General features: G+C 36.7%; 2 protein-coding genes and 1 pseudogene across 9 annotated transcripts; 1 reads left to right on the top strand and 2 right to left on the bottom strand.

Moving 5' to 3' along the window:
• Window positions 1-46367: 46367 nt before the first annotated feature.
• Window positions 46368-50047, bottom strand: BBS10 (Bardet-Biedl syndrome 10). Of its 2 annotated transcripts, none has more exons than XM_054580298.1 (2): window positions 49795-50047; window positions 46368-49391 (listed from the first exon to the last, which is right to left on the bottom strand). In XM_054580298.1, the coding sequence occupies exons 1-2, from the start codon at window positions 49977-49979 to the stop codon at window positions 47411-47413; spliced, it is 2166 nt and encodes a 721-aa protein (XP_054436273.1). In that variant the 5' UTR covers window positions 49980-50047; the 3' UTR covers window positions 46368-47410. The 2 variants fall into 2 exon arrangements, with proteins under 2 accessions (XP_054436273.1, XP_054436274.1); XM_054580299.1 differs by having other exon boundaries at window positions 49920-49975.
• Window positions 50048-51961: 1914 nt separating this feature from the next.
• OSBPL8 (oxysterol binding protein like 8) lies at window positions 51962-225675 on the bottom strand. Of its 7 annotated transcripts, none has more exons than XM_054580134.1 (25): window positions 225311-225389; window positions 179342-179450; window positions 162980-163018; window positions 156967-157003; window positions 148147-148275; window positions 112303-112373; window positions 106089-106166; window positions 103939-104040; window positions 101380-101583; window positions 99261-99345; window positions 97786-97957; window positions 94372-94609; window positions 93588-93772; window positions 91763-91844; window positions 91383-91481; window positions 89416-89512; window positions 85159-85257; window positions 82571-82668; window positions 80790-80879; window positions 79417-79553; window positions 77602-77787; window positions 77199-77286; window positions 60481-60586; window positions 58477-58579; window positions 51962-56230 (listed from the first exon to the last, which is right to left on the bottom strand). In XM_054580134.1, exons 2-25 carry the CDS (start codon window positions 179381-179383, stop codon window positions 56098-56100), a joined length of 2700 nt encoding a protein of 899 aa, XP_054436109.1. In that variant the 5' UTR covers window positions 179384-179450; window positions 225311-225389; the 3' UTR covers window positions 51962-56097. The 7 variants fall into 7 exon arrangements, with proteins under 7 accessions (XP_054436109.1, XP_054436110.1, XP_054436108.1 ...); XM_054580135.1 differs by having other exon boundaries at window positions 51962-52543; window positions 148147-148284; XM_054580133.1 differs by having other exon boundaries at window positions 148147-148284.
• Window positions 225676-252372: 26697 nt separating this feature from the next.
• Window positions 252373-265340, top strand: LOC129076004 (14-3-3 protein theta-like; annotated as a pseudogene).
• Window positions 265341-288358: the final 23018 nt, after the last annotated feature.

The following is a 288358-nucleotide window of genomic DNA, read 5'->3' on the forward strand; positions in this document are numbered from 1 at the left end:
TCATACCCTTACCCATTCTATTGACTTAGAGATAAATTTCTTATCTTACTGGCCTCAGTTTCCTTCTCAGTGAAATGAAGTGTGAGAATACTGCCCTGTTTGCGGGTATAACATGAGGATTAAATGAGAGAGTGTATCTTTGGCCATCTGGCTCAGTTGGTTAGAATATTGTTCCATGCACTGAAAGGCTGGCGGTTTAATTCCCAGTCAGAGCACATGCTTGGGTTGAAGGTTTTATCCCCAGTTGGGGCACGTATGGGAGGCAGCCAATCGATGTTTCTCTCTTACATTGATGTTTCTCTCTCTCCCTTCCTCTCTTTCTAAAAATAAAATAAATAAGTGAGAGAGTGTAAATTAAGTGCTTGGCACAGAAAAGGTGCTCAAAACAAAAAAAAAGGTAGCTATCTTTGCAAGGCAATTAGCATTGTGCATAGAGTAAGTGCTCCATATAGATGAGGTATTACCACCTCATTATTATTTAGTGCTTATTGACGACCTCTAGAAAACCCTTTGCTGATTGAACAGTGAAAACAAATTAACTCTATCTACTAACTAAAAAATTCTGCAAATCTATGCTAGACACATTTCCATGACACCAGTATCAGGAATTGATGTGCAGTCAGAGATTCCCTTTAGAAGGAAATATTTTCATGGGATGTAACCTGTGCCTCTCCATTGCTAATGGAACAATTTCATATGCCTTTGCACTTTAGGCAGAGTTAGCCATTAGAAGACTTGTCGTACAATATGTTGTCCATGTTCCAAGAGGGCAGGCTCAGGAATACCCTGACTGTGTCCAGATGGTTTGGGTTATTTATACAGAACAATGTCATCAGCATTGAATCAGGAAATTTTCAGCCAGGAAAAAATAATTAAAATCCTTGTAATTTGCATACATTGATCAGGGCCTCTCTGTGGATCTCCCTGGGCTCCAGCTCGCTCCCAGAGATGTGCAGTGTCCTTACCCTGCCCATGACTCTCCATTGCTGCCCACAACATTCCTGCATTGGTATCTGCATTTCCTGATTGAATGATTCTCTCTTATTTAGATGTCCTCCCTTTTTCCATATAATTGTCAAAAAAGAAATAAATTATCAAGGAAATTCTAATTACTATAAATTCTTGCCTTGATTTTCACAGCCCAAGTAAACGATCTGAAACAAACTCCCTCCCCTGTGACAGTTTTTAGAATGCGCTTCTCCAATATATGGCACCTTGACAGACAGAATATTTTAAGCTGAAGGAATTTGAGAAACGATATATGCAGGAAAGACTTTCCTCACTTTCCCCTGAAGCAGGACATAAAACTGCAAGTGAGAAATGCTCTTCCTAAATCTGGAGAAAAGCAACAAACAGACTTTGCCATTTCCCCAAATTTACTACACTTTGCTCATACTTTTTCATTCTATCACATTTTCCCACAACTCTCTACTTTTCATTAAACCTAGTATAAAAACACTCAGGTTTGATCCCTTCTTTGGGCTTTTGTTTCCTCATGAAGGTTTTCATGTCATGTAAACATTATGTTAAACAAATTGATATGCCTTCCCCTTGTTAACCTGCCTTTTGTTATAGGTGCCCCAAGCAAGAACATAAAAAGATCTAGAATAAAGATATTTTTCCTCTCCTACACTTGCTTTTCTCACATTCCCAAGATGTCTTACTAATTTATCTTCAACCAATTCATTGTCTCCTACACTGAACACAATTCCTCATCAAAAACTTTTGAGGTCTAGTATGTTTCATAATTCTAATATGTTTCATAATTTAGAATTGCCTGGCTTTTAGAAAGGTAACATGGGACACATGCTGTATTTTTAATAATATACTCAAGGATCTGGGGTAGCATCCCATAATCAAACACATTTATACTTTAGTATCAAAACATAAGAATAGTCAGCCAAGACTATAGATAATCTTGTATCATGTCTGGTCAGATTTTGTGACCACATGAGCTCTCCAATTTTGTTTCAGAGCTTTTTTGGACTTTGGAATCATAGTTACAGGATTATGAACTTGCAATAACAATTTTGTTCATAAACCAACTTTGTAAGAGAGAGAATTCTTTCACTTTATGATTTTTTCCAAATGAATGGTGTCCTATTAGTTATTCTCCTAGCCCCTCTCCCTATGGCCTTGCACCCAGCCACTGGGGAAGGAGGGGTGGGAGGGGGCTGTCCAAAGTGATTGACTGGATTGGTAACCTTGGAAAAAACAAACTGGGCGTGCTCCACTCAGCCCTATTGATTTTGCTCTTGGGAAGGAGCCGGTACTCTGCTTTATGAGGACTTGGTCCTCTGCCTAACTTCGTCATGATCCCTATTTCAACCTTATAATTTATTTATTTTTATTGTTATTATTAATGAAGATGATATTTTGGTCTTCATCTGCCACCCTTTGTTTTGTCTCTCAATTGGTTAAGAATCCAGGTGAGAAGAGACCTGATCCTTCAGAGATTCCAGTGTTTGGTCCTTGGCTGGTAGTGTTGAAGTATTAAAACAGTGTAATTTTGGTTGAGAACAACATACCTGTGGGGAGGATTTTGGTGACGCCATGACCTATGGCTTTGGAGCTTGGATATTAATGTGTGGGCAGGGCCTTTTACTTTGGTGGTTTGTAAAGATTTGTTTAACCACAATAGCAGAGGTGAGAGGTGTTAAGGAAACCACCAGGTATTTAACCTTGACTGTAAGAGGCCCAGGTGTGATATCCAGGTACATGCATCCCCAGTCCAGGCTGAACACTTCCACTTTATGCTGCCTTAAGCTTGTCCTTTGGACATACCTCTCCATAGTTCAATTCATCACTTTCTTATTTGCTTATATACAAGTATTTGCCCATCTCAAGTATATTTTGCTCCTTTAGGAACTAGTATCCTTGTATCCCAGTGTTTTGCATGGTGCCTGACATTTAGTAAACACTCAATAAATGTTTGTTGAATGAATGAAGAAACACTGTACTCAGCCTCTTTTGGAAAAATCTTTTTACCCTGGCCAGACGCACCATGTAGTTCAATCTTCATAAGCTGATACCCTGCAGGGCAAAGGTGACAAGAGCACCAAGATTGGGTGCTGTGATTTAATATTATTGCCTAATGCCTTGGTCCTAGGAATGGGGAGAATAAAAATAATATTATTGAAAGAAAGAGAAGAGAGAAAGAGAGGCAGATAAGGAGGGAGGAAGACCGGGTCATTGACTTTCAGGACTAAATACACATCTACATGTTGAGAGGCACTTTCTCTCCCTCCTCACAGCTAAGGTAGAGTAGAAAAAGGTATTCAAAATGATGTGCAGCCCATCAAATGTTATTTTTAAAAAGAAGAATGTAGAATGTGGAAGAGAGGCTGAGAACACATGTGAGAGTGCGTGTGAGAGAGAAGTGAGCAAACTTGCAAGTGAGCAAGGCAGCTTGCGTGAGAACAGCAGAAACTGAGTGCGTGGAAGAGATGGAGATAGAAACAGGAAGGAAGGGAGGGAAGCAGGAGGGAAAGGGGGGAGGAATGGAGAAAGGAAAAGACCCAATTCATACAGTACCTAGTACTAAAATAGGAATTTTCTCATCAGTAGAAGCAGTAGAAGCAAACAAAACAAAATAAAACAAAGCAACAGCTTCATAAAGCTTAAAACACAAACATCCTACCTGCCTTAGGATGTGAGATGTGGCCCCCTGATCTCATCTGGGAGTCGTGGCAGTAAGATATTCTTGGTCCACTGGCAGTTTTGCCCTGAGACCTTGACGGATGAGCCTTGTGCCTCAGGGCAGCCTGAGGTTTGGAGCACGATTCTGGAATGAATTTATTTATTTACTTACTTACTTACTTATGTATTTATATTTATTGGGGTGACATTGGTTAATAAAGTTATATAAGCTTCACGTGTACAGTTCTATAAAACATTATCTCTATATTGTATTGTGTATCCACCACCCCAAGTCAAGACTCCTTTCATCACCATTTATCTCCCCTTTACCCTCTTTGCCCTCCCCAACCACACTTTCCCTCTGGTAATAACCATGCTGTTGTTTGTGTCTATGAGCTTTTTTTTTTTTTCCTTAATTCCTTTTTCTCCCAGCGTCTCTATGCCCTTTGCCTCTGACAGCTGGCAGTCTTTTCTCTGTAGCTATGAGTCTGTTTCTTTTTTGTTTGTCAGTTTATTTTGTTCCTTGCATTTCACATGTAAGTAAAATACATGGTACTTGTTTTTCTCCAATTCACTTATTTCGCTTAGCATAATACTCTCCAGGTCCATCCACGCTGTTGCAAAAGGTAAGGTTTCTTTCTTTTTGGGGGGTGGGGCAAGTAGTATTCATTGTGTAAATGCACCACAGCTTTTTATCCACTTATCTACTGATGAGCACTTAGGGCTGCTTCCAAATTTGGCTATTGTAAACAGGGGTGCATATATTCTTTCAAATTAGTGTTTCTTCAGATATATTTTCAGAATATATATTCTGAAAAATATAAATTTATAAATTTATAAAAAAATATAAATTTATAGAAAAAATTTATATTTTTCAGAATATATATTCTGAAAAATATAAATTGGAATTGCTGGGTCAAAAGGCAGTTCCATTATTGATTTTTTTAGGTAACTCCATACTGCTTTCTACAGTGTCTGCACCAGTCTGCATTCCCACCAACAATGCACAAGGGTTCCCTTTTCTCCACAACCTCGCCAACTCTTATCATTTGTTGATTTATTAATGATTGCCATTCTGACAGGTGTGAGATGGTATCTCACTGTAGTTTTAATTTGCATTTCTCTGATGATTAGCAATATTGAGCATTTTTTCACATGTTTATTGGCCATCTGAATGTTGTTTTTGGAGAAGTGTCTATTCAGTTTCTTTGCCTATTTTTTAATTGGATTGGTTTTCTGGGGGTGTGTTTTGGTGTTGAGTTTAATGAGTTCTTTATAAATTTCGTGTATTACACCTCATCAGATGCATCACTAGTGAATATGTTCTTCCATTCTGTGGGTTGTCTTTTTATTTTCTTGATGGTTTCCTTTAGTATGCAAAATCCTTTAATTTCTTTAAGTTTCCTTCTGGACTGGGACTAGCCTAGACTAGCAATGCCACCTGGCCAGGGTGTAGCAAACTTGCCCTAGATTCATGCCTTTGGGGGGCACCCTGGGATGCTGTAGCCAGGCCTCAATGGCAAAGGGCTGCATGGTGAGCAGATGTTTCTCTCATTTGATCATATGAGACTGGTCCATCAGTGTGATCCTGAGAAGCTAATTTGGGGAGGCTCCAATTTTTATATAAAAAGGGACTACACACACTTGGGGTAGCCTACCCATTAGTTCTTCTCTTCCATGATCATGTTATTCCCAAGCAAGAAGTAGAGTTGCTTCTTGCTAATAAGCTAGGAAGGGAATTATTGAAATAAGTGGAGATTTCCAGGCCAGATGGTAACCTAGGTAAACACAGCTTGCCTTCTTGCAAAACCACATCAAAAGTACAACTAAATTATAGAACAACCATCATTTAGAACTATCAGAGATTGAGCTGAATGGAAGTCTGACAACTACAGAATTAAAGAAACTACATCCTTCCAGGCTGATAGGAGAGGAGGAGACACAGAATGGACTGGTCCCACATCCACATGTGGATAAAAATTCAAGAGGGATATCTAAGGAGCAAGGAGTCCCAGCCCCACACCAGGTCTCCCAGTCAAGGGTTCCAGTGTCAGAGAGATAAGACACCATAACTTCTGGCTGAATAAAACAGAAAGATGTCAGTAGAAGAAATTTTTGGAGTCCCAAGCAGTTCCTCTTAAAGAACCCACACATTGACTTACTCAGACTCACTCTCTCTGAGCTCCAGCACGGGAATAGCATCTTTAAAGGCACCAGTGGCATAAAGGAAGAAACTTAAGTGTCTGGCATCAAGCTGGGAGCTGGGGAACAGCTTTTTCCCACACAGAAAGGCAGACAGAGGCCATTGTCTTTTTTCTGAACTCTCCGCCAACAGAGTCACAGAGCCAGCAAGCTAGTGCCATATCTGAGACTCCATCGACCTGGCTAACACTGTTTGTCCCACTCTGGGGATGCCCAGAGACTCTGTCCCACTCAATTTATGGGCCTACCAAAGCTGTTTATCCATATGAATGGCTGATCTTGGCTCATGTTTCACAACTTCCTAAATCCTCTCAAACAAGCAACAGCTGACCTCAGTGAGCCCCAAAGCCCCATAACTCTTGCCAAGGGGCACAGGCCTGGCACCAGCAGCAGCCAGTCTAGATGCACAGCTTGGCTACACCTGGGAATCTCCAAGACCAGCACAAGTAGCAGCCACTGCAGATTGCTTTATAGCTCAGATAGGGTGGTCCCAGGCAAAGCATAGATCAGGGCTGACCTTGGTCTGAACCACGTGTACCCAGTGAACAGCTACAGACCACACTGTAGCACCACCACCCTGCTGCTGCACAGCTGATCCTCCATGGAGGGCAGAGGTTGGTGGTGAGCAGTCACAGTCAGTCCCTGCGGCTGCCTAGGTTGGGTAAATACCTCCCATTGACCTGACAACAGAATCAAGGCTCAATTGCAAGAGGTGTGTTGATTCAGCCCACAATGAAGGGCAAATCTTGAGTACCCAGCTTGGGGATAGGAGAGACTGTGCCACTGGACCCTATAGGACACCTACTATATTAGGCCATGATACCAATACAGGGAGTCATAGCAGTTCTACTTAATACATAGAAACAAACACAGCGAGGCTGCTAAAATCAGGAGATAAAGAAACGTGGCCCAAATGAAAGAACAGATCAAAACTCCAGAAAAAAAACCTAAATGCAATGGAGGTAAGCAACCTATCAGATGCAGAGTTCAAAACAATAGTTATAAGGAGGCTCAAGGAACTTAGTGAAGACCTTAACAGCATAAAAAAGATCCAGTCAGAAATGAAGGATACACTAATTGAAATAAAGAAAAATTTACATAGAAACAACAGTAGAATGGATGAAACCAAGAATCAAGTCAATGATTTGGAATATACGGAAGCAAAAAAGAACCAATCAGAACAACAAGAAAAACAAAAGAATTAAAAAAAACCCCAAAAAACAAGGATAGTGTAAGCAGCCTCTGGGACAAATTCAAGAGGTCCAACATTCACATCTTAGGGGTGTCAGAAGGAGAAGAGAAAAAAACAGAAATTGGAAATCTCTTTGAAAAAATAACGAAAGAAAACTTCCCTAATTTGGTGAAGGAAAGAGACATGCAAGTTCAGGAAGCACGGAAAGTCCCAAACAAGATGGATACAAAGAGGCCCACTCCAAGACACATCATAATTAAAATGCCAAAGGCTAAAGATAAAGAGAAAATCTTAAAAGGAGCCAGAGAAAAAGTAGTTAGTCAACTGCATGAGAGTTCTCATAAGAATGAGAGCTGATTTTCAAAAGAAACTTTGCAGGCTAGAAGGGATTGGTAAGAAATATTCAAAGTCATGAGAAGCAGGGACCTACAGCCAAGATTGCTCTTCCCAGCAAAACTATCATTTAGAATCAAAGGGCAGATAAAGAGCTTCCCAGATAAGACAAATCTAAAGGAGTTCATCATCACCAAACCATTATTATATGAAATGTTAAAGGGACTTTTTTAAGAAAAAGATCAAAACGATGAACAGTAAAGTGGCAATAAATACATACCCATCAACAATAGAATCTAAAAAACAAACTAAGCAAACAAGAATAACAGAGACAGAATCACAGATACAGAGAGCATCTTGATGATTGTCAGATGGGAGTGGGGTGTGGGGGAATGGATGAAGAAGTGAGGAGATTAAGTAGTACAAATAAGTAGCTACAGAATAGCCATGGGGGTATAAAGTACAGTATAGGAAATGGAGTAGCCGAAGAACCTATATGCATGACCAATGGATATGAACAATGATGTAAGGATTGCCTGAGTGAGCTGGGGGCCCTAGGTAGAAGGGAGAAAAGGGGGGGAAATTGAGACAACTCTAACAGCATAATCAATAAAATGTAATTTAAAACATAAAAATAAAAATTTTTTTTAAGTAATAAATGGACTACATTTCCCAGAGGACACTGTATGACTCTAAAATTATATCTCCAGTTTGGGGCAAAAAGAATGCTGGAATATTGCAGAGAAAATATTTGAATTGTGGAGTACAGTATATCTTAGATCAATCTTGACCCAGTGGAACTGCTTTGGAGAATAATATGAGATACAAATCAAAAAATTTCCTTAAAAATGGAAACTTAAAAATTCTGCTTCACTGAATAAAATTATGATCTTAGTTTGTAGGAAGTGGGACCCTTAAAAGACAGAAGGAAACAATGGAAAAAGGGGCTTTGGGTCAAGAGGGAGTTGTATGTAGATACAACACTTGCATTTTCCCACAACCACATCAAAATTAGAACTAGACTACAGAATAACCATCTTTCAAGGCATCGTATATCTAGCTAGACTTACTCAAACTCACTTCATCTGAGCTCCAGCCCTGGGGCAGCAGCTCAGATAAGAGCTGACAGAGCCATTTCTATTTGGTTCTTCTCTTTAGTTCAGTTCCTTTGATGAGACCTTCCCCCACAGAGCTGACAGGCAGGCACCATACATGAGTCTCCATCAACCTTGCTCATACTGTTTGTCCCACTCTGGTGATTACCTGGGACCCTCTTCACCCAACCTGAGGGCCCACCCAAACTGTTTCCAGTGGCTTTTCCATACAAATGGCTCAAGCTTCAGGCTTTCCTAAAACTTCTCAAACCTGCAGCATCTAGCCTTAGAGAGCCTCGCACATCTCACTAAGTGACCCCAGGCCCTGCACCAGCAGTATCTGGCCTCGGTTCAGAGCACAAGTATCAGCTATATGCAGATCCCTTTGCAGCTCATGCTGGTGGTCCTGGGCTGAACACAAGTGGTGACTGACATTTTTCGTTACCTTCTAAGCGGCCCCAGAGCCAGTGTACCCAGTAGACAGCTTCAGACCACGTTAAAGCACTACCCAATCACTTCCATAATTAACACATTTAAAGGCCAGACTCAGCAGGCACCTGAGCCCCACTGAAGTAAGTCCTCTCCATGGGATGAGTGCCTGCACAGCTAATTTTTCACAGTGGTCACAGCCTGTTCTTTCAGCCAATTGGCCTGGGGGTAAATTCCTTCCACTGATGTGCCAATAGCAATCGAGGCTTAAGTACAAGAGGAGGGTGTACTCAGCCCACACAGGAGGGTGCATCTGGAGTACCCAGCTTGGGTGAACAAGGAGGCCATGCCACTGGACCCTGCAGGATACCAACTAGCCTGGGAGACATAACAGCTCTACCTAATACATAGAAACAAGCACAGGGAGCCTGCTAAAATAAAGAGACAAAACAACATGTCCCAAGTGAAAGAACACAACAAAACGCCATAAAAAGAACTAAGCAAAATGGATACAAGTAATCTACTAGATGCAGAGTTCAAAACACTGGTTATAGAATGATCAATGAACTTAGGGGAAGAGTAGATGAACTTAGAACTTCAAACAGCATAAAAAGGGGCATGAAAACCATAAAAAAGAATCAGTTAGAAATAAAGGATACATTAACTAACATGAAGAATTACTTAGAGGGACTCAATAGTAGAGTAGGTGAAGCCAAGAATCAAATTGGCAATATGGACTGTAGGGAAGCAAAAAACACCCTACAGAACAAGAAAGAGAAAAAAGGGATCCAAAAACTGAGAGTAGTGTAAGCAGCCTCTTTATCCTCACCCAATGGCATGCTTATTGATTTTAAAGAAAGGGACAGGGAGGGAGAAAAACATCGACATGAAAGAGAAACATTGATCGGTTGTATCTCATATGTGTCCTGACCAGGGACTGAACCCACAACGTAGGCATGTGCCCTGACCAAATATTGAACCCTGCAATCTTTTGACTTATAGGATGATGCTTCAACCAACTGAGCCACACCAGCTAGGGAAAAAAAAATCTACTTGAAAAAATAATGACAAAGAAATTCCCTAACTTGGTGAAGGAAATAGACATACAAGTCCAAGAAGTGCAGAGATTCCCAAAAAGGTGAACCCAAAGAGATCCACACCAACACACATCATAATTAAAATGCCAAAGGCTAAAAACAAAGAGAGAATCTTAAAAGTAGCAAGAGAAAAGCAGTTAGTTACCTACAAACAAGTTCCCATAAGACTGTCAGCTGATTTCTCCAAAGAAACTTTGTTGACCAGCAGAGATTGACAAGAGATATTCAAAATGATGAAAAACAAGGACCTACAACCTAGATGACTCTACCCAGCAAAGCTATCATTTAGAATCAAAGAACAGATAAAGATGGTCCCACACAAGAAAAAGCTAAAGGAGTCTATCACCAGCAAACCAGTATAATAGAAAATGTTAAATAAATCTTCTTTAAGAAAAAGAAGAAAAAAAAACTGTGAACAATAAAATGGCAATAAATACATATCTATAAACAACTGAATCTAAAAAAAAATAATAAAAGAACAAGCAGAACCGAAACAGACTCATAGATACAGAGAACATCTTGACAGTTGCCAGGTGGGAGGGGGTTGAAGAGATGGGTGAAAAGGTGAGTTCATTAAGAAGTGTAAGTTTATTGTTACAGAATAATCATGAGGATGTAAAGTACAGCACAGGGAATATAGTCAATAATATTCTAATAACTATGTATGGTGTCAGATGAGTATGAGGTTTTGGGATGATCACTTAGTAAGCTATATGATGTCTAGTCACTGGGTTGTACACTTGAAACTAATATAATACTGTTTGTCAGCTGTAATTGAACATTTTTTTTAAAGATTTAAAGAAGAAAGAACTGGGGACTAGTGAGGGAGAAAACATGACACTATTTTGTGAAAACATGTTGTTAGGATGAACAGGAAATTGAAATTGGGAGTTTTGGTGGTTCCGCTACAAGAAGATGAGCAGCCCTGAGCCTGACAGCTTCTCCAGAGTGTCTGTGTCAACATGGAGAGTGTAGCCTACAAGGATTCTCAAACTTAAGAAGTGGGTGGCTTGTTGAAAATATAAATTTCAGGGTTCTGATTCCTTGGTTGTGATTTGTAGTCTTTCCTGGGGCCCAGCCACCTGCATTTAAACTTACTCCAAAGCTGACTCTGTGGTCAATGGGCCACACTCTGCGAAACACAGATAAAGTAAAAATTCTTTTTTAATGATTAAAAGAACAACATATTACAAATGCAAACATGAGCACTTCCTCCAAGTCACAAGGTTAAATTCCTTACCCCTGCAGAGCCCACTTTTGGGTCCTACCCACAACTTTCTACCCATCCCTGCAACCTGAGGTCTTGACCCTCTCCTTTTATGGGGCTTGCCAAGCCAACAAGCTGTTTAGATGGTAAGGAGGGCCCTGTATGAATCTAAAGGCTATTTTCTCTCATGTAAACAGTTCTTCTAGAACACTGTGTAACTGGTTTTTTCCATGAAGTGGTAAGAAATAGGGGAACACAATAGTCCTTTTTCTGGGTTCAGAAAAGAAGAAAGCAATTGACCTGCACTTGAGTCTAAGTTTAATTTTTGAACATACACTGCAACTTTTAAAAAACATTAAAAAAATACTTTCCCCAAGCAGTTGAAATGTAATTACATATACTAACATTTGCCATGTAATAAATTTAAATAACCAATGATCCCTGGACAGGTACTCAGTTGGTTTGAGCATTGTTGCATAGACCAAAAAGTAATGGGTTTGATTCCCAGCCAGGACATGTACCTGAATTCTGGGTTCGAGTCCCAGTTGGGGTGCATATGGGAGGCAACCAAGTGATATTTCTCTCTCACATCAAGGTTTCTCTCTCTCTTCAATCAATTTAAAAAAACAGAAAGAAAATAAAATGATCAAAGAAATAGCTATAATAGTTTATTGTAAAAGGCTACTCAAGAGGCTGCAGAACATACAAACAGCCCTTTTCCAACTTTAAGAGGGTGGGAGACAGACAATCTGCCTCTTCACCTGGTGCTGAGAATATGTTTATAAGAATAAAGTCCATTTTCTTTTTCTTTTTCTTTTTTTGTCAAAAGTCATTGTCTTTTAATTGTTATTTCATATTTGTATGCCCAAAGAAATAAATGATTTGAAGCTTATCTAATTCAACTGCTTTTTCTTGTTGTCTCACAATTTCAGCTGAAAATTTTTTTAAAGGTAAGGTTTTCTTTTTTTAAAGATCTTATTTATTTACTTTTAGACAGAGGGGAAGGGAGGGAGAAAAGGGAGAGAAACGTCAATGTGTGGTTGTCTCCCACACGCCCCCTGCTGGGGACCTTCTGGGAACATGCAACCCAGGCATGGTCCCTATGCTAGGAATCGAACCAGCGACACTTTGATCCACAGGCTGGCACTCAATCCACTGAGCCACACCAGCCAGGGCTAATATTGTTTTTTTTAATTGACATTCATTGACGATCTGAATTTGTAGTTGAAAATCCATATCCACTCCATATGGAAAGAAACAGCCAAATTGTAAATGTCTTGATAAATGCCACAAGAGAGGTATATGTTAAGAGGTTCAAAGAAAAGTTTCCCAACAAATCACTGCATGGAGGAGACAGGATTTGAGTAAACTTTGCATGATACATAGGATTCCAAATCACAGCAAGGGCGGGTGGATGAGTGTAAGGCATCAGTGGCAGCAAACGCATGGAGATGGAGAAGTCCAAGAGAAACTGCATGGAAACACTTTATTGAAGTCATTCATAGAAGAGGCTACATGGGGAGCTCAGGGATTAGGAGTGAAATTGGATGGGGTTTGAATGAGAGTCTGAGGATTTGTATTTATTTTGGCAGCAACAGGAAAACACTGACAGTTTTGAAGGAGTAATGTGACATAATTACAGCTGAGCTTTGGAAAAAAATTAATCTGGCAGAGATATATGGGACGGATGGAAGGAGACCGTGATTGAGAGGGGATGGGAAACAGGAAGTTACTGCTGGAATCCAGGTGAAAGGCCATGAAGGGCAGTGACCTTCCATTGCAGGAAAGGCTGTGCGAGGCATTGAGGAGGTAGATCTTAGACCTGTGTGGGTGTGAGACAAGAGAGACTTTTTGGCATCAAACCCAGCTGACAGGGAATACCATAATGCTATTATAGAACGGGGAAAGAGTGGAAGAGGAGCTAGTTTACAATAGACAAGTTCTAAACCTAAATTTGTTTAACCTGATATATGGATTTACAAATTGGTAGTGACGTCAGGAGAGTCGGGAGGGCCTTAACAGCAAAGCTGTCTATCTCCCTTAGCAAATGTCTCAGAATGATTTGGGGGCAGGGAGGGAGGGGCCGGGCTGTGGCAATTAGGCATGGAAAACTGAAGTGTGGAGAAGAGAAAAAAATAAATAAAAATGTGGCTCGATCCAAATACTAGACCAGAAAAGAACTGGTTGCAGAGAATGTTCTGGTTTACTTGGGACCTACCCTCATTTTCCCCAGTGTTCTCGTTAGCCTTGGGCCCCTATGTCTTTCCCAGCAACTTTTCGGCTTCCTGCCCTATGGACTTTCCTCATTAACGGGATCAATATACACCCGAGACCCAAACAGACGTCCTGAGTGTGGAAAAGCTCCGCCTTTTTTGACTTAGTGGACCTGGGGAGCATTTCTTTAACTCTCTTGGTGTCAGTTTTATTACCCCTCCAATTATCTTAATAATAAAATATGAATAAAAATGAAATTAGCAGGGGGTTTTTTTGTACAGAAGAATTGAGATAATGCATAATAAAGCACCAGATAGAGTGACTGATGAATATTAAACCCTCGACAACCACTGCCTCCTTCCTGCTCTTGTGCCCTGCACACGTCAGTAGTAATTGCAGGTCGAGAGAGACGAGGGCCTGCGGTGGAGCAGGCCTGACTTCCACTGGAAGGACGCATGGAGACCTACAGCCCTCCTCAGCGCCAGAGCGGGCAGCTGCACCCTTTTAGTTGCTCAGGCTCTAAACCTTGAAGTCCCCACAGGTGCCTCTCTTGCTCTCACACCCTACATGCATCCCTCAGCAAGTCCTTTTGGCTTCGGGCTTTACCACCAAAACGTAGTCGGAACCTGACCGCTTCTCACCACCTCTGCGATAGCTGCACACCCGTCCGCCAGAATCTCTGCCCTGGATCGCTGCGGTAGCCTCCCACTTGCTCTCGCAGCCTTTACGCTTGCCCCTCCTCCCCAGGCTATGTTCCACACGGCAGCTGCAATGATCCTTGTAAAATATAAATCAGATCACATTCCTCTTCTGCTCAAAACTCTCCAGTGACATGTCATCTCACTGAAAGATTAAATCCAGACACTTGACCATGGTCGACGTAAACTCACTCCCGGCTCCTCTCTGGCAACTTTTCCTACCTCTGCCCTGGCCCTCTGACCTCCGTGCAGTGCCTGGAAAGGAAGGCCCTCGCTGTTGCCTACCCTTTGAACGTTCTTCTGAGATATTGCGCGGCTCCCTTCGAGTCTCTCTAACTCCCAATCTCTTTAAAAAAACAAAAAGGAAAAAGGAAAGAAAAACTCTTCCGATCTTATTTCATCAGAAAAAAAAACTTCTTTCTCCCCCTTAGACAAAAGAACAACCTCTCCCTACCCCTTTATTCTTTTCTATTATCCTGGTTTAATTTATCCTTCATAGCATTTATCAGCGCCACATCATACATTTACTCATTTAGTTGTGTGTGTGTTTTTTTTAAATCTCTTTCCCCTAGACCATTACCTCTATGAATGTCGTTTCATTTTTTCCCCCTCCACTTCTGTATTCCAAGTACCTAAATGACCATTCTGCCAATTTCTTTCCACCAAGAAAAATATCCCTAGATACACCTCTCGAAAAGCCCCTCCAGGAATGCTTTCGCCCCAGTTTTTCTGCAAGGCATGTTGGTTTCTTCTCATCATGTAGCAGTTGCTCAGGGCCTTCTCAGACAACTCAAAGGTGGTTTAAACCCACTGGCCCTGGTCTCTGTCACGGCACAGGTATCTCCCACTACTTGAAAGTTCCCTTTCCGTCCCTTTGCTCTTAGAGAAGACCTACAATATTACCTGGTTTTGCTAATTGAAAGAAATCCAAAGCAGATTTTTGCTCTTACAAAAAGAGGGGAAAGGTGAAAATAGCATTCAACTTTGTTTCACAGTTAGCTGTTGGGGAGGCAGGGCGCGTGGGGGGCGGCAAGGGTGGCTCTGCTAAACTCCTTCCCAGGTACCACGCTCAGCATCTCAGCATCAGGCCCCTGTGGCTTAGAACTGTGTCTGAGCATTTGTGCTTTGCCTCGATTCATTTTGTGCATCCGTTAGCAAGATGTGCCCTAAGGTATTAGAAAAGCCCAAGAGAGCTCATAAGGGTGTTATGCTTAGTATAAAACTGGACATAATTAAGCATATTTGGGATCATTTGGTAGGTTATATTTTGGGTCTGGGAATGCTAAAAATATTTCATATAAATTAATGGTAATTGCTTTTTTACCTTTTTTGCCATTTTGGGTTATGAAAGTTTTCATAGGGATGCTCTACTTTCAGATAGCACCAGTAACCCATACCTGCTTCTTTCGTTACAGTCCTTTATGATTAGCAATTTCTATCTTATTGGTCTGTTTACTCTTTTCATGTCTGTCTCCCCACTGGAATGTGAGCCCCATGAGGGCTGGAACTGGCCGCCTTCACTCAGGCCACGCACTTTGACATGGTGGCTTACACCCAGGAAACTCTTAGATTACTGTTAGCTGAGTGGTAAATGAATGCATGTGAATGTAGTGCGAAAGGGAGAACTGTTGTTTCAAATAATCAAAAGAAAGTCTGGCTGCAGATGCTTCCAGCTTCTTAAGTGGTGGAGTACTTATTAAGGGAGAACAGACTTTTATACTACTCCCTTCCAAGTTAAGGAGATTGGTGCGCCAAAGTCTTTGATCTCATTCAAGGAAATACTCATTTCTCAGCTTCCAGGGGTCCTCTGCACTACTGAAAGGCAGCTAGCCCGAGAGCCTTTTGTTTAGAAGAGCGCCTTAATGAGGTTTAAGGATTTACCAAGGGAGGCTTTCATGAGTTCAGAGCAGTGAAGTAGAGAATAAAACTGTTTTAAATTAAAATGAGTAGTGTGTTAGCTCGCTAGGGCTGCCATAACATAGTAAAACAGACTGGGTGGCTTAAACAACAGAAATTTATTTTCTCACATTTTTGGAGGTTAGGCGTCCAAGTTCAAGGTGTTGGGAGGGTTGATTTCTTCTGAGGCCTCTCTCTCTGGCTTATAGTGTGCCACCTTCTCCCTCTGTCTTCCCGTGGTCTTTCCTCTATGTGTGTCTATGTCCAAATCTCCATTACTTATAAGGACACCATTAATATTGGATTAGGGCCCACTTTAAGGACCTAATTTTAATTTAATTACCCCTTTAAAGACCCTTTCTCATTGTGTGACTGGTTTATTTCACTTAGCACAATGTCTTCCAGGTTCATTCGGACGAACCTGGTTTTAGCAGTTGCATATTGTAGGATTTCCTTTTTTTCAAGGCTGAATAGTTTATATTATATATATATGTGCTACGCTTGCTTTATTCATTCATCTGTCAATGGACAGTTAGGTTGTTTGTATATTTTGGCTATTGTGAATAGTGCTATAATGAACGTTGGAGTATAGATATTTCTTGAAGATCCTGATATCAAGTCTTCTGGATATATACCTAGAAATAGGATTGCTGGATCCTATGGAAGTTCTATTTTTATTTTTTTTGAGGAACCCCCATAATGTCTTCCATAACAATTTCACCAATAACATGAGTTTCAATTTTACCACATCCTTAACAACACTTGTTTGTTTTCTTTTTTTAGTGTTGTCTTTTTGTATTTGTCTTTGATAATAGCTATCCTAACATGTTTGAGGTGATATCTCATTTTGATCCCACTTATTTAAAGTGTCTAAAATATTTTCAAAGATGCAGAGAGAACAATGGTTATTACTAAGGGTTGGGGGAGCAGAATATCCATTTTTGTTCAATGGATATAAAGTTTCAGTTATTAAGATGAGTAAGTTCTAGAGATCTGCTATGCAACATAGTGCCTGTAATTAACAGTACTCTGTTATACACTGAAAACAGTTGACAGGGTAGATCTCAAGTTACATGCTTACTACACACACATACACACACAAAGAGGGGAGCAGGGAAAACTTCTGGAGGTGATCAATATGTTTATTACCTTAATTGTGGTGATAGTTTCAGTGTGCATGCATATGTTCAAACCCAACAAATTGTATACATTAAATATGTGCAGTTTTTTGTATATCATTTACACTTCAATAAAAGTTTTAAAAAAGAGTCTGTCTCCAAATACAGTCACAGTAGGAGGTACTTGGGAAATTAGAACTTCAATGTATGAATTTGGGGCACGGGGGGGACACAACGCAGCCCATAACAAACAGGTATCAGATAGAGGATGGGAAGTCGAGAAGAGCAGACGGAGGAGGGAACACAGAAGCCCCACCCCACGGAGGGGGGCCCAGGATCCTGCGAGGGAGAGAGACAGTGTGGTGGAGCCCATGAGGCACCTGCCTCCTTCCGGAAGAATGCAGTTGGGCTGGGCATATGGCCACCAAGCTAAAAGCTGCATTTTCTGGTCATGCTGGGGCTAGGTGTGGTCAATGGAATGTGCGTGAAAATAAGGGATAGAATGTCTGTACTTAGAAACAATCTAATCGCCCTGCATTCTCACTCTGTGTGTTATCTGTGACCAGGAGCACAGACTTGCCTGAGCCCATCTCTGACTGTCCAGCCAAGGGTAAGGGCCTGGGGGAGTCAGGGAGACAAATGCAAGGACCTTGGGTCTCTGCTGACCACGCGGAGTCACCCCAGCCATCCGACCACTCCCCTCAAGGCTGTTATGTGGGAGTGAAATAAATGTCTGCATTGTTAGTCCCTGTGTTTTCGTGGCTGTATTATCGCAGTCCTGCCATTACCCTATCTAACACAGACAGAAAAATATCTTCCGTGGCCCCATGATTAAGGTATTAAAAAAAAACTCTTGTTATGAAAACTTTACAACTTAAAAATAACCAAAATGGTATAATTAACTCACTGTAACCATCTAGTTTTATTAATTAATTAATTAATTTATCTTTGTTTTTTATCCTTACTCAAGGACATGCTTATTGATTTTAGGGGGTGGGGGAAGAAAGAGAGAGAAATATAAATGTGAGGGAGAAACACTGACCAGATGCCTTTCATATACTCTTTGAACAGGGACTAGACCCACAGCTCAGGCATGTGCCCTGACTGGGAGTTGAACCATTGACCTTTCAGTTTGCAGAATGAAGCCCAACCACCTGAGCCACACCAGCCCAGCATAACCATCTGGTCTTAGACTTTACTAACTTTTCACCACACTTACTTCATCTGTTTTTTTAAAGAAGTTTTAAGAAGAGGTGTATTTTATTTTTAAATTACCTACTAAACTGCCAGCATTGTAAAACTATTGATTGTTTCAAACTTCAGTAGATGTCTGCTACATGCGAACTTCTTGCATTGATGGAAAAAAAAATCAGAGAAACATATGTGTCTTTCCCTTGTAAGGTGTCTGTGCATGAAAAGATGAGGTGAGAAGAGAAGAGAAGAGAAGAGAAGAGAAGGACCACGGGAAGTAGAATGTGGGGTGGATTGAGTTTAGTGGGCCCGGGAAATCTCAGCCAAGAGTAAGCACAGCAATGGAAACAGCTTGGGTTTGCAGAAATCTTGGGAAAAGCACTGAACTCTCCACAGAATGTAGGATAGGGACTCAACGTTTTCATTTAAATATTAAATAAGTAAACAACCACATAGACTAGAGGACTTAGGGACAACAAGATGACAGCCAACATGTGTGTAGTACATACATGCATGAAGAGATGGATGGAAGAATGGACCTGGTCCTGTGCTCCTGAGTGAAATGCCAGCTGTGGTAGTTAAATCCCAGAGGGCCGCCCTGGACCAGGAGGAAAGCAAAACAAATGGGGTGCACCTGTGGGACTCCTCTCTGTTTCTGGCCCTTCGTCTAGAATTTCACCTGGTACTCCTTCGCCGGCCCTGTACTGAACCCTCATTTGGCTTTGCCTTTGCCATTGCTGGTCCCAGTTTGCCTCCACCTCTCTCACAGCTCTGAAGGGAGATGCTCCTCCAGAGGCTGATTTTCCAACGGCAGTGAGGGGTTTAATTTGCTTTCTCTGGCCATTTTTTCTCCCATTAAAGAGTACATATATCCACTGTGAGCTCTGAGGAGCAATCCCACCAGACCATGAGTATTTTGATTTCTTGATCCCTTTCCAAACCAAAAGTGTGCATCATGTTTCCTGATACAAAAAGTCAAAGTGAAATATCCAAATGTAAGGACCATGTGTTTAAGAGGCAGATAGGGGCCAGATAAGAGGGGTACTTGTTTTTAAGGAATTTCCTTAATGATTTTCAGCCTTACCTAATTGGGGTACAAGTCCATATTTAGATAATCTGTTTTGTCTGATTTTGAAATATTAAACCTATTTCCTCCTCCTATAGAAACCCTCGTTTCTGAGATAGCACTCCGTCTGCATATGTATCTCAAGGTGGGGGTGCCAAGGTTTGTGACAGAGTTTTCCCGATGAGCCTGGATAAGTTGCCCCAGTTAGAATTAGTGGAGAAGCCCTGGCCAGGTGGCTCAGTTGGTTGGAGTGTCATCTGGTGAACCAAAAGGTTGCGGGTTAGATCCCTGGTTGGGACACATATAGGAGGCAACCAATGATATTTCTCTCTCTCTCTCTCTCTTTCCCTGCACCCTCCACCCTTCCTCTCTTTTTAAAATCAATAAACATATCCTTGGGCGAGGATTTTTAAAAATAATAATTAAATTAATAAGGAAAACCAGAAATTTAGATGGTTATTGTGTTGTTACAATGCCCACAAAATTGGATTGGGAGACTGTACGGAAATACAAGAATAATTTTAGTTTGGCAGCAATTTTTAGTGTCGTATGTGGCAGGAAATTTCTCAAATTTGGTTATTCAAATTTCATTTCTATTTTAGTCAGCCTGTAGATCCTGTGTAGAGGATCAGATTGTACAGATAAAATTCTTGGCAGAATCTCTGGAGAAAGGACTCTTCCAAGATTATCTGATTCTATAGAGGTCTGTGTCTTTCATTGTTCTTGACTATTTTGCAGGTATGTAGAAATTGAGTTAACTTGTGGAAGGCTGTTAGTGATGCAACTAATTACCATTCTTAGAAATACAAATGAGTGTTGTCTAATGAAGGCGCATCAGTTTCCAGTCTATGCAAGAGGCTAGTTTTGCATTGGTCGGCAACTCCAGTTCAGAATTCCTGATAGCCTAGATACGTTTTCCCTTTGGAGTTTCCTTTGACTCAGTTTTTTCTTCTTACTGGTTTCCACAATAAATAGCAGATGAAATTTTTTAAAAAATCATTGACACATTGTGTTGCAGCCTCCCTAGGCTGGGCAGGTCCACTCAAGACTCAGGTAGCCAGAAGAAGATGCGTGGAGCCTTGGGGATGCTTGACATGCCTTTATTCGGGAGAGTCACGCAGGCCGCAAGCCCGTGTCTTTGTTGGCGCCCAACTACCTCCCTCGTCCAAAGCTGCTACCCCTTAAGTACTAGCCCAAACAAAGCAACCTGCAGGCCAGAAAGTGAATTAACCTAGCATGAGCTGCACATGCAAGCCTACGCAAGGCTAGGAGGCAGTTTATTGCACCTGGGCTCAAGGCCATGAGACCCAGGGACAAGGCTGTGGGAACTGCTTTATCAGGGTCCTTCAAGATTATGAGAAGCTGCTCCCTCCGGTTACCCACACATCTGGGTGAGGGAGCCAGACCGCCTCCACCTACCCTACACACGTTTATTTTACATTTGTATGAGTCATAATTTTTAAAAATCACCTTTTAGCATCCTGATTATTCAGCCACTTATTTCATCCACAAAAATAGCATTGGCAAGGGGCAAGGAGAGAACCTGGAGTTTCTGACTGAATATTTACCCTGAAGAGACTAGTAGAATGAGCTACTTAGAAGGGCAAGATAATGTTTCCCCTCACTACTGGACATTGAGGCTCTAGATTTGGGTTTATTTCAGTATATGGTTAAAAAAAACACATTGCATGTTTCCACAGGCAAATTTGATGACTGCTGTCATTCTCTGTTTTTTTTAATCCTACATTTTAACTAGTTTGCTTACATAACCAAAAAAAAAAAAAAAAAAGGTAAGAACAGATGTTGCGATGGCCTTAGAGAAACAGGATAGAAAAACAAATACCATTGCATACCTCTCTCACCCCCACCCCCAACACTTATCTCTTTACCTGTTCCCCTGTTAATTTTATTCTCCCAGGCTGCCTTCTCTACAAGTTTTGACCTACCGGCTGTTCGCATCTCAGTATCTCTTACTCATATCCTTTGTGGAAAAATACAAAGGCACCATTAGCATAAGTCTTTTTCTCAAAACTTTAAAACTGACATGAGGAGCATTTTAACTTGGGAAGGAGAGTGGAAATTTTTATAGGGCTTCAGCAGACAGGGTCAGCTGAAGTTCATCTAGTTTCAAGAATATTTGTTCAAAGATGGTTCTTGGGAAAGGGAGGAGTTATTCTAACTAATTGGCAGTCATTGTTTGGACAATTTGGGTTTACCAAGAGGAGTGGGAGGAATCATAAGGGGCTGAGGTCATGTGCAGGTAAGGATGCAAAGCTACAGTGGACAAGGACATGGAGGACCACAGTGGAAACTTTCTAGTCCTTGAACCATAGAGACCCTCTCCCCGCATGCAGTTGGCTAAATCCTAGGAAAGGATTTGTATCCATCTGAATTACTACACATGCCTATCCTTGAACTGCTCATGGTGGTCAGAAATAGGGTCAATAGCAAAGAGCTACTCTCAAGCCAACCCAAAGCTGAGAACAGGGGGAGGAGCAGCTCTGGAAAGGGAGTAGCCTAGACCTGGCCAGTGAGAGTATCACAGTGAGCAGGGCAGCCCCCACCCTTTCTCTCCATTTGTGTCCATGAAGTCCTCTTTTACCTGCTGCCAGGTGAACAGTTCAACCTTGCCTTTAGGGGACACTGCTTAGGGAGGATCACTCACAGGGCTTTTTGCCTAATGAGTGTGAAAAGTAAACCCAGCAGCAGAGAAGAAAGCTTCTTCCTAAAGTAGCCCCCAACTAGAAGAGCTGAAAGGCTGTTTCATTTTACTAGAGACAGAAACTGATGCAGCCCTAATGCCTGGATTTCTTTTTCCAAAATCCTTAGAACTTCCTAACCGATCACTACGGTCACGTAGGGAAGATGAACAATTTTGGTTGTAATAAACATCTGAATATTGGCTATCTGTGCCTCTTCATTCTTTTCTGTATCCAATCTCTAATGTAACTCCTTTCAAGTGTCAAATGCTCATTACCCGTCTTTCTTATAAAAATAAGACAGGTCTGCCCAGTGAAAAAATTAAGTTACTGGTGAAAATATTAAGATTGAGAGAAAGAAAATATCTGTAGTTATTATTTATATTTTGCTAGAAGAACAAGTTGGTTACATATGATGGACTTTAAAGTCAAAATCTTCAGAATTTGAATCCTGACTCCGCACCTACTTGTTCCACGACCTTGGACTACTATTCAACCTCAATAAGTCCCAGTTTTCTTATTTGGTAACTGAAAAATAACACCTACCTAAAAATGTAAAAGAACTATGTGTGTAAATAACACACCATTGTATCTGAAATATATTAAAATTCAATAATGATCAGTTTTGTATGATGATGAAGATGATGATAATTATGAAGGTACCTAAACATACTTATCTATATGTTTTCACCCCCAAATACTGTTTTTAAAATAGAATTTCAGGATTAGAAGGGAACTCACAGATGACATCGACCAGTGGCCAAGACTCTCTAAAGAGACCTCAGTGGCTCCAGGGCCAGGAAGGAGGAGAGCAAGGTAGGGATCGGTGGGTAGAAGAGAGCAAGCCTTTGCCCTGAAGAATTGGTCAAGAGATCCAGGGAGCCAGGGACAAAGGAATTGTTGGTTCAGAAAGCTGGGCTCAGGCTTTGTCTTTTAGTGTGTGTCTGTGTGTTTGTGTGTCTGTGTGTTTCCACATGTACGTGGATCTGTGTATGTTCGTGAGATGTGATGGCTAAACAGTTTGTGACATCAAGAAATTATCAACATTGATGCTGATTACAGATGCTGGAGAATTAGCAATGTATGATGGGGAAATGAAATTTGGCTTAGCTATGAAAAAGTAATACTAATTACAGTCATTTACATGAGCCCCTTACCATTTATGCTTAATTACCATGCAGCATAATCACAGTCATGTGTACCATTAAATATGTGCCCAGTTAACTTTTATTTAAGTTGTCTTGACTGAATCATCATCTCTGCTCTGCTAAGACACCTGCTCAGACACACATTGCTTAAAGTCTCCACAACTTTAGAGGCTATTGAGAGAGACCTGATTCCCTGGAGTTCCAGAACAGACAGCCACGCTGTATTGACAGTTATTCTAATTTGAGAAGAAAGTCCTCTTAATCATATCCCAATGCAGGGGAACGATCCACACAAAGGATCTGAGGTCTTTCTTCACTTTCCTTTAGAACAGAAGGTCCTCAGAGAGTCCAGGGAGCTCACCTCCCATAGCTGAAGGGTCATACAGCTAAGGACACACACACACACACACACACACAGAGCATGAAATGGTGATCAAGAGATACAAAGAGAAATAGAGAAAGACAGGCAGACCGAGAGGCAAGGAGAGAATCAGAAAGACAGATTCAGAGAGACAGACAGAAGTGGAGACAGAGAGGCAAGTGGACAGAGATAGTATAAAACGTGGGGTAGAGACAAAGACAGAGTCAGTTCAGTAAGGAGAGGACATACAGAGGCCTTCACAACAACAGGACTGTTTTCCCCTGATACTTCATGAGACGAAAGTATTTCTCACAAACAGACCCAGACAATTGTATAATCCCTCATTGTCTTGGATGAAGAGGAAACAGGGAGAGGAAACAAAAAGAAGGAACAGGAAGAGGGGGATAAAAAGAAAAGGGGACTAGGGAGATAGAGCAACAGAAAGAGATGGGGAAAGACAGAGGAATCAGGGAAAGAGAAGAGGGACATGAGGGGGTTAGTGAGTCTGCAGGACGCCTGGTCAGTACCCATCTAGTTAAAGGTGTCAGAGAAACTTGGGGGACACACTAGTTTTCTTTTTCTTGTTAAATTCCAAGTCCTTAATGTTATTTACTGGCACCTACTATGTACCTTGAATCAGGCTTAGTGTTTTCACCTCTGCTGTCTCATTTAGTCCTCAGAATGATGCTATCTGGCAAATACTATCAGGATGCCCATGATACAGAAAAAGCACACAACTTGACCAAAGTCATCTGAGTAGTAAGTGAGATTCAAATCCTGCTATTTGGCTCCAGGTCCTGTGTTCTAAACTATAACATATCACCAACAAAGCCAGTTATGTAATAAATAATAGTTAAGAGGGCACTTTCAGTCAAGATGGTGGCACAGGTAAACACGGTTCACCTCCTCACAAAACCACGTCAAAGTTACAACTAAATTGTAGAAAACCATTGCTCAGAATCAGATAGCAAGTTGAATGGAAGTCTGACAACTACAGAATTAAAGAAATCATATCCATCCAGACTGATAGGAGAGGTAGCGACATGGAACAAGCTGGTCCTACATCCACATGTGATAGATTAAAATTCAGGAGGGATAGCTTGGGAGTGAGGAGTCCCAGCCCCACACCAGGCCCCCCAGCCCAGGGTTCCAGTGCCAGAAAGATAAGAAGCTAAGACTCCATAAATCTGGCTGTAAAAACCAGCAGAAATTAAGTCAGTGGAAGAAACTTCTAGAGTCCTAAGCAGTCCCTCTTAAAGAGCCCACACACAGACTTACTCAGGCTTATTCCCTCTGAGCTCCTGCCCCAAGATAGCATATTGAAAGGCAACAGTGGCATACAGGAAGGAACTGAAAGGTATGACATCAGGCAAGAGCTAGGGGACAAATTTCTCACAAACAGAAAGGTGGACGAGGCCAAAGTCCCTTTTCTGAACCCTCCCCAGAACTACAGAGCTGGTAGGAAGGTGCCATATTTGAGGCCCATCAACCTGGCTAACACTGATTGCTCCACCCTGGAGATCCCCAGAAACTCCATCCCACCCAAATTATGTGCCCACTAAAGCTGTTAACAGTGACTTTCCCATATGAATGTCTGGTCTTGGCTCAAGCTTCACAACTTCCTAAACTGTCTCAAACAAGCAACAGATGGCTTCAGTGAGCCCCCAGCACCCCTTTACCCTTTGCTAATTAGTCCCAGGCCGAGCACTAGCAGCAGGCAACCTAGATTCACAGCTTGGCTTTGCCTGGGAATCTCCAAGACCAGCATAAGTAGCAGCCATCTCAGATTGCTGTATAGCTCAGGCAGGGTGGTCCTGGGCAAAACACAGTTCAGGGCTGACCTAGGCCTGCACCACCGGGGAAACCCCAAAGTCTGTGTACCCAGGGAACAGCTACAGGCCATGGAGGAGCACCACCACTCTTCCTGTGCACAGCTGATCCTCCACAGAGGGCAGGGGTTGGTGGTCAGTGGCCATAGCCAGCCTTTGCAGCTAACTGACCTGGATAAATCCATCCTATTGACCTGCCAACAGCAGTCAAGGCTCAACTACAAGAGGAGGGTATACTCAGCCCATATAAAGGGTATACTTTGAATACCCAGCTTGGGTGATAGAGGAGACTGCCATTGGACCCTATAGGAAACCTCCTACACTAGGCCATGCTATCAAGACAGGGAGTCATAGCAGCTCTACTCAATACATAGAAACAAAAACAGGGAGGCTGCCAAAATCAGGAGACAAAGAAACATGACCCAAGTGAAAAAACATACCAAGCTTTAGAAAAAGAACTAAACACAATGGAGACAAGCAATCTATCAGATGCAGAGTTCAAAACAATGGGTTATAAGGATGCTCAAGGAACTTAGTGAAGATCTTAGCCCCATAAAAAGATCCAGTCAGAAATGAAGGATACACTAATTGAAATAAAGAACAATTTACAAGGAAACAACAGTAGAGTGGATGAAGCCAAGAATCAAATCAATGATTTGGAATAAATATAAGCAAAAAACAAAAAACAAAAACCAATCAGAACAAAAAAAGAAAAAAGAATTAAAAAAATGAGGATAGTGTCAGTAGCCCCTGGGACAACTTCAAGTGCTCCAACATTCACATTATAGGGGTGCCAGAAGAAGGCAAGAAAGAACAAGAAATTGGAAATCTCTTTGAAAAAATAACAAAAGAAAACTTCCCTAATTTGGTGAAGGAACGAGACATGCAAGTTCAGGAAGCACAGAAAGTCCCAAACAAGATGGATGCAAAGAGGTCCACTCCAAGACACATCATAATTGAAATGCCAAAGGCTAAAGATAAAGAGAAATCTTAAAAGCAGCCAGAGAAAAAGTAGTTAGTCACCTGCATGAGCGTTCCCATAAGAATGACAGCTGACTTTTCAAAAGAAATTTTGCAGGCTAGAAGGGATTGGTAAGAAATATTCAAAGTCATGAGAAGCAGGGACCTATAGCCAAGATTGCTCTTCTCAGCAAAACTATCATTTAGAATCAAAGGGCAGATAAAGAGCTTCCAGGGCAAGACAAATCTAAAAGAGTTCATCATCACCAAACCATTATTATATGAAATGTTAAAGGGATTTTTTTTTAAGAAAAAGGAGATCAAAACCATGAACAATAAAATGGCAATAAATACCTGCCTGTCAACAATTGAATCTAAAAAACAAACTAAGCAAACAAGAAGAACAGAGACAGAATCATAGATATGGAGAGTGTTTTGATGGTTGCCAGATAGGAGAGGAAGGGGAGAATGGATAAAGAGGTGAGGGGATTAAGAAATACCAATAGGTAATTACAGAATAGCCAGGGGGATGTAAAGTACAGTATAGGAAATGGAGCAGCCAAAGAACTTAAATGCATGACCCATGGACATGAACAATGGTATGGGGATTGCCAGAGAGAGTGGAGGATGCAAGGTGGAGAGGAGTAAAGGGGGAAAATCTAGACAACTGTAATAGCATAATCAGTGAAATATAATTTTAAAAATAATGCATAGTAGTTAAGGGATCCATGATTTAAAAGTATCCTTGCTTAATTATAATTTATTTCAAGTTAACTCGTTATGCAAGTCGAGCAACATTCACAGAATACATTTCATTTCCATTAAGAATTTAACATCTTGTCAGCTTAGCAACAGAAGCAGGGGCAGAACTGTAGTGTTGTGGTTGACAAAGGAATAGAAACTTCGGCAGCTTAGTTATTTCATGACTGTCACGCAGTGAGAGGGGCAGATTCCTGTGTCCCTCCTCCATGGGTCCCATTTGCTGCAGTGAGTTTGTGTCCTGCAGCTTTTCTGTTGAGAGACCTTAAAAGGACTGGAATTTGGATCCTCAGTGACTCCAATTTCCCCTGTTAATAAAGAATGATAACTTTAAAAATGAATCATTTGGTTATCGTCCTTGGAGATTAATTGGGTAATTAATTTTAGCCAAGTGCTTCTGAAATATAAAGTGCATGGTATGTCTAAAGGATTGATGGCCTCGTGTCCTCGTTGAGCCTGGAGGACGGAGATCTGGTTGCGAACGCCCCAGTCAGGGCTGACTCTCACCAGGCTGCCCCCACCCCCTCAGAGAACTCACTGAGAAGGCAGATGATAGTCAGGGTCATTTTTACTCCCAAGACTGAAACTCTGAGCACCAAACTGTAAATCTAAAAGAACTGAGAAGAAAGAATTCAGCTTCCTGGTGGTTCCGCTGCAGGATATCCATGAACCATACAGATCTTTCTGGGCGGGGAATCGTTTTCGGGGTGGAGGTGATGCCAAGGGCTTCTTCTGTCCACGAAACCCTTTGCCAACACAAGGAGCCCGGGGACAATGGCGCAGCTGAAGCCTGTGCTTCCTTTCTGTAGCTGCCGGCTTTTGACAACATTGACAACTAGCATTTTTTAAAAAGGGCACCAAGGTGACAGGACTAAGTTAGTGATTAAAAACATGATCTTTGAAGTCACCCAGCCTGAGTTTGAATCTGGCATAACTGTTTGCTAGCTACATGTTCATAGCTTTAACTATTACTTCTTTGTAGACAACTCCTAAATTCAACTTAGATTCAACTTAGTGTAGAAATAACTATGTTAGAACTTTTAGAGGGCTTGGTGACTGTAGGAGACTGAGCCAAAGAGATGTGTCTACATTCTAAATCCCAGAGTCTCAAAATATTAGTTTATGTAGCAAAAACAAACAAACAAAAAATGCAACTTATATGGCAAATGGTGTGATGACTTTAAAGAGGTGCTTATTTAGGATTATCCATGTGGGCTCTAAATCCAATAACAAGTGTCCATATATAAATCACTCAGAGGGTGATTTGACAGAGAGGAGAGGAGGAGGATGTGACCATGGAGGCAAAGATGGCAATAACGTGGCCACAAACCAGAGAAACCCTGGAGCCACCAGAGGCTGGGAGAAGCAAGAGATGGATTCTCCCCTACTGTCTTGGGAGGGAACACAGCTATACTGACACCTTCATTTCAGACTTCTGACCTCCAGAACTATGAGAGAATGAAGTTGTTATTTTAAGCCACCCACTTGGTGGTAATTTGTTACAGTAGCAACAGGAAACTGACACATGGCAAATTGGGTACCTGTAGGGCAGTGACGTAGTTGCCAGTTTCTGGTTTAGGCCTTCCCCAAGACTGAAGGCGGAAAGCTCAGTTCTACGGAAGAAGCCGGTGAGTGCTGTCCTGGACATGCGGACTGCTGGGACAGACCATCTCCTCCGGGCCTCGCCCCCATGCCCGCGTAGGATGGCTCTCCCTGCTCCACACCTGGGCCAGCTGGTTTGTGCAGTAAGGAGCTTTGAGAGACTCCTTCCAGGACAAGGGGCAGGCTTGCTCACTGTTTCCACTAAAACAGCAGGTTCCTCAAGCCCAGTGTCCCCTTTCTGTCACACAAACCACCGCCTATGAGGCATGTCATCTGGCCCTCCATTTTACCCTTGTGGGACTGGGGTGCAAGGGTACTGATGTCAACATGTTGGTGCTCATGTCGCTTGCTGTGCTGTGGGTACTTACGACCTTTGTCTCTGAACCACAAGCCTTGTTTCTTTTGCCTGCACCCATGTAACAAGTGATAGGCTCACTTATTGGCCTGAATGTAGAGTAAAATCAACCTCAACCCAACCTGAGTTGAGGGTCTCTGGGCCCTTCTGGAAACACTCAATAGGAGTGGAGTGAATGAGTCTGCAGCTCACCAGAGACATTTGGGCTAGAAATAACAGATTTGGAAATCATCACATGGGAAGCCATAGTCAAGGCTATGAACCTGAATCATGTCACCCAGGAAAATTTTATGAAGTAGGAAGGGAAAGGAAGAGAGGGGGAGGTAAGGAAAAAAACTCAAGGAATGCTGGTATTTGTGGGGTAAGGAAAAGGGGAACTCAAAAAGCAGATAAAAATGATGCAAATATTTTCTTAGTCTCTGAATTTCAGTAATCTTTTACTTACCATCTTTGACTCATCTGCCGCCTTCTGCCTCTAATTGGTTGCTGATTCTAGTTAAACCTGGTATCGCACTTTATCCCACACCCATCCGTTCTTTCCATTCCTAGGTGACATTCTAGCTTAGACTTCACATTGATTGCATACATTCTTTGTAATAACCTCCTAATCACTCTCTTTGCTTGTGTTATACCAGACAATCTGTCCTACACAGTGCTGTCAGATTACTTTTCTTAAAATATCACTCGGATTGACTCATTCTCCCTGGTTAGAAATAGACCGTAGTTCCCAGTATGTCTGGGACTCCTATTTCTTCTGTACCCATTGACCCTGACTCTTATCACAGACCAGGAGTTGGCATTAGAAGGGATAGACTTTAATTGTGAGGCAGCAGCAGTAAAAGAATGGGGGTGGGGAAAAAAATGAAAAGGACACACTAGGTTGTGAGAAGCTGCCTTTGTCTAGTATTAGATAAGTCTTGTTCAGGGCTGAGTAAGCTATAACCTGCAGGCCAAATCCAGCCTGCCACCTGTTGGCGTGTAAATAAAGTTTTATTGGAACACAGACACTCCTGCCATTTGCATTTTTTCTAAGGCTGCTTTTGAGCTGCAACAGCGGGGTTGAGTAGTTGTGGCATTGACTACCTGGCCCATAAAAGTCTAAAATATTTACTATCTGGCCCTTCACAGAAAAAGCTTGTCAATTCCTGATCTAGTTACAGCTACGACATGGGAGATATGAGAGCTCAAGGAATGTAGAAACGATATTTTAAGAAGTGATGCTAAGGGTCACCAACTGGATGGATCCTTGCAGATGGCCTTTGAAAGGTCTCAGTAAAGATGTGAAATACTTTTAATGCTGGCCAGTTTGACTATGTGGTCTCAGAGATGGAGCCACAAGACTACCGCAATGAAACCCGCTTCGTGTATTAATCCTTTGGCATCTTTGTTTACACCATTAATGCTCTTCAGAAATTTCTCCTCATATTTCCATGCCTACTTTATTCCTTTAAATTCCTTTCCTCAAATTCCAGCTCAGGTTCTGTCTCTTGGCTTCTCCTGTCCTTTACTGAACATAGCACATTTACCTGGCATGCCAATAGCTGCATTTAAGCAGAGCTCCCTCACTCACACCTTATAGACTTCTGTGTGGTTTTGCTTTATCTTTTCATAGTGCAGAACTATCTGCCTGTACATCATAAGCTTATTGAAGCCAAGAACTGTGTCTTCTATATCTTTTCATCACCTCTGCAGTTTCTGGCAAAGGGATTTTAATAGAATTGTGTTTGACAAATTTGCTTATAAATATTGAAATCATCAGAAATACTAGAAAACAGATTTTCTAACCTCTGAACCCTACAGAAATGCTATGCCCAACATTCTCACACAGTGTGGGTCAGTTTTTAAACAACTGGGTTATTGTGTAAAATTCCAAACCTAATGAGAATGTGCGGGTGACTGGGCTCTGATCTGTGTCACCTTGCTGATTGGTAGGCTTGATTTGGTGGCCCTAACTCCTTACTCCCTCCCTGAGCACTGGTCCCTAAAGACCCCTGGTCAGAAAGGCCATCTTTTCAGACAGGACAGTTCAGTGGTCGTGTGTGCAGCAACCTTCCATTAGAGCAACCTGTGATCATGGTGAAAGTACGGACTAAGGTCCTAACTTTCTGTTTTAGGAAACATGTCTCCAGTGCTTCCATATATTTCTTTTTTATTTAAAAAAAAAAATACTTTTCTTTAGCCCTGGCTGGTATGGCTCAGTAGATTGAGCATCAGCCTGCGAACCAAAGGATCGCTGGTTCGACTCCCAATCAGGGCGCATGCCTGGGTTGCGGGCCAGGTCTCCAGTAGGGGGTGTGTGGTAGAGATAACCACTAATCGATGTTTCTCTCCTTCTCCTTCTCACTCTCCTCCCCTCTCTCTAAAAATAAATAAATAAATAAATAATATCTTTTAAAAAATACTTTTCTTTAAAAAAAAAGATTTTATTTATTTATTTCTACAGTGAGAAGGAAAGGAGAAAGAGAGGGAGAGAAACATCGATGCGAGAAATATCAACAAGTTGTCTCTCATACTCGCCTGATTGGGGACCAAATGTGCAACCTGGGCATGTGCCCTGACTGGGAATTGAACCTGTGAAGTTTTGCTCTGTGGGACAATGCTCAACCAACTAAGCCACATTGGTCAGGGCTAAAAATACTTTTTATTTACTATCAATAGTAAAAATACTATTTATTTATTTAAACTGAACACACCTGTGTAACCAGCTCTCGGATCAAGAAACAGAACATTGACCATACCAAGAAATCCACAGCATGCTCTCTTTCAGTCACTGGCTCCCCAAGCCTCTCTGCAAGAGGACTGATCTGCTGACATGTAACAACAGCATCGACTAGTTTTGCCAGGTGTTGTACCTTATATAAATAAAATCATGCAATCTGCACATTTGTATCTGGCTTCTTTTGTTTGTGAGATTCATCCACAGTATTGAATGCAGTTGTACGCTATTCTTGCCCATTGTTTTGTAGTAAATAAATAAAATGTGGCACATTTATACAATGAAATGTTATCCATTTCATTTTCATTAACAACATCTTATATTGGAAATCTCAAGAGCTCAGCTGTTGAAAGTGAAGTCCAATGCTGCAACAAACACAGTGTTATTCTCAAACCTTAAATTTCACAGAAGCTTAATGGCATCAGCATCTTGCTAAGGGTAATGTTTCAGGCATTATATCAGCTTCTAAGCCAGGAAAACCTGTTTTGCCTCACGTCTGTTACTGTTTTTCTAACAAATAATAGTCTCTTAAATTCCATTGTTAAGCATCATTGTTGATTTTGGATCTGCATTCATACAGCAACATCTTTTCAGAATAAAAATAAAGAACAAAAAAAGTCAGCATGTACATTAAAGTAACTTATTATCTCTGAAGATTTTCCTCCCTTCATGCTTTCCATAGTTGTAAAAACATCATACTTTTAATGATGAAGACTGTAATATATTGAGTTTACTCTGATGCGTTCATTTCTCCCACCAACACACCCAGAGACACACGCGGCTCGTTCCCATCGGCCGCAGGGTTTTCGCCACAGCGCCACTCGGGGGGTTGAACTTCATTGCGACAGACTTCTGTTGAGTCTGCAGGAATTAATACTGTTAGGAAAACCCATATTATATGAAAATTCACAATGTTATGGTACCTCTCCATAAAAGTGCCTGCATAAGATACACTTTTTAAAACTCAGGTTTATTTAGGTATAATTTACGTATAGTACAGTTCTATGAGTTCCAACAAACACATACGCTCATGTAACCACTACCACAATCAAGATACAGAAAACCCATCATCCCTAAAAGTTTCTCACACCCCCTTGTAGTCAACTCCTACCCCCCAACCCTACTCCCTGGCAACCACCTCTCTCATAAAGGTGTATAAAATGGTTTTTATCCCCTCCTGTGCCGGCCACAGAAAAGCAGAGCAGAGGCTAGTTCCTTGCTACCCCTCCAACCATCACCTGCAGCGCTCCCCTGCTCCGGCCCCACCTGCCTTGTCCCGCGCCCTGTCTCATGCTTCCACCCAGTCTTTCCCCTGTTGCCCCTTTTACCTAGAACCCTCTTCTCTTCCCTCTCCATCTAGTCTATTCCCACTCATCTCTGAGATCTCAGTTGAACATCATTTCCTCAGAGAAAGCCTTCCTGACTAGTTCCCATCCTTCCATGTTACATTGTGCCCATACAAAGCAGTTATTTGACATTGATTTAGTATTATTTAATTAGTGCCCATCTTCCCATTAAACTGTGAGCCTCATGAGGGCAGGGACACTGCTGGGCTTTCCCGGGATCATATTCTGAGCATATAGCTCAGCAGTAGGTATGCGATGAAGACCAAGTAGATGAATATATACTTTGAAGCTAGCACTCTTCTAAACATTTAACTTTGATTCTTTCAAGGGTGCTAATAAAATAAATATTATTATTTCTGTTTTACAATTGTAATGGTCTTAAACCACAGTTTTTTTGCTATTCCTCCTTCCAAAGGGTGGAGCCTAATTCCCCTCCCATTGAATGCAGGCTGACTCGGTGACTCACTTCTAATGAATAGAATAGAGCAGTGACAGGATCAGAAGACATTGTGCTTTCTCCTCGCTCTCTCTGGAGCCACTCGCGGTGGGGGAAGCCAGCTGCCATGGGAAGCAGACACCTCAGCAGCACTATGGAGAAGCCTAGGTACGGGGAATCGAGGCCTCCTGTCAATAGCCATGTGATTGAGTGAAGTGGATCCTTTCACCCCAGTCAAGTTGCAACTGAAAGCAGGCCTGGCTGCCCTCTGCCGCGAAAGCCAATGCTCAAGGGGCAGGTGCTGATGTAAAGGAAAGCAGTTTATTTGCAGATGCTGGCCACCTGGAAGATAGGGGACCCATGCCTCAAAGCCCATCTCCTGGGAAGGATGCGGGACTCACGTCTCAAAGCCCATTTCCACATCTCAGTGGAGGCAGAGGTTTTTTATAAGGAGGGAGACGGGAACGGAACAAAGAGATCAAGGGAGGGCACTGAAAAGTTCTCTACATGCAGAAGAGCCCAGTGCATTCCAATAAGGCAAGTGATGGTCCGGTGTGCGTCACCCTGGTTTAGTCATCCTGGCCTCATGTCATCCCCGCTCCATGTCATCCCGGCTCCATGGATGAAGGTCAGCAGATCTCCCAGAACTGAGATGCTTGAAGGTCTGTATCTTTTGAAACTAGTTCCTAGGATTCTTATACAAACATGCTGTTCATCTATAAGGTCCACGTGAGTCAGAGTCAGCGCTTACAGACACAATGTCAAAAGAATGGTGGGGGTGAGTTATACTTTCCTACCATTACAATTTCCCACTGTTACAAAGCCTTCAGATTGCTGCAGCCCTGACCAACATCTTGACTGTAACATTATGAAGACCTTAAGCCAGAACCATCCAGCTAAACCACCACTCCCCAATTCCTGACTCACTGAAACAATGGGAGAGAATAAATGTTTGCCAGTTTGAGGATAACTTGTTATGCAACAGTAGATACCTAAAATAACTGATGAGGGAAGTAAAGTAAGGCAAGTTTAAGTAAGCTGGTAAAGGTCACACAACTAGTAAATGGTAGACCCGGGATCCAAGCACAAATCTATGCAGATCTAAAGCCCCTGTCTCTGAACTGTGCCACGCTGCCTCCTCAATCCTCTTAGTATGGCAAATGCAGAATCATTTGACTGCACAATTATAAAGTCTTTGCAGATTGGTTCATGCTACTGTTTCAGGAGGTTGCTTTCTGGATTTCCAAAGAAGCTGCTGACTGCAAGAATTTCTGAAAGAATGATGAATAAAAAGGCAATTTGAATAAAGAAGTTTAAGTGTACTGTACTATTTAAAGAATTTCTGTGAAGATATTTTGAAGATGAGACTGAAGCAAGTTTGTGATAATTTAGAAAAGAGATAACTTGAAAGTAACTTTTTTCCTTAGCTATATTATGGTGTTGTAAAATAGTTTTCATGGAGTGTGAATGAATTACACTAGATTTCTTGATTTATATATACATATTTTTAATATTATTTGTTATATATCACTAATACATGTATTCATTTAAATATTTATATTTAGTATTTGTGAAGGAATAGCTGAGATTCAGTATTTCTCTGAGATTTCTTATCTACAATTCCCAAGTCCCAAACCGAGGCAAAGACTTCTTAAAGGACACAGAAAGCGCCAATCTTAAAATACGACCTTACTTACCCATTGTAAGTTAATTATATGCCTACTTAGTGGTCTTCCAGTCTATGCTGATTAGACCTAATTACTTCCATCCCATCATCCTGGAATGACTCATTTCCCTGTCTCTCTCTCCTACTTCCACTTTCCTAATCAAATTAATAAAACATTCCTTTCATTTAATCACTCCACTCATCTTTATTTTCTTTCCTTATTAAAGCATTGCCCCTAGTTCCCTTCTTGTGCAAGAATATTGCTGAGCCACGGCAAGCGCTGGAAGCGCCTCTGTCTGTGATTCCATCTTTTTGTCTTCGGAGTGGGATTAACTGAAGACTCTCCAGTGGCACAGAACATAGAACACTTTGGTTCCCCCAATAACTTGCTTTTTCAGAGTTTCCATTCACCCTGGAGCTGGAGAAAATGTGTAATGCCAACAAACAGCACTTGGGTCTCTTGCCAAAGGGAGTCCATTCTAGTGATCGCTTTCAAAGCTGATGATTAAAATCTAGTCTCCTGCCCATTTCTCAGTCTTTGTCCCCAGGGCAGCCCCGCAATGTACGATGTGAGGCGTTGGTCCCTCTTCCCCATCCCTTTCCGCGGGCCGGTATCTTGGGGGCGGGTGAGCGGAGACCGCGGGGGAGAGTTCAGCCAGGCGAGCACGTGACCGCCGGCGCACTGGAGGTGACAACGAGGACGCTGTCCAGTTTCAGTTGGGCCTTGCTGCTCCTTTACCTGGCACAGGAAATAAAAAGCTGGCCGTGTCTGTGGCAGGGATGGAGTTTTAGGGGACCCGATAAGTAACTCCCCTCCCTGCTGCGAGGCAGACGTGGGCGTCAGGCGGAGGGAGACAGGAAACCACGGCGACTGCGGCGGCGCTGGGAGTGCCGCGTGCGGCGGGCAGGTCCGGTCTCGGAGTCATTCGGACCGACCCAGGCATGGTTTCCACACGGCTGACTCCCGTCGCAGGCCTACAGGAGCCTGGCATTTTCTCTTAATTAAGAGCCAGACTCGTGCGATTCCCAACCAGTTAGGTAAGTCCTTTACTTCCCTGGAAAGACAGGGAGTGAGATAAAAAGATGGGAGGAATCTCAATCGAATAGGTCAAAAACAATCCATTGGCACACATCAAAATATGTACGCACATTTGTATATGATTTTATAAGCAGTATAGTGAAAAATATAGAAGGATACCTGGTAGGTGGTTCTTAGGATTACCTGATTTGGGGTGGGGCCGGGGTGCAATGTGAAAAGAGTGAGGTGATAAGCAAAACGGGAAAACAAATCGATAAACACAGTATCATGTGATTATACATAATGTATATATATGTATATATACACACACATATATATACACATATACATATACATGGCTGGTGATATCTGGCAGGGATTGGGTTTTAGGGGAACGTGTGTGTGTGTGTATGTGTGTGTATTTGCTATTGCATTAAGGACTGATAATCAAAGTTCTTCAGCCTTCATTGAATGGTTAATACTTCACCAATTAAAAGAGACACCCAATAACTGGTTCATAAATATACTTTTGGAATATGCATTAAGGTTAAATATACCATGGGGACTCATTTCTGTTTTGTAGCAGGGACTTCCGTATAGTTGGGGCACAGATAATGGAGTTCGTCATGAGAAGAACCCCGCCCTGAGTAGTCCATGGAGCATACCCAGTCAGTAAGGAGACGTGCTTGGTCTGAGCATGAGAACTTTGGTTGCAATGACCGCGGGGGATAAGAATGCCCCTCTTTTACTTGATGCTAAATCATCCAAAGGAGCCATTGTGAATGACAGAGACTGTAAGAATTAGGCATATGTGGTCATAATGTTAACCTAAGACACGTGTGATTAGACCATATTACAATGTCATCAATACATGGGGTTATAGACGTGGACATAAATGTTCCTACTGAAAATTACCCTTTAAAATGAAAGAGTAATTGTTCAGAAGAGAGACATAAGTCACATGGAGGGAAGAGAGTGGCTTCCAGGCTGGTCGAACTTGGCAGTGATTTGGTATTTTACGAAAAAACTGTCCACCAGTTTCGGTAGCACTGGCGACAAACAAAAATGCAGCCACTGAGGCACATGTTGGTTGGGACTATCCAATTGCTGGTCAGGATAAGGGAGACTTAGTGTTTAAATTGGTCTAGTCCTATCTATTCATGGGTTCACTGGACTTTACTGAGAGCCTTCTAGGCCAGGCACTATGCTACATACTGGAAAATGGAAACGAATAAATCAAAGTCTTCATAAAGTTTGTATTCTAGTGGGGAAGTCAGTCAATAAACACACACACACACACACACACACACACACACACACAAAACAGGGTCAGTGCTTTTAAAAAAGCTTAACAGAGTAGGGAAGATAGAGTGAACAAGGGAGTTATTGGTGGGAAAGATGGCATTATTTCAAATTGAAAGGTTAAGAGAGGTATTTCTGAGGAGGTGATACTAAAACAGAGACACGTGACTGCAGTGAGTGAGCTCTCTGCAGACCAGAGGGGAAGAGAATTCTGAGTGGTCAGAACGGCAAGTGGAAAGCTCTGAGGCTGGAATGGACTTGTATGCATTCAAAGAACAGAAAGGCAGCTAGTTCTGTACTTGTTAGTGCCGTTTGTCAAATGTTCTGGCTGTTTTTCCCCCCAAACACAAGGTAGGACTGCACTACTTGGTTCCTATGTAGATGGGTAAGCCATGTAATTAGTTCTGGACAGTGAGTCATGAGCAGAAATGACATATGCCATTAATGGAGAGACCCAATGGAAGACCCTCTAGAACACTTTTATTTTTTGTTTCTGGCATGGTGATTGAAATGCTCTAGATAGCGGTTGCTCCATCAGCCTGTCTCTAAGAGTGAGGAAGAAAAGAGTGTGGGAACAGAGTCCCCAGCTGACCCCTAATAGACATGAAGCTGAGCAAGAAATAAATTTGTGTTTCAAGCCTCTGAGACTTGGAGTTGTTACCTCACTATGGCATAGCCTGTCCTGATACAGTATCACTGGTTGGGAGGAAGCTGGAGGGAGAGCAGTAGGAGGTGCGATGTAAAGGGCAGGCAGGGAACAGATCATGCAAAGCCTTGTAGACAATAATTAATTTGGATTTCATTCTGCATGAATGAAAAACCTTTGGAGGACTTCAAGCAGAAAAATGACATGATTTGCATATGAAAAGAATCACTCAGTCATGTAGAGCCAAGTCCTTGTTCATGGGAAACGCATACTGAGCTATTTAGAGATAAAGTATAATGTCTACAACTTACTTTCATGTGGTTCAGTAAAATGTACATGCATGACAGGGTAAAATGGTAATTGGCATACCTCATGAGGGGTAAGGAGAGGGGTTCACTGTACTCTTTTTCAAACTTTTAGTCAGTTCACATTTTTTAAAAATAAAAGTTGAGAGTAAATCACTTTAGAGAATACAAAGGGAAGCAAAGTGGACCATTAGCAGGCTTCTGTGAGATAAGAAGTGGGTTGGGCTGAAGAGGACATGTGAGAACTGGGTGGACTTGGAATCTGTGTTGTATGTGGAGCCAGCAGGACTTGCTGCTCGAATGGCTGTGGGAAAGAGAGGAGTCAAGGTGTCTCTTGTTTTTGTCCTGAGCAAGCAGGAGGTTGTTGGTGCCATTAACTGGGAACCTCAGGGGAAGGCCTAGGTTTAGGGGATGGGAAATGGCAATTCTTTTTTGGACACATCAGGGGTGAGCATCCTAGTGGAGACTGGATTGGAAGTTGGACAAATGAGTTGGGAGTTCAGAGAAGAGGTTGGCTGGAAATGTATAATTTGGAATTATCAGCATGTAATGGCACCTAAGTCATGGAGCTGGATAGAATCCCTTGGGAAGCAGGGGTCCGTGGAGAAGAGGATCAGGACTGAGCACATCGTGGGCTCGGGGCAGGACCACAAAGTTCATTCGATTTCTCTTCAGGCTGCATGCTTGCTGAGCCACCGCTTGATTATTGCTTGACTTCCCGTGTAAAATAATCCCTAAAGGAGAGCTTGGTCAGATGAAGTTGGGATATTCTAGTTCCCAGGACAGTTCTCATTGTAAATTGAGCAAACTCACAAGTTTGGTTTGAGTCAGCCCGAGACAGATCTGTCCCCAATGTGCTGGCACAATCTGATGGTGAGTATGCACAAGAGGGACAGATCCAGGCCTTGAGGTCTCGTACTCTTCATTAGCTCCCAGTAGCCTGCTAAGGAAGAATGTTCCCAAAAGTGGTGAGAAAACCGCAAGCCAGGTGTAGCTAAGAGAATATTCCTTCTTTTGGTTGTATACCTTTTCTTTTGTCAAAGTTCTATTAATTTGTTGTTGTGTCTCTCATGTAGTTTTTCTTCCATGCTATTACTTTTCTTTTTACTGTGGACATCATCGCAGATGTCCCCATTTCCTCCTCTTTGCCTGCCTCCACCCGTCCTCCGCCCCCTTCCTTCCAGCCATCATCACCACGCTGTTGCCTGTGCATTTCATCAGAATCCCTATTACTTTATTAGTGCTTGAGGAGTATTCTCTATGTTTGCTCTAAATCTATTTTTTTAAATTTTATTTGTTTTGGATAGTATTTGAAGGGTTTAAAAATCAAATCACAAAGTGTACATTGATAATTCACCTTCCCACCTCTTCCCTATATATGTTTCCCCCCAAAATCACTGTCCCTACCCATTTTATTTTGTGTATCCATCTAGAGTTTGTGTTGTTATCAACCCCTTGGTATCACAGAGTTGTAATGAATATAGATACAGGTTGGGCAAAAGTGGATTTACAGTAGTTCATATGGAAAATTATACAATAATTAATAAATAATAATACAAGAATAAACTGTGTTTCATGAACTGTCAACTATAAACCTACTTTTGCCATGCCCTGTTCATATGGTTTCTGAGTTGTAGTTTTTATGTTCTTTGCTGTGCTGTACAATGGGAAACACACATCCCTTTTGGAAGGGGATGAGTAATTTCTGATGAAAGTTCAGGCTCAGTCCTGGCTGGTGTGGCTCAGTGGACTGAGTGCAGGCCTGTAGACCAAAAGGTCACTGGTTCAGTTTCCAGTCAGAACACATGGCTGGGTTACTGGCAACCAATAGATGTATCTTTTGCATATCAATGTTTCTTTCCCTCCTTTTCTCCCTCCCTTTCCCTCTCAAAAAATAAATAAATAAAATCTTTGAAAAAAAAAAAAGAGTTCATGGAGGGCAAGGTGGCAGAGGAGTGAATGGAAGTCACACATACCTCCTCCCAGGACCAATTTGGAATCACAACTAAATTGTGGAGAAATCACCTGGAACAAACAACTGAACAATAGTGAGAGAGGAGCCTTATAACCTCAGACAGGAGAATCAGCTTTAGCACAACCTGACTGGTAAGGAGTGTGGTAGAGACTTGAGAAGACGGGCTGGGTGTCTATGGGCAGCAGCGCCAGAGGGATATTTAACTGGCCACTTGGATTCCCCTGAGAAGAGTGGGGTCTAAACCATAACTGGGGACCCCCAGCCTACAGCACCAGAGCCCAAAAAGTACACATAACAGCCAGCTGCAAAAAGTGACAGGGTTGCTCTCTGCCAGAGACAGGCGGCTGGAGACATAAAGAGCCATTTAAAGGGCTAACACATAAATGTTCATTTTCAGCCACTTACTCTGGTCTCCAGGAAAGGTGGGGGCTAAATGGGCTAGAGAAGCCTGAGGAGAGACTGGGCACAGAGGCTTTGGAAAGAGAACTGAGAGAGTAGCCGCCATCCCGGTGCTGAGTCATCAGCCACAGGACAGCAGCCATCTTGCTCAGGCAGACCTCTCCCCTCTGAGCAGCAGCAGCCTGAGGGGAAACAATAGCTCCACCCCCAGGAGGGGCTCTGCCCCACCCTGTGGTGCCTAAGCCTGACTGCTGAGTACAGAGTGACTAATTTAAAACTGGAGGAGTCAGCCACAGATAGTAGATCCCTGCAAGTCTCAAACAGGTTGCCTAAAGTCAGATGGAGTCAACATCTGACATCATCAGAGGTGGATCCAGAAAGAAAAGACAGCGGTAAATACAGAGGCTACCAAGAGGAAACGCACTATGGTCTTCTACATAATTTGTGATAGTTTCTTCACTACATAACTTTTTAATGTGCATTTCTTGTCCATCAAGTTTGTGAATATTAAGTCACTAGATTTTATACTAAAGTTTATTTCTGTCCTTTCTTATTATAGTCTTAATCTCTTTAAAGCCTTATTAATACTGGTTCATTTGCTGTTGATATTGGGATTGCAGGAGGGTGGGGCGGTAATTTTGGAGATGTGGGTTTGTTTCCTGGGCTTTGTGGTTTTGTTCTGGCAGCACTGGCACAAAAAGAGGCAAGACGTGGTGGGCAGAGTGACCCTCAGTCAACCAGCTGTAGGAAAGGACACACCAAAAAATGCCAAAACAAAAATCAAAACCCAATGGTTTCCAGAGAGCCAACATTAACGGCATAAAAGGCATCCCAAAAGCATCAGTTCAGGAGATTAAGGAGACTGCACTGCTGAAAGTCACAGGTCGCCTACCATAGAAATTCACACCACAAAGTCAGGAAGTCAAAACAGATCAATTTAAGCAGAAGAGAAAAAGAAGAGTCTCACAAATAATGGGAAGACAAAGAAACAGCACCCAGTTGAGGGGAAAGGAGGAGTCCTCAGAAAGAGAACTAAATGAAATAGAGGCAAGTAAATTATCAGATATTGAGTTCAAAACAAGGTTATATGGAAGCTCAGTGAGCTCAGTGAGAATTACCAAAAACTACAGGGAAACTATGAGAAACTTACTGCAAATTATATTAGCATGAAAAAAGACAAAGAAACTATCAATAAGAGAAAAGAGGAAATGAAGAATGCAATTTCTGAATTGAAGAATACAATACAAGGAATCAAAAGCAGGCTGGATGAAGCAGAGGATTGAATCAGGGAGCTGGAGGATAAGGTAGAAAAAAGCTCCCAGAAAGAGAAGAAAACTAAAAAAGACTCAAAAAGAATGAAAAGGTGTTGAGGGAGATGCAGGACAACCTGAAATGTAATGATATCCACATGATAGGGATACCAGAAGGAGAAGAGGAGGAAGGGATGGAGAACCTGTTTGAAAAAGGAATGATGGAAAACTTCCCTAACTGGAGGACAGAAAAAGTCCCACAAGTCCGGGAAGCACAGAGGGTCCCATTCAAGAGGAACCCAATGAGGCCCACTCCAAGACACACCATAATTAAAATGGCAAATATCAAAGACAAACAGAGAACCCTAAAGCAAGCAAGGGAGAAACAGGTAGTAACATACAAGGAAACCCGGCACAGCTAGCAGCTGACCTCTCAACACTACAAGCCAGAAGGGAATGGCAAGAAACATTCCAAGTCATGAAAAGCAAAGGCCTGCAACCAAGGCTGCTCTACCCAGCAAGACTCTCCGTTAAAATGGAAGGCGAAATAAGGAGTTTCCCAGACAAAAGAGGGCTAAAGAATACACCTCCACCAAACCAGCACTGCAAGATACGCTAAAGGAACTGCTTTAAGAAGATGAAGAAAAAGAATCTATGAATACCCAGTTCCTTTCACAGTCACCAATACTTGATATTACCAAGATTTTTAATACTTACTGATTGTGACAATGATATGTTATTTTGTCACTTTATTATTTGTTGAAGCTAAACCTGTTTTTGTGTATTTATCTGTTTCTACTAGTTTTAAAAAGATTTAAATGAATTTTTGGTGTTCTTTATCCATTTTTTGATTGTTTGTAGAATTTTTGCCCTAAAACAAAAAAACCTACTAACCCCTTTTTAGATGTGTTGCAAATACTTTCCTATTCTATTGCTTTTCCTTTAACTTTTTTTATATGTATATTACTAGTCTTAAATGTTAAACATAGTCATATTGTTGATATTTTACTTTATAGCTTCTGGGTTTGAATATTTTACTTAAGAGTAAGAAAAACATTATATTTTCTCCTAAAACTCCTTAGATTTTACATGTTGATTTTTAACTCCCCTGATTATTTTTTGTAAAATATGTGAAATAGGGCTTGATATTTATTTCAAGGAATAGTGGCCCATGCACCTTATTTGTTGAGTAAACCCTTATTTTCCCCATTGATTTGAAATATCAATTTAATCATATATTACATCGTTAGATATATACATTTGTTTCTAGAATGCTCATTTTATTTCATTGATCTACTTGATTATTTCTGTGCTGGTGTCATGTTGTTTTAATTTCTGGGACTTTATAAGGGATTTAGATTTTTTAATATTTTATAATGGATCTTGACATTTAAAAAAATAAGTAAATAAAATCAATCTGCATTAAAAAAAGAAAGAAAGAAAGAAGGAACTCCTACCTTTTGCGACAACATGGATGAAACTGGAGAATATTATGCTAAGTGCAGTAAGCCAGTTGGTGAAAGACAAATATCGTACTACTTCACTTGTAAGTGGAATCTATTCAACAAAAGAAACTAATGAACAAAATAAACCCCAGGCATGGAAACATGGAGAGGACTGAAAGTGACCAGAGGGGATGGGGAAGATAGAAAATGGTAGAAAGAAGGAGAAGGGATTCGAAAAAGAACAAGTACGAATGACCCATGGCCATGGACAGCAGAGTGGGAATTGACTGGGTGGGGGGGGGTGTGTAATGGGTGGAGGAGGGCAAAGGGAAAAAATTGAGACAACTGTACTAGAATAAACATGATATAAAAAAGAAACAACACAATGAGATACCACTTCATTCTGGTCAAAATGGCCATCAGAAACAAAGCAACAAGAAAGCACTGGTGAGGCTGTGGAGAAAAGGGAACCCTAATGAACTGTTGGTGGGAATGCAGACTCGTGCAGCCACTGTGGAAAAGTTTGGAATTTCCTCAAAAAGCTAAAAATGGAACTGCCTTTTGACCCAGCGATTCCTCTGCTGGGATTATGCCCCAAGAATCCTGAAATACCAATTCAAAAGAACCTAAGCACCCCAATGTTCATAGCAGTGTTATTTATAATAGCCTAATTCTGGAAACAGCCTGAATACCCATTAGTAAATGAGTGGATCAAAAACTGTGGTACATTTACGCAATGGAATACTAGGCATTAGAAAGAAAGAGCTACTACCCTTCATGACAGCATGAATGTAACTGGAGATTATTACGCTAAGTGAAATAAGCCAGTGGGTGAAAGACAAATACCATATGACCTCACCTGTTAAGTGGAACCTAATCAACAGAACAAACAAGAAAAATATAACCAGCAACATTGAAAGGAAAAACAAACCAACAGTAATGAGAGGGGAGGAGGGAGGTGGGTAATGGGGAAAAGAGGGGGAAGGGTCAAGTAAAGGACCCATGGACGAAGCCAAAGTGGGGAAGGATTGAGGGTGGGGGGTGGGGTATGTGGGGCAGGGGAAAGTGGTGGAGGGAAAATGGAGACAACTCTATTGGAGTAACAAGAAAAAATAAATGAAGAAAAAGAAAAAAAAAGATCAGGCTCACATTTCATTCCTGTCCCCCTCCCTTTTAGTCTGAAATGTGGATACCATGGCAATTCCAGTATAACATGATTATTAATACATAGCTGCTCTAGCTAAAGCATGATTAGCTTAGGAATGTTCAGGTTCAAGTATTTAATGTCTCTTGTTTTGGGGATAAAAATGGTGTATGCTGACCCAATGAGGGAAAAAAAGGTTCATAAAGGCTATTGGAGAATATATGTTTATGGGAGGTGGACTGGGATGTCAAGAAAATAATAAAAAACTCAGCTAAGTTAATGCATAGAGTTGTCTTCTTTTCCCTCCTATGGTGTAGCAGGTTGTATTTTCCAAAGATAGCTGCTTCAATATATTTCATCTCATATGCTTTTCTTATAATGTGACATTCCCACTCTTCCCATTGAGTGGTGGGGCCTGTGTTCCCTCCCCTTGAACTTCAGCTGACCTCTGTGACCGCATCCATCAGAAGAGTGCAGTGGAAGTCATCCAGCTAAGTCCAGCCAACCCCCAGATCAATGAGAGGTATTAACAGTGATTCAAATCTAGTAGTTTTGAAGTTGTTCATTATGCAGCAGTAGAAAACAGGAACATGGTCTTTACTTTTAATCATCTTTATATTTTCCTTGGTCTTGGTTCTTTAATTTTTATTCAGATTTTACTGTACTTTTATGTTTTTGTTGCAGGTCACCTCAAATCCTTTGTGGAAGAAGGTTTAAGTACAATGCAATTACATTTTAACAAGTGCTCTTCTATCTAATCCAGTGATATAAACTCCCTGGTGTTATTCGATAAAAGATAAGGATAACCAAAGAAAGAAAGCCTTATCACAATTTTTGAAGGACTTTTTTTAATTAAAAGAAAAATAGATTGCTTTGTGTACACGTGTTCCACATTTTTTGCCTTTTTTCCCCTCCCAAGATCTTTGTCCATGAAAGTTTGATAGAAATAATTATGACCTCATTCAACATATATTGATAGTTCCTCAACAGACATATATTGGCTATTATTGCGTGCCATAAGAGCAGGTGCCAAATATACAAAGACTCAGCCCCAGCTTACATAGGGCTCCTGAACTAGTGATTATTTATAGCTATAAAACATCTACCATTTGCAAGGCCCTGGGCAGGTCTGGAAAAATCTTGAGCGTCTTCAATGATGGAGGACTATTTAAAACAACAAAGTAATAATAAAGCCAAACTATCAAATGACTTGACAGGCAGTTAAAAAAAAGTAAATGAAAAAAATTATACAGCAATTTTACAGTAGGTTCCTATAGCTCTGAATTCAGTATATGAAATAGAGCTAATTTATTCTCTCTATATTCACAGACATGAAATAATACATGATATAAACCTCACAAAATAAAATTTCATTTAATGTAAAAGAATATGATAGGATGTTATAGTTTTTAAATACATGATCAGTCATCACTTTTTCAAGTTTAACTGTAATTAAATTTTTAAAAATTAGTTTTCCTAAATTTTATCCCAACCCCAATAGTGTCACTATCCATCATTAACCTCTGAGGAAAGGTGCTTGAAGGCAGGAACCATGCCATTTGTTTGCCAGGGTATATGCCGCACCTGGAATATTGTAAGCATTTACCAAGGATTTGTTGAATTACTAAATTGGAAATGTGTACTCAGGAGAACAGATTAAAGATAACAGTTTTATTCAATAAGCACTTCTGAATACTTGGAATAAAGCATAGCACTTTCTTGGGTGTTAGAGAGAACTACAAAAAGTAGAAGACACTGTCTTATCCATGCGTTGATGTATAGTTTCACTTGCATTGATAAACCTTCAAACTAAAAACACTTAAACTTCACATGAGAAACAAATAATTCTCAAACTATTTGTTACTACTGAATCCTAGTTATGCACCAAACACAAGAAATAAAACAGCAAATACATTAATTATTTTTACAAGCTCTTAGGGGCCAAGAGAAAATTACAGTATGAATTCATATCCTTTCTGGTATTTTAACTACAGAAGTGAAAAGGTCACACAGCACAAAGTCATATTTTTGGTAGCATATATTCAATGGCATATGGATGGGGAGAGTCTCTTCAGGCTTTCCACATGAAATGGAAATAAGCAAGGACCATATAAAAGCAAAAACCAATTTAATTTGTTGAGAAAGGAAATAAGAGATTTTTGTACTCACTGCTTTAGAAATTACAGGTAGGAAAAGTAACTTTAAATGAAGCAAATAATATACTTCATATTATAAACAACTAAAATAGGTTGGCATTTGAAGACCTCATCCGAATCTGAGATTAAATGATTCTATTTACTAAATACAGGAAGGAGAGGGAATAGAGATGAAGAGCATGAACAGAAGATACAGAAGAGTAAGAAGGCGCTTTAAAGAGACTCCCCCCTCCACACACATAGACTAACGCAGAGCTGAAACACAGCCATTAAGGGGGAAGAACACACTTGGTCAGACCTTGGCTTCTCTCATCCAGGAAGATTTCTCCTCAGATTTGTTCCGTAACAGTCTAATATGTGTGTCTGCACGTCTGCTGGCCTCTGAGTGTACTTCTAAAGACTAAATCATGCTGTTTCCGACCTTGACTGAATTGACTTGACAACCAGTGGTTGTATACCTGCTTTACTTTATGGCTTGAGTTGGATTATAACTCTGTTTTATAAAGAACTTCCCATTTCATAGTTCCTCTTCTGAATCCTGATCATGAATTTCCTGAGGCTGTCTCTTAATACTGATTACCAAATCAATGGTTACAATTTTTGTCAAACACTGAAGAACTGAAGTTAGTAACTGGTATTTACAAGACACTGATTCCAAACCTGCCTGACTGCTCACCATGGGTTGATTGGTTTGCAGTGCATGGAGAGCTCTAATATACACTTGTGGAAAGCTATGATTTCCTTTCTTAGACTTATAAAGGATTTTGGGAATGCCTAAAAGTGCATTAGCTATTATCATACTAACTAGGGTCACTTCTGATTGCTGGCTTTTTCTGGCATAGTTGAGGAGATAGTAATGTAACAAGATCTCAAAATTACCACCCACTGGCAAAACGCAACCTGCTGGCAGAGATGAGAAACAGTAACTCTGGGAAATACCCATCTCTAGTGACTTACATCTCACTGGTAACATAGTACTCTTTTCAGCAATTTTTGTTATCGATAAATTTTCATAAGAAATTTCTATTCTAGTATTTTCTGTTGTTGAATCAGGAGTAGTATCACTCTCAGTAAATGAATCATGATCATCAATTATTCTAGTTTCGTTTGCAGATAAACATTTCAGTGTTTCATCTGTCTTGTACGTATCTGAGGGTGTCACTTTTGGTGTTGAACATGAAATACATGTTTCTAATTCTACACCTGGAACTACGAAATTTGAATATACTTCGAAATGTGTTCGAGTTTTTTCCAGTTCATCTTTGTTCTTTACACCTGTGCCTTGATATGGCCTTTGTATTGAGCAATTTACAATTTCTGATAACTGATGACTTTCTCTGTTTTTATAAATAAGAGGACTTGATGTATAATTTTGGTCACTGATTTGTATCATGTAATTTAGATCCAGGTTTTTAAATAACTGCCGAAGCATTTTAAATGCGCCATGTAAAGCATCCTCATGTTGTTGAACAAGACCCTGCAGTGGTCCACAAAGAACTATACAGTGTGGTATAAATGAACATGTGCTAATCAAGCCAAGATGAGCATACCTTTTGGATCTAAGTATAAAGGGCTTACAGAATTTCACCGAAGCAGTGTTCGAGATTTCGTGATGAGAAGAGGCTTCTGGCAGTACAAAGGGAGAAAGACCAGTGATCCTCTGAATAAGAGAAATTTCTTCCGATGATAAACATTCCACCACAGATATGCCATTCAATTCTGCATAATAAATAACCAAGTCTGGTTGTTTCACACTAGATAGGAGCAATTTTACATTCTGATTCTGTAAGTATGTCATTATTGCTTTTGTCCTTTCCATAATCCAAAATTGAGATGACTGAAACTGTGCCTCTGAATTTAGAATAAACTCTGATCCCGAAGTTGAAAAGACAGGCCGAATGGTTTCTGTTACTAGCACTATTCTTATGTCCCCATCTGCTGGACAGTACACAGAAAAGTCTCTGTGAAGCACAAGCCCGGCTATGATCCTAGAATCTGCAACTGGAAGGCCAGTGACACCAATGTTCAACTCTGCAAAACAGTCATCCACTAACTCAAATCCTTCTTCAACCCCACTTTCACAAGCCATACACTTGAAAAAGTAGTCACACATCAATTGGGAGATAAAGCTGTGATTATTTCTTCCCACTCTTCCACAAAAGTATGCTTCTAAGAGCAACTCTAAAGAGCTCCTACACAGTGTTCTCTCTTCAGTGGATGAAGAAAAGATGGACAAAAAATGTCTACTTAATAATTGGTCCATAACATAGTCTAATATTTGTGTCTGAAACATTACAAGAGCTTGGGAAATATATTTCCACTGACAACAATTTTTCCAGTGCCTTCCATGGGTTTGAATATTTTTGGAAGTCAAAGAATCTTTTTCTTTGTCTGTGACTGCATGAAGTTCTCTGAGCAAATGGCAAAGGAAGATAATAAATGTCTTAGCGCCATCGCCTGTTTTTCTTAGATGACTGGAAACACATGCCACCATCACCCTGTACAAAAAAGAAATAAAACAACTCAGATTTTCAGTGGGCTGCCTTCCTACATCTAGGTAAAGTTGAAACCTCGTTTCACAACTACAAGCATAAAATGAGAATACTGTCCCTTTGACATAGCCTTAAGTTTTCTCTTTTCCAAGTTAGTATTTTGTTCTAGTCCAAGATTCTAGGATGGGGTGGTGCAGAGAGAGGAGTGCGAAATGTTCTTAAAAGTTGACATGATTTGATGTTCAGGATAGTGTTCCCTTGGGCAGCGGTCAAACCCTGAGTATACACTGGTCTCATCCAATGTCAGTGTTTCCCAGGAGCACAGCCTCAGGGCACTGAGCTCAGGGTCATGGCCTGGGGTGACTGTCTCTAGTACGCCCTCAGGGGCTGGAGCGTGGAACGCGGGTACCTGGCTATGGGATGCTCTAAGTGCAGCGCCTCCAGGAGGCGACCTCCATCCCGGCTGAGCAGCACCTCGCCGGTGGGCTTCGTACACAGAACTTGCCGACCCTCGGGCCCCACACAGCCACTCACGATGGTTTCCAGCACCTCTGCGACCTGCAACGCCGCCTTCACAGACCCAGCAGCCGCCATAGAACTATCGCGATCGGGCCGGGGGAGGTGGCCGCTTACAGAATACCGGGCCGGCCGGGGGCGGAGCGCGGCACGGCCGGAAGAGGAAACGGCCGGGAGGAAGCCGGAAACCGGGGCAGCTCGGCTTTTCGGTTGGGCGAGGAGACTGCCTTTCCGCTCACTCATCGGGAAAGCACCGCTGTTCTGCTGGTCGGGGCTAGCGGCCCAATAGCCCGCGAGAAAAGAAAAGGGGTCAGGGACCCCCTGGGAATTGCCTCTGGGGCGGAAACCGCAATCTCTTCCCCAGATGCCTACATTCATTTCCTTCCGGGGGCTTCACCTGCCAGCAAAGCCCTCCGTGCCCCAGGCTTGCTTCCGAAGCCTGCGCGCGGTGGAGCCTGGATAAAGTAGGGAATGGGTACCGCCGGTAGAACCCGGCTTGTCCCTACCCTCGGCCAGTGCTCCCCGTTTCGCAGCAAAACCTCCGCCTTGAGCTCATATTCTGTCCGCTCTCCATCATTTGTTCTCCTTCCAGTCACGATAGCAATTTGGGGATGCAGGGCAGACAGCGTGAGCCTGCTCAGGATCACGAGCTGCAGGCTTTGTGCTTTTCGCAGGGGGCTTTGCCACATCGCCTGAGCTATCAATGAAATTCGGGCCACCACAATTTACTTGAACTTTAGCAGAGGTGAGGGCTGAAGACGTGGCCACATTGATGGTCAATAGTGTTTTTAAGTTAATTATTGGATACAATCTAAAGAAAAACCCCATCCTGTTAGGCAGAAAGAACATACTGTTTTACATAGTGTAAAAAAAAAAACCAAAACACCCCAAGGTGAAATGGTCAGGAACAGGGGCTTAAGATTTAGACATGGATTTGCTCTACCATTTTCCTATCTGTGACCGTCAGCAAGTAAAACTTTTATCTCCTATTTTCTCACCTTAAAAAATAGGGGGAGATAATAGATATGAAAACAAAAATTCTGTTAAGGTTTTTGAGGAGAGTGACAATGTTTACAGAGGTTTGTTTTTTGTTTTTTTGTTTTTGCATGGTGCCCGGCATATACTAAGCACTCAACAGTCTAATATTTACAGTTTATCCAACTGTCACCAATGTATGGGCCCAGTATCTGTGGGATACTCTGAACGGTGCAGAAGAGTCGATTAGCATAAACGCACAACACAGGACACTCATTAAGAGTGTGGTCCATATTAATAAGAAAATTATCTTGTAGATTTTTCATTGAGGCTGAACAGTGAGGCTGTTTTCCTTATCCCTTATTCCTATGCTACATCTGTTAAGCCCTTCCCTCCCTTCCTCCCCCCCCCCCACGTGAATAAGATAGAAGCAACTGAATATTAGCCAGAAGCAATTGTACACCCTGAGGAAAGAGCGAGAGAGAGGAGAATGGAGGAAAAGCGGAGAGGAATTTAATTTCTTGGAACTCACCTGTGTTGACTCAGTATAAACATATACTGAGGTGTTTTGAGGGGGAAAAACCTTTTTCATAGGGGTTTTGTGTATATGCTTGTTTAATATTACGGTTTCTGCCCCCTCTGGTTCTTCCCATCACAAGGGGTTACATACTCAATATAGATTAAAGCAGAGGATTATTCTAAACATTTAAAAGTGGTGTGATCAGAGTTTCTTTAAGTGGACAGTGGAAAAAGAATGGAGACTGCAATCAGTCTTGGATTCAAACTTGGGCTCGCTGTCTTACTCTATGAAGCTTTTGGAATCATTTAACTTCTCTGAGCCTCAGATTCCTCGTCTATAAAGTTGGGCTAACTTCCACTTATCTTAAGGTTACTATTAGTACTCAAGAAGAATGAATAGAGTACCAAATAAAGCATACATTAGGGATTCTAACTGTTAAACCCCTTCTAAGCCCTTAACTGTCCTTCAGAACTGCATCCACCAAAAATTGTAGTTTAAAAATTAGTACTAAGTAATTTAGTCACCATACATTATATTCAAAGTCATTTGATCACAATTTGCTCTTTTTAAAAATTTTATTTAGAATGCCTACTTGTAGAAGTTAGCATAATTTTACAGATCATTAGAAAAATTCAACTTTTCATCTCTGCAAACATAATAATAGGTTAAGAATAATAGATTAGAAATGTAATACATTACAAAACAGTAGCCTATGACTATCTGTACATTTACGATGCACCTTAAAGGAAAAGAAATTGACAGTGTGCTGTACTTACACTGCAGGTAACATATTTTTATTCTATTATACAAAACTGGCCAGTGGTCATGTCTGACTTTATGAATGGTCATCAATCAGAATATTTCACTTAGGTGTGTATTTAGCATGCTAAAAAGTGAAAAAAATTTCAACTGACATTCTGTGGCTCATTAGTTCAAATGTTTTGTGGCATTTTTCTTTAAATAAATTTCAGTATTTAATACTAAAATAATTTTACATGATAAATGCAGAGAGAACATTTTCTAAATATTTTAGAAAGTAATTCACATTCATTTTGTCATGGATTTCTTGCAGGTCTTCTAACTATATTAATCATATTGAGGAAACACTGGTCCTATGAAATTTTAACAGTCCATCTTCAATTAAAAACTGTAACAAAACAAACAGTATATTAAGAGTAACAAAAAGTAAATTAAATACACTAAATTCACACTATAGGTAAACAAAATGAAACCAAATTACATAGTACTGGCAGATTACACATTTTTAAAGAATCTCTTTTTCTATGTAGTAAAATAATATAGAAGCTGAAAATGTAAAGTTAGTGATTTGTGTGTCTCCAGCCCCCATTGACTCAAATTGGAAAATTTGATATAAATGTTAATTTTAATATTTTAGTTCTGCATATTTAATATAATTCAAAATAATCAGCAGTCACGTATGGCTCATCAATAATGTCGTTATCACCTATCAAACAAAACAAAACAAAAAAACCCCAAAATATATTCATTGTTCACTAGAAATGCTAAACACTGGAAAAAATGGAAGTTTATACATTTGTTTTCTTAAATATTTGACTAAGATATTCTTCAAAAAGTTAAAACTGCCTTTCACAGAATTTTGTGTGTTTATGGCACAAGTTGACACCCAAAACAGTGTAAATTCCATCAAAAAGGCACTGTTTACAATACTCAGAATAATCTGACAAGTCTACTTTAATGATGTTTGATAATGAACAATATTTGAAATAGGTAAACAGACACCCCCTTATAAAAAGTACAGCATTACCACTGAAATATACTTAGCTGTATAAAAGGAAATAAGATGACAGAGAAATGACCCTTTATGACACTTAAGCCTATAAACACTTGAATCCTATTGTATAGTTCTGTAACACAAAATGAGTAAAAGTATTTCTTAAAGGCACAAAAGCGTGAATACTACTAAATGAGGGTTATATTTTACAAGGCCAACTTTTTCGATGGAATGGTGACAAAGATTACACTGTATCTTTATAAGTGATACAAAAAACTGCTGACATGAAATACAAGTAAAATATCTATTGCTGAAACTTACTTATTTCACATGCCCTATTTACTGTCTTTTCCTGGGCCAGCTACATCTCATTAAATGGTGAATGATTGAAGGCATAGTACCAAAATAGAAAAGCACATGCCAATAATTCTTACCTAAATTTTCATGTGAAAAAAAATTTTTTTTATTAAATGAAAAAGCAGTAAGGTCTTAAATCCTACAGTTCTCAGACAACTGAAACTATAAATCACATTCATTATGAATCCATTTGTGAAGGAAGATTAATTCCAGATAGAGAACACTCAAAGTCAATTACATATATGGCTAACTACAAAGTTAATGATGTGTTTTAAAGGATTCACATACTAAGCCTGGTATAAGCACTGATCTAAAACTAAGCCACCAATTCCTGAGTTTTGTGTTCAGTTTGCAGAAAGGAACTAACACAAATAAAAGCGTAAGAAAACAATTAGATTAGATACATCCTTTTAGTGTAACAGTCATAACCCCGCTCTTTCTTATGAAATGGTTTTTGACTCTGCGTAATAAGAATCCATAACATCTACCCTATAAGGGAAATTTTAAAAAATAAAGAAAATAACTACCTTTCTTGTCTTAGAAGATACCTATACAAATAAACACTATTTAGACCAAATGTAAATAACCCACAGGTGGATAAGACTAAATCCCCAAAAGGGAGTTATCAACAAAAATTTAAAATTTTCAGGGTTTAATGGTGAAATGACTTTGTGATCAGCCAATCAAGTTATATATAATATAAATTAATAGTAATTTAAACCATAAAAAAGATCAAATTGTACAATATTTACAAAATATATATCAGTGAATAGGCAGTTGAGCCTAACATTGGTAACAGAAAATGAGTACAAAAATCATATCGGCAAGTATGAAATACAAACCAAAAAACTCCACTTGTTCTAATGTAGTCATGTTATACCTATACTTATACTGGATATAGTTGCATCTTATTTAAGTTTTAATCAATTTAAAAAATGCTTCACATGTACATATGGAATACAGATTGTTTTATCAACAATATATGGGAAATTGCTCTCCATAAAACAAAAGAATAATTAAGACAGTTATATTGGTTAGGGAGAAAAAAACAGGCTTTTTATCATTTTCAATTTTCATAATTTAGCAACCATCCTTTGATTTTATATTTATCATGGCATTAAACAGCTGACTGTAATTTTACTAGTGTCTAACAGTCTCTTCTTAGTCCAAGACAAATGTAGACAGAGCAATTATTCTGACATAATTTTCATTAATAACCATTTCAAAATCGATCCTTTCCGGATTCTAAGATATATCTTAGAACAACATGTTCCTAAGCTTAACTTACATTTGCAAATATTGCTTTTGAGGACTGTATTTATGTAAAAACATAGAGTAAAAATAGTAAACTAAAAAAAATTTAGGAAAAAGTTTGCCTGTGCCTGACTAAAGGAATCTTTAAGAATTATGCTTTTGCAACAGAAGGAAGTTACCAAGACCAAGGAGGAGAATAAAAAAACTAAACTCCAGAACTTGATGATCTTCTTAGATGCTCAACTTACTGCACATTTTAAAGAAATCAATTTTATTATACACATAAATGCCACCACACAAAGTGTATTTTCTTATCACCTTTCTCTTATTTGGCTTTTGAAGTAAATGTTGGTTATAATTTCTTCTATTCTACTTATTCACGGAACACACTAAGGTCTAAATGAAAGCTAAAATGAGTTTTTCATAATGAAAAGACATGAACTGCATATGCCCTATAAACACTTCATATGTCCTAAAACATTTCTAAAATTTGGCCTGTGTTATTGGACCAAGTTAAAAAAAAAAATAAGAAAAAAGGACAGCAACCAATTTTGACCACAATTTTATCAGCAAGTGCTTAAGGTAGTATTCTATAGGTATAACAAAGATATAATCAACAGATCCAAGTACCTGCATACCATTTTTATGTTGATATACACATGTATACATTTGTACCTGTATCTATAAATATTAAATTTGAGGGCGTAAAAAAAATCTTGTATAAACTTTAAGAAAAGCAATTTGCCACCTTGTATCTCTCAATATATCAATTTTGACCACACTTTTTCCTTGGTGTTTCTAAGAAGACAACTGAGTTGGGTACACTGGAAATGATTTTTTTAAACAGTACTGTCTATTGAACTATTTATAATATGTCTATTATACCATCATTTCCCATTTTGTGATTCCTTATTGATAGAAGTTTGTACCTATTATGTAGAAAATAGGTTATCATACATATATTTATAATATTGATAGTATTTTTGTTATGAACATTAGTGCTGTATCTCAGAACATACTATAGAATACAAAGGCTACTTACTATTGGGTATACATAAGACACAATTGTGTATACATGTGGATTTATTACATTCACATGTAGACACATTCTCACAAAAGCTAGAAATGTTCTGGCACTTAACACATAGCTCACTTTAATAACCAAATAGAACAGTTCTTATTTCAGGTTAATGATAAAAGGTATGAAAAGTCAAAACCTCCACATTTATCTCTAAGGTTTTGTTTCAAAATGATGTTTTAATAAAGACCAAATCAACTTGAACATTGGTCCCAGGCTGAATCTGATCATTCCAGTCCATTGATTCAACTGTAAAGAACTACTTAAACATGAAGTTTATTATGATTTGAAGTAAAATCAGGAGAAAAATGATGAAGTAGTCTTTCTGTTGCAGAAAATAATCCGTTGCAGGTGCACTTGAAACAAAATGATTTCGAAGAGCCATAATATTTCTACAAAAATAAGCAACAATAAATTCTTAAATTATTTGTCAAAAATGTTAGCACAGAACTTGTAATTTGATATATGGCCACAGAGCACTTAATTACAGTAACAAAAGTAACTAGTTCAAACAGTTACTGCTACCTGAACCGGGGGTTGATTATGCAATATGAAGCTGTTATTAGGTCTTGTCTAAATCAATATTCCACATTGTATCAAATATATTAATGATGTGCATCACACATAATTATCAAAGTTCGATGATTTGAAATATATCACCTTCTTTATTATGATAGTAATTTTAAAACAAAAATTTTGCTTCTTAGCTGTTCCACTAAGATTTTTTATCTTTACTTAAGGGAGACAGAAGTGGAATTGGAGAAAAATTTTAAATTACCCAGGAAAAGATAATACAACAGATTTCATGACATTCCTACCTTAAAGAATGTCCCACAGGCATTTCATATGCAAATGCAAATAAAATGTCAATTTAGTTATGAGGAGAATTTAAATTTTCCTCATGCCATCCTAAATGTAGTGTCTTACCAGTACAGAGAAAGAAAAGGAGGTAAAACACTTACTACTAGGCACAATTTACAAGCATAATTAAATCAGAAAACTTGAGCACTTTATGTAAGGGCTAATGATATCAAGATGGAGGAGATAGGCTCCCTGCTCTAGAGGAGCTAACGGTCCAATGGCGGGTGGGGGGGGGGATGGGAAAAGACTAAACAGACACATATACAAAAATAACTGTAATGCAGTAAGTGCTCAAAAGGAATACGTATTTCTTTTGAGAGCTAAGCAAGCTTAGTGGAGGGATTAATAACCCTATAGAGCAAGGTTAGTGATTAGATATGTACAAAAAGGGGGCACTTGAGTTATATTCTGAAGGATAAACAAGGATTTTTTTGGGGGGGAGTGGGCAGGGTAGGAGGAAGGGCCATTTTAGAACTGAATTCAGTGTGTGCAAAGGTGGGAGAGCAGAGTAAATTCTGAAGATATGAGGAGTTTCATAAGACTTGAGCATGGGAGTTGTGTAAGGGAATGGCAGGAGATGAGGCTGTATGAAAAGGGAAAATATCTTTAAAAAGTCCTCCAGAACATCTAGCGCTGAGTACTGTATATACAAAAGCCAGCTGACTGGTTTTAAGGGATTAAACAACAACAACAAAACCCTCATAGAGAACAGCATGGTCATTACCAAAGGGAAGTGAGAGGGTAGGGGGAGGCAGGAGAGGGTACATGTAACCACCAAAATAGAAAAGCCCATGTCAATAATTCTTACCTATATTTTCATGTAAAAAAATAAAATTTTGAATAAATGAAAAAAAAAAGATATACGGTCTTAAATCCCATAGTTCTCAGACAACTGAGAACGAGAAATCCCGTTTTTAATGAATCCATGTGTGAAGGAAGGTTAATTCCAGAAAGAGACATGACTTGGGGTGGTGAGCACACAACACAACATACAAATGGATGATTATAGAGTTGTATAACTTAAGTCTATATAATTTTATTATCCAATGTAACACCAATAAATTCAATTAAAAAGAGAAAAATAAATAAATAAAATGGGTTACTATGGGTTTTATAGAAATTATCTGTAAAGCACTTGGAACAGTGCCTTGCACATTGTAAGCAACTCTATAAACATTTATTATTATGAAAAAAGTATTTTAACACCTGATATAGCAATGGGAGGCAATCAATCTGAAGTCATGCTAGCCTTAGCAGTGGAACAGAGTAAGCACCCTTCTCCCTCCAAGGAACCCTTGCAGGTGTTAAGGAACTTCAGTTGCTGGATCACAGGGTGGGTATGTGGGGAAAGGTCTGGGACTGTCAGTGGAGCACTTAAAGGTCTCAGGGTAGTGGTTGCTTACCCACTGTTATGAAAATATTCAATATTTCAACAGTTGGTGTATCGCAATTAAGTATCAGCCATGAACAAAGGGGACTGCAGAAGCCTTTGTTGATGAACTTTCTCAGAAACCACCCCATTTCCACATCCAGCCCAGATACAATACATTCCTAGTATGCTCCAATTCCACTCTTACAGATGAGAAAAAACAGCTTCCCCACACCCGAATATTTTAGTGCTAAAAGAATTTCATATATTTGTCAAGTGACAGAAGCCAGGGTTCTATTTTAGCGTAGTGATATTAAAAATGTCAGGTTTGCATATGATTCCCAATGTGACAGGATCCTTAACTATACCTCTGGACTCAAACAAATAGTCACTGTCAGTATATATTACCTTTTAATTTCTTCCTGTGTTTGTTTTATAGATTCGATGGAATTTTGAATGTCTCCCAGTTCTATCCCTTTCTTTCTTCTTGTGCTTGGTTTTACTGATTGAGCTAAAAGAACATTTAGAAAAACCTTGGTGAAAACGGTGAACATATTTAGTTATAAACAATCTACATTTCAGCTTAATGATTCTCATGTAATAAGAATTTTCCCAGGCATCATTTTTATGATTTAGAGATTAATATAATAATATAAATACTCTGAATTTTTGAAGTTTCAGTCATATTTTTCCAAAACGAGAACACTACAGATATATGTAAAGTAACCACGAATTAAATTTTAGGTGGCATCGGTTTTATTTTGTACCTAATTAAAACACACAAAAATAGCTCATTAAAATACATACATTACTTTGGGAAAGGTTGTACCCTCTTCTGTCTGTCGCCCATTTGCGTACATCTGGGGAAGTCAGTTTTTTGAGCCACCTTTTCAGTTTTATGTTCACTGTTAATGTTATCTTTATTCCCCTAGTCACCCAAACTTTAGGGTGTCCAACCCCAGGTCCGCATGCAAAGACTTTTTGCGTATCTGTGGTGGTGGATATCACAAAAATTATTCTCAGGACTTTTTTTTTTTTTTTTGCTCATCAGTTCTTGCTAGTGTTTGTGTATTTAACATGTGGCCCAAAACAACTCTTCTTCCAGTGTGGCCCAGAGATGCCAAAAGAGTGGACACCCCTATGCCTTTTCAATTGCTTTTGATACCTCTTCTACAAATTTTTATTGTGTTCCAGCAAACTGTATTGGTTTCCCCCCAACAATTCCCCTTACATATCTATTCCTTCCATTCTATTTTTGTTCAGGTAGCAACCTCTCTCCAGGTCTCAGTTTTCTCATTTGTAAAATAGGGCTACTAACATGCAAACATCATATGGTTGTAGTAAGGTGTGTTTAGCTTCCAGTTTGGCACATGTTAAGTACTCAATAAATGTCAGGTAATATAGTCGAGGGATAAGAGAAGAGAGTAAATAAAGAGCCAAAATATCTACCTATATAACATACACATTGCCTTACGGGATATGTGGCCTCAGGCAGGTTAACCTGTGTCTTAGTTTCCTTTTTATTAAAATGGGAACAACAGTGTAACAAATATTCCCTTGAAGCACATGGGTACTGTGTAACTCCTGTTTTTAAATCTTTATTCAGTTTATTCCTCTTTACTCCCGTACCTTACCCCCTACCGGCATTTCTTAAGCTTAGATTCTGTACTGTAATACATCACAAATTCATCAGAACATTACCTCAAACTTAATTCGGCTTTTCAACTCTTAGCTATTTTTCTTCTACTACGTTCCTGGCATTTATCATTTATTCACCTCTAGCATCATCTCTGTAAAAATGAGCTCCCCATCTTAGTGTGAGCTTAGGGACTATGCCTTTAAAGAAAACCTTCTTCTCATGGTGTTTCAGATATTACTTTAATCTTTTCTTGATTATATCTCAATATAGTTCAGCACAGTTTACACATTATCTGACTTGAACAAGAATGGCACATTAGTTAATTTCATTCCTAATTTTGACAGTTACATTTTAACTTGTTTGTGATTTCTGAATACTACAATAATTTATTCTGAGAATGAAAAACTTTTTTGAAATATGGAACTAAACTCAAAGCTCAAAAAACATTTCATGCGTTGAATCTAGAAAGCCATATCAACAATTTTTCAAAAACTAACAAAGCATAGGAGCCACACTACTGCATGCTTCTTGATGTGCATGTTTCCCCCTTTTTACATACCCCATGACTTTTCTTGGGCCTGTTTTTGCAATTGATCTGTAATCTAAAATAGGGATTTTTTTTTTTTTTTTTTTGGAAAACCATTCCTGCCTCCACCAAAACTTTTACATACCTTAATATAAAAAACCATTTTTTCATCTATCAAACATAACATAATAGTATCCTTTAAAAAATTAGACTCCTTTAATGAGTAATCTGCCATAAATATTTTTACCTTCACTTCCAGATGAGTCCTGAATATCAGGTTCTGGGGATGAATACCCTTTTGCCACTTTCTTCTGTTGCCTGGTCGGCTTATGTTTCATTTTTGGGACACTAACCTGAAAAAAAAAAATCATGCTATTAGGTGGAACTAGGCCTATGTAATTAAAGACCAATGTAGAACTGTCAAAACTATCTGTTGAAAGGCACAATACACAGACATAAAAACAAAGATGAAATAGTCTAATTTAACAAATAAGATAATAATACACATGTCATCAAATTATTTTAATTTTAATAGAAAATATTAATTTGGCACAAACATCAAGAAGTATAAATATAAAAAACATGCAATCTTCAAATGAAGTTCCCCTCCCACTCCTGACCGCCATTCAGCAAGTCACCCCACCTCCCACTAAAGAGATACTCACTGCTGGTTGTCTGTATATCCTCCAGGAGCCATTTTAATGCAAACACGAATATAAATATAGATCCCCCCTTTTGTACCAGTTAATACCTCTAGTTGAATGTTAAATGATAGTGTTCTTTTTAATCATACCTTATTCCCAACATTATAAACACTTTCGTTGTATGATGTTGGGTTTCCAATAAAATTATCTACTTTTAATAATATCTGGATAATGTAGAAAGCATCTTATAATAAATGATACTATTATTTTGCAGAGCATGATTTAAACTTACTAAAAGCATTTGAATACATGAACAAAAGCATACCAAACCATCAACTAGGACTAAATTTTCCTTAGAATAAACTTTAGACTTTATCTTATTAATAAACTTGCAATTTTGGAAATAAATCTTATATTTAAAAACCCAAATACAAGAGAACTAGAATCAAAAGGACAAGATAACTTACATGCTTAGAAAAACCGGAAACCAGTGGTCATATACTTTTAATTCTGTTCTTACCTACTTACTGTTCTTCACAGTAACTACCTCTAATTACCCATTCTTTGAAATAATGTTTTAAAATATTTTTCATGTGCTTAAAATCAAAATAAAATTTCTACAATTTTTTTATGGAAAAGAAATGGTAAGGAGGCAGGTTGTGTATTCTGACTACACTGTGTGCTCCTTCAAGTGATGAAGACTTAAAATTTTATAACATTAAGAACCTAAATCCACATTCTTAAAATAGTTTCATAGTGGAGACTGACTGTGATCATAAACTCTACTCTCATGGTGAAATACAGATGCCCTATGTGTCTCCATAATATCAGTGTTCTTAAAGGAACAAAAGTATTTTTTGAATTTCTAAATTGTGACGTGTGTATATGTATACACATATATGTCTTGCCATTTTAATCACTTTTAAGTCTACAATTCAGTGGTATTAAGTTCATTCACCATCTCTCCTTCTCTCAGTCCCTAGTAACCTCCAATTTTTCTATGAATTAGCCTATCTTATATTTTATACTCTATGTAGGGTCATACACTATTTTTTCCTTTAGTGTTTTGCTTATTTCATTTAGCATAATATTTTCAAAGTTTATCTATGTTGTATCATGTAGCAGAACTTCATTCTTTTCAGGGCTGAATTATAGTGTGATTATATACCACATTTTGTTTATCCATCTGTTGATGCACACTTGAATTGTTTTTACATTTTGGCAATTGTGAATAATGCTGCAATGAACATGGGTATACAATTATCAGACTTTTTGTTTTAAATTTTATTTTTGTAGTGGAATTGCTGAGTCATTTGTCAAATCTATATTTAGCTTTTGAGGAACCACCAAATCATTTTTCAGAGGGGTGGCACCATTTTATATTCCTGCCAGCAGTATACCGGGGTTCTAATTTCTCCACGTCCTTACCAACACTTACTTTTCATTTCTTACATTATTACCATTCTAGTGGTATGAAATAGTACCTGACCTCATTGGGGTTTTGATTTATTTTCCCTCATGACTAAGAATGAGCATTATTTTATGGGCTGTTGACTATCTGTGTATCTTCTTTGAAGAAATGTCTATTCAAGACTTTTGCTCATTTTTAAATTGCATTGTCTTTTGTTGCTAAGTAGTTCTCTATCTCCTGGATATTAAACTCTTATCAGATAAATGATTTGCAAATATTTTCCCTCATTCTGTAGGTTGTCTTTCACTTTGATAATGTCCTTTGAGGCACAAAAATATTAGGTCTTCATGAAGTCTTATTTATCTATTTTGTTGTTCCATGTGGTTTTATGTTCCATATGGTTCCATATGTAAGACTCCATTGCCAAATACAAGATTGTGAAGATTTGCCTTGTTTTCTTCTAAGAGTTTTATGACTTTAACTCTTATTTTAGGTTATAGATCCATTTCGAGTTCAATTTTGTATATGGCACGAGGTCCAACTTCATCCTTTTGCATGTGGTAATCCCAATGTCCCAAAACCATTTGTAGAAGAGAGAATTCATTTCCCATTGAGCAGACCTGGCAACTCTGTCAGAAATCAACTGATCATAGATATGAATTGACATCTAGACTCTCAGATCTAGTTCACTGGTCTACATGTCTGTCTGTAGGTCATTAACACACTGTTTTGATCACTGAAGCTTTATAGGAAGTTGTGAAACTAGAAAGTGTGAGTCTTCCAACTTTGTCCTTCTCCTTCGAATGTTTTGGCTATGAGGGCCCCTTGTAATTCTATATGAATTTGAGGACTGACTTTTCCATTTTGGCAAAAAGAAAGCTGTTGTAATTTTTTTTCACTTTTCTTTTTTTAAAATTGATTTTTAAAAATATTTATTCTATTACAAATGACTCAATTTTTCCCCTTTTGCCCTCCTCCACCCATCCCACCCCGCTCCTCTCTCCCACAGTCAATTCCCACTCTGTTGTCCATGTCCATGAGTCATTCACACATGTTCTTTGCCTAGTCCTTTCCCCTTTTTTCCACCATTGTCCTCCTTCTCCATCCCCTCTGGTCACTTTCAGTCTTTTCCATGTTTCCATGCCTGTGGTTTATTTTGTTGAATAGATTCCACTTATAGGTGAGATCATATGGTATTTGTCTTTCATCAACTGGCTTATTTAATTTAGCATAATATTCTCCAGTTCCATCCATGTTGTCACTAAAGGTAGGAGTGCCTTCTCTTTTTTTGTTTAAATGCAGATGGATTTTATTTATTTTTTAAATGTCAAAATCCATTATAAAATATTTAAAAATTTAAATCCATTATAAAAATTCAGTAATTAAAACATGACACCAGCACAGAAATAATCAAGTAGATCAATGACATAAAATGGGCATTCTAGAAACAAATGTATATACCTAATGATGTAATATATGATTAAATTGATATTTCAAATCAGCAGGGAAAATAAGGCTTATTCAACAAATAAGGTGCATAGACCACTATTCCTTGAAAGAAAACAAATACAGAGTCCTATTTCACACATTTCACAAAAAATATTCAGGGGAGTTAAAAATCAATATGTAAAATCTAAGGAGTTTTAGGAGAAAATATAAAATAATATTTTTCTTACTTTTAAGTAAAATATTCAAACCCAGAAGCTATAAAGTAAAATATCAACAATATGACTATATAAAACATTTAGGACTATATAGTAATATACATATAAAAAAATGTTAAAGGACAAAGAATAGAATAGGAAAGTATTTGCAACACATCTAAAAAGGGTTAATAATTGTTTTTTTAGGAAAAAATTCTACATTTAATCAAAAAATGGATAAATAACAAAAAGTCATTTAAAGCTTTTTAAAAATAGAAATAGGCAAGAAATGTACAAAAACAAGTTTAGTTTCAATAAATAATTAAAAGAGCACATCATTGTCACAATCAGATTACTAAGTATTAAATATCTTGGTAATATCAAGTATTGGTGACCGTGAAAGGAACTGGGTATTTGTACTCTTTTTTTTCATCTTCTTAAAGCAGTCCCTTTAGCATATGTTGCAATGCTGGTTTGGTGAAGCTGTATTCGTTAGCCCTCTTTTGTCTGGGAACCTCCTTATTTTGCCTTCCATTTTAATTGAGAGCTTTGCTGGGTAGAGCAGTCTTGGTTGCAGGCCTTTGCTTTTCATTACTTGGAATGTTTCTTGCCACTTCCTTCTGGCTAGTAGTGTTTCTGTTGAAAAGTCAGCTGCTAGCTGTACTGGGGCTGCCTTTATATGTTACTACCTCTTTCTCCCTCTCTTCCTTTAGGATTCTGTTTGTCTTTGACATTTGCCATTTTAATTATGATGTGTCTTGGAGTGGGTCTCATTGGGTTCCTCTTGAATGGGACCCTCTGAGCTTCCTGGACTTGTGGGACTTTTTCTGTCCTCCAATTAGGGAAGTTTTCCATCATTCCTTTTTCAAAGAGGTTCTCCATCCCTTCCTCCTCCTCTTCTCCTTCAGGTATCCCTATCATATGGATAACATTACATTTCAGGTTGTCCTGCATTTCCCTCAATGCCTTTTCATTCTTTGTGAGTCTTTTTTAATTTTCTGGTTCTTTCTGGGAGCTTTTTTCTACCTGGTCATCCAGCTCGCTGATTCAATCCTCTGCTTTATCTAGCCTGCTTTTGATTCCTTTTACTGTGTTCTTCAATTTAGAATTGTATTCTTAATTTCCTCTTGTGTCTTACTGATAGTTTCTACGTCCTTTTTCATGCTGATATGGTCTGCTATAAGTTCCTCATAGTTTCCCTGTAGTTTTTTGTAATTCTCTCTGAGCTCATTGAGCTTTCATATAACCATTGTTTGGAACTCAATATAGTTTACTTGCCTCTATTTCATTTAGTTCTCTTTGTGGGGATTCCTCCTTTCCCTTCGACTCGGAGGTTGGGGGGTGTTTCTCCATTTCCATTATTTGTGAGACTATTCTTTTTGGTTTCTGCTTCTTAAATTGATCTGTCTTGATTTCCTAACTTTGTGGTGTGAACTTTCATGGTAGGAGACCAGTGTTTTTTCTTTCTGGATCTGCCTCTGAAGATGTCAGATGCTGACACTGTCTAATCTTAGGCAGTCTGTTCGAGACTCCCAGGAATCTACTGTCTGTCGCTGTCTCCTTCAGCTGTTAATCTAGTCACTCTGCACTCAGCAGGCCAGCTTAGACAGCTATATAAAGCTAGTATATAAATATAAATATATAAATATATAAATATATATATATATATATATATATATTTAGGGTGTTGGTTTTTTTAAATGCTTTTTCTATGTCAAGTGAAATGAGCATGTGATATGTTCCCTCATTCTATTAACGTGATATACTGATTTTCTTATATTAAACCATCTTTGCATTCCTCAAATAAATCCCCTAGGTCAAGGTATATGATCTTTTTATTATGTTACTGGATTTGGTTTGATAGTACTTTTTGGAGGATTTTTAAATTTATATTGTAAGTTATATTGGTCATCTGTAATTTTCTTTTTTTCTGATATCTCTATGTGGCCTTGGTATTAGGGTAATGCTGGGCTCATAAAATGAGTTAGGAAGTTTCTCTTCTATTTTTTTGGAAGAATTTGAGAAAGATTGGTGTGTGTTTTTCTTTAAATGCTTATAGATTCCATCAGTGAAGCCATCTGGGTCTGGGCTTTACTTTGTTTGGAGATTTTTGGGTTTTTTTTTTTTCTTAAAGATTTTATTTATTTATTTTTAGAGAGAGGGAGAGAAGCATTGATGTGCAAGAGGAACACTGATCAGTTGCCTCTTGCGTGCCAACTTGGGATGCAGGCTGCAGCCCACATGCCCTGATGGGGAGCTGAACTGGCAACCTTTTGGTTTGTGGGACAATGTCAAATCCACTGAGTTACATTAGTCAGGGCTGTTTATAGAGGTTTCTTGATTACTGATTCCATTTCTTAACTTGTTATAGGTCTGTTGAAAATTTCTACTTCCTTCTGAGCCAGTTTATGTAACTCAGGTGTTTTTATGAATTAGTCCTTTTCATCTCAGTTAATTTGTTGGTATAAAATTGTTATTATTCTCTTATAATCCTTTTTATTTCTGTAAGGTCAGTTATAATGGCCCCACTTTCACTTCTGATTTTAGTTATTTGTGTCTTCATTCTTTTTTTTTTATTCTAGCTAAAGATTTGTCAATTTTGTTGACCTTTTCAAAGAAATAACTTTTAGCTTCATTGATTCTCCTTTGTTTTTCTATGCTCTAGTTTGTTTCTCTTTGTTCTAAATTTCATTCTGTTAGCTTTGGGTGTAGTCTTCTCTCTCTTTTTTTTTTTTAGTTTCCCATTATTACATTAAGTTATGAACTTGAGTTCTTTTTTTTTTTGTTGAGTGTACGCATTCATAGCTATTTATTTCCCTTTGAGAAATGCCTTTGCTGCATCTTATAAGTTTTGGTACGTTATGTTTTTATTTTCATTCATTTAAGTGTTTTCTAATTTCACTTCTGATTTCTAATTTGATTAATTGGCTAAGATGTGCTAATTTCCAAATATCTGTAAATTTCTCTGTTTTCCTTCTGTTATGATTTCTAGCTTCATTTCATTGTGGCTGAAAATACTTTGGATGTTTCAATCTTTTGAAAATGTATTGAGACATAATATAGTTTAACATATGGTCTATACTGAAGAATGTTTCATGTGCACTTGACAAGAATGTATACTCTGATGTTGCTGAATAGACTATCCTACATAGGTCCAGTAGGCCTAGTTGATTTATTGTATGGGTCAAGCCTTCTATTTTCTTATTGATCTTCTATCTAGATGTTCTATTTATTAATGACAGTATTATACTGAATGATGAACCCTCTGTTATGGAATGGTCTATTTCTCCCTTTATTCTGTCAACATTTGAATCATGTATTTGGGGGCTTCACTAATTTACACATATGTACTTGTCATATATTGACAAACTAACTCTTTTGTCTATATATAACATCCTTCTTTGTCTCTTGTAACAGTTTTTGACTTAAAGTCCATTTTGTCTACATTAGTACAGACATCCCAGCTTGTCTTTGGTTACTATTTGCATGGAATAATTTTCTATGTCATTTCATTTTACTCTATTTATGTCTTTCAGCCAACAATGATTCTCTTGTAGACAGCATATAGTTGGATATTTATATTAACCCATTTTTTCCAGTATGTTTTTTGAGTGGAGAATTGAACATACTTACATTTAATGAAATTACTGATTAGAAAAGACTGACTTCTGCCATTTTACTGTTTTCTGTACGTCTTATACCTTTTCTGTTCCTCATTTCCTCCATTACTACCTTCTTTTGTGTTTAGAAGACTGTTTTGTAGAGAATCATTTTGATTCCCTTCTCATTTCCTTTTGTATATGTTTTAGATATTTTCTTCTGATCACATGGAGATGACATATACATCTAAATTTATAACAATCTAGCTTGAATTAATACCAACTTAATTTCAATAGCACATAAAAACTCAGCACCTATACAGTTCATCTTCCATCCCTTTATTTTGTCACAAATTATATCTTTATACACTGTATGCCTAATAACAGATCTGTAATTATTTTTCATTCATCTCTTTTAAATACTGTAGGAAATAAAAAGTAGAGTAATAAATTAAAACTACAATAACATTAGCTTTTATATTTGTCCGTCTATTTATCATTACTGAAAATCTTTATTTTTCATATGGCTTTCAGTGTCATTTCAATATGAAGGATTTCCTTTAACACTTCTTATATTGGGTTGACCAAAAAGTCCATTTAGTTTTTTCCATAAAATAAAAGACACATTTTTCATTTCCACCAATAACTTTATTGATTTGGGTATTTTGAGTAGGTCAGCTATCTCCTGCATGGTATATTGTTGATTGTTCTCAGTGTCTCAATTTGATCGCTATCAATTTCAACCAGTCTACCTGACTGTGAAGCATCATCCAGTGAAAAATCTCCAATACAAAACTTCACAAATTGCTTTTGACACATTCAGCCATAGCACCTTCTCCATATACTGCTCAAATCTTTTTTATGCATTTCAGTTGCATTTTTACATTGCTTGGAATAATAAAGCATAATATGTTGCAAATGCTGCTAATTTTCTTCCATCGTCAGTATTAAAATGGTGACACAAAAATTCACCAGTTTTGGTAAGTTTTTTTTTTAATTCACACTGCTATGAAAGGGGTCACAAAAAGTCTAACAAAACTGTTTCAAATGAAGTTCAAGACAACTAAGCACTATTAGAGCCATTATACAGAAAAAAATGAACTTTTGGCCAACCCAATATAACAGGTCTAGAGACACTGAACTCTCTCAGCTTTTGTTTATCTGGAAATATCTCAATTTCTCCCCCATTTCTGAAGGACAGTTTTGCCAGGTATAGAATTCTTGGGTAAGATTTTTCTTCCAAAATTTTAAATATGCCACTTCATGCCTTCTGTCCTCCATGGTTTCTGATGAGAAATTGCCTATTACTCCTGTTGAGGATCCTTCATATCTGACAAGTTGCTTCTCTCTTGATCCTTCAAGAGTCTCTTTGGCTTTTGACAGTTTGTTTATTTTACCTTGGTGTAGGTCTCTTTGAAATTATCCTACTTGGAATTTGTTACACTCCATGGATTTGTAGATTCATATCTTTTATTAAATTTGGGGATTTGAAGGACTTATTTCTTCATATATTCCTTTGCTTCTTTCTCTTTTATCTATTTGTGACTCCCTTAGTGCATATGATGGTGCCTTAGGCTCTGTTCACTTTTTCTCACATTTCTCTTTTTCTTCTTCAGATTAGATAATTTCAGTTCTATTTCTAAATTCACTGAATCTGCTGTTAAATATCTCCAGTAAATTTCTCATTTCTATTATTGTATTTTTAAGCTTTATAATTTTTTTGGTTCCTTTGTACAATTTCTCTTTATAGATATTCTGATTTTTTGAAATATTTTTTTCTTGATTTCCTTTAGTTCTTTGTCCCTATTTCCTTTAATTCTTTGAGGGTATTATTGACAGTTGTTTTAAAGTCTTTTTCTAGGGGGATCCAAGATGGCGGCAGAGTAGTGAGAAGCTCCATTCATCTGCTCTCTTGAAGTCAGAAGAGGAGCAGAGAATGAGTGATAGCATCTGGGAGTGAGGACACAGTGGAGAGTGCGTAGGAGTACTCAGGAACCGCCCGCCTGAGGGGTGCCCGGTGCCTCCAGCAAGGGCTTTTAGGCAGACTGGGAGCAGATGACCTGAGCTTTCTGGGCAGACTACCACCGTTGCCCAGCCCAATACTGCTGGCTGCACAGAGTAGGGGCGGCTGTAGATTGGCTCAGGACCCGTGAGTTACCAGGTGGCAAGAGAAGGCCTGGTAGGTGTGCGCTCCAGAAACAACATGGTGAGAACAGGCAGGCCGGAGGCTGAAGACCTCTGAAGGGAGCAGGGACAGCACACCATCACTGCCTTGTGTTATAGCAGAGCTGAGGAGATCTTCCAAACACCATCCAGGAAAGATTCAGAGAAAAACTTAATCTAAAATTGGCAGAGGCCCTGTAAGGAGGTAGCCAGCCCTGACCATGTGAGACTGTTTGGTTTTTGGGGAGAGCGAGCGTGGGGAGAAGAGGACCCCCAGGGACCCATGCTACACCATGGGGGGCATAGAGAAACTCTTTTAAAAAGGGAGCTGAGACATACCCAAGGTTTGACAGGCACCTGGGCACACAGGCCTGTGTGCGCAGGTGGGACCTGGCAGCTTTGCTAAACAAACTCAGAGGCAGAGACACCACTGAACGGGAGGACCAGATTCAACACCGCTTGCAAGCAGAGGGCAGAGCAGAGTGGAGAATTCGGGCTCAAACACCTGTGAGAGAACGGCAGGCTTGGATCTGGGAGGCAGGAGCTGAATGCCTGAGATTTGCTCCAGTCAGCCAGAGCTTTCCACAGACAGGGGACCCCAACACCCATCTGCAGAATTACAGGCTGGGCAGAGCGGGGAGGTCAGGTCCAGGAGTTTCCTGCTGATGTGTATGTCCCATAATACCTCCTTCATCCTCCTTCGTATATTTGTTTTAAATTCTATTCTCTCTTGCTCCTTATTTCTATACCATACTATTACTACTGCTCCCCGCTCCAGCCTCCCAAAACCATTTGTGATTGTCATTAGTCATCTCACATTCCTTCTTCCATTCTTAAAATACCCTTATTCTCTCTCCATCTTTATCAATCTTTGCTCACACGCAGTGGTTAAGATAGCTGTTATTACAGTTCTTCAATCTTTGTTCTAGATAGTGACTTTCTTGGTATTTCAAATCTGAAGTTTCACTGTCCCCCTCTGCTATTCCATTTTGCATTCCTCCTGTCCTTCCCTTTTTTCATTTTAAATGATAATTTTTCCTTGTCTTAGCCGAGTTTTCGTCCCACACTCAGTATTCCTTCTCCCTCTATGCTCTCAAAATAACTTCTCTTTCCTCTAGACATCTCTTAGGATCTTTCTTTCCTTGTGCCCTCCTATTCCTATTCCACCTGTATAAATCTTAGCTCATTGGTTGTTGTTATCTCTGTAGTGGAGGTTTTTCTCCAATTAGTGCCATATTATTTTATACATATTTTTTTTATTTTTGTTGTCTGTTTTTTCTCTCATTAGATATGTATAAATATATATGTTTTCTTTAAATTTCAATTTTAACCTAATACTGCACACTTCTCCTCTCTTACTCCATTCAACCTTCACCCCTCCCTTTTTTAGTTATGAAGTCTATTTTCTTTCCCACTGGGCTTTGTCTCTATTCTCTATTCTTATTATTTGCCCCTTCCTCTACCCTCACAAAATCTCTTTTCTCTTAGTCATCTCATATTCGTTTTTCCTTTCTTATAACAGTCTTAATCTCTTCACACCTTCATTAATATTGGTGCATTGGCTGTTGTTAGTGTAATTGTGGGTGGGGGATATCTTTGCAGGTGTGGGTCTGTTTCCTGGGCTGTTTGATTTTTGTCCTGGCAGCATCTGTACAACAGGATACAAGATGTGGAGGGAGGAGTGACTCTCAGTCAGTCAGCGAGAAGGAAGAACCCACCAAAGAACAACCAAAATCCAATTACAACCACATAAAAGACATAAAGGGCAGCATGAGACTATCAGGCGCAAATGATCAAGGAGATCATACCACTGAGTCCCACAGGTCTCCTACCACAGAAGATCACACCACAAAGAAGGGGAGTCAAAGCAGATACATCTAACAAGCAGGAAAAAACAAGAAGAGTTATCTAAAATGGGGAGACAAGGAAACAACACTCAATCAAAAGGAAATGAGGAATCCCCAGAAAGACTGCTAAACGAAACTGAGGCAACCAAACTATCAGACATCGAGTTCAAAATAGTGGTTGTAAGGATGCTCAAGGAGCTCAGTAAGAACTTCAAAGAACTCCAGGGAAGCTCCAAGGAACTTACTGTAAACCACGTCAGCATGAAAAGGACATAGAAACTATCAATAGGAAGCAGGAGGAAATGAAAAATACAACATCTGAAATGAAGAACACAGTAGAAGGAATTAAAAGCAGGTTAGATGAAGCAGAGGATTGAATCAGCAAGCTGGAGGATAAGGTAGAAAAAATTTCCCAGGCAGAGCAAAAAAATGAAAAAAGAGTAAAAAACAATGAGGAGGGAGGAGCTTCAGGACAACATGAAACGCAATCATATCCACTTAATAGGGATACCAGAAGGAGAAGAGGAAGGGATGGAAAACCTGTTTGACAGAGTAATGATAGAAAATTTCACTAATTTGAGGAGAGGAAAAAGTCATGCAAGTCCAGTAAGTACAGACGGTCCCAATCAAGAGGAACCCAAAGAGGCCCACTCTAAGATGCATCAAAATTAAAATGACAAAATTCAAAGACAAAGAGAGAATCTTAAAGACAGTAAGGGAGAAACAGATAGTAACATACAAGGGAACTCCAACAAGACTAGCAGCTGACTTCTCAACAGAAACACTACAAGCCTGAAGGGAATGGCAAGAAATATTCCAAGTCATGAAAAGCAAAGGCCTGCAAACAAGATTACTAACCCAGCAAGGCTCTTGTTTAAAATGAAAGGTGAAATAAGGAGTTTCCCAGACAAAAGAAGGCTAAAAGAATACAATTCTGCCAAACCAGCATTGCAAGACATGCCAAAGGGACTGCTTTGAGAAGAAGAAATAGTGAGAAAGAGAAGAACACACATACAAAGGGGGAAAACAGCAATGAATATCTACCTATCAATAGCAACCTTAAATATAAATGATTAATAGTTCTAATCAAAAGACATAGGGATAAGAAAACATGACCTGCACATATGCTGCCTACAAGAGACCCACCCCAGAGCAAAAGACCAAATTCATGGAGATTGAATAACATGTTATTAAACAACGAATGGGTTAACAATGAGATCAAGGAAGAAACAAAAAAGTTTCTGGAAACAAAAGAAAATGAACACACAACAGTGCAAAACTATGGGACACAGCAAAGGTAGTCCTGAGAGGAAAATTCATAGCAATACAGACCTACCTAAAAAAGATAGGAAAAATTCAAATAAACAACCTATCCCTACAACCACAAAGTAGTTTAGAGGAACAACTAAAAGTCCAGAGCGAGTAGAAGGAAGGAAATAATCAAGGTCAGAACAGAATTCAGTGACATAGAGACTAAAAGAACAATTCAAAGGATCTCTAAGTTCAGGAACTGGTTATTTACAAAGATAAACAATATCGACAAGCTTTTAACTAGACTCATCAAGGAAAGAAAAAAGAGGACCCAAATAAATAAAATCAGAAACAAAAGAGGATGAACTATAACCAATACCACAGAAATACAAAGGATTGTAAAAAAAATACTATGAACAACTACATGCCAAGAAATCTGAAAACTGGGGCAATATAGACAAGTTTCTAGAAATATATAATCTTCCAAAACTGAATCAGGCAGAAGCAGAAAGCCTGAATAGGCTGATAACAGCTAGCGATATTGAAGCAGTAATCAAAAAGCTCCCCGCACACAAAAGCCCTGGACAGACAGCTTAGCAGGAGAATTTTACAAAACAGTTAGGAAAGAGCTAGCCTCTGTCCTTCTCAGACTATTCCCAAAAAATTCAGAAGAGAGAAGACTCCTAAATTCTTCTTAGGATGCCAGCATCAGGCTAATTCCAAAACCAGATAAAGACACAAGAAAGAAAGAAAACTACAGGCCAATATTGCTGATGAACATGGACAATAAACTCCTCAACAAAATAATGGCAAACCGCATCCAGCAATACATTAAAAAGATCATACACCACGATCAAGTAGGATTCATCCCAGGGTCCAAGTATGGTACAATGTTCACAAGTCAATAAACGTAATACATCACATAAACAAAAATCACATTATCACATCAATAGATGCTGAAAAAGCATCTGTTAAAGCACTGCAGCCATTTATGATAAAAAAACTCAGCAAAGTGGGACTAGAGGGAGCATACCTCAACGTAATAAAGGTCATATACAAGAAACCTACAGCCAACATCATACTCAACAGGCAAAAACTAAAAGCTTTCCCACTAAGATCAGGCAAAAGACAAGAGTGACCTCTGTTTACTCCTTCTATTCAACATAGTATTGGAAGTCCTAGCCACAGCGATCAGACAAGAGAAAGAAATAAAAGGCATACAAATTTGAAAGGAGGAAATAAAACTGTCATTGTTTGCAGACGACATGGTAGTGTACATAAGAAACCCTATACACTCCACCAAAAAACTACTCGACCTAATAAGTGAATTTGTCCAAAGAGTGGGATACAAAGTCAATATTCAGAAATCAAAGGCATTTTTGTACATCAACAATGAAATATCAGAAACAGAAATTAGGGGAAAAAAATCCCATTTACTATAGCAACAAGAAATATTAAGTACCTGTAAATCTAACCAAGGAGGTAAAAGACCTATACTCGGAAAACTACAGAGCACTGAAGAAAGAAATTAAGGAAGACACAGATAAATGGAAGTGCATACTGTGTCCATGGATTGGAAGAATTAACATCATTAAAATGTCCATACTACCCAAAACAATTTATAGATTCATGCAATCTCTATTAAAATACCAATGACATATTTCATAGATAGAGGACAAATATTTCAAAAATTTATATGGAACCATAAATGACCCTAATAGCCTCAACAATTTTGAGAAAGAACAACAAAGTAGTGGGGGATCACAATACCTGATATCAAACTATACTACAAGGCAACTATAACCAAAACAGCCTGGTTTTGGCCTAAGAACAGACACATAGATCAATGGAACAGAATAGAGAGAACCCAGAAATAAACCCAAGTCTCAATGATCACTTAATTTTCAACAAAGGGGGCAGATGTATGAAATGGAGTAAAAATAGCCTCTTCAGTAAATGGTGTTGGCAGATCTGGACAGGTACATGCACAAAAATGAAATCAGACTACCAACTTACACCATAGACAAAAATAAATTCAAGATGGATAAAAGACTTAACTATAAGTTGTGACACCATAAAATTCCTAGAGGAGAACATAAGCAGAAAAATCTCATATATTCTACACAGCAATATTTTCACTGATATGTCCTGTAGAGCAAGGGACATAAAGGAAAGAATAAACAAATGGGACTACGTCAAATTACAAAGCTTCTGCATGGTTAAAGAAAATATCAGCAAAATAAAAAGGGAACCAACCATATGCGAAAACATAGTTGTCAATGATACCTCGGACAAGGGTTTGATCTCCAACATGTATAAAGAACTCACACAACTCCACACCATGTAGACAAACAACCCAATTAAAAAATGGGCGAAGGACCTGAGCAGACATTTCTCCAAGGGAAACATACACAGGGCCCAGAGACATATGAAAGGATGCTCAACATCACTAGTCACCAGAGATGCAAATTAAAACAATGAGAGACCACTTCACACTGGTCAGAATGGCTATAAACAAATCTACACACAACAACTGCTGGTGAGGTTGTGGAGAAAAGGGAACCCTAGTACACTGTTGGTGGGAATGCAGACTGGTGCAGCCACTGTGGAATTTCTTAAAAAACCAAAAATGGCAATGCTTTCTGATGCAGAGATTCCACTGCTGGGATTATACCCTAAGAACCCTGAAACACCAATTCAAAAGAACCTTTGCATCCCTATGTTCATAACAGTGTTATTTACAATAACCAAGTGCTGGAAACAGCCTAATCGTCCATCAGTAAATGAGAGCATCAAAAAAATTTACATTTACACAATGGAGTACTACGCAGCAGAAAGAAAGGAGGAACTCCTACCCTTCGTGACAGCATGGGGGGAACTGGAGAGGGTTATGCTCAGTGAAATAAGCCAGGCGGTGAAAGACAATACTATATAATCTCACCTATAAGTGGAACCTAATCAACAAAACAAACAAATGAACTAAAAAGAACCAGAGACATGGAAATAAAGAACAAACTGACAGGGACCAGAGGGGAACAGGGAGGGGGATGACAGGGGAAAGAAGGGGAGATGTACAAAGGACCCATGGACAAGGACAATGGGAGGGAACTGTCTTTGGGAGCGGGGGGTGGGACAGGACAGGGGAGAAGGACGGGGGAAAAATGGGGACAATTGTAACTGAACAACAATATAAAAAAAATAAAAAGTCTTTTTCTGGTAACTTTGATGCTTGGACAGGATGGTTTCTGTCAATTAGTTGTTTCTTTTAATGTCATACTTTCCTGTTTCTTTGTATGCTTTGCAATTCTTTGTTGAAATTTGGACGTTTATTTATTAGAATATGGTAACTCTGGAAATAAAACTCTCCAGATCCCCCAGCATTTGCTGTTTTCTGGACTGTCAAATTTGTTCAGTGAATTTTCCCAATTAGTTTTGAAAAAAACTGTATTCTTTGTTGTGCATGGTCCCTGAAGTCTCTGTTCTTTAGCTGTGTTAAGCTAGTATTTTGATAGATTTCCTTTAACGTTAAGAGCTAAACAAATAAAAACAGATACAAAAACAAACAAAAAATACTCTCCTGTTCTTAGCAGACTGACTCTATGGAGCAGCACTCAAAGGCTAATTAATACCTGGGCTTGTAGTGAGACCATGTCTGAGGTTAAAGCTTAGTGTTTTTTCAGGTCTTTTTCTGAACATAAATATCCTGCTTTGGACATTTGCACGGCTTTATAAATTTCCCCAAACTCATGGGGCTTTTCAGTGCTCTAGTTTGCCAAAGAATCTTTCCCCAGTTTTTGTTCCTGGGTCTTACACGAGTTAGTGTATGTTTCAGTGGTAATCTTTGCCCTGGGTTTCTGCGGTTTTGTTTTGTTTGGCTACAGTACTTCCACTCATTGCCTATGGCCTACCTGGCTGAGCGCTGAGTTAGATGAAACAGAGATGTGGGCCCTACATAAATCTTTCAGGTAGCCCCCAGACAGGTTATAATAAATGCAGAAAACAATTTGTAAGATCTGCTCTCCTCCTTCTAGAACCAAGACTCACACTGAGAATGTAGGAACCCTTCAGTGCTACTGCATCAGGAAGGGAAAGGGGTCGGGGCAAGTAAAAATGCCATAAAGCTTTCCTATGGCTTTGAGGTCACCTCTTTCTTGATTCAGTGTCACTTAATTACTGCAAACCTCTAAATGTTTTCCAGGGTTCTGGGAAATTTGATTCTGACAGTTTCTGCTTGCTTTTCTTTGTTTCTTTGGGGGAATAAGAGCTTAGAACTGCTTACTCTGCCATTTGCTGACCCCAAATTTTAAATTTTGAAACCAAATTTTAAGTGCTGATGGCCAAAGATTCTAGTAAGGATTTAAAACATTTATATTCCTAGCAGATTTAGATACTTTTTGTATTACATACCATTGGAGTACGATGTTTCACTTTGGTCTGGATAACACCATCTTTTTCAAACTGTATCATATCATTAAGGGGGTCCCATGGTCGAGTACTACATAAGTTAAAAAAAAATACCATTTGATTAATGACTAAACAAAACACTCAAAAACTTTTTTAAAGGTTCGATTAGATTTTCTTTAGTAATTGTAAACAGAGCTGTAAGATTAAGATTTGTCGTATATAATCTTCTGATCCTCAGCTTATTTTATAGGCTAATTACTATCATGGAGTCAAATTTATAATAAATGGAACATCAAGTTTAAATCTCACATTAATTTTTACATATATATGTATTGTCTAATAAAAAACTAATGAACAATAAACACTTCAGAAATAAAGGCAACAAACTATGCTGATAATTACTTACTCTGCAAACTTGTAATGCCATTCTCCCGTGAGTGGATCAAGTTCAAATAACTTGCAAGTCCACTCTTCATTTTTTGTTTTCCGATCTCTGGCAGATTGCCTTTGAGCTTCCTCTAAAATATACTTCTCTTGAGTAGCTTCTGTTTGGTCTTTCGCATTTATGGCTCGAGTTACTCGCTGCCAGAGTCTAATATGTGTACAAAAATAGTATAAAAAAGCGATAGAAAATCAAATCTACATTAAATAGTGAACTCTCCTTGAGAGAAAATGATATCCATGTGGGTTTTTGTCTTTGACAAAACATAAATGAATGCAGCTATAAAATGTGGTCCTTGAGTAGAGTGACAGAGTGGAGACTAATTCTTTTCATGGCAAGAGAAATTTATTACATGGGTTCTTAAACACATGACAATGAATAGGGCTGGTCCAAGATAACAGAAATGTAATGAAGCCTCAAGAATCTAAAATTTTTAAATAAGCTCCCCAGATAATTCTTGTGCATACTACTTAAGGTCCACTGGCATGAAAGATCCAATATTGTAATGCCATGCTTCTCAATCGTGAATGCAGGAATTATCAGGGAACTGTTAAAATCAGAATCTATGGGACTAGGCCTAATTGTTTTTTTTTTTTAATGTCTTCCAGGTGATTTTAATGTGTAGCCAGTGTTGAGATCACTGATTTAACAAGTAAAAGACTGAAGACTTTTAGTAAAATCTAAAAAAATACTGAAAATCCTTCTCCTACTAAAGTTTAGTTTTACATCAGATAAACAAAAATGTAATATGTATACTCCACTAATCTGGGAAGACAGCATGTTGGGACTGAAAGAAAAAAGGCTTTGGAATTAAACAAACTTGGGCTGAATTCTAGATCTGACACTTCTTGACTGGTAGACTTAAGTTATTTATCCTAAGACTTGTTTTCCTCATCTTTATAACACATTAAATGAGGTTCACACCTCAAAAGTTATCGTATGTCTTGGCAAAGCTTTACTCTGAATGAAGAGCATTATGTGGTTACAGATGAAACAGAATTTTAGAACTTGTTTATACATATTCTTTCATCTTTGACAACGTCAATTTTGAGTGTAAGTACACAAACATTTGAATCCAATTACAGAGAAAGATAATGCATATGGCAGCATGCACTGAGGACCAAATTGCATAAGGTATATAAAGTACCCAGCACAGTGTCTTTTACACAGATGCCCCCTTCTCCTAACACATACAAATATAGTTAATAAAACTGGACAGTGTGTATACAATATATTGGTTTAAAAGTATTACAGATCTAGCAAAATTTTTATGACTTTAAGAGCAGAAACTATGGCCTTAATTATTACCCAACGAATATAAGTCCTCTTGAAGCCTGCTCATCCAATGGCATTATTCATGTATTTTAGAATAATGAAACAAAAGTAGATTTTTTGTGCCGTATCTTTCAACTAGTTCTACATGACTTAACCCAGGTTAGAAAACAGCTGCCAAATAAAACCCAAGAATCATTAATTAGTCCTACAATTGTATTCAGACAAACTAGAAATTCTTTTTTATTTTACTAGGCCCCAGAGCAGATAGGAAGAAAAAGGGAAAACAGAAAGCTTTAACTTTGAGCTGCAAAAATGTAGCATGATTTGTATTATATTTATTTGACATTCATGTAAAATTAAACAGAATCCTGTCATATTCCACAAAAACTATGTTGCTGAATTAAAATATGACTGAAGGCAGAGAAAAGTAACCACATTTTTGAGGGATTAAAAAAACAACAACTCTATGTTATCATGAAATTAGTTGAAAAATGGTATACTTACTTCTCTGATTCAAATTCTTCCTGCTCTTCAAATTTTACAGTGTGCCTTATTAACCTCCGTTGCTTAATGTCTGGTGTTGGATTCCAGAAAATCTCTGAATTATCAGTCTTTTTGTCATTAATAAAAACTTCACTATCCTGTATTTAAAAAAATTAAACACTAAGGTAGAGAATCATCTTTATTTATAAGAGTGTTACATATAGTTAGTACTATAATAATACTTCCTGAATCTTAATCCTACAGTTAAACACATTTTAAAAACAAACTAGTACTTTTCTAAAAGCCCCAAATCTTTTGTTATTTTTAGAAAAACACTAAGATCAAATATGTAGTACTAGAATTTTAAAATCTGACAAATACGCAGGAAGTTTGTGAGATTTCACAAGTTTTATTTAATATGCAAATTTCAAACAATTATATGCAAAGCCTCCCAACCATCTCAGAATGGCCAAAGTGGACCACAGTGTTTGCTGCAACTGCAAGGAGATTCAGGTGGCTATTTACATATTCGGTATATGTAGAAAAAACGTGAAAGAGCCTTGTTTAGCATTAAAAACTTGAACACGATCTCAAGAGTTAAGTTTAAAAAAGATTTTTATCTTTTTTCCATATGATATTCAAGACAGAAGTTAATTTTAAAAATTACAGAGGGTATGTGGCCTCTAGTTAAATTTCTAGGTCCAGTTTCATTTTCTTATATTTTTAAAATCATTTTCTGCTTATTTTAATGGATAAAATGCTATACTCAATGTTCACAGTGAGAATGCACCTAGGGATTAGCATGATATGATCCTTTTTATTCATTTAAGCTTCTGTTAACAAAATTCCATAGATGTGAATTTAGGTCAATAGAGAAATAAATAAAAGCCATTGCTCTCACATACCACTATAGCCTTTCCCTGTTCCTGAAAAGGAACTATGACTCTAGTTGGAAACACCCCTTCCTTCTAGGTGCGAGGCAGTACTCTGCTGTAATATAAGCACAGCCCTGAAGCCAGCATGCCTGGGCTGGAATTCTCAATCTATCACTTACTCTCGGCAAATTTTTCAAACTCTGTGTGCTCTGTAAAATGGGGACAATAACAGTACCCACCACATAGAGTTATTATATTAAATGAGTTAATGTGAGGAACATTTTTAGACAATGCAGTATAATAAGTGTTAGTTGGTTTTCCTGATAGAAAGTTTTGGAAAGGTAAAATATTACCTACAATTAGATATTGTTGATAACAGAGCAATACCAAAATATTTGTTGAGCTGAAGCTTATGTTAAATAGTGATGATTTTAGCAATGGAATAAGTGACTTTATAAAATGTGATTAATTTTTTCCATGGAATAAAATTTTTTTAAGATAAAATATAAAAATACTTACCCAATGGCCTTCCAAAGTAGCTAAGACTTCTTTTCCCAGTTTAAGTTTCCCTGATATTTGATTAACACAGTCACTACTACCTAGAAATGGCTTTTAAAAGAGAAAGTGCTAAATAAACATTTTGCTTTTAACTTATATTTAGGTACAATGTAGAAAAAAGTAGAAAAAGTAACTGCATAGTAACAGTGCTGAAGACACAAAAGGTAAAAAATACTGACTCAAATTTTAGTCAGAAATGTTCAATAAAAAGAAATTTGAATTTGTTGTTATGGAAAAAATAGGTTAAAAGAACCAAACTATGTAAAGTTAAAATAAACATATTGAAAAAGACCACACTGATATAACTGACTCAAGTCCTGTGCTCTCATTTGACTCAAGACTGTACTCTGTCAATGTTGCAATACATGAAGCAAAAATTACTCAGTAAACCTAAAGGATTTAACCAATTTGTTAGAAGAAAGAATACCACCCTCCTTCAAAATAAAACAGTAAAATAATACTCAACCAAAATCCCTCCAGAAAATAAAACTAAAAGAAATACACTTTGAGTTACTATGCTGCATTACTGATGATTCTCCTCAGTGACAAAATTTTGGTGCTCCAGTCTAATCCTTAAATGTGTCATTAATTACTTAAGACTTCTTTAGTCATGATTTTCAAATATTATCATCACCATACAAAGATTTGTGAAGATGAAAAAAACAAAGTACATTGCATTTAATAATAATACCTAAAAGAAGTCCTTCTTATTAGAGAAAAGTCCTGATCAGCTGGATATCAACATGGGAGCTAATAATAAATATTAAACAGTTCATAAAAATATTTTTATCTGAACATAATGTACTATCTTATACCAATCACTGACCTGTGAAAGGTCTTATATTTCCCTTTAGCTTTAAGGCAGACAGGATTTTCCAAAGTTTGTCTCATGTGTATCTACCCTTTCCCCTCCAGCCCACATGCTCTTCCTCAATGATACCTTGCCATCTTCCACTGAGAAGTGGAGTCTACCTCCCTTCCCCTTGGATTTGGATAGGTTTATAACCATTCAACTAATAGAGAATGGTGGAAGCGATGTAATTTGACTTCTGAGGCAAAGTCACAGATGGTGACAGAGCTTTCACCTTGCTCACAAGGACACTTACCCTTGGCACCCTGAACTTGTAAGTAGTTAGTCTGATGCCTTGAAGCTGTCATGCTGTGAGAAAGCCAGGCTACATGGAAAGGCCATGTATACAGGAGTTCAGATTAGCTGCCTAGTCTTTTACTCATCCCCACCAGGCATCAGACATGTAACTAAGTGATGAGACTTCAAATGATTCCAGGCCTCAAATGAAGAGTCACTTGTAGCCTCCAAGTCTTCCTGAGGCCCCAGGCATTATGTAGCAGAGATAAGCCATCTCCCATATGTCCCATCCAAATTCCCAGCCCACAGAACCCCTAGGGATCAAAAAATCGTTGTTTTTAAGCTTGTGAGTTTTAGAGTAAACTGTTAGGCAGAAATAGTAACTAACACAACTCTTAGTGTACACTGTTATAGCTCAAGCACTGAAGGATTTCTATCCATTTACTTCTTTGATCTCATGCCACCCATTTTATTGATTAAAAGTTAAAATAAAAAATGATGGTTTTGTATTGATTTGAATCTCCCAGGTCTACCCTTTCATGAATTGTGTCCTTACATTTAGTCTTTAATTGGAAACTAAACTGTGTTCTTTGTTTAATATTTATAGCACAACCCCTCTTTAATTAAGTGATACCTTCTATCATTCTCCACTAACCTTTAGTTTAAATTCAAGTACTGCACTATATCCAGTTTTTTGACATGTAATATTGACTGTTCCACCAAGCTCCAGTGTCATTGTGCCATAAAGAATTCCTAAGGGGAAAAAATAATAATTTTGACGAAAGGTTGAGGAGAGACACTTGCTAATAACAAGCAGAGCTTTAAAATCTAATCTTCTTCTAGGAGAAACTAATAATGCAGGGGTCTTCTACCCCTCTCAATAACAATCTATAATATACATATAAAGTTAGTCTGTAGAATTTAAATAGGTAATAGTTGATCCACATTATTTGCAGACTATGTACTGGCAAATTTACATACTCACTAAAATACAGGGTCCGGCACAAATAACGCACCATTATTACAAAATCAGAAGCACGTACTTTTGTAACGTAACAGTATCACACTCAATCACACCATAGGTCATTTTAGGTAAAATGTTCAAATTAAAACTATAAATTATTATACCCATATTATTACTCTACCAACTAGACTCCAGCAGGCCTTCCTTCTGCTGGACCTTGTATATTAGCAATCCCCAAACCACCACCCACAGCACTTTTGCAGTCATTCACGGACACGGGCAGACTGACAAAATTTTGAGTTGTCCAATGTGCACATTCTCAGTTGAGGGTGAACAAGGTGATATTCTGCCTTGTTATTTCATCTCTCAGGTGGTAAATAGGTGCCTTTTTTGCAGTATAATTAGTGTCATTTTTCACATTTTTGTTGGTGATTTTACTGTTAAAAATGGCCCTCACACGTAGTGCTGAAGTGCTATCTAGTGTTCCTCTGCACAGAAGGCTGTGATGTACCTTACAGAGAAAATATGTGTCAAAGCTTGTTTCTGACATGAGTTATAGTGCTGCTGGCTGTTAGTTCAGTGTTAATGAATCAACAGTATACATTAAGGTGTCTTCAAACAGAAACAAGGTTATGCATTGATTGGTTGATGAAAATGTGACAAGAGGCTCACCTGAGGTGTTTCCCCTAGGAGCAATGGTTCAGCATTCATTATTAATTCAGTGTTTGTGGTGACTTTACAGAACACAACTACTGCAAATAGCAAGAATCAACTGCATAAGACAAACAAACAAATAGCCCTAAAATGGGTTCTGTGGCTAAAAGTTGGGGAAATTCTGAGTTTGACCAAGTAAAACAAAGAGAGAGAGAGAGAGACAGACAGAGAGAGAGAGAGACAGACAGTGTTTTCCTGGAATAAGCTGTTAAGGTACTCTTAATATGCAAATGCCCAATGTTCATCTCCAACAGAGGAATAAACTATGAAATGCTTCTCACACTTACTTGGCTACGGAATCCTTATTTTGTAAGATAATTTGTGAGATGAGTGATTTGGGGAACACATCTTAAAAAATACACAGAGTAGAAAATAATCATTACTTCCTATACTCATTCACAAATGGTTATAAATCTCTTCTTTCTTTCCATGTAATAAGGGCAATGCTATAAAAACATTTTCCCCTTGTGCTAGTTGGGTATGGTATTGGGTATCATTTTATTTCTTTCCAATGATACCAAATTTGAAAATATATTGATCAATTCGTAATTTCAGATATTTCACTTCATGTCTATTTCAAGAACCACACATAAAGCTCTAAGAATTATCTAGCCACAGGCCACAAGTTGGCCATTCCTGCAGTTAGTACTAGGATGATTCATGGGACAGCAGACGGGGGTCAATAAGCCTAGAGGTTAGTCTCAGCATCCTTATTAAATAGCTGGTTTGGTCTTGGATAAGATTCTCAGCCCTCCCAGTTTTTTCATCTGTGAAATGAGGTCACATTAAGTAAGTTTCATGAATCAGTTCCTAAAATAGAGAATAATTAGCAAAAATAGTTAGCTTTAAGAAATGGGTTGGAAAGGAGGGTACAGATAATGAACAACCTGAGCTGATGCCCTACAGCACAGCAGTGCAGTTGGCAGAATCTTGACTCTACCTCATTCTAGCTGTGCAATAGCAAGCTGAGTAACCTCTCTGTGCTTTGTTTTCATTGTCCATAAAACAGGGATAATATAACCTACTTTATAAGGGCTGCCAGAATGACTGAATTTATAAATATAAAGTACACAGACCAGTTGGGTGCTGGGACTGTTGCAAATTTAATATCTGTATCTGTATCCTAAATAATGGGGGAAACCATAATACACTTACTTTAAAGAAATTTCTAAATGAGGATGAAAAGAATTTTAAAGGACTTGGTAAACTGAAAAAGAGTAAATTAAAATTTTAAAAAGACGTGATGGTGCAAGAAGATGAAAATCACTTCCAAAGATTCTGAAATAATGGATAGTTTCATCAAATTTTTAAAACCTGCACTTAAGGCAAATGAAATTGCATTACTATAATCAGTATGTGTCACAAAAAGTCCACTGTAGATTAATTAATTCACTACAGAAATACTCAGCAGATGACAGCAATAGTACTAAATATCTGTAAAACAAGGATGCTTTAAAACAGAAGACTGACTTCATCAATCTCAAAATGTAACAAATTATAGCCAAATACATTTATTTAAAAAGAAGGTTTTAGGAATATCTCACTCAGGTATGGAAAACACCTACCTTTACAATGAGCATAGGGCATTGTCATTACATAATCTTCGCCTCTATTCAAGAAAGTCAATCGTGCTTCTCCATCTAATATTGCAGATAATGAGTTCCCTGAAATGAATGATGTTTGTTAAATTTCAAAAAAATTAATTCAACCAACTCAAAACAAATGAAATATGTTTAGGAGACCTACCAGGTATCTACAGTGGTATGTCTTAGAAATAAAAATGTCTCAATCTCAATGTGCCCAAACATATATTTGTTATCTTATATCTGAAACATATTTGATTTGTACTTTCATTCTTGTAAAATGAGTACTTTTAAAAGTATAGTTATGTGCCGTGGTCAAGTGGCTCAGTTGATTGGAGCATCATTCCGTACACCAAAACGCTAAGTGTTTGATTCCCAGTCACGGTGCATACCTAGATTGTGGGTTTGATCCCCAGTTGGGGTGCGTACAGGAGGCAACAGATAGATGTTTCTCTCTCACATCGATATTTCTCTCTCTCTCTCTCTTTTCTTTCTCTCTCTTTCTCTCCCCCTTCCTCCCTCTCTAAAATCAATAAACATGTCCTCAGGTGAGGGTTAAAAATAGTATAGCTATATGCTCATTTATGTTATTTAAATGAGGCTCTTATGAAAAATCCTAAACACTTAGGACATGCAATAAAACACTATTACACTGTATAGCTTAATTTGCCCATTTTTGAATAAAAACATTATTTCTTCTGTAAGTCACATTACTTAAGTCCCAAGCTTTTAAGTACTTTTGACATAATATTGTTATAGATACTTAAAAAAAAAATGCATAACCCATGAAAATAATGATGAAATTTCAGGGTGTTGTCCTTTAGCTTTTCTCCCAAATGTATTCCTCCCTCATCACAATTTTATTTCAGTATAACAAAGTATATATAACAAGTGAGCCATTTTAAGTGTGCATTTTGATAGCCTTGACAATTGTATACAGTTTTGTAACTACTACGACCACAATCAAGATACAGAGTTTTCCATGACCCCCAAAAGTTTCCCCTTGCTCTTTGGCAGTCAATGCTTTCATCTAGCCCCAGGAAAGCACTGGTCTGGTTTCTACCACTGCAGTTTCACCTATTCTAGAGTTTTGTATAGATGGCACCACAGAACACATAGTTTATTGTGTTTGACTTCTTTCAGTTAGCAAAATGGTTTTTAGATTCATCCATGCTTTTGTGTCAACATTTCAGGCTATTTTGACAATATTAAAAACTAGTGTATTCTCCAGTTATTTAAGTCTTCTTTAATTTTCTTCAGCAATGTTTTGTGGTTTTCAGTGTGTAGGTCTCACAACTTTCATTAAATTCCTAAATATTTTATTTTTCAGATACTACTTTAATCAAAGTTGTATTTTCAATTTCATTCTGCAAGTGTTCATTTTGTACAACTGATTTCTGAATTTTGATCTTGTATTTGGCAACCTTACTAAATTTATTTAATAGTTTTACTTGTTTTTGATATATTCTTAAGAATTTTCTATATAGAGCAGGTATGTATATGGTTTAACTTCTTCCTTTTAAATCTGTATGCTTCTTTTAAAAATTTTTTATCTATCTACTTATTATTAGAGAAGAAGGGGTGAGGGAGAGGGAGAAAAACACGTGAGGAAGAAACATTAATTGGTAGTCTTACATATGTGCCCCAATCAGGGACCGAACCCGCAACCCAGGCATGTGCCCCGACTGGGAATCCAACTGGCAACCTTTCACTTTGCTGGATAATACCCAACTAACTGAGCCACACCAGTCAGGGCTAACCTGTATGTTTTCGAACTTGCCTACTGCACTGGCTAAAACCTCTAATACAATTTAATACAGAAGTAGTGAGTGTGAACATCCTTACCTTCCTCCTGATCTTAGGTAAAAATTATTCAATTTCCACTTTAGGAGTATGAAGTTGGCTATATATTTTTCATAAGTACCTTTAATCTAGTCCTAATTTGTTGATAGATTTTATTGTGAATGGGTACTGAATTTTGTAAAATGCTTTACCTACATTTCTTAAAATCACACAGTTTTCCTTTATTAATATGAATTACATTGATCTTCAGATGACATACCTACTTTGTGTTCCTGAGAGAAACCCCACTTAAGATATTCTTTTAATATATTGCCCATAATACTTATACATATTCTTTTTATATATTCTTTTATGTGTGTTCAAATATTACCCTTTATAATACTGATTTATTACTAATTTGTTAGGGATTTTTACAAGTATACAAAAGAGATATTGATTTATAGTTTTCTTATAATGTCTGGTTTTGGGGGATTGGAGTTGAAAAATGCTGGCCTTATAAAGTAAGTTGTGAAATGTATTCTCATTTCTTGTTTTCTGTAAGAAGTTGGATAAAATTAGTATTTTCTTCCTTAAATAGTTAGATGAACTCAAGGCATCTGGGGCCAGAGTATGTCTTTGAAAGAAGATTTTAAATTACTAATTCAATTTCCTACACTGATTTGAGACTATTACATTTTTATATTTCTTCTTGGTTCAGTTTTGGTATCTTGAGTTTTTCAAGGGATTTGCATATATCATTCTAAGTTGTCAAATTTATTGGCATAAAATTGTCCATAATACTTCATTATCATCATTTCTGGGTCTATAGGACCAATAGTGATTCCGCGCATTTACTTCTGATTTGCATTCTCTTTTTTTATCAGTCTAAAATCAACTCTTAGATTCCTAGGATTTTCTGTATTGCTTTTCCACTTTCTACACTGAGGTATGCTCTTTATTATTTTCTTTCCTCTGCTTTAAAATCGGTTAGCTTTTTCTAATTTTGTAAGGTAAAACTAAGATCATTGATTTAGATCTTCCTCCTTTTCTAACTTAAAATTATAAATTTCCATCTAAACATACTACTTTTGCTGTATCACATGATTTTTAATGTTATATTTTCATTACCATTTTGTTTAAAATATTTAATAATTTCTCTTGTGATTTCTTCTTTGGCTCATGGATTATTTAGAAGTGTGTTATTTAATTTCTAAATATTTGGAATTTATCTTGATATCTCATCATTTGTTCTAATACTATTTCATTGAGATTGCAGGACATACTCTATAATTTTCAGTCTTTTGAAATTTATGGAGTTGTTTTATGGTCAAACTCATGGTCTAGACCAGTAAAAACACTATACATGTATTTGAAAATAATGTGTATGCTGTAATTGTTGACTGTAATGTTTTAGAAATAACAATCATGGTATGGTAGTTGAGAGTGTTCTTCATGGTTATAAGCTATTTACACTATCATCAGAGTATAGGTGTGGATGACAGGAAGGTGCAATGGAAAGTAAATAACAAATATATGTATCCTTCAGAACAAAACAATCACCCTTTGAAACAAACATAATATAAAACTAGGCAAAAACAAAACCAAATCCAAATAAAACTAACATTAAGGGAAATAAAAGACATCTTGAAGAAAAATAAAGGTATACACCAAGTTCCTGGATCGAAAACTATTGTTAGATTTCCATTTCATAGATTTACCTATGGTGCTCCACCTTCTCAAGGTAACAAAAGATTGTTTTTGGTTGACATATTTTATCTTTCCTATTTTAGCATGATTATTTTTTCTTTCAAGTTTAAAATTATTCAGTTAAAATTTAATTTATTGATTTTTCTCCATTTAAAATTAATTTTAAAACTCAAATCAAAGCATTTAAGGTTATAGATTTTCTACTGGTGCATAGTTGTAGCCATGATTTACTTTAGATTGTCACGGTTTTTAGATTAAAGTTTCTTACTGTATTTCTATTTGCTCTTGTACTTAACAAAAGCTTTTATTGGTATGTTTTTGGGTGTAAGGTTAAATGTCATTACTAACTGACACTGGACCAAGTATTCCAAATGTACTTGGCTTCTTTCTCTCTCTAGTCAAAGACTAAAACAGAAAAACCAACTCCTCCAGTACATTAAGATGATGAAATACATACTGTACTAAAAGGGCTACATAGTGGGCAATCATTATTCTTTTTTTTTTAATAAGTGGAGTTTGTGATAAATTTACACATATGGGGTGTAAACTTATATAAAGTGAGTCATACCTCTATTTATGAATGGACAAAAGACGACACTATAGAGGAAAAGTCTATATCCAAGTAAAAAAAATGCTTAAAATGACATAAAAATTCCTTACTGAAAACATCTCAAGGCACCAACCAAATAAAAGCTCACTAAAAAATACTGCTTTCCAGAAAATGCTGACTCTTAAGAAGAGGAAACTCACCATAGAACTTGGACTTAGCCAGGATACTACCACTAAGGCAAAATCCATCCTTTCGGTTACTAACATAAAAGGCAGATATTGGTGGGTGATGAGACACCTATGAAATGCAGGAAGAAACATAGAATATAGTAAGTATATTATTGTGCTATTATCAAAAATTCAAATCTTGAAAGTATACTCTATTAATAAAGAAAAAACATTTGGTAAGTATAAAATTAAATATTGATGATTAGAATAATCCATCTCCAAGAGGTTTCCCAAGGAACCTCACCTCCTGGTATTCACACCATTAATTAGGTGGGTTCCTCTTACACTGTACCAAAGTTGGTTTATATGGAAAGGGCAGTATGTCATTTCTGAAATTAGGTTATAATGTAGCATCTGTCATGATGTGTTTCTCTCAGATCATTAGCTCTAAGAAGCCAACCTGCGTATTGTGAACAACCCAATAAAGAGGCTGAAGTGGTGAGGAACTAAGTCCTATTGTCAAAAGCCATGTGGTAAGCTTGACAGTAGAATCTTCCAGCCCAGGTAAACCTTCAGAGGATTGAAAAACTGGATGACATCTTCACTGCAACCTCATGAGAAACCCCGAACCAGAACCACCCAGCTAGGGAGCTCCCAGATTCCTGAACTTCACTCTATGAGATAATAAACGCTCTTTAAGTCATTAAGTTTTGGTAGTAATTTGTTATACAGAAACTGATAAATAACACAGAGGCTATTCTTCATATAAATTACAAATAGCTGTAGGAAATTAACAAAAGCTTTGACAAATATGTTCCTTTAGATATTTTAATAATTTTAAAATTTAAAATATATAAAGTATATTTAAAATTTTAAATATGTTCCTTTAGATATTTAATAATTTTAAAATATAAAATAAAATTTTAAAATAATTTTTAAAATAATTTTAAAATATAAAATAGTTTTAAAAAATATACATCTTATGTTTTCTGAAATGAGACAAAACTAAGATCAATTAAACTCTACTCAAGAATTATAGTGAATTAAAAAATAATCATTTTGTTATATTAATTAAAAAATTAATTCAGAGAGGTGGTTTCAATCAAAGGGATTAAAATTTCTAGGGAAGAGGGAGGTTTTTCAAATGCCACATGGTATCCTCATCCTTCTTACATTCCAGGTGATAATTATTATAATAAGGATCCGTTATTACTTTAATATTTCATATTCTCCCGGTTGTTAGGATGAGGGGAAGATTAACAATCATGAATATAGATGTAGATAAATTTAATGAAATATTAAAAATAAGTATTTTCTGACTGTGTACTATGTGTACAATAAAGAGGTATACTGCGGAGTGGTATACATTCAAAAAGCTAACCATTCAATTGGGGAAATATTCTATAAAAAGTTAATACAAGTGTTAAAATAACAGCTTAATGGATAATCACAAAAAATAATGCAGAAATTTGAGATGGGAGAAATCACTTGGAGCTGTAGTCATATGGATCATGAAAGATGAGCAGGTCAGAGTTTATTTAGATGAAGAATGGCTGAGAAGAATTACTGGGGTGGGAAATTTAAATTTAAAAATACTTCGCAAAGAAAGAAGTGTAATATCAGGTTACTTAATTGTGAATGGACAGGTTTGACTCAGAAATGCATGTAATTTGAGGTAAATTTAAAAAGATGTGGAAGATCTTGAATGCCACACAAATGGGAATAAATTTGATTTAGGAACTGGAGAAACACTGAAGAATTTTGAAAAATGGGTTGAGGGAGCAGGAAAAAATTGTTTTTGGTCATAGGATTCTATGACTATAATAGTAATACCTTTGAGTATGGTATTTAGTAGTACTCAGTACTAAAAGGTAAAATGATTACTAAATGTTCATTAATAAAAGTTAATCAACAGTGAGTTTACTGAGTTACTATTTTCTATAAAAATATCCCAATAACTTCTGAATCAATTTTGTTTCTGTAAAACACATTTCTAATACCTGTTCAGCAATATAAAAAGTTTTGCTGTTTGTCCTGGGATGAATCCACAAACAACGGAAAGTCTCACCAAGTATAGGGTTATAAGGTTTCTTCAGTCCCTAGTGAAAAACATACAAGTTTCAAATTACAAATATGGAAGACTCAAAATAGTTTAAACCAGTCAAGATGGCTTTACCTGTATCATGTGGGAGCTATCCTTATAAAATTTCACATTAGTGATATGAAATAAAGTTAAATAACTTCAATCGTAATATAGGACTAAGTGATCAAGTCTTTTGCAATTTTGCTAACTCAAGGCCATGCAATTATTAATAAATCTAAAGATAACAAAAGAGAACTCGTATATATGAGGCTGAAAAAAGTAAAATATAAACATTACCTTTGGCTTTTTATAGAATCCTGACAAATACCATTTCACTACTTTCTTCAAACGGAAATAAGGATTTTCTTCAAGAGCAGTCCTAAAAAAATAAAATGGTAAACACAAAAATTTTAAAGAATGTATCATAAATTCTCCCTCATTTTTATCAAGTCAACAACTGAATATGAGCTATGATTGAAAAGCATTATTTGTATTTAAAATAGATGGCAAAAACAACAACATACATCAGTTTATAAGAATTTTTCACAAACTGGTTGCTTTCCTTCCCATTTTTCTTATTCTTCGACATGCTGCCCAGGGTCTTTCTCAACAGTTTTTGAAAACTCTGCAAACCAAGATTTTTCAACTGGGTTTCTGCAGAACCTGAGAATGTTGCTAAGGGGTTCTGTCAGAAACTGTGATAGAAGAAAAAATGGATTTTGAGATTTATGTACTGTTTGATGCCTAGCATTTGCAGCAATGTGGCAGCAGCCAAGCTTGCTGGACCAAAGGACTCAATGCATCACAATTCTGGTAAGTACTCCCAGATTCTCTTCAAAGGTGCTGTGCTAGTCTGCATCACCCTGCAGTCTATGAGTCCCTGCTACACACAGCCTTGGCAATGAAATTGTGTGTATTACCAGAAAAGTACAACCTTTCAATTTGGAAAAATGTACATCTCTCAAGATCTTATTGTGATTTAGCGGAATGTACCTCACACTCTGAGAAAAACGAATTTCAAGGCAGATAAAAAGAAATATAATAAGATATAAGTCAGAAGTGGGGTATAAAAGCCTTTGGACTTCTGGTCAATGTGATGGCTGAAAAAGTACCTTATGTTTGAATCTGCATTTTTCTTATTTTGTGTGAGGTGTGCATGTTTAAAAACTATTTCTATTTCTTCAGTTTTAATCTAGTCATTTACTCCACTCCTTTTCTATTAGGTTATTGATCATTTTCAATCACTTTGTATGAGCACTTTTTCTTTTATGGAGATCAACACTTTGTGAATTAATTTGCAAAAATCTCCTAAAACTTATCAATGATCTTTTGATTCAGTTTATGATTTTTGCAATGTTATTAATACAACTAACAGACTAATAATGCAACTAATAAACCAAATACAGGTATTGATACAGAATCTAAAAATCAGATCACATGGCCAGAACTTAGAATCTCAGAAAACACAGCGCCTTGAAACATCACCGCAGCTGTAATGGGGGCAGCAGGTAAAACTTGGAAAGGTATATACAATGTCACTGTCTTTTACTGGTTCTCCAAACAACTGTTGGGACAGAGGTAGACAGTTCCTCTCCCACCTGCTTTCTGCCTGCCTTGTTCAGAATTACGCCCAGGATCAGCTGGCAGGAAAAAAAGCAAAGACGAAGGTGGGGATTTATGCCAAGAGTCAGCAACTGGCGGGCATTCCAGATCAGGTAAGCTGTATGTGCCTCACAAGTGTGCCAAGAGGATAAGTATAAACAAAAGCACAAGCTCCAGAATGGGACCTAAACAAGGAGTAAAGCAAGGGAGAACAGAGAATGCCAACCGCCTCTCCCTGTGTTAGGTCAGCAAACACTCAGGAAGCCTATGAGAGCAGTGTTGTTGGGTGAGGGGTACAATGCTTGTCCTCTTCAAGCTTGTGACCTCTCAATTCAACTGAAAACAGTATAACAAAGTATTAAATATGCTTCTTATTAAGGTGAACTATAGAAGTGGTAGAGAAGAGAGTGATACTTCGTTAGAGCCCAATTTTGATAAGGCATAACCACTGAATGAAACTCTGGAAAATCTCTAAAACCATGAAGTTACCTTCTATTTTAAGAAATAAGAATCTACTTACTCAGATAAGAAATCTGCATGGTAGTAGTAATCGGAAAGTTTATCCAGGAAAGAACGAGGTTCCAAAATAAATGTAGGCAGAACCACCCTGGACAGGTCCATGCCAGGACGGACTTGTTTCAGCAGCGTCCAGATAAGGCTTTTGTTTTCTTCAGACACAGTTTCTGTTTGAGAAGCCTCACCTGCCTTTAGCAATTAACAAAAATACAGAAATATTATATTTATTTCAGACACATAGGTGTGTAAAAAAGGCAACTAATGTTGAAAATCCAAACTCTCTAAGAATTCTTAAAAAGTGAAAATAATCCATTAAATAAATAAAGTCCATAGCTATAAAATTTAGGTAAATATGAAAATAGCAAGAAACATCAAAGTGAATGATATACTCATAAATAAAGAATCCATTACAAAAATATTATACTCCACTATGCTATTAATTCTGTACACTAGCAGTAACAAGAAAGTGATTAAACTCTATGTTTCCTTGCAATTTACCTTGTATCTGGCAAACACATCCAGCAGCATCCTATTTCAAAAGCAAACTTGAAGTAAATGTAAACTTTAAATTTAATAGACTATATTCATATTTGTATGAGCACTATGTTTTTAGTTGTTTATAAATCCTAATATACTTCATATGTATGCAACTTTTAAAATAAAATATGTCTCACAGAAATATTCTTTTGGGAAAATAAACAATAGGTCCAACAAATAATATATTCAAATTCACTTGAAAATTTTCAAGAATCAGAAACCCCAAACCTCTGAAAATTAAAGACTTTCACCTCTCCGAGTTCCTCATGGCTCTGTTCAGTGTAGGTGGTCTCCTTCAAAGGCTCCACAGGCTCAGGTTCAATATATGAGTCATCTTGTCTTTCCGATGTGTCTGTGTCACTTTCTTCACTTTTCCCCATCACTTCATTGTCAGACTCATCATGCTCTTGATCATTTTCTTTATCAGATTTATCAGAATACATATCTTGGTCCTTAAAATGCTGTCGTTCTATCTCACTATCATTTAACCTTAAGAAAAAGATTTATGAGAAAGACGAATAAAAAAGTTAAGAACATTGAATTTATAAATAAGAATGATAACATTTACTGAGAATTTACTAAGTGTTAGGCACTGTTCTTAGTGTTTTATACAGTTTAATTCATTTAATCCTCAAAATAACCCTGTAAGATAGATAATATTATTCTCACTTTACAGATTAGTAAATGGCAGAGAAGTTAAGCAAAAATCTGGGAAAATGTTAAAAAACAGGACACTGAGCTCTGGCTCTCTACCACTCGGGGCTAAAACTGTCCAAAAGCAAAATGTTAGACTATCTCTTGCTAGATTTTTTTTTCTTAGTTTTATAATCATCACCACTTGAATCAACCTCACTGTCACTTCTGGTCTGTAGGAAAACTTCGAGTAACGCTTCTCAGAGTTTCAGGTAGACTCAAATGAAGTATGACTTCCCACCTGTAAAGGTCTCCAAAGTTACTCAAAATAAGTCCAAGAATAAGACAAGAAAATGTAAAAGGTAAGTAATTATATATATTTAATACTTGATAGATAAGTTTAAGATTGAGAAAAAAGATCAAGGAGAATTGGAAATGAAAATATTAGCTAAGGAAATGAACCTGTAATCTAAAATTGATAACTGGCTAAAACCAACCCCGTTTACACTAACCCTAAAGTGTTTAGGATTAATAATCTGTACAAAAAATAATTTTAAAAAAACCTCACTTTCAGAAACAAATTTTTTCTTTTAGAAATTTCTTATTTAAGGAGGTATCTGCAGGTTTCATTTATCATAAAAAACTTATAGGAATGAACACTACAGTACTTTAGAAATGAATACATGATACCATTATGTATAACTGATATTTTAGCAATGCTGAAATAGTATCAGAGAAAAGAAGTTCTATTTGATTCCTATCTCAGTCCTATTTTTCTAAAATCTTCATTTGTTTGATTTCAGAGAATTACTAATAGAAATTCATTTTTATATACATTTTTTTCCTTCTTTTCCTGAATGATCATATATTTTAAAAGTTATCTAAAATTGCTCTCTCTCCTTTCTTACCATCTATTCTCCCCCTAACCTCATATAATCTGGTTTTCACTCCCCTAAATCCAATGAATCTGTTTCCTTCAAGGTCACTAATGATGGCTTTGTTGATAACTCCAATGGCCTTATATAATCATGACCTCCTTTTACTTCCCCAAATCAATGGCCTTAGATGATGATCATTTTCCTGGAAATAGTCTAATGCTTGGGTTCCATGTATAACCGTAGTTGTACTTTTTAAGCTCTCTGATCCCTCTTACTTCCCTCTACCCTTAAACATAGTCATTCTCCTTGGCTTTTTTTAATTTTCTCTGTCTTTTCTCTCCTTTTGTAAGCTATCCAATTCTACTTGATTTCCAAACCCATGCATGTGGGAATAAGCTTTAGACCCATATTTTTAAATGCTTGGCTGATATCATCTATATCCTGGGACCTCAACATGTACAATATTTAATAAATTATTATCTCTTAAACATGGTCCTTTGTTTTATTTTACCATCATCTACCCTGTCACTCAGGCTTAAAGTTTGGTAATCTTCTTTAACTTCACTCACTGCCTGTCCCTTACATCTAAGCTGACTAAGCTCCTAAGCTAGGCTCACACTCCTCCCATCTCTGCACCTTCAGCTCCCAGCTCATTTTCTGTTTTATAGCCAAATAAACATGTTGGTATACTGATTCTACTTTTGTAAAAATCTGTTATATTGACCCTCTCCCAGATTCCTAGGAGGATTCTATGTTTTCATCCTATAAATTCTTCTGATCCTATATTACCCTAAAACATCTCTCCTGTAGCTGTTTATGTTATTCTTTTCTTCCTATTTACAGCTATCTGGCATTTTATAGGTTTCAAACAATACAAAACATCTCTTCAGAATCACATAACTAATAAACTGTTGTACTAGATTCAAATTTAGGATCATTTCGAATTCATCTGTCTATTCACAATGTGGTAAATTTTACAGAAATGTACTGTACCTTACACAGAAAAGAGGTTCCGAAACTTTAATGAATAAACAGATGAAGCAGATGAATTTTTAAGATCCCCAAATAAGAGCATTTAAAGATTACCCGGTGTGCAACAAAAACAATGAATTGTTTACAGCTGAAGAACTTCAAGGAAAAAAATTTCAGGAAGAGGCCCCACTAAAACACCCATTCCTATATAAATTGTGCTCCCATCCCCAATCTAATCCCATTCAAACTTCTGTTCTGAGGGTTAAGATAAAACTCCAGATTATAATTCTGCAAAAAAAAAGGATGTAAAATGTCAGGTAATTAGGGTTTTCAGAGTGAAGAAAGAGAGTAAAAAAAAAGGATAAGGAAAAGAAAATGCTCAGCTCAGGTTACATGGAGGAGAGTGGCAGTCTTAACAACTTTAAGGAGAGTACCCAAAACTGATACTACTAAATGGCTGCGGAGCAGAAAGTGAGCATTGGGACAAGGGAAGAAAAGGGAAAGTCTAATGTTTTTTCTACAAAGCAACAGAAGAGATCAAACCTCAAGCAAAGAATTAAGTTTCCCTAGAGACATATTTTTTTTTAGTATGAACCACTAGCATTTACTCTTAAATGCTTCAGAGGATAAAACCACAATAAGATCCAGTTCCAACTTGAAACACAATACAATAGGAGAATTCCACAAATACCAGGAAGAGGAAGAGTAAGTCTGGTGGTATTACCAAAAAAAAAAAAAAAAAAAAAAAAAAAAAAGCTATAGAACCACAGTGGAACAGTAGATTTTATTTCATGGTTAAGTGGCATGAAGGTCTTCGTATATGATCTGAAATTTGAGATTGCTCCTAAAGAATATATAGTTTTATCACAAGAGAAAAGAGCAAGGAGGACTAGAAATCATTCTTAATGAAGGGAACACCATGCACAAAGACAAGGTAGACAGCATGGTTGCATTTGGGAAATAACAAGTAATTTATATTATTAGCAAGGATCAACGAAATAACTTTCTATACCTTATCGTTGTAACTAAACAAATCTTAAATCAGGCTTTAGGCCGTATAGTAAAAAGACAGCCAAGTTTCAATCCCAGATATACTACAAAAAAAGTATAAGCCTGCTAGCTAACCTAGTAAACAACATAGTCTCTAAAGCAATCACCAAATTAGGGGCAATATCTACTTACTGGAAGTTGTCACCACTGTGGAGATTGTTAGCACGTAATAAGCCATATAAGGTCACATGTGTGCTCTCTGATGAAATGCTCAGGTCATGTTCCTTTCCTTCCCTGATCATTGTACGCTTAAGAAGACTAGAACATTTCAAAGCCAATTCCAAAGCATCCATCCAGCACCTTCCTAAAAGAACGCAGATTTATAAGCAGTATAATTCAAGAAACTATAAAAACTAGCATCAATCTTAATTTAATTTAACACTGTTAGCCTTTAGGCATACTGTTATTTCTTTGAGAAAAATGCACTGGAAAAATTATTTTGAGCATAAAGTCTTACACAAGGAATTTTTAATCCAATTTTCCAGTTTATCAAGTGATTTTATATGAGTAAGTATTTAGAAACCACTGGTAAATTAATAGAATATAGTACATGTTGGTAAATAGACCTAATGAAAATACATGTGTTTTATTTTTAAATCTTAGAACATTAATATGTAGTATAATCTGAAGATACTGAAATAGGTACATGAAATATACTGAAGGGGATTTTTTTGTACTATAAATAGACTATCTAAAATAATCCTTTGTTGTTGAAAGAAGGTTTATCCCCAGGTTTAGCATCCACTCCACTTATGTGTATTAAAACTTTTAAGTCAGGAAAATGCTTATACAATACTGTCATTAATTGCCATATTAGTAGAAACATTAGTAACTTTATTTTTTAAATTAAAATTTAGAACTGTAACTAGTAGGAAAAAATGTTAGTTCACTTAAAATTCCTATGTATTTGTTTCAACACCTGTTGGAAATATCAGCCAAATAAAATATTTTCACAACAAAAGCTCATGGCTATGATATTTTAATTTTAAAAATAATTATCTGGTAAAAGTAAACTGGATGGTTACAAGATTCCTTAGGCTAGGCTAGTCTAGACTATAAAACATAAAAGTGAGGCTGAAATCCATTATCAATAATTAAGGTTTTAAGGTTACTTTGATTTGAAATAAGTTTTGTTCTCCCTGTATTTGCTTCAGGAATTAACTATTAAGTTAATAAGTACAGAAAAATGTCTTAGGTTAAAAAAAACTTAAAACAGTGTATGTGTTTTATAAATGTTAATACTTAGTGATAAAATATAAGTAGTATTAAGTGTACCTCTAAAACAATAAAACTTAATGAGTTTTATTAATGAGTTAGAGAACACTAACCACATCAAAAAAGATGTTAACAGGTCAATGGAGGATTAAAAAGAAAACTCTAGGCTGCTAATTTATCACTCAATTATCCAGTGCTTCTTCCTATCAGATTCCTTTGTTGTCTACCAAGTTAATAATATATTTGGTGTTCTAAACAATTTCTGATTATAATACTTCTTTTACAAATACCATTCTAAAAACAGATTTTTCCCTAAGGAAAATACACAGTGGTTTATAAAATAAACCCTTAAAAATGAGATCAAAATCTAATCCATTAAAACCTGTATTTACCATCTGACTCTGAAGTAGCTCGGATGATCAAGTAACTGCTAGGTAAGGGCTGAGTTATGGATCCCACTGCTTCACCTTTTGGACCCTTAAAATAACCAAATAAAAATAAGCAAAATAAATGGCATACAGTATTATAAGATCTCAACTTTATATTATCCATTATTACTGGTAACAATCTAAGTTAGGCATGGATTATAATTTAAAAGCAAATAAGCTTTAACTTCATGCTTGTTGAGAAAGTAAATGTTGAATATTAAGGAAAGTCTTCTTCTTCCAACAAATATACCTCCTTACCAAAAACTGAACACCTTATACTTATCATTAAACATTATTTCTGTACGTTGTTCACATATGAAAGGGAAATTTTACCATATTAGCTAAAATTTTAATTTAACAGAGAATTTCTATCCCACATATACTACTAGAAAAAAAATACTTAACTTCTAGAAGCCCATAAAAAAACAGCTGGAAATATAAGGTAGTTACGATTTATAAGAAAAAGCAAAAAGGCTTTTCTCTTAGGTCAAGGGAAAAAATAAAGCTCCATTTTATAACCACTGATACACTCGTTTATAAATACTAACTATAAAAACTAATTTTATTTTTCCAGAAACAAGAAAGAAAAAGAGCTCCACAGTAACTAGTATCATCAACACTAATTTTAGGTGGATATAATTCTTATCTGGAAAAGAAAAATTTGAGGATTGAGAAGTCCTGGCTGGGTGGCTCAGCTGGTTAGAGTACTGTCCTGATACACTAAGGTTGCATGTTTGGTATCAGGTCAGTGCATATATACAAGAGTAGACTAATGAATGCATAAACAAGTGAAACAACAAATCTCTCTCTCTTGCTCTCTCTGCCTCTTTCCTCCTCTCTCCAATACACAAAACCAATACATAAAAATTAAAAACAAAATCTGAGGATTGAATTTATAGTATGATTTTGACCGAAAAAAACATTTAGGTTGTCAGATCAAGGAATAAAATGAACTTTAAGACTACATAAACATTTAAAAGATGCAGATTCAAAATGAAAAAACAGAAAAATCAATAGGATTTTAATAACTTCTTAAATTCCTTAGAGTAGTAGTGAAGAATAAATGCAATATATAAAAGGTTTTGAACATAATTGTTTTTCACGTGAGAATAGCACTATATATGTATATATACAGCATATATATATATGGCTTAAAATCTTTCTTGTATGGGATATATCTAATTCCAGCATGAAACTAACTCTGTAATCCTAAATTTATTTCTGACTCCAGACTACTGAAATAAAGGTAAAATTTCTAGGTTTTTTCCTAGGTATACCTATATTGCATAATTAAGGAATATCGAAAATATTTAAAAGCTGAACCTACTTTTACTCAGCTGTGATTTCAATTAGGAGGTTTTCCTTAAAGGAGTCATAAACCCTTTATTCAAATGTAACTGACCTTCTTTCTAATTAAAACAATGATTGCCTTATAAAAACTTAAACTAGACTCATTTATTCATTAGTGTGCACGGTACGTCAACTGTTTATAGAATTTCTTAGTAGTCAATCAAATAAGGCACTTCTACTTTCCTGGTTAAGTTTCTGCTATTATAATAAAAGAGTGACCACAGTAATACTTTTTAGTTATAAAGCATTAGTGCTCCATCTTCAAAGAAAGTTGCCTCTCAAGAGTAAGTAGGTCTGTGATTGCTTATAAGCTTCTTAGCACATATTTATATCACTACAGGAAAAACCACAAAAAAAAATGGCGGCTTCTGTTCTAGGGGATCTTACAATTTTGATAAAGAGAAACACAGTAAACATGATACAATATTACAAAGCAAGATTATTCATTGCAAATTTGTTTAAAAAGTACAAACTGAATCCTCATGGCAAAGAGATAATAAGGCACAATATAAATTAGAAAAACATTTTCTGGAGAAAATTTTAGGTTAGATCTTAAAGGTAAAAAGAACGTTTAGTATGCATTTCATTGTCGGTAGAGACAGGAATAATGCTCTTGAAATCAAATAAATTTGTAAGTGCTGGCAGAGAAGAGCAATCATTAGATTAACTGATTTGTCTCTGTTCTACTCAAAGATTGTCATCTTTACCTGTTACCTATTTAACAAGTGCTTACCTTCACTGCCCAAATAGACTGCTCCAAAGGATGAAAAAGTTTGAAACAAAAGCCATCCTTTTTTGATGGACGCTCAATGATTTCACAAGCATTTAGAAGGACTGTTCCTACCCACTGGCCATTTTTTTGGGTTTTATAGATCAGCAGCACCCCGGGTTTCAACACACACCACAATTTGGTCCAGCTCTTTAGAGTACCACGAATCTACAGAAAATAAATTGAAGAAATAAAGCTGTTTTTCTCTTTCTGCTCAAGATACAAGCTATGTAATGGTAAACAGGATGTTTTAATCTAAAATGTCCAGAAAAATGTACACATTAGAGTCAATGGTTATTTTTTTAAAAGCTACTAAATAGCAAGTACTAATTAAAAAAAGAAAAAGGAAGGAAATCTTACCTTTTGTGACAGCATGGATGGATCTGGAGATTATTATGATAAGTGAAATAAACCAGTGCGTAAAAGACAAATACCATATGATCTCACTTACATGTGGAATCTAATGAACAAAGTAAACTGACAAACAAAATAGAAATAGAGACAGAGGCATGGACACATGGAACAGACTGACAGCTGTCAAGGGGAAAGGGGATTGGGGGGACTGGATGAGAGAAGGTGAAGGGATGAGCCAAAGAACATATACGCACCGCCCACAGACACAGACAACGGTGTGGGGATGGCCAGAGGAAAGGGGGCCGGGGGGAGGTGGACAAAGGGGGACATTTGCAATAGTGTTAACAGTAAAAATAAAGTTAAAAAAATAGTACAACTCCTGTTTCTGAGGATGTTAAATTCTAGCAGGAGAATTGGGTCAACAGTTTCAAAATGCTGTACTAAGTAGAATGGTTTTCCTAATCTTCCAGGTCAGGGTCTATTAAAATATACTTTCCTGATACCAAGATTTGCCTCTAGCATCTAAAACAGCTATAATTTCACTTCTGTTAATATAAGATTATTTTACCTTTTAAGATATTTTAACCCCTTACTACTACATAAAGAGTGCTGAAAACACACACACCAGGAATTCATTCCCTAAATATTTGGTGAGTGCTAGAGAGAGGGAAGAACATCCTGCCCTAAAATGACCTTCTCTACATTACTACATTCTAAGTAATTACATAAAGTGTGCCATATAAACTTCTTGGGTAAATTTCAAACACAAGTTACATAAATTTCTCTAGTCTTATAAAATATTCCTCATCCTAAGGTTTAATGCCATGTCAAAAATAAGTCTATAGCTAGTTTTCCTATTCTATTTCTGTAATCCATTAAAAATGTTTCTATGTAAGTCAATGAATTCACAATAGTGAATAAGATGCTAATATAATATTGAGATTAAAAACTAGGAATTATTCTCAGTTTTATTTACTACAAAACATTTATTCTCTCAATGCACTTACATGAATTATGAAATAAATATAGAGCTCCTAAACTCCCCAAAGAGACATATCACAGTAACTTTAAATAAGAAACACAGAAAGGAGGCGTTTGGAGCCAGGCATGAAAAAAAAAGAGAAAATCTTTAAGAAAATGTATGTATATATGTAAAAGAGACGGAAAGATAAGAGTTATTCTGAGATAAGATTCTGGATCTTGAAGATGTGATAGTAACACATGGATGGCAAATTATCAAAATGAAGGTAAGACTTAGAAAGTCAGCCAGGGGATGTGCTGGAAAGTTTTGGGGAGTTGGTGGGGAAATCCAATGTCAAAAGACAATAGTAGGTTTAGCCCTGAAAAACCCAAGTGAGATCTGGAGCTTAAAGTCTTCAAAGCAGAGCCAAAATTAGATGTTTTCAGCACAACATTGAAGAAGACCCTCTTATTACTTAAACTATCAAGGAAACCATCACTAGATTCCCATGTTAGTAGGAGAACTTCAATGATGGATCTCATAAAGATTTTAGGTTGGAGACTGCACCAACTCTTTGGGAAAGTGAAAAGCTTTCAGGGCTAGGGTAATTTTTAGGTCAATGCCAGGTACCAAAATTTCTTAGGACTCAGGGTCTTTATAGGATGATTCTTAAAGTTAGCCTTAGCCTGAAAGATTACTACCAAATACCCTTCAAATAAGAACGACAAAGAGGACAGAGTGACTGAAATGGTATAAAAAGAAATAAAAATAAATGGGAATAACGAGACGCCAAAAAAGGGAAGGGAACAGCAACGTGTACATTTCTCTGAACATTAATCCTTTTCAAATGATAATTTTAGTATTAACTTTGTCTCATATCCTCTCAATAATGCATATACCAAGTCTACAATAATATTAAATAACTTAAAAAGCAAGCAAAAATTACTTTACAGCCTATTGATTAGACTATATAATGTCACACAAATCAAAAAGCCTTTTTAAAAGAACTGCTTATGCATCTTTGATGTTATGTCAAGAGAGACAACATTAAGGTTCCTTCTCATTAAGACTGGAACAGAGAACCTCTGGGATACAATTAATAGCTTGACAGTGAAGAACAATCATGCTAGTAGTTATTTATGTCTTGTAGGCTTTAGTGCACTCTGGGCTTTCCTATACCAGTAGGTAAAGATTTAATACAAACTGACCTTCAACCAATCAGCCATAACAATAACAGAAGGATCTGTGATTGTACTGAGCAACTCCTTTGTGGCTCTTTTCTTCTCTTCTCGGTAATTTTTCTTTTGCACCTATTTTACAGAAATAATAGAAAAATTAAAAATTCATTAGAAATGAGTAATTTCTCTTTAAAATTTTTAAGTATACAGAATGTAGAGTATAAAATTCTGACCCTTCTTAGAAATCTAGCATCTTAGAATAAAAGAGTTATTTTGTTTTGTTTTGTTTTGTTTTTTTTCAAGAACTGGTAGAAATTTTTAGAGAAGTAAGGTTAAAATCTAAGTTTTTTTCTGATCACTAGTCAAGTTCTCTGTATCTTTCTAAAGAATTTTACATTTTTAAAATTCCACAATACGCAAATATAATCTCAAGGTAAAAATTTTAAACAACACAAATAAAGCTAAAACACCATCTTTATTACACTCTATCGTATTCTAATCCACAGAACTGACCACTGTTAACCTTTTTACAACACTATCCTTTCAGGCCTTTGCTATGTATAAAACTTATAAAAATATATAGCTTTTCTGTTTGTTTTTGAGTTTTTAAACATAGTAAAATATTTTTTCTCCCATTCAATATTTTTTTGGATCATTTCCATGTCCACCTCATTTTTTAAATTGCTACACAGAATTCCTTGTATAAATAATAGCTAACATTTACTGGGTACATTCTGTGTACCAGTAACAGTTCTAAGCACGTTACATGTATCACACCTCATTAAACCTTTACAGTAACCTTGGGAAGTAGGACTACTAGTATCCTTATTTTACTAAGAGAAAACTGAGGCACACAGAGTAGCTTGCCCAGAATCACACAGCTCTAAGTCATGGAGGCAGGATTCAAACAGAGGCAGACTGGCTCTAAAATACATGTTCTCAACCATCATGCTATATTGAGTCTAGAATTTTTCTTGATGTATTAATATTCTCATACTGATAGAAATCTACTGTTAGCGGGGTTTTTTCATATTTTGAGCAACGTACCAATTGTTTGCAACTAGCAATTTTGCTCTTTCCGGACACTAATATATATAAAAATAAGAAACCACAACAATGAAATGAATTCATTCAAAATATCAAAGCTTTACCTTCTTAAGTCAGTTCTGAGATAATATGGGAAAGTAGCATTGCATTAGTGTAGTCTCATTATTGCTTTATTGTTATTACATGAATGGGAGAAGAGTGGTAGTAACCTATCAGTGATATATATACTTTTTAAATCTAACACAAAATCTTTCTATTTTCACTTAATGGTAAAGAGACCACATACAAATAACAAAACTTTAATAATTCTACAGCCAAAAACTGTAAAATTTTGGTGTTTATTATCATGCATATCTGAATTAACAGTAGCTTTAATATGAAACTGCAAATGCATACAAGATCAGATATGGGTGTGGGGAGAGGTAAAATAAATTACACAGGGATCAGAGTCATTGGAAAGCATGTGTTCCTTAGGCTCCAGGATCTGTGGCCAATATAGAGGGCAGGTCCCATATTGCACATTTTTTAAGAGAACCTGCAAGTCTGAACTGGTGATTGTTGAATTTTGAAAACACTGTGTAGGTCAAAGAACATATAGCAGTTTCTCAAATAATGTTTTGTTTAACATTGTTTTGTTATAACAGCGATGAGATGCTGTAGGAACTTAACTCTTTTTTTATATTTATTAGCTGTGGTAAAATTAGTTTTGTCATACATCATTTGCCACAGTTTCAAGAATCTACTGACAATGTTAAGTGAGGACTTACGTATATCTTACCGTGGGCCAAATTTAGCCCATGACCTAGCAGTTAGTAAACCTGAATTCCAAAGGGCACCAGAGCTTCCCATCAGGTGTCCCACAACACAGCGATGCACCTGACAGGAGCAAGCTCTGCGGAGGCAGCTGGTCCTCAGCCCCAGCAGCAGCCCCTGAAGACCTGAAGGAGTCCTGGGATGGTCATTATGCGGCCTTTCAGTTGACTCCAGAATGTCATACAAATATTGCTATTTTTTATGTGTGTCTCCCTGGGTTTTTTTCTCCTTTCAGAAAGAAGTTTACTTAACTTATTAGCCTACTTTCAAAAGCACGTGTAAAGCATAACATTAGTCATGAAATGACTGTGGAAACTAACCTTGAGAGATTCTTTCTTCGTGAGCTTGCTTGAAGCAGAACTGTCCCTTTCCGAGCCATTATAAAGTTTAGATTCAGACTAAAATCACATAACAATAAACAAAAAATATTAAAACCATTTATTCTACACATATGGCATACAAATATTAATGTTCAAGCTATGCTTGTGATATTCTTCCCATTTATTGCTGTGATTTAGGCAAATGCTGATTTTCAAATACTGATTTTCCACATAGTATAGTATTTGGATTTAAAAACTAATCCACATTAAACCCACAAAACCAAAAAGTATAATAACTAATCAATAAATTAATCTGTATACAATGTGGTTTCTATTTTTCATAGCTTAATAGGAAAATTTATAATATAATGTACTTCTTAGATACTATTAAACTACAAATACTAATAATATTAGCTCAAAAGTTAATGAAAATTAATGGCTCTTAATTAATGAAGTATTAATGAAGTATTTAACCAGGTACTATGTTAAGTACTTCATATGCACTACCTCATTTAATCCTCAAAGGAACCCCATGGAACAGTAGTAGAATCCCCCTTTTGCTAATAAGTAATTAAGACCAACAGATTAGATAACTGACTTCCTAGAGTCACACAAAGCAAGTAAGAAAATAAGCTGGATTTGTACTCTAGTCTAGCTAATTCCCAGTCTCATGCTCTTAGCCATCTCACTATATTGATTTCTCACCTTTTAAAACTCTTCATATATAAACTCAATCAGACTCAAATATAAGACTTATCTTCATTAACAAAAGGAAATCTGTTTCCTAGACATGACAAGATCTGGCTTGGGAGTTCCTAAAAGATTCTAGTATATAAGGGACCAGCAGGCCAGAAGGATGTCATATAAGCTTGATAAATTAGAGCACCCACACTTCTAGAAATCCTTGCCATATTGTATATAGCTAATTCTCAAACAAACAAAAAGGATCCACTGACCAAGAGTCCTACAGTATTTTAAAATACATTACTAATACAAAATGAAGGATAAAAACCACACGACCATATCAATAGATGCAGAAAAAGCACTTCATAAAATCCAGCACCCATTTATGATAAAAACTCAGCAAAGTGGGAATAGAGGGAACATACCTAAATATAATAAAGGTTATATATGACAAACCCACTGCCGGCATCATGCTCAACGGGAGAAAATAGAAGCATTCCCCTTAAGATCTGGAACAAGACAGGGATGTCCACTTTTACCTCTCTTATTCAACATAGTACTGGAAGTCCTAGCCACAGCAATCAGGCAATGAGAAGAAATAAAAGGCATCCAAATTGGAAAGGAATAAGTAAAACTGTCATTATTTGCAGATGACATAATACTGTACACAAAGAACCCCAAAGATTCCACCAAGAAACTGCTAAAAGTGATAAATTCAACAAAGTAGCATGATACAAAATTAATATCCAGAAATCAGTTGCATTTTTATATGCCAATAACTAACAGAAAGGGAAATTAAGAAAACAATCCCATTCACAACTGCTACAAAAAGAATAAAATACCTAGGAATAAACCTAACCAAGGATGTAAAAACCTGTACTCAAAAAATTATAAGACATTGAAGAAATAGAAGATACAAGTAAGTGGAAGCACATACCATGTTAATGGATAAGGAGAACTAACATCATTAAAATGTCCATACTACGCAGAGCAATCTACTGATTCAACACAATTTCTATCAAGATTCTAAATACCAAAAATCATGACATATTTCACAGAACTAAAACAAATATTTCAAAAATTTCTATGGAACCACAAAACACCTTGCACAGCAACAGAGATCCTTTGAAAGACCAAAGTTGGAGAAAACATGCTGCCTAAAATCAAACTATTCTATAAGGCTATAGTAATCAAAACAGTATAGTACTGCCATAAAAACAGACACACAGATCAATGGAACAGAACAGAGAGCCCAGAAATAAACCCACATTTTCATAGTCAATTAATATTCAACAGAGGAAGCAGGTATATACAATGGGCTAAAGATAGTTTATTCAATAAATGGTTTGTGGAAAATTGGATAGATATATACAAAAAAATGAAACGAGACCACCTTCTTATACCACACACAAGAGTAAATTCAAAGGGGATCAACAACTTTAATGTTAGACCCAAAACCATAAAAATAGGAGAAGAAAACATAGGCAGCAAAATATTGGATATTGCCCGTAGCAATTATTTTATCAGATGTATCTCCCCAGGCAAAGGAAACCAAAGAAAAAAATAAACAAATGAGACTACATCAAACTAAAAAGTTTTCCACAGCAAAGGAAACCAACAACAAAATAAAAAAGATGACCCACAGAATGGGAGAACATATTTACTGATACATCTGATAAGGAGTTAATATCCAAAATTTATAAAGAACTTTCAAAGAACTTATAAAATTCAACACCAAAAAAAAAAAGAAAAGAAAAGAAAAAGAAAAACAACCCAACTAAAAATGGACAAATGACCTGAATAGACACTTCTCCAAAGAGGACATGTAGATGGCCAATAGACATATGAAAGATGTTCAGTGTCACTAATCATCAGGGAAATGCAAATTAAAACCACAATGATATACCATCTCACATCTGTCAGAATGGCTATCGTCAATAAATCAACAAACAACAAGTGTTAGCAAGGATGGGGAGAAAGGGGAACCCACATTTATAACTGATAATTATTATATCAGATATATCTGATAAAATAATTGCTACAGGCAATATCCAATATTTTGCTGCCTATGTTTTCTTCTCCTATTTTTATGGTTTTGGGTCTAACATTAAAGTTGTTGATCCCCTTTGAATTTACTCTTGTGTGTGGTATAAGAAGGTGGTCTCGTTTCATTTTTTTGTATATATCTATCCAATTTTCCACAAACCATTTATTGAATAAACTATCTTTAGCCCATTGTATATACCTGCTTCCTCTGTTGAATATTAATTGACTATGAAAATGTGGGTTTATAAATCTGCACTGTTGGTGGGAATGCAGATTGGTGCAGTCACTGTGTAAAGAAATATGAAGATACCTCAAAAAATTAAAAATGGATGTGCCTTTTCACCTAGCGATCCCACTTCTGGGAATATATCCAAAGAAACCCAAAACACTAATTTGAAAGAACATAAGCTTCCTTATATTCACTGCAGCGTTATTTACAATCACCAAGATGTGGAAACAGCCCAAGTGTCCATCAGTAGATGAGTGGATAAAACAACTATGGAACATTTACACAATGGAATACTAAGCTGTAAAAAAGAAGAAAATATTACCCTATATTACCCTTTGTGACAGTACGGATAGACTTGGAGAACATTATGCTAAGTGAAATAAGCCAGTCAGAAAAAGATAAATATCACATGATTTTACTCATACGTAGATTCTAATGAACAAACTGAACTAACAAGGAAAATGGGGACAGACTCATAGATGGAGAGCAGGGTGACAGCTGGGATGGGGGGGTAGTGGGGCTAGGTGAGGGGAAGGAGGGACTGGGCAATAAGGAAAAAGGACTCATGAACATGGACAACAGTGGTAACTGCTGGAGGAAGTGAGGTATAAGGGGACTAAATGGTAACAGAAAAAGATATAATAAAGATTAAATAAAAAAATAAAATAAATTACTCAATTTTCAGAATGAACAGCTTATATTTTAAATACCAAAAATCACAAACTATTTTTATTGGAAAATACTAAGTTTTTATACTAAGTTTTCCTTCTTTTATAACCTTACTCACCACAATTATAATGATGATAGTCAAGATTCTAACTCACTTTTTTGACTCCAAAGTAAAGCTGTCCAGTAGAGTTTCCTGAATGACAGAAATGTTCTATATCTGAGTTGTCTATTATGGTGGCCACTAGTCATATGTGGCTATTGAGCACTTGAAATGTGGGCAATGTAACTGAGACACTGAATTGCTAATTTTATTTAATTTTAATTCATTTATATTTAAAGAGTCATGTACAACTAGGTGCTATTGTACTCAAAGGGCAGTTCCAAAGCATACTGCTTCATTAAGGTACATAAACTTTCTTTTTAGGCTCCCCGTTCTCCTCCCGCAGTTCCCGGCACCCACCCACCCACCACTTAAAGACTACCTATAGGTAGCTGTGACCTGTAGGTCTTGGGTTTAAGAGTTTAGGCTTCTGAATAGAAAGGAATACCATTACACCATATATTAACTAATTCTGGTATTAACAGTTTGAAAATAGGTTTTTAAAATTTTATAAATTGCACTGTATTACTAGCCATGGCAGATCCAAGATAATTATTTTCTCTATAATTTTCTTTAATTACACATCTCATATACAATGATCAAGGCATTTTTCATGTATATGTTATCTACATATAAAGTACTAATAAACTTCCATTCTAAGTACTTTTACACATTTGATCGATGGGCCTTTATATAATGAATACTTGAAAAATTAAATGCAAATAAAATTTGTATAAAATTATAGATTAAAACATATCATGGAATCTTCTCAACTGCTTCCAAGAACAGAAACAAAGAAGTAGAATTTTTAAAGCAAAGCCCATTGCTGAGAATAATAAAGAATTTACAAGCTTAAGAAATAGATTTTCTTACTTAATGTCTTTGGTTGGATTCCACAAACATAAAACTTTCGCCTGCTATTAAACCTGACCAGAAATAACAGGCAAAAACCAAATCCTTTCACATAAGGAAATCTAGTGACAAACCCATAGGAAAACTGTTGGGAACCGTCCTGCCTGGTTTCAGGGACTGTAGCCTCACTGAGAGGCGAGAGGGCCCCAGCTGAAGCTGAGCAAGGAGGCCTTGGGAAAATGGGCCACAGAGGAGACAAAACCAGTCCCCCTGGCAGGGGCACAGCCCCAGCCTCCCTCACATCACCCTGCTTGGCTCTGGAGGGTGGCTGGTTAGTCAATGATGGGTAAGACCCCTCAATGGCAGAAGCAACCTAAGACACAGTCGCACAGGGGCCATTAGGGAAGGACTGGGGGACATGGAGAAAGGGAAAAAGGCCCTCACCCCTTGGCTTAGATATGTCCGGAGTCCTCATTCTATCTGAAAGAAGTCTCCTTATTTCTTGGTGGCTCTGCCCCGCCCACCTGACTCAGGCTTGAAACAATACCAAAGGCAGGTACAGCCCTAAACTGGATCAGGCAGTTCCTGGGGGAAAATCAGGCCTAGAAGTAAGTTCCTTGAAGCACGCTTTGTTCTTCTCTCAAAAGCTATGATAACTGGCTCATACTGGGAAGGAAATTTAAATTATTCACAGACCTTGACCTGGGGCAAATCTCCTGTGTTCCTTCAATTGTTATCTATGATCTCTATTTGTTTTCTGTAAACATAGCCTTTTGACATTGATGGATGAGTTTTGCATCCATACCCCTGTGCATATGGTTCTCAATAAAAGTCACTTCAAGAGAAGGGTTTGGGGCCTTCTCCACTAGAGGGAAGTGCCACCCCTTCCCCTGGTAGACTGAGAGAAAACTGTCTCAGACAACTTATTTTATTTCTCTATCCGTGATGACCCGGAGCATACTATGAGGGACAGAATCTGACCTCCACCTCAGCTGGTGCCCGAACAGGGACCCTTAGATCCAGAGCCCCGCACCACCTCAGCTGGCGCCTGGACAGTGACCTTCAGGACCCGTTCCGACTCAGAAAACTAAGGCATCATATAGTGTTTCTCAAACATGTACTTGGAAAGAAAGAAAAAAATATCTCAACAGACCTAAGAATATGTACAAGTATCCCAGTTTGAGAAACATTAATTTAGGGAACTATATCTTTTTCTAAGAAAGAGATCTTTCTTTCTTAGGTTTGTTAGGCCTTTGGTAAGATGTACACATTTTGATTGTCCTGCAAATGAATCCCAAATTCTTGAGAATTTTTTTTTTAAACTATGATGTCTGGGAATTTCTCCAAACGGGGGAAACTCTCAGGCTTCAGTTTGAGAAGTACTGCTGTAGCAACCATACCAGAAACAAGGTAACCCTAAAGAGGATACTGGTTACCAATAGGCTATATTTGCAAGTAAACAACATTAAATCATCCCCAGTGAAACTTTCCTTTTTTCATACATACTACGTGATTTAGATATACCAACATAAGACCATCTCATAAAAATCTGATAGGATTACAGAGTTAGTTCCCTCATCTTAAATATTAGAAAAATGTTGTAATCATATATTTGGGGACAATAATATGCTTACCTTGCTCTTTGACATAGAAAGTGAAGAGTCATCTTTATTTTGAGAGATGTCTTCCTTTCCTCTTTCAAAACCTTTAAAAACATTATGATTATATCAGTATTGGTACTTTTGAGCATATGTAAACATTGAAAAGCAAATGCAGATAAGTATTGAATTTCAAATATACATTACATTTGGTGTAAGTCAGTACAAGAAGCCTAGACCAAACATATGGTTTTAAACTATTGTAAGTTTAAAGACTTATAGTGTAATAATTCTCTAGAATATTTTAAATCTTTCAGAGGCAATGAAGCCTTTCCCTGAATCCACCAACATCAAGCTAAATACCTCTTTTCTCTCTCCTGGAGTACTCTGCATGGATTCAGGTCTTGGTGAAGGTTTTAGTAAGCTGTATCCTAACAAAGAATCCTGATAAAACCAACCCAATATACTTCTCACACCTCTTGCCAAACTGGGAAAACAATTCCAGAATTGGTAATAAAAGAGGACCAGGGCTATAAATCCTTGATGGAGGAACTGACTTAAACAAATCTAACAATGTGCTTATTGTAGGAATTAAATGAGAACGCACAGAAAGCATTTAGCATAATATTCTGCACCACAATATACATTCAATTAATAATGACCCGTTTTATTACTGTTACTATTGCTTTGTAAATTCTAAAAAAGAGGAATCTAAAACACATGAATATATTGGGATAAACATGCACACAGGCAACATGATTAACACATTAATGTAACACTTTGTCAAAAGTAGTTAACAAATTAGTGTTATAAGGGTACAATAAGAGAAATGATAATACTGAGATTTATGTGGCAGGCACAAAAGGAGCTGTACTCATTTTCTTGAAGTTCTTTCTACTTTTGAGGGCAAGTAATATTAACTCTTCCCTAAAATTATTTGTTCTGAGTCCAATAAAAGCCTTTATTACAAATACTAAAAAAATTATTTCTAGCATATCAATGATACCATTTATTCCGTATTTGGTTTGTATCAGCTAAATACAAATTCATTCAATTCTCCTAAATCAGAGATTTATTGATTTTTTTCTGTAATTACATAGAGGGATTCTTCACTCCCTACCCCTACTCCTATCCCTCTGATAAAGAGAATGATCACTCAATCCCAATACGGGAAAAGAAAAAACCTTTGTTATAAATGCAACATGAAATTTTAAATTAAAAAAAACTTATCAGAATTTGAATCTTCTAAAATATTTATTCAGAACAAAATATCTGTAATCAGTAATTTTCAATTCTAAGAAACTAATATAAAGTACTTCAAAGGTCTTCTAAACATATGTACAAGAGCACAAAGATTTTCTAAAAGTATATATTGTAAATTTAAAAGTCTTTTATTCTCACAAAAACAGATGTTTACTTCAATTTCTCTAGTGAAGTTTTGTATTCAGCTGAATCTAGAGAAATCCATTTATTAAATTAAGAAAAACCCCTCTTCACTGTGTCTTCATTCACATATTATTACAAGAGCAGAACAGTAAATTAAAACAAAAGTACAAGTTTCAAGTATTAATAAACTTTTCTTCACATGAAAATATGTCTCATAGAAAGTTTCAAATGGTGGAAAAGGACATTCATAAACCTAGGTGTATAGTATCCATAAAAACCAATAAATAAATCACATTTTAAAAGATTCTCTATACCTCAAACTTGCAAATCACATAATGATTTAAAAATAATGGCTCTGATGATTTCCAAGTAATTTATAATTATTGAGGGATAAAACAAAAATGCTTTTTAAGTCTAGTCAAATAGTCTGACTTTCAACTAAGGGCAAATAAATAGATTATAACCATAAAATACAGTGACTATATAAAAATGTTCAAAGGCCTTAAAAAGAAAATATTGCCATTTTGAGCACTGAGTTTTCAAGGGTAATTCCAAAGGAAACAAAATGTCACACTACGGAACTCTCCTTAATCTGGATAAAGTTGGTTTCCTAAAACACATGCAAAACAATCTTTATTTTAAAAAGTCAGTCACAAAAGTACATTTATTAGAAGCCAAAAGGGCTCTGCCAAAATACTTCTTAAGCTTTGTATTTTCTACCATGTCTGGAAACTTAAGATTACTTTAAAGTTACTTCTTTATTTAAAAAAGTGAAACAGATAAAATCCTAAAGCCTACAATATTATTATTGAACATTATCAATAATGCAGTTCTACCTCACAGAAATGAATGTGTATGTTCACCAAAAGATAGGCACAAAAATGTTTGTAGTAGCTTTATTCATAAGAACCCAAATCTGGAACCAACATAAATGGTTATTAATGGTAGAATAAATTAAAATTACACAATGAAATGTTACAGACACAGAACAGAACCAATTACTACTATACAAAACAACGGACATAATACTGGGTGAAATAAGCCACCTCACCCCTTCAAAAACAAAACAAAACAAAACAAATACTGAATGATTCCATTTATATAAAATTCAGGAACTGGTTAACCTAACTGATGGTGTTAGATGTTGGAACAGTGGTTTACCTTTGCTGAAGGAGGAAGTGACTAGGAGGGGCATGAGAGAATGTTCTGGGAATTGGGACGTAGTTACATATATCTATACATATCTAAAAAGCTGTGTGTACTTAACTATAGGTAAGCTAATGCCTCAATAAAAAATAAATTAAAAACTCAGCTATCCTTCTCTGTTTTTCCAGTTTATCAGACCTCTTTTTCCTTGACATTCTTTCTCACTTAGTCTATATCCTTTTAACCTATTCTGTACCTCACTAATTCTGATTCATTCATCAATAGTAATGATAATTATAATTAATATAATGATATTAATTAAAACAATAAAGCAATCACCATTTATAGGAATACTTGTGATTCTAAAATACTATGCTAGATGCTTTACTTACTTTCTAATCTTTAAAACAATGGCACAAAAAATTAACTACATTTTATATAATTGAAAAAATTGAGGCTCACAGAAATTGTTATCTTGACTAATATTAATAAGTGATAGTATGAGAGCTGATTCACAGTTAGGTATAACTTTTAAAATTCATGCTGTTTCTATAATGCCAGGCTGCCTCTTCTGGGAGGCTTTGCTTTGACTGTGTGGGCATACAGTTAGCTGTCCCCTTCTCTGAGACATATAGCACTTCATATATATTATCACAATAGACCTCAATGACTTATCTTCATGTAAATGTTACTTGACTGTGAATAACTGAAAAGAAGGATCTAATCCTTATTCATCCTTTTAAATACAAAGATTTGGTAAACTGATTTAAAATTAATAAAAATGGACTCCACTTTTACTTGTAATGGTTTTTAAATATTTTAAATATAGCACATCTTCAAAAAATGCACAAATACAAATTGATGTACAGTTAATATCTGCATAACCACCACCCTAACCAAGAAAAAGAATTGTCAGCATCCCATTACATTCCCTCCAGCAGCACCATTCTTGATTACCATCTACTCTTCTCCTCAAAACTAACTATCTTGGCTTTTAGAATTAATTATTATCAGCATGTCACAGCAGGTATTTCATTCATTTTCACTGCTGATTAGAATTCCACTCCATGACTATCATTATTTATCCATCTGTCGTTGATAGCAAACAGATTTGGGTTGTTCCCAATTTGTCCCTCTTTTAAACAATGGTGCTACACCATTTAATAATTATTCTTGGAAATGTATGCTAGTAGACATATATATCCACGAGTTTCTCTAAGTTTTAAACCTAATAGCAGAATTCCTACATTATATGTGTGTCTTCAACTCTAAGGATACCAAATTGTTTGCCAATTTGTTTATTTTTCCACTAGCAGTGTGTAAGAGTTCTTTCTCCATATCCATGGTAACATTGATATTAATTTTTAATATTTTTTTGCCAATCTGCTAGGTATGTATCTGTTTATAAGGGCATATCAATAAGGTTTTACTTTGCATGCCCCTGATTACTAACAATGTTGAGCACTATTCTTTAATGTTCTCACATGTTACTTGGACATTTCAATGTTTTTGTGAAGAACGTCTTCAGATCCTTTGTCCAATGAGTTTTTAAAAAACTCATTGTCTATCTTTTTCTTACTGAACTATGCAAGAATTCATGATGTATTCCCCCTACTGGTCCTTCACTAGCTATATTCATTACAATATCTCCCCATTCTGTGGCTTGTCTTTTTATTTTCTGCACAATATCTTTTGATGAACAACTCAATTTTTAATGTAGTCAAATCTAGCAATCCTGTTCTTTAACAGTTAGTGCTTTTTGGTCTTAAGAACATCTTCCCTAAATCCATGGTCATAAAGATAGTTTATTTTCTCCTAGTAATCTAATGGAATATTATTCCTGAATTAGCACTCTGTCCTTAACTTCTAATTTTGTAATAGAATATAAGTGCTATTATCATTGATAAGGTACAACCTTTTTACATACTTCAAGAACAAATTTGGTTAATATTTAGATATAATAAAGCAAGTTTTATGCTGCTTCAGACTTGTTAAAATGGAATTATATACCTATTCCTGCAAATGCAGATTTAATATAGGTATTTATAAAATGTAAAATTGCTGCTATATTGAACAGAGAAATCTAAAAATTGTACAAGAAAAAAAAATCTCTGAGAAGACAAAAAAATCTATCTGTGCACTAAAGCTAACAGTTTGTCTAAAAGTGGTTTCTTTGCTCAAAGTTCATTTACTCCAATTTTTAGGAACATTCTTCATTTAATGATCATATCTAGAAGTTATACCTGAGACTAAGGAAAGAGACAGTAACTAAATATAAACTTAAAAAAGATTGCACTATGGTATCACTATGAGCACATGGGCAGCAGGTACTAAAAGATTTTCCTAAGGAAAACTAAAATGAAAAAAGGTTGTGCTCAAAGTAGTAAGATAAAGTTATCTTTAAATGTCAGATTAAAAAATGTACCTAAAATTTTTTTCAGTATAATGAAATGACCAAGAAGAAATTTATTTTTACTTTTTTAACTTAAAAAAATATATAAAAAGCTGCTTGCTTCTTTAAAGTACCTAATGCCATTCTACTTCTTAGCTGATAAAGTAAAACATATTTTAAAGTTTTTTTTTTATGGCTGGTTATAATGCAACTGTTGGTTATATTAACTGGAATATGGCAGCACCCCTATGAATATGATTTTCTCTATTTCAAGAATTAGAAAACAAAGCCAACCATTCACTTTCCCATTCAAACAAACTGATCCTCAATGGTATTCAATATATTTTTGGACAAGAAAAACTGACAGTTCTACCTTCAATTATCTAATTAAGTAAAAAATCAATTTTTAAAAAGTGGAGCTTTCTATTTTTTATTAGGGTCACATGATTCTTTAGTATTAAGTAGACAGAAGGCATGAAGGTCAGCCCAATGTGTTCTAGCAAGCTTGCTGGCTTAAAAGAAAGAACATGGACACAGAGACAAATACAGGAATGGAAGGCACATTGTAAAAACAAGTAGAGCACTTAACAACACTTAAAATATTCAGCATATTGTATTTTCAAAGCCACTTCAAACAAAGACAAATGCTAAAATTTACAATATTTTGAGAACATGAGAAAAGCATGATAGTAACCATGTTACACTAAGAAGACTACATACAGATTATGAATGCTATTTAAAGCTTACACTACTAAGACAACAGTTTAGAACTATGGTTTCCAATTCTTTTGAGAAACATTGTTGGAAAAGAAAATGAAGTCAGTGAATTTAAAATAATTTATTTAATTGCCCATGTAATGCCTTCTTATCAGGTGTTTCATGATCACAAAGGAATGCACGTACCACCTATCAACATGAATATCCGCAAAAAGCCAAGAATAAAACGTTAGTGTGAAAATAGAAAATATAATTCAAATTTGACAAAACATAAGTATCAGAAAAATATATAAATATTTTAAGCAAGCATCAGTTTCAGTCAATATTTTTTTCATGACTATTAATAGAATATTTTTATTTTGAAATATATAACTAAAAACAGTAGTATAATTTTGTAGCAGTTTAAATTTTTGAAAAGAAAAAATATTGTTTATATTTTAAAGTACATATTCAAATATTTGCTACAACAAATCTTTTTCAAATAATAAAAGATAAATTTATATTTACCTCTCATTGACCAATTAATGTCTAAATCACAACTGTCAATACCTAATTTCATTTAATAACTATTACCCTACAACAACGTAACATTTTCTTAGCAAAAACATATCATACACAAACACATCTGACAACGAGTAAGGCATTTCAAAGATTATACTTAGGCAGAAAACTTCACCTTGGTGAGGACTTGATCTTAAAGTAAACATCAATTTTAGTATAGTTACTGTTCTACTGAAAATAGCCAAACAAATATCAATATTAAATATCTGGGTTTCATTTCCTAAAACCTCAGAATAATTTATTTATGGAATTTTACATTTATCTCAAGTGCAGAAAAGGCTTTAATTTTATCAAAGGTGCATACTATTTATTTCTATAATTAAAATAAAAATTTATGCTAAAAGCACTGAAGATTCGTACCTTACTGAATCATTAGTTCCAAGTTTGAGCTTAAAGACAGTAAGAGAAAACATGGAAAAGCCAAATAATATAGCAGCAGTTACTAAAACCTAATCTTCCATATAGAATTGTTGTGTTTAAACCAAAGCAGTTTTAAGATATTAAAATGCCTACTTTACTTTAATGAAAACTGTGCAAGAAATTAAGAAAAGAATATAGACTAAAAAACAAACCTGGCAGCGAAGGAGAAAGTTCATTATATCCTCCAAATGAAGCATTCCGGACAAGCTTTCGGCCATCAATTCGTGGAGGAAATAAAACAGGCGAAACCACAGTACAGGAAGAAAATCTACGTTGTTGTGAGCTCTCTTCTTTCATGGTTAGAAGGTCCATTTAATGTATATGCTCACCCAGAAGGCTAATTAGATCAGTATGGCAATGACAGGCTTTTCTCTCACATCCAAATGTAGCAAAACCCACCAGTACAAACAAAGGACACACACATTTAACAGCAAAGGAGAAAGACTATAGGCTGTCAAATCAGCAGTAAACAGACAAGAGAAAAAGACTGACAGAAAAAGCATTAACCATGCTACTGGGTTTTTTTAATGACCTCATAAACAAGAAAGCCTATCCTGCTAATGTTTTACCTTCCAGGAATGCCCTACACTGAACTGCTGCTTTAGGAAAACAAAGCAAGATCAAACACTTAAGAGATTCAGGATGAAGTACTAAAACCAGTTTCTCTTCCTTTCTCAAAAAATGCATCCCTCTTCTCCCTATCCACTATGTTTTTGTAGTATCCACCACACTACCCACCTCTTCTGATTCTTTTGCAGTTTTTGCTTACTTCAAAAATGAATATAAACATAACAATGTCTATCCTTCCTGGAGCCTCTAGATATAGATCTAATCTACTGCTTGGTTCAGGCATGATTAAGAATTCAAAAGGAAGGATATTCTTTCAAGTACAATTTTAATGAATTCCAACAGCTAAGGCAAATGATAAACATTTAAGTTTCACCTCTAGCAGGGATATATGAATCATTAAGAGAATATTAATCCAAACCAATTAGCAGAGAAAATTAAAAGGATACCATAATAATGCTGTATCCTTCAATACATGTCCCCTTGAAACAGGTATGAGTTGTTACAGTTCTTTACTACATTTAAACTTTTCAAACTATATAATTTACCAATGAGTATTTTCCATTTAAAACTTTTATTAAAAATGTACCTTTATTATCACAGTAAAGAAAGAAATCTCTTTCTTCTCTTTCTTTACTAAGTTAAAACTAAGTGACTGATATGATCTCACAGTATTAAATCTAACAGGAAAGTACCTATAGCCAAAATGTTAAACTATATCATGTCTCTAGAGCTAATCTTAAAATTCCAAAAAATTCTTTCCTAGTATATTAAAATCCATTTACCTTATTCTACCTTAACTGAAGTGAAAAAACTCTAGTCAGTTATTTTCTTTATATATCCTAGATTGATTTTTCTGGTCAGTTTTTACTTTCAACCTGGAAATGCACCTCCTTAGTAGGAAAACAACTAATTCAGTTACAATTGACTGAGTAGATCATTTAAGTACCTTACGATGATACCAGTTTCCTTCTTCATTATGCCTACACTTCAAGGTTAGTACTCCACTCATATACAATGCATTCCCTATAACCTAAGACTTTCTGTTTACCAGAAAGGACACTTAAAAACAAAATTAATTTCCTGAATATAATATTCTTTCTTAGGCAAAGGCATTTCAAAATCAATTAGTGATGAAAATAGTTTATGGTTGATATCCACAACTACAACACTATTTTTTTTGCTTATCTCTATTTCATGAAATATAAATTAGCATTAATTATAGACAATAGAGAAATAAATACAGTTAATTCATACAATGGTGCTTGTCTCTCAAGGCATAAAGGACATAATACCACAAAAGGCATTATAGTATAATAGTTACACAGGATCTGAAATTAAACTCCTTGGGTTCAAATCTTAGTTCTATCCTAGCTGGATATATTTGAGCAATTAACTTAATTTCTCTGGTCTGTGTTTCCTCATCTATAAAATGCTAATAACATTATCTATATTATGGGATTATTATAAGGATCAAATTGGATAACATGTAAAATCTAGAAATGTACCAGGTTAAAGTAGCAGAATGAGACCTAACGTGTTTCCTCCTAAATCTCAACTAAAAATACAGAAAATATTTTTTAAAAATCATAAACCTGTATGAGCATGTATCCCACTAGTATGTATTTAGGAAAGGATACAGCAACAACATAAATTTGACACTGGAAAGTATGAGATAAACAAGTACTCACTGTCTTGCAGATACAAGAAAGCTAAATCACAAACCAACAGCAGTAAAAACTAACCCTATTTATACCAAAGGAACATTTGGCACATAATTCACAGCACCAACTTCCTCTAGATCAGGAATCAGATAAGCTACTGACATCAACAATAAGACTAGCATCAGGACAAAAACATAAGTAATGCCTTCAAAACTGGAAGTAAAATGACTTCTAAATTAGGGTTGCATGTCCAGCTAAACTATCAATAACATATTATGGTAAAATAAGTATTTTTTTGACAATGCAAGATCTCCAGATTAAACTTTCCATTCATGTTTTTACATTTTACATTTCTTAAATTAAATAGGCCTTACTTCTCTCATAGGACCCCAGTTGAGAAAGGCCGTATTAGGATACTATATACTCTACCAAAATGTAAAAGCAAACCAAGAATGCATGGGCCCTGACTGGCATGGTTCGCTTGGTTCAACGTCGGCTCACAAAGTGAAAGGTCACTGGTCTGACTCCTGGTCAGGACACATGCATAGGTTGCGGGTCCAGTCCCTGGTTGGAGCATGTGCAAGAGGCAACCAATCGATGTTTCTCCCACACATTGATGTTTCTCTCCCTCTCTTTCTCCCTCCCTTCTTCCAACTCTAAAAATAAATAAAATCTTAAAAAAAAAAAAAATACATGTGCTACGGGAAACAGGACACTCAATAGAAAATAGCTGTCATCCCCAAGAGGTCCCCTACCACTGCACTATTCTCTTTTTAAACGAAGAACAAATTATTTCCATGAGCTTTTGCCCAAAGTCTTTTCTGACCTTGGCTTGTCTTGATAGGATGCTACTACAATTTCTTCTCTTTCTCCCATGACCTGATATTTGGATAAGGATACTTCCAATACATTGGTTTTTTTCTTCTTTTTTTACTAAAGACTTTATTTTTAAAAGTAGTTTTAGGTTCATAAAGTGAGAGAAAGGGACAGAGATTTCCCACATACCCTCTGCCTCCATACATGCATGCCTCCCCTATTATAAGTTTCCCCCACCAGAATGGTCCATTTGTTACAGCTGAGGAACCTACACTGACATATCATACAAACCCGAAGTCCACAGCAAACCTGAGGGTTCACTTTTGGTGCTGTATATTCTTTGGGTTTAGACAAATGTATGATGACACGCATCCACCATTATAGTATCAGGCAGAGAATTTTCATTGCCCTAAAAATCCTCTGTGCTCCCCCTGTTCATTTCTCCTCCCCTCTAAGTCCTAGAGACTACTGATCTTTTCTATCATCTCCATGGTTTTGCCTTTATCATGATGTCATGCAGGTGGAATCACACAGTATGAAGCCTTTTCAGGTTGGCTTCCTTCACTTAGCAATATGCATTTAAGGTTCCTTATGGCTTTTCATAGCTTGATCTCTCAATTCACTTTAGTTCTGAATAATATTCCACTGTCTGGGTACATCGCAGTTTATTTTCCCATCCCGCTACTGAAAGGTATCTTGTTTGCTTCCAAGTTTTGGCTGTACCTTTGTGCATCCCTTCAGTAATGAATTAGAGCTCCTGCTGCTTCACAATGATGATGTCAGTGCTCTGGCTCTTCGCTTCTAATAGGTTGGTACTGGTATATCATTGTAGCTTTAATTGTGTAATTCTTTTAATATGCTTATTAATTGTGCAATTCTTTTCATGTGCTTATTCATCTATCTTCCCTAGAATTCTACCTTTCCTACCCCATCTGAATGGTGGTGAAATAAACACAGTACCCACATTTACACAAACTTCACAAAGCTTCCATTAACACCCTTTAGAGATTTAAAAATGCTTGGTAAACTCACTTGATGAAAATACTTCGTAAACTAAAAAAAAGCAAAAACTTCAAATAAAATCAGTAAAAACAACACTAGGAGCTAATATTTCTGGGTCCTGAATCTGGTTAAATTATTATCTGTCTTGCCTCCACATCAAATAATTGTGAGGAGAAATATAAATATACATGTAAATAGTGTTTTGATCAAGAAAAAGTGTTTTGTAAATGTAAAATAGTAATAATAACTTACATTTTCAAGTCTATAATCAAATTCAAAGAAAACCCATATATTCCAATGATCTGAGGACAGTGTATAAACCAACTGGCGGACAGTAACTTCACAAGGGAAGCACAGATATTCTCTTCTTCAATAATGAAAGAAAAAACACTTTTAGAACTTTTAGAGAACAAATTTTTAAAGGTAACTGCTAACTTAAAACCAAAATCTATATTTATTATTCTAAAAAACAAAAGATCTATTTTAAAAACATTTTTATGTATGTCTTTTGATGTCACCTTAATTTCAGAATTACTTATCACTACGGATTTTGTATTAGTTTTAATATCAGACTAGGAATCAAATTATGCACAAAGCCTGATTTACCTACCTTACTCTCTTAAAGACCCACAGTATGATCATATTTGCTGTGTCATGCTGGCTAGTTTATAGCAAGGCTGAACACTTAAAACAAAATCTGGGTTTACATTTGAATTGCCATTTCTCCCATTTTACATTACATTATCAATACATTAAAACAAGTAAACATAACAAAAAAAAAGAATGTTACTAGGTCATTAAAATAATTTATATATGGTACCTGTATATTTATATTTATCCTCACAATGATTTGATGTGGAGGCAAGGCAGATAATTTGGAAGTCACGTGAGGCATTTGTATTAGAAACAGATTTTAACCTATGGATAAACCTACTTATTTAAAAATGCTTTACAAAATTCAAATCACCACCTGTTGGTAAATCAAACAAATTAATTTAGGGAGTCACAAATAGCATTTTAGAGGGAGGTTAAGAGCAGCATAGGAAATGGGGAAGCCAAAGAACTTATATGTATCACCCATGGACATGAACTAAGGGGGCGGGGGATGCTGGTGGGAGGGGGCAGTGCAGGGCGGAGGGGAATAAAGGGAAGGAAAAAAATGGGACAACTGTAATAGCATAATCAATAAAATATATATATATTTAAAAATATATAAAATAAATTCCTTAGCATCATATTAAAAAATAAATAAAGAAAGAATAGGCCAGGGTAGGAAATATAGAATACATCATATTCTGATATCGCAAGGCAAGTTGTTTCATGAATCATTTGTTTTAGGTTTTTTATATAACATATATATGTGTATGTAATGTTTTGGATAGTGACATAAAATGTATTTCTTACATAAGTCATGGTAAAAATTGGAAAACATGATGTAAACAATATTATTTCTTTTGATATTCCTTAATATTAAAAACACTAATTGCAAAACTCCATTAACAGCTTGCCATTGAAGAGACCAACTATATACATTATTTCTGGTCTAGTGGCTCTTTCAATATTTAAGTGGCAGTCACCTAAGCAGAGCCAAAAACCACCAAAAAAACCATAATAAAAGGACTTTCTAGATGTTTCTGTCCAAAGAAAATTCCAAGATTTAATTTTTCTTTCTACAAAGCCAAAAGATTAGGACTGGAGAAGGGATCTCACTGTAATACTAGAACTCTGATGAGTTCTCTGGACAAATTCCAGACCATCTCTTTACAAAGTGATGAATGGCAAACAGAGTTGATATTTTGAAATAATCTAATTTGGTAGTTGGAAAATACATTTAAATTCTATAAAATTCCACATGAATAGTCATGATAAAATACACTGGTTTAAATTAGGATGAAAGTATTATAAGAACTATATTCTTTCTCTCAAATTCCAATATAATAAACAAGGCTTTAAAAGAGTTTAAAATCCTTAAAGCAGCAAGAAGAATTGGAAAAAAATTAAAATACCAAAAACAAAAGTAACCAACAAGAATTTAAGAAAGTATGATGTCCAAACATGAAGAGAACCACTACCCTATAAAAATGAACTAAAATCTGAAGATGTCACTACACAAATTGAGCAGTAAGTTCCATTACAGTGCAAGCAATTCAAATAAGAATACAGTTCACACACTAAAGTAGCTCAGTCTTAGTAAATAAGTCCATTAATAACCTTTCAAAGAACATATAAATTGAAATGGGAGATAATGACCTTTTCTTTAAAACAATAAAGCTCAACAATACAGCTCTCTGTCAATTTCCATCCTCCAATACAGCAAAGCAGTTTCTTAGCTGTAATTTGTAATATCTTGTTGCTGATTATATGGCTTGAAAATTATACAAAGCAATCTTCTTATCCTACATTTCCTCAGAAAATAACTGTAGATTCTCAACATGAACTATATTCACAACAAAAAGCACATGCAAATGGCACATATAAAATTAAAAGGATGGCCCTAGATAACCTTCCAATGAATAAGCATTCTTGTCTATAGATCCACATTCACTGCAATAAGTATAAGATAGTGCTTTCCATTGGATGACAAGTTCTTTATAATTATTTATGTGTATTATATAATCATTCACTCAACAAAAATTTAGTTAGCACCTACTATGTGTCAGCAACCATGTTAGGCTCAAGATAGTTATGAACATAACAGTCCATAGTTTCTACTCTTATTATTAAGCTTTCAATATATGTGTGAATGCATATTCATTAAAAGCTGATTTAAACTCAGAGTCTATTTCTACAAAGTAAATATTTAATGAGGTGCTTAGGTTTTTATAAGACTGTCCACAAAAATCTATTTAACTAAAAATGAACTAAACTAATAGTACCTATGAATGCAACCACCATAATATTACCTTATAATTACACAGTAATTAATGTTTCCAAAAGTGTTTTCACATATATTCTGAAAAGATTTAAATACCAACAATATGACATATAAAATGAGTAGTATACTGAATTTATAGATAAGGTAATCAGGCTCTGAGAGACATATGCTTAAAGTCACACAATAAAAAAGAATAGAGCCAACATAAGAATCCATGAGAATGGGAGGAGTGTTTACTTTCTTACTCCTCCTCATTTTTCTTTCCCTAAGCCTGTCAACCCAGGTGCAGCATTAAGCAGTTTTGTTGTAAGGTGAAACGCAAAGACTAGGGATAAAAACGAAGGTCACAGGCAACAACAGGGTCTCTGGCAGGAAGGGGGAAAATGACATACAGCTTAATAATAGTGAAGAAGAAGAAGAGAGGGCACCTGTAGGACATAGTCCACTAACTGGATCATACTTCACATATAAAAAGTTTGTAAATCAAAGACTCAACTCAAAACTTAAAAAAAAATCAATGTTTCAAGGATTCTTCCACTAGAAATCTGTGCAAATATTGCGTTAGGAAAAAAAAAAAAAGCTACTACTCTTTCCTCCTATATAACTAAGTTCTCAAAATATAACAGGTAAAGAAAATTGCATTCCCTATATACCCATCTGAACCTAAGTGTTCCAAAAGTAACGTGACTTCTAGCCCTTCTCTTTAAGCATGAGATCCAAGTTAGAAGACGGTATTGCTCATTTTAGCATAACAAGCATGAATATTGATCTCTCTATTCCCTCTCCCAGATGATAATCAAATATTGGTGCCAATGCTCACATCTTTTTACTTATCCACCAGAGAATCTACTCAACCTAAGAGGCTTTGAAGTTGACATAAATTAAATTACAGGCTGCCACACTCCAGAAATTTTCTAAAGATTGAGACCAAGGTCCTGAAGAAGCTATTTTGGTTTCACAGTTGTAGCCACATACCCAACTAACTAAATTTGAAAACCTTGATGAAATGGACAAATTTCTAGGAAAGTATAATCTTCCAACACTGAAGGAGAAAGAAACAGAAAGCTTGAATAGACCGATACTAGCTGGGGAAATTGAAGCAGTAATCAAGAAACTCCCGGCACACAAAAGCCCAGGGCCAGACGGTTTCACAGGAGAATTTTACAAAACATTTAAGGAAGAGCTAACCCCTGTCCTTCTCAGACTATTCCAAAAAATCCAAGAGGAGGGAATACTCCCAGACTCTTTTGATGAGGCCAGCAACACCCTAATCCCAAAACCAGATAAAGACCCTACCAAGAAAGAAAACTACAGACCAATTTCGTTGATGAACATAGATACTAAAATCCTCAACAAAATATTGGCAAACCACATCCAGCAATATATTAACAAGATTATCCACCATGATCAAGTGGGATTCATCCCAGGGATGCAGGGATGCTTCAATATATGCAAGTCAATAAATGTAATACATCACATAAATAAAAGAAAAGACAAAAACCACATGATCATCTCGATAGACGCAGAAAAAGCATTTGACAAGGTACAGCACCCATTTAGGATCAAAACACTCAGCAAATGGGAATAAATGGGGCATTCCTCAACGTAATAAAGGCCATATATGAAAAACCTACAGCCAATATCATACTCAATGGGCAAACACTGAAAACTTTCCCACTAAGATCGGGAATATGACAAGGATGTCCGCTTTCACCACTTCTTTTCAACATTGTATTGGAAGTCCTAGCCACAGCGGTCAGACAAGAAAAAGAAATAAAAGGCATCCAAATAGGAAAGGAGGAAGTAAAGCTATCATTGTTTGCAGATGACATGATAGTGTACACAGAGAACCCTGTAGACTCTACCAAAAAACTCCTCAACCTAATAAGTGAATTTGGCAAAACAGCAGGATACAAAGTCAATATTCAGAAATCAAAGGCATATTTTTGTACACCAGCAATGAAATAGAAGAAGAAATCAGAAAAAAAATACCATTCGATATAGCAACAAGAAAAATAAAGTACCTAGGAATAAATTTAACCAGGGTGGTAAAAGATCTGTACGCAGAAAACTATACAACATTGAAGAAAGAAATTAAGGAAGACACAAATAAATGGAAGGATAAACCGTGCTCATGGATTGGAAGAATTAATATCATCAAAATGCCCATACTATCCAAAGCAATTTATAGATTCAATGCAATCCCTATTAAGATACCAATGATGTATTTCACAGAAATAGAACAGACATTTTAAAAATTTATATGGAACCATAAACGACCCCGAATAGCCGCAGCAATTTTGAGAAAGAAACACAAAGTAGGAGGGATCACAATATTGGACATCAAACTCTACTACAAAGCCACAATACTCAAAACAATCTGGTACTGGCACAAGAACAGATCCATTACTTCACTTAATGACAAAAATTTCTATATCTTTACCATATATCCACAATCTCTTTACATAGGTAAAGGACAAAAACCTATGGTTCCTAGATCTAAATGCTGTGGACCACTAAAAATTTCCCCCCAAATTGTGGCACTACTATGAAGGTTTTCATCTAGATACGACATTTAAAAAAATCTGTAATTCACAGTCTCTTATCAATTTATAAAGGAACATTAAACATCATATAGCAAGGACACTATAATCTCATAATAAAGGGCACTGAAGGAACTGCACCTAATGACCAACTCTTATTAGTGTACTTATTTTTCTCATTTAGTTATAGAACTAGGAAAGAACCACAAGGTACCAGTCTACCGACTATATCTTAAAAAAAAGAGAGATGCATTTGTTCTCTATATGTATATACTAGAGTGTATATAACATATGTACATTTTAAACATCATTAATAAAAATGAAAACCTAGCTAATTACCACCAACTTAAAAAGAAATAGCATTACAAGTACCTCTGAATGTTCCCATGAGTGCCTGATTGAACCCCCTCCCTTCTAAACAGTTAACCAATTTCTCAAATTCTGTTTTACTCATTCCACTTTTTATCATTTTTCTATCCATACAAAAAGTATTGATTCATTCCACTTGTTTTTAAACTTTACATAAATGTCATCATACTGCAAGAGCTTTGTTTCGTATATTCTTCCATGTTGATGCCTGTAGCTTTAAATCATTCATTTCACTGTTGCATGATAGTCTACTCTATGAACATACTGTAATATAGGTATATTTATTCCACTGGTGATGGCATATTTGGATTTTTCCAGATTTTTTCCTCTTATAAACAATTCTGCTGGTACACATTTTGTGAGAGTTCCACTAAGTCTAGGATGGACTAAGGAGTATAAAAGCTAAGTTGAGATGTCCAGCCTTTTGGCATCTCTGGGCCACACTGAAATAAGAGTTGTCTTGGGCCACACACTATATACAACAACTAATGAAAACTAATGAGCAAAAGAAAGGTTTTAAGTAAATTTACGATTTTGTGTTGGGCTGCATTCACAGCCATCCCGGGCTGCATGTGGCCTGTGGGCCATGGGCTGGACACCCCCGGGGGTTTGCTCATCATCAACTTTACTATATAATGCCCAAACTGTTCTCCAAAATCATTCTAACAACTCATGCTTCCATCAGTAGCAAATGAAAGTTCCTGTTTTTTCACATCCTCACTGACACTTGTAATTGTCAGACTTTAAAATTACTTCAATCTGGTGAGTGTGAAATTTGCCTTTGCCAGTTTCCTACAATATTAAGCATCTTTTTACACTTAATTGCCATTCATCTTACCTCTTCTGTAAATAGCTATTCATGAGTCTCGAACATATTTTTCTAGTGGGTTTTGGTCTTTTTGGTTGATCCATAAGAGTACTTCACTTTTCCTGAATATTAATTGTCAGTTACATGCATTGAGATGTTTCTTCACTATTTTTTAATGGTATCTTTTGATGAACAGATGTTCTTAAATTCAACAAGGCAGAATGTCAGTCTTCTTTTCAGTCTGGGATGTGTCTGTGTTTTTCTTTAAACCATTTCCTTCACCAAGAATATAAAAATATTTTTCTGTAGTTTGCAAAGTTTAAAAGCTTTACCTTTCACATGTAATTTGGAATTGATTTTATAAATAGTGGGAGAGATCTGTTTTCATTTTTTTCCTCATATAAACTAATTTCCCCCAAATGACTTACTGAGCAGTATGTCATATATTGAGTTTCTATATATGCTTGATTGTGTTTCATTAATCTCTTTGTCTATTTGAGCAACAATAAATGCCTCCTGTGCTATTTCCTAGTGCATTATGGTACGGCTACATAACCCTCAACCCTTGCTTCGCTCCGCTTCAGGAGTGTCTTAACTCTTTTTTGCCCTTTGCTCTCCCTAGAGAGTTAAAAAAAGATCTCATCAAGGTACTATGACTTCATTGAGTACCATGAAAATCCTGTTGAGAAATGGATTTGAAATAGCTTGAACAGGTAAAATCAGTCTGAGAAGTGACATGCAAATAATATTGAATTTCCCTATTGGAAACATGGTATATCTCTCCATTTACTGAAAAGACATAATGTTATACTTTTCTATGTAAAGATATTTCATCTCTTATTATATTCATTGCTATATACTATATTTCCTGTTATTTTAAACAGTATTTTTTTGACTTGCATTTTTCTAACCATTTGTTACTGGTACATAGAACTGCAGTTAATATATATCCAGTAACTTCTTAACAATGTTAATAATTTATCTGTGAATCTGTATAAACAATGATATTAGCTGTAAATAGAGAAAAATTTGTTTCTTCCTTTACTTTTGTTTCTTTTACCTTATTCACTGGCTGAATTTCAAGTGCACTGCTCAAATGAAGTATAGACGGTACACACCTTTCTCTTGTTCCTAATTCTAAACATTGGTTTGTTTATACTATTACAGTTGTTCCAATTATTTCCCCTTTGCCCCTGTTCCCCCTGCCAAACCCCCATTCCCACAGTCAATCCCCTCACCATTGTTGATGTCCATGGGTTCTTCACATGTTCTTTGTCTAATCCCTTCACTTTCTTTGAAACAATCTCCCCCTGTCCCTCCCCTCTTATAACTGTCGATCTGTTTCATGTGTCTGTGTCTCTGATTCTATTTTGCTCATTAGTTTATTTTTGTTCATTAGATTCCAGTAGTAAGTGAGATCATATAGTATTTGTCTTTCATTAACTGGCTTATTTCACTTAGCATAATAGTCTCCAGTTCCATCCACACTGTTGAAAAGGTAAGGATTCTTTTTTTTTAACTGCTACATAGTATTCCATTGTGTAAATGTACCACAGCTTTTTTTATCTACTCATCTTACTGATGGATACTTAGGCTGTTTGAAAATCTTGGCTATTGTAAAAAAATGTTGCTATGAACACAGAGGTGCATATATTCTTTTGAACTGGTGCTTTAGGATTCTTAGGTTATAGTCTCAGAAGTGGAATCACTGGGTCAAAAGGCAGTTCCATTTTTAATTTTGTGAGGAAACACCATATTGTTTTCCAGAATAGTTGCACCAGTCTGCATTCCCACCAACAGTGCACTAGGGTTCCCTTTTCTCCACATCCTTGCCAGCATTTGTTGTTTGTTGATTTATTAACAATAGCCATTTTAACAAGTATCAGGTGATATCTCATTGTTTTAATTTGCATCTCTCTGATGGCTAGTGATGTTAAGCAATTTTTCATGTCTATGGGCTCTCTGTATGTCCTCCCCTAAGAAGTCTCAATTCAGGTCCTTTGCACGCCCCCCTTTTTTTAAAATTGGATTGTTTGTCTTCCTGCTGTTGAGTCCTATGAGTGAGTGAGTTCTTTATTTTGGTGATCAAACCCTTGTCTGATATATCATCATTGGCAACTATGTTCTCCCACAGTCAGTTCCCTTTTCATTTTGCTGATGGTTTCTTCAGCTGAGCAAAGCTTTTTAATTTGATGTAGTCCCATTTGTTTATTTTTTCCTTTGTTTTCCTTTCCCTAGGTATCATAGGCAAAAATATTGCTACCTGAGATACCAAAAATTATACTGCCTATGATTTTCTCTAGAATCTTTATGACATCACAAGTTATATTTTAAGTCTTTTATCCATTTTGAGTTTATTCTATTGTGGTCTAGTTTCATTTTTTTGGAAGTGCCAGTCCACTTTTCACACTACCATTTATTGAAGAGATGTATTTACTCCATTGCATCATCTTGGCTTCTTTGCAAATATTGACGATAAAGGTATGGGTTTATTTCTGGGCTATTCTGTTCCATTGATCTATGTGTCTGTTCTTATCCCAGTAGTAGACTGTTTTGATTACAGTGGTCTTGTTCTATAGTTTGGTATCAGGTATTATGGTCCCTCCAACTTTTTTGTTCTTTCTCAAGATTGCTGAGGCTATTTGGGGTCTTTTTTGGTTCCATATAAATTTTTGAAATATTTGTTCTAGGTCTGTGAAGTATGCCATTGGTGTTTTAATAGGAACTGCTATGAATCCAGATTACTTTTGGTAGTATGGACATTTTAATGATGTTAATTCTTCTAATCCAGGAACACGATATATTCTTCCACTTATTTTTATCTTCCTCTTTTACTTTCTTCACTGTCCTACAGTTTTCCAAGTACAGGTATTTTACTTTCTTGGTTAAATTTATTCCTAGGTACCTCATTTTGTGTGTGTGTGCAATAGTAAATGTGATTTTTTTTGTTTGTTTCTCTTTCCGATAATTCATTATTGGTGTATAGAAATGCCATTGATTTTTTTAAAGAAAGACTTTATTTATTTATTTTTAGAGAGAGGGGAAGGGAAGGAGAAAGAGAGGGAGAGAAACATCGAAGTGTGGTTGCCTCTCACACCCTCTCAAATGGGGACTTGGCCCACAACCTAGGCATGTGCCCTGATTGGGAACCAAACCCACAACCCTTTGGTTCACAGGCCAGCACTCAATCCACAGAGCCACACCAGCCAGGGTGAAATGCCATTGATTTCTGAATACTGGTTTTGTACACTGCTACTTTGTCAAATTCATTAGGTCTAGTAGTTTTTTTGGTGGAGCCTATAGGGTTTTCTATGTACAATATTTTTTTGTCTGCAAGTGACATTTTTACTTCCTCCTTCCCAATTTGGATACCTTTTATTTCTTCTTCTTGTCTGATTGCTATGGATAGGACTTCCACTACTATGCTGAATAAGAGTGATAAAAGCAAACATTCCTGTCTTGTTCCTTATCTTAGAGGAAATGCTTTTAGTTTTTGCCCATTGAGCAAGGTGTTGACTATAGGTTTTCGTATATGGTCATTATTAGGTTGAGGTATGATCACTCTATTCTTGCTTTGCTGAGAGTTTTACAATAAATGGGTGTTAGGTTTTATCAAATGCTTTTTCTGCATCTATTGATATGATCACGTGATATTTCTTTCATTTTATGTAATGTATCATATTTATTGATTTGCAAATAATATACCAACCTTACATTCCCAGGATAAATACTACTTAATTTTAGTATATGATCTTTTTAACATATTTTTTTAATCCAATTTGCTAATATTTTGTTAAGGATTTTAGTGTCAATGTTCATTAGGGATATTGGCCTCTAGTTTTCTTTGTTGTGTCTTTACCTGGTTTTGGAAATAAGATAATACTGGCCTCATAAAGAAAAGCTGGGAAGCCTTCCCTCTTCTTGAATTTTTTGGAATACTTTGAGAATGAAAGATGTTAGTTCTCCTTTGAGTGATTGGTAAAATTCTCCTGTTGAGCTATCTGGTCCAGGACTGTTGTTTTCTGGGAGGTTTTTTTTTTTTATTACTGCTTCAATTTCATTAGTTATTATTGGTCTATTCAGGTTTTCTGCTTCTTCCTGATTAGTTTTTGGGAAATTGTATGATTGTAGAAATTTATCTATATTGCCCAGGTTGCCCAATTTCTCGACATATAGTTCACAGTGTTTTCTTACAATCTTTTTTTTATTTCTGTGGTATCAGTTGTTATCTTCCTTTCATTTCTGATTTTTTTTTATTTGGGTTCTCTTTTTTTTCTAGGTGATCTGGTTAAAGGTTCATCAATTTTATCATTTTAATGAACCAGCTCTTGGATTCACTGACTTTTTGATATTTTTAGTCTCTATGTCATTAATTTCTGCTCTGCTCTTGATTATTTCCTTCCTTCTACTCCCTTTTGGTTTTGTTGTAATTTTTGTAGTTCTTTTAGATGTAGGATTAGATGGTTTATTTGAGATTTTTCTATCTTCTTGCAGTATGCCTGTAATGCTATGAACTCCTTTTCCTGTGTCCCATAGGTTTTGGGTTGTTGTGTGCTCATTTTCATTTGCTTCCAGGTAATTTTTAATTTCTTCTTTGATCTCACTGATGATCTGTTCATTATTTAATAGCATGTTATTAAGTCTCCGAGTATTTGAATGATTTTTCAGTTTTTTTAACTGAGGTTTATTTCTAGTTTCATGCCATTGTGACCCCTCCAAAAAAAAAAAATGCTTGATATTTCAATTTTCTTGAATTTGTTAAGACTTATTTTGTGTCCAACCATGTGATCTGTGTTTGAGGATAATCCACGTGCACTTGAGAAGAATGTGTAACCTGATGTTTTGGAATTGAATGTTCTGTAAATATAAATTAAATCCATTTGATCAAGTGTATCATTTAGGGTTACTGTTTCCTTCTTGATTTTCTGTCTGGAAGATCTATCCACTGGTGACAGTGGGGTGTTAAAACCCCCTGCTGTGACAGTACTGCTGTTAGTCTCTTCCTTAAAGACCAAGATTTTCTTTACAGATTTAAATGCTCCTATATTGTGTGCATATAGGTTTACAAGGGTTATGTCATCTTGTTGAATTGATCCCTTTAGTATTATGTAGTAACTTTCTTTGTGTCTTTTTATGGCCTTTGTTTTGAAGACTATTTTATCAGAGATATATATATATATTGCTACCCCAGCTTGTTTCTCGTCTACACTTGCATGGTATATTTGTTTCCCATCCCTTCATTTTCAGCCTGTGTGAATCTTTTGTTCTGGGGTAGACCTCTTATAGACATCATATATATGGGTCTTGTTTCCTTATCCATTCAGGTACCCTATGTCTTTTGATTAGAGCATTCAATCCATTTACATTTAAGGTTATTATTGATAAGAACTTATTCACTGCCATTTTATTCCTTTATACCTATGTTCCTCTCTCTATTATATTTTCTTAAAGCAGTCCCTTTAACATCTCTTGCAATGCTGGTTTGGTGTTAATGAACTCCTTTGGCTTCTTCTTCTTTTTTTTTTTTTGGTGGTCTGGAAAGCTCTGTATTTTGCCTTCAATTTTAAATGATAGCCTTGCGGGAACAGATACTTGCTTTTCATTATTTTGAATACTTCATGCCAGTCCCTTCTGGCCTGAAGTGTTTCTGCTGAAAAATCAGCTGGCAGTCTTATTGGAGCTTCCTGGTAGGTAACTGGCTGTCTCTCTCTTGCTGCCTTTAAGATTCCCTCTCTGATTTTAAACTTTGCCATTTCAACTATGGTGTGTCTTAGTGTGGGTCTCTTTAGGTTCATCTTGATTGGGATTCTCCGTGCTTCCTGAACTTGTATGACTTTTTCCTTTATTGGCTTAGGGAAGTTTTCTGTCATTATTTCTTCAAACAGGTTTTCTATCCCTTGTTCCTTTTCTTCTCCTCTGGTATCCCTATGATGTGGATATTGTGATGTTTCATGTTGTCTCAAAATTCCCTTAAACCATCCTTATTCTTTTTATGTCTTTTTTTGTTGTTGTTACTCAGATTGGGTGTTCTTTTTTTCCTACCTCACCTTTCAAATTGCTGGTTCAATCATCTGCTTCATCTAGCTTGATTTTAATTCTGCTGTAAGCCAATGTCAGATGCTGTCCATGTCTAGCTCTAGGCAGCCAGTTAGAAGCTACAAGTGATCCACAGTTTGTGGCTAACTCCTTTGGGCTTGTCTATGTCTAGGAAGGGCCTTGCTGCTCTGCAAGGCTGACTTTTTATCAGCACAGGGCCCAGCAGTGGGTCAACTAAGGACAGAAGGCATCACAGGATCCACCTACACCTGCCCTTGGCTGTGGTCCTGTCATTAGTCTTAGTCTATCCACTAACCTGCCTGTTTCTGAGAGGGCTTCTAGCAGAATCTGGAGGATGGGACCCTGGAACTCCCATGGGAGGTGCTTCTGTGAAGTTCAGACTTCAGGGAAGATGGTAGGTGTTTTCCCCCATCCCCGCGCCACACATCTGAATCCAGCCTGGATTATTCCCCTGGCCTTGGCAGAGCAAAGCCCCGACAGGAAGGCAGGTAGGGCCTTCAGAGCCCAGAGTTTCGGTCTGCTGGAAACCAGGAGGGCACTGCCAGGCTCTTCCATGTGGGGTAAGCACCAGACTGGTTCCCAGGAAAGGATATGGAATGGCCATGCCCTAAAGCCAGTACCTGACACCTCTGACTCTGCTGCTGTTGCTGTCTCCTCAGCAGGGGATAAGATTCAGGTTGGGGGAAAGTAAGGGAAAAAAAGATGGAGGGTGGAGCAAGCAGGAATCCGGAGGGTGGGGTGAGCCGAGATTCAGAGGATGTGGCTAGGGAGAGTCCAGAGGGTGGGCTGAGCAGTTTCGCACAAGGTAGGGTATTTGTTTTTCCCCTGGCAGGGGCTTGCTCTTCTCAAGAGAAATGGCTGCTGCAGTATGGAGCTATACAGTAGCACTGGGAACCCAGCAGCTGTTTGCCCACAACTCTCCGCAAAGCCTTCCACTCCAGACTCTCCTCACAGGGCTCCAGACTGCACTGTCCTCTCTTTGCCCAAGCCCAAAGTGAATGACTGTGAACACAAAACCGACGTGCTGGCCCCTTAGAAAAAAAGAACATATGTGGCTTGTCTCCAGAGGGCTCTTTCTTGAGCAGGCCAAACCCCACAGCCTTTCAGCCCTGGATGCTGCATATGCAGGTGATCCCGGCAACAACGCTCTGTGCTTGGGAAACGTCTAGGGTCCAGGCCTCACTGCTCTCAGGGGGAGGCTCCCACAGCCATGCTGTGACCTCGGCCTGCCATCCACAAAAGCAGTGCTGGCCCCTTTCACACCCTGGCCCTTCCTACCAGTCTGAAGGTGGTTTCTGCCTGTCCTTAGTTAAGTGTTTCCTCTTCAGGTAGCCTTCGGTTGTTTATTTTGAGTGGTTGTTCCCCTCCTTATTTTTATTTTCAGTTTGGTTTTGGGAAGCCGTAGGAGACAGATCCACCTCCTCTGCCACCATCTTGCCCTCACCTCCCTAAATATAACTTCACAAAGTTAAGAAAAGTCTCTTCTACTCATAATTTGCTAGGTCTTTTTTTTCAATCATGAATGGATATTAAAATTTTCATTATGTTTTCTTTATTACTAGAATGACAATGTAGTTTATCTTCTTTAATCTGTTAAAGTGTTATATGACAAGCATAGATTTTCTAATATCAAACCCATCCTTGCATTCCAGGAATTACCCCCAATGTAGTTGTAATTTAGTATTTTTTTTAAATATTTTGCTTGATCCAGTTTTCTAACAACTTATTTAGAATTGCTGCATGAGCAAGCATGTCTTGCAACTTTTCTTTCTTGTAATGTCCTTGTCTGTTTTTCATATACAATCCTCATTTAGAGAATATTCCTTTTTCTATACCATCAATTCTAAGATGCCATCAACTATTAGCTATGTTCCTGACTTTCAGAAATGTCATCACTGTGAAGGGAAAAAACAAGACTGATGGCAATTTTAACAAGCATAACACATATCCCAAATTCACAGATGTTATAAAGTGCTTAATAATGGCCAACAGAGATTGTAAAACACCATCAATTAAAGATTCAAACCATTTCAGAGATTAAAAATTTTCAAATGTATTGGCTTTATGTTATCTTTTAAAAATATGCTTGAATTTTAGTTGTCTCCTTTTTATTGCTAATGATGTCTATTTTCACCTTAATCTTGACAAAGGTTTCATAATTCTTTTGAAGCTTTTCTAAGAACCAGGTTTGTCTTTCCTGATACTCTCAACTATGCCTGTTCTCTTATCTATTATTTCCTCCCTTCTATTTACTTTGGGTTATTTCTATTATTTTTCTAAGTTCAGTGTTTACTTAATTCATTACTTTCCTGCCTCCTTTTTTGTCAAATATAAACATTAAACTACTATTTTTTTTAGATTTCTTGTTTGGGAATTTTAAAGCCTCCTTAACCAGATGACTGTTGACTTTCATCAATTCTGAAAGGTTTTTAGCATTATCTCTTTTAATACTGCCTTTAACCCATTAAATTAGAACTTGAAACTTACTCTAATTGGTGCAGACTTTGGTCTGGATGGTGGGTAATTTATGCAGACTCACTCTGATGGTGGTTTACCACGTGTTTACTGATTTTTCCACACCCTTGCCAGCATTTGGTGGTGTCAGTGTTTTAAATTTTAGCCATTTTAATAGGGTAAATATGGCAACTCGTTGTTGTCTATTGATTTTTAATTATGAGCTCATATGTAATTCTTTGAGGCCTGAGTTTAAAATATTTTTTCACTAAAAAGCCTATGAACACTATTATAACCCAACATCATTTTAAACTAAACTGGGAGGTGTTTTTCTTTTTCTCACAGATAGCACGAATTCCAGCCACAGGCCTACATTAGTATGTATTTGTGCATCCTAAGGAACAGTCTCTCTCTCCCATTCTACCTAGAGACAAGACCAAGACAGGGAAATACAGCACCAACCTCCTCTGTGGGCATGTTTTCCAGTTTTGTTTTGTTTTTTTTTAAACTAAGAATGCTGCCCTTCAGGACTCCTAATTTCATATGGAGAGATCTCCAATTCAAATTTCCATCACGAATGAGCCATAGGTCTTTTCTCCTTTCTCTTGTTAAAACCTAAGCTTTAGACTTTCAGATATTAGCAACTGTTAGGACAAATGCTGGTTCCAGGTTTCATCCGGATTCCTACTCTCTCAATAATTCTGCCACCTCCTATTAATTTTGTTACTTCACTGACAGTTCACCTTAAAAATCAAATTTCAAAACACTGTATCTAGGATTTTGATGTTCTTACTAGGCAGGGTTTGTTTTGTTTTCGGGGTTTTTTTGGGACATCCAGATTGCCCTGTTACTGGAAACTGAAAGTTCCCTTACATGTTTCCCAGTTTTTGTCCTTATATTTCCTAATTACAAATTAAACTCCTGAAGGGAGTGGCTGAGAACATCATTTTTGGTGTGCTTTTACTCTCTAGTACGGAACTATGCATTGAGGAGTCTACGTAAGAGCCAGTTCCATAAAGGAGACCCTTGGAAAATACTCTGAAGGTGGTATTTGTCCATCTGCCACAAACATCTTTCCTTCACCTAGAAAGAGATAAGTTTGCTGAACTTTTACTGTTTCATTCTTAAGTGAAATTTAGATATGTCCAAAACTACAACTACCAAAGGAAATGGAAACAAAAAAGTACTCCCAGCTGTGAGTACTGTTTATCTTCTCTCAGAAAATGTACAAATGTTACTTGGTAAGTTAAACTGGTATTATCTTGCTACATATTTATCAAAAATACAGAAACTCCCCTCTATATGCATCAAATAAGAAAAGGAAAACTGTAGCACTAAACTGTATAGTTGCTATTCTTTTACCACTCTTGCTAAGGGTTAGTTATCAATGTCTCAGACTTCAGAAATAAATTGGGGAAAATCTCAATAGAAAAGAGCTGAGAAACTAGTACATGTGACATCTGATAATCCTTTAATTTTGTCTTAAGTCAAAAAAAAAAAAACCAGTGTGTGTGTGTGTATACGCACGAGCACGCTTATATATGTGATGTTTATGGGGGTAAAGTGTCCTTTGGTGTTCTAATGTTCATCTTACTGTTTTGTTAAAAAGTAATAAGGCCTGGCAAGTATAAGACAGGCTCCCCTCGTCTTTGTAAAGATTCTTAAAACAATGCTAAATTATTCTTTCTCACTTTTCAGTAAGAACTTTCAAAATATTTCAGTTTCCCCTGTAGAAACACTGGGAAAGCTGAAGAGTAAACATAGATATTGCAACATTTCTGAAGAGAAATTTAGAAAAAATATTTTATTTTGATTTTCTTAATTTGCCCAATACTATTGTACATTCTCTTTTATTAATTAACAGGTACTTTCATAGTTCTATGAAGCAACTACCCAAATTCAAGGAATTTCAAAACAGAAAAGAGCAGTGTCTTAAGAAATAACTTCAAAAATCTGACATATTTTGAGGCTGAAAAACTAAATATAAAAGTAACACGAACTCTAATTTATACTAATTCTAAAGAAAACAACCTATAAGACAAAGCACAGCATTCAGGGAAGAAAAAATTAAAGGTAAGTGGGGGTGGGGTGGGAGAGATAAATCCAAGCCCTCTTTTAGGCAAAACAATTTTTATGGAATATAACCCACATATTCCAGTTTCCCCTGTAGAAACACTGGGAAAACTGAAGATTAAACATAGATATTGCAACATTTCAGAAGAGAAATTTAGAAAAAATATTTTATTTTGATTTATTTTGATTTTATTTTGAATATAGCTTGAACACACATATCCAAGAACACACTTGGTATGTTTTCCATACACATGTGTTCTCATATATGTTCAGAATTGATCTTAGGAATGCCTTACCAAAGAAGGAGAAATGCTTCAGTTCATGGAAGAAACTAACTCCTAGGTCTCCTTTTGTCTGTGAACCAGTTTAATGAAGGTACTCAGTGTTAGTCACCTGAGATTATACCATTAATGTCTACAACTGTCACCCTGGAGAATCTGGTACATCTTCATACTAGTAAACTCTCTGTCAAAGAAAATCTTTTACTTTGGAGTTTTCTATTAAGTTGTAGATGTGTCCTGTGTAATGCTGCCAGAGCATTCAAGGGGAAGGACTTCTCAGGTTTAAGAGAAGTTACTAAGTTAAACACAATACTAAATATGGACATTTTAATTCTAGCCTAGATGAAACAAGCATTATCTAAATTAACTTTAATAAAACTAATTAAGTAGGTAAAACTTTTAGTTTTAGAGTTTTTAAAATTTTAAATACTTAAAAATTAATTTGAACTGGACTCATTTAAGTTTTGGCAAAACAACATTTCATATTCTCTCACGAAGTACCACAATTGAAAGATAATTTTTTAAAAATAAAGCCATGCAAAATAGTCTTTTATGACCAAAAAGTGAAAAGGTAGCTACAAGATAAATCATATTAACTCAACAAGCTTTGATCACAGTCTCAAATGGGATCCAGAGGAATGAGCTATATTGAGTCACTAGGCTCTCGTGGTTTTGCCCTTATTCAAACAGAGAGAGAATAAGGGAGACAACAAGCCTAATTATAACCTATGTCTTTCTTGAAAAACAACTGACATACATTAAGCTCAAAGAAGTCACCCTACATAAAACAACTACCATCCTATTGAAAATCTATAATCACTTTTCAATAACTCACCTAAGTTAAAAATACTTTGAAGAAAACTGGTACTTAGTCTTTGAATAAGGGAAAAAGTTTGGCAAATACACAATTTTTGGAATAACCTGATTCATCATCATAATCTAAGTGAATAACAAATAAAAGAATATTTTGATGTGTGTGGGCTTTAGTGAGGAGAGTCAGAGTCTCCCAGTTCCTTCAAAAAAAGAAAATCCTAAAATGATGGAGGGAATGCACTGCAAAAGAAAAAAAAAATGTTTTTAAGGGATAGTGATGTACTATAAATTGGTATGAAATAATAAGCATGAAAGAGACTCAGCTAAAAAAGAGGAAGAATGAGAATCCTTCTATTTTTAAAGCACTGGCAAACATAAATTTCTAGCACCCTGGCATGTATAACACAAAGAAGAAAATAGGTGACTCTGTAATTCACTCCAGTATAGTAGGGCAGTTAAAAATGTGGTCTTTGATAGTCCTCAATTTGAAATCTGCTTCTGACATTTACTAGTTTTGTAAATTTAAACAATTTTTTTATTCTCACCAGAGGACATACTTATTGATTTTAGAGAGAGAGGATGAGAGGGAGAGAAACACTGATGCAAGAAACATCGATCAGTTCCCTCCTTTACATGCTCCGAAGGGGAATGAACCCACACCCCAGGCACATGTCCTGACAGGGAATCGAACCTGCAACCTTTCAGTTTATAGGGCGATGCTCCAACCAACTGAGCCACACTGGCCAGGGCTAAACAAATTTTTAATGTCCCTAATCTTTAGTTTTTTTCACTTGTAAAGCAGACAAAGTAACTGAGCCCCTTCTTGTGGGATTGTTTGTACATATAACTTCTGCCATGAGAGCCAACATCAGTAAGTGCTCAATAGATGGTAGCTTAATAATATGAGTCCAACAAATATCATCAAAACAAATGCCATTATTTCCTGCTGTATGGTCATCTAATGTCTTGTAGGACTCCCTTAATATTACATGTAAGGTTCATATTGGAGAACAGCTACCAACACATGAAGATCATCCCCCAAATTGCATTTATTCATTCAAAAACGAGACTGTAAGCTTTACAAGGGTAGGAACCAGCAGATAAAAGATCTACATGGCAAGTATAGATTCAACAGGGGTAGAGGTGGAGTAGGAATAGACTCCATTTCTTGGTGGGCAAGTTGCAAGAACACATAGAAAAAGCGCATGGGACATAAAAGATAATGTTGCAGTTGTCTTTAAAAATTAAATATACCACAGTTCACCTAATTCACTTCCTTCCACATGCAAAATACACTCAATGCCCTCCCTTACTGCCCACCCCCTCAAACCCTCACCAAAATGGTATCCTACTGCAGCTCTAGATGGAAGGCCAGGATCTTGTGACCCTGAAATCAGGTTCAAGTACAGACGGTTCTCCTTGGGTTTAGTTCCTCACACAGAGCTTAGATAGAACTCCTCTTAAGCCAAAATCCCCATCACCTCAAAAGATAACTTATCTGCTCCACTGCAAAAAGCCAGGGATAGAACTGCAATAGACAATTGAGCTCAAAAGATACAGGGGATGGAGAGCTACACAGAAGGCACATAGCAACTGTGAAACCTGCTCAGCTCATGTCATCAGCAACTTGCTTAGAACACAGTTTCTGCTCCCTGAAAAACAGTCCCCCTGTGAATTCTGACTGCCTCTGGGGTCCTGGCTCCATCTTCTGAGCCACTCTTCCTATTTCTTAAGAAATAGTCCATGTTTACATCAGTGTAGCTTTCTCTATCTGCTTCCTGCCCATACAAGATTGGAATCCCCCATATACACAAAGCCTCTTTCTAGCTGAACCATGCCTATTCTTTTCTGTGTATGCTGTGGTGCTTCCATTAGAACCATTTTTATAAAAAACTTTGTGGATTTCTTATGAACTTTATTGAAATTAACTCCATTAGACAGATGCCACATCCATAAATCTCTTTGAGATAGGCCACTTTCTACTTTGGGCTGAGTGTCATGGTGCTGTGGGACATCAGACTTAAAGAGTCCTTAGAAGGTCTTTTGATTAGCTGAGACATTCTAAAAAAGGTACACCTTTAAGACTCTTTAAGCCTGTAGCAGAAAAGCTCTAAAAAGACTTATCTTAAATCTTTCTGAGGTCTCAACAAAGAATTTTACAGAAGCACTCTTGATCTGATCTTTACTCTGAGGCCATTTTTTTTTTTTTTTTACTAACAGCACCCTGGAATTTGAGAAGTATTAGATAAGCAAAGTGAAGGGAGAGGATATTCCACAGCGGAGGGCCAGAAAAAACAAAAGCATAGTCTCACTGGGGAATAGTGAAGAAAGCTATCTATCTGGGTTCATGATGCAAGGAAACAGAAAACGAAATTGGAAGGGTAGAATAAAATCAGGCACACTACATTTGAGCACTACAACCAGATTATGCAGTCTGTAATTTATGCTCTAGGCTGCCAATTTCTTCTTGCTCATCCAAATGTTACTGCATCAGATACACATGGAGAGCTTTATAAGTACAGTCTCACCCTAGAGATTTTAAAAAAGGTTGCAGTAGAATCTGTATCTTAAGCAAAGTCTCAGGTGATTCTCAGGCACAGCCAGAGTCAGGAGCACTGCTCAAGGCAACAGCCAGCTGCTGACTTTTTAAGAATGGGAATGACATAAATGTAAGCGCCTAAATGATTTTTAGTTATAAGCATGAATAATAAAAAGTGCTGTGCTTGTTTTACAGCCACAGGTTGTTTTCTTTAGAATTAGTATAAATCAGAGTTCATGTTAATTTTCTACTTAGTTTTTCAAGCCCCAAAATATGACAGAGATTTCTGAAGTTATTTCTTAAGATATTGCTGTTTTCTCTTTCGAGTTTCCTTGAATTTGGGTAGTTGCTTCATAGAGCTACGAAAGTACCTGTTAATAAAAAAGAATGTACAATAGTATTGGGCAAATTAAGAAAATCGAAATAAAATATTTTTTCTAAATTTCTCTTCTGAAATGTTGCAGTATCAATGCTCACTTTTTGGCTTTCCCAATACTTATCCAGGGGAAACTGAAATACTTTGAAAGCATTTATTGAAAAGTGAGAAAGAATAATTTAGCATTGTTTTAAGCATCTTTATAAAGATGAGAGGATCTTTATCCTTGCCAGGCTTTATTACTTTTTAACAAAGCAGTAAGATGAACATTAGAACATTAAGAACATTAAAGGATACTTTACCCCCATAAACAAGTCTGTCTCTCTCTCTCTCTCTCACACACACACACACACACACACACGGTGGTACCACCCAAAATGGAACAGAATTTATTTATTAAAAAATTGTGTATTTATTTTCACATGTTTAATCTTCAGATACCGTCAAAGTACTCTCTATTTGATGCAATACAACTATTGAGACTTTTTTCCCACTGCTCAAAGCAGTTTTTGAATTCTTCGATTTTGATGCCTTTTAGTGCTTCCACCATTTTTTGTTGTTGTTGTTGTTGTTACTGTTGTTTTGTTTCACTTGTTCCACACCAGCAAAGCAGTCCCTTTGAGGACTTTTTCATCCCAGGAAACAAAAACAAAACTCGCTCTGGGTGAAATCAGGTAAAGGGGGAGGGTGGGGCATGGGGGTCAAGCAGTTTTTGGTTAAACACTGCTGAACACGCAGCATGGTGTGGGCAGGTGCGCTTGTAAATCACCATCATGAAATGGGCAGATACACTGAAAGGGTCTTCAAAAAAAAAAATTCACTGAAGCCAAGTATAGCCTCTCACAACAGCGCCAGCTGGTACACTGATACGGATGGGTTCCTAGAACACTCCCCTACCTGGAGAAGCCCGTACTTCAAGGGCCCCACCCTTCAGAAGATAATTCTGGGTTTGTTTGTTTTTTTTTAAAAAATTTCATTTATTTTTAGAGAAAGGGAGAGAGGAGAGGGAGAAACAATGTGCAATTGCCTCTCCCACACCCCCTACTGGGCACCTGGCCACAACCCAGGCATGTGCCCTGACTGGGAATCGAACCAGCGGCCCTTTGGTTGCAGGCTGGTGCTCAATCCACTGAGCCATACTAGCTAGGGCTTTGGGTTTTTATTTTATAGTTACATTTATATATATAGTGTATACAGATGTTATATGTGATACGTGTTCTACTTAACATTATATGATATATACATGTCATATGTTGCATGTACGTTATATAGTATATGCATATCTCATATATATAACATTAAAGGGTTATCACATCTCACATGCACTAGTTTCTCAGCTCTTTTCTGTTGAGATTTCCCATTTGTTTTCAAAGTCCAAGAGGTTGATAACTCTTAGCAAGAATGGTAAAAGAATTTCACCTACACAGTTTACTGCTACAATTTTCCTTTTTGTATTTGATGCATGTAGAGGCAAGTATTCTGTATTTTTGATAAATATGCAGCCAAGTAATATGAATTTAATTTACGAAGTAACATTTGTCCATTTTCTGAACCTTACTTGGATCTGGCATTAACAAGCCTGCTGGAAAAGACTTGGGGATAACTTGAGGCATTTGAATATGGACTAGGTGTTAGGTTATGTTAAATAATTATTAATTTTGTTAGTTGTAATAAAGGTTTTGTGGTTACATAAGAATGTTCTAATCCTTACAGATGCATTAAGTATTCTAAGGCACAATATCATGAGGCCTACAATTTACTCTAAATATTTCAGCTCCACCCCTAAATAAATGAAACAAACACAACAAAGCTAAATAACTGCTTAAATCTACTTGATGGTAGTGTTCATTGTACTAGTTTCTCAAATTCCCTGTTTGCCTGAAAATGTTCTTGATAAATATAAATGAGGATAAATTATTAGTAATTAACCCTTATGTTGCTTCATTAAGTTTCAAGGTAAAAGAATTCATCTAAATATTCTAGTGCACAGATAAATGAATCAGATAAGCCTTATCTAAAACGGTAAAATTCTGGTGCACAGAACGGAAAAACCAGGTAAGCTGTGTCCTTTCAGAATTTTGTCTTAATGAAACTTACTTATACCAGTGTACGATATACGCATTTTCAGGTTTCAAAAAAAATCTTGGCAACAAAAATGATAACTTTCCAAAAATATATTCCACAACTAAGCAATAAATGTTAACAGCATTTATTTTTATCTTCTGGTACAGTTTCCCCAGTTCTAACAATGCTATATAAAAATGTTTCCATCTAGCTCTGGCCAGTGTGCTCCGCTGGTTGGAGCATCGTCTCATAACCAAAAGACTGCGGGTTTGATTCCCAGTCAGAGCACATACCTAGGATGCGGGTTCGATTCTCAGTCTGGGCACATACAATCCCCAGTCCTGGTACATACAGGAGGCAACCAATCAATGTTTCTCTCTAACTTCAATTTTTTTAGTTTTGAAAGCAGAAGTCTTTCTACCATGGCTATCAGTAGTACCACAGAAGAGTTCAAAGAATTTGATTAAATAAACTTTAGCTAAGGAGTAGAATCCAATATATAAAGCATACCAATTAAGAATAAGAAAGTTAGAACCATGATCCCTGGGAGTCCCCAATACTCTTGTAAAGGTCTAAAAGGTTAAAACTATTTCATAATACATTTTCATTGCCATGACATTTCCACTGATGGTATAAAAGCAATGCTGGGTAGAACTGCTAGCACTTTAGCACGAATCAAGGCAGAGGCACCAAACTATAGTAGTAGACACTGATTTCTTCACTGCCATGACCTTGAAGTAACTGGCCAGTTTCACCTAAAGAATATTCTTGATGAAGCAGTAAAAATATTAATCATAAACCTTGAATATAGGTGGTTTTAATATTCCATGTGAAAAATGAGAAGTATGTATAAAGCACCTCTTTACACCTCTTTAGTATATTTTAAAATGTGTCAACACTTGGTAGATCTGCATAGTTCAGTGAGCAACTATTTTCCAAATGACTAATGCATAATATTTCAAAATCATATAACAGTAAAGAGCCATTCAAAGTTCAGGATAAATCAATGGATTTTAATTCAAAAGTCCAAAAAACTTACTGATAAGGTTTCATATTCCATATTGCAATGAACATTTAAGAAAGCACCACTTGTCAATTTTGATGTAGTATCAAAGAAGCAAAACCACAATTATGTATAAAAGCTATTACGGCCAATGACACATTTGTGTGAGGCCAATCTGTCATATCAAATCATCCCATCGCAACAGCCTGACCACAGAAGCAGATGTAAAAATTCAGGTGTCTTTTTTTAAGCTAGAAATTAAAAGGATTTTCAAAAATTGTCCAATAGTAGTTCTCAACCAAACACAATTTTGTTTCCTCAAGGGACATTTGGCAATGTCTAGAGATACTTCTGATTGTTGCAACTGGGGAAAGTGCTAACATCTACTGGGTAGAGGCCAGTGATGCTGCAAAACATTCTATAATGCACAAGACCATTCACACAATAGATCATCCAGCCCAAGATATTAATAGTGCCAAGGTTGAAGAAATTAGAAGAATACCATTCTTCTCCGAGTTACTTTTTCATAAAAATATGGTGTTCATACTCGCATGTATGGCTTTATTACAATAATATTAAATAAACAAACAATTTAAAAGTTTCCTAATTTTAATTTACAATATAGTAAAGTTAACTAACTCACATAAACAAAAGCTCTTTGGGGTCTGCAAAATTTTTACCAGTGAAAAGGAATTCTGAGACTACAAAATTTGAGAATCAATAATTTGAAGAATGGTAGAACTAACAAATGATGCTGGCAAATATAAGGGAAATTAAAGGTCTCTAAAGGAAAACGTATCCATTTCAAGAGTAGCATGGATGTCCGAAACAAACAAACAGAAAGCCCTATAAAGCCAGAGGGTTCAAAAGAAAAAAATTATGATAGACCCAAAATGTCATTCTTCCCTTAAAAAACAAGCCAGCAACAAAAAGCATTAAAACTACAACTCTTACCCTGGCTTTGAGGACTTGCTGGACTAAAAGATGGCTGGTACAAATCTTTGGTTGGCGTTGGATAAGCTTCTTTCCCTTGGCGATGACTCATCTTTCCCGGTGTCAGAAGTTGAGATTCTTCACTGTTTGCTATCACAGCTCAAGGAAAAAAGGGAAAATATTTTAGAACTTCAGTGCTAGATTTACATAATTGTATAGTTGGTAACATGGAACAGAACTATGATTGAACCTGCCTCAGTGGTTACATTAATTTTACCAACTCAATACTTTAATAAATTTGCATAATTGTTTTGTTTTCTTTTAATTTGCTATCAATCCCAAAGAAATTGATAGGAATGTATAAGAAAAATTATACACACATATCGACATTTTAAAAATGAAAATATATATATTCAACTGATAAGAACAATTACTCCAGGGTTTACTGAGCTATTACTATGAGTACTAACTCTTTATATTTACCAACAGAACAATAAGCACACGATAGCCATTTTGCAGAGGAAACATACATGGTCAATAAACATAAAAAGATACTAAACCTCATAAGTAGGCAGAAAAAAATACAAATTAGTAGCAGTATAACATAATATTCACTAGAATTTCTAATTTTCATGGACAGTAGGTATCATTCCTGTTTTAAACATGGGAAACTTGAGGTTCAGAGAATGTCTTGCCTAAAACCAAGTAACAGAGGTTAAGAGTCTAACTCAAGACAATTTTGGTTTCAAAATCTGGCCCCTAAAAAGTTGCTGCCACAATAACGAATTTAAAGTGTTTCAGATTGCTATTCACCCACTTTAGCCAAGCTACTGACAGAGGAAAGCGAAATCCCATTCCAGAGAGAACAGAAAAGAGAAAAATATTCAATGAAGGGATAGGGCAAATAATCCTAAGCAACACCACAGTGCCCTAGGATTCTTTCTACAGCCTTTTATGTTTTTGTGCTTTCAGCTTACAAAGATTTACTTTTATTTTGAGCAACAAAGATTCTGTCTACACTCTATATTTAATTTTTATCTTAACCAGAACTTCATACTGACACTTTTATCACTGTCTTTTTTAATCAAATTTCATTAACATATTTTCTATTGTGCTGTTTTCAAAATTATATTTTAGCTCCTTAAATTTCAAAGCAAGAATTCAAATACTTCCATCTATCACCCAAGACATAAAAAGTTTATTTTCCCATCAAGTCCATTAAAAAAAGAATCATGGGGGGTAGGCAGAGACAAATGTATTTGAAAAAATAATTAAAATAAAATTAAAAAAAAAAGAATCTACTTACTGTTGGCTCCTAAATTTATATCTCCTCCTGACCTCAAACTCACATATCCAATTGCCTGCCTCTGTTCTTTAGTAGGCAACTCCATATATCCAGAATGTAATTTTTGATTCTGCTTATCTTCCAAACCTGCCTTTCTCCTCTCAGTTAATGGAATCACCATTTCCCTCCCCAACATTCTCAGGCAAGAAAAACCCAAACCCTTAGATGTATTACCCAATTTTTCTTTCTTTCACACTTCACATCCCATTTATCTCTGAGGTCTTTATAGTCTACCTTCAAAATTTACCTGGAGTCTTTCTATGTATCCCCACTTCAACAACCACCACCCTGTTCCAAGCCACTATTACCTTTCCACTGGATCACAGCAGCAGATTTCTACCTAGTCTCCAGACTATGGCTTGCTCCTCACTTGTGTAGAGTTTCATTCTCTACACGAAAACCCAAGCAATCTTTGTAAATCATAAATCAGAGTCGCATCATGGAGAAATATCCTCAATGGCTCTTCATTAAACCTGCAATAAATTCCATGGCCTAAGGATTCAATGGTGTCTGGCCCCTACTTATTTTTCCAATCTCATTCTCTACCACTCTCCTCTCCCCTCCCTTGGCTCCAGCCATAACGACCTTCTTGGTATTCCTCAAAACAAATCATCTTGCTCCCCGTCTCTGGGCCTTTACACTTCTTGTTCCCTCTACCTGAAATACTCGTGCTCCAAATCTTATTGTTAACCCCTCTCCTCATGTGTTGTTTAGGTCAAATGTCATCTCTTCAGAAAAGCCCTTCATGGTACCTTTTGATAAATAAGTTCCTGTTTTAATATAGTATAACTTATCAATTATTTTGGTTTTTTCCCATTAGTGCCTACTCCACCACAGTTATATTCTATCACTTTTTATGATTTTTAGTATAGCTCTCATCACTATCTGAAATCACGTCACTTATTTATTATCTGCCTTCATTAATCCATAAATTCTCTAAGAGAAAGAAATTTTGTCTGCCTAATTTTCTCAAAGTCCACAAGTCCTGGTAGGGTCCTGGCACACTGAAAGTGAATGTTTTATATTTTGATGAAGCTTCACTATCAAAAAGTACATAGTGAACCAAGATCCATTTAACCCCCTAAAATTATTATTGAAATTAAAAATGTATGGTGATGTGGAAAGACACACTGACCTAAAGAACATAACAGACAGCTCTCAGAAACAAACCCATAATTACATGAAGCTTGGATATACACTAAAAGTAGGAATAGAAAAGACTCTTCAATTACTAATACTAGGAAAATTGGTTATTCATATTGGAAGAATAGGTCCCTACCCTCAAACCACACACAAAGTACAATCTAATGAAAATTAAAGACATAAATGTAAAAAGCAAAACTTGAAAGCTTTTTGAATATAAAAAAGTATCTTTATAAACATGGGATAAGGAATGATTCTTCTAAAAAAAAAAAATAGAACAAATAACTAACCATAAAAGAAAGAATTGATAAATTCCACTACATTTTTTTTAAAATATAGAATTAATTTAAACAAAAGATATCATAAAGAAATTGAAAAAAAATAAAACAGAAGATATCTGCAACACATAATTAACAAAAGGTTAGTATCCAGAATGTTTTTTAAAAAACTCATAAATCAATTAGAAGAAGACGAATACTGCAATATAAAAATGGCAGGGGTGGGGGGGTTCATCAAAAAAGAACAAAATACCAAGAAATAAATTGAACCAAGGAGGTGAAAGACTTATACAATAGTTCTCCCTTATCTGTGATTTTGCTTTCTATGGTTTGTTATCCATGGTCAACTGCAATCCAAAAAATATTACATGGAAAATTCTAGAAATAAACTTTTTAAATTGTGTGTCATTCTGAGTAGTTTGATGAAATCGCGTGCCACCCCACCTGAGACATAAATCATGCCTCTGTCCAGCATTTCCATGCTGTATGTACAATAAGATATTTTGAGAGACCACGTTCACATAACTTTTATTACAGTATATTATAATTATTTTATTTTATTATTAGCTGCTGTTAATCTCTTACTGTGTCTAATTTATAAATTAAACTTTATCACAGGCATGTATGTATATATAGGAAAAAAACAGTACATAGAGGGTTTGGTATTATCTACAGTTTCAGTCTACTTTACACTGAAAGTAGGAACTACTTGACACTGAAAACTGTTAAGACACTGATGAAAGAAACTGAGAAGATACAAATAGATGAAAAGATTTTTTATGGCTGATGAAATAGAAGAATTAATATTGTTGAAAATGCCCATACTACCCAAAGCAATCTATGGACTCAATTCAATCCTTATCAAAATTCCAAAGGCATTTTTCACAAAAATAGAGCAAACAATCCTAAAATTTGTACAGAATCCCAGAAGACCCTGCAAATCCAAAAAGTCTTGAGAAAGAACTAACCTGAAGGCATTAATCTCCCTGGTTTCAAATATACTGCAAAGCTGTAGTAATACAAACAGTATAGTACTGACATAAAAAAGACACAAAAATCAGTGGAACAGGATTGAGAACCCAGAAATAAACCTATGCCTATACTGGTAATAAATTTATGACAAAGCAGCCAATAATATACAGTAGGAAAAAAAGGACAGAAATAAACTCCAGAAATAAACAAATGGTGTTGGGAAAACTATATATAGTCACATGCAAAAGAATGAAACTAGACTGCTATCTTACAACATACACAAAAATTAACTAAAAATGAATTGAAGACTTGAATGTAAGACTGAAGCCATAAAGCTCATAGAAAAAAAGCAATAGGCAACAATTCCTTGATATCAGACTCTGCAATGATTTTTTGGATCTGACTCCAAAAGCAAAAAATAAACTAGTAGGACCATATCAAACTAAAAACCTTCTGTACAACAAAGAAAAACCATCAACAAAATGAGAAGGTACCCTACTGAATGGGAGAAATATATATGTAAATCAAATATCTGTTAAGGGGCTAATAACCAAAATAATAAAGAACTCATACAATTCAACAGTAAAAAACAAACAAAAATCCCTATTAAAAAATGGACACAGTATCAAAACAGACATTTTTCCAGAAAAGGCATGTAGATGTCCAACAGGTACAAGAAAAGGTGCTCAACATCACTAATCATTACAGAAATGTAAGTCAAAACCACAAACCACAGTAAGATACCCCACATTCCTCAGAATGGCTATTATTAAAAAATAAAAAAAAAAAATGTTGGTGAGGATGTAGAGAAAAGGAAATCCTTTCACATTGGTGGTAGGAATGTAAATCGGTGCAGCCATATGGAGAACAGTATGGAGGTTCCTCAAAAAGTTAAAAAATAGAACTACCATCTGATCCAGCAATTCCATTTCTGTGTATTTACATGAAAATAACACTATGTTGAAAATATATATGCTCCCCAATGTTCACTGCAGCATTACTTACAATAGCCGAGATATGGAGACAACATAAGTGTCTATCAATGCATAAATGGATACAGAAAATGCAGTTCATATATACAATGGAGTATTACTTAGCCTAAGAAGAATGAAGTAGCAACACAACACAAATGGACCTTGAGGGCATTATACTAAGTTAAATAAGACAGACAAAGACAAATATAAAACTAGCAAAATAAAAACTGAGCTCACAGATACAGAGAACAGACTGGTGATTGCCAGAGGTGAAGAGGTTGGAAGGGGATGCACAATGAGTGAAAGGGGTCAAAGGTACAAACCTCCAATTATAAAATAAATAAGTCAAGTGGATGTAATTAATATATAGCATGGAGTCTATAGTTAATACTCCACAGCATATTTTCAAATTGCTAAGAGAGTAAATCTTAAAAATCCTCATCACAAGAAAAATATCCGTAACATTCTATGGTGATGGTTGTTAATTAGACATGCTGTGATTATTTTGCAATATGTACAAATTGAATCATTATGTTATTTACCCAAAATTAATAGAATGTTGTATGTCAATTATGCCTCAATTAAAAAAAATTGAATACAAAAAAAATTGGGGGAAAACTTGAATGGTGATTTCATGGAAGAAAAAAATGCACATGGTCAATAAATATACAAAAAAAGACGCACTCTCTTAGTAATAAAAAAATACGAATCAAAATCACAAATAAATATTTTACACAGTAAAACTGACAAAAATTAGTAAGTCTGAATATAGCAAATAGATAAGGGTAGGATCAATGAGACATTTTAAACACTGATGGTGGAGTATAAACCAATTGAAGCAGTCCAGAAAACTATTTAGACCTGTCGTATTAAATTTCAGTATACTTATGGGTCCAACAATTCCAGTGTTGGCTTTATAACTAGAAATACTCTTATCTGTGTGTATGAAAAGACAAAAATTAGAATTTTGATAGTAACTTCATTCACAGTAGCAAAAATCAAAACTTTACTCATCAATTGAAAATAAAATGGATTTAACAAAAGAAAGAAAATAAAATGGACTTAACAAAAGAAAGAAAACACAATGGATTTATATGTGGTGGTATATGCATATAATAAAATAGTACATAACACTAAAAAAGGGGTGATCTATCGCTATACTCAATGACATGGCTGAATATTAGAAATAAAATGTTAGTTACAAAAAGAAGTCCTAAAAGATGACGTTATCATGCTACGTTTCTGATAGAATTAAAAACCTAGCAAACATTAGTGATATGCACATAGTTTTAAAATAACAAAGAAAATCTATTTTTTAAGAAAGCAAAGAATGTAAAAAATACAAAACAGTCATCTCTGGGTGGCAGGCACAGGCAAAGAAGAGAGAAGGGCCACAGAGACGGACATGAATTATTTTCAAGATGCAAGCTCTTAAGTGGTAGTTCAAAAGGTACTGACTATGTAATTATGCTTTATGATCTACGTCTGTTACATTTTTTGTAATATCAGGCAGTACACTTTAGGCTAATTTAAAATACATGATGAGAAGAACAACTAATAGAATTAAAGTAATGCTTAGGTATTCCATCAGTGAGACACAGGCAGCTCCTTCTTGAATAACTTTAGTATATAAAAAAGTGTACATTTAGTTCAATTCACCCATTTCTAACTTCTTACTGTATGATTTTGATAACCTTGAAGTTTGTAGAAATAGCAATATACAGAGTATACTTTAGAAAAAGACAGAAATCCTGTTTTTCTGTTTTTCTCTTACCCCAGTCACAAACATTAGCAACTGCACAAACAAAAAAGGATGTGCATAGTATAAAAATCATTTGGATATCCTGTATCATTTGCACAATTGAAGACTAGTTAAGTATAAACTTAAAAAGGGTAGTGACTTTGTTTTTATCTGTATCCCTTGGCATAAAAGTGACAATAAATACTTGCTAAATGACTGAATAAATATTTGACAAATGAATCACTGCATGATTTCAGTGTAGTTTCTGACATTACAATCAATTGCCTCATCTACTAAAGATAGCATTACAGTGCCCTCTCTGGTTTGTATTTTGTAATGAAGTAACCTACTTTCATATTGCTTTACTATCTTAACTACAGTAGAAACTAATCATACTGGAATAATTAACAGTAATATAATTAACATACCAGCTGGAACTTCTAAGGAGAATGTGACTCTGTGACTACCATTCTTTACCTTCTGAATTCAACTCATCAATACAAAATCTAGAGAATTTTATAAGCTTCAGGGTCTGACATACGCACTTAGGCTAAGTGAAAGCTAAAATAAAATGAAGTAAAGTAATTATTTTAAAGTTACAAATAATCTCTATGTAAACCCTAAGTCTCCCCTTACAGATGGTGTACCTTTTCTCAAATACTTAAAGAATTTAAATATGTTGGTAAACAGTACAGATCCTAATAAAGTACTATGTTAAATTACTTTACACTCTAAAGATACATTGTCTCCAGGAAATAGTTATACAGTCCTTTTTTACCTGTTGGCAGAGTACAATATAAACTCATCTTTAATATACGCTGTATATTTTTATTTATATATGCTTAACACATATAGCCAAATTAATTTCTTCTATTCCAAGTAAAAATTAAACATCCCCCACTTATAAAACCCTGTTCCTAAAACAGAACCATTTCAACTGATATTACGAATTAAATTCTATTTGTAAAGTGACAATCATTTCACCTGAGCCAGCACCTGAAATATATGAGGTAATTAGAGTAACTGAAAAATCCATTGAAAATATCTGCCAAGTATTACAAGTAAGGCTGAATAAGAAAACATAAAAATGTTTTTGTATTTGTGTACTTTACTTTAAAAATTTCTACTATTTTAACAATGCTGGTTGTATAATAAACAGTATATTTTAAAAATGATGACTGCTGCAGTTACAAAGGAATTTTAGCATATTACCTTAAATCATCTCTCTTTATAGAAAAAAATACATATTATAAGCGGTATTAGAGACATACATATTATAAGCAGTATTAGAGACAAAAATACATACATATTATAAGCAGTATTAGAGACAAATAGCAACTGTTCTAGACCAAAAAATTTTAAAACTAGAAAAAACTTTGCCATTATTTTGCTCAGTCTTTTCCTTTTGCCAATGAAATGACGAAAAAAAAAAAAAAAAAAAGCCCCAAAGCAGTGAATTTACTTACTTGCAACAGTCAGATAACTATCTAGGAATTAATACTAAAATTTCCTAATTAATATAATTTTCACATTGCTCTCCAATAAAGTTAAAATTTTTTTCTGATTCATGATGCAGTAATATTTTGATTATTGAAAACCAGTAGAAGACCCACTGAGCAAGTAATCCATCCTAACTCTTTGGACATTTCAGTTCTTAGCTTCAGGTTCTTCATCTATAAAATTAATGCTTGTTTAGATATTATCCAAAGTTCCTATTACCTCAATCAGTCTTTGGTTTTTAATATAGAAGTTGCCCCCTATCACCATGCTTTGAAATTACCTATTCATGGGTCTAACTTTCTTGCTAGACTATAATGATCCTTAAAGGCAGGGCATACATTGTACTCATTGTGAATCCTCCAAAGCTAGCACAGAGTCTAATAAAAAATATGTATATATATTTTTGGACATAAATTTAAAGGGAACATCTTCTACATTTCTAATATGAAGCATGTTTCACTTATGAAATCCCAAAGTATAAATAAACATTTTCACAACCAAATTATCTGACATGTTAAAATTCTGACAAACTAAAACAGTATTTTTCATTTTCATATGGCAATGAATTTTAGTCCAGCCTCAAAGTAGTGTGACTTATGCTTTGTGGTGACAGCAGAAATACTATGAAGAAAAGGTCCTAAATGATTAACTAGATAATAGATTAAGTAAATAATCTTATCTTTAGATAATCAAGATGTACATATACAAATAGTATCAATCTCTGATGGACACTGACTGACCATTTATATTATTTACTTTGTATTTCAATGCCTGGAAAGAAAAGTAGAATGCTTAAAAATCAAAACAAAAATACCATATGCTTTTTATAAATACACATCAAAATATTATCATGTCTCCAAACATGCCATTCAAACTTTAGCTACTTACTTGATGGCGCAAGGACATCTTTGCTATCACCAAGAAGCTTTTAATGCAGGGTAATTGAGCAGCAAACAAATACAATCCAAACAAGGAAGAAGCACAATGCATCAGGATTGAAGCAGCAGTGAAACAAAAGGACAAGGAAAATAGCATTAGTTTATAAGTAGAAAGCACATGCACATCAATCCTAATAACCACAATTCACAAAGAATTTCCTTTTCTATACATAAAAAGATCTTGGCTTAGGCATTATCCAGTATTTGTTTTATTCTATAAAATGAAGGTAAAAAGAGAAAAAAAACCACCAAGTATTTTATTTTGAAAATTACTCAAGTCAAAAATTACTTTCAATTATAATTTAAGATATGGGTTAGGAGTAGTAAAAACTATTTAGAAATGTAAGGTACAGCCAAAAGTTATTCATTCTTAAATTTAAATGGTTTAAAAATATACAACACCCATGCACTATTAAATATTAGTTCTGCATGCCATGAAAGCTCTTAACACTACATGGAAATTCAGTCTATTTTTTCTCTATAAAAAAGGAACATTTACTGAGTTCTTCTTATATTCCAAGCATTGTACAAAGACACCAACAAAGTAGAACAATTATTTTCTTAAATGGCAAAAAACAAAGAGGAATACTGATTAGAGTGATAAATTTTATTAGGTCAAAATTTTCTTAAATGAATAACTTGCAATCAATCATCTAAAAGAAACAGAAAAAAGACTGCTGACCTGTTGTCTAGTAACTATTTTAACATACAACATCACGCAAAATGTCACCTATGGGCAAGTGTTTTGGTGTCCCTTGGTAGTATGAAAGCCCTTGGCTCTCCTTCATTTCAAATGCCAAGTATGGTAGTAACTCAAAACTGAAGTACAAAAAAACAAAAACAAACGGAAAAAAAAAAACAAATTCCCACCAAGTACATTATTGCTTGGGTTTATTTAAAGGGAATTGAGGAAGTCTTAATTGGATATGACAAAAAAAAAAAGAAACAAAGAAAAAAGAAAAATAGAAGTAGCAGTTGTTTGCTTTAGGCTTCTGTTGTCTCCCAGGAAAAAGTCTTGGCCCTGTTCGTTCCCTGAAGTGATGATTATTTCACAATGCTTGGAATTGTGTTCTAATGCCTTTTAAAGACATTTGCTCCAAAATAAATTAGTAAATAAAAGCACTTGTTCTATCCATTATTCTGTAGTTGCCCATTTAAGTGCATTCTTCTATAAACTAATTTGTTTCACAGAATAAACTGAAGAAAAAAAAATACAGCTTTAGTAACAATGAACTAATTGTGCTCAAGTCCTTTTTACCATGTGAGAACAACTAGCAAGTATGTGGGAAGAGATTAAAGTATTTGTGGTAGGCAACCTCTAAAATGGCCCAGAGATCCCCACTTCTTGGTGTACAATTTCCTCTTTGAGTGTATGCTAGACTTGCTGAAATCACTTCTAAATGAACAGAATATGGCAGAAATAAAGGCATGTCACTTCTAAGATTAGGCTGTAAAAAGACTATGACTTCCCATCTTGTTTGCGGTCTCATTCTTTCTTAGATCACCCTGGGCAAAGCCAGCTGCCCAGTAGTGAGGCCACCTTATAGAGAGGCTCATTTCGCAAAGGAACTGAGGTCTGTCAACAACCATTAAGTGAACTTTGAAGTGAATATCCCACCTTGACCTTTAACCCCTCCCCTTCCCATCCATTCATTTAGTCAAGCTTTCCAATAAGGCTGCAGCAGGCCCCCTTCTCCAGTGACTTGACTACAGCTATATATAAATTTTGAGCCAAAGACAACTAGCAAAACTGTTCTTAGATCCCTGACCCACAGAAATTACAAGATAATAAATGTTTGTCATTTTATAGCACTTAATTTTAGAATGATTTATTATCATCAATAAATAATATTGGGAAATTGGAAGAAGTTAAACTGATAGAGACAGCTGTGGTAAATTTTACAAATGTGTCATAGACATCTAAAAAAATGTTCTTGTACTGAAACAAATAATAACTAGTTTCCCTAGACTTACCAGGAACTTCCTAAAGGAAAGCAATGGTTCTAAACATTTATACGGGGTTGGGAGTATTTAATTTCACAGGGCTGATCATATTTGAAGGTTCTGAGTTGGTCTTCTATGAAGGACTAAATTTACTTTCATTGTACAGTTGTTACATTCTCAAATCATGTTGATTAACAGCATCAACTTCTGTGCAGCTGTACTCTTTGCCTGCTTACTCCCAGAAAATAATTCCCAGCATACACAGCAACTTCTGAACACCTGTTTCAAGTTATGCCGACTTTCAATTTTATATCCTCAACCATGTTTGGGTCACATAAATCTGATTCTACTGAATTAATCCAGTATTTTTTCAGATTGACACACTGAATAATAATCAAAATAAATATAGACTATTCAACTACAGATAATCCATCCATCCATCCAAATATTTACTGAATACCTACTATATAGAAAGGTATCATCTTAGGCACCAAGGAGTAGTGAAGAAAAGATAAAAATCCTGCCTTTGTGGTAGATATGGTCTGGTGGGGGAGATGAACAATAACATAATAAATAAGTAAAAATTTCTGTTGTATTATATAGGATAAGTACTAAAGAAAAATAAGCAAAACATGAGGACATAAGATGTTAGGGAAGAGGGAGTTAAAATTTTAGACAGGGTGTCCTAAGAAGGCTTCACTCCAGAGTTGATGGAGTAAAATGAGGTAACTTACCTTAGAGCATAAAAAGTAAGAGTATTCCAGGCAGAGGGAAAAACAATTAAAGAGGATTGGTAAGGGAGCACATTTGGAGTGTTTGAGGAATAGTAAAATGGCCAAAGAGGCTGAAATACAATATAAATATGAGAGTAACAGGAGATGAAGTCAAAGAAGCAAATGGGTAGCAGATGGCGTAGGGCCTTATAGGACCTAGACAGGACTTTTGATTTTATTCTGAATGAGATAGGGACCACTGAATTGTTCTGAGAAAAGGAGTGACATGATCTGTTTATGTTTTAACAGGATCACTCTTGCTACTATGTTGAGGATAAACTAGAGGAACAAGGGTATAATGAGTTAGGTTACTGCAATAAACTAGGGGACAGATGAAAGAGACTCGAACCAAGGTGGCAGCAGTGAGGGTGATGAGAAGTAGTTGAGTTCTGAACATATTTTTAAGGTAGAGCCAAGAGGATTTCTAAGTAGACCAAGCAAGGGAAAAAAGAAAGAGAGAGGAATCAAAATGAGGTCAAGTGTTGAGGTCTGAACTGCCATTATTTGTGATGCAAAAGGCAGTGAGAAGAGCTAGTTTACAGAGAAAAATATAAGTAGCTCAGGTTGAAACAGGTAAAATTTAAAATGCCTGTTAGAGATCTAAGTCAAAATGTCAAACAGGCAGTTGGATAAAAGACCTGTACGGAGAAAAGGTATAGACTGGTAAAAAATATTATAAATTATGATATGTGTAAGCGTTAGGATATATGACCTTAATGGCTTAATCACAGTAGATTTAAAAAATGCCACAAGATGAAAGAACAGGCACCAGCAAACATATAATAAAACAACAGAACTAAGAACTAAGCTGAAACACTCCAAATAAAAGCAGAAACAATAAAAAATAAGCATGTTTCAGAAATCTTCAGAAAAATATGGATACAAAGGCATTAAATTGGGATGCAAGTGAAATCCTCCCAGAGTTGTCTGCAAGTGATATTAATGGGAAAAAAAGGATATAAGTCACTGAAGATTACCAATCAATTTTACCAAGTGACTTGCCTCACAAATTTCTCTCCACATAACTAAACTGCACACTACGAACTTGTTATTCTTACCACATTTAGGACCGGTGTCTAATTTGTGCAGTTCCATATCGTATAAACATGAATAAAGAAAATGTGAAAGTACTGATGTGGAAACGCTCTACACAGGAATCTCGTAAGACAGTTAAAAAATAAGAAATAAAAAGCTAGACACTCTTTTTGGCTTTTGTTAGAAAGCAAAAATACACTACTACTAGAATCTCAAAGAACCCAAGAACTCTTCCTCAGCTTGTTCAGAAAAAGACAGTTAAGATAGGACAGACACATTTTCCCTATTTGAGTAATTTATCATGTTTACCATTATCCCTTAGACAATGTCAGCACAGTCACCTCGATAACTTCTTTAACATATAAATAAATTCTCTATTTTGAAAATAGTAAAATTATAGTGACATGCCAGTAAACTACCCATGTACTTTAAAAGCATGAAAGTACTTAATTAAAAGCATTAAAGTAAAAGCAAAGTATTTAATTAAAAGCATGAAATATAGCCATTATCTAAGTCATTACTGATTAATCTACAAATCTCAAGTAAAGAACATTATGCAAAAAAATATGATATAGTTTTAATTAATGTACTTCTAAGTATTTGCCATGTATAATTAGCATAAAACTTGAAGTCTTGAAGAAATGTAAAGGAATAGGTATAAGTTCATAACCAGTCACACCCTTTGTCCTGGGAAACCTCTCAGTCCTGAGTAAGCAAGGACAGATGGCCACCCTATGATATAGAAATTATCCTATGAAATCTATACAGTAGCTTGATTCCATTGCCTTCAACACAGCACCTCCTTAACATACTTATTGATTTGACTTAATCATCTTTTGAGCTTAATTGAGAGCACAAAGAGTTTATCAAGCACTGATATGAGTACCGCTTGAAGAGAAAGATTCAAACAGGTGGCATCTTGCCCACCAATAAAGCTTATCAAGTCGTATCCCTAGAAGCAATCCAGTTCCAGCTGATTATCACAGAAGCCACAATTCAAAAGCAGGGTTATATAAAACACCTCAAAAGTGTTCTACTTAATGTTATTTTTGGCCCTTCCAGTAAGAAACTTCAGTGAGGGACATATAATGCAGCTGAGATCTGTCCTTTCAGCAGGAGCCATCACTCTACACAACTGAATTTTTCATGTTCCTACAATGTCCTGCAAAACATACATGTGCACATTTTATCCCTGAGTTTTACAGGAGAGATTTCAAGGAAATTATTTTTTTCTGGGAGCCAGAGCTTATTACTGCTAAACAGAGACTATGATCTGGTTGGCCAAGCATTTATTTAAAGATAACCCAATCACATATTTGATCCCACTTTTGATTCCACTTCTAAGGATGTATATACTAGGTTGATCATCCAACATGGTCATAAAGATGTGCCCATAGATATGTATCACAATATCATTTACAATATCAAAACAAAAATCAATTTAAAACAAGGTATTAAACAAAAATACATTCACACAATAAAATACTATGTATTCATTAAAGGTTTTTTCCACTGACTGAAAAACATCCATTTATATATTGGCTTTCTTTTTAATCCTCACCTGAGGATGTGTGGGTTTTTTTGTTTGTTTTTGGTTTGTTCATTTTTTTAACTGATTTTAGAGAGAGAAGAAGAGAAAGAAAAAGGAGAGAGAGAGAGAGAGATATGTTGCCTCCCATACATGTCCCTACCGGGGATTGAACCCCCAACCTAGGTATGTACACTAACCAGTGACAGAACCCACAACCTTTTGGTGTACAGGACGATGTTCCAATGAACTAAGCCAACTGGTCAGGGCATATACTGGCTTTTAAAAGTAGATTATAAAAAAGTTTGTACAATATGCCTCCACTTTCATAAAATTTCATATGTAAGATGAACACATGTGAACACATTTAGGAAAGATGTCACCAAAATAGTAACAGTGGTTGGCTTTATAATGTAAGATCTTATTTATTATTATATTTTTATGTTGTTTAAATATACCACATTAGTATTATATTTATAATAAAAAAAGATTAAACCTATTTACAATTTGGAAAAAATGAAAATTTTTAAACTGATCTTTTCAATCTACACTAGCTACTTCATATGACAAAATCACTTATGATTAACTACAATGAAAAAATATATTTTAAGAATCCAATTTGAAATCCTAGAAAAATATTAAAAAGTTAACATTTCAAATATAGCACCATATATATTACTCACTGTCTCTTGAACTTCAGCAACTTCTGAATATGGCAAGATCTAAAAAAGAAACAAATTTTCTCAGGAGTGATTTAATCCGATATACCAGAATTTGAATCTAAAGAGCACCCACAGTTCAGCAAATGAATTAAGAGGTGCATTAATCTTTTAAGATGTAACAAAAAAGAGTACATTAAGTTTACATTGGAATCCTTTTTTAAATCCTTAATCTAAGTCCTTTTTTAAAAAAGTCCCAAGGCTTCAGGAAATTATAGTCAATCTTGCAACGTGTGAAGTTCTTTCTGGAATGTTCTTTGTTTTTTCACAGACCTAGTTTCCCTCAAAAACTTCATTCCAAAGCATTGCTACCTGTATGTGTGGACATTATTGCAAATTAACTTCTTGTTCTAAAATTCTGTTAACAAAAGAAGGGCTTTAAACTTATTTCATAAAACATCTTTATGTCAAAAATAGCACTCAGTAGTTTCCCTCAGAATCAAGATTCCACACCAATTTGCCTAATTTTTCAATGGTACCATCTTCCTTTCAATCACTCAGACCTAAACCCTTGAATCATCTGACTGTTTTCCCCCAACATGTGATCGAGTCATTAAGTTCTGATGATTTTTACCTAGCCAATGTCTTTCTCAAATCAAGTCCTTTCTTCTAATTCCCATTAATACCATGTAGGCCAGACCCACGTTACCTCGTTTATCAACTTTTGCACCTATCTCTCTTTCAAAAGATATCCCTGTGTTCACTCTTGCCTCACTCATTCATTTACTATGTTAGGTACTATAATTTAAAAACATGATAAAGACATGGTTCCTACTGCCAAGAAGACCACCATATATTGAAATCTGTATGTATTGTACAGTAATTTATTTGACATTGAGATGTTATCTCCAGTCTACCTAAATTACTCATTCTTGAAGCTAACCCCATCGTTTGCAAGTAATTTAACTTATCTGAGGTATATTTTCTCTTCTGTGAATACAGCTATTAAAACTTACAACTTTCCAGAATTCACTTTATAGGTTTTTTAAAAGAAATATATAGACATCAAGCAAAATTGTGCCCTGGCTGGTGTGGCTCAGTGGATTAAATGCTGGCCTGTGAACGAAAGGGTCACCAGTTGGATTCCCTGTCTGGGCACATGCCTCGATCGTGGGCCACGTCCCCAGTAGAGGGTGGGGGAGAGAGGCAACATTAGTGTTTCCCCTTCTTTTTCCCTCCCTTCCCCTCTCTCTAAATATAAATAAAATCTTTTTGTTTTTAATCGCTTAGTAGTACAACAAATAACAAAGATTAAGAAAGGACTGAGAAGAGAATGATTAGTTTACAACTATCACTTTAGCCACGTTGTTCCTCCACTTAAAAACATTTGATACCACCAATTCTTTAGAAAATAAGCTCTCGATATTTAAACCTTCTACAATTTGGCCCAATTATTCATTCCACAGAAGTGTTTAGATTTCCTATGACACAGCCTTACAACTCAATAACTCCATTTATCTAAATTCAGTCTAGTGAAATTGATTGCTCAGAATGATCTGCAGTTCTGTACCTACTTTCTGCTTCCCTGCTCAACAGCTTGAAAGTTCACTGCCCCTGAAGGCTCAACCCAAATTGCCAAGTTTGCTACCAAACTTCAAGCCTAAGTTATGTTTCCCCAACTCTGATCTTCTAATATCAGTTTCTTGACAATGCGTAGTTCATTATCTTATAGTATTTTCTCCATTGCTATCATTAAAAAAAATTAAACTGTTTTTTAACTTTTCCCTAATATTATAATGGTCTAGCACAGCACTGTCAAATACAACTTTCTGCAATGATGGAAATATTCTGTATCTGCGCTAATCAATAGAGTAGTTACTAGCTATACATGGGTATTAAATTGCAGAAATGTAGCTAATGAGACTGAGGGATTCAATACTTCATTCAATTACTTTAAATGTAAATTAGTCATAAATGGCTACCCTTTTGTACCTCTCAGGCCTAGTACAACCTGACCTTTCCCCCAGCTCAACTTAACTGACCATATGCTATCCAGCACCTGCCACTGCAGACCAACACTTTTCTCAAAACTCTTCCCCCTCCCTTAGTTTCCCAGCTATTCTCCCTCCTCCCCTTTCTCTGCTTGACTCCATTCCCTTTCTGCCCCCTTAAGATAGTTATTCCCCAAGGCTGCATTCTAGAATCTCTTTTTGTCCTCATTCAACATGATTTCCCTAGATGATGCCGTCGACTTGATTTTTAAATGGGCTCTATTCACTGACAATTACCCAAATTAATTTCCCACCTCTCCTGAGCTCTAGCCCCTTAAGGCCATGCCAATACCCTCCTGGTGCATTCATCCTTCTTACCCCAGACCAAATATCTCTTCCTTGGTAAGGGCTTTCCTGTCTTCCCATGTCAAGTATAACAAAGGGATACTACATCCTAGCCAGGCATAGCAAAAACATATTTCATCTGATTGTCACTGCATCCTTCTATCAGGCACAACTACAGGGAAGAGCCCACACTGCTCCACATGTTTCTAAGGACACTGACACCGCATCTCCATCTTCCTGAGACTAAGGAGGTGGAAAGACCACTCACTCACCTTTTCCCCAGAACTCGACACTTACAGCGTGACCACCAGTCTGCCTAACAGACCTGCAAGACCTGCAACCACACCTGGCTGGCTCTCACCTCTGCCTGGAAAACTACTTTCAGAACTCTGTTCAAAAGTCACTTTATCAGAAGACTTCCACAATATTCCTAAAAACAGCAACACCCATGCCCTCTTACGGTACTCTCTATTCTTCTTACCCTACTTTATTTTTCATCACAACAATCATGGGTGTGGGTTTTTTTTTTGTTTTTTTGTTTTTATCTTTCTCCACTAGAATGTTAGCTCTACTAGAGTAGGAACTTTGTCTATTTTGTTCACTGTTATATGGCTTAAAACTAGAACAGAGCCTGACACATGGTAGACCTTCAACAAATACTAAATGAATGAATAAATGTATAAATGAAAAAAAGGCTTAATCATTACTATAAACATGTAGTTCACTGAGTTCCTCTGTGTACTAAATGAATTAAATTCTCTTATGGCAAAAAACAAGTCTTGCTCATCTTTGTACTTTATAAAACTTATTCTGCACACTTAATATAGATACACAAAGAACTAATATGGACTACAATCATGGAATCTGAGTTCTAAGCCTACAATACCCTTTGGGTAAATATGAAAAAACATCTTGAATTTAATTTTCTTATTTGTTCATGAGATCTGTCCTAAAATTCTGTTATACTAAAAATTCAACCTAGAAAATCACCTCAATGCTAAGAATATCCTTAGTTATGCTTAAAGCATATTCATATTTTCTTCAACTATCAGTCTTGGCCATCATCTGCCCAAATTCCATTTTTAGTAATTCCCCCATCTTTTCTCTTAAATAATTCTGTCCTTTACAAATAACACTGCTACAGATTCATCATCAGTTTTTAGAAAAAGAATATAAGTTACATTTCTTTCAACACTGGTGATCTCTTGCTAGGATTAAATCAACTTCCTTAATCGAGGTCTTCATATACAAGGGAAGTTCAAAATCAATCACTATGTCAATTGTAACTAATTTCATGCATCTGGTGAGACTGCCAGTGACACCTGTAGTTATGAAATCAGAAAAGAAATGTCTACTAAAAAAATTAAACCCATAACCTTGGCCTCTGACCTAATTAACATTCTCCTCTATATCTGACCTAACTACTCATAGCTGCCCGAAAAGGTTACAAATTAACAGCACAGCAGAAATCATGTTGTCATCACAATCTTGCTAGGTTAGGTATGAAACTGGTTATATGAAATAGCTCATGCATATAAATATTTCCATGTATTATGTTCTCATGACCTGTTTAAATAATTTTGATTTTCAGTGTGAAAATCAAACCTAGATTTCATTTTAGCCAATTCTTCATACAGATGCATGAGCCTACATCATGACCAGGATCTGAATTAAGACCTAAGGACTAGTACAGCCCAGGGAATACTTGGTAATGACTATGTAATAACTATGTATGGAGCGAGATGGGTGCTAGACTTATCAAAAGGTCACTTTATAAGTTATAAAATGTCTAACCACTATGCTGTATACCCGAAACTAATATAATATTGAATATCACCTGTAATTGAAAGATAATTTAAAACTTTCCTTCTAGAGTTCTAGTCTATTTCTAACATATGACTGATTAGCATATTATATTCTTCAGTATCAAGCCACAGACAAGACTGCTAATAATATGGAAACATCAACCTCCATCACTCATATCTACCGCACATAAAAATACAGTTAGCAACTGCAGTTCATGTCTCAGCAACTACGTGGTACCTAAATGCCAAAATATTCACCCCAGAGAGAAAAGTCAAAGTTAGTTTCAGGAAAACAAAACTCTGGGTTAAATAAAATACATCATGTATTACATACTTTTCAAAGTATACATTAGTTAATACACATAAAAATTTTAAAGAGATGCTTTTAAAAAACTAAGCATAGTATAGATTAGTTTGTGAAAGAAACACATTAGTCTTCACATTCAATGACACAAAAAACAGAACTAGAGTATCGTATTGAAGTCCTCACACAGCCCACTGACTAGCTATGTGATCTTAGGAAAATTACTAACCCCTTCAGAACCTCAGTTTCTTCATTTCTAGAAACAGAGTAATATATATTGTATACTTCACATTATTATGGAAAGAATAAATGAAAAAGTGTGAGAGACATCAAGCCAAGGTCAGGACTCATAATAAGTGTGTAAAAAATTTTTTTCTCTCTACATAAATATAGTAACCCAAACATGGAAATGGCAGATTCCAGAAATCTAGGGAAAAAAGCTAAATCCAGGAGACATATTTTCTACTCTGCTACTACTACTTCCCTGCAGGTTTAAACTACCTTTTACCTACATTATACAACTGCATGCTAACTTGTTCCCTGGGCTAACTGCCTCTATTTCTATGGTTCTCAACCTTAGTTGCACACGGGCATCACCCAGAAGACTTTAAAAAGTACTGATGTCTGTGTCTCAGCCTCTACGATTCTAATCCAGTTTAATAGGGGTGTAGCCTGAGCATTCGAATTTTTCAAAACACTGCAGATAACTCTAATATTCAGTTGGTTGCCCCCCCAAATATTCCATAATTCTGCCAAGATTATTTTCCTAAGTCACAACTCTGAACAGGTTGTTTCTCTGATAAAAAAAAATTAAAATTAAAATAAATCAATGGTTTGACATTATCTTAAGACCAAAAGCCCCAAACTGTAAAATTTGTGTAATCCGATTCTAACATAGGTGACGTACACTATAGAAAAATGATTAATGCTTGGTCTCTGGTGACAAAATATATCCCAGTTCTGCCACTTACTAGTCATGTGACCTTGAGCAATTTACTTATCTCTCTGTTTTCCCTCTCTTAAATGGGGGTAATAATACTGTCTCACAGGGTTATGTGAAGATTACATAAGCCTACCCACAAAGCACTTCTAATAGTTCCTGGTACATAATAGAAATTTAATAAATATTAGTTGTTACTCATTTCCTCTAGCTTTATTTTCTACTAATTCCCCTAATGCAACAAACAATATTGCCTGTTAGGCCTAAAAGCTGCTCTGAACATAATGTAGCAAGAAACCTAGCAAGGTACTATGTGACACAGATGTATACTCAATGAAGGTAGGTTTGCTAAACTCAGTAAATATTGACCAAAATTAAAGCTTATGTGTATGTGTGCATCTGTGTATATAGATACCTTAATATAAATTCATATACCTATACACACAAATATAAAAATTTACCCCCTTTCCCATCTTTCTTGTTCCATTGCTGCTATCTGCACTAGATTCAATTTAAGTGACTCTGAAATCATCATAAGCTAATTAAAATCTACTAAGGTGATCTGAAGTCTAAATAAAAATCCTTCACTGCTCTATTCTCACTAGACAATTGGCATATGAAGATTTTCTCCAACTTTTAATCAAATTTATCTTCACATATCTCCAACATACTAAAATCCTAATCCTTTGCATTAAACCTCTGAGGTTTATATCACTCCCATTTTTTTAAAAGTAGGAATAAATTTATTTTAAGATTCTTAATGCATGTAATTTTAATTAAGAGTTAAATGTAGAGCTGTGGGAGTCTTGGCTTTCATTACATTCTGCTTACAAAATGCACCTACATGTCTTAAAAATGAGAAACAGCCAAGTGAAAATGCTTATGAAAAATCTTTAATCTGTACTTTCAAAAATCTGAATGATTGCATTTATCAATATTAAAAGAAATAATGAATCTTTAAAGCCAGTTTTCCTCCTTTAGTTTGGCAAAACAAAAAGCTTACTAATGGGTAAATGACATAATCTATTTACTTGGGAGTTAGTAACCTTAATAGTTCTACTTTTGATATTTAAATTGGGGGCATGTCACAAAGGCAAAGATCTATCTTATATTTTTGAACTGTGCAATACTGCTACTGTTCTTTTGGATCTTTGGTCCATTTTCAGCCGCCATCTTAGCCATTCTAAATGCAGGGAACGCGAAGCCAAAAAGAAAGTAATCAATTTCTTTTGCAAATAGGAACTGAGTTACTAATTAGTGAAGTAACTAACACCCCCCCACACCGCACGCCTAGTGATAGATGGATGGGGAGCAACCTTAGATCAGGAGAATACAATACCACAGATGGAGGAAAAGGAAGGGGGCAAGTGTAAGAAGGGTTATTGGGAGCCATCTTTCTGTGCCCTTTTCCCTTTGGACAGATCATTGTCTATCCTGTCTTTACCACCAGGGCAGAAAATAATTTAAAACCAACCAGAAGCACTGTATACAGTTCTGAAGACTTTTGTTTTTAACTGTGCTTAAACTGTGCATGTAAGTGCAGGTGAAGATGCTGACCACTACCTTTCACTGCACTTTCCCCCAAATCAGCTAAGTGATTACAACTAAGGAGGCAGCTTGTGGAAAAGAACTATGGCCCATAGCACAAATACAAAAAGGTTCCCTAAGAAACAGAACATATGAGTAGAATGATGAAGCAACAATTTTAACAAGAGATTCTCTACCCTAACACATGTGTTCCCTAGAGTAAACAAGTGTCTCTGTGCCCATACCTTTCTATCTAGGACAGTATGAGACAAAGCAGTTAATATTCCCAGGAGAATATTATTTCCAAGAAAGTAAAAGCTCATAAACAAAAATAATTAATGTCCTAAGGAGACCAAGTGTTGTGAATGAAAACAAACTAAAAAATCTCAGTAGAAGGAGCAAAAATTAGTGAACCAAACTTATTTAAAAAACTTAAAATAACCATACTGAATATATTCAAAAGATATGGCAGAATATTATTTTTTTAAAAAAGCATAGCCAAGTAATCATAAAGAAAACAGGAATACTAGGTATAAAAATATTATGGTGGATTAAAGTATACAGCAGGTTTGAACAGAAAAAAGATGCAATAATAAATTAGTGAGCTGAAACAGTAATAAAGGAATTCAACAAGGAGGCATAAGGAAAGAAAAGGGTGAAAAAAGACTTGAGAGAGAAGATAGAAACAAAAGTGCCACATTCACAAAATAGAAGACCCCCAAAGAGTACATGACGGATTTTTAAAATAAAATAACATTAAATCTTAAATAAATGTAAAACCTATACAAAATGGGTAAATTTCTGTAAAATTTCTGAAAAGCTCTAGACACCCCCACTCTCACCCTAGGCATACATACACAAAACCACAGGCTCAGTGTATAGGAACTAAAAGGAAAGAAAAACAATTATTTGCATGTGATATGAATCAAAGAAAATATTAAAACCTAATAAAAACAAAGTAAGTTGGCATGCAACAGATACTGGTTAAATGTCAACATGAAAAAAGAAAAAAGAAAAAACCTCCTTGAAGGTATAGATCATGTCTTAATGCTAGGTACAATTACGAAATAGGAAGTTTTATCTTTATCATCACTCCCTCATTCTACACCCCTTCCCCCCTCAACACCTGGGTCTCTCTTTTCTTATCAGCTAACTCTCAATTATTTTTCCTTAAGTGTTAGTTGTTGTAGTTCTAAACAAGCAATTCTCAAACTTTTGGACCTCCAGATTCCTTTGTATTCCTACAAATTACTAGGACTCCAAAGAGACATTGTTTACGTGGATTACATCTATTGATATTTCCTGTATTAGAAATTAAAAATGAGAAATTCACTATCTCAACTAGGTAATCAAGTCATCAATGTGGTAAGTCATGTTAATAGTATACTTGGTCTGTCCAGAAGGTGTCCAGCCATGTGATACGAAAGCTAGAGACATTTATTGAAGAAGATACAAGAAACACTGCACATAGGACAATGTTGCCTCAGTCCCCTTCAAAGCAGGCACCTTGGGACCTCACTCAGTTGTCCGTCACCATCAGCTACCCTGTCGTATTTTCCTGAATCTTATTGATGGTCTGAAATCTCTTCCCATTCAAAGGTGATTTTAGTTTTTGGAAAAGCCACATGTTGCAGGGTGCCAAATCTGGGCTGTAGTGGGGCTGAGTTATCTGGGTGATTTGATGTTTCACCAAAGAATGTAGCATGAGATGCGATACATGGGTAGGCACATTGTCATGATGAAGCTGTCAATCACCAGTTGCCCTTCTGAATCATCTAAATAGTTTCCACAGAGGAATGTTCAAGATTAACAGCAAAATATGATGCAGATTCATCGCTCTACTGATTTAGTCACTTTGAATATGATAGCCATTCAAACTCAACAGCGTCTACCACCCCCGCTGATTAGTACAGCGAAGTTGTCATTGTTCACTCATGTGCAATCCAGTCCACTCTCTGGCTTCCAGGTTACATCAGTGTTGTGCAAACCATTTTCATTATATTAACAATGGCTGGACTTTTTCCTGGCAGACCTCAGTATAATACTGATAATGTGATAAAATGGCATTCACCTTTGTAATGTGATAAAAAACCTATAAGTCCAGTCTAATCATGAGAAAAATATCACACAAATCCCAACTGAGCAACATTGTGCAAAATATCCGATCAGTACTTCTCAGCACTATCAAGGTCATCAGAAAACAGTCTGAGAAATTAGCACAGACAAGAGGACATTAAGGAAGCATGCCAACTAAATGTAATGTGCTAAACTAAATGGGATCCTAGAACAGAAAAAGAATATTAAGTAACAACTAAGGCATCAGAATCAAGTATGGACTTCAGTTAATAATGTGTCAATATGGATTCATTAATTTTATCAAATATTGGATACTAATGTGCTAATAAAAGAAAAACCTGAGGACAACGTATACAGCAATTATGCGTAACTATGTTAACAATTTTTCTGTACAGCAGGTCTTGGAATAATGTGGTTTGTTCAACATTGTATGTTGATGAGATGCCACATGAACTTAATTCTTGTTTGTATCAATTAGCCCATGGTAACACTGGTTTTATTTGTCATTTTGTTTAAAGTTACAGAACCTATCAACAATGTATAAGAGCTTACTGTAAGCCTAAAACTACTCTAAAAATTTAGTTTATTATAATAAAAACAAGAACACACAAGCAGACACTGCATTATTCAGAAGAGCAATGATATCACAACTCATACAGTCTCTGAAAAAGTGCACTGTACACTCATGAGGGAATGAGAAGAAAAGTAACTAACATCAAATGCCATCGTATTACTACCAAAATAATTTTGACATCATAAATTCTATAAAAAGGGACTTAAGAAGTTCCATAGTCCTGGGAACAGAATTTGAGATCTCCAAGCATAATGGGAACATAAAAGATTTCTGGCTTGCAATTCTGCTGATATACTGTGTAGAGATGACTGCTTTGTTATTTTACTTTTTAAAAACTAACACTTTCTCCAACCTAGTTCCCAAAACTTATTAAAAAGTCCCATCATACACCAGTAATTTTTTTTACATTATTCAAGCCTCTAATAAGCACAAGAACAACCTCTAGTAAGTCCAAAAAATGATGATCTAAGATAGAATTTAGGTACCCATATGACAGGAAATACTGAGAAATATTTTCCCACTTGGATAGTTCAAACATTACAAATATTTAAATACTGCTAACTTGTAACTTCAGAAGTTAATATAACATAAAGCATACTTATCAAATTGTTTTATCCTTTTTTAAAATGTCTCCCTTTAGTGAAAGGTTCAATAAAGTTGTTAAATGGCAGAAAGACAAAATACTTAACAAAATGCAGAACAGTTGGTTTGTTTGCTTTAAGGTAGACGCTAGTCAATCATTCTCCCTAGTTCTCATTTTTCTAAACCAGTTAGGGCATTAATTTATACCCCTCTTGAATTAATAGATCTAGGCAATGTTCATCAATGGTTGCTATTATCACAAAAAGAAAGACAGACTAATTGTATGCCTCCTCATGGTAGTATACAACACCACCAATGAAGCTGAGCCTGAATATGAGCAAGCCTCTAATTCTAATAACCAATTTGCAAGAAATATAAGTGACTGAAGAACACATTAAACAATCACCATAGGGAAAACCCCAGATTGTGAGAAACTCTACACAACAAACTACTTTATTTCTTCAACATACTGAAAAGAAAAATTAAAAATTGAAAATTACTGACGGATAGAAGACTTAACAGATTAAAAAAGACTTAAGTAACAAGTTTTTGAGCACAAAGACTTTGAAAAAATATTTATGAAGCAATCAAGGAAGTTTAAGCATTGATTAGTTGTTTAATTATATTAAAAATACTCATTTTTAGGATAATAGTGGTATTTATGGTTAAGAAAAGTTTATATTTTAGAGATGTATACTGAAATACTAATGAATGAAACTATTTACCAGGGATTGGCTCAAAAAAAATATGGAGTGAAAGGATGGACATATAAATGAAGCAAGGTTGGCCTAGGTTGATAATTGTTGAAGAAGGGTAATGAGTACATGAGGATTCAGTACATGAGTCCATCCTTTTGGAATATACTTCAAATTTTTCATAATAAAAAATTTAAGATAACTTCTATTAACATTCTTGAATGTGTGATTAATATAAATTGTTTTAAGTAGCAAGTAACTATGGGGAAGATGAAGCTATTTTAATAAAAGAGAAAATGAGTAAGTAGGTAATGAATTGGTGACTAAAATTTCTAGTTATTGAATTACTTTATATAAGAAGATCTTTGCAACCTAATAATTACATAATTTAGGACCTTATTTCTAACTGAAAACTCCCTGGGTGAGATGCCCCACCAGACCAGCAATAGGATCCACTTTACTACACAACAAAGCACCAGGGGTTAGTACTATGACCACGAGAGGCAGAATACCAGCCTCCCAAAGACACCCACATCCTAATCTCTGTGACCTATGAATATTATCTTACATGCTACAAGGGACTTTGCAGATGTTATTAAAGTGAAGGATCTTAGGATAGGGCAGTGATCCTGGATTATCTGAGCAGGCCCAACAAATCACAAGGGCCCTCTTAAAAGGGAGGCGAGATGGTCAAAGTGAGGTAGTAGAAGATGTGACGACAAAAGTCAGAGGTTCAAGTGATGGGAGGAAGGGACCATGAAACAATGAATGAGTGTAAGCTCTAGACACTGATCAAAGTAAGGCAATGACATCTCTCTCCCCTCGGAGCCTCCAGGCTGCTTCTGATATCTAGAAATGACAGACAGCAAATTTGTATTGTTTTAACCACTGAATTTGTGGTAACTTGTTACAGCAGCAATAGGAAATTAGCCCAATGACGAACAGTAAAATTTAACAAAGAAACCTATTTTAGTTCAAGTATAATGATTTATCTGTCTTTTGAGACACTGAATTACCTATAAGTACATGTGTTCCAACCAAGTATGTTCAACCAGCTGTCAGGGAATACTGTAGGTGGAATTCTTACATTAGGCAGATCATCAAACTAAATAATCTCTAAATTTCCCACAAAACCTAAAGAAGAAAATCAGCTGCAGGACTGAGAGGTTTGCAAAAGCTCTGCTGGTAGTGTAATCATTGTTAAACAGAGAGAAAAGCAAACAGGCCTCCACTGAGGCAATCCTGAAGTTTAAAAATTAGCCAAACATTTAGTAGGCAGGTCTCAAAAAATATTCAAATATTAGATGACAATATGTACCAGATTTGGTAATCCTCAAACTTTGACTAAGGTCCATTTATTATAGATGAGACAAGAAACTTCACAGCTCTTTTCAATCCATCCCATTGTACAATAATACTTTGGGAAGATTGGTAGTTGGCATTTGGATAACATAACTGGCTTGAATTCATACCTGTCTTACAGGCCAGTTATTAGAAAACTGTACACCAAAAATACTGTCATTACAAATATGCTATAACTAACAACACACAATATACTAAATCAATAATGATAATGATGAAGCTAAACTAACAGCATTTGTAACAACAAAAATAACAGCATTTAAAAACTGTGACTCGCTCAAAATAACACTTGATGTTACCCCCAAACTGAGGCAATTTGATTAATTTTCATGCCCATATACAGCAGTATAGTATTACCAAATATTATATATATAGCTACACTTCTTAGAATTCGATTACTTCTCAATAAACTCTTATAACATACCAATTCTATTTCAGAGCACCAAAACACAGTAATTATGAAACACCTTAGTAAGTATGTAAAAATCAAAGTTTCAGAAAGCTGGAGTATCTCTAGGCCCATTGGAAAGACAACGATTTACTACATTTTGAGGATTACTGAACTAAATAATCTTTGCAGCTCCTTCCACTTCAGAAAGCCTTTGATTCAAAGTACCCAATTTACATTAGAATCTCAAGAAAGGTTTCAAAAGACATAATGACACTTTCCTTAAGTTAAGGCACATATTCAATTTTTCTTAATCTGAAAGGATATTTCAGTGTAATCTACCTCAATTTAATAACAGAAATTTGAATTCTATACTTTAAGAATTTCTTACTGGTTTATTTCTAAAGTGATATCAATTCTGGACTTGTACAAAATGTTTTAAGACACATTAAATGTATACTTGCGTTCTAAAGTATATTTACTATCACATACAGAGAAAGTCAATCCACATTTTTCAAGATTTACCACCTAAGACTAACAACACCACTACAAAAAGAGAACTACAGGCAACTGGAATAATGAATAAGCAAATAAATTTTTTAAAAAATACTAAGTAATCACATGCAGAAGAAGAAAATTAAATGGTCACTAAAGTCAAACTGAGCCTAAGCTTTCACAACTTTATACCAAACCTACCACAATAGTATCTTAATTAATAAATAACCTCATCTCTCCTCCAAATCACTTTATATCCTGCTTTGTTCTCTCCAGCTCCCATTCCCCTATCCAACTACATAAAAATATTTGACGGCATACCACTGTCTACAGAAACAAGTTCAAAATCCCTGGTCTGGCACTCAAAGCTTTCCATAAATTTGGCCCCTGCCTGCCACATTGATCATTATTTCTGTGAACACCACTCCCTTCTAATCTACCTTAGTCAATTTTTCTATTCATTATTCCCTGAATAAACTGTGAGCAGTAATTCCCAACTTAGTCTTGCCTCCTGCTACTCTACTCTCCCTTCATAGAATGTTCTTCCTGTTCATTTTCAATCCTATGATCCCTATTACCTATGCTATTAAGTTTATGTTCTCCTAAGAAAGCTTCTCTAAATACCCTAGTGTATAGCAACTGTCCAATTTTCCCAATTTGTGAGCTATGCCTTATTTATATATTTAACACTTAGGAAATGCTGTGATTGCCTTATCTATCTGTCCCACTATCTAGTCTTTCCAAAAATACATGTAATTCTAAAAGACTACATTGTGTTTCTCTCAGCATCCCATTTACCTGTCATAGTACTTAGCACAAAGGTTACATTCAAAAAAAGTTTGCTAATGATATGTTTAAAATCAGTGCATGCAATCTGATTTTTAAAAACATGGCCACCTCATACTAACATGCTGCTTTATATTTTCAAAGAACTTTCTTGTTTTACTAGATCATACTGTTCTTATCAAGTAGGCAGGATGAGTATTCTGGCCTATATATTTTTATTGAAATAGAATATTTGCCTTGATATTTTAGGTAGAAAAACTGAGAATAAGAGAAAATGTAAAGCCAAAATTACTGAATAGCCTAGGGCTTTTTTCAGTGTGTTTTACTGCCTCTCCTACCTTCTAATTATCTTTTTGGAGAGAAGGCTTAATATTAATACTTATATTAATAATAATGACAGTAGATTTTAGTTTATTCATGTTTACAATGTGCATAGGCTTGTAATAGGCACTTTATACATATTATCTCAAAACTCAAAACAACTTGAAGATAGATATTACTATTATCTTTAATAAATGAGGAAACTAGAAAAACCTGAGAATTTAATTAATTGCCCAGGTTACAACTAAGTGACATAGCTCAGATTTTAACACGTAGCTAAATGTCTACAGAGCCCATGTTCTTAGCCCCCTTTCCCTAAATCTAAACAGTAACTAGCTTAGGTCATGCAGTTCCAAGGTGGTATTTCATTAATGAGTAACTCAAACATAGATCTCAAGATTAGTTTCAAATACAGAATATTTCAATACTTCATATTGAAATTATTGGTATTCTCTCAAAAATAATCCACAATATTTCACAGAAGAAACTTAATGAACAAGTAGAAAAAAAAACTGCCTTTAACTGCTTTTTAAATAACTTGCTCCAGCCTCTCAATACCAATAGAATTTAGGAAAACTTTATTAAAACAGTGCAAGTATTCTGGTATAGAATGTAATACTATCTATTTGGATATTTATTTTAAAAGGTAACAATAAATTTTAAGCAATGTTGTTCAGAAAGACAGGTATGTAGTTGATACCTTGGTGGCAGAGTAGAGTATTCAGAGACTCACAGACAATTCCACCAGTAAGCTGTGAGCGCTTCCAGAAGACGATAAACCTCCCTGAGCCTATTTCCCTACCCATGTAAGTGAGGATAAACAAATATTTACCTTTAATGGCTGTTAGGAGGACAGTCTGACAAAGTATACACTTAGAAAATAGCAATTGTTATTACTGGTATTTTTATTATCACTAAGAGTTTTAAAATATTTCTACTAAAAGAAGTTAAAGTCCATTGGCTTTAAAAAAAGATGCTATTCATGGAAAAGTAAACACATATTCTAAGACGAAATTTTAATCTTAACCTTTTTTGGTGAAATTACAATGAAAATAAAATAACTTACCATCAGTTTTCCATTTACAATCACGACAATAACCTTCATAAATCAAGCTATTTCCTTGTTCATTTTATTCTCTATTAACATTATCTATCATGTTGAAGTTTAACCTTTATTTTGACCATTTAAGAAACTAAAACAAGTTTGAATCAGAAATTCAAGAAAAGTTGAGATCAAATTAATACAGATAAGCAAAGCTGCATTTTGCTGGCAATCATTAGACTCCTCCTCCATCTGAGCCTGAATGAAGGACATTCACTAAGTTAAAATTTACAACCATCTCAATGTAACAGTGACTCCCAACTTCACCGCAATGTGAAGGACAGGAAAGGTGGCCTCAACGTTATTCCAACAATACAAATTTGTCAAAGAATCTTCCACCTAACAGATCATAGAGCTACCAGCTGACATTTTATGCAGTTAGCATCCTTACTTTAGATAACAGAAACATTCCTAATAGAGTGTATAAATCAATTATCTAATGGAATCTCTCAAAATGCAACAGAATTGAAAATTAAATTATGGGAGAAAATTTCTTTGTACAATGATGAATCACCATTTAATCTATCCTGCTGGTGGATTTTTTACTTATTGGATAAGCTACAATTAATCACTACTCTTACTTATTTATTTTCTGAATACAATTCAATCACAATCACAAGGCAGCAATGTTTCTTAAATCTTTATACTTTTATAGAAAGAATATATGTGGCAACTGCTCTTAATTATTTTAACTGTTTCATTCCTTCTGCCTGCTCATAGCTTCACATAATGTGAGATTTGGAAGCATTCAACGTCTTCAACTTAGTGAAATCCTCTTGATTTCCCTAAGGCAGTAAGTTTTGGGGAAAAATATAAACACAAACTATTGTATCAGTATGTCTCACACTATACAGCTGGGGATGCTAGAGAAAAGAGGGGGGAGACAGGGTACAAAAATCAGAAAACTGACTAGGTTGTGTTCCAATATGATTTAAACGATCTGTAATTTTCACATCAATAGAGTGGTGAAAGTATTATTTTAAAATACTTTCTTTAAAGTCTATTTTAAATAGCTTTTTAAAATAAAATCATGGCTTACATCAAACATAGCTGTAGATGATAGTCCTTATTAAGCTGTATTTGAACCACTCACCGAAGTTCGGTCAGGTTCTCCATCTGCCAAGCCTGCCTCCATAGTGAAAGAAGTTAGGTTTATGCTTTACTTTCCATTAATGCTTAGCCATTCTGTATATCTGGAAATCCTAGAAAAAGAAAATCACGTGTATTAGGAGTGGTATAAAATTGTGATAAGTGGAAAATAAAGCATTAAGTATTTTAGGAGGGAGAAATTACTTTAGGCTGAGGTTACTATGAAATCCAGTAATGCAGGGGAAAAAACAGATTTTGACAAGGCCTTGAAAAATGATAAAGATTTTAAAGAAAAGTGTTAGAAGGAAATATTCCAAGTGAAGAGAAATATCAAGAGCAAAGTTAAAAACATGAGATTGTTCAAAATTTGAAAAGATGCTTAAACCTGCTTTTAATCAATGAAATAATATTACATATAATTTTTTCATAATTACGCTGGCAACTAAGGAGTGTGCTAATATTATCATTGGGGAGCATGTAGAAAAACAGGTATTCTCATACACTTTTGTGATAAGAATATAAATCATAACTTTTTTTGAAGGACAACTTAAAATACATATGCTTCCATCCAACAATTCCAAGGGTAGGAATTACTCTACATATATACTTCTACAAATGCAAAAAGACATATATAAATAAACACATCCAACAAAGTAATAGATATGATGGAAAAACTGGAAACAACCTTAATGTCCATTATTAGAAGCTTTCTTAAACTAAATCACAGACATAAAAAATTAAATGAACTTTTTGGCCAACCCGAAACCAACAAATTGGTAGACTTCTAGTCATTTCTTAGAGTTCCAAAAAATTTCTTTTTCCTGTAAATATCAAAGGCTGTACACTAACATATAAATGCTGGTGAAAATACCTTTTAATTGGGCTTTAAAGGGCTGCTATTTGGTGTATTTAATATAACCCATAAGATTAGCCCAAGGTATATTTATTACAGTGCTTTGTAATTATTCTCATGATCCATTTCTCTTCAAGGACAGAGACTGTGTTTTATTGATCTGACTATCCAGCACTAATTCATGGTAAACATTTAATAAACATATTCAGTTGGCCAAAAAGTTCGTTTAGTTTTTTCCGTGGGATGGCTCTAGTAATGCTTAGTTGTCTTTACCTTCATTCGAAACAATTTTGTTAGAATGTATTGTGACAGCTGTCACATCAACGTACATTTATTTTAAAGAACTTATCAAAACTGGTAAGTGGTGAATTTTTGTGCAGTCATTTTAATACTGAAGCTGGAATAAGATACGCAACATTTTCAGTGTATTATGCTTTATTATTTCATGAAAAGGTAAAAACTAAAACGCAAATAAAGATTTGTGCAGTGTATGGAGAAGGTGCTGTGACTGAGCAAATGTGTCAAAAGTGGTTTGCAAAGTTTCTTGGTACTACTGACATTTTGGCCAAATAATTCTTTGCAGTGGGGCTGTCTTATGCTTGGAACATGTTTAGCAGCACCTCTGGCCTCTATCCACTAGAAGCCAACAGCAGGAGAGAGCTGACATACTCAAAGTATCCAAATCAATAAAGTTACTGGTGAAAATGAAAAATGTGTCTTTTATTTTATAGAAAAAAACTAAACGGACTTTTTTCCAACCCAACATGTTGCACTGAATTAATACTATCAACTGTTACCTATATGAATAAATAAAATAATCCAAAACAGCAAATGATACAAAAATTATATAGCTACTGCTATAATCCAAGCAAGAGACAATGGTGGCGTGAGTTAGAACAGTAGCAGGGGATGTGGTGAACAGTACCAAATTCTTTAAATACTTTGTGGAATAAAAAAAAAATTGCTAATGAACCCAGATATAAATGTTAACTTTTAAAAAGAGTGAGAGAGACATGAACTTAGAAGGTTTCTGCCCTAACAAATGGAAAACTAAAAATACATTAATAGATATGGAGCACTTTGCAAGAAAACTTAGAGAAAGAAGAGATGGATATTAGGATCTCCTTTTGGACATACACACTTTGGGATATCAGCTAGTCCTCTGAGTAGAGATACCAAGTAAGCAGGTGGTCATGCAGATGTGAGGTTGAGGAGGAGAAGTCAGGCTAGAAATATGAACTGGGAGTCAGACTACAGATGTAATTTAAAACCATGCGACTAAATGAGATCTCCTTGGGAATGCGTGTAGAGAGAACAGAGGACCAAGTTCAGAGTCCAGAGGAACTTAAATATTAAAGGTTCAATATTCATAAAATGAAAGAGTGAATCCCAATTTGTGGTGTTCAATTTCAGAATGACTATATGTAACTACTTTATTTAAGTAAAGATAGAATTACTCTATATAAAAATCAGAGACAACACATGCAAATGCAAAGTCAAACTCAAATTATAACATGACTAAAAGGGAGCAGCGTGAGAAAAGAAAAGATCAAATTAAGGATAAATACTGAAAGCGCCTTACTTTTAATAATGAAGAGTTAAGAGACACTGGTAACATGTCAAGAAACAAGTTTTTAGTATTTCTTTGAAGCCAAAGACTAAAACTAAAAATACATAACAATAAATCCTGGAAGGAGAGGGTGAGTGTACTGGATGCTTAAAGTGCAGGGCAGGGCAAAAGTAGGTTTACAGTTGTGAGTATGCAAAACAGTTTATTCTTGTATTATTATTTATTAATTATTATATTTTCCATAAGAACAACTGTAAACCTACTTTTGCCCCACCCTGTGTAAGTACACTAACTTCCCCATCATTCCAAGGTGAAAGCCAAAAGATTTTTAAACAATAATAAAAATGGGAATAGAAAAGTATTTTTTTAAGTTAAAACAGTAATTATAAACTCAATGGCACTTGGCTTTAGGGAGTAGCCTTGAAAGGAAGAAAGGCAGTCTTTTTGGCCATTTTAATTTTTAAAAGTTTGTTACTTCTACAACCAAAAAGAATATCTAATATAATTTTTGTAAAGGAGTACAGTGCATCACAATCCTGAAGACTGGTGTGTTTGTTCCCAACTGCCAAGCGAAAGCTAGGCCTGCATCCTAATTTAAACATAATTACTAGTTGAATTCAAAGTTTAAAGACTATGTTCCCTCTTTTGCTCTTTTTAACCAGTATTCTAGCAATTGTTGAGGAACTGGTGCCTTGCTATCTACACTTAACCTTACAAAATTTGCAGAGAAAGTAATTTTTAAAAAATTCTTCTCTTCTCTATTTTTGGGGTTAGATTGTTATTGCAGTCACAGAGAAAAGGAAGGAGCATCTATGAAGCCAAGCCAACGTCTTCAACCCATAAGATTGTTGAATCCTAACAACCTTATGATAACATATTGAATGATGGCTGCCTCTGAAGGCAGCAACAAACCATATATAATTAGTTTATGGCTTCCTATCTCACAGGATGCCCCAGAAGTTTGTTTTATTTTGTTAAATGTACAGGTAACAAAAACAAAAGTGCTCAAAAGCAAGAGTGCTATCAATGAACAGCCACACTTCTAAACTATAACATCTTATCACTGGAAGCTGAATTAAATTCAATAATTTTAATCTCACTGCCAACTGTATAAAAAAAATTAGACTGCAAATAAGAACAACTTCATTAAGCTAGTCTGAACTAATCTGCAGTACTTACACTAGGTCAAATCATAAAGGAAAGAATGACATAATGAGAAATTAATTATATAAACATGACAGTTCCCAAAAAGCAAGCTAACACCAAAATCTTACTCATGAACACTATGAAAGAAAAATTAAAAAATCTAGAGATTGCTTGATTAAAGCAGTTTACCTACCCAAAAGGCTTTCATCAAAATTAGTTCAAAATAATATATAATACAAATGCTAGAGAAGGATAATATTTAATATTTTGGCACCTATGAATTATGTTAAGATTCCCTCCACTCTAAAAATATTACAACAACGATGATAATGGAAGACCAAGAGGCAGGCAAGAAGCTGGACACTGAGGAGCAAGGGGGAAATGCGATAGAAATATACAGGGAAAGTAATCCCACTGTGGCTGTATAATGTATAACTTCAGGGTGATGGATGAGAAGGCATCAATCAGGGAGACAGAAGGAACAGACTGAACTAATCAATTCAACTCTTTGAAGAGGAAAAGGGATAGTAAATGACCTATGATATAAAAGTGAAGAGGAAAAATATTCTAAATGATTCCACTTCTCTAGATTTCTCTGTGGCAAATTTATGGCAAGGTATGAAAAAAAATTCCATTTCCCATTACCTCTGGACCAAACACTTACTTACATTATTCATAAAATTTATGGTTTATAAATCTTAATACCTATTGTTGTTCTACCATATGTTATTCATAGGGCATAAAAACACATTCATCAAATAGTTATTTAAACCTTGTAATGTAAAAGACATTGCTCTGAATTCTACACATGAAGAACAATACACATCATCCCTGTCCTAGCCAAGAATAACCTGGCTAGTATACAATGTAATGAGCCTTAGTAAAGAACACAAGGTCTAGGGCTTTCCACCACCACTATTCCCTTGCCCCCATAAAAAGATTGCTTTTTAACTGAAGACTTTTAAAACTAATGGCTTTCAGTTCTAGACCCCAACTTCTCCAAAGATAAAGTATTAAATTAGTAGACTTAGATCTGCCTGCCTGTCGACATGGGCAGTTCCTTGCTCAGATACTCTAAATGCGTGGACTCTTAGTTTAGGAAAAGTCCATGCAATTGCCAATACTAGGTAATTTACAGTCCTTCAAGCAGTTCAGAATATTTGCCAAATATTAGACTTTGTAAAAGTTCCTGAGTTTTCTGCCTTTGCGTGCGAATGCGATTGCTGTATTGTAAGTCCTGGTTTCTGAAAGCCTCATTTCTGTGAGGGAGTGATGCAGCCGGGAAGGAGAGCCGCTCCTCTGTGAGGCAGTGCTCTTGCCTTCTGAGAGCATCCAGGGCACTTGCCTTGATTTCTAAGTCTGCGTCCTCAGGTGGAAGGCTGAGAAGGCAAGAGCTTCCAAATGTTCTTTGTAACCACTGTTTGCTATATAGAAAATTTTTCATATTGTGTTTAGTATATAAATTTGAGGTGGGGAGCTTAAGCGCTTAATGCTCTTCAGTCTATCACTGCACTTGAGAATGTAGTTTAGGGATTCTCCTTTAAAGCCATATAAAGACTGAAAGAATAACCACCAGAAAGATAAATGTGCACTATTTTTCATTTCATTTACTATTTTGTGGTATGTATAAACAAAGTACTAGAAATATATTGCCCTTTGTAATAATACTCTTTGACCTGTTTAAGATGATTTGCCATGAAATGTCAATGATGTCCTATTACCCAATAAGTTGGTTTATTTTAATGTGTTTTACTGTAATACTGAGGGAATTTGGCCAACCTTGTTTCTATCATCAGATAATCTCACAAAATAATGTGCTTTATACCACCACCTGTTTTCAATATTTTAGGCAGTAGTTGTCTTACATTTTCTTACTGAGCCTGGTAATCAGCTAAGACCCAAATAAGTGGGTTTTTTTTCCTTCCTTTAAAGTATCTTATAGCCTATCTTTAAAAATTGTGTTGCGGAAAGTAACTCATCCCAGCTTTTCAGCCATATCTAAGTTTTGAGCAATTTCCACTTTCAAAAGTTCAAATGTCTTAGCAGCCCCTGTTGCTTGTGTTATCTGTTTCATGTGTACAGTGGACATGGGGTCGTAACCTGGTATTATATTAGAAATAGCACCTGTCACTGGTCTAACTTTGTTCAATGTCATTTCCTTGTAAAATGAGGACAATGATTTGTTACAATGGGATCATCAACTATCAGGTTCCTAGGAAAGACACTTACTTGCTTTGATTGTAGCAGTGATTAAACAGTCTGTTCAGACATTGGCATCATGTTCAGACATTGGCATCATGTCTTGGAATTTATTTCATTTGCATACATTGATTGGTACTAGATTTTGAATTCCCACCAAACCAATAGAATGGTGTTAGTTATTTCTCATCATGTTAAGTCATGTTAAGTGAGAGCCAAGTAGATATACCTTAAATTAATATGAAGGGAGATATATATATGTATGCGTGTGTGTGCGCGCACACGCACGCGTGGGGGGGGCGCACTTTAATCTGTAAACATGTCTGGAATTTTTGTTGTGTTAACTTCAAAACTATATGGGCATTATTATAATTTTATTTACATTCTGGCTCTTTCTGTAGTCAAAGGTTATTTTTCTTACACATTTTCAGTCTTTCTGCTGCAGCTGCCATTAATTTCATATTTAAAAGAATGAAGAATGTTTTTTCCAAAGGAGTAAGTGAAGTTAAAAACCAAGATTTTGAATTACATAAGTATGCAACTAAATTTTCATTATAAGGTAGTGCTACTTTTTTGGCTATTAACATCTTTCATACATTGCAGTGCTTACAGTTCAGTAGCTTTTCAAAGAAAGCATCAGCTTTCATGTAATTTGTAAAGTATAAATAAGTACTGCAAATAGTGTGAGATTATTTTAGCCTTACATCCTGTCTCTGCTTCATGTGGATGTTTTACCTGGCAGTCAGTAGTTGTCACAGATACTAAGCCATTTTAAAATTTGCCACTTCTTTTTACGAGGTACCCTTTTTAGTTTACAACATTTAGAATGAAAGGTAACTTTATACACCTGACATCAATGTACTAGTCTCCTTGTCCAAATGTAATGAATGGAATTAGATGTAAGTCATGTTAAGATGGTTTTATCATTTTTATACATTCTGTGTTTTCACTTTTTTTTTTACTTTTTAACAGAAGTTCCTTTGTCTTAATTCTGCCCAGTTACTGACCAAATCATACCTAGATGTTTGTTTGTGTTGTTTACTTATGCAAGCCATTTCAGTTTCAGTTGCCTTATTCTGTTGCATTGTCCTTGACAAGTCTAATTAAGCTTTGTCATATTGGAATTCTAACACTGAATCTGTAATGTAAAAATGTATGATCTATAACAAACTAAGTTTGAGTTAGCCTATTGTAACCTATAAAACATTTCATGTAAATTGTTTAATTTATTTTTTCATTTATGTACAGTTTCTTGTGTAAATTTAAAAAAATATTTGTTGTGGCCTGTTCTGGAAACATCTCATACTCTTCCTTAATGCTTCTTTGCATGAAAGAAACTTGGGCTTTGCTGGTTTGCATTGTATGGCCTTTGAGCCAACTTCAGTATTCTCTGCCTTCTTTTCTCTAGTTTAACTTTTTCTAGTTTTGTTCATGTTCTAAATAAATGTTTAAGTCATGCTTATTTCCTACTTTCCAAATAAATTCTCTAAGTTGTTTTTAAAAAAAAGTAATGAGCCTTACAACAAAGGTATGTACTGCATGATGTTACTTACAGCAGTACATAAGGACATTAAACCCAGACTCCTGGAGGTGGTAGAATGAGAATACCTAAAAAACAAAACAAAACAAAACAAAACACACAAACAACCCAGTACGAACCAGATCCCAGAAGCCAGTCTGTGGTCTCTAAGTATCACTTCTCATTAAAAGATACTAGGGCTTCTTGGAGAAATGGCATATATCCAGGTCTAAAAAACCAAATGTCCAAGGTCAGCATAGAGTACCTTATATACCTTACATATCTAAGCAAAAAAAGCTATCAAAGAGTCCTGAAGTCACATAATGAATTCAGGAGTCAACCTGAAGGGATTCTAATAGCCAGAGGTGGAGAAAATATTTATCTATACAACACAGTTTAAAAATCAAAGAGCTAATCATCATTTCAAAAAAATTGAAATGAAGCAAATTAAACCTAAGAGTCAGAAGTTAGTTCTTTGAAAAAAATAAAATTAACAAATGCCAGGCAAGACTAAGCAAGGAAAAAAAAAGAAAAAACAAAAATAACCAATATCATGATTGATAAAGGAAACATCACAACATCTCCAAACTTTTAAAGTATCCTAAAAGTATATTATAAATACTATACTAATAAATCTGAAAATGTAGAAGACACAAATTCCTAGAAAAATCCAACTTACTGAAAAGTCCACAAGAAGAAAAAGAAAATCAAAACAGTCCAATTGAATCCATAATAAAAAAAACTTCTCAACAAAAAAAATCCCCATCATAGATTACTTAACTAGTGAATTTTACCCAACACTGGCGTGTGGGAGGGATAGAAATCTTAGGAAAAAAAATTTTTTTAAGCAAAAATAAAGGATCACTATTCAAGTAGTTTTATAAGGCCAGCATAAACCTGATATAAAACTAGACAAGGATTTTGAAGACAGGAAAATTATGACTCAAGACATGGACGTCAAAGTCCTAAATAGAGTATCTGAAAACCATATCTACACATATACATATATACACATACATCATATATATACATATATACATGCCAGTATTTGAAAAAATACATTTACAATTACACCAAGATATATATTCAAAATATTCATAGCAATATTATTTGTAATAGCCAAAATCTAGAGGGCAGCATGTCCATCAACAATAGAAGATATAAACAACTTAGTAAATTCAAACAATGGAATATGATCCAGCAAAACAAAATGACAATTATATGGATTGCTCTCACCAACAAAACATCACCTTACATAACAGTATATATGACATATACCATATACACAGGGTTCAAAAGTAAGACAAATTAATCAATGGCACAGAAATCCAGACAGTGGTTTATACAAGAAGAAAATGGATGGGGTAATGATCAGCATGAGACACAAAGCGCCTCTGAATGCTATCGACGTCCCACTCTCTTGACCTCGTCAGTGTTTTCACAAGGGCTGGCTCTATGACAACACAACGAACTTTATGTTTATTGCATATATGTAAAAAAGTGCTTTCTTTACAATAAAAAAAATTAGTGCTTTCTTTACAATAAGAAATTCATCATTCTAAAGCAGAAACCATTTAAATAAGATGTAGATGGGGAACAGGGGTAAAACTCCTTTTTGAGTTCTCAAACTCTAAATTTCTGATAAAATCAGTAGCCTACTAAATCTAATATAATGTCATAATATATTAGATGACATATATTAGTTTAGCATTCTTATAGCACAGTGAGTTGATGCCCTGATTTTATTCATCAGATACATGTAGAAACACTTTAAATACAATCACCTTATGTTGTAACAGCTCAATTGCTTGGGTAGAAGATAATTTGGATCTTCTTCATACTTAACTCTAAATGAAAGAGTAAGGTAACAACATAAAAGCAAGCAATAGATAAAAATAAAGCTTAAAAGTTAATAATCATTTTCATGCTCTCTGGAATATATTTCTGAATATAATTATAGTTTTAAAATTTCAGGTGAGGTCTTGAAAATAAATGTTACCTAATATAGATGAAATTTTAATTATAAAAAGTGCTTTATCAAATATCTATGACAAATATTTAACATAAATATTACCTATTTATTAATGTATTCATTCATTTACATTCTTCCATCACCCGGTACTTAAACTAATTGTTTTAAGAATGGTAATTAATATCTTTATAATTGTATATATGACACAGACAGGTTTTAGTTACTCAGAAAGATGACAGCGGTAAATTTCAAATACCTGACTTCAGGAACCTAACAAAGCCAAAATGACACATGAAAGCTTATTAGCTTAATAAACGCTACCAGAAACAAGAATCACAGTTTTCCCTCTCACTTACCTCCCACACATCATCCTGTAAAACGTCTCAGAGAAAACAACTTTAAACAAAAGGCTACAAGACAGAAAGTAGGGATAATTTGTTTTGGAAAGCTTTTGATTATGAACTTTTTGGCATAAACAAATATTCTAAATGTTTTTTAATGAGTGAATTAACTTGAAAAATACATACTAATATCATACTAGCTCTAGAAAGTAACAGACAAGAACAAATAAACTCCATTTCTCTTCTGGTGCAGAGTTGGTTCCTTCTCTGTGCACTGAAAATGCATCTCATACAGAACTGAGAACACTTTCTAAATTTGTTTACCCATCTGCCTCCACCATTTAGAGCCAAAGCTCCATGATGACAGTTCTTACCAATTAATGAGTGCCTGATATGTGCCAAGATGGAGAACCAAAGTGCACAAAATACACATGGTCCACGACATCATGGACTTTACAACATGAGGTCATGAGAAGTTTCTCATGCAAAGTGATGTTTTAAGTTGAGACCTAAAGGATAAGTGACATCTAAACAAAGAATGGAAAGAGCCCTGGCCAGGTGGCTAGTTGGCTGGAGCATCGTCCCATATACCAAAAGGTTGCAGGTTTGATCCCCAGTCAGGGCACATATCAAGGTTGTGGGTTCAATCTGGTCAGGAGGCAACTGATCATTGTTTCTCTCTCACACTGATATTTCTCTCTCCCTCTCTCTCTAAAAATCAATAAACACATTCTCGGGTGAGGATTTAAACTTTTTTTTTCTTTTTTAAGAATGGCAAGAAATACATTTTAAGTAGAAAATATGCATAAGCCCTAATATGAAAAGCCACTCCTATATTCTTCTGTATTTCCAGTAGCATTACACATTGCCTTGCCTGGGCATCTCTAAGACCAGCACAATGCATAGTAGATATATTACATTAGTGATAATGAGATAATGGAGAAGGAGGTGTGTGCTGATGAAAGAATGGGAAATAAAAAATTAAGTGTGTATAAAATAGCTTTATTTCACCCAAATTTATGTACTTTGAATTTGAAAATTCACATTTAAACATGCTATTTAATTAGACCTTTTAAGGAAATACACAAACTAGTGGTGAGGGTTCATTCCCTAGCTGCTTTTCTTAGCCATAATAAGGTAATGTGGACAAGAAGCAATTAAGAGAGTAAAAATCTTTACATTTCTCTAAAAGGAGTAAATTATTTTTTTTTTCAAACATCACTTTACTTATCTGATATTTTCTTCCTACAAGCATTTCTTGCCCTTTACAAATACAACATCAGGGTCCAAATCTGTCTAAGTCCTTATCAGCACTTAACAGAGTATGCATGATAATATCCTTAACTGTTCAAAAATGGCACCTTGGGTTTTCACAGTAGCCAAAAACTGAATTCCTGATTATATAAACATGGCACAACTGCAAAGGAGTGTAAATAACAAGACTAATGTTCCTGCCTACCAAAACAAGTATATTAAAAAGCGGTGTGTGATACTCCGATTTCTCTTCAGATCACATAAATCTTAGGCCTTTTAAAAAGTGGTAGGTGGTAATATCTGGGCTAGATGGCAGTGTAGATAAATGCAGTACTTGCCTCTTCCACAACCTCATCAAAATTACAACTAAACTACCAAACAACCGTCGTTCAGAACTGCCTGAAATCTGGCTGAATGGAAGTCCTACAACTAGAGAACTAAAGAAGAAGCCACATCAAGACTAGAAGGGGCAGAGACATAGAGCAAGCTGGTCTCATCACACATGTGATGGATAAAAATTGGGAGGGATATCTCACTGGCTGCAGAGATCCCTCCTGAGGAGTGAGAGGTCCAAGCCCCAGCCAGGTCCCCCACCCAAGTATTTTGGTGCTGGGAAGAAAATACCCCATAACTTCTGGCTGCAAAAACCAGTGGAGACTGACACTGAAGGAGACCAAGGGCTGCTAAAGTCCCAGGCTGTTCCTCTTAAAGGAAACACACGTGGACTTACTCAGACACACTCCCTCTGAGCTCCAGCACTGGGGCAACAGCTTGAAAGGCACTAGAGACATACAGGAAGGAAATGATTGTCTGGTATCAGGGAAAGAGCTAGAGAGGGACAGCTTTCTCTCAGACAGATGTGCTGGCAGAGGCCACTGTTCCTTGATGAGCTGTCCCCCCAGTGGAGTTGGCAGGTGAGCACCATATCTGAGGCTCCATCAACCTGGCTCACACTGTTTGCCCCACCCTGGTGATCCCCTGAGGCCCAGCCCCACCCAACTTTTAGGCCCACCAAAGCTGTTTCTGTAGTGTCTTTTCCATACAAATGGTTTGTCTTTGCTCATGCTTCAGATTTTCCTAAATTCTCTAAAACAAGAAGCATCTGGCTGCAGCGTGCCCTGTACATCTCACTAAATGGCCCCAACCGGTAAGAGCAGCAGCCGGTGTTGGTTCACAGCTTGGCCTTGCCTCGGTATCGCCGAGCCCAGCACAAGTAGCAGCCATCTGCAGATTGCTTTGTAGATCATGCCAGGAAGCCCTGGCCAGAATTCATAAGGCAGTTGACCTTGGTCTTTACCTCCTGGAAGACCCAGACCCAGCGCATCCAATGAACAGCAGATCATGTTGGAGCATCACCACCCAACTACCTCCACAAGTGACACATTCAAGAGGTGGACTGAGCAGGCACCAGAGCCCCACTGAAGTAAATCCTGCCTGGTGGAGTGGGCCCCTGCACAGCTGATCCTCCATGGTGGTGGGAGGTCAGTGGTTGGTGATTGCGGCCAGTCCTTGCAGCTGATCAGCCTCGTATTGACATGCCAATAGCAATCAAAGCTCAACTACAACAGGAAGGTGTACACAGTCCACACTGGGGGTTAGGGGAGGTGCACCTCAAGTGCCCAGCTTGGGTGATTGTGGAAGCTGTGACCTGGGACCCTACAGAACACCAACTACATTAGGCCACTCAATCAAGTCTGGGAGACACAGCAGCTCTATGTAATACAGAAAAAATAAGGCTGCCAAAATGAGGAGACAAAAAATCATGGCCCAGATGAAAGAAAAGAGCAAAATTCCAGAAAAAGAACTAAACAAAATGGAAATAAGCAATCTACTAGATGCAGAGTTCAAAATGCTGGCTATAAGAATGCTCAATGAACTTAGTGAGAACCTCAACAACATAAAAAAGGGCCAGTTACAAATGAAAAATACACTAACTGAAATGAAGAATAATTTACAGGGAATCAACAGTGGAATAGATAATCAAATCAGCAATTTGGAATACAAGAAAGCTAAAACACATATTCAGACCACCAAGAAGAAAACAGAATCCAAAAAAAGAGGATAGTGTAAGGAGCCTACGGGACAACTTCAAGAGTACCAATATTCACATCATGGGGATGATGGAAGGAGGAGAGAGAAAGAAACTGAAAATCTCTATGACAAAATAATGACAGAAATTTTCCCTAACTTGAAGTAAATACACATACAGTCCAGGAAGCACAGAGAGTCCCAAACAAGATGAACCCAAAGAGGCCCACACCAAGACACATCATAATTAAATGCTAAAAGTTACAGACAAAGACAGAATCTTAGAAGCAGGAAAAGAAAAGCAGTTAGTTACCTAAAGGGAGCTCCCATAAGACTGTCAGCTGATTCTCAACACAAACTTTGCAGGCCAGAAGGGACTGGCAAGAAACATTTAAAGTGATGAAAAGCAAGAACCTAAAAACAAGATTACACTACTGCCCTGACTGGTGTAGCATAAGGGATGGGTGTCATCCTGAAAGCCAAAGGGTTATCCATTCAATTCCCAGTCAGGGTACATTCCTGGCTTGTGAGCCAGTTCCCTTTCTGAGGGCATGCAAGAGGCAGCCATTCGATGTTTTTCTTTCACATCAATGTTTCTCTCCTTCTCTTTCTCCCTCCCTTTTCTCCTCTGTAAAAATAAATAAAATCTTTTTTAAAAAAAGATTATACTACAAAGTTATCATTTAGAATTGAAGGACAGATAAATAACTTACCAAACAAGAAAAGGCTAAAGGAGTTCATCACCAGCAAACCAGTGTTATATGAAATGTCAAAGGGTCTTCTTTAATAAAAAGGAAAAAAAAGCCCTGACTGGTGTGGCTCAGTGGATCAAGTGCCAGGCTGTGAACAAAAGGATCACCAGTTCAATTCCGAGTCCAGGGCACATGCCGGGGTTTCGGGCTAGGTCACCAGTTGGGGGTGCGTGAGAGGCAGCCACACTTTGATGTTTCTCTCCCTCTCTTTCTCCCTCCCTACTCCTCTCTAAAAATAAATAAAATCTTTTTTTAAAAAGGATCAAAAATATGAACAATAAAATTGCAATAAATACATATCTATCAACAATTGAATCTAAAAAAATAAACAGGCAGTCAGAAAAGACTCAAAGATACAGAGAACATTTTGACGGTTGCCAGATTGAAGGGCATTTGGGGAACTGGGGGAAATAGGTGAAGGGATTAAGAAGTACAAATAGGGAAGATCCAAGATGGTGGAGGGGTAAATGGAAGCTACATTAATCTCCTCCCAGGACCAATCTGGAATTACAATTAAATTGTAGAGAAATCATCTGGAATAAACAACTGAACAATAGCAGGAGAGAAGCCTTATAGACACAGACAGACAGAAGAAACAACTTCACCACAACGTGACTGGTAGGGAATGCAAAGGGGTTGCAAGGGAGCTGGCTGGACTCCCACAGGTGGCAACTAAAGTGCCAGAGTAATATTTCAGTGGCCAGGGGGGTTCCCCTGAGAAGTGTGGGGCCTAAACCAACTTCTAGCAATTCCACACAAAAGAACTGAAAACAGAGTCCTGAACAGATATTTGTACATCCACATCATAGCAACACTATTACAATAACTAAAATGTAGGAGTGTTTGCTGATAGATGAATGAATAAACATACACTGGTATACATTGGCAATGGAATATTACTCAGCCGTTAAAAAGGAAATTCTTTTTTTTAATTTATTGATTTTAGAGAAAGAGAGATAGGTGGGGGAGGGGCCTGGAAGCGGGAGGGGAAAGAGAGGGAGAGAAACATCAATTTGTTGTTCTACCTATTTATGCATTCATTGGCTGATTCTTGCATGTGCCCTGACCAGAGATCAAACCTGCAACCGTGTCATATTGGGATGATGCTCTGACCAACTGAGCTACCTGGCTAGGCCTAAAAAGAGGGAAATTCTGACATATGCTACAACATGGATGAACCTTGTGGACATTTTGCTAATTGAAATAAGCAAGTCAAGAAAACAAATACTATATGATTCCATTCATATGTGGTTCCTAGAGTAGTCAAAATCAAAAAGAGAAAAGTACTGTAGAATGGTGGTTGCCAGGAGCTGAAAGGAGAAATATGGACTTATTGTTTAATGGTACAGAATCTCAGCTTTACAAAGTAAAAAGAGTTCTGGAGATGAATGGTGGTAGTGGTTGCAGAACATATAAATGTACCTAAATGAACTGAACTGTACACTTAAAAACAGTTCAGATGGTAAATTTTATGTTACATGCATGTCACCACAACTTTTTTAATTAGAAGGAAGTAGAGTGAAATTTTCCTATTTAGAATTACTATAATGTGAGATTAGAGTCAAGACATTTCAACTTTCTCCAACAATGATAAATTTGTCTGGTTCTGTTTAGAAATTAATCAGCTAGAGTGGTATTATGATCCCTCTCCATGACACACTAGTTATTGACACTGAATCATTTAAACCTGATGATTTCATTTCATTTGTGAGCAAATGACCCTGCCCTTTCTGTAACAGGTTAAGACCTAAACCTCTTGAGTAAGTTAAACTATAAATTCACTGCTTCTTAAGGACTGCCCATAAATTAAGCAGTTCTAGAAATCTTGAACTTAATAAAAGAGATAAAAAGTGCCTATGTGATATCCAACTCTAGCATCTGAAAAAAAATCTGATATGATTAAGAAATACGGGCATGGTCCTAAGCCAATGTTTTATTTATTTGAACTTTAAAATGTCTACTTTAGAATTGGAAACAAAATAATTCAAGACCACAACATAATTAATTGGAGACCACATAAGACATATATTTTAGGTCAAGTTATAAGAGAAACTGAAAATAAAATATCTACCTCCTGTATGAAGAAATAACATCTTTTTTTATTTTTATTTTTGATTTTAGATAGTGGGGAAGGAGAGGAGAAAGAGGGAGAGAAACACAGACATGAGAGACAAACATTGATTGGCTGCCTTCTGTACACATCCTGACTGGGGACCACACCTGCAACCCAGGCGTGTGCCCTGACTGGGAAACAAACTGGCGACATTCCAGTTTGCAGGCCAACACCCAACCAACTGAGCCACACCGGCAGGGCAAGAAATAACTTATCTATGAGGATGCATGAGAAATACAGAAAAATGGCCAAATGTAGAAACATTTTAAACGTTTGAAAAAAACTATAAAGAAAAATTATAAAAGGAAAACTACAAGGTTAGTAATCACAATGTATAAAAGAATCCCTTAATGCATATATATATTACCTTAAGACTTCATTCATTTTCTGAACTAATATTTTTCAGCACATACTATGTGCCAACCACAGTGTTAGGAACTTAAGGATTAATCAGAATAAGTGATTATTTTTATTGTCTTAAGGATATGTAAGGGGGAGTTTCTGACCAGAAGGGGGCATGAGAGGCCTAGAAGTGTAACATTTTGCCTTGAGTGGTGGTGACCTGGGTGTACACTTGTATGTAAACATTCACTGAGCTGCACACTTATGATTTGTGCATTTTAGTATATGTAAGTTGTGTGTCCTTTTTTTGTGTGAGAGCTCATTTGTTCTGCCTTTCATGGCTGCTAATTTTTCTTCTTTACATTACATTTCAATTTGAATTCAAAGAACCTTAAAACAAACTTCTGGCATAGCCAAAGAGTACTATAGGTCTCACTGCTATGACAGCTATTTTAAATAACCCAAGAGCAGAAAAGAGATGAAAATTAATAGGCAAATACTAAATTAAATCACTGGGCTCTACTTATCAAGGTGTAGCTCAAAAATATTAGCTGAATTTTTTCAATTCTTATTTCTCTGTTGGTTAATTATACTGTCAGATATAAATCTAACCATTTTTCTCTGTATCAGAGTTTCTCAATAGTCAGTGATGTACCAACATCACAATTTTGCCATGCGCTAGTAACATAGTTATTTAATTTTTTTTTTTTTTTACTCCTCTTTATCTTTATTAGCCTTATCTAGTAAAAATCCATGAATTTACCAGTTTGGCACAGGCTGTATTTTTTTCTAATATACATAATAATATTTAACTCCAAAACAAAAATTAAAAATGTTCATCAATATACAGGTTAAAGTCATCTCACATCACCATACTAAATATTGGGGAGACCTAGCCACAGCTGTTTCATTCCTTTGTCCACTCTCAAGGCATTCACTTCCCATGTTCTGACAGCAACATGAAATAATAAAGAATATTAGTAGAACCTGAGTGGTCAAGTTGGCGGTGTAGGTAAACAGAGATCACCTCCTCACACAACTACATCAAAATTACAATTTTGATCAACCATTATTCGGAACTGGCAGAAATTGAGCTACATGTAAATCCTACAACCACAGAATTAAAGAAGAAACTACATCAAGACTGGTGGGAGGGGCAGACACATGGAGTGAGCTGGTCTCACTCCTACTGTGGCACATAAAAATTGGGAGGTATACCTCAAAGCAAGGGGTCCCAGCCCGACATCAGACCCCACAGGCCAGAGTTCGAGTGCTAGGAAGATAATTCCTCATAACTTCTGGCTGTAAAACACAGTAGATATTGAGGCTGAGGAACACAGAAACTCTTGGATTCCCAGACAGTTCCTCTTGAAGAGCCCATGCATGCACTTACTTGGACTCGCTCCCTCTGAGCTGCAGAACCAGATCAGCAACTTCAAAGGCAACAGAGATACATGGGGAGGAACTGAATTGTCCGGCATCAGGACAAGAGCTGAGAGGCAGATTTCTCACAGGCAGAAGTGCTGGCAGAGGTCATTGTTCCTTTATGAGCCCTACCCCCACAGAACCTCAGAGCCAAAAAGCCAGCAGGAGGGTGCCATATCTGACAGTCCATCAACCTGGCTCCCACTGTTTGCCCCATTCTGGTTGGGCTCTGCCCAACTTCGAGCCCACCCAAGTTGTTTCCGGTGGCTTTTCCGTACAAATAGGTTGTCTTGCTTCATGCTTCAGATTTTCCTAAATTCTCTCAAGCAAGCAGCAACTGGTGTCAGCAAGCCCGACGTCTACTGCTAAGGGGCTCTCGGCCAGGCAGTACAGCAGCTGGCCTTGGTTCACAGCTTAACCTCGCTTGGGCAACTCCAAGTCGAGCACAAGTAGCAGCCATCTGCAGATCACTTTATAGCTTATGCTGGGTGGCCCTGAACAGAACACAGGTGGTAGCTGACCTTGGCCTGAACCTCCCAGGACGCCCCAGAGCCTTCACTCCTGGTGGATAGCTACAGACCACATTGGAGCACCACCACCCAACCACCTACACAAGAGACATACTCAGGTGCAAACTCAGAGAGCACCAGGGCGCTGGTAAAGTAAGTCCTGCTCTGTGGAGTGGGCCCCTACACAGCTGATCCTCCAGTGATTGAAGATTGGTGGTCAGTGGTCATAGCCAGTCCTTGAAGCTGACAGGCCTTGTAAAATACTTCCCGTTGATGTGCCAACAACGATCAAGGCTCAACTGCAACAAGAAGGTGTACACAGCCCACATGGTGGGTGCACCTCATGCACCCAGCACCAGTGATAGGGGAGACTGTACCACTGGACTCTGCAGGACACCTACATTAGGTTACTCTACCAAGACTGGGAGATGTAGCAGCTTTACATAATACATAGAAACAAACACAGGGAGGCTGCCAAAATCAGGAGACAAAGAAACATGGCTCAATGAAGGAACAGAACAAAACTCCAGAAAAAGAACTAAACAAAACAGAAACAAGCAAGCTACTAGATGCAGAGTTCGAAACACTTGTTAGAAGGATGCTCAATGAACTCAGGGGAAGATAAGATGAACTCAGAAAGAACTTCAAAAGAATAAAAAAGGACATGGAAATCATAAAAAGAACCAGTCAGAAATGAAAAATACACTGACTAAAATGTAGAACAATTTACAGGGAATCAACAGTAGAATGGATGAAGCTGAGAATCAACACAGCAATTTTCAATATAAGGAAGCAAAAACACCTATTCAGAACAGCAAGAAAAAAAAAAGAATCCAAAAAAATGAGGATAGCATAAAGAGCCTCTAGGACAACTTCAAGTGTACCAACATTTGCATCATGGGGGTGCCAGAAGGAGAAGAGAGAAAGCAAGAATTTGGAAACCTATTTGAAAAAAATGACAGAAGACTTCTCTAACTTGATGAAGGCAAGAAACATACAAGTCCAGGAAGTGCAGAGAGTCCCAAACAAAATGAACCCAAAAAGGACTACACCAAGACACATCATAATTAAAATGCTAAAGCTTATATATAAAGAATCTTAAAAGCAGCAAGAGAAAAGCAGTTAGTTACCTTCAAGGGAGTTCCCATAAGACTGTTAGCTGATTTCTCAAAAGATACTTTGCAGGCTAGAAAGGAATGGCAAGAAATATTTAAAGCAAGAATAAAAAGCAAGGAGCTATAATACAAGAAGAATATGACAAGTGATCTCTACCTCAATTTTCATTTGGATCTCATATCCAAGTTGCTTCCTATGGCGCTCCTGCTTCATATCATCTCACTATCAAATGAAGGATCTGTGGTCAAAGGAATGATCAGTATGAAGAGGAAAGAAATCTAAAAATATCTATTGGAAAAACTGGCTGGCAGTTCCACTTGTCTGACTGATGTAATAATCTACTGCAGTCTTTATAAAGTAAATGCAGCAGCAAAATCAAAGTGAGGTCCTTCCAAGGACCTGGACCATAATCAACCTATAGTAATAACTTAAAATGGAGAAACTATTTACTAACAACCTCTCCCTCATCACCTACCTGGTTTCTAAAATTCTAAGTTATGTCCAGTGCAAAATTTAGAAATGTCTTAAAAATGCAAGGTCTCTCCAGAAGGTATCCAGCCGTGTAATATGAAAAATAAAGACATTTATTAAAGAAGATACAAGATACAGGAAACACTGAACATAGGACAATGATGCCTCAGTCCCCTTCAAAGTAGAAACCTTGGGACCTCACTCAATTCTCCCAATCGCCATCAGCTGTCCCATTGTATTTTCCTGAATCTCACTAATGGTCTGAAATCTCTTCCCATTTAAATGTGATTTTAGTTTTGGAAAAAGTTAGAAAGTCACAGGGTGCCAAATCTGGGCTGTAGGGAGGCAGAGTCATCTGGACAATTTTATGTCTCACCAAAGAACTCTGCACAAGACATGATGCATGAGTGGACCCACTGTCATTATGAAGCCGCCAATCACCAACTGCCCATAGCTGCAGCCTTCTGAGCCATCCAAACTGTTTCCACGGAGGAATGTTCAAGCTTAACTCAAAATCTGATGCAGATTCATTGCTCTACTCACTCAATCACTTTTTAATGTGACAGCCACACAGAACACATGCTCACTCAACACCATCTACCACCCCACTGACTTGTACAGTGAGGTTGTCATTGTTTACGCACACACATTCCAGCCCACTTGCCTTGGCTGCCAGGTTATATTGAGGTTATACAAACCATTCTTGTTAAATTAACAATGGCTGGACTTTTTCTGGACAGACCTGGTGGCATGCATATATTTTTACTGTAACCTAGGATTATTCATTAGAACAAGTAATATTAAAATACAATAATCAAGATTCATTAACATTTCTAATATTTAAAATGTAAAGAAAAATGATACAAAATAAGTAGGAAACAAAATCTTTGTCAAGGAAAGCACACTACTTAATTAGAAAGAACAAAAACACACATAAAACAAAATACTGGTAAGTAAAAATCAATATATAATTGAGTATGTGCTACATTTACCTTTTCTCTTATTCTTTTTATTCTAAAGAATGGCAGTTTGAGAAAAGAAAAATGGAAGCATCTGGGTACTGTTTTAAAATTAAGAATATTTCTTAACCAGGATTTTTTACTTCCATTTACATGTAATCAAAAACTAAGTGAAATGCAATCTGTATCTAACATTTTCCTTCAATTCAATATGTTCCCACTAAGCACACACTATATAGTTTTGGCAACTGCCATTAGAGCTACTCATATATTCATGCGAAAAAAAAGACTGCTTTAGGCAAGACTGGGATGTTTCTGTAAAGAAATACATGAGAGGGAGAAAATAATATGATTTTAACATAAAAGTGTTTCAATTTCATTTCCTGTCAAGTTTCAGTTTTGGTATTTAGACACTTAGCTTCTGGTACACCCTTTTGCTATTGTAGCTCCAATTTAGCTAACTTCTCAAAAATCGTCCAGAAGTACCATTGGAACCTAGACTGACTGACCATCAACGATAGCGAGACAAAGGAAGAACATCAATTGCTAAGTCCTTCTAGCCAGCTGAAAGTACTCAGCATCTTCCTTAATGCAAACAATATCTGTCCTGGAAAGTACAAGCCCTCACTGAGGAAAACATCTTCGAAAGAGAAACAAAACCGAACAAAAAGCAACAACACAAACACAAGCAAACAGGTCAAGAGAATAAATTAAACAAAAGTTGGTTGTTGTTTTTTTTTTCTATTTTCAAAAAGCTGTTGGGTTGGCAGATATACACTACCTACAAAACATATTATAAAAATAAAGTAGGCCCTGGTCACGTAGTTCAGTTGGTTAGGGTGCCTACCCAATTCACCAAGGTTGCGGGTTCAACCCACAATCAGAGCACATAAAAAAAATCAACCAATGAATGCATAAAAAGTGGGAAGAACTGGTGTTTCTCTCTCCCCATTTCCTCTCTCTCTAAATTAAAAAATAAAAAGTGTGATATTGGCATGCCTCTCATATATAAATGAAATGGAATGAGGTAGTCCAGAATTGGATCACAGATACATGGACAATTAATTTGCAACAAAGGCACCAAGAAAATCCAATGGAAAAGAATAATATTTTCAATTAAAAAAATGGATTTTCATTGAAAAAAAACCTTCACCCGAACACTAAACACAAAAATTAACTAAAAATCAATCACAGACCTAAGTATAACAGCCAACAATTATAAACCTTTTAGAATAAAACATGAGAGAAAATCCTCACCAACTTGGGATGGACAAAAATTTTGTTTTAGTTTTAGGCAACTAAAAACACAAACCATGAACAAAAAAACTGGTATGCTAGACTTCATAAAAATTAAAAGCTTCTTCTCTTCAAAAACAGAGTTAAGAAAATGAAAACACAAGCCAAGTAGAAAACAGACAATACAAAAACAAAAATTTTTAAATAGACAAAATATTTAAACAATTTACAAAAAATGATACAAATGACCAATAAACCCATGAAAAGATGTTCAATACCACTGGTCATCAGTGTGATGCACATGAAAAGCCACAAAGAGAAACTACTACACAACCACTAGAATAGCTAAAAATATTTAAACTGACAATGTAAGTGTTGACAATGATGGAAAGCAATTAAAATTCTCATATATTGTTGGTGGGAATGTAAAACAGCACACCCACTCCTAGGTATTTACCCAGGGGAAATGGAAAATGTCCACTCAAAGACTTGTACATGGATTTTTCATAACAGCTTTATTTGTAATAGCCAAAAACTAGAAACAAGTCAAATATCTATTAATAGGTGCATGGATAAACAAATTGTAGTATATTCATTCATAACAAAGGAACAATCTTTCCATTCCATTGCCCGACAAGAGTACATAGTCTAAACTTCCATGTAGATGAAATTCGAGAACAGATAAAAACAATATATAGTAGACATAATCCAGATCATTTGTTGCCTGGGGAAGAGCTGGAAGTGTATGGAAGGAAAAATGCACAAGGGTTTTGGAGATTGATGGAAATTTCTGTATCTTGATTGTGGTAGCAGTCACATGGGTATATACCTTTGTTAAATGCATCAAGTTATATCTGAATAAAGTAGTTTGCATTTTTTTAAGTGACGTTGGTAAGTTAAATGGTAGAAAGCAAGAAAGGAAAGACTACGAAAGCAGTGAAACACAGAATGACATTGTAATAGCAATTCTAGCACAGCTAAAACTAGGAATGTAACGGTGAATGTATTTAATTCTATCTGTAAAATGGGAATAACAACTCACAGGATAGCTGTAAAAGTTAAATAGGATAATTAATACTATACCTAGTACATCATAGAAACACAACTCTGGTTACTTGAATCTGCATCTATTGATGTTAAGTGTTAAGGTAAAACCAAGAAAATAAGTAATAGATACATGGACTAAATCATAGAAGAATTTCTAGAAAAAATAATTTTAGATGCCAGTTCTAAAAGGAAATGGATGGAAAGAACGGACAGTGCTGCAGGTGGAGGGAATGGTAATGTGCAGAAGAACAGAGGCGGAAAGGAGCACATCGTGTGCAAGAGTCGGCAAAATTAGCATGCCTGTGGCAGCAAATCTATATAAGGAGTATGAAAAAAAGGTGCTCTTCCCATCTGATGCAAACATTCATTTAAATTTTACAGTAGGATCCAGAATAGCAATTTAATCCAGCTGATGCTATGATACAAGATAAATACATTCAACTGTTTAAAGCAGAGAAGAAGTAGTTCTGTCCTTCTGTTGAAAAAAATATGAATGCTTACCAATCATCTGCTTCAGTCTCTTGGAGGTGAGCCATAGCTCTTTACCCAAAGAAAAAATAATTATTAAAATATAATTATAGCTAAGCAACATATGGACTTGCTGTGCAGCTGTCACTGCACTCCTAAAACTATGAAAGCCTTTACATTTCCAGAATCTGAATTCTCTAAGTGATGGTTATTTTGAAAAACAAGATATAAAAAAAATCTCCTCAGAGAACTATCCAGTTACAACAAGAATTATTTCATGGCATGCTATTTAAAAGGTATCAGAATGCTAAAACTGTATTTCAGGAGACCTAATGTGAGCAAGATGAGGATTCTTGAACATTTATAATTTCGAAGTGTTTTTACATGTATACGTTTAAATGTGTTTAATAAAAGAATGCAGAATTAACATTTTTATGGCATTCAAACTAGCTTAAATCTTTATTAAGATTCTACATGTTTGGCAGAATTCCTCTCTCTATATATAGAACAGAAAAGTGTCATTTCAACATTTTCTCTAGGAAAAGATAGCTAAAATAGCTAGTAATAAGCTAATTTAGTTCCCAGAATGAGACAAATGTAGAATGAGAATCAGATGCACAATGAAAGACAAAATATTAAAGGGTAATAATACTGACCTTTAAACAGAAGAGCAGCAATGTAGCTATGGTGAGGACAACAAAGCTACAGGATTAAATTAACTCCAGTCTCTTATTAAGAAAGGATGTTATGTAGTAACAGCTGATAAACAAGGTTTTATCTGCTCCATCTAACCTCAGAGCAATATCCAGTTCGAGGCCTTGGCTCAGAGTAGGACATGCGGAGACTAAAGGACAATCATATCTACTATTGCTTTCTTGGGCCCGTATGTTACACATCAGTGTAAGAGCTGAAATATTTATGAACATATAAAAAATTATTGATCGGTTACATCATTCAGAATCAAAATTTTCCATTTAAAATTTTCATTTCATGATGATAGTATTTTATACCATATACTTATCACCCCAAGCCAGCTGGTTCAGTTGATTGCAACATCATACAGTACACCAAAAGGCTTCAGGTTCAATCCCCAATCAGGATACATACTAAGGTTGTGGGTTCCATTCCCAGTCGAAGCACCTGCAGCCAATGTTTCTCCCATATCTTTCCTTCTTTTTCTCTCTCTCTCTCCTTCTCCCTTTCTCTCTCTTTCCTCCCTCTTTCCTCTCTCTCCTAAATCAATAAACATATCCTAGGATAAGAATTAAAAGAAATACTTTTCAAAGCCTTTCATATATATATATGTATGTATGTGTGTGTATACACACACACACACACACACACACACACACACACAATCTAAAAAGGGAGTATCTATTGAGTAAATTAACAATAAAATACTAGTTAAGACCCACTACTGTTTTTTGTTTTGTTGTTGTAACTGAAAAGAGATCTTAGGAGGCTGATACTGCTAAGGATTATTTATTGTTTTTAAAATAAAAATTGTAACTCTTTTTATATCAAATACCTTCAAATGGCTAAGGAAATAACAATGAGAGAAGTCCCTTTAAGTATAGTTCAAAAGCTTTACTGCTATAAATTAACTTATTTTATTTAGAGATGGGAAATTTGACAGTGGTACATCCTCAGTACTCAGATTACAGTTTTAACAAACAGGTTCAACATTTAAAGGAGTAAGAAAGGTTCTTAATTTAGATACCTCAAGAGCTAATATTGGATAAGAGGAGGGGGAAAACCCATCTTGAATCTCTTGCTGAGAATGTGAAGTATATTTTGGGCAGTCCACCTTAGAACCATGCCAATCCAACAGTGATGTATATAGAAAAAAGAATACATATGTATCACTAAAAAGTAAATTTAAATTAAAGCGCTCCCTGGACAAGCCACTGTTGGAGTCGTTAGTTTTCTCAATGATTCTTCTTTACATTTTTTTTATGTATCTCTGCCTTAAGAAAGTCTTACTTGAAAAAAATAACCACATTTTTAAAAAAAGTTTAAGCAAAACATCAAATGGGCAAAGAAATTTAAAATAATATAAAGGTGAAAAGAAAATATTGGAAAAATAAAAACTAAAGATTAGGAATAAGAAGAGTGCATGAAATGTTAGTGGAGAAAGAACATTATGAAAAAAAGATGGAAACAACTAAAACTAGGTAAAAAATTAAAAGGAAATAAAATCAGCAACTTAGGACACCAAAAACTGGGAAATCAAAAACCATCTTCTAATCAACATAATAACACAGCAAAGTTAATTCAAAAACTGAACACCTTTACTCAAAAATTCTTCAAACTAAGACTGTTTGGCATTTCAAGTTTTCATGAAAACTTTACTTGGCAAAGAGTCTCATAGCAGAAAGCCTCATGGCAGAGAGAGAGAGAGAGCGAGCGAGCGAGCGAGCGCACAGTTTCTGGCCTCATATCAATGGCTTCTATCCCTAATGCCCTTGTCTTTTCTAAGACACTTATGTGAGATGACACATTTCTTGCGGAATTCTTAACAAGGAGAATTTGTTTTACCTCCCATGAGCAGTCAATGAGTACAACCAAATAGAGACCCACCCACATCCCACAAGTGGTGTGAATTTTCAAACAAAAAACTAATCAGCTCTAAGAAAGCTTTTTTGTCAGTGCAAACCTAAAAGCAGCAGGTAGACCTACTGAAGAAACCAGTGAATCTTGTTCCTAATGTACTTTCCCCCCACACTACTGTGTTTTTAACTTAGCAAGAACTTATCCCTATTAAGTGTTCACGGGCGGGTTAAGATATTCATTTTTCATATAAAATTCAAGGAAATGTATGCCCTTTGAAAACCTGGCATTCCTAAGTAAACTTTAGAGCTGGTAAAATCTTCAAATGGGAGGACTTCCAGTCAAGGTGGAGGTGTAGGGAAACAAGGCTCGCCTCCTCGCACAACCACAGCAAAAATTACAACTAGACTAACAAAACAAATTATCACCCAGAATTGTGAGAAAATCGAGCTGTATGGAAGTCTGACAACCAAGGATTTAAAGAAGCTACATTCATCCAGAAGGGGAGGATGAGCAGAGACGCCAAGACGCAGAGAGATGTGGAGCTGCAGAACAGGCGGTCCCACTCCCACGTGTAGTGGATAAAAAGCAGGAGAGATACCTCAGGAACAGCCCAGGGTTCCAGTGCCAAGATTAAGTCCCTATAACTTCTGGCTGTAAAAACCAATGGGGGTTGGGGCAGAGGAAAAAACTTCAGGGTTCTCAGGAGTTTTCTCTTAAAGGGCCTGCAAGGGACTTAGGACTTATGCAGACTCACTCCCTCTAGGCTTCAGCATTGGGGCAGCAGCTAGAAAGGCACCAGTGACATATAGGGAAAAACTGAAGTGTCTGGCATCAGAACAAGTGCCAGGGGACAGCTTCCTCCTGGACAAAACTCCAGAGGCCAGGCAGTGGCCACTGTCCCATCTCTGAGCCCTCCCCTACACAGAACCACAGAACGACAACACTATGTCTGAGACTCCATCCACCTAGTTCACACAAGTTGTGCCGCCCTGGTGATTAACTAATGTTTCTCCCCATCGAATTTACCAGCGTGTTTTTCTACAATAGGCCACACTACAAAGGGAGTCAAAGCAGTTCTCCCTAATATATAGAAATAAACACAGGGAGGCTGCCAAAATGAGAAGACAAAGAAATACAGCCCAAATGAAAGAACAGAACAGAACTCCAGGAAAAGAACTAAACGAAAGGGAGATAGGCAATCTATCAGATGCAGAGATCAAAACACTGGTTATTAGTAATTTACTGGGTACTTCAACAGCATAAAAAACACTCAGACAGAAACGAAGGTCACATTAAATAAGGAAAAATTTACAGGGGCCTTCTGGTCAAGGCAGATACGGCTCACCTCTTCGCAATACCACATCAAAACTACAACTAAAATATAGAACAATCATCACTCAGAACTGTCAGAAATCAATTTGAATGGAACTCTGATGACCTCAGAATTAAAGAAACCACATTCACCCAGACTGAGCCAGCAACCTGATGCCATATCTGAGACTCCATCAACCTGGCTAATACTGTTTGACCGGCCTTGGAGATCCCCAGGGACTCACCCCACCCAACTTATGGACTCATACAAGCTGCTTTCCCATGTGAATGGATGTTCTTGCCTCATGCCTCACAACTTCCTAACTCCCATGAAACAAGCAACAACAGGTGGCCTCAGTGAGTCCCAGGCCCAGCGCTAGCAGCAGCCAGCCTAGATTTACAGCTTGGCTTCACCTGGGAATCTTCAAGACCAGCACAAGCAGCAGCTCTCTCAGTTTTATAGCTCAGGCAGGGTGGCCCCAGGCAAAACACATGGCCTGCAAGACGCAGGAACCCCAGGGCCAGTGCACCCAGGGGACAGCTACAGACTGCATCAGAGCACCACCACCCTGCCCTTGCACAGCTGATCCTACACAGAAGGAGGAGGGCAGTGGTAAGTGGTCACGGCCAATCTTTGCAGCTGACTGGCCTGGGTAAATCCATCCCATTAATCTGCCAACAGCAACCAAGGTTCAACTACAAGAGGAGGATATAATCAGCCCACAAGAAGGGCACACCTCGAGTACCCAGCTTGGGAGAGGCTGTGCCGGGGACTCTACAGGACACCTATTACATTAAGCAACACTACTAAGACATAAGAGTCAAAGCAGCTCTACCTAATACATAGAAACAAACACAGGGAGGCTGCCAAAATGAGGAGACAAAGAAACGTGGCCCAAATGAAAAAAACAAATCAAAACTCAGAAAAAGAGCTAAACAAAATGGAGATAAGCAAACTATGAGATGCAGTGTTCAAAACACTGGTTATAGGGGTACTCAAGAAACTTAGTGAGGACCTCAACAGCATAAAAAAGATCCACTCAGAAACGAAGGATAGACTAACTGAAATATAAGACAGTTTACATGGAAACAACTGTAGAGTGAATGAAGGCAAGAATCAAATCAATGAGGTGGAACATAAGGAAGCAAAAAACAACCAAACAGAAGAAAAAGAATCCAAAAAAAATTAGGACAGTATAAACAGTCTCTGGGACAACTTCAAGAGGTTCAACAACTGCATCACAACGGTGCCAGAAGAAGAGGAAGAGAAAGAGCAAGAAATTGGAAATCTATTTGAAAAAATAAGGAAAGAAAGCTTCCCTAGTTTGGTGAAAGGAATATACATGAAAGTCCAGGAAGCACAAAGATTCCCAAACAAGACTGATGCAAAGAGGCCCACTCCAAGACACATCATAATTAAAATGCCAAAGGTTAAAGATAAAGAGAGAATCTTAAAAGCAGCAAGAGAAAAGCAGTTAGTTACTGACAAGGGAGTTCCCATAAGTCTATCAGCTGATTTCTCAAAAGACAATTTTCAGGCTAGAAGAACTAGCAAGAAGTATTAAAAGTGATGAAAAGCAGGGACCTATAACCAAGATTGCTCTACCCAGCAAAGATATGATTTAGAATCGAAAAGCAGATAAAGAGCTTCCCAGACAAGGTAAAGCTAAAGGAGTTCCTCATCACCAAGCCACTATTGTATGAAATGTTAAAGGGAATTATATAAGAAAAAGAAGATCAAAACTATGAGTATTAAAATAGCAATAAATTCACAACTATTAACAATTGGAGCTGAAAAACAAACTAAACAAATAAGCAGAACAGAAACAGAATCGTTGATATAGAGATCATTTGGAGGGTTATCAAATGAGAGGAGAAGAAGGAGAATGGAGAAAAAGGTCCTGGGATTAAGAAATACAAATTGGTAGGTACAAAATAGACACAAAATGTTAAAAAACAGTATAGGAAATGTAGTAGCCAAAAAACTTATATGCATGACCCATGGACATGAACTAAGCAGGCAGGGGTGGGCGGATTGCCATAGGAAATGGGGCTTACCAGGTGAAGGGAAGAATAGGGGAAAAATTGGGATAATTGTAATAGCATAATCAATAAAACATATTTTAAATAACAATAAAAGTATCTTGGAAAGGCAGCAAAAAAATTTAAATCTTCAAATGAACCATCTCTAAACTTTACAGATGAAGAAAGTAAACTCAGAGGATACAAATAATTGGTAATTTAAAAAAAAATAAGAAGGAGGAGGAGATGGAGGGGGGAACTCAGAGGAGTTAAGTAGCTTGCCCAATATCATGGAGCCGAAACAGACCAGAACCCACGTCTCTTAACTCCCAGCCTAATGTCCTAAGAACAAAATATAAAGTCAATGGGAGAAATTATTAGGATTCAGCCTTTAAGATGTAAGACGTACTGACAGGTGAAAAAAATTGCAAAGCCACAATACATATAATCCCGGCTCTGCTTTTTAAAAAATTGTATGGTAGGGGGAGGGAAAGAGGAAGCGGGGTGGGGGGGGAGGTAGATAGGTTCAGGGTTCCAAACCATTCATTTAACTAGAAATAGGAAACAAATCAAGTTCCAATAGCAGGAAAACTAACCACCAAAAAAGTTCAAAAACACACACGACAGACTAAATATCTGCACATCTCCTTTCCTTTGCCTCAGATGTACTGTAGCAGTGTCCTTTGGGAGTCTATCACACTGTCCAACTCTTTAATTTTAGAGAGGGGGATAGATTTCAGGCCCAGTAGAAATGGTATAACCACTCACAGGAGGCCAGTGGAGAAGAGGGGGAATTTCAACAACTGGAGTCTATTAGCAACAGAAACTGAGTTTCTGTAGCTGTTAAATTTTATAGTGAGCACATGCTGATATAAAGATCACACTTTTGCTAATGATATATTCCCATTTGCAAAAAACATAGATGGTTCTTGAGACTATCATGCAAAGTGAAATAGCACAGAAGGAAAAGGACAAGAACCATATGATTTCACTCGTATGTGGGATATAAAACAGAAAACAACAAATGAACAAACAAAAGCATGGACTCACACAACAGTATGATGGTTACCAAAGGGGAAAAGGGGTTGGGTTGGGAGTAGAATTAAGAGGGTAAAGGGGTCAAGTATACGGTGACAGGAGGAGACTAAATTCTGTGTGGTGAAAACATGGTGCAATATATTATAGATGCTGTATTAAAGAACTGTACACCTGAAACTAACATAACATCATTATCCAATGTTGCCCCAATAAATTTAAATATATACGGAAAAATCATTTTTTTTCTTAAAAAAAAATTTGAGACAAGCAAATACACACATCACCCAGGAAAGAAAATGCATCTCAAAATGGCTTAGCCTCAGTCTCCCTCTCTCCTTTCCTCCTGTCCCCATTCATGTGTGTATGCGCGCACACACTTCAAAGATATTAAGATGTAATTAGGGTTGACTTTGAAACTATCTTAATTTGTCTCCACATTAATCTTCCCTTACAAATAGCATAAAATTAACATGTTAGAATAATTCTAACAAATTAGGTAATTAAAAAAGTCTGGTTACAAAATACACTTAAAGACATTTTCTTTTAGATACATAATAGTAATAAAAAGTGAATTAATGTAATTGAAATGAATTACTTGTAATTTAAAAATTATTTTAATATAAATGCATATTGCTAAAGTGGTTTTTAATCATGGTAAAAACGGCATTCTTGGTAAGCTAAACATTTCCGACCCCCTTTCCCTAAGTTTGTTACTACACTATGGCATTCTCTGCAAGATGGGTAAAGACAAGGCTAAACTTGAGCTCAGTCTTCTATGTAAATTATGAATTTCAGAATCAATAGGTCCAAACAATGAGATTTTATTATATAGTTCTCATAGAATCTTATGCTGGTTAGCTGCCCCTCAAAGCTATTTTGATTTCTCACAGTTTTTGAATATTAAGTATCTGTGAATTTTATTTCCTTTCCTCCTTCTCTCCCCATTTCCTTCTCAACCCAGTGAAAGCTGGTGTCCACCTCAGTACTTCTACTCCAAATACACAAAGATCATTCACTGTCAATTTCAATGCTCACTTTGCAGTGCCCTTATTCAAAGACTCTTCTGAACTGGGTGGTCCCTCTAACCAGTACTTTTTTTATTCTTTCACAAGCTTCCTTCACTCTGTTCAGGATTTTGATACTAAAGTATCTCAGGTTTTCACTCTACTACAGCCTCTTCTCTTCCTCTCACTTTCAACTACCACCTTCATGCAGTACCTACTGTCTATCCATACCAACAGCCTAGAACTTTCTCCTGCATTCAAAAATCATATACCTAATGACCTGCAGCAGAGGTTCAAAAACTTTAGGGTATACCAGAAGCAACTGGAGGGCTTATTCAAAATCAAATTTCTGAGCTTCACCTCCAAAGCTTCTGATTCAGTAGGTCTGGAAAGAACCCAAGAATCTGTATTATTAATAAGTTTCCAGGTGACATACCCTTTAAGAACCACTGACCTACACGTTTCCCCCTTGGAAAAACCACAGGTACCTTAATTTCAACAGGACCCTAATGGATCTCCCACCATTTACCCTAGTCATCTCCAAACCACTCTCTAGACAGCATCCAGAGTGATCACTGTAAAGATGATCATTTCATGATCTTTTATTTAAAATACTCTAACGGTTTTCAAGGAAAAATAAGATAAAAAACAAAATTCTTAACATGGTTTATCAAGCCTTGCATGACCCAGTCTTTGCTACTGCACCATATGCTACCTTTCTCCCTCTCTCTCTTTTTTTATACTCCAGCCACAGTGAGCTCTTCCAGCTTCTGGCAAAAGCAAAGCTATTTGTAGTTACAAGATATTTCAATGAGATGTGCTGCTAGAAATATTCGTTTTTCTTCAGCTCAAATCATATGCCTTACTTCCTCTCCTCATTAGGAGAGCAAATTCTTATATCACCCTATAGTTCTTCTTCTTAGCACTTTCCACAATGGTGATTACACAATGAATTGTGCAATTAGCAATTTACTCTCAGTTCCACACCCCTCCCACACACACAAGCTCAAAGAAGTCACATGTCTGTCTAGCTCCCATTGAATTTTCAGGCCCTTGCATAGGTGACTTCCACTTAAATTATCTGTTGAATTAAGCATGTGTCTTGTTACATTAAATTATTTTGAAACCTCAAAAAGGAAGGTATTATTAAAAGGGACTAGTTTTCTTTTAAAGCATTCTGTAATGCTTACAAATGAGGAAGCTTTATTAGACTCCACCATTTCGGAGTTTGAGAAAAACAATACCTTAAAAAGATAAAATGAAATATTCCTATCACAAGCTCCTCTGTGCAAGATATATATATACATATTGTTTATTATCTGCACCAATAAACTACAGCACTGATATTTAAAAGCCATTCAGTAATAAGTATATATATGGCAGCCTAAGATAATTTTTGCAAAAATAAATAAATAAATTTACTTGTAAAACTACATCAAAGAGTACACTCAGGCTTAGCAACAGAAGTGGTTTTAGATCATGCTAGGCAGTAAGATGGGGTAGCTGCCTGGAATTAACCCTAGACATGAATAACCATAAACACAAATTGCATAATAAATAAGAATATAACCAAGAATTAAAATATTATGCTTATAACCAAGACTTAAATTATTATGTAAACACCTGCTCTACAGATTCTGATCTTCTTTAAAATGGAAAGAATAACTGCAATCTATAATTCATTCACCAACTCTTTTTCTCCAAAGTGCAACTAAATTAGTACAGCACTGGCCCACGTGGTAAACACAGAACAGGTATCACTAAGATGTAATTTTAACTAATATAGCAGAATTTACATACAAATAAAGGTTATCTTCACAGCAGTAATGTTTAGAGACCATTTCAAGTTGCCACCACACAAAGCAATTTTGGAATTCCTCGTTTCTAATTACTTTCTTAACTACCTTATAGGTTTTATTCCTTTGGTTACTCTTATTTTTAACTAAAAATAGCATTTCTCAATATGATCCTTAATTTTATATATGATACGCAGTTCAGAATGACTTCCCACTTTTTCCAAATATCAAATCCATTCCCAAAAGATGTCATTTGCCACCATAAAATGTAGGTTAAAAGAATGAGGCTGACAGCACTAAAAAAAAAAATGACAAAGGAATTGCTCCAAAAGTGTTTTTTGAACAGTGACATTACTGAAATAAATTCAAGCAAACTCTTAGACACTAAGTTCTAGCATGTTAATTTAAAAATTGGTCATATATCTACTTTGGGCACTACTCATAGGTATAACCCCTGACTTCTGGTTTTCCTGAAAAACAAAACCTGTAATGCAAAAGTACATTTCCTATAAACTACAGACTAAGAAATGGAACAAGATTTAAGAATAAAATCTGGTGGTCTACTATAGCAACACAAAAAAGATCATGGCTGTAAAATGACATAGGCCTCGGTTCAAATTCTTGCTTGGTCTCTTTGTAGCTAAATGACTGAGACTGTTCCCTGAACATGGAGTCTGTACAACATGAATAAGTCCACCTGTAAAATGGGAATAGCACCATCTATTTCAGAGCTACTGTAAGGATTATATTACATAATATATTATTTTATGGGCATTCTAGCCCCTAACATTTTCAAGGGTAATCCTCAAAAGAACCTAAATTGCTATCTGTTCCAAACTCTCCATTTTACTAAGACCCACAGAGACCAAGTAGTTGCCAAGGTCACACTATTACTTAATAGGAAAGACAATACTTCTGGCAGATTCCTTATTTTCCCAGTGCATGTTTACTAAATCAGTTGGTGTTTATAATTCTAGGTTATACAAGCCTGTGACAGAGGGTCTCTTGGTTTCTGAGACAGTAATAAGTCAAGGCCACCAGACAGTAATAAATCAAGGACAGTGACAGCAAATATGATATTGGGAGTTGCACTGTAATAATCTAGTCTTATAAATTAAATGTATCCCTTGGACTTTAAGTCTGTTTTTAAAGACAGATATGTTAATTTACAGCTAAAACTACCTGATTCTGTATAATTTTCAGTTTTCTTGAAAGATCCTTTTCTAAGAAGAATATGAACCACATGTTAAATCAAGATACTAGAAAAAATGAATGTGTTTCTCTTTTAAGTATGGTAACTGATTATAATAAGCCAAAAGAGTTACCCACTTTCCTACAAGTAAAAGTCATACCTGTGCTTAAGGCAAGGGTTCTTTATTAAATATCAAAGCTTGATATGCAAGATCTCAAATTAATTTGACAATCTAAGGAATTTTATTATTGATTTTCTTAACCTCAAAAACAATTTCTTCATATTTTAATACAGGTTAAGAATGGCTTTCTTGAACATGAAAGAAAAATGAGTATTTGAGTGCCTCACTCTGGCCTAGATGCTTCTGGGTTTTGAATTCTAGGTATAAATTACCACAACCAAAGTACTCATCATCTTTAATTTATCATGCAAGCAACCAAGACATAATTACACTTCTGCATGCCAGTTCAAAAAGGATCTATGAAACCCAACACAATGTTTAATACTTGGATTAAGACTGACTACCAAAAATGAGAAATTATGGAAATAACTCTTACATTGAAAGCCTTTTCCTAAAGGAAAACTGATCCATATAACAATAAAAAATCTTAGAGAATACCAAAAAAACATACCTTTTCTGAATTTAATATCATCATTTGTCTCCTAACCATGAAATGTATCACTAATTTCAACTTTCAAGTTTGAAGTTAATTACTACTGTGAATTAAGAAGAATCCCCAAATAAACAAGACCTTGTTAGTTAAAATGATAAATATGTTAAGTAATCAATTTCTTTAAATGAACCTCATTTTACAGAAGACTTTTTCATCAATAATGACAGGGTATTGTTTTTTCAGTTCCTACATCGTAATCATAAATTATTAGGGAAATAAAGATATAAAAACCATAACTTCCCAAATAATGAATCTTCTGTAAAGAGCTAAAGTATTATCTATAAATACTTTATAAAATGCTGAAGATTCTATTTTAAAGTTTCAGGAACAGTGAGAAAAAATATCAAGACTATAAACATAATATAAGCAATAAAGGATATTGTAATGAGCCAGTCAAAAAGGAAATTATCATGACAACAGAATCTGAAAGCAAAAATGCTTGGAATACAAGAAAAAGGTAAAGCAAGAAACATCTAACTACTACCTGACCCAATCTCTGGATTCTAAAATCCACAGTTTTACAGAAGATAAAGTTCACAAAATATTCAGTGAATAGGTGTCCACTACAGTGGGGAATATTTACAACTTTTACTTTCTCTACATTATGCAAGTAAAGAAATTTCACAAGCCAATTTATTTTCCAAGGCTTCTTTAAATTTCAAATAAGTGTGTACTACATGGGTTGAATAATATCTTATAGAACCAGGCCAAATCTGGGGGTGTAAGCCTATGAAAACACAACCCTTCTGTTAGGATTTCAACTTCAAGATAGTCAGCATTTTTAGAATATGGATTGTAAAAATTTCTGATCGCAGACAAATTATAACTCCAATCATAAAAAATAAGACACTCCAGCATTTGAAACCACAGCTGTAGAAGAAAGAACTACAAAGTCTCATGAGAAAAGAACAAGATTAACAGGGAGATGCAGCAATATTACTGGAAGAGGGAAAAGAAATGTATAAATTTAAATTTATTTGCCCACGGTAATTTATAGGCAATAACTATGAAGCCGGCATATGCAGAAAGGAGACTGGGAAATAAAAACAGAGCAAGTTAAAGAAACTTTAGGACAATCCTGGGAAATTTTTATGAAAAGAGGAGATGAAATTAAGGCCCTCAATAAGCTAGCTAGACAATCCAAGTTCAAAACTGGAAGTGCCAAAGCTTATAAGGCAGAAGAGAAGGAAAAGAAATAGAAAAAAATGTCAGTAATTACCCAAGGTAGCTATAACTATTAAGGCAAAGTAAATAAAAAAAGAGTAACACCTCACCAGTCTGGACACAGTTAATAAGTAAAATAAGTAGACTTCTAAATAATCAAAATGTCACAAGAGCCACGAGCTTAGAGGTAACATGCTATTCTCTAGAGCAAATTAACTATTTTATGCACAATTCTAAATGGTACCATTCAGTTTCCAAGTAGCAAACTAGAAATGGCAAGTGAATCATAATGAGACATGCAAGTTGGGGTTGATGACAAGCAAACAGACAAACTAAGAAGCAAACAAGAATTCAAAAGAATACAAGTTTTAGAACCAACTGACATAAAGACATAAACATGTATAAAAATCAATAGTGAAGTAACATCACTGTATCATGATCACAACCTCTATGAATAAACTTGCATTAACAAAAAACATAGTTCAATAGTTCTGAACCTTCTGTTTAAGAAGCTAGAAAAGGACTCCAATAAAAGATAGTGGGCTAAATATAAATTTTCCTGCCAGTTACTCTAGATATCCCATTGCAATTAAAAACAACCCACATAGAAAGAAATAAAACCATAAGAGCAAAGAAATTAAAATTAGGGATAGGAGGGAAATCAACAAACTTCTAAAAGATGAAAGTAGATGTGAGATTAATACAACAAACAGAGAAACTCACAGCCTCCTTATACCCTTCAAGAGTGATGCAAAAGAGTGGGAACCCATACAGCCGAAAACCCAAGAAGCATGATTGCAAAGTAAATGGTGCAGCAAAGGGCAAAAACAGGGGTTAAAAATAGAATAAAATATTACTTGATTAATTACATAAAGGACAACTACATTTCTCATCCCCCACTTCCAAGGGGCACCTAAACAACTGACATTTACCACCAGCCAAAAAAATAGTTGGCTTTTCTCTAAAGTGAATGACTCCCTAAGTAGGGAAAGATAAGAAAGATGCTGGGACACAGTAATAAACCTGTCTCATCTGACATTTTAAAGGACCTGCAATCTGGAAGCTAGCTCCCCTCCCTCTTACCCTAAAACAATTCTTGCCAATTAACAGGCCCTACCCTATACTGCCCTGTCCCCTATGTTCTGTGGTCAGAATTTCTACTCAAAGGAAAAAATCTAATAGGGAAAAGAGTCCAAGGAACAGGCTGAGAGAGGACAGACCCAGACCAGACACTTAGTCCTTTTTTTTTTTTTTTTTTTGAAACATGTATAGAAAACCAAGCATCACCAAGCATATAAGAAAAACTCAGCATTAAAAAGAGTGACTACAAAACAAACTTCATAACCAGAGAAGACCAGAGAAGAAGGAAACTGAGGAAACACAAGATATTTTTTAAAAATGTATTTTATATATTCTGAGACTAAAGAAAGTATTACAACATAAAACAAGAATGGTAGAAAAAGAAAAAAAAAAAGAACAAGAAAATTCACAGTTTATACCTCTACCACCACCGCAAAAAAATCAGCCAAAAACTAGGTGGGGGGCGGGGGATCCCCTAAACACAGAGCAAAGAGAATCACAAAATATGAAAGTAAAAATGAGGCAAGGAGGATAAATTCGAGAGAGAAAACATCAGCCTACTGAAGAGAAAACAAGCAAAAAATAATGTGAAGGGAAGAAAATATCAAAGACAATAGAGGAGAATTTCCTAGAGTTAAAGGAGAATCCGATTATGGCAATAAGGGCAACTGAGTGCCTAGAACAAATAACCAAAACAAAACAATCTGTATACCTCGTTATGACTTTGTAGCAGGAATATAATACAGAGAAGATCCTAAAAGCCTTCAGACAAAATAAAGAACAAAATATCTTAAAAAGATAGTGAATTAAATGACATATGGCCTCTATTAATCATCCCTGTACACTAGAAAACAACCAAACAATGCTTTCAGAGTTCTAAAGGAAAATCATCTGCAACCTACAATATTGTACCCAGCCAAACTATCAGTCTAATGTGAGAATAAGATGAAGACATTTCTGAACATTGATTAAATCAAAGTTTGTCTCTCAAACATACTTTTTTAGGAAGTTACTTGATAATTCATAAAAAAAGATCAAATACATTAAAGAAAAAAAGGAAGACCTTGTGATAGAATGGATCCAATGTTAAGAGTACAGTGAAAGAAAAGGAAGTTTCAGAAACAGACCTAAAAGGCAACTAGTCCAAACTGAGGCAGAAATACATGCAATTCCAGACAGATACTATGCTGAAAAGCATGGGATGGGGGCAAGGGGATTGAGAGACCATGATAAAGGCACCCAGTACAAGAAAAGGGGCCAATCAGAAACATCAAGAAAAGAGAAAGTCATGCCCAAATTTTTTTAATGGCTAGATTTTGAGTAACTGGTAACATAAATAAAATAAAATCCACTGAACCTTGATGTTATCAACATTTTTCCTCAAGTGGCCCATGGGCTGCCTAATACAATCTGTAGAAAAGCAATCATAATCTAAGCATGCTATATGACCCAGCGTTAAATAACATTTACATAATCATAATAACAAAACTATTTACTGGTTTTCATCATTTAGAGAGACTCTATCAACATGACTGCTGGGATTACTTGGGTGGAGGAAGAGGAGAGGGACCTGTTTATCTAGGTAATAAGTATAGCTACCAGTTCAGAAGAAAATGAAGAAAGAAAAAGTAGAAAATACAGATGTCTAAATCGATAAATTAATAGAAATGTGTATTGACATTTAATAGAAACTAGTGTATTTCATAAAAACAACACAGCTTTCTTTGTTGCGTATTCATAAATAAACCTTCCCAATGAGCTCCATCCATCTCCTAAGAGGAGAAAAAGTCCTTTAATTAAAGATAAGTTTCAGTTTAAAATAATGTCAGGTTAACTCAGTTTTTAAGACAGTGGTTCTCTATTAGAGGTGAGTTTGTCCCCCAAGGGACGTTTGCAATGTCTGGAAACATTTTTGGTTGTATAACCTGGGAAAGTGCTACTAGTATCTAATTAGTAGAGAAAGAGGATGCTGCTATACATTCTACAATGCTCAGGAGGGCCACTCACAAACAGTTAGCTAGCCCAAAATGTCAATAGGGCCAAGCTGAGAAACCCTGCTTTCAGGGAACTCTTCAGGATTCTGTAGAAAAAATTTTGTCATTTCTCTCTGCTCCTCTTTCCAATGATGGCATGCGGTCATACCGAAAAGCTTTTGTGGGCTCAGGCACTGTTATGAGTGGTCTGAATGCAGACCTGAGGACTGCCCCCTGGGTCCTCTCGGCCACTGAGGTTTGGCCATTTGCCCTCATTGAGTCATAATGGCATATGCTGATGTCTATGTTGGAATAGTATCCAATTAGGGATTTCCTAAACTGGTCCCCCCTCAGCTCCTGATGGTATGAACATCCTTAGAGCCTCAATGACCTCTTCTATGCAGCCCATGCTTATAGTTAAGGCAACACTAGCTGCCTAACAAACCCCAAATTTTTAGTCACTTTGCATAATTAAAATTTCTCATTAAAATTACAGTCTAGTGTGGGTGCTCCTGTTTGGTGCACAGCTTTCTCCAAGATGGTAATTTAGGGAGTCTAGATCCTTCCAACCTTAGGGCTTTAACACATCGTAAGAGCCCCAGCCTCTGCATCTGGCCTGTGGATGGGAAAACAAGAACACCTCAACCCAGAAATTACAACATACTTCCATTCACATTCCAATGACAAAACCTAGTCACATGGCCCCACTTCAATGCAAGGGGGGAGGACGGGGGCAAAGGAGAAAATGACTGAGAATGTCATTCCTGGCCCAGCAACCACTTCCCAGTGTCAACTCTGCAACAAGAGGAAGCACAAACTTTGGGGTGGCAGAGGTGTATCTGCCGCAGTCATGCTCCCCACGACCTCCTTTGAATGGCCCTTTCCTTCACAGTAGTAGCTTCATGACAGGCTTGCTGGCTCTCTGTTAACTTCTATTTCCTTCACTATGAGTATGAGATCTTCCATACCACCTAAGACTGATGGAAAACTCACAGGATGCACCCTTGGGCCTCATTCTGACTAAATACACCATTTTCTTCTCCTGCAGCCACCTAATGTCAGCATAGAACCACAGGGCAATAAGCTGAATAAATGGTTAAGTGGCTCTGCAGGTTCTGAGTTTAAGCAGGCAGCTTCCACAGCCTGTATCTGCCTCTCCATACTTCTAAAATAATAGGTAGTAAAGGATTCCTTCCATCATCATCAATGAATATTCATAAAGCATCCATATCTTACAAAACAGCCTAGGACCTATTACAAATTCCCCATGGTGGTACATTGCGCAGTTTTCTTTACTTCTGGATTGCTAATCTTAAATGTTATAGTCAAAATAATAGACAAAAGTATACAATAAGCAAAGCTAGTCTTCAGAAGTCCCTCACTTTCCTCTCCACTTCAGCAATGTACCTGTGCTTTCATGTCCAAGGTATCCTACCTCATTACTCTAAGCCAGTAATAATTATTTATACTGGTCTGCTCTATCCCCACATCTACCATTTCACCAGCCCCATCAAAACATACCCACACGGATTTCGTAATTTCCACAGGGGTCTGAGACTTCTTTGTTAGAAACTATACAATCTGATAAACTGTTATACTTCTGCTAATACATGGCATTTGGCAGCCAAAAACCAAGTTAGTTTAATGGTGGAAAATTCAGCAGGAGATGGCTAAAATAAACTTAAATAACTTAGATTGGTCATGGGGAAAAAAAGGATGGATTTCATTATATATATTTATGTCCCTCAAATACACTACATAAAAACTATCCACACCAATTCTGTGCATGTGTAGTCTTTTAAAAAAATTTAAAGTAATGACTTTTAAAAATTGGAACAAGTCACCTTAAAATACTGTACCTACCATGTTCTTATATTGCCAGTAAACCTTGGAATTTCCTAGTGAAAAAATGACAAATGAATAAATAATAAAGAATTATTTGACTTACTGTATTTTTTAAATTTTTAAAAAATAGGATATCAGTCAAATACATACAAAATGGGAAAAAACGAGACTATATGCCATCTTATTATAAAATGTATTTTCATCAGATCATAGTTGAAACAAACTCACAAATATCACAATGTCAAAACCTGTTATAAGGGGCAACTGCAAATAAACTCTACAAGTCAGTATAATTCAGTGGTTAAAAGGAGAGGCTTTGAAGTCAAAAGTTTCATTAAATTTCAAATTCAAATCCTTTTGCTAGACTCTACCACTGACTACTTAGGCTCCCAGCGACTCAGTTTAGTTCAAATCCTGGCTCTACTACCTACTACTTAAGCTCTCAGGGCCTGAGGTTTACAAAGCACAAGAAAGTGGCCTGATTTGGGGCAGGGGGCAGTGTAGGGGTGGGGGGAATCAAGGGACATGCCAAATAATTTTAAAATAAAACATGGGTTAACAGTCACAACATGTTAGCCACATTTTGTTAGAATGATGTTCACCCATTCCTACTAAGTCAACTTTGGGAGCTATACAATCTCCCTTTGAATCTATCAAGTGTTTAACAACCGGTAAGTCAAAAAGTTTCTCCTCTTATTTGGAAAACTCTTCAAGCTCTAAAGCTATTTCCTCTTTTTTTTTTTTTCCAGTCCTTTGTGAACATGGAAGATGGAGGGTAACTGACTTCTTTACCATTTCAAGACACAGACTCGTTTTAGTCTTTTTATAATAAAAATCCCTTCCAGCCATAGCTGGTGTTGCTCAGTATATTAAGTGCCAGCCTGTGAACCGAAAGGTTGCTGGTTCAATTCCCAGTCAGGGCACATGCCTGGGTTGCGGGCCAGGTCCCCACAGAGAGCATGCAAGAGTCTGCGGATCAATGTATCTCTCCCTCTCTTTCTCCTTCCCTCCCCCTCTCTCTAAAAATAAATAAATAAAATCTTTTTTAAAAAAATTAAAAATCCCTTCCAAATATCATACAAAGGATAGACTGCTCCTTGGATTATAAACACTGCACAGACTTCACAAAGTATAATAAAATTTTTAGATTCATAAAAGAACAAACAGCTACTGGAACAAAGAGTTTAGAGAAGAAATGATGCAGAAGCCTATTAGCCTGCTCAAAAATATTGAGTTTTAAAATAAAGCACAACAGGTAGAGACCCTTCATAGTTTACAATCACTCAGATCACTATAAACATATAGAAGACATTTTTGGTAATTTTTCTTCTTAATAGCAGGAAAATCCCATTTCTTCACAACAATGAATAGATGGCATAATAGATAAGAGCAATTTCTTCAAAAACAAATTCTGTAGAGAAGAAAAGCTTAAAGACTCAGCTTTTTGGTCATACATATCCCTTACCTGAAGCTTTAAAAATCTGAGGTGCCTGCCATTCTTTGTGTTAATATTAAGAATACAAGGCCTCATTTCTAGTAGAAAGCATACACTTGATTGAAAGAAGACTAAGCATCCAAAATTTTGAAATTTTGGTAATACAAGGGTCAACTCAAAGGTCAAGTAGATACTGAATTTGATAAATACACCAAAATATTTCTTAAAAATCTAAAGACAAAGAAATGTTTTAAATAATTTAATGTTTGTTGATTTGAGGTGGGCAATTTCATATATATTATGTAATTTCATTCTCCCAACAAGCATTGGGGGTAAGGATTATTATCCTCCCTTTCCAAATGAGAAAACTAAGGCTCAGTGATTTGCCCAAGGACACTTGCTTATGTAAGATCTAATCAGAAATCCAATTCAAATTTTCCGATCCCTGGTTCAATTCTCTTGCTTTCGCTGCACCACTGTCACTTTCAAACTCAAGTACTCTAACCCTTAGCTCTTCTAAAGTGTGTCAATCTACTTATCTGGGAGAAGCAATAGTTGTGAGAGAAGAAAAATTCTTCATGGTACCAAAAATAACTCACTCAGCTTAATATGGCGTGATTACCAAGTCGGTCCCATTTAAATGCTTTGGCTCATGCTGTCTACTCTCTTAGAAAACTTACTTATCTTCAGATATTGTAACCTTTTCTGCAAGACTGAACTCAAGAATCACCTCCTCCAAGAAAGTTTCCCTGATTAAATGACCTGCTTCCCCTCCTCCTAAGCCAACATCCTTCTTTATCACCTCATTGCTTACATGGTATCTACATTGGATTTCATTATCAAACATGCCTCTTTTTTCTCCTAGTCTTATGTCTCAACTACATTTTTTCATTCAATAACTATCAAGCATTTTCAGCGTCAATCGTGAGCAAAATAGACAAGATCCTTGCTATCATGGAGAGATTTCATTGTTTGCAACTTTAACAAAGGTAAAAATAACACAGCATATAAGGGTATGATGTTCCAGGACAAGGATTCCTTCCCTACAAGGTCTCGGAAGAAAGCCTGCAAACTAGATAACATTTTTCAGGGAGAAAAAAAAATCCCTTCTATTCTGTCTTCCAGATGATACCCTCAACTTCATGCATTTGAGAAGATATATAAGGGGTTGGGGGCCAAGGTGGAAGGAGGGCGAAATCTAAAATCTCTCAAGGTTTCCCACATACTGACATGAAATCTTTACACATTAGTCCAGGCATCTCTTTCTGTGCCCCATCTACAAGAAAACTATACTTCAGCCCCAGTTGCAACAATCAAGGACCTCCATCAATCTCCTTGTACACTGCCACCTTCCTTAATGAAGTACTCAGAGACTTTTTATGTAACTTGTATTTATATAATATTTGTAGGTCATATTCCTAAGAATAAAATAGAGCCTATGGTCTTTTACTTTTGAATCCCCCATGCCCGGATATCATTGCTACAAATACATTAAGTTTTATATATCACAATATAAATATTAAAAGATAATACTTCAGGTATTGCTATCAGGATAAGAATTTTCCAAAGCAATATCAGAAAGCTACATTTAAGTACCAATTCTTCATCCTTTCCTTCATGCTGCAATACAAGTAACCTGCTTAGAGGATTATTTATAAGCAAACCAAATTTAAGTGTACTAAGAGCATTCCATAGTTAAAGAAATTCTGCAATCTGTCCTTTAAAAAAAGGTCCTTCTGTAATGAAGGTTTTGTAAATTCATAATTTTATCACTTTTTCCTTAAATCAAAACAAACTAAAACATACCTGCACTACACAGAATTGCATATTTCTTTTTTTTTTTTTCATAGCTTGGTGCATTTATTACTTTTCTTTAGAATTGTAAGTTTATCCCTAAAGTATACTTTAAGGTTTCTCAATTCAAAATGAACAAAAAAAATAGATATTGCCAAATTTACAAGTGCCATAAATATGTTTTAAGAAACATATTTCTTTGCCTCTAAAATACAGTAACATTCTCAACGAAAAAATACAGCATCTTTTGACAGATCACAGAGACAATATTATGATTCAATGAAAGAGAAATAAACCATGACCATTTTTAATTAACAGACATTTCTAAGCACCTGTGTACAATGTATTGCGGCTCAAACAGTTCACATGGAATCTGACCGCAAAGACTTAATCTGCATAATTAAAGACCTAAAAGGTAGTTCTTATGTTTCATCTACTCCCTTTCCCAGTACCTTTAACACACATATTGTAGTCATTCCATCCATAGTTGTTAACAAAAAGAAAGGTAACAAATATTTGAAATTAACTGTACCTTCAATAGAAGACAAACTGCATTCCCTTATTCTTCCCTTCCCAACCTGTTTTGCAAAACTAGCAAGATCTTAATAATTTCACTGCAAAACAGGTTCTAGCAAGCACAGAAACTGACCATGGACTCTCAGTGTGATCAGTTTAGATGCCTGATGGGATGCACAAACCCTAATAAGCAATTTATTCATGTTCCTCCACAATCCTTGCTCTCCTTGGAATCCTAAAAAGTCCAAAAAACAGTTTAAAATGGTTATTTTAAAAGACCTAAGGGGCACTAATTTGAGGCTAAGTTTCGAGGGAAGTTAGTAATACTATCATACACAGGGAAGTCTAATATTACTCAGATGTCATTTAAGTCTTCCAGCATCAGAAAGGCAAAAACTCCGTTAAATTTTGTTTTTAAATCAAACATGTGTGTATCATCAGTTAGATAAGTTTTCTAATCTGTTTAAGTAGGAACCCAAGTTACAATGCCTATTATTTCGGACAGCATCTAGAAACATGAAATTAGGTACGTTCCCCAGCGCAGATGCCTCGCATACATAGTGTTAAACGACTTTTGTGAATGGAAAATATGCATATACAGTTGCTTCGCCTCTCCCGGTCTTGAGTGGGTGTCTCAATGAACCAAAAGCACACTCCGTAAGTGAGGCTCCTTGGAACCTGATCCCACTCTTGAGAATGGGCTTTGAAACAAACTTTAAATTAAAAGTACAGCCAAAGCTTCGCAATTCTCTTATGTTACAAGGCCACAGGTACTTAGGTTCAGAGGAACAACACTGTGTCATCCGGCTCTGCAAGGGCGGGTGCAATCTGCGGCGCGCGGCACAGCCTCCACCCGGGTAGTCACAGGAAAACCCGAGCCTCGCCTTAACCGCAACCAAGTGACAGCGCCAGCTCTCCTGGGCGCAGGGGCTTCCGGCGAGACCCTGCAGTCCGCCCGAACTTCGGGAAGAGGCAGACATTCACAGCGGCCAAAATGCTCATACCTTTCCCCCTAGCCCCTGCCGCGGCTTTGTATGGCGGCAGACGTACCTTTGGTGGGCCCCAAAACACTCCACCCCCGCCAGCCTTTAGAATCCCCCACTCCAAAGGAACAAAGAAGCCAAAGAGAAACTCCTCGGTGCGGACTACCCGGAGTCCTCGCCGGCCCAAGATCAGAACATGAGGATACGGAGGTGCAGTCGCGTAGGGGTGCGAACCCACCGCCCCCCCAACTTAGGAACCCACGCGACACTCACCGATGCGGAGACCCCGGATTGGCGGGGCACAGGTGACCGGTTCTCCTGGGGCCCTGCACACGTCCGGTCCGACCTCAACTTCTCTCGGCTGCTGTCGCCGGCGGCAGGGGGAAAGAGAGCCCAAACTGAAGGCTCTGTCTCACCGCTGCGGAGGCGCTGCAGGCTCGACCCTCCAGTAAGACGAGAACTCCGGCCCCGCAGTCCGCCGGCGAGGTTGGGCCCCCACTGTCCCTGTGTCTGCGGGGTACCGGTGGCGGCAGCTGCCGCGGCGAAAGCTAACGCTGCAGCCGCTAGGGTTGCCGCTACCACTACCACCCGGCCTGGAGGGCGTCGCGGCCTAATGTTGTCATCGGCCGTGTCGCCGCCTCTCTGGGAACCCACAGCCTCGGCGATCCTTCACAGTCCAGCGCCCTCCCTATCCTGGTCCCGCCCCACAGCGCTCGGGCTCCGGCCACACCCCCTTCTCGTCACGTGACGGCGCGCGGAGGCGGCAGCCTACGCGCTTTCCCTGCGGGGCAGGCGGTAACCGCTCGCAAAGGTCTAACAGCATCTTGTTCTTCCAGGCTTATCGCCACAAAGAAGCCTTGCACACCCGAGAGCGGCCGCGCGATACGAGCCCACTGCCTCCCGCCCACGCCTGTGGCAAGATGAGGCGAGGCCTTCTGTACCGGTCGTACTGGGTCCTGCTCAATTTAAGAAGACTGCACAGTAGAGCGCCCTGCTCAGGGCTCAGGAGCTCACCCTCACTCTTGAGGCCGGAGCTTGAGACCCGCATCCCCACCCTTGGGCCTGGCTCACGTTTTAACCAAACAAAGAAAAAAAAAAAATCTTATGGTGTCTGGTTTGAAAAGCAGTAACTGCTTGTTCCTATTTCTAGTAGAACGTTCAATGTAGCATTTAATTTACTGTTTTTTCATTAGGGATTTTTAGTTTTAAGGAAAAGATGGTGCATTTCAATCAGGTTAGAATGAAAATGGTCCTACCAAACCTTTTTTTGTGTGTGTACCTAGTCTTGTTTCAGGATCCTTCATGCCAATTTTACAGTCATTAACTTTTACAACGTGCTAGGTTGGTGGCAGTTAAATTTGGCAATCCGTTCCGTTTTTATAATAAATGCTAATTCTTGATTTAGGTACCTTAATTTTGGACATAATCTTTTGCCTTTTTTTTTTAACCATTTTCAGAGGAGCTCTGCCTCTGAACCCTGTTGATGAGAGGAAAAGAGAAAAATGCTAGTCACAAAAGGAAAGTAACAATACAGAAATAAGGTAGAAAAGCAGAAAGTTCATAATCAGACCCTAACAAGAAGACACATGAGAAAACTTTCTTTAATATTAAACTCCATTTGTAACGTTTCCTTCCAGGCCATAGCTAAGGCTTTGTTTCTTAGGCAGTTTTCATCTCACTACATTTTCTCAGCAAGATGTCAAAAAATTTTCTGATCAACTGGATACTTTGAAATAAATAAGCAATAGAGTTTGGCCTTATATAATTCTTATTATTAATATAGTTCATAGAAACTAAGAAAAAATGGAGTTTAAGACTCACCATTATTTCATGTTACTCAAGAAAGAAAAGAAACACTATCAATTAAACTATGCTATGCCACTGATTTTTAAAAGACCCGTCTTGAGTTTAGAGATGTTAAAATGTGAAAAACAATGAGTCCTAGAATCTATGATATTGTAATGAATTGGCGTTCCAATGAGGAAAAGATTCTACAAGTTCTGTTTGGAAGTCTGAGAGATGGTACTTGTGGTTCAATGAGTATGAGGGAAGTTTTTTATTCTGTGAGTGATATTATTTCAGCAGAGCTAGTAACTGCGGTTTGTCAACAGACTGACACCTGTCTCCTATTTATCCAGAGCAGTTTTTTTCAAAACTCACTCAAAAATCAATTTTATTTTTTTTAATGTATTGGTTTTAGAGAGATGGAGAAAGAGAAACATCTATTTGTTGCTCCACTTAGTTATGCATTCATTGGTTGATTCTTACTCGTGCCCTGACGGGGAAGCTAGCCAACAAACTTGGCATATCAGGATGCTACTCTAACCAACTGAGCTACCCAGCCAAGATGATTTTACTTTTTAATGGAATAGAATACTGTATAAAATATCAGTGCATATCCAGTAAGGGCAAGTATTGCTTTATGAAACTTTTGTCTTAAGAGGGAGGGGAAGAGGGCGTTCTATGTTGTGATTTAAACTGTATTTCTTCTTTATTTAATTAATTTATTTTTTTTTTGTTCAAATACATTTGTTTCCGCCTTCCCACCACCACTTTCCCCTGCCCTCCCTCAGTCCTTCCCCACTTTGGCTTTGTCCATGAGTCCTTGATATATGTTCTTTGACTTGACCCTTGCCTTCCCTTTCCCCACCGCCCCACCCCATCCTTTCCTCTTGATTCCGTTGGTTTTTTTCTTTCAACGTTGCTGGTTATATTTTCCTCGCATCTTTGTTTTGTTGTTTAGGTTCCACTTATAGGTGAGATTATATGATATATGTCTTTCGCCCCCGGCTTATTTCACTTAGCATAATGCTCTCTAGTTCCATCCATGCTGTCGCGAAGTGTAGTAGTTCTTTTATTCCTTCTGCTACGTAGTATTCCATTGTGTAAATGTACCATAGTTTTGTGATCCAATCATCTACTGATGGGCATTTAGGTTGCTTCCAACACTTGGTTGTTGTAAATTGCGCTGCTATGAACATTGGGGTGTATAGGTTCTTTTGAATTGGCGTTTTGGGGTTCTTAGAGTATAGTCCCAGCTGGGGAATCACTGGATCAAAAGGCAGTTCCATTTTCAGCTGTTTGAGGAAATTCCACACTGTTTTCCACAATGGCTGCACCAGTCTGCATTCCCACCAGCAGTGTACTAGGGTTCCCTTTCCTCCACAGCCTTGCCAGCACCTGTTGTTTGTTGATCTGTTTATGATGGCCATTCTGACCAGTGTGATGGGATATCTCATTGTGGTTTTAATTTGCATCTCTCTGATAGCTAGTGATGCTGAGCATCCTTTCATATGTCTCTGGGCCCTCTGTATCTCTTCCTTGGAGAAGTGTCTGCCCAGATCCTTTGCCCATTTTTTAATTAGATTGTTTGTCTTCTTGGAGTGGAGTCGCGTGAGTTCTCTATATACTTTGGAGATCAAACCTCTATCTGATATATTATTATCAAATATATTTTCCCATATGCTTGGCTCCCTTTTCATTTTGCTGATGTTTTCTTTAGCCATGCAGAAGCTTCTTATTTTGATAAGGTCCCACTTGTTTATTCTTTCCTTTATGTCCCTTGCTTCAGGGGACATATTGTGAAAATATTGTGGCGTGGGATATCTGAGTTTACTGCTAATGTTCTCCTCTAGGACTTTTATGGTGTTGCGACTTCTATTTAAGTCTTTCATCCATCTTGAGTTCATTTTTGTGTATGCTGTCAGCTGATGATCAAATTTCAATTTTTTGCATGTAGCTGTTGATTTAAACTGTATTTTCTCTTGAAAGTTACAATCAAATAAATTTGATAAAGAATGTTCCTAGAGCATAGATAACATGAAATACACCATCTGGGCTCTGTTCTCTGGTACTTTTCCTTTACTTTGGAACTGGGACGGAAGATTAGCAATATGAGGAAAACTGCCTTGTCTAATCCTCTCCTGCCTAAAAACCCCACTTTTTTATATTGGCTGTTGAAAAGGAATGGTCATTTATTGTAATGAAAAGTGCTGTACTGGAAACAAAGAGGTCTAGGTTATAGACTTAGCTCATTAGACATATGACTAGATAAATTATTTCCTGCATTTCAAGTTATTTTCTTTTCTTGAACTTTATGCTTTTTAAGGAATGATACTCAACCTTTCTGTCCAGTTGATGATGTTCATATTTGAAACAAAGTGTCATGGTATACATAAGATTATTCAAATTCTTGTCAGACTAGCTGCAACTCTTCCACCACACTCAAGAAATCAGAATGCAAGTAGGTGAAAGTGAAGATTTTATAGGGAAACATATATAAGTATCTCTTTCACAATCTTCTATATTTTAACTATTGCTTGCAGTGGTTCCTTATCATGAATAACTAATGATTTTGACATACTTCCCAACTGATTGCCACAAAATGATGTACCAGTACACTATAGTTGAAAAATACATGCTTTTCAGATACTTTCAAATCTAATATTCCATGATTCCAGGAAATGATCAATCTAGTATTTTCAATGTAATCACAATATAAATAGAAACTATAATGCGTGATTCTGTACTGTAACTGAGAAAAATCCAATAACACCCATTTGCTATGATAAGATATACATATCTTGCCAATTTGTTACTACTGAAGTGACTTTAAGAATAACATTTTACAATAAAACTTTTTAACTAACCAAGTTTTTTAAATGTTTATTTACTTACTTATTTTAGAGAGGAAAGGACAGAGAAAGAGACAGAGAGAAACATCAGTCTTTTGCCTTCTCATATGGACCCTGACTGGGGACCAAACCTGCAACCCACGCATGTGCCCTGACCAAGAATCAGACCAGGGACCTTTTTTCTTTGCGGGATGTTGTTCAACCAACTGAGGCATACTGGTCAGGGCTACCTGTCCAATTTTAACGCCAATAAAAATTCATCGCTTCTGCCTAGTATTTAATTATTCATTTATAAGAATGAGATGGGTTTTGTTCCAAGTCAGTTTAAGCACCAACAGTCAGGATAATCTTTCCCACAGAATGTATTTCGACGCTGACCTAGAATGAGAGAGATTTGGCTTGAGGTTTTTTCTTTTCTTGAGCCTCATAAGAATCCATGGAGATGCTTATATTGCCAAAGGTTGCTAATGAGGATTTTTCTTGAAGGCTAAGATTGAAAACAACCTCAGATGTAAATAAGGTACTCAACACAAATTTGAATACTGTGGTCAATTGTATTATTACTGTTGGTCATGTGACTTGCCCTGGCCAATGGTTTGTGAGCAGATGTGACCTATACTAACTACCTTAAATCCACATGCAACATTCAGGTCAATCCCTTAGTCTTGTGCTGGCTGCCATGAGAATGATCTGCTCCAAATAGGGTCTCTGAATAAGAAAATACATGGAGCAGTGCTGGCTGGTGTGGCTCAGTAGATTGACTGCCAGCTTGAAAAACAAAGGGTCGCTGGTTCGATACCCAATCAGGGCACATGCTTGGGTTGTGGGCCAGGTCCCCAGTTGGGGGTGCACAAGAGGCAACAACACATTGATGTTTCCCTCCTTCTCTTTCTCCCTCCCTTCCTCTCTCTCTAGAAATAAATAAATAAAATATTTTTAAAAAAATACTATGGAGCACACCTAAAACTGACCTTTACTCTGAAAGAGTTCTGCAGCAGCTGACCTGAAGCTACTATCATGAAAGAAAGTAAAACGTAAATACTTGTTGTTCTACTACAGATAGGCCTGGACAGACCTGGCTAGAGCGCAGGGCAGAGGAGGGGCCAAAGGAGGCAACCGCCTGAGGCAAGGGCAGCTTCACAATGCCCTGCTAACCAAGCTAACCAAGCTAGTGAGGACAGATTCCCCTCTACCGCCAGGGCAAAGACTTGGTGCTGAAGGAAGTCATTGCATTAAGCATGCAAAAAGTTAGTGAGGTGATTGGCTAAGGGAAAAGCCCTTTTACTCCCTTCCTGTCCCTGGGTGAAGGTAAGACCAGAGGACATAGCCACATGTGACTATAGAAGGTCATGGTCGCAGGGGGAGATGCTCTCTTATCAGTTGAATCTGGGAAAAGGACAGGATTGGCTGGAGGGACTCAGATGTGTGGAGGTTGGGGCTGGGAGATTTAAACTGAGGGAAGGGAGAAATGTGGCCATTTCTTCATACCCATCTCATGGAAGTACTGGCCAGTGGGCTTGTGGGATCTTTTTACCCTGGAAGCCACGTGGCCAATGCCAGCGCATGACAGACTCAGACCCCAGGAAGGAGCCTAAAGCCAGACTGCAACCAGGAATAAGCTAAGCCCCATAGACGATCATGCAGCAGCCTCCAGCAATTGCCAAGGGATGGTATTTTTGACTGAGAGAAGGAACACTGGGTACGGCCTTGGACTGGTCTGGAAGAGGGGGGCTGGGATTTTCTCTGAGTGTTCCGGAGGGGATGGGCTTTCAGCCAGGAGCCTGTCACCCTCCTAGATTATACAGCTTTTGAAGAGAAGACCTCTTTTCTTTCTCAACAAAACTCTGCCTCCAGATTTTGCCTATAGGTGGTGGCGGGCAGCCAAACTCCACTTTTATTCAGTAGCAGTTCTAAAACACAGAGATTTTTTAAATGGTTATGTAAAATCATCTAAAGTGAATTTGAGCAAACAAATGAGTGGTTCGAAGGCTAAATGCACTACAGAATAATAATATTTAAACTTCTATTTAGTAAAATAAACTAATAGTCATGTGCAAAATCATCAACCAAACATGTAGTAAACATACAATAATATATTAAAAGTCCATAAAATCTACAAATTTGCTTGCAAAATATTGCATATTGATTTCACATATTTCTCTTTAGTATGATTTGTTTTGAAAACATCATGGAAAATTTGGATAATAAAATATAAAGAAGAATATAGGCTTTTAGAAAAATAAAGTACCTAGGAATAAATTTAACCAAGGATGTAAAAGATCTGGACTTGGAAAACTACAGCACACTAAAGAAAGAAATTGAGAAAGATACAAATAAAGAAGAATTAACATCATTAAAATGTCCATATGACCCAAAGCAATCTACAGATTCAGCACAATTCCTATTAAAAAACCAATGGCATATTTCACATATCTAGAACAAATATTCCAAAAATTTATATGGAATATAAGAAGACGCCAAATAGCCTCGGAAATCCTGAGAAAGTACAACAAAGTTGGAGGGATCATAATACCTGATATTAAATTGTACTACAAGGCTACTGTAATCAAGACAGTCTGGTGCTGGCATAAGAATAGACACATAAATCAATGGAACAGAATAGAGAGCCCAGAAATAAACCCATGTCTCTATGGTCAATTAATATTTGACAAAGGGGGCAAGAGCGCACAATGGAGTAAAAACAGTCTCTTCAATAAATAGTGTTGGGATAATTGAACTAGTACATGCAAAAAAAAAAAAAAAAATGAAACTAGGCCACCAATTTACACCATACACCAGAATAAACTCAAAATGGATAAAGGACTTAAATATACGAGGTCTGTCCAGAAGATATCCAGCCACGTAATATGAAAAATAGAGACATTTATTGAAGAAGAAACAAGATACAAGAAATACTGTACAAAGGAAAATGAGACCTCAGTCCCCTTCAAAATAGGAACCTTGGGACCTCACAAAGTTTTCCCAATCACCCTCTGCTATCCCATCATATTTTCCTGGATCTCATCGATGGTCTGAAATCTTTCCCCTTTCAAAGATGATTTTAGTTTTGCGAAAAGCCAGATGTTGCTGGGCACCAAATCTGTACTGTGGGGGAGCTGAGTCACCTGGGTGATTTGATGTTTCACCAAAAAATTCTGCATGAGACACAATGCACAGGCAAGTGCATTGTTTTATTGAAGCTGCCAATCATCAGTTGCCCATAGATGCAGCCTTCTGAATCATCTGAATAGTTTCTGTGGAGGAATGTTCAAGCTTAACACAAAGTTTGATGCAGATTTGTTGCTCTACTTGCTTAAAAATTTAAATGTGACAGCCACACAGTACACATGCTTACTCAATGGTGTCTATCACCCCACTGATTAGTACAGTGAAGTTGTCATTGTTCACACATGCACAATCCCGTCTACTTTCCTTGGCTTCCAGGCTACATTAATGTCACACAAGCCATTCTCATTATATTAACAATGGCTGGACATTTCCTGACAGACATCATAAATTGTGATACCATAAAAGTCCTAGTGGAAAACATAGGCAGTAAAATTTCAGATATCCCATGTCAGCAATGTCTCCTAGGGCTAGGAAATAAAAGAAAAAAATAAACAAATGGGACTACATCAAATTAAAAAGTTTCTGCACAGCTAAAGAAACCATCATCAAAATGAAAACAGAACTGACTGTATGGGAGAACGTATTTGCCAATGATATATCAGACAAGGGTTTAATCTCCAAAATATATAGAGAACTCATGTGACTCAACACCAGGAAGATAAACAACCCAATTAAAAAATGGGCAAAGGACCTGAACAGTTACTTCTCCAAGGAGGACATACACAGGGCCCAGAGACATAAAAAAATTCTGAACATCACTAACCATCAAAGAGATGCAAATTAAAACTACAATGAGATAGCACCTCACACCTGTCAGAATGTCATTAACAAATTAACAAACAACAAATGCTGGCAAGGATGTGGAGAAAAGGGAACCCTAGTCCACTGTTGGTGGGAATGCAGACTGGTGCAGCCACTGTGGAAAACTGTATGGAATTTCCTCAAAAAATTAAAAATGGAACTGCCTTTTGACCCAGCAATTCCACTGTCAGGGATATATCCTAAGAATCCTGAAATAGAAATTTAAAAGAATTTATGCACACCAATGATCATAGCAGCGCTATTTACAATAGCCAAGTGATGGAAATAGCCCAAATGCCCATCAGTAGATGAGTGGGTTGCAAAAACTGTGGTACATTTACACAGTGAAATACTATGCAGCAGAAAGAAAGAAGTCCTACTTTTTTGACAGCATGGATGGAACTGGAGATTATTATGCTAAGTGAAATAAGCCAGTAAACAAAAGACAAATACCATATAACCTCATTTATAACTGGAAGATAAACTAATGAGAAAAATAGAACCAGAGATATGGAAACATGGAACAGACTGATAGCTTTAGGAGGAGAGGTGGAAAGGGGAATGATGGAATGAAGGGGAAAGGATTAAAGAACATGTCTGAATGACTCATGGACATGGACACGGAGGGAAGATTGACTGTGGAAGTGAGGGGTGAGCTGGGTGGAGGAGAGGAAAAGGGAAAAAATTGGGATAACTGTAATATAATGAACAACAACAAAAAAGGTAGGACTTCTAGACAAGATGGAGGCATAGGTAGATATGCATTGCCTCTTCGCACAACAAAAAGAAGGACAACAAAAATTTTTAAACAAAAAACAACCAGAACTGCCAGAAAATAAAACTGTATGGAAGTCCAATGACCAAGGAGTTAAAGAAGAAACATTCATCCAGACCAGTAGGAAGGGCAGAGGGAGCTGAGAAGACACACAGCAAGGCAGCAGCTGGCAGTCCAACATTTCCGTGTAAATAAACTGGGAGGAATAGCTGGGAAGCTAGACAGACCGCCCAACCCAGGGTTCCAGCACAGGAAAAGCCTCAAAACCTCTGGTGGTAAAAACCTGTGGGTGTTGCAGTGGAAGGAGAAACTCCTAGCCTCACAGAAGAGTTCATTGGAGAGACCCACAGGGGCCTAGAACATACACAAACCTACCCACCCACCCAGGGATCAGCACCAGAAGAGCCCAGTTTGCATGAGGGTAGCGAGAGAAGTGACTGAAAGAAGACTGAGAGCCGAGCGACATTGTTCCCTCTCTGACCCCTCCCCCATGTACAGTGCCACAATGTAGTGACATAGGTTGCTCCATCCTGGTGTATACATAAGGTTCCACCCCTTACAATACAACAGGAGCACCAAGACAAACAAATATGGCCCAAATGAAAGCACAGATCAAAACGCCAAAAAAGAACTAAGTGATGAAGAGAGAGCCAGCCTATCAGATGCAGAGTTCAAAACACTGGTAATCAGGATGCGCACAGAAATGGTTGAATATGGTCGCAAAATAGAGGAAAAAGTGAAGGCTATGCAAATTGAAATAAAGAAAAATATACATTGAAGGGAAAGAAACTGGGACTCAAATCAATGATTTGGAATAGATGGAAGAAATAAACATTCCACCAGAACAGAATGAAGAAATTAGAATTCAAAAAAGTGAGGAGAGGCTTAGGAACCTCCATGGCAACTTTAAACATTCCAACATCTGAATCATAGCGGTGCCAGAAGGAGAAGAGGAAGAGCAAGAAATTGAAAACTTATTTGAAAAAACAATGAAGGAGAACTTTCCCAATCTGGCTAAGGAAATAGAGTTCCAGGAGATCCAGGAAGCTCAGAAAGTCCCAAAGAAGTTGGATCAAGGAAGCACACATGAAGGCACATTGTAATTACATTTCCCAAGATTAAAGATAAAGAGAGAATATTAAAAGCAGAAAGAGAAAAGGAGACAGTAACCTACAAAGGAGTTCCCATAAGACTGTTAGCTGACTTCTCAAAAGAAACCTTAGAGGCAAGAAGGGGCTGGAAAGAAGTATTCAAAGTCACAAAAGGTAAGGACCTACACCTAAGATTACTCTATCCAGCAAAGCTCTCATTTAGAACGGAAGGGCAAATAAAGTGCTTCCCAGATAAGGTCAAGTTAAAGGAGTTCATTATCATCAAGCCCTTATTATATGAAATGTTAAAGGGACTTATTTAAGAAAAAGATCAAAATTATGAACAATAAAATGACAACAAACTCACAACTCTCAATAACTGAACCTAAAAACAAAAACAAACTAAGTAAACAACTAAAGCAGAAATAGAATCATAGAAATAGAGATCACATAAAAGGCTATCAGAGGAGGTGTTGGGGAGGATGGAAGTAAAGGTACAGGAAATAAGAAGTATAAATGGTAGGTACAAAATAGAAAGGGGGAGGTTAAGAACAGTATAGGAAATGGAGAAGCAAAAGAACTTATATGTACAACCCATGGACATGAACTAAGGGGGTGGGAATGCTGGTGGGAGGGCAGATGCAGGGTGGAGGGGAATAAAGGGGGAAAAATGGGACACTGTAATGGCATAATCAATAAAATATACTGAAAAAATAAAAAGTAAATAAAGTAGAAAAAACAAGCTTCTGTTCCTGTCAATATCACTGACCAGATATTTCAATCAGTGATCACACTGAAAACAACAGTCTTAGAAAATTATTTTTTAAGTTGATTAAATATATTGATTAACTGGAAATCAATAACAAATTACTGTGTTAAAAGTGAAATGAAGGCAGAACCTAGAGAGTTGAGTAGATCTAAAACCAGGCTTTTATCCTAAGGTCATTTGCTAAACCCAGTTAACATAAGCTGTGGTTTTCATTGCTTTATAAGAGAAAAAACTCATAACCTGCCCTGCACATATACAGAAGACTGTGGTTCCAAACATTACTCATTCAGTGTAAAGATGTGCTAGAAATAAACTTGTCCCTTACTAGCATATACACTGCTCTCTACAAAGAAAATTTAACTGTCTTAAGCCTTGGCACCTTAATGGACAGGGAAAAAAACAAAATCATATCCAAGAACTTGGAGTCACAATCCAGCTCTCACTCAAAAATGCTAACTTGAATTCTTACTACCTGGGTAATTCCAAAACATCTTAAACTGATAATTTTTAACTGATACTACTCTCAGATATCTGGCAGAAATAAATGCCAATCATCTCTGGAAGAACTCATCTTCATCTTAAGTGTTACAGAATGATTATAAATAAAATTCTGAGGAAAATTAGCAGCTCACATTTCAAAAAGATAACCAGAAATAATAAGACATCATTAGTGAGAAACGAAATAAACATAGAGCTGGAGAAACAGATTCAAAAGGACTTCAGACACTGAGATTACCAGGCATAGACTATAAGGTAATTATATAAAATATGAATAAAGGAATAAAAGGCAAGCTTGAAAATATGTACAGAGAATAATAAACTATAAAGAATGATTGAAGATATTTGGAAAAAATAGGACTTAAAGAATTGAAATATATAAATTATTAAAATTTAAAACTCAGTGGAGAGGTTTAACAGTGAGTTTGACACAGCAGATATACAATTTAGTTAAACAGGGAGTAGAATTGGAGAAATTATCCCAAACATGAGAGAAAAAGAAAGAAAAATGAAAAATATAAAATATACTTTAAGTGACATGGAACACATTGTGAGGTCCAAAATCAATCCAATTATAGCTCCAGGAGAATAAGAAAGAGAATATAGGGCAGAGGCAATATTTGACAAAATAATGACTGAGAACTTTCCAGAAGTGATGAAAGACTCCAACCCACAGACTTAAGTCCCCCAAATCCCAAGCAACCTAAAGAATAATAAATCCACATGTAGAGACACCATAGTGAAACTACATAGAACACCAAAAACAAAAAGAAAACCTTTAAAGTAGCAGAGAAAGAAAATACAAATTATCTTCAAAGTATCCTGTAATTGATTTACATCAGTAACAATAGAAATGAGAAGACTAGAAAATATCTTCACTGGGCCAAAAGGAAAAGACTGTCAGTAACCAATGGAAAGATCTTTCAAGAATGAGGCCAAAATAAAGGCATTTTCAGGCAAGCAAAAACAGAGTTCGCCGCTAATATAGTCTAATAGAAAATCTAAAGAAATATCTTTTTCTTTCTATTTTTTAAACAACAGACATTTATTTCTCATAGTTCTGGAGACTGAAAGTCCATCAGGGTGCTGCCAGATTTGGCTCTTGGTGAGGGCCCTCCATCTCAACTCACAAATGGCCGCCTTCTCACTGTCTCCTCACACGGCAGAGAGAGGAAGCTCGTGTCTTTTTCTTTCTTTTTTTTTTTATTGTTGTTCAATATGGTTTTGTCCATTTCTCCCCCCGCCACTCCCCCTGCTCCTCCCATCCTCACCTCCCACCCCCTCAATCCTACCCCCTTTTGGCTTTGTCTATGTGTCCTTTCTACATGTTCCTTGACTACCCTTCCCCTTTTTTCTGTTATCCCCTTCCCACTCCCCTATGGTTACTATCAGTTTGTTCTTTATTTCAATGTCTCTGGTTCTATTTTGCTTGCTTGTCTGCTCTGTCGATTAGGTTCCTTTATTAGGTGAAATCATATGGTGATTTCTCTTTCACCTCCTGGCTTATTTCGCTTAGCATAATGTTCTCCAGTTCCATCCATGCTGTTGTGAAGGATAGTAGCTCCTTCTTTCCTTCTGCTGCATAGTATTTCATTGTGTAAATGTACCATAGTTTTTTGGTCCATTCATTTACTGATGGGCACTTAGGTTGCTTCCAACACTTGGCTATTGTAAATTGTGCTGCTATGAACATTGGGGTGCATAGATTCTTTTCAATTAGTGTTTCAGGATTCACAGAGTATAATCCCAGCAGTGGAATTGCTGTGTCAAAAGGCAGTTCCATTTTTAGTTTTTTGAGGAAATTCCATACTGTTTTCCACAGTGGCTGCACCAGTCTACATTCCCACCAACAGTGCACTAGGGTTCTCTTTTCACCACAACCTCATCAGCACTTGTTGTTTGTTGATTCATTAATGATGGTCAATCCTGACAGGTGTGAAGTGGTATCTCATTGTGGCTTTAATTTACATCTCTCTGGTGGCTAATATTGCTGAGCATCCTTTCATATGTCTCTGGGCCCTGTGTATGTCCTCCCTGGAGAATTGTCTGTTCAGGTCCTTTGCCCATTTTTTAATTGGATTGTTTGTCTTCCTGGAGTGGAGTCATGTGAATTCTTTATATATTTTGGAGATCAAACCTTTGTCTGAGATAGCATTGACAAATATATTTTCCCATACAGTTGGTTCCCTTTTTATTTTGCTGATATTTTCTTTAGCTATGCAGAAGCTTCTTATTTCGATGAAGTGCCATTTGTTTATTCTTTCCTTTATGTCCCTTGCTCTAGGGGACATATCGGTGAAAATATTGCTGCATGGAATATCTGAGAGTTTCCTGCCTATGTTCTCCTATAGGACATTTATGGTATCACGAATTATATTTAAGTCTTTTATTCATCTTGTGTTTATTTTTGTGTAATGTGTAAGTTGATTAAATGGACAAATTTCTAGAAAAAATATAATCTTCCAAAACTGAATGAAGAAGAAGTAGAAAGCCTGAACAGACTGATAACAGCTGGTAAAATTGAGACAGTAATAAAAAAAACTCCCAGCACACAAAAGCCCTGGACCAGGTGATTTCACAGGAGAATCTTACAAAACACTTAAGGAAGAGCTAATCCTTATCCTCAGACTATTCCAAAAAAATCCAAGAAGAGGGAAGACTTCCAAACTTTTTTTATGAGGCTGACATCATCCTAAACACCAAACCAGATCAAGACACCACAAAGAAAGAAAACTACAGACCAATATCACTGATGAACATAGATGCTAAAATCCTCAAAAACATATTGGCAAATTACATCTAGCAATACATTAAAAAGATCATCCACCATGATCAAGTGGGATTCATCCCAGGGATGCAAGGATGATACAAGATACACAAACTGATAAACATAATACAGCACATAAACACAAGGAAAGATAAAAAAATCACATGAAATATCAATAGATGTGGAAACAGTATTTGATAAAGTACAGCACCCATTTATGACAAAAACACTCAGCAGAGTGGTTGTAGAGGGAGCATATCTCAACATAATAAAGACCATATATGAGAAACCAACAACCAACATCATACTCAAGGGGCAAAACTAAAAGCTTTCCCACTAAGATCAGGAACAAGACAAGGATGTCTCCTTTCACCACTTCTATATTACACAGTAGTGGAAGTCCTAACCACAGCAATCAGACAAGAAAAAAGAAATAAAAAACATCCAAATTGGAAAGGAGGAAGTAAAACTGTCACTGTTTGCAGATGATATGATAGTGTACAAAGAAATTTCTTTCTTTAGACAAAAATAAAATGATCTCAAATGGAAGGTCTGAGAGTTGAGACTAAAGAAATAACATTGAAAATGGTAAATATTTACATAAATGTAAAAACCATTGATTATACAAAACAGAATTGTTAAATTATTTTAATAATATTTTAAAGGAAAAAATAATCATTCATATGCCTAACATCACAATAAGTCCAATAAAATTCTTACTTTATATCAATTGGCCTCATCGGATCAAGTATTAATACCCATTTGTATAACTATCTCCATCTAGTATATGCCTTTTAGAAGCAAAAACATTAAGCATTTCCTTTTTTTTTCTTTTCTCATCAATATAGGTAAGATTATATTAGCATTTTACTGGTATTTTCTTTTAAATAGTTGTACTGGTAGAGCATTTTAAGTTTTTTTTGATAATGACTTTCTTATTTAAGTTTGCTCAATGTACCAATGAAGGTGATTTATTAATAACCAGACTAAGAAATTAGCATATATTTAGGAGATCATGATTTAGAATAACAAAAGACAGAATAATATACAATGTTCAAATATCTATGAAGCGTTAATGATTCCCTAATGATAGATGTCTAAAAATGAAAGTTCATCATAATGAATTATATAATTATGTATTCACAGGTAAAGGACAATTAAGCCTTACTGAAAAGCTCTGCCTACTCTTTCCACCCACCTTGCCTATTCAAGATTAGGCGCTATGACTTTTAACACCATCTCTGGAAATAGTTAGAAATTTATGCTCAGGATGTAAGAATTGACTCCTGAGTTTTAATTCAGCTCAGAGGGCATCCTAAACTCCAAATAAATTTTAAAAAGATGAGCCCATTTCTTTCTGATACCTACCCATTTCCAGTGTAAATATGTTTTTTATTTCAATTTCATGAGAGTGTATAAAAAGCTGTTTATCACAATGATGTAAACATAGGAAACAGAACAAATAAATAAGCCTATACCCTTCAAAAGTTTTAACTATAGTGCAAAGAAATTGTGTCTTACTTCTATTTTACCAAGCTTTACTCTCTCTTTCTTTCCTTCAACCACATGAGATTATTCAAAACATACTTCTGTAGTACTTTCTTGATAAAACCAAATTTGTAGTTTCACTGCAAAATATCCGAATGACTTTTATGTCTGTATCTTTAAACATATAGAAGATTATATACTCATATTACTAGTGTAGATTATCCAGTTAGCTTTGTCCAACCTGTATTTACCCATTTATAGAATTTCTAAGAAGTCATGAGTAATTCAATTTATATAAACCAGATTTTTAAAAAGTTATTAGTTTTTCAATTTAATAAGCTATTAGTTTTTCCTGGGTTGAAAGCCTATCCTATTTACAAAAACATTATTAAGTATCACTAGATTACTCCACCCCTTTCCTGATATGGATGCGAAACCATCAGAGGCCACCTCTTACTTACAAACTAAACAAGTTTCAGAACTGTCATTTCTGCTGTTCTCTGCTGGAGTGAAGGTGCCATGCATACTTACAGCATTGTCAAGTAACAGCCATCTAACACCACCCCTCCCAACAATGACAAATCCTACCTAGATGCCTTCCACCGAATTTCCTAGGTATTTACTGTCTCCTTTCACTCCAGAACAGTGCTGCCACGATGACAAGGTGGAAAAAGAAGGCACGTATCCTATGTTCCCAAAACACCTGTTCACCATGTTCCTGTCTGATTCCTCTCTCTGTTGTGGGCCCTCTTGATATTCTCCCCTAGTTGTTTTTCAGTCAATTCCTGTGGGATCCTTACTTTTGTCTGATATTCTTATGTGCACAGCTGAGACCAGACTCTCCCAATCAGACTTCCTCAGTTGTTTCTTTAACCCTTAGTCCCTGTTAACACCCTCCCAGAAATGGACTGGAGTTGGCACACCTTTATTTAAGACTTCGTCTTTGAATGTCAGCTCCTTTCCAGAGATAAACAAAAAATTTACCCTTGGTGGTCATACACTGTTGAACACTCCCCACTAACTCCTCTCTCTGTCAGCTAAATACGTGTTGTCTTGGACCTGGCATCATTTATATTCTAACAATCCTTCCTTAAATTATTACAAAAGTAGTACACCATATGAAAACAATGATCTGAATAAACTAAGGACAGAAAATTCTAGAAGAAGATGACCTTTATACAACAAATAAAGGCAAGGAAAAAACAAAAGAAAGCACTGTTTATAGATTAAAATAGACTCATTAGACATATCAACCAAATGTAATACATGGGCTTTTCTTAGATTCTGATTCAAATAAATCACTTTTATAAAAATACATTATTGAGACAGGGAAATTTTAATACTGACTGGGTGTTACATGATATTAAAGAATTATTGGGAATTGTCTTAGGTATGATAAAAAGATGTGATTATGTTGTTTTTTAAATGTCTCATTTCTTAGAGACCCACACTCTAAACTGTAACTGGGTCTCTGTTTTAGGAAAAAAAAAAACCCTTCAAAATATGTTACTTTCTTTTCTCTACCTATAGGCTGGGTCTTGGAATGCACTCTACCACTACTACTTGTTATTTTCTACCTTTAATCAAATACAGGATCTGGCACAAATAACACCCCTTTTTTATTACATAAAAATCTTTTATTACAAAATCGTAAGCATGCAATTCTGTAACATAACAACATCACACTCAAGCACACCATATGACATTTTAGGTGAAGTGTTCAAATTGCTGTTCATCTCATGCAAGACATTCACATACCCTACCAAACACACTCTACGGCATTACTTCTGTTGAACCCTGTGTAGTAATCTTTCCTTCCTTATCATGTCGATGCTTTCTGTTAGTAAAAGTATTCAGTTCAAAAGCAGCTCATGCTACTTGTTATTTGCTGCAAACTTCTTTAAGCCCCTTCGAAAGGCTAACATCATGTGACTTATGGTAAATAAATCAGATTGAGCATGTTAACATGTCCAAATTTATATAAAGCTTTCTGCAAATACAGATTACCCTAGAGATGCTAAGAAGCAGATGTACTGATCTCCTTGGAGTTCACATAATTCAGCTACAAATAGAATTTGAACAGATTCCAAATGCACAACTGTCAAATTCACAAAAAGTAGCAAAAAATGTCAAGTAAAAGTTTAGGTTTTGCCTTGAATAGCACTGACTGTTATCTGAAAAAAATCGAAAGTGTTCAGTTAATGTTTTATTTTTTCAGTGCTAATACTTGACAAGAACTAAGTACTTTCATTTTATCCACAGATGTTTCCATCAGGTTAGCAGTGATAATCCAGAAACTGTTATGAGTTAGTGTTCTTATTAGGTTCAAAGAAAATCTCAAAATCACTTCAACCAATATTATAAGGTTCATTAATACAAATTTGACTCACTGATGTAGTATAATGTAGAGGGGTTGAACTGAACTGTAGTCAGATCTCAGTTCTAATCCCAGCCTTACATTTACTGGCTGTGTAACCTCACCAACGCCCTTTTTCTCATCTGTGGAGTTTTTTTTTTTTTAAAGCCAATATTACAGTTATAAGAATTACATAACTCATGGAATTTAAACTACCATGATTACTATTTATGTAGAATGTTACATTCTACACAATTCTACTGTGTTTTCACTCCACTCAGTTGTAAGAAAATTACACACAGGCCATATACTCTACCATCCTCCCAGTGATACCAAGACTTTCACAGAACTGCCCTCATTCTGAGAATTATATAAGGTATGGGCATAACATCAGGTCACGAAAGCAGATTTATTTAATACTCTACACAATCCTCAATTCAAATATCAAGATCTCCTTTGTGATATGAGAATGAAAGTCACTTCTTCAGTAACCAAGAGCTAGACTGGATTTCAGAGCTGCGTTTTCCATTCAAGTGAGACCTTTAACCAGACCTCCTCTTACAGTACATGGAGTCAACAACCTAAGCCAATTTACTCTCACCAAACTTATTAAGTACAATAAATCAAAGTAAAACAAAACATACCTCTAAGCACAACACAGTAACGCATGCATTTTCTTATTCTTTTGCCTTCACAGTATTGCTTAGCAACCCAGAACATCTTATCGATGATTTTTTCATAAATGTAAAAATGTTTTTTGAAAGCTAATGTCTTTGAAAGATATTAGAGGTAAAGACTTAATGAATTCACGTTAAACATTTTGTGCTAGAATACTTATGGTTGATATAGTATTTTTTATATGGCATCTTTTATGCTATTTGCTTGATGTTTAAGCTGATAACTGAACTAATGATATGACAGTCTCATTCCTACTTCATAAATTCGTGGCCAAAACATAATTTGTTTAACATTACTTTGATACTCTAAAGATGTCCAGTCCCACTTCAAACATAAATTTCAAGCTTTAACACCTGTTGAAAGACCAATAATTTCAAAGAGAATTGCAAAATAACTCTATTTCCATCATTCTTCTACGTTCTGACTTTTTTTGGTAAACTAGAGCTTGCCTTTATTATCTGGTACTATTTGGTTACCCTGAAATATGGTTCCTACAGGAAAGGAAAAATAAATAGTAATTGTTTACTTTTAGTTACTAATTTTTACAGTAAAGATATTTTGGAAACTAACAGAAAAATCTGAATTTGGTTTTTAGGTAAAATGAAAATTTATTGACTTGGAAAGGTGGAGATTGTTAATTTTAAAAAAGTAAATAGGTTACAAAACTGCACATTGACTGTGATACCATTTTGGCTTAAAATACATATTTATTTATTTATTTATTTATATGCATATATGGGGAAAATTAAAGGTATATAACATGGCTGTTAATAGTGGTAATCTCTGGCTAAGGAATACGATCATTTTTATTTTCCTGCTTTGCTTATATTTAGTTTCTGACTTTCTACCGTACATCTACTACATTTATAATAACAAAAGTTTATTTTTAAAAAAATCACTATTTTCTACTGAGCCTACATATAGCTTCTGAATCAGCACATGCCTGTGTATTTCAGCACGAGAGGCTGCCAGAGCACTAGCCTAGTTTGTCACTTCTGCAAAGGCTCTTTTTGCTTCTGATTTATTTTGCCTATACATCTTAACCATGGCCTGTAATAAAGGGCTATCTTAGAACTAGATCTGCTTAGGCTTTTCATTTTAGCAGTCATCATCAATTGACATCTTCTTTGTATGTCTCTTGTTTGTTTTTGGGCAGAAATTTTCTTTTTCTTTAGTTTTTTGTTTTTGGGGTTTTTTTTGTCACCCATACTCTCTTAGCTTTCCTCTTATCTTTCTGACTGCTCCTCTCCTTTGCAAGTTTATCTTTCTTTATTGCCCCCAAATTCTATATTTAGCCACTTCCTCTTTCTACTCTATATATCTTCCTAGAAAAAGGAAGAGAAAATAAATCTTATGTTCTTATTCTTTTTAATCTACCAACTATATCTCTAGCCTCGTCTTCTCTCCTGAGCAACATAATCATACATTTACTTGCTAATTATTGTAATGTTCAGTTAAATGCTCCACCACAAATATATTGAATATCTAAAATTTAAGTCATCACCTCTATTCATTAATTTTTTAATAGTTGCTGAATGACTTTTGAGGATCAAATTATGCTAGGAACAGAATATATGCTGTAGGGAGTAAAACAGGCATGGCTGCCAATTAAATTGAAGCAGTTGATAGAGGCCAGGTCCTGTTGGAAGCTCCATGACATGGTTAGAGTTTTAATTCTATTCAGAGTGCACACCAAATATTTTTTAGCAGATAGGGGACCTGACCAAATTTGCTTTTTAAGAAAGTCACAGTAGCTTCTCCTTAAAGGCTTGAAGAGGGTAAAAAAGGAAGCAGAGAGACCAGATATTAGGGCTAAAGTCCAGGCAAGAGTTAAATGTGGCCTAAACTAGGATGGAGATATGTTTTGGAGAAAGAATTAATATGTTTTGATGTTAACTTCTTTTTGAGGTTGAAGTAAAAGGGAAGATTTTAAATATATATCACACATACACACACACATTTAGTTATTTTTTTTCTGAAGAACCATGACTAATACAACAACCTTAAAATTAGTCTCCATAAAAGAAGATTAGTAAATGATACTTTATTAAAATTTAGGTTAAGAACAAGATCCTGAGTAAGCCCTATTTACTTTGATCTTAGAATGTCAAGTGAAATTGCAGAATCTTAGAATAACCAACAGAAATAAGTCAATGTTTATTATATTTTCTATAATATAAGAAGTTTTCCAAAAGAATCATTGGTTATAAAATAATAAGAGTTTTACAAAGAACCTTGGAGACTGAAAAAACAACCAAAATAATCTGCCACATATATGCCTTAGACTGTGGTTTTATAATATGTCTACTTAGGGGAGTGTTTTAATTATCTTCACAAATTCAGTGTTGTAAAATGTGTGGCTGGGCATTAATTACCATTTTAGAAGGAATTTAATTCTTCTACACAACTGGGAATGCTAAGTGTTCCATTTTAATTTGTTCTCCTGTACAAGTGCTATTTCTAAAGTATTTAGTTGCCCCCTACTGGTTACACAATTTTAGAATTCCTAAAAATACATAGTACTCAGATTGTATATGATGACAAATTGCTAAAAAGATGAATTGAACTTTTTTCTCTGATGATTCACAATGGATTTCCAGTGCTCAATTGACATACGTTAACCCAGAATTATTCTTAAACACAATCCTCTGTCATATTTATGTCTCTTCAAATCCTTCTGAAACCATGTAGGAATAATTTATAAAATTGAAAGGGAAAAAATGATGTTCAAAAAAAATCTTAAGAACTGTATGTTTATTCTGTCTCTGCTACCACTTCTCTGGCTAATCTTGGACAAGACACGCAATTGTTGATAACCACTTCCTCATCTATAATATGAAGTATAATTGTTATCCAATAAACTGCACATATTTAAAAGATCATTTGATGAGTTTTGACATATGTATGTAACGGTGAAACTATCACTGCAATCAAGATCATAAAAATATTGATCAGTCCCTAAAGTCTGGGTGCGCCACTTTGTATTTCCTTCCTCCTGACCCTCATCTCGCCCCCTGCCCTCTCGTATCCTCAAGTAGCCACTGGTGTGCTTCCTGTCACTATAAATTAGTTCGCATTTATAGAGAAGAACATAAATTTTAAGATAGCTAGTTTAAGAGACTAAAATGAAATATGGAGAAACTTAAATTCGTTTTAAATATTAAAAAACAATATTCTGAGATTTCCTGTCTTGAAGCCTGAGGCAACAATGTGAAGCTATGGTTAAAGACCTTAGCCTTAGAGTCAGCAGACATGAACTTGGGTCTTGGCTCTGTCATTTACTAGCTGTATGACCTTGGGCAAGTTACTCAACATCCTAACTGGGGTTAACAGTTTCCTCATACTTAGGGGAAAGGATGATAATAGCATCTATCTTCATAAAGATGTTGCAAAGTTGTATTCAAAGCAATTAGCTCAGTGCTGGGCCCGTATATAAAATACACTCAACCAAATGATAGCCACCTGTCTTTAGACATTTCAAAGAGTACCCACCTAATGTTAAAAAAGGGAAATGATGACTCTGACCATGTAGCCAGTTTAATTATAAGACACTCACTTGAGAAGTTTTATGTGAGGATTAAAATAATTTGCTGTGCTAGATGACTCTGACTCAAGTTCTTCGCTTCTGCTCCCATTAGTTCTGCTCCCTGGCCATACATGCTTTTCCTCATAACTCTTTTCCCAATTGTCATGGTTTTCCTTACTTTGTGTCCCATCCCTACCCCCACCCCTAAACATATTACCTGACAGTCATCTCATTTCAGCTTTATGATTTGACAAATACCTTGGCCAAAACAGAGTGAATGACAGTTACTCTGCCAGAGTAGAGTGAATGGTAGTCACCCCTTGAGGTGACATGAAGATAGAGACAACTGAAAGAACTGCTGTTTTGTGATAAATGTTCCATAATAGTTTTCTCCTTTATGTTTAAACATTTCTGTTGCTTTCTTTGAGCTTTCAAGCTCTGCCAGGTTGATATTTTATAAAGTTCTCTCTCTGCAGCAGAAACTAAGTGAGCTTCACTTGCCAGCCTAGTCCAGTCAAGTGTCCCTTGAAAGTTCTGGCTTTATGAATGAGTTAAGATACCATGTCTTGGAATACTTTTGAATGCATTGTTAAAAATAGTCTGGAGAATTTATATGGGAAATGGGGTGGGGGGCGCGTAATTCTGTGGGGAGAACTTTCTGCTCACTGCCCCTCCTATTTTGTAACATACCATTTATACAGACTTATTCACTCCTTCTATCTTAATCAGAATTCCACAAGAAATTAGAGTCTGAGACAATAACTTGTTTGCAAGTAGTTGGTTTTGGGAGGGGACCCTAGTGAACAAGAGCAGAGAACTGGAAAACTAAAACATGGAAGGAAGGAAAGCTGGTTCAGGGGCATATTATCAATCTAAGTATTGCTGTAGGCATCTAGGCCTTGTTTTTCTAGATCTTCAATTAGTTGTTTAGAATTCATCTAGAATTGTCTGCCTGAGTGAAGAAGAAGGGTGTATTTATCCACTTCTTTCCATTCCCCACTGTTGAATGTGGCAGATAAACCCTAAGATAACTCCCAATGATCTTTGCCCTCTGGTATTAATGCCCATCTTTAAGCTCCTTTCCCCAAATGTAGGTAGAGCCTGTGAATTGCTTCCAACCAACAGAATATGGCAAAGGTAATGGGATGGAACTCCCATAATTATATTACATTACATTATTATATGCCTGATGGGATGGGAGGACATTACCACCATCATTATGTTACATTACCTAAGAATCCATCCTGCTGACAGAATTGTCCTGTTTTGCTTTCCCTCTGGCTTTGAAGAAGCAAGCCACTATATTGTGAACTGCTTATTGAGAGGCATGTGGCAAGGAACTTGGATGGCCTCTAGAAGCTGAGGACAGCATCTGGCTGACAGCAGCAAAAACCTCTGAAACTCTCAGCTGTGCAACTGCAAGGAAATTAATTCTGCCAACAGCCTAAAAGAGTCTGGAAGCAGATTCTTCTTTCAGTCAAGACTCCAGGTGGGAACACAGTCCAGCCAACACATTTAATGTAGCCAAAGTGGAAACCCCAGCGAAGCGGTGCCCAGACTCTTTACCCACAGAAACAGAAATAATAAATTGTGTGTTGTTTTATGCTGTTAAGTTTATGGGATTTGTTACACAGAAATAGAAAACTAACACAGATTTTGGTGCCTAGAAGTGGGGCGCTAGTATAACAAATACCTAAAAAACAAGTCTGTGGTTTTGGAACTGAGCAGCCAGTCGAGGCAGGAAGGATGGTGAAGAGCATGATGGAAAAAGCCTAAATCACCATGACCAGATTATCAGTAGAATTACAGACTCCGAGGACACTGCTGTTGAGGACTCAGAAAGAAAGGGAAGAACATGTTAGTGGAGACTAGAAGAAAGGCAGTTCTTGTTATGTAGTGGCAGAGACCTTACTGACATTGTCTCCTGCAATTATATTGAAAGCCAAACTTGTAAGTAATGACCTTGGTTACATAGTTAAGGAGATTTCCAAGTGAAGTGTTGAAGGTAGCAACTGGTTTATTCTGGCTACTTGTAGTGAAATGAAAGAAAAGCGAGACAATTTAAGGAAAGAACGGTTAAACGAAAAGGGATCAGGACTTAATGATGTTGAAAATCTTCATCTTCCCCAGCAGGCAAAAAACACTAATACTAGGAGATGACTTCTGAGCACTGTCAGGAAAGCCCACTCTGGAGAAAATGTCTGGGGAGTAACTCTATAATCTTTTGAAAAACTCAAAATTTATTAAAAGGTTAGGAAGCTTAGTTATACAAAGGGACATTTCAAGATATTAAGGATATGCCTCAGATACTCTCAATCAACCCACTGGGCCTCTAAGAAGTTTAAAAGTGTTTTCCTCAGCTTTTCATTCTCAGCAGGAGCCAAAGATAGAGATTGGATTATTTTGAAACAATCTGTGAATTGTGTGGTTTGTTTAATGGAGTAGAGCCCATTGAAATATATGAAGACCCATAAAGTTCTTAAGAAATTTATTAGCAGAAATGATGTCAACTTGGAATTGGAAGGACAAAAAGTACAAAACAAAAGAAGGCTGTCAGATCCCCCCAATTTTACTTCCACGGAGTAAGCTGATAAACCTGCTCATCTTTGAATACATACTACTTTCCATGAAAAGAAAGGATGACTCAATGACTCAGACAGCAGAACCAAGAACCCATAGGGCAGAGCCAAGAGCTATGGAGATTATTCCCAAGTCAAAGAATCTAATTAAGGAACTTCCAATATCCACCCAATTGTATTTCAAAACTGCTGTGGACCAGAGATTCCTTTTATTTTCATTTTTTAAAGATTATATTTATTTATTTATTTTTAGAGAGAGGAGAAGGGAGGGAGAAAGATAGGGAGAGAAACATCGATGTGAGAGAAACGTCGATTGGTTGCCTCTTGTACGCCCCCAACTGGGGACCTGACCTGCAACCCAGGTACATGCCCTGACCAGGAATAGAACCCCTGACTTTTCAGTTGGCAGAACAACACTGAGCCACACTAGTCAAGACTTTACCTCCATTTCCCCTTTTTTTGAACTGGAAGGTCTATAGCCGTTATCCTGCATCTGTCTCACCATTGAATTTTGGGTATGTTAGAGGCAGATAACTTGTTTCTTTATTTTCACAGGTCTATAAATGAAGAGTAATTGTACCCAGGAATAATTTCTTTTTCTGAATTCAGTCAAAATTGGTAGCCTTCCAAGTCACTGAAAGTGCTGTATGTGATGGTTCACTGTGCCTTTCTTAGTGGCAGGATGCTTTTCCTCTCATTCTCCCCTCCAATCTCCACCAGTGCTTTCCATTGCCTGAACCTAAACAGAAGCCAATTGTCAAAGCATAATGAGAAATACAGTTTAACCTAGTCATGTTCTGAGATTCAGAGTACAGCAAGGAAAGGGCCTGGAATAATGGATCTCACAGCAAATCAGCTAATGACTACCACAGAGTCTGAACTTAAAGTGCTTTTGACACCTAGAAATTTGGTACAACTCATCCTTAATTTGATTTATTTCTCCTAAGAAAGATTGATCCCTTCTTTCCATTTCTATCCATTTCTTTTTGGTGTCTTTTTACCTCTTTCATCAACCAACATTTGCTTTTCTTTTATTAACTTTGTCTAATTGAGAGGACCTTTGTCTACCATCAAGACAAATAACTAGACCATTTTTCCTTTTCATTACTGAATCCCCTCATAACAACAATCGAGCTGTGCACTTTTTAATGTCATACCCTCCCTTTCACATAAACTATGTTTTTCATTTTTCTTGTGCTTCATCTCTTCACTATACTTTAGCCATGCATGAATTATTTGCAGAACTATAAACTATTTGAACTGATGTACAAACGCTCAGTCATCAAATTGAAGCAATCCCCAAGGTTTAATCCAACTTAAACATGGGAAACTCTTGCAAACAGGAGACTAAATCTGGGCCTCCTTATTATACCTCATTCCTAATCACCTCTATACATTATCCAGTCTCTTCTTGGACCTCCACCCGCCACCAAGATCATAAAACTACAAGTCCTCTCTATTTTCTATAGCTGTCCCATATTTCACCAGTGTCTCTTCCTCTAAGGCAAAATCAGCACCCTAGTTTCTTGCAGTGTGTACTTTTTACTCCCATTCTGGTGAATGATATAGATTGTGAGTTTAGCCCATCTGATATCTAACTATAGAGAAGATACTTGCAGCTCTATTAACTGGAAAGGATATGATTAGAAGAACAATACTAGATGCTCAGCACTCAACTACATACCTTGCAACTAGTGCGGGAGATTCTATTGCCATTAAGCCCAGGCCCCAGTCTATCTTCTAGAGGCAACCTGGACGTGGGAACATCAGAACTCTGATCCAATAAAGTTATGGTTTAAATCAGATATCAGTAAACCAGGGGATGCAGGTAAACCTAATTTCATCTGACTCTCAGACTCTGCTGCTTCAGCAAAATATATATTTGAACAATTTCTGGACCAATGAAACAACCATTTTAATTCTTGAGCTTGTTGCAAGAAATCACCCTGAAGGCAGGGCAGACTTTTATTTCATGCATACATTCATTGATTAACTTATTTAATGAATAAAATAAATAAGCTCATTGAATTTAAAATGAATTTTCTGCAAATGTACTATTTCATTTGCTAGAAAGATGACATTTGCTTTTTGCCTTAAAAGACATGATTTGGGCAAGTGAAATATGAGTTTAGGTTTTTCAAAGTATAAGAAATAGAATAGATCTGTCGTGTTCAAAACAATAAGAGGAACTTCTTGGGGAAAGGCAAAGAGGATGCAGGTGGTAGATAAGGTCAAAAAGGCAGTATGGAGTCATCTCGAGGAAGGTGTTGCAGGTCTGGATTTCATTTGGTAAGCAGTGGGGAGCTACCAGAAATGTTTGCGCAGAGGCAAAGGTAATTGGGTGAAACAGACTATGTAATCAAAACATTATTTACTTAATATTTATTTGGCAACTATAGACAAAAAGAGTTTAGTGGAGAAAAAAGATTTGAGGCAAGAAAACTAGGTTGGAAGCCCTAACTAGGGCAGTGGCCCTAGAAATGGAGATGGGTGGGGATAGATTTTGAGAACTAAGAAGAAGTAAGGTCATTCGATGGTGCTGAGGGAGAAGTAGTTGTCAAAAATGATTCCAGTTTCAAGTGTGAGTTACTGGAAGAATGGTGATACTCTTCAGAAAAATCAGGAAGTCAAAAAAGGAAAGACTTGTGTGAGGCAAGACAATGAGTTCAATTCTCTACTTGGCATATAAGTGGCTATAATCAAGGAGGAACTAATTTTATAGCACTTACAAAACCAGAAACTAACAGATATTAGAAGATTGTGGTTAAAAGTTCTTTACATTTTACTGAAGAAAAAAATACAAACTGGCTCTGTACAATAAAATGTAAAGAAGAAAGTGAAAAATGCAGTCCGTATTTTAAATATCTATAGAGTTTCTTTCTGGACAAATCCAGCAGGGATCTGTAGCTTTTCTGTGGTCCATGTATCACAAACACAGCTCTTATAAATTGATACATATTTTCTGAATGATTTGTCTGTGTTATTTATTATGCTGTTTTATGTCAATTAATCCCCACAACAGCCCTTAAATATTATTATCTAGATTTTCATAAGAAAAATCAAGGTGCAAATAGATTAAGCAACTTTCCCCAAGGTCAAAAAAGAAGTGATGGAATGGCATTTGAAATCAGGTTCTGTGAGGTTGGTTTCAAAGTCTTTGTTTCTTCTACTCTATATGGCTAAAGTATTTATCTGCCTTCCTCCTTTTTTCTTCTCAGAGAATGAAAAGGAAAGAATGCCTTTTTATTTTTAAAAATATTTTATGTATTTATTTTAGAGAGAGGAGAACAAAGGGAGAAAGAGGAGAGAGACACCCATCGGTTGTCTCTGGCACACCCCTAACTGGGGACTTGGCCCTGGATCCAGGCATGTGTCCTGACTGGGAATTGAACCCATGACCTTTTGGTTCTCAGGCCAGTGCTCAGTCCACTGAACCAAACTAGCCAGTGCAGGATGCCTTTTATTGTGAACTATTGATCTTTACTATATGATTGCATTCAGAGATTGACCTAATGCCTACTTAGATGCTTAGATCTCTCTTAAGAAAAGTTTATTCTTAGAGCTCTCCTTTTTTTCCTCCAGATTTATTGAGATATAATTGGCATACATCACTGTATAAATTTAAGGTGTATAGCATAAAATGACTTAGCTTACATAGATTAAATAGAAAATCCCAAAGAATGAATTGTTATCATTCTCATTGTATTGGTATATGAGAATCTTTACTAGTGGAGGCTGAGAATGACTGGATAATTCTGCAGCTCCCTCAAACCTGAATGTTCTGGGTCTTCATTTCCCCTACAGGAATTGGTCATGTGTTTCTATGAATATTCAGCTGTGATGATAAAAGAACATCATTGTGATAAGAAAGATCTTCCTGCTTGAAGTCCAGACTAGCATGGGTCCCACATAAGGAAAGACTCATGACACTTTTTCTGTAATACCGCTGAATTCCCCTCCTGCAGCATCTGAGGATACTACTGTTCATCCCTTTATCCCCTTGGTTGAAGGGGTGACATTTTGTATTGCAAAAACATGCCGTTGTTTAATTTGACAGAATTTTCCAGAAGAGTCTCATGGAAAGTCTCAGACATGGGGTGGAATTTCTATAACCGACAGCATTCATCTAAGTGAAAAAAAATTTTTAAAGGTTTTCAGACATGAAGAAAAGGAAATGCATGGTGTGATTATGTCACACAGAGGAGACCAGTCTGCCAATAGCATGAAGGGAACAGGAAGGAAATAAGGTTAACTTGATCCTCAAAGCTCAGATAATAGGGGATGTTGAGCAAGAAGTTGACAAATTTGTCTATAACCTAGTTATGAAATATTTGGTTATTAAGGAGGGAAGAAACTATTTACAAGTAAAGCTATATAACTTTGCCTAAGATATGTTCTTGTGCCTTTATTTCAGGCTCGTTCATTCTGGGAAAAGGAAAGGGGAGCAAATCACTGACTTGCTCATTGAGGAACTCAGGAGAACCATAGATCTCATGTTCTCTAAAGAAGGGTAGGAAAAATAATACCCTAGGCAGTGTAGGTGAACTGTTCTTCCCTCAATTAGTGTTGGGCAAGAACCCTGGAAACTAGGAAAATGTCCTTACTACATGAAATTTAGACTCTTACAAAATCAAAACCCTGTATATTATGAGATGATTGAATAAGCCATCCTAATTTCCTTTATGTAATTACTGATAAAAAAAAAACACAATGGTATTCTAGGTAAGCCAAACTCTCTGCAAAACAAATTTAAAAGGACCTGTATTGGATTTCATAACTATTAATATCTGTATATCATACCTAGTATCTATATTCTACTTGTTCATTCAATAAATACTTATGAATTCCCTACTCTATCACAGGCACTGGGGATATAATATTTATAAGACAGGTACTATTCTTGACTTTATGCATCTCTAGACTCCTGGGAAAAACAAGCATTAAATAAATAGCTGCATTCATTTTCGCCTGTATACTTTGCAAAAAATGAACAAAGATTTTTTGAGGTGTTATGCTAGGTGTAGGAGTTACAAATACAGCCACCCTCCAGAAGTGAAAGTTGAATCTACCTGGCTGTGAATGTATTACGTTAGTATAAAACGTTTCCAGCTGTCACCCTTAATATCTAATAATGCATCTGCTTTGCCTCCTAACACAATTCAACTCAAATCCCCTTTCTGTTTTAATCCCCATCTCAATCCACTTGCACCAATGATAGAACACTATCACTTCCTCCCGCTGACGGCTAATCGAAGGAGCCTGTGAGCTCTTCCACTACACAGAATTTCTCTGCCATATTGAACCTCAGCTGATGTGAGACAGGCCCATTCATTCCTGTTTCAGAAAGCAGAGGGCTGCAATTCTTTGATGTGAGGGTTTATGGAACCCATAAAATCTGAAAATCCTGTTTTAGAATATGGCACAGTAGAGAGCTTTATGTCTAGGACTTATCCTTCAGTGTTAACAAGAGATTTGGATTTTAAAAAATGAATTACCTCACATTTATCCTCTAGGCCTCTTCATGGCAGTGTAACTAAAGGCAGAGGTAAGCATATTGCACTGCCCTCCAAAAACATCAAAGGGACTATTTCTGAGTCATCAGACAAATACAACAAGAACTTACATCTCTGCAGTCCACCCCTTTAAAAACAGACTAGGGAAGTCTCAAAGCACATGTGTCTCCAATGAAGTATATATAAACCTTTTAGATTCCTGGGTCCTAATTTTGGAGCAGTATAGTCATTCCTTAAACTTATTAGCTGACAATCATTATTACAAGAAACTCAAATGCCAGGACTGGTAATGGTTCTACTAAAACTTTAACAATTTGAGATATATTACTGTTATGTAGTGATTTTAATACTGAATAAGCCTCTTAAAATTCAGTTGGTTGCCTCCAATTAAAAGAAAGAAAAACTCAATTAGCTTTTCCTAAAAGATTCCATGGTCTCCCAAATTTCAAAATGCGTGTCTAAGTAAAATAATTTTTTACACAATTATTTCATGGAATGTCTTTTTAAAAAATTGGTAGAATTGTGAGAAAAGAGGTATATGCATGGTGTGCTGGTAAACTGATTATCTGAACAAAAAACTGGTTTGAAATTTTTGTTGATTTTTTTTTTTTTTTTTTTTTTTTTAGTACAGATACTTCTACCATGGCCAGTTTCATGCTATCAACCTGAAATCACTGAACTTACATTTGGGAAGAGATGTGTTCTCATGAGCCAGTGTAAGCCAAATACAGCACAGACTGGCTGATACCTGGGGTGGGGCGAAGGGTGGGCTTTTCTGTTAAAGAGCCCAAAGACTACATCCTCTCTGATGTAGTTGCCAGAAAATTCAGTTTTTGAAATTATATTTTATTTTATAACTTTATAAAACTAAAGATTCCTTTTATAAACCTTTTCAATGCGGCACACTTTGATGTGGCAATCAATTTTCCCTAATGAGAAGTATAGATAAAGACGTAAATGTTTCCCAGTGAGACAAAGATACTATATTAAAAAGATCTGCGTTATTCGTCTTGGCAGTAAGTTGCTATTCCATGAGATGAGGTAAATTTATAGCGCTCTCCGTGACTGTCCACCAGATGGCAGACATTTCACAGCAGCCCTCCAAATAAGGCACATCATTTCTGAACAATAATTTTTGAAGATGCGAAAGGAAATAAAATCACAACCGGTTAAACAGCAACAAAGGCAGAAGCACAGTTATAACTTGAAGTGTACCCTTATTTTTCCTCTCTTCAACACACATCTCTCTTTGGGGTTCTGGAGGGCATTATCTGACTGCTCTTTCCTGATGTTTTCACCAGGAAACATCTGCGTGTGAACATGGCTAAAGCTGAACTTTTGATCTTTTCTTCCCTCCAGTTCCACTTCTCTTTCAGCGTTTACGTCCAGCTGCTCATCCCAGAAACCTGGAACTCATCTTTGATTATTTTATTTTCCTTACCTTCCACAGCTAATCCATTATTGAACCCTAGTGATTCCTGTCTATCACCTTTCCTTGGGATTACTGCACCATAGCCTCCTAACTCATCTCCGTTCTATTTTCTACACAACAGGAACAGCATTATTTTAAAAATATAGACCAGAACTGTTATTCTTTTGTTTAAATCCTTCACTGGCTTTCATTGACTTTTTTTATCTAAAGTAATTAACTTTTAACCTCTTGTTGCAAAGTCTCAGAATAAACTAATAAATGTGAATAGATAAAAGCAAAAGCAATAGACTTTACCAGTCCACTGGATACAGCTACTTGGTTCAGTAGCAGTGCAGATGCTTTCAACCGCAAATAAGTTAATACTTAGTGTCTTCAAGGTCATCATCTACAAGGTCATCGTCTACCTTCCACACACAGGATAAGAGAATTATCTGCTTGTTCACCTCAGAGAGGTTAAAGGCAGATCTTAGGATTTTATTTTGAAGGTATAAAAGTCTCCTGAAAGAAATTGTGAAGGGAACTTTGGGATGATGGTTAGATCTGAAGACAATAATATTAAGTGTTTCTTCCCTCCCCTCTCCCTTCCCGTCCCTGCTCCTTCCCTCCCAATATTTATTAGCTTGAAAACACACTTTTAATTTTTTAGTGAGAGTTCATGTGAGTCAGAATTGCACATTAGTACATCAACTTGTATTTTCCAAATAAATCAGTGGAAATGGGAACATTAATTTACTTGAGTGAGGCTGTCAATGCTGTGCTGAAAACCAAACCATCACAAATGAGCCTTAATAATAAGCCTTTGATGTTTTGATACAAACACATTATATATGTGATAGGGTGACTTTACCCATGTAAGGTAGAAATGTAATCACCTGGGATAGAGTCATTTTGCAAGAATTTGCCTGTGAGTTGGAGAGACATCCATAGAATACGTGCTGTGCCCAGTCCTCCAGCTTCCTGGGAACTAGCCTCTCCATATGCTGGGAACCCAGGGCTCACCTTCCCACTCCATATAAAGATATATTCCTTCTAAACTGTGATGCTCTTCCCCTCTCTTGGGGAAAGACACTCAACCCGGGGATCAGGCTGGACCAATGACACTCCTCCCTTGGAGATTTGAAATCAGGGACAGAAGATTTCAACAGCCTAGAACAGAGAGAGATACAATCTAAGAAGGGGTTTGTTAGTGGTAGATATTTTCTGCCCTTGATCTGGAGATCAGGCACAGCCAGTGCTCGAGGAGGAGGAGAATAGGGACTTGGAGAGGGGGCAGAGGCAAGGGATGAGGAGTCTCTCCTGATTCTCAGGGCCCTCCTGGCCCTGGCTGCTGCAGGTGACTCCCGAGCTCCTGATGCACCCCTGCCCTTGGCTTCTGGGAGACAATCTCATTCTTCGTAATGATTTCCCTTTTTCCCTGTTCATGCAGCTCCATTGGGTCTCTATCAGTTGCCACGAAGGGTTCTAACAAACATGCTTTTCTTTAGAAAAGGGCTTCCCAGGCCTGCCCTTTTCTCTCTAACTGCCCCTGAACATTTTCAGAAAAGCAGAGGAGGCTTCCTTTTTCCCATATAGAGATGCACACAATGTTCAGCAGTGTAAAGGTATTTTTTTATACATTTGAAGAAATACTGTATCCTGTATTATTTGTTTTCTATTATTATACAATAAAACTCTCTTTGAAAGATATGCGTACAAAGGAGTCTTTTAAAGACAGCCAGACTTGAGGAGAGATTGTTGCTGTGTACGACAGTCTGCGATTCTAATCAGTTATCTTAATAACTTGCTTCTCTAGTAACTGTATTAAAATTGACAGCTCTACTTTTTAAAAGGTAATTAAATGTTTGTGAGGTTTCTTTGTTGAGTCAGAAAAAGAGTTTTAGAATGTCCTCTACCCGCTTTGTGCAGAATGAATAGCACGTCTACCGCTCTTTCTTCAAACAAATAGGTAAGAGCTTTTGTCTCTAACAGGGACCAGTCAGGGTTGCAACTGCTTTCCATTTCAAACCTATTCTCATTGCTATCACTCAAGTTATTTGTATTAACTGATCCTCTAATGCTGGTAAAAGTATTTTAATTCCATGGATCTTTATTTCTATTACTTCTCACACGATATTAAGCGGTGGGGGTTTTCATTTCTGTAGTATAAACGTACTGCTTTTCAGAATCCTGGGGACCTAAGCATGAGTGCTGGTAAAAGAAAAAATAATTTGATTTCTGTGGTCTCTGAAGGAAGCAGAAAATTCTCTGCAAAATAATTTTGTGAGAAAAGCAAGCTCACTCTGGGGTGTGTTTTCAAGTAATATTTGTCTTATCTTGTGTGCTTGAATGGTATCTCTTGAATTTGAGAGATCTGCTTGGTTCTGTGGTTATTGGATACATAGTCCAGGCCTGGGCAATACAAAGTGAAGCAGGGGGCTAACCACTTGCTGGTGAATTGAGATCATGTATCTTTGATGGAACTGGGCCAGTACGTCCCTTAAACTAAAGCTGCCTAGAGTTTCTCAAGTGCTTACTTTTTTCTTTCTTTCTTTTTTTTTTTGGCCATCTTTTCCCAAAGAATGGGCTTTGCCTTCTCTTCTCTTCATTACTCTTGATACATACTGGGTCATCTATCTATCACAGTTCATCCAGACATTTAAGGCACAAAGCTATTTTATGTGGGCAAATCTTGGTGCACACATGACATACACAAAAGTATTCGGATTCACAGACTCTAATTTCTTCATTTTCTTCCAGTCCATGTAGAAAACCCTCTTTTCCTGATTTCATAGGAAGTGAGATTTCTTTCCTTCACTGCTTTTCTAGGGTAACTTGTGGGTTCAGTATAAACTTTATTTTATGACAGCTTGTAACCTGTGAATTTGTATCCCTTTACTCTTTCACTCACTGAAGCTCCTCTTACTTAGTTCCTCTTTTTACTGGGCCTGTGGGCTCTGGATAATTCTCTTCATATTTTTCCCTTTTAAAAACAATTTCCCAATTGTTAGATCTCAAGGACACAACCCTAGTAGATGAGGAAGCAAGAATTCAAAACCAGGTTGTCTCTTTCTAGGGCCTGGATTACTAGTCACTCCAGTATATTTCTAAAGAAGGAACATGGGGTAGGGATGAGGCATATAGGACTGTGGATGAGAGAGGTTCCAGCACAGTTGTTGCCAACACCAGTTCAAGGCTGCCTTTGAAACTGGGTGGGCAATGGAGTCAGGCTCACTTTTAAAAAATGAAACCATGGGCAGGGTGAATATAGTGTTTGTTTCACCACTGTCTTGTGGTAAATATTAAGCATGGTATACTATAAACCTTAATATCAATGCCCAATTTTTTTTCTTACTTTCTTCCTCTAGACCTTTGAGTTCTAGTAAAACTAGAATTCCTAGGTAACCCATTTTTCCAAAGTTCCCAAAGTAGAGCATGCAGATTGGTGCCCTCTCCTCAGTTTGGCACATGCACACACACGCGCGCCCATTTTCAATATGACACATGCTGTAATTAGTTCTGTAAAAACTACCAAAGCACTTTTCTCATATTCAGATCTTTCCCTCCCAGGTCTTCCTTGTCCTTGCTATTTTTTTTTTTTTTTTTAATAATACTCATGTACCTGTCCCAGTTACAATTTCTCTGTAATAAACTACCTCCAACTTAGTGGAGTAAAACAACAACAATCCTTCGATTATTCTTATGGTTTCTGTTTTATGAATCAGGTTCCAGGGACATTCAGGCCAGTGATGGATGTGACTGGAGCTGTGACCGTAGATCGGGGCAGGGACGAGGAGCACGGACGCAGCTGGGGCTGGATGGGCATCTCTCCCTCTTCATGGAGCCTCGGGGTTTCTCCACGTGGTCTTTCTGTATGAGTTAGTTTAGGTGTTCTCATAGCACTATGGCCTCAGGATATTTAGGTACCTTCTGTGGTCATTCGGAGCTGTAAGGGAGAGAGCTTTTTTTCCAGCCAAAACAGTAGCTGCACCACCTTTAATTAGACACTTCTAGCATTAGAAGTGTCTCATGGGTTTACAAGCCCATGAAGCTTGCTCAGATGTGCTATCCCACTGTTTTCTGCCTCTCAGTTGGTACTAGAGTAATGACGGAATAAGAGTTACCTTTAAACCTCCCCCAAAACAAAAACTTAAATGTCACATAGTCCCATCCCCTGATACAATGGCTAATTAACCTCTAAAAATAAATAAATAAATAAATAAATTAAAATACTTTTTTTTTTTCAACCAGAAGGGAGAGGGAGAGGGGTAATGTGGGAAAGAAGGGGAAGGGTAAAGTCAAGAAACATGCATAAAGGACCCATGGACAAAGACAAGCGGGGAGAGGATTGAATGTGGGAGATGGGGGGTAGGTAGGGCAGGGAAGAGTAATGGGAGGAAATGGGGGCGACTGTAATTGAACAACAGTAAAAAAATAAAATAAAATAAAAATGTTATTTACATGACTTTCTCTTCAAATTTCAATCAATTTTTTAAAATGTAAACCCTAACAGGTTTTCGACTTTATTTCATTTTTAGTAATCTTATATGTTTTTACCAAAACCACCCCAAAAATCCAATAATACAATAATAATTATTTTGGAAGGTTTGAGGGTTTAGGTGGAACAGGAGAGCTAAACGCACAAGGGAAAGACAAAGCAGAGGCCCACATGATGAATGAGTGCTGAAGGGAAGGGCGGCTTAGGGGACGGTCAGTCAGAAACCTCTGCTGGGTGGTACGTCTTTAAGCTTTCCATTAAATGAGTGGCTCAGTTAGAAAGGTGGAATGAAGAATGTTCTTCACGTAGAGATGGTACAATGGGATCTAGACTCAGAGGAAATAGGAAAATCATGAATGGCTGATGGTGAAAACATAGGACTGACTCACACCAAAGTCTATATTACTCTGAGTTGGAAGAAGAGAGGGATGCAATAGCGAATTGCTAATTTTCTGGAAGACTAAGAAACAGATTTGTAAGGAATAGGAAGCATATGGATGTGGGGTTTAGGAACTAGAAAGCACCAAATTCTAGGACAGATGATGGTTAAATGTTTCAGCTTTGCCATGGAATTGGCCTGGATTTAAATTCCAGGACTTCTTCCCACTAGCTATGAGATCTCAGGAATATGCTAACCTCTCTCAGATTCTGTATCCTCACCTGGAAAATTATGCCTACCTCACAAGCTGATCGTGAAGATTAAACAGCATGTTTGTAAACTATTATAAAGCAGTGGCTGGCATAAGTTAAGTACTTAGTGAGTGGTAGCCCTGGTAGCTCTTATTACTATTATTTCCATGGAAACCCTAAAGTGTTTGAAGATGAGCTTCCCCCCATCTCCACAGTAGCACATTGGAGAAATGTCTCCCAACTTGTGAACTTTTGTCCTAGTTATTATTAATTAGCATTCATATAATTTAATATTATCAAATGACCTAAAAATAATGTATATGGAACTTTAAAACCACTCCTGATAGAAGGCAGGTGCTACTGCAAAACAGAAATAAGGAAAGCATGATTAGAAGAGCATATTAATGACATGGGTAATTTGAGTTACTCAGCATGTGGATCTGAACGCTGAACTAAAACCATGGGCTGAGGAAGGCAGACAAAAAAACTGTGGGCTGATGATGGAGTGGACTATTTTCCTTCCATTACATCCCCTCACGTGTTCTGCATGATTTACCCCTTCAGAGGAAGGCCTGTAACTGCTTTGTTTCCACGTAAGAATTTACAATATTCAGCTGTTGTCCTGAAATCTTTGCAAGGTGTTACATGCTATTGCAAAGATTTATAAGTGCTATGGACTGAATGTTTGTGCCCCTCCAAAATTCATATGTTGAAGTCCTTACCCCCTAATGTGATAATGTGTGGAGAGGTGTTCTTTGGGAGATAATCAGATTTAAAGGTGGGGTTCTCATAATGGGATTACTGCCCTCATAAAAATAGACCAGAAAGCTTCCTGCCCCCAACCCCTATATAAAGATATGGCAAGAAAATAACCATCTGCCAATCAGAGGGTCCAAACCAGAGACTGAATCTGCTGGCACCTTGATCTTAGACTTTGCAGCTCCTAGAACTGTGAAAAATAAATGTCTGTTGTTTAAGTCACTCAGTCTATGGTACTTTAATGGCCCAAACTGAATAAGACAATAAGGAAATTGAATATTTGTATTTAGAAATGCATTTCTCATCGAAAACCCGAGTTAAATAATAATTTACTTCTGAGGGGAAGCCACTAACTGAATCCATAATGTCATTTAAATATCAAATGTTTTTAAATGTAAAAGCATTTTCAAACTGTTGCAATACTGTTTTTTAAACAAAACAGGAAAAATAAGGCATAAGCCTATGAAACAGGAGCCCTGGGTTCAGTCCTCCACTCTGCTGTGGGAATCTGACCACATTGTTTACCACTCCAGCCCTCAATTTCTTCATTTGTAAAAGGAAAGAGAAGGAAATAGTTTGGTAAAAATGTTTAAAAATTTTTTCTTTCCATTCCTATACTCTCTGAGAGGAACTGAAGAAGCTCATTAGAGAAGGAAACTCTATACTGAAACTAAGAAAGGCCCTAACCACTAACTACACACTGAAGAACATCAAGAAAGAACATCACCTGAAGTAAGCAAGCTGAGAAGCCAGGCTCTGACACAGGCTTCTCTTGCTCCTGGACATGTGCAAAGTGTGGAAATGAGACTGAGGCACCTCTCATTCTATTCACTTGAAGGAAATGGGGGCTTCAAAGGACGGGTGGGCTTTAGCAAAGAGAGTAAACCCTTTGTTTTGAGTCATTTTTCTGCTAAAGGTCTCCAGGAGGTAATAACACATCCATAAATTCTATTTAGGATGGATTAAAGGCTTTAAACTAATTAGAAGAGAAGCTGTAATGCTGATTTTGCAAAGTACTTTACATTAGACGGAGGAAATGTCAAAGGTCACTATCAAAGAATTGAGGAGGGGACACTGATGAAATTATTGGGCCAGCAATCCCCAAGTGTCCCTGTGCTCTGACATTGCCAAAAATAAGGGGACAGGAAAAGATAGCTCTCAATAAAGGAGAAATTCATTTTTTTTTTCTTCTCGGAAACTACTAGGAGGGCAGTTGTGAGAAAACATTGAAGGTCTACGCTCAGAGCAGCTGACAGCTGTGCCATCCTTTCTGTCTTACTTGGTGTCGCTAGTGTGACAGGAGGAGTCGGGGATTGGGACCACAAAAGCCTAGCAGTTAACCTGCCTCAGAGTTAACCCCCATCCAATGACTAGATGGGAGAGTTCTGCAGACCTGGGCATGGCTCAGCAAGATAATCGTTACTGGCACTGGCAGAGAGAAGCTGGAATTCCAGCCCCATTAATGTTACCCCTTTGGCAGGTGGTCTGAGCAACAGCATAGCTGTTTTCCTATTTCTGCCTACAGCTGTGGCTGTGTGGTGAATGAAAATGGACACATCCTTCTTTCTGCATGGAGACCTCTGCACACCCAGCTCAAATTGTTTTACCCCTGAGGAAGCCGTAGCTCTGGCTGAAACCAAGATGAAGACCCACTAGAGTTGTCCAATGAGAGCGTTGCCTGCTCTCAGTGGCCTACAGGAACATGGTTGGGGGCCACAGGTCCACCTGGAGGGTCACCTGGAGCTTCAAGTAGAAAACCAACACCTCTGACAAGAAGTTACATCTGATTAAGAGCTATCTGGAGAAAGTAGAGCCTAAACTGAGATCTTTCTACACCGCCATCCTGAGATTGTTGGATAACCAATGCAAATAATCCAGAAAGTTTTAACGGAAAATGGAGGTTACTCCTGGTACCTTTGTTACACAAGGTGATGATCAAAAACAACTATAGAAAGTTCCCAAGGAGCTTCCAAATTTGTTATAAACACAAAAGAGATGCAATCCACACACCCAGTCCACTTTGGGCTGGCTCTTAACTTTTCTGTACTTTACCATGAGGTCCTTAACAACCCAGAGCTTGCCTGCACACTGGCTAAAACGACTTTTGATGAAGCCATCACAGAACTTTATGCACTGAATGAAGACTCATACAAAGGCAGCACCCTTATCCTGCAGTAGCTTAGAGAAAACAATATTATGGACTTCAGACAATGCAGGAGATGAACGGGAGGTGCAGAAGGAACAGAAAACTAAGTGTATACAGAGTGTCATCCTTTTGTCCTTCAAGAACCCTTTTACACATCTCCCTTTTCATTCTACTTGTATTCTCTATAGCAAAGAAACATATCCATGTGTATGGAATCAACTGTTAGAAATTTCACTATGGATAGACTACATTTCTTAGAATAAGTGTTTTACCATAGATTAATCTCATAAACTATCTCTTCTTCAGATGCAAATAATATGTGTTAAGTGTTATATGAAATAAAGTGGACATTTTTAAACTAGAAGAAAAAGGGATGTAGGACAGAATTCCACTAGGAGGGGGTAAATAAGATTATAGAAAAGGTACTGATTCAATTCCCTCTGCTGGTCAACAGGTGGCATTAAAGTAGCTTGGATGCCATCTGGAACAAAGGGTGAAAATAAACATTCAGGATAAAGGCAGCCTTTTGGTGAATACATAGGGAAGCAGTGCAACTAGTTATTTATATTTGAATGTGTCTTATCTCTCTTCTACATTGTTAATTGGTTGAAGTGAGAAACACTTCCAGGTACAACTGAAAGTTGTGCTGAACTTTACTGTGCCCTGATTTCCTCTCTGTAAAATGGATATAGAGTGATGCCTATCTCATAGAGTTATTGTGAGCAATAATAAATTAATGCATGTATTGGGTTGGCCAAAAATTTTGTTGTTTTTTTTCTTTAAGATGACTCTAGTAGTGCTTAGTTGTCTTTAACTTCATTCAAAATAATTTTGTTAGATTGTCTAGTGACAGCTATCATATCAGCATTCATTTAAAAAAACTTACCAAAATTGGTGAATTTTTATTTTATTATTTTATTATTGATGGGAGAAAATATGCAACATTTTTGGCATATTATGCTTTATTATGTCAAAAAAGATAAAAACACAACTGAAATGCAAAAAGAGTTGCGCAGTGTATGGAGAAGGTGCTATGACTGATTGAACATGTCAGAAGTGACTTGCAAAGTTTTGTGCTGGAGATTTTTCGCTGAATGATGATGCTCCATAGTTGGGTAGACCAGCTAAAGTTGATAGTGATCTAACTGAGACATTAATTGAGAACAATCAATGTGATATCACATAAGAGATAGCATACATACTCAAAAGATCCAAATCAATGAAGTTATTGGTGAAAATGAAAAAATGTGTCTTTTATTTTATAGTAAATAAAAGTTCATTTAGTTCTTACAGAAGAACTAAAATGACTAATCCAATAAATGCAACAGGGCAGCTTACAGAGTAAATGCTCAATAAATGTCAGTCATTATAATTCTGTACAGTGATCATGATGTACATAGTTGGCACATGCAGTGTCAACAGGTATTGGTGGCTGCATAATTGGATGGGATGCTCACAAGCCTGATATCTATCACTCAGGGACTTGCTGGCATTAAAATATCCTTAGAACTGATTGGTAAGGTAAAAATTATTTACATTGGTAATGTAACTCTTTATTTTAAAAACCTCAAGAGTTCATTGAAATGGTATCTCTCTGAGTATCTAATTTAGAGTTCATATATACTTCATTCAGTTTTTCCACAGAGGTAATGAATGAATCTTGCAAAGCTAGGAAGTGTCAGTCCTCACCATGTTCAGCTGTGACCAGATGTAGGTAATAAAGACCTTCAGCTTTATGAACTCAGTTCTATCATTACCTAGACAGCCACTAGGATGACCAGGATGTTATTAGAGAGAGGCTGGAATTAGTCTTGCTATTCTAATAATCAGTGGACTACAGGGGAACTCTGGAGGGCTTGCTCAGCCTGCAAGCTGCATTTTGCCTGCCTAACTTTTGACTCTAGAAGTTCAGGCCTTACAGTTGGGCTTCTGCCCACCTTCCTGGTTTTCATGTCAACTTTTCCTGACAATGTAGCTCAGTCCTGGACCCCAGCCAGGGCCTTGACAACCTGCCTAACCATTTCTCACCCTCTTATCCCAGTATCCAGACTATGCTACTATCTCTCAGATGTTGGATGAACTTCTGCTTCAAACCCTGATCCCCCTGGAATAACTATCACTGCCCCTCTGACAAATATTTTTAGAGTCTGGGAGGCAGGTGTCGTGGGGAGCACAGCATGGGGCACTCCTGGATCTGAGGGTCACTGTCCAGAGCCAGCTGAGGAGGGAGCAGGGCTCTGATATCCGCAGAGCCTGTCCCGGGCTTGTCACGGGTGGGCAGAATAAATATGAGTTGTCACAAACACTTCTCTGTTTGCCAAGAAAGGGGACATGGCTCTTCCCTCTAGTGGAGGAGGACCTGAGCCCCCTCCCACCCACACCCCCACCTCCCCTCCCAACCCCATCCAAAGGCTTTTATTGAGAACCATCTGTGCAGGGGTATACAGCAAAGTTCATCAATCAATGTCAAAAGGCTATGTTTACAGAAAACAAATAAAGGGCGTAGATAGGAGGAACACAAGAGATCTGCCTCAGGTCAGTGTCTAAGAATAATGTAAATCTCCTTCCCAGTAGGAGCTGGTTATCATTGCTTTTGAGGGAAGGACAAGGCAAGCTTAGAGGAACTTACTTCTAAGCCTGATTGTCCCCAGGAACCACCCGATCCAGTTTAGGGATGTACCTGCCTTTAGTGTTGTTTCAAGCCTGAGCCACTCAGGTGGGAAAGAGCCACCAAGAGATAAGGAGACTTCTTTCAGAGTGAATGAGGACTCCGGCCGTGTCCAAGCCAAGCAGAGGGGTGCGGGCCTTTTTGCCCTCTTTCCGTGTCCCTCAAGTCGTTGTCCCGCTGCCCATGCTGGCCGATGTCTGTCTTAGGTCATTTCTCCTCGCGAGAGAACTTACCTGTCATCAGCAACCAACAATCACAGGGCCAAGCAGGGTGATGTGTCCGCCAAGTAGGCGGACAGGTTTAGTCTCCTCAGTGGCCTATTTTCCCAAGGCCTGCTTGATTATTTCCAGCCTCGGGGCCCTCTTGCCTATCAGCAAGGCTATAGTCCCTGAAACCAGACAGGGCATTTCCCAACGGGCTGTAATAATCATCACATCCCCTCTTTGATGTTGACTCCAGCCCAGACTAACCCTGCATTCCCCACAACAGACCTATTATTGGGACTCCTGACCAGGTTGGCAAAATCTGGCCAAGGTGAGGGGTTACTCTTTCCTTGCCCATTTCTACTTTCCTTTCCTTCTTTTCCTACTGGCTCATTTGTGGCCTACAGAAAGGGAAGATTGGAATGAAATAAGAGAAAAGCCAATATTATAAAGAAGGGGAGTAACAAAAATAATTTTAGCTCCAGAGATGTAAATGTTATGTATAAGAAATAGAAAATAAAGTGGTTCTGAAATTTTAACATGGTGGGGGGAAAGATAAAATTTCATAGAGGCAAAATAGAAATAAAATGGAACTTAGCTCTGTTTGAGCCCTGCCTCTCATTAACAGGTTATACGACTTTGAGCAAGTCAAGCTCTCTGAGTTTCAATTTCCTCCTGCATACAATGGGATTATAAAACTGTTTATTTTGCAGGGTTGTTGTGAGGATTAAATAAGAAAAGGCATGCAAAAATGCTCCATTTTGGGGTGGTGCCTTTACTACCCATGACCATTCTCAGATTAGAAGTTGAAAAGTAATATTTGTGAGCTGGACTTGGCTCAAACATAAGTTTGGTTTGGCCTTGAGCCAGGGGTCCCCAAGACTGCCCCCAGGTTCAATGATTCACAAGGAGGAATTATAGCACCAAACATGTAGTTGTACTCATGGCTATGATTTGTTTTGGCAAACGATAAAAAACCAAATAATCAAAGGAAAAAGCACATGGGGCAAAGTCCAGGGTACACCAGGTGCAAGCTTTCAGGGTCCCATGGAGTCAGTTGCCCCAGCAATAAATAGTGACAACAGATGTGAAATACTGCCAACCAAGAAGCTTGTTAGAAACTAAGCACCCAGGTTTTTATCAGCGACTGGCCATGTAGGCATGCTCTGCCAAGCACATGCCAAAACTCCAGACTCCCAGAGGAAAACAGGTTCTCAGCAGAAACCATGTTGTTTGTGCAAAGAGTTTAGACCCTTTGAATCACTCTTATCAGTTCCAGAAAGTTCTGGAACCTTCCCCAAATTCAAGTTTCCAGATACCAGCCAAGGGTTGACCTTGTAGTAGGCCTTTTTAAGAATAAGCAGTTAGACACCATACACTCTACAGATGATGGTACAGAATTGTGCATCTGAAACCTGTTTCATTTTGTTAACCAGTGTCATCCCAATAAATCCAATTAAAAAAAAAAAAAGAATAAGCAGTTAGGCCTGCTATGTTAATCCTTCCCCATCCCCACCCCCACCCCCAGCGGCCTGCACAGGGCTTGCCCATGAAGGTTTTTTTAATTTAATTTTTTTTTTTTTTTTTTACTTACTTGTTATCCTTTTAAGAAAATGAAGAAATTTCATTCAGAATTTTCAGCTTCTTGTGGAAAGTCAGATATTGTGGCAAAAATAGATCTATATTCCCACATGATAACAACTGATCATTCCTTTTAAATAAGACTTAAATTCTATTAAATTCACCCTGTCTCACCCGATCTCCGCCACTGTCAGTAGTGTTTTCTGCACTGAGTACCAATTGCCATGTAATAGCAGTGACTCTGGCTATGGGCTTATTGAACCAGTAGTGGCCACCTGCCCAGAGGATAAGAGAAAGAAACAGGCTTGTGGAACATCACACAGTCACGATAATTAACAATAAAGCAAAAGGGTCATGTTCATGAATTCCTGCTGTTAGGTCTTCAGAAATACCTTGAATCCAAAACTGCACTTCCTATTACAGCAATTACACATAGGTATTCTTGAACTGATATGACAACACTTTTATTGCTATATATAAGCCCCCTTTACTTAAGTTGGCTTGAATGAGTCTTTGTTCCTACCCACCTAAAGATTACTGACTAGAATAGTGATAATACAAATAAAATATTATATGTATAATATATATTATATAATGATATAGATATACAGTGAGTTAGTACTTTCATAAATGAGTTATTGTTATTATCATTAGCACCAAGACTTGTTAGAGTGGACTAAAATATGTCAATGGAAAGGTAAATCTTGTTCAAAGGAAACACATCCAAAGAATATTCAAGTAGTTCTACATATCAATGTATCCACTTATTTACTAATTCAAATGTTTACTGAACACCTGCTATGTGACAAGATAACACTAAATAGTAAAATATTTCATCTTTATATTCACATTCAATAAATGCTTCCTGACTTTATAAAGTTCACCTAGTTGGAGATCTAGAAACCCAGTGATAGAGATAATGAAAACAATTTCACTCAGGATAGAAAGGGGAAAATGCAAGTGATAGTATTGCAAGGGCAATATATATGCTACCTAACCAAACAGATGTTCTAGATGCTGCTTTTCTAATTGCAGTTGCAAAACTGGCACAGAGGCAAGTTACAGAGAAGGAACTGCAACTCTTTGAATGACTACAAGAGGTTCCATTCGACTGAAAGAAGGGAATTTGAAAAATTCATTATTGCCCCTTTGATGATTTTATCACTCAGAAGACAGAGGAAGCAAGTAGGGGAACTTATACTGTAGACTTGACTTTAACTAATAAGGAAAAACTAGTTGGTGAAGAATACAAAATCTACAAGAACATCAAGAAGAAGAGGCAGTGTCATATTAGAGTTGAGCACTGGGAGAAGAGTCTGTATTTGTTAGTATTCCATTTGCTGTAAGTGGCAGGAATCCAACGTCAAATGGACTCGGGCACAGTTGGAGCCAGGTTTCAAAATAAAGTCATAAGGAACCAGTATTTCTGTGTTGGGTGTTAATTGTGTTCCTTTGTGCTGGCTTCATTCTCAAGACAGGTTCACCTCTCATAGTAGCAAGATGACTTCCAATAGCTTGAAGCTTACATTCTACCAGGTTGGTAATCTCATTAAAAAAGAGAGCATTTCTTTCCCAATAGTTTTAACAAAACTGTGGAATTTGAGAGTCATTTGAGAGGCTTGCATTATGGGCCCATCCCTAAACCAATTATGTGACCTGTATCAGGGATGGGAATAGGAATGTACCAAGAACATACTAGGTCTGAAACTGAGGAGGGAAAGTCAACATTAATCAAACCACATGGGCTAAAAAGGAAAGAATAGTTCCACGAAGGAAAATTAAGGAGCTACTACAAGAATTACAGATATTGAGGATTTACTTATTTATTCCTTCAATCAACAAATATTTACTGAGTGCCTCCTATGTAGGTCTATTTTAGATTCCAGGTATGTAACAGTGAATAATATAGACAAAAATCCTTGTTCTACTGGACCTTGCATTCTAGTTGGGATGAGAGAGAGATAATAAACAGCTACATTAATGAAATATGTAACATCTCAGGTGGCCATATGTGGTGTGAAAGAAAGTAGCAGGGAAGGGGAATAGAGATAGTTTGGGAGAAAGAGTATTATAATTTGATTTGAGGCTATCAGAGAAGGCCTTACAGAGAAGAGGACATTTGAACTAAAAAACGTTAAAGAACGAACTCTATAGATATCTGAGTAAGGAGGGAGAGGAGACAGCAGTGTGTGTGTGGGTTTGTACCTTGCACAGTGAGCCAGAGGGAAGTAGGAGATGAATTCAAAGAGTATAAAGTGTCTTGTAAACTATTGACTTTGATTTACTCTGATTTGAAAAGCCGTTGAAAAGCTTGAGCAGAGTAATGACTTAATCTAGCCGACATTTTAAAAACGTAGACTGAAGGAAGAAAACATTAGGTAAGAGATTAGGGCAACAACCCAGAGCAGAGATATTCAGTTCAGATCAAAGTGATGGCAGTGGACTTGAAGGCGGTGCCACCATGATTGAATTGGAAGGATGGAGTTGCCATTAACTGAGATGGAGAAAACTGTGGGAGAAACTGTTTTGTAGGAGAAACAGTATTATGTTTCTCCATAATGTAGGAGTCCTATTTTAGAAATATTAAATTTGAGATATGTATTATGACTCAAAGTGGAGATGTTATAGGCAGGTCTGGAATTCAGGTGAGATTCCTTGGCTGGAGAGTTCTTAGTATGTAAGTGGTATTCAAAGTTATGAGCTTGGATGACATCAACGAAAGAGAGAGAATACAGTGGATAAGAGCATAAGGACGAGGTACTTCAGAGTTTACATGTCAGGGTATGTCACATAATCAGCAAAGGAGACCGGAGGCTAAGAAGAATCAGCCAACGCGACAGGAAACAATATAAGAGAATGAAATATTGTCAAATGCAGAGAGGTCGACTGAAAATAAGGACTGATCTTTAAATTGAACTATGTGGAGGCCTTGAAAAGAGCAGTTTCAGTGGTATGAAGGTGAAGAAAACCCCATTGGAGTCTGTCCAAGAGAAAATGAGAATAAGACATTTGAAGACTACAAAATTAAAAAACAGCAACATGGTTTGTTTCTGTGTGTTTGCAATGAAAGGGAGCAGAGAAATGGGGCAGTAACTAGAAGAGGGATGTCAAGAGAAAATATTTTTTAACGGAAAAATGTATATGTTGATGGAATGATCCAATGGAGAGAGGAAAGTGCTGATGTAGGAGAGTAAAGGCAGAATTGATGAAGCAATGTTCTTGAGAAGACATGCAAAAACAACAGATGCTCACTACAAGAACATATGGGAGATTTTAGAAAAACAGATTTCTAAAAGCCCTCAGTATAGATAACTATGGTTTTATGGCCAACATTATTAAAAATGAACAACAGATTAAGAAGGATGAGAGAGAACAAGGAGTGAAATTCTGATGGAGTGGAGGATTCTGGCTTGAACCTATATTTTTAATCACCATTGGTATTCAGACATGCCTGCATGTTCGTGCTATGGTGTGAGTCCTCCATTATCGTGCTTGAGGAGGAAAGGAGTCTCCTGGGGGAAAAATCCATCCAAAAGAAGAGAAGCAGGGCTCCCAAGTTTCGATCAATAACTGGACAAAGGGGAGGGGCAATGAGTAAGTATAGCATGATGTCTGTCTCTCAGATTTAGCCTCTGGCCCCGCCTCTATAAAACCATGTTAGAATTTTGAGAGAGTGTAATACAAGAAATGAAAGCTCTATTTCAATAAACTATGTAAGATACTAGGATCTCTAGACAATGCTACTTGTTACTCATCTGTTGATGCTAACACGCAAAGAAGAAAAGCCTTGATCCTGCTTCGGGACAGTTTGGCCTCAGTATATTAATAACTTCAAATATTGCCTCCCTCAACTTTAACATCCGATGAATCTGCAATGGAGACCAGCCCTGGTGGCTGTGGCAGCAAAAGGCCAGCCCTCATCACCCAGTAGCCATGGGAACTGGGTTCGAGAGTGGGAGGGATTTTAATAGTTTGTAGCTTCAGGAGTCAACACCCTTAGCATGGACATCACCTGTAGAAATGGCAGTGGTTGGGCACTATGTAATGACTTCAAGACGCTTGGGCAGCAGAGAGCTCCAAAAGGGGCCGGGGTAGAGAGAATCATGGCAGACACAGGTGAGGACTGAGATGGCTCATTTCTGAGCACCTGTGTCATACCACGTTAGAACCTACTGGAAAAAACTGCATGAAACTTTGCAGGTGGCTAGAAGTTCCATGATAAATGTTTGGGGTGAAAATCAGAGGTACTATTTATTACTGTTAATATGGTTTGATTTTATGCTTAGTTTGGTGAGGCTAGGAAACATGGGTTATAAGAAATTACAATCACATCAGGCTGATAAGGAAGAAAGTACTAAAGAATCACATGTGTTTAAAGAGAACTGAGATATATGCTAATGATACAAAAAGATGTACAGAACCAAGAACACATATGAAATAAAAAGCTAAGGAAGGATACAGTGCAGAGCCAGTTGAAATTGAGGATAACAAAACAATTGCAGTTAAGAAAAAACAACTGTTTGGAAAAAGAAAATGATGTAATGCTGATAGATGACAGATCGCTTTACTTCTTTTTCTTTTACAAAAGAAATGACCATCAAAATGAGAGGTTGAAAACATAACTAAGCAGGAGCTGCTTTGGATGGTAATGATTATGAGATCCTCCTTATTATCTCCATTTTTACCTACTTGCTAAAAGTTTTAGGAGCAGTATTTTTTTACTTTAAAAATTCTTAATATTTTATTTAAAACAAGGAGTTAAAATTTGATACATGTCAAAGATTTAGTAAGAGTTCAACTCAGGGATTTAAATGATACAAAGTCCACAGTTCCTGACAATTATGTCCTAAGGTACTGAGAGGGCAGAGGTGATGGTGGGGCAACAGCTGATGGTCTTGAAGACATGATGGAGATCAAGAAAGTTGCCAACCAATTATTTCTGATGAGTTTTACAATTGATAAAGCAATTTTATATGCCTAATATTAGCTGCTGTTATGGGCTACATTGCAGGCATTGTAGTAGACCAGGGGCCTACAAATTATGGTCTATAAGCTAACTTCGGCTTGCTGTCTGCTTTTGTGCTAAGAATAGTAAATTAATTAGTTTGAAAAAATGAAAAAAGTATTCATGACATGTGAAAATTATAAAAAAAAATAAAATTTCAGTGTCCATAAATAGAGTTTTATTAGAACAGCCATCCCGTTTATTTATGTATTTTCTATGATTGCACTTTTGTAACAATGACAGAGTTGGGTAGTTGTGACAGAAATATATGACCTAAAAAGCCTAAAATAGTTACTATTTAGTCTCTTACAAAAAAAAAAAAGGCCCGGGCTGGTGTGGCTCAGTAGAGTGAGAGCCAGCCTGCGAACCAAAGGGTTACCGGATCGATTCCCAATCAGAGCACATGCCTGGGTTCAGGGACAGGCACCCAGTAGGGGGCGCAAGAAAGGCAATAACACATTGATATTTCTTTCCCTCTCTCTCTCCCTCCAATCCCCTCTCTAAAAATAAATAAATAAAATATATTTTTTAAAACATTACCAATTCCTAGGCTAGGTGCATATATGACATTATCTCTAATCCACGGTAAATGCAAAAATTTGTATTTCATGAGGTCCTCTCCATATCCTGCCCAAGGAAGGGAAGCTGGGCAGCCACCAGTAACTTGCAACAATGACAGAGTTGGGAAGGGAAGCTAGGCAGCCACCAGTAACTTTGCACTTAAGTAACTTGCATAAGGTCACACAAATCACATGGTATTCATGTTGGTCCTCTATTCTCAATGTCACTCTTTTTGTTTGTTTGTTTGTTTTGTTCATTATATTTCACATATGAATGAAATCATATGGTACTTGTCTTTCTCTGACTGGCTTATCTCAATTAGCATACTGTTCTCCAGGACCATCCATGCTGTCACAAAGGATAAGATTTTGTTCTTTTTTACAGCTGACTAGTATTCCATTCTACTGATAGGCATTTGAAAGTCCACACTCTTTCTTTGTACCACACCAAACAGCTAGAAGAACAGTGATAGACAGACATTTCACTTTTTAAAAATTTTTTTATTTACTTATATTTTATCCTTACCCAGGGGCATGCTCTTTGTTTTTAGAGTGAGGGAAAAGGAGGAAGAAAGGGAAAGAAACATCAATGTGAGAGAGAAACATCAATAGGTCGCCTCTCGTGTGCGCCCCGAGTGTGGGCATTGAACCCACAACCTAGGTATCTGCTCTGACCTAGGATGGAACCCATGGCCTTTTGGCTTTTAGGACAATGTTCCAAACAACTGAGCCACATCAGCCAGAGCTCACTTTTTTTTTTTTAATGGAGGAAAGAATACTCCAGAAGTTTTAACTTAGTAAGTTTTATGTTATATCTCAGGAAAAAAATCAAAATAAATTACTAAGTGATTTGCTACAAAATGTAAGAAAAGAAAGTATTCACCAAGAATATTTTCTGCTTTGACCATGGTTCTATATTATGAGACATTTTATATAAATATATTAAGATATAAGAGAATAAAATTGTAGAGCTTTACAGATTTTCAAAGCATATTTACATGTGCTATTTTATTTGAAATCACAACTCTGTGAGTATGGCAAATCCGGGATTATGAGGGCTATTTTGCAGATGAAGCCCAGAAGGGTTTATTGGCTTGTCTAAAGTAATAAAACTAGTTAATGACAAAGTCAGGACCTGAACCCAGGTCTTCTAACTTTGAATTCAGTATTTAGAGTATAAAATAGCTAATGTTTACTTCACTGTTAATTTGCGCCAGGAGCTGTTCTAAATGCTTTTACCCATATTAACTTATTTGAGTTTCACAATGACACCGAAATATGTTCTACTATTATTCCCATTTTACAGATGAGGCAGCTGAAGCACAGAGTGGTGCCGCACTTGCTCAAGACCACAGAGCTTACAGTGGGTGGCAGAGCCAGGGTCCGAAGTAGACTATCTGGCTGTAGAGCCAGAGTGCTTAACCACTACAAACTCTGCTCCCTCCTGGGCAGCTGACACGGTTCCAAGATAGCACCCTGGACCAGCAGCGAACCTGTGTGCTGGGTGAACAGGTAGGCAACTACATTGTCTACAGAGTAACAGTACTAAGAGTACTGACTAAGGGTTTGCAGTATACTGAGTGGAAATTCCTCAGAGGAAAAGTGTTTGTAATGCAGCTTTAAATAGTTCATTTTTTGCCTATTGTGTGGTTTTGCAGGTTACAAATGCAGGGAATGAATTTACAGGTTCTATTACCTGCTTTGAACTAAGTAACCCTCTCAAAGTGAGGATTACCTGAGAGGACCCATACAGAGAAATTGTGTGTGGTGAGCAATTTACATGTACATGTGTGTGTATATGTTTGCTGATTCTAACAATGTAATCACAATCAACAAGGTGATGGCAGAGACACTACTTGTAAAGTGAGAGGGAATCCTTTGTCAGCCGCAGCTGATAATCTAGTATGTGTAGTCTCATTGCTCTCTCTAGAAATATAAGTAATAATATACAAAATGATAGAAAATCAGCAAAAATCAGAGGGGATTGAGTCAATGGGAGAAACTGCTGGAGCACCAAGCATTTGCTCTTAAAGAACCCACACTTGGACTCACCTACTCATATTTACTCTCTCTGAGTTACAGACCAGTGGCATAAAGAGAGGGACTGAAGAGGTTGGCATCAAGGCGAGCAGAGGCCATTGTTCCTTTTCTAAACCCTCCCAGCACAGAGCCAGCAAGCTGGTAAAAAGAAAAAAAAAAAGATAGAAAATCATTAACAAAAATAATTTTGCCATCAAAACAGTTGGACCAACTGACCTAAACACACAAAGTAAAGCTGAACCCTTTAGCAATGGGATGGATTACTGAGTTCAGTAACTACCAGGAACATTTAGATAGTTAAATGTTTGGGGTTGTTCATACGATCTGTACAATTTCTATTTTCCTCTTTGTTTTGCAAATGTTACCGAATGTATAATTTGGGTAAGCCAAGGATTCATAGCAGGCCCAGGACCAGCAGGATTAGCATCACCTGGGATCTAGTTAGAAAGGCAAATTTTCACCTCCCATCCCAGATTTACCAAGACTGAAATTTAGGGGGTGGGGTCCAAGGAGCTATGTATAAACAAGCTCTCCATGTGATTTTTGCTTATAATTTGATAACCCCTCGTAACAAATGTATGGAACAGTTAAATCAGAAATGGTGGGTGGAGGTGAAAGAGGGTGTGGGGGAGATAAATGGTCATGAAAAAAAAATGAAATAAAAAGAAATAGTTGGAAGGATAGAGAGACATTTCTCAATACTCAAGGATAATTAGTATTGAATCAAGGCCATTTAAAGTGACTCTACTTAAATTACAATTTTACAGTTTTGTTATTCAAAGACATGTCCAAAGACTGACTACATAGGCATACTTCTGAGCTTATTAGAAATGCAGAATCTAGAGCTGCTCCTCCAACCTAATTGAATCATACTCTGCATTTTAGCAAGATTTCCAGGTGATTCCTACCCACACTGATATTTGAAAACCTGCGTTATAAAAAATTGTTTTTAACGTATTTGATCGGGGATAAGCTTTTTAAAATGTTGATATTTTGTTCACTGCGTTTATGAAAGATAGCTTGTTTTAAAAAAAAATTCACAGTATCCTTCAGTTTCAACTCCCATTATATGTGTGGATGTTTACATCCAACATTCAGGGAACAGTTGCCTGACAAACCCTTTGACAGGATGGGTGGGGATGGAAGGTGGAGGACGTTTGTGTGGGGACTAATTTTATAAGTGGTCAGGTCATTAAGTGAATATGTCGATATTATGACAACCTTTGCTCTCTTGGGTAGCCTCATTACTAGAATGGCGGGAGACTGGAAACAAGAACCCAAATGTTAAGGGTGATTTTCTCTGGCAAAAAACTTCTGGTAATTTTCATTTCCTTCTTTGTGCTTATCTGTGTTTTCTAAACTTTCTAGAATGAGTGCATGTTATTTTTGCAATCAGGAAACACTGTTATTAAATACAATTTTAAATTGAGGTATACTTTATATTCAGGAAAATGCACAGAGAATTTAACTGTTCAGTTTGTCTAGTTATGATAATTGTATACACCCTGGTAACCACCATGTCATTTCAAACCAGAAACTATCCTGATATAACTCTCCTGAAATATACACAGGGCTTCCAAGGCTTTTTAACTTCTAGAGGAGTTTCAGTGTGCTGTTCTGGAACAGCCCACTACATCCAGATTTTAAGGAACATATCTCAAGCACAGAACTTACATATACAAAGGTAGTCAATGCTGCATTCTGCATTTTTCCCCTACAGTCCCCGCTGTATATTTCTAATTCATACTTTAAGTAGAAATTGAGAAAAATGTTCTCCTCCCATAATTTCCCCTCCCCCACAGCCATTCCTTTTTGTTTTTCCTTCCTGTTTTGAAACAGCTACTTACTTCCCTGCCAGCAGAGGACACTATGAAGAAGAAAGCTTTGTCCTTGCCAAGGCAGACAAAGGGCCCTGAGCAGGGCCTGCTTCCCAGCTTGGAGGAGAGGCAGAGCCGCGCTGCACCCTCTCTCCTGCACTGCGCCCCCACACACACCCACGCCTGCCTCTCAAACGTCTCTTTCTCATTGTTCTGGTTTATGGTAACAATAAAAATCGTAATCATAATGCCGATTAAAAGAAAAAGTTTAAAACACACGGGGCACTTTGAAGGTTATCTCATTTTGTTAGGCTTCCCTGCAATACCCTTCAACTCTGTGGGGAAAGACAAGTATTCATTAATTCATTCCTTTGTTCATTCACACAGCACATATTTATATATGTAGATATTGTGTGCCAGGCAAATACTAGACACTAAGTAACAATGCAGAAAAAAGAAAAAGGAATAGTCCCTCACAAAGCTCATTGTCCAGTGGGGAAAACAGATAAGTAAACAGGCTCTTATGATTTAGGGGGTGCAAGAATTTAAGTAGTGGCTTATTGAACCCAGGTTAATGATAATACTGAAAAGCTGGGAGCAACCTATCTTAATAGGGAGATGTTAAACTACTGCACAGCTGATTAATGAAATGTTTTGTGGCCATTAAAAGTTATTTTGCAGAAGTTCTATTTGAGGATATATTGATAAGCACATGTTACTTTTATAACCAGATTTTTAAAATTGTAAGGTGAAAAACATAAGACTTAACTGTGCCAAGGTGCTAGCCAGCACCTAGTGATGGTTAACATTTATCCTCCACTACACCTTAGGTCAAGATGTATTTCATAGAGAAATTTTAATTATTAAATGTTCCCTTATAACTTCTAATAGGTTATCTGTAATTTGTTTTTTGGCTTTAAAATCTGATACTTCAGGAAAGAGTTTTCAAATAAGTATCTATGTTTACACAGCTGTTCATAGTGCTTTCATAAATTATTTCACTTCACCTGCACAGTAATCCGCTGAGGACTGTGAGACTGCCCCCTTTCATGGAGGGAAAGCAGGTTTAGCGATGTTGAACTTAACCAGCCTCACAGGGCTAGTGGGTGGCGGAGCCAGAACTCCAATATAGATTTTTTACCTCCAAATCCAGAGTTTCTTGCATTTCACATTGGTACCTCACTAAGTATAGTTTACATCCCAATGAGCCCCAGACATTTCAATAAAGCAGGGGTGTTTGAAGTAGCCTAACACTTGTATTCTTAAATTTATTTTTACTGTTGTTTTTCAGGATTAATTATTGAAATAATGACAAGTATTTAATAAGTACCTGATACATAGGCGCAACATATAGTGAGTCCAACTCATCTCTGCTTTATTTTTTCAAAGTAGTTTTAGTATGTATTTGCATTTTCCTGATTATAAAAGTAACAACTGTTGGTATAGAATTTTTTAAAATTAATATTATTCTGTCCTACAGATTACAAAAAAAAAACCCTTTTCTCCCTCATACAGTGGGTCTGCAATATATTTTTAGAAATTCACTGCTTAAACTTTTATCAAAATAATACGTATATACATATCAAATACTCAAAGAGTGATTAAGTTTACAGTGAAAAAAAAAAACCCATCAGCCCCGCTTCTATTTCTCTGTGTCCAGATTTGCATTCTCTAACAGGTAACTTCTTTCGAAAATTTTAAGCTGTTTTGGGAGGTATAAATCTTAATATTCTAAACTAACCTGTGAATATCAGTATTTTTTATAAAGGTCAGCATTAGGTTTTATATGCTGATTTCTGTTGGGGCCCTCCACTTCCCTGCCCATCTGTTTCCTTGTGGATGATGTCCATTAACCCTACCCCTCCTCTTGCTCCCTCTGCGCTCCCTCCCCTGTCCTTAGGGAGGAGTGGTTTACCTGGCGAGCCAGAAGGCTCACCCCCTTGCTTGTTCTCCTGGCAGCCCCTGCCTCAGGCAAGGGGTCCTCTGCTCTGCTCTCCCATTCTGTGAGTGTGCTGGGGCAGAGTCTGCCCTGTGCTTGAGACCAGTGATGGGGTGGCTAAATCAGCCAAACTCATAATTGGAATATTAGAAAGCTCACCCTTCATGCTTCACTTCAGCTTTTGTTTGACAGAACCTGTAAATACCCCACTCCACACTAACACCCGCCTATAAGCCACCTGCCTGCGGTGGTAGTGACAGCTTCCATCCTGACAACTGTTCCTGCATCTCTGCTTCTCCGCATGAGGGCTTTCTCTGGCCCCAAAGCTGCTCTTAGTTTTGCCATGGGAATCGGAAGCAGAAGGTTTTCAACTAGTTCTCTGGTGGGACATTTCTAAGGTGGGTTGCACACAGTTTCTCAAAAGGTTTCCAAGGTGAATGAGCTCATTGACACATTTTTTACTGGACTTTCTCTCTTCACTATCTCTCTTTCCCACATCCTCATTCTACTTCCTCTGAAATCTCCCTGGACCCAAACCTTATCTCTCATTAAGGTGGCTGATACGTTCTTCATCTGTCTGACTCTTGCATACATCTCTCAAGTAATACTAACCAACCTTCTATTATGAAAAATGAGAATTGAATCTTATCTTACCACCCTCCCCTCCCCACACACAAATACTGCTTTTATAATTACCATGCCTCAAGTATAATTATACAACCTATAGTAGCTTAAATTAGTATTTATTAGTAATAATGCAGTTCACTTTAGGTAATTACATCATTGTGGCCATGAATATAAATCTTATCTGATCTATAAACATGCTACATTACATTTCCTTCCTGCCACAACTTTTGCCTGTAAAATCCCTCTGACATGGTCAAACACATGACAATTCATCAGTCCAATTTTTCTTTGGTGACATTGCTCCTACCTCCTTCTCTAACCTGGAATGGTTGCTGTCCAACCTACGCAGACTTTAATTTCAATTTTCTCTAGTCTGCTAAGTCAATTACCACGTACATATATGATTTGTAAAGGTGGAAGATTTCCCTCCATACAATTAATTTCTACTACAAATGAGTTACTTCCAACTAACACATTAGTAATATTTGCATAGGGTGTTTTAGTCTATGGAATACTTTCGCATACGTCATTCCATGCAATCCATCCATCAATTTGGTGAGAGAAGGGTTATCATTCTCATTGTGCAGATTCATTTAAAGCAGTGTAAGGTAGTGCTTGCTGAGTGCCAAGCACTGACAAACCAGCTCCATAAATAACTCAGTCCTTGAAACAACTCTGTAGGTAGGAACTATTACCATCTCTATTTCAAAAATAGAAATATCAAGGTACAAAAGTTTACTAACGTACCCAAGTTTAATAAACTACTAAACAGTAGAGCTGAGAATCAACACAGTCTAGCTTGAAAGTCCATAACCTTAAAGAGTATTTTATGCTGCAGTTGAAAATGTTAAATAACAGAGGCAAAGAAAGTAATTTTCTGGAGTCAGCCAGTATATATGGTGTCAGAGCAAAGACTTGACCTCAAGTTTTTTGTTTTTGTTTTAATTCCATGCCTAAAATATTCTTCAGATTACTATGCAAGATAGCTGTCAGCACTGGACTTTATAAGTAGGTCAATGAGACACCTCGGGAATGTGAGCTTCTGGGATCCTGCCTCTTCTGACGTGGCTGTGTTCAGTGCATTTATGAGGCAAATCTTTGATTCCACCTAACACTGTTTCCTTAGAATGGATTTTTAGAAGCTATATTTTGGATATAATATGATGATATAACCTTTTTAAAGATTTTCTAAAATTTATTAAATACTTTGTCAGAGAGATACTTTCAATTTCAACTCATGATGGTATAGGAACCACACCATTGCAACCATTAATGTCTTTCTCTCTCTCTCTCTCTCATTTTTAATTTACATGTAGAAAATTGAAATTAACTTTTAAAAATTTTGGAATAATTAGAATACTTTTTTGGTGTTTGTCAGCCATTAGTACTTTTTGTTTTAGAATGCATCTCTTACAGTTTTATTTATAGGTGAGAACTTAAAAATAAACCAGAATAAACACTAAATGCTTCTCTAGCTCACAGAAAAGTGTTTTTATCTTAATTTTGTTTATCTACTTCTGATGCTTTGCAAACTGAAGTGAAAATGATACAGTGATATGTAAAAACATGAAAACCCTCCAATTCAGCCAGCCTAAGATCCCCTTTTCTTCTAGCAGATTCCAGCATTTATAGACTATATTTCTTTTACAGAAGATAATAAATTCCCATAAAGTGTGTTTTACTATAGTAACTACTGCCACATGTCCTATGCAGCTTCTGGACTTCTGCACTGCCAGCGGAGCTGTTACGTAGAGCCTAATGTTTGCTGGTGAAAAGCAGCCACAGGCAGCTTAAGTAAAAGGGAGCAAGTGCTGGACTTGAATTAACAAAAACTACCTGAGTAACTTCTGGCAACTGGAGAGACTAAAAGGATTTTTTAAGGAGAGTTTTTAAAGAGAATTTTGCCTGAGGGTGAATGCCACTTTTCAAAAAGAGTGAGCAACCTGAATTTGGGTGCTGGGGTCCACATATCTCCCCTGTGGCTTGGCCTAGCAGTTTTCTTCTTTTAGGAGATCCTGGCGATGGGTGTTGGAGGGTATGGCTTAGGTGTCACTGAGACAGAGCCTCTGTTCAGCTTATCACCCCAGTGACTTCAGCCCAGACTCAGCGGGATCCTATGGAAGGTAGCATAGGAAGCTGCTTTTAGGAAACTGACCCACAGAAAAAAATCTTTCTTCTTGCTAAAAATAACTTTTCTGCATGAACCAGCATATGGAAGATGCTCAGTAAATATTAACAGCACCATCTAAAAGGATTTAAGGCATGGAGAGTATCAGGAAAAGTAGCTTGAGGTACATTTTTTATAGGTGGCTAGAAGACTTCAACACAGCTGTAAACCAAGTACTTCAGTCGTATTTGCCAATGGCCTGCCTGGGTTATTGAGAAAGGTCCCTGATAACTGAAAATAGACGGTTAAACACTTGAGCTCCAGAATCTAAAAGACAGACTGAATTCCAATTCTACCACTTACCAGGGAGGGCCCTTTGGTAAATTGCTCCATCACTTTATTTATTTTGTTCATTCATTTAATGTAGGGACCATAGCTATTAATACCTCACAGAGTTTTTGCAAGGATTAAATGAGAGACTGTTTGTGGATTTTAATACACTGACTTGAGAGTAGTGGGATCTAGAGCTCAATAAATGTTTGGGACAATTGTTTTGGCCAAATCTAAGTCATTCTATCTATTAGCCTCTATCCATTTATGAAGATTGTCATATGATTACTCAAATACCAAGAGAGACATGTGAGTGACTTAGATGGCTTCTTCAGAGAAATGACAGAAATAAATATTTTGCTTGTCTCTTTTGAACACAGCAAGTCATAAGCCTCAGCTTGTGAATCATCCTCCTGGATTCCTCTGTTGGACAGAGAAACCCACTTGGCAATAATCAAAGTGGTAGTTTACAAAGCTTCCCTGAGAGTGGGTGGTTCTTGTTTTTTCCTTGGAGTACATTGTCAGTGACCAACCATGAAGAAAACTTTTCAGAGATTAAAAAAGAAACCACAATATTAATGATTAAAAGAAACAAGCAACAGAAGCAGAACAAGTTGGTTCTGAGTCAAACTGACACGGATGAATACTGAAAAGTCTCCTGCTGTTGTTAGTTTGAAATGTTTACATTTTCACATTCTTTACTGGTCTTCCTTGCTCTGTCTCTCAGATGGGGGTGAGGGAACAAGAAAGATATTGCAGGAAGGCCAAAGGGAGAAACCTACCAAAGAAATTATAAAGTTCTATGAAATGATTATTATTTGTTTTGCAGAGAGAATTAGGTAAATCAGACATATTTATTGCTAATCTCCCTCACAGACAGAGTCAAATAGGAGACCTGCCTTTTTTTTTTTTTTTTTTTTTTTTTTTTGCTTTGGCTCATGGTCATTTGTTTTTGACTCATTCCACAGTCCTGCTAGAATGAAGGAATAAGAATCAAGAAGTGAGAATCTCTCTCCCTGCTTAGATAGTGAATGTGAAATAAATGTAGATTACGGTGACAGTCAGAGATCTTCAGTGCAGAACACTTTCGGGCTGTGAAGTGATCAACAAAACTGGGGGCCTGGTTCGAATTTATATGCCTCGAACAACCTAGTTGCACTATGGCAGCTCTATTTTTTTAACACTAGAACTATAACTGCCTTGGTGGGGAGAGAAATCTTGTACCTACATAAAACAAATTGGAAGGATCATGTCTGGGTGCAGCATAGCATAGTGGTTACCAGCTTGGGTCACTTGGAGTCAGACTATGTTGGTTCAAATCCAGTTACTAGCTGTATAACTTTTGGCAAGCTAGCCAGCATCTTAGTACCACTATTTTCTCATCTGTTAAATATGGATGATAATATCATTTGCCTCACAGAGTTGTTATGAGGATAAAATGAATTAACACATGCAAAGCTCTTAGAATATTGTTATCCTTGATCATCTGAAATATGCAATATCCTTGATCATCTGAAGTATTATTTTTTAAAGTCTTCATAACCCTGTAAGTAGATATAATTAACTCCATTTTATAGACTGAAACTACTAACATTTGAGACCTGAAAGACCTGAGCTAATATTCAGAAGATAATGCCTATCTCCAAGGATTCTGTTAGAATTGATGAGCCAATGAAGACAAAGCACTTTGTACCACAGCAAGTGTTAGTAGCCCTCGTGCATTGCACACCTGTAAAAAACATTGTTTATATTATACTTTATGTAAATGGGACCCCAATTTAATTTTCAACACAGGAATCTTTATTTAATCACATTTAACCTTTTTTGAATAGTTTTTAGTGATTAAAAAACTCACTACATGTGTCCTATTATGGTTTTTAGTTTTTAGTTTCTTCATCTTAGTGAACAGAAATCTGTTTATGAACCCACTGAGCCTATTTCTGCTCCTCTGAATAGCACAGACTGAGTCTAATACAGGATCTTTGCAGTCCTTATACAGGGTGGGCAAAGGGAAGGCCTATTGCCACATCATGTTATTTTTGTGTTAATAAAAAAATTATATGTGGTGCTACATGATAAAAATATTTTGATAAATGTATTTCAATGTTTTGATAATTGAAATTTTTTGGATAATTGGCTTCCATGTAATTATATGTGTGTTTGTGTGTTCAAAATCACTATTCTAAGAAAGCTTCCATAGCTTCCCTGGACCACCAAAGAGCATAAAATGTTTAGAAACGCTGGTCTAATTCCTTGCCTCTCTTCCCCCATGCTTTCCCTTTTCTGGACTAAAAGTTCCTAGAATCCTATTTCAGGACATAACTTGTCATGAGGAAGCTGCTGCCTGGGAGAAGTCAGCTCCAGAAATGAGAGATGGAGAGATGGAGCAGACAACACAAGAGCAAGGCCAGCTGCCCTCACAGGGAGTGATACAGTTCCACAGCAGAGCATGGGCGGTGGACAGAAGCCAACAGAAAAAAAGTGGGTATTTGAAGCAAGCAGTTCTGTGTGGAGGATGAAGGTGGTAGTATCACAAAATAAGCAAAGTGTCCCAACTAGTAGACAGGGCTTAGAAGGTAAATGGAAATACCATGTGTCAGGCATCATGTTAGGGAATTTACAGACATCATTGGTTTTATCCTCACAGCAAACCAGTATGTTGAATATTATTGCGCCTATTTTATATGTGAGAAAACTCAAGTTCAGAAAAGATTAAGTAACCTACCCATGTTCACCCACCTGTCCAAAACCCCTGGCAGACAGGCAAGCAGCACTTGGGAAAGTCACATAGCTGCTGAGCATGTTCTGGGATGTGGTGGATGGATTTCAGTTTTTGGGGGGTGGGAGTGGGACTAGCAAGAACCAAGCAGGACCTTAGTTCTAAAGTGACTTGGGGAATTGAGCAAGATACTAGGCAACACTCAGCACAGCAAACAAAACAGAAACCACTTATCAGAGCTGATACCCAAAATAGTGCCTGGGCCTCTGGAACAAAAGAAAGTGTACTCTGACCCTTTCGCCTCTATGCCTTTGTTCATGCTCTTCCTTCTGACTAATTCCTGCTGGGCCCTCTTCTGTGACTCCCAAATTCCACCTTTTTCTCTGTTACATAGACCAAATGCCTGTCAACGGATCAGCCGTCTTTAGGGGCCTCATGAGATTTAGAACACCTTTCTTTGACTTTCACTTAGCTATTTTACCCTCTTTAGTTGTTATAACTTAATAGAGTCATTCTTCAGCTGAGATTGTCACTTTAGCTATAGGATCACAATTAAATAACTAGCAAGAGTGCCAACGGGTATATTTCTAAGTCATTCATTACTCATTTCAAGAAAGATATATTGATATTTAAGATATAAAGTTTCTAAAAAGAATTTTGGTATGTACTTACCCTCAAGTATTTTGAAAACCACTCATGCAAGCTATTTTTTAAAAACATAGCATTAATTATTCTTTATGCAAAATTTTTGTTGAATATACATTAATACATTTGAAACGGTATATAAAAGACAGAACTCATCCTGTTATTGGTATTTGGATGTACCATGATAGTGACAGAATTCATTTCAATTTAAGAAGCATTTACTGAGCAAACGCTATTAATAGAAGGCACTCATTCTGGGAGATAAGTCAGTAAAAATGATACGCTCTTTGCCCTCAAAATGCTTATTGCAGAGGCAGACAACACACAGAAATGCTCATGGAGGCTTAAACAAAGTGTTAAACAGCAATACTTTTCTTCTAGTAAGAAATAAGGTTTTGTAGGGCAGGATTGTCCTTTTCTTTTTCTTCCTCCTCCTCTTCTTCCTTCTTTTCATTGACTTTTAAAAATCATTCATGGCATCTAACATATGTTTCCTATAAGAAAACAAATTTCTAAAAAATGTCAGGTGGCTATATGGAATTTAAGTATTCTCATTAAAAATTTCAAGATTGTTGGCCTTAATAATTAGGTTATTTTGGGTGTGCCAACATAAATGTGAGGAGCAATTCTTTTTGCAAATCAATTATTAATTGATTTGTTTATTCAAACTAAAATTTTCCTTTTAACAACCTCTGGTGCATGGAACCTCTGGATGATGATGACATCAAGTTTTAGTTTTAGAGACAGTCGGAGGGCTACAAGTCAGGTTGATTCTCTGAGCCTTGATTTGTAAATGACCTTGCTGGGCTAAATAGCATCCAAAGTCTCAAACAGCTCTCATATTTCTGTACTTCACTGGCACCTATCAAGAGATGCCCATTTTGCTTCTGTAGCCCATCATTCACTTTCATAATCGTCATTTGGTTCTATAATGGTCATAAGATCCATGTAAGGGAAATGTCAAGACGTTTTAAGTAGAACCTTATTATAGGATGATTTAGCATTAAGGAGTATGTTTGTGTTTCCTGACAGTAG

Source organism: Pteronotus mesoamericanus, unplaced genomic scaffold (assembly GCF_021234165.1).
Source record: "Pteronotus mesoamericanus isolate MK-2021 breed Mesoamerican mustached bat unplaced genomic scaffold, CSHL_Meso_final contig_56, whole genome shotgun sequence".
In the NCBI taxonomy this organism is placed as follows: domain Eukaryota; kingdom Metazoa; phylum Chordata; class Mammalia; order Chiroptera; family Mormoopidae; genus Pteronotus; species Pteronotus mesoamericanus.

Bases quoted from the DNA above. Each gene is read 5' to 3' on its own strand.
- OSBPL8 (XM_054580133.1), bottom strand. From the start codon at position 179,383: ATGGAGGCAGGCTTGGCAGATGGAGAACCTGACCGAACTTCG. The intron at 112,374-148,146 runs GTAAGAGTTGTA...ATGTTTTTAAAG, and splicing joins AGCAAGTCCTCAAAGCCAGG to GTTTTGAAAGAGGAAAGGAA. The intron at 99,346-101,379 runs GTAAGCACTTGT...GGTTATTTTAAG, and splicing joins AGTCTATTTGGGCAGTGAAG to GGTCCAAAAGGTGAAGCAGT.
- BBS10 (XM_054580298.1), bottom strand. From the start codon at position 49,979: ATGGCGGCTGCTGGGTCTGTGAAGGCGGCGTTGCAGGTCGCAGAGGTG. The intron at 49,392-49,794 runs GTACCCGCGTTC...TTTTTTGTACAG, and splicing joins TTAGAGCATCCCATAGCCAG to GGTGATGGTGGCATGTGTTT.